This window comes from Equus asinus, chromosome 16, assembly GCF_041296235.1.
Source record: "Equus asinus isolate D_3611 breed Donkey chromosome 16, EquAss-T2T_v2, whole genome shotgun sequence".
In the NCBI taxonomy this organism is placed as follows: domain Eukaryota; kingdom Metazoa; phylum Chordata; class Mammalia; order Perissodactyla; family Equidae; genus Equus; species Equus asinus.
In genome coordinates this window covers 27929731-28169868 of record NC_091805.1, presented here as the reverse complement: position 1 = coordinate 28169868, position 240138 = coordinate 27929731, and the positions used below count along the sequence as shown (strand labels likewise).

The window sequence follows — 240138 nt, the reverse complement described above, 5'->3', positions numbered from 1 at the left end:
TTGTCAGTACTGTGGCAAGAGGTTCCACCAGAAGTCGGACATGAAGAAACACACCTTCATCCACACTGGTGAGCTGAAGGCCCTTGGCTTGTAGGAAACACCCTGTGAGGGGTGCGGGGCCAGGGGCATTGTTCTTCCTCCTGAGGTCAGTATAGGTCCCCTTCTCTGTGATATTCTGGCCACAGAATGAGTGGTGGATGAGGCTTCCAGATGGAGTTAGTCACTGCAGTGTGTTGAAGAAAACAAGGAGGCAGATTCTTTTAGGTTCATTTACATACATGCTTCTCCACAGAGGGGCTTTGATTTGAGGTCCTGTCTGAAGAACCACTCAGCAGGTCAGCTGCAGGTTCTCTATCCTTGCAAACAATGTTTTCCTCTAGTTCAGCAGCTGCTCCAACTGCTGCCTGCTCTGGGTGAAGTATGAAGCTCCAGGGTCCTCTCAGAGCCTTGCTCTAAATGTTTGCGTGGCGATGGAAGACTTTTTTAGGGCTCCCACCCAGCCTTTTGGGGGAAGGACTTATGTGTGGCCTCTTGGCTGCATTTTTAGAAGTCCGAGAGCTTATTTTGATTGAGGAGGAAAAAACAATGGTAAATATCACTAAGCTCTCTGATAAGCACTTTTTAAATGCATTACCTCGTTTTATGCTCTCAACAACTCTGGGAGGGAGCGACTATTCCTTTTCCCCATTTTGGAGATGAGGAAAGTGAGGCATGGAAGGGTTAAGTAACCTGCCCAGGGTTACATTGCTAGCAAGTGGCAGGGCTGGGACTTAAATTCAGGTCTGTCTGACCTCAAATGCCTATGCTCTTGACCGCTGTGTATTGTATTCTATTTTCAGAGTCTTGGAGGTTGGTAGATATAGAAGGCTTCTCTTTGCTTATTGCCCTTTTCAAAATAAAAGCAAGTTCATGCCATGATGATAATTCTTTACCTATTATGTTGCTTTAAAACTTATAAAGTGCTTTCAGATCTATCACTTCATTTGATTCTTACTGCCACCCCATAAAGTGGAAGGAGCTGCTTTTGCCATCCTGAGACTCAGAGAGATGGAACGATTTACCAAAAGTCAGACTGAGAGTAAATCGTGGGGCCCTGGAATGCCCTGACTTCCAATCTTGGACTCTTTCTCTAACATTTTGATAGTATGTGGGTGGCAGTTTTAATGCCAGGAGCTCTTTAATAGTCAACAAGATATTTACACGGGACCCAGAATTCTGATTGTTTTATTTCAGAATATGAGTACCGATTTAAAACAAATTGCAGTGTGTTCCAAACACCCACCATTGATATTTAGAATATGCTTGAGCAGTATGGAGGCCCCCTATCAGGAAACTCAGAAAAATAGCCTACTTTAATCATGTCCCCTTGCGTGAAATTTCCATATAACTCATTCCTGTTGAGTAAAGGTATCCAAGATGCTTATCAAAATGCAACTAGGATCTTGACTGAAAGAAACATTAAGCCCTTATCAGCATTTACTTTATAGCTAGAATTCGTTTCTCAGATTTGTTTGACCCTAAAGGGATAGGATAAGTTTTGATGGTGGTTCCTTATCAAGGAAATCTGAAGCAGGAAGACAGAAAGGTGTATAGCAAGAGGGACAGAAGTTTCCTCAAAAACAAACTTCATCTATTTTGCATTTTTCCCAAGGCCAAGCCCTGACTATATGCCATGCTAAGCATATAGTCGTATATCGTCATGAGCATATATTCATGCTGAGCATGAATTTGGAAATTCATGCTGTTTGCCCAGATGTTCAACAGCACATGAATTGGGGGAAAAGGGAAAACCTTTTCTGTCTGTTATTAACTAATCTGTGGTGAAGAGTTGCTGGTATATAAAGAATCCTGTGATTGACCTCATAAAGTAAAATCAATATCGAAAAAGATCAGCTACCTTAAGAAATACTTTGTGGCCAAAATATGGAATTTTTAAAATAAGACTTTGAGAAATGTCCACGCTTCAGATACATTCTGTTGTCCTTCAAGAGCAAGAAAGAGTATAGACTCACTGGTCCATACAAACCAACACCCACTTGGAAACTCAGATTTGAAAACTTCCGCTGAATTAGAACTGTCACATGGTTTGAAGGACAGCCGCCACCACCCCCACCACCACCCACCCCCGCTCTCGTGTTGAACATCTGCTGTGGGAGCTCTCTGCTTCTAAGTCAGGGGAGTCCTCCCAGGGTGGATTCAGCTGCAAGTCTGGGGAGGGCACGTGGCCTTTGCTCTGTTTCCGTTTAGCAGGAAACGGTTTGAGGCCTTTGACTGGGAACCCCCCCTCAGAAAGTCTCCCTTTCACCTGGTGCACCCATGGCTTCCCAGGACTTGTGTTGCAACACGTCACCCTCCAAGTTGCTTGAAGGCCTTAGACTGTGGTGCAGCCAGCTGCTGCCAAGAGCATGTGGGTCACAGTGAGTCCCCTCTAGCTTTATGATAGACTCATTCTTCCTCCCCTCCCCCCTTCCATCTCTGCAGGTGAGAAGCCCCACAAGTGCCAGGTGTGCGGCAAGGCATTCAGCCAGAGCTCCAACCTCATCACCCACAGCCGCAAACACACAGGCTTCAAGCCTTTCGGCTGTGACCTGTGTGGGAAGGGCTTCCAGAGGAAGGTGGACCTCAGGCGGCACCGGGAGACGCAACATGGGCTCAAGTGAGTGCCCTGAATGGCCGCAAGCAGCAGCTACACAACACTACGGAGGGCAGCCTCCCCATTTGCTGCCACCTATTTCTGGACTTCTCAGGTCCCCCAGTCCAGTCTGCAGATCCCACCTGGGTGGCCCCCCTTCACCTTACTTCCAGAGGGGATAAGTTACCTTTTCAAAGTTCAGCCTGGAGTGGGAACCAAATGACTCGCTGGGCTTTGGACACATGGAATCGGCTCCTCTACACCTGAAGACTGGAAGTCAAGAGGGGATCAGATCAAATCTTGGGCCCCACAGTCCTTCCCATTCTCGGCCCTGCTTCACAGACAGCAAGGTCCTTCAGGTTTCTTCCCTCCTCCTCCTGACCTACCCCAGATACTTGTCTGCAGAGGAGGAATCACAAGGTAGACACATGCAGATGTTTTTATCTGGAATGAAGAATGAGTGTTATTTTTATTTTTTTTTTCCTTCTGAGGAGTCTGTTGACCCTTTTCTATTGGGTGCTGCCTGTAAATCTTGGAGGAATTGTTTCTCCCACTTGAAGACTGGTTCAGAAACTGATTTTGGGAAGGAGTTTCATCCTTTTGAAATTACAAGACACACTGTTGAGCCTGCCCCAAGAAGGAACAGAAGAAAAGTGGACTTGGTGATGAGAGGAGATTAGAGGTCATCCCTCCAGGAGGCCTGTGAAGGCTTCATCAGAGGAGGAAGAAGCACAGAGCCTTTGGACAAGATGTCATCCATTCACTCTGCAAGTGTTTGTTGACCACCGGTTACCAGGGTACCAGGCGCCACACTAGGTACCGGGGAGCCAGAAGTTAAAGTCTCAGCCCCCATCCTTCAAAAGCTAACAGTCATCCCTCCAAGTGGCTGGTTCTGTTCTTTTCCTCCAAAGGAATTCTGAGAAGACAAAACAGAATGTTGAAGCTCCCTACTGATCCGTTTGGATTTTATCAAGCATAAACAGAAAATAGCTAAACAGAGACTGCAAAGATTTATGTGTATGTTCAGTTTTTTATTAAGCTGAAATGTTAAAGATGTCTAAGCTAGTAGGCGTGTGGGAGTGAAGGCTCCGTCTTCAACTCTTTGACCCTCCATGTGTACCATAGAGGAAAAAAGATGGTATTTTTACTTCGAGGTTCGTAAACGTTTTTAGACCTTTTGGAGTGCATTATGTTTGTTAATATATATTTATTAGAGTGATGTCTTAAGTTAATAAAGTATTAAGACTCTTGCATACTGCTTTTCATTTAGGCAGGGAATTTGGGAAAGACCTTTGTTTTTGTCCGTAGGGGCCGTTGGCGCTGAAGGAAACTACAGAGGAGAGCAAATGTACAGCAGACAAGCCAACATCCAGGGTGAAACCCGATTGCTCTCGTTGTATGTGCTTTTTTCTTTTCTTCCACACCTCAGAGAGCCTTCTTTCTTAAGAGAGAAACCAGGTGTACAGAACTCAGCGCCCACCTCCTAGAGTCCCTGATGGACCCGCGTGTACCTAGGCTCGCTCTTCTGGGAGTTTCAGGGTTTGTTTTTTACAGGCCAGAAGGCTCCCAGGTGAACGAAGCAATCGCAAGCCTTATGTCTGGAGGTTGAGTCTATCACCAACACACCATGTGACGTGGGCCAGTGCTTTGACCTCCTTGATGCTGATTTCCTTGACCATGAAATGTAGATCCCAGTCCAGCCCTGACTACTTTGATTCTGTGGAGACTGCAGGGGAAAGAAAGTGTCTGAGGCTGGTTAGCTGCCTCGCCTAAGGAAAATTACAAATCTGAAGATGCATGAGGGGCAGGAAAATTGGGATCTGGGTTATTTCTGGCTCTGTCCCACCTGTGGGAATTTCTTGCACAGATCAGTTCTTTAAGAAAATGAAACCAGAATAAAGCCCTGACCCAAATCCCAATTACCTGTGCTCTTTCTAATATCTCCCAGCCAGGGTATGCGTGGCCCATGGTGACCATAGCAGATTGTCCATTTCCATTCAAATCAATTTCACAAATTGGTCGAGCACCTAGTATGTGCCTGGCACTATTCTAGGTGCTGAGGATACAGGAGCGAGCAAGCACAGTGTCCTGTGGAGCATAGTTTATTTGGTCACTGCTGATTCTTCAGCTCCCAGAACAGTGCCTGGCACACAGTAGGAGATCGATAAATATTTGCCGAGGTGGTAAGTGAATAAGCAGAAAAAATAAACTCCTGTGTAATCCTGGCTGGCTCTGCTTTCTACAGCACAAAGGGAAGAGAAATCACTTGAGAGTCTAGGAAACAAATACAACACAGAGGACTCTCTCTGAGCTGGTGGCTAAGGGGGCCTTCCACGCGGCTTTTCTCACCTCTCCAAATCTCAGGCCTTAGGCTGTCCTCACTTGGTTTTCAACACCATGTCTTTCCCTGTCGGTTTACTCTCATTCAAAACTTAAATCTGCTTACTTTATGATGCAGTTCAAGATAATTTTCCAAAACTGATGAGTGAACAGTTGCAGCATCCAGGAACTTCTTCCTAGTGTCTTGGGTAACAAAGTTCCCTGTGAATAAAGATCACAAAATATCCCTTCCACAGAACTCTCCGCACACACTGTCTGATCATTTCCAACCTGGATTCAAAAGTGAGGAAGTTGCATTGAGAGGTAAGTAGAACTGATTGAAATCTAGTTGGGTGCCCTGTCCTGCTCTTCCCTTATGACATTTAGAACTTTTGGTCCATTTTCACAATCCCTGTTTATGCTATAAATGGGGAGTTGTAATTTTGATGTTAATATATCTTTTTTGCAAAAAAAAATATCTTGATATCTCCAGTTCAGAATCAAAACAAATTACTGCGCCTGTTACCGTGTGAAATTTGAAGATTGCAAATATCTCTCTTAATGTTATTACTTGACTCCATTAAAAATAGATTGTGAATATTCCATGTCACATTATTCATGAGGCAAGCTCTATGCCTTTTGTCTGCTGGAGTAACAGTAGAAAGGGTAACAGGAGACACCAGAGCACACCTTTGTTTCTTTCACTAAATTTTTAATAACACCTCCAGCTAGCCAGTTGGTGAAGCTCAGCTCTTGCATAAAAGTGGAAAAGCACAGCTATCTCAGAGAAGACCAACTCTTTCAGTAGCTAATTTGACTTTGTGTTCATCTACACCAGAGATGATTAAATTACCTATCAAGTGTGCCGAGCTATCAGGATTCAGGCCACGTAAAAGGTGAATTTCATCTGATTGATTTGAGACACAGATGGAACAATTGAGTTTTCAAAGCCCCGCCTTAATTAAAGGCATAGCAAAGTACCACTCCCAGCTGAGTTCTTGACTGCCATCGCCCTTGAAAATTGGGTGGTGATAGTGAATTGACCCACGTCATTTTGTTGTGTGCCTGTTTGTTTAACCCGATCTTTTAACAGAAAGAAAGGAATTTGGAGGAAGACCTCAAAGGACTTGACTATTTTTCACTGTGCATTTCTAGAGCACTGTTTGTTTAAATCACTGTTGCTATATTATTTCTATAATAAGGACTTTTCGAGAAGTACATAATACATTTATTTTAGCAACATTCTATTGAGTCAAATTTTAAAAATAAAAATATTTAAGAAGTTTCGCCCCAAACTCTTCTAGCTTAGAAGTTTGGGGTTTTTTTAGTGTTCTTTTCTGATCTTTACCCACATTTATATATTTTTTACCCTGAGATCGGAGTATTTACAATTAATGTTCAGATAGCTCTTTTATTTATTTTTAATATGAACACAGACTTAAAAATTTGTTTCACAATGAGAATTTTGATAATTTTTGTGGTTAAATTTTATTGAAATCTTAGCATTAGGAATTTTATCAGTCATTAAGATAAAGTTCTTTCTGGAGTTTTACTTTAAAGTTATTCATTTTTTAAACAAAACCTTTCAAGCATATGGGAAATTACAGAGAATAATATAATAAACATCAGTGTACTCATCATTCTGCCATATTTAATTCCTATTTTATTTTTGAAATAAAGTATTATAGACATGGTTGACTGTCTTCTGAAGTTTATTCTTCCCTAACCCCATCCCCTTTCCTCTCTCCTCAGAGGCATCCACTATACCAAAATTGGTACGTATCATTGCCATGAATATTTTTACATCGTTACTTATATGTATTCCCATAAAATATAGTACTGTTTAGCATATTTTAACTTAATATAAATAGTGTCATGGTGTGTATATCCTTCTGCACTTTGCTTTGTTTTGCTCGACAGTTTTTGAGATTTATCCATGTTGGTACATGCAGTTTTGTTCATTTTTTTAAACTGTATATAGAATTCTGTCGTATGAATGCTTGGTGATTATTTATGTATTTTCCTACTGGGAGAGTTTTGGTTGTTTCCAATTTTCCCTAAAACAAACAATTCTGAAGCATTTTTATATGAAACCTTTTATATATCTCTCTGTGAAAGAGATTCTTTAGAGTGTATTCCTGGGAATGGAAATGCCAGCTATTAGCAAATTGCTGTCTACAGGGGTTGTACCAATTTACATTCCCACCAATAGTACAGAAGAATTCCTGTCGCTCCACATCTTCCCAACACTTGGTATTGTCAGACTTTAAAAATGTTTGCCTATCGGATGGATGTGAAACGTTATTGTAATTTAGTGGGTTGAGTATTGTTTCATAAGTTTATCGGCATGACAGGTTTCCTTTCCTGTGAAAAGCCTGTCCATTTACTTTGTCCATTTTTCAGTTGGGTTGCTTGCTTTTTATCAATTTACGTATTTTAATATATTCTAAGTACTCACTGTTTTGTTAGTTGAATGTGTTACAAACATCTCCTGGTCTGTAGCTTGCCTTTTCATTCCAGTCGAAGACAGGATGTGTTTGTATTGTTTTTGTGTTATGTAGTCAAATATATTGGTCTTATGGTTTATGCTTCTTATATCTTAACTAAGAAACTCTTCCATAATTGGTGGTCATAAGTTCATCCCCTATATTTTCTCCTAAAACCATTAAAATTTTTGCTTATAAAATTAGGTTTTTAATTCACTTATATGTATATGGTGTGAAAGAGGAGCTAATTAAAAGAAATTTTTTCCCCACACACATAACCAGTTACTCCAACATTATTTATTGCAAATTACATCCTTTTCCCTCTGATTGTAAAGCACCCTCTGTCATGTGTCAAGTTTCTATTTCTGTAGGCTGTGTCTCTGGGCTTCCTGACCTGTTCCACTAGTCATTGTGTCCATCTCTATGCCAAAGTCACAGTGTCTTAATTAAACTTAAACTCCTGGTAGCTGTAGGGAAGCCTGCCCTCTGACCTGTTTTGTCTTCTTCAGGAATATCTTGTCTATCTTTAGCTCTTTGCTCTTGCCTGTGAAAAACTCTGTTGGGATCTTTATTTATACTACATTTTTTTAATTAAATTAAATTTAATTTAAATTTTAATTTAATTGAGAATCGAAATCATTTTGATATTGATTCTTCCCATTCGTAAATATGATAGATCACTCATTTATCTAAATATTCTTTTATGCCTTTCAATAACATTTTATAATTTTCTTTTTTTTGTTATTGCTTTCATAGTTCTTTTTTAAAACTGCTTTTTCTGTCTGCTGCTGGTGTATGGGAACAAAATTATTATTTTTTTATATGTTGATCGTGTATCCTGCAACTTGGCTGAACCTTCTTTTTAGTTTGTTGCAGATTATTTTAGATTTTCTGTGTAAGATAATCATAAAATATGCAAATGATTACAGCTTTGTCTTGGTCTTTCCAACATACTCTTCTTGACTTAATGAGCTTACCAAGGTTGTATTGAATAGTAGGCATTCTTGTCTTACTCCTAACTTCCAGGGAAATGCTTTTAATTTTTCACAATTTAGTGTGATTTTTTGGGTAGGTTTTGGTACATAACTTTTTAAAAATCAGGTTAAGAATTTCTATTTCTATTTGGTAAGAATTTCTGTTTGCATGCATGGGTATTTAATTTTATTGTGTGATTTTTGGGCATCTGTTGAGAAAAGTGTGCTATTTAGCTTCTAAATCTTATGGCTTTTATTCTTTAATTTCTCAATGTGGTGAATGACATTTATAGATTTTTTAATGTTAAATTATCCTTGCATTGCTGGGGAGAACAAACCCCAACTTGGTCATTTTGAAAAACTCCACTGGGACCGGTCCCTGGCCGAGGGGTTAACTTCGTGCGCTCCGCTGCGGAGCCCCAGGGTTTCTCTGGTTCGGATCCTGGGCGCAGACATGGCACTGCTCATCAAGCCATGCTGAGGCGGTGTCCCACATGCCGCAACTAAGAATATACAACTACGTACCAGGGCGCTTTGGGGAGAAAAAGGAAAAATAAAATCTTTAAAAAAAAAACCAAACTCCACTGCTGATTTGATTTGCTGAACTTAAGATTTTTGTGTTTATGATTAGTGAAATTGGCTATAATCTTTCTTTCTTGCACTGTCCATATGTGGTTTTGGTATCAATGTTTAGCTCATCTCAAAATGAATAGGGCAGCATTTCCTCTTTTTCTGTTTTCTGGAACAGTTTGTGAAAGATTGGGACTATATATTCTGTGAGTGTTTGCTAGCACTCATGTGGGCCTTTTTTCTGGTGAGGGAAGGCAAGGGCAGGGGGCATACTTTAAGCTTTAGTGCCTATAGATCTGTTTAGGTTTTTGCTTTCTTACCTCAGCTGTAATAGATTATACATTTCAGGAAATGTTCTATTTCTTCTAAGTTTTCAAATTAATTGCCACAGTATTTAAAAATCTATATGGAATCATATGAAAAATCGTAGTATTCTCTTTAAAAAAATCTCTACTGTACCTATAATTATGTTCAATATTTCATTGTAATATTATTTATTTTTGCCATTATCTTTTTTCTTGATCAATTTTGCCAAAGGTCTCTATTTTATTAGTTTTTCTAGCATGTTTTCATTTATTTCTACATCTTATCTAATAAGATTTTTTACTTGACAGATGTATTATTTAGAAGAGCATTTAAAATTTCTAATCATTTTTTCTGTATTTTTTAGTTAGCGAATTAGAATTTAATTACATTTTGATCAGAGAACATGACCTGCCTGATATTAAGTCTCTGATATTTGTTGAGATTTATTTTGTAGCCTTATCCATGGTCAATTTTTATAGATAATGTGTGCTTGAAAAGCATATATGTTTTCTAATTGCTGATGATAACATAGAATATAGTTACACCAATTCCCCTTGGTTGGTTTTTACATAGTATTTTTTCTACCCTTTTATTTTAAATCTTTCTATGTCCTTATGCTTTAGGTGTGTATCTTTGTAAACAGCATCCATTGAATATGGCTTACCTTTTTAAAGTCTTGCAGATGAGTAAAATATAACTTCCAATTGAGACTTTAATTTCTGATACTGTTTGACTTTACGTGTATGTGTGTTAAAGCACCTGATCTTTTGATCAGACACATCCTTGAGAGAGAAAAGTACTCAATTACTCTGTACAAAAGAATAAGATACTGCTTTACTCTGCCTGGTCACTTTCTAGTATTCGAGGAAGGATCCTAAGTTGCAAGAGTTTTTAAGCCTGAATTTGTTTTAACTGTAGAAGAGAAACAAAAGCAGGAAGTTAGATTTGCTTCTTGATGCTAGTTTTACAAACTTCATTGAGAATTTTTTTTATTTTTGGTAAATAAGGAAGCGTAGTTTCAATTCTGTCTTTTAACATGAATTAGACAATTTCCTAGGTTGCCTTTCTGAGAAGTAGAACTGATTGGCACGACTCTATAAGATTTTGCTGCAATGGCAATTCCTTAGTTGTTCTTAGGGAAAGAGGGGCTGACTGGATGTCTCCTATGACTTTTTGGAAGAGTCAGGGTCCGTCCTTTCATTACCTTTTGGTAGACTTGTCTGTATTTCACCTCTTGGACATACCTTCCCAGAGATTTCACACAAACTCAACTTCCTCTTTCCTTGTACTGAAACTACTGTTCATGGGACTCTAATAAACAAGAGTAACAAGTTCTTAACTCAGGCGAGGGAGTCCCACCACAGTATCATATTTTTGCACGCCATCTTTCTGCTTATCTTTGCGTGGTTGTTGGTTACATCATGTGTTTAGGCACTAGGTAAAAGAACATATAAAACAAAAATTTTTAAATAAAGATAGAATCAGATGAACTCCAAATCTTTTTCAATCCAAAGTTCCTCTGATTTTAAGTCCTTCCTTTTTTTCTAAGAGTTTCTCTAAACTGACAACTATATAGGCATGTTTCAGGTGTGTCCAATTAAGTCCTTTCACTCAGAAGAGAGTTAACATCAGGAAGCTATGGGAAAGTGATCCAGATTATTCTATTTCACCAGTTGCCCAAGGATGGAAGCTTTGTAACCAGCTATTCCATCTGGTAATCTCTCTCTCCATTCAGAGAGAACAAGAATAAGCAATTCTAGTCAGTAGATGCTTATAAGTTTGTGTCAGTGGACACATTTTATGTTTGTACCACACATAGATTATTACATTAGAAAATAAAACTATAGCAAAGTCATACAATACTAAAACTTAATTTTTATTTGATAATTCACAATTCAAGACTTAGGTCATTATTCGGTATGCAGAAGCACTGATCAAGATAGGGTTCTCTGGCTGAAAGACTGTGGGCACATGTGCTCTTATCAGGCATGTGAAATAGCAGGCAGTATACTGGGAGACACGTTGCCATCCAACACTAGTGCCAGAGGGTACGCTGATCCCAGGGCACCCACAAACTTACACTTTGTGTATCACTAACGATCTCCTGGTATCTACATGGAGACTCATTTTTCACTGGTCACTGTTGGTCCAAGACTGGGAGGTTTTAGGTATGGGAAGTGGGTTTGAAGTTCCCTAGGAAATCTCCTTTCTATTAGCCTGGAGAAACAGAATAGTTCAGCGAAAAACGGCATTGAATTGGGAGCCAGAAGGTCTGACATGTAGTCTCTGTATTAGTCATGTTTCCCCTAGAGAAAGAGAACCAGTAAGATGTATATATAGAGAGAGATATATACATCTTATTATTTACAAGAGATTTAGTGTAAGGAATTGGTTCACTTGATTATGGAGGCTGAGAAGTCCTAAGATCAGCAGTCAGTAAGCTGGAGACCCAGGAAAGAGAGGCTCTGGTGTAGTTCCAATCTGATTCCAAAAGCCTGAGAACCAGGAGAGCTAATGGTGTAAGGTCTAGTCCAAGGGCGAGAGAAGACCAACGTTCCAGCTCATCAGGCAGGTGGGCAAAGTTCCCTCTGAGGCTTTTGGCTCTATTCAATTGGTTTGGTCTTCATTGATTGGGTGTGACCTACATATATTAGGAAGGAAAATCTGCTTTACTCAGTCTACCGATTCAAATGTTAATCTCATCCAGAAACACCCTCACAGACAACCCAGAATAACGTTTGATCAAATGTCTGGGCACCCAATGGCCCAGTTAAGTTGACACGTAAAATTAATCATCACAATCTCCAAACTGCCAGTGTATTTGTCAGAGTAAAGAGCACTAGTTGCTATAACAACTCCAAAATCTCAGTGGCTTACACAATAAAGTTTACTTCTCATGTATGTCACAGTTGGTTTGGGTGTGTTCAGTTGCTGCCTTCACAGGTGATTGAGAGATCTCAGCTCCTTCTATCTTGTGGTTGTCTCATGGTGCTGCCATCTTCTAAGAAATTTCTTGGAGCCCTTCGCTGGATTACCTACATTTAGCTGGCTGATAAATGAAGCTAGAGAGTATATAGAGGATCACATGGGAACTTTATAAGACAGACTGGGCAATAGATAGATCACTTCTGTTCACATTCCATTGACCAGAACACCAACACATGATCCCAATTTAACTGCAAAGGAGGCTGCAAAATGTAATCTTTCTCTTGGACAGGAAGAGAAAATAGAACTGGTGAGCATCTAGCCAGTCTTTGCCACAGCCCTAACTTGCTTTTAAACTTTGCTTATCACCTCTCTGAGCCTGTTTCCTTCTTTGTAAAGTGAGGAGGAGGGACTCAATGTTCTCTAAGGGACTTTCCAGCTCTGACTATCTAAGTTCTATAATTCTATCAAAACCCCAGCTGGGCCCTGGAAACACCCAGCTTGAAGATGATCTCTCCCAGTCCAAGAGGGAAGAACGGCGATCAGTGTTCCCCCTAGTATTTCCTAGCCTACACCTGCAGCCTGCAGGAAGTTTATTCACCTCCTGAAGTTCCCTAGAATCAAGATGACCCTATCTCCCAGGGTGTAGCCTTACCCTAGGTCATGGCGCCAGTCCCCCCCTCACTGAGTGTGTGTCCAAATATGAACGTGGCCATGAAACTTCCTCTTTTTCTTCTCTTCTTCTAATTCTCATGCTGTGAAAAGTGATGACCCCTTGGGCTCCTTCCCTAAGATTTTAGCATCCCAATAAAGAAGGGCCAAGGCTATATAGACAACCCAGCCTCAGATAGCTTAGGACAGGGCTTCACAAAAGGCTGGGCTGTGTTGGAGTGGTTATGTTCACAAGTTATCTTCTTTTCTGCATTTTCTTTTCTTTTTTTTTTAAAGATTTTAATTTTTTTCCTTTTTCTCCCCAAAGCCCCCAGGTACATAGTTGTATATTCTTCGTTGTGGGTCCTTCTAGTTGTGGCATGTGGGACGCTGCCTCAGCGTGGTTTGATGAGCAGTGCCATGTCCACGCCCAGGATTCGAACCAACGAAACACTGGGCCGCCTGCAGCGGAGTGCGCAAACTTAACCACTCGGCCACCGGGCCAACCCCTTTTTCTGCATTTTCTGATGATTTGTAATTTGTTTTCTTGTTTATTATCTGACTCCCCATTGGATTTTAGACTCCACAAAGTCAGCGATCATGTCTGCTTTATTTTCTACTGCATCTCCAGCGCCTATAACAGTGCCTGGCATAAATTAAATTTTTTTGAATGAATTAATATTACTTAAAAAATTTTAATTTAGTCTAACTTCAGGGCAATAGGATTTCTTGGGGGAAGTCTGTAAGTAATCTATCCATATATTTACCTGCTCAGTAATGTTTTAATCTTACCTAAGTCTACTGTCGACACTAGGAATTTCAGAATAACAAGCCAGAGGACAATAACAGACTATCCTTCATGGTTTAACCTAAACCCGGGGGCCCAGAAAGGTTAAAACCGAGAGTGCGAGTACTGTTTCTCCAGGCCAGGAAGCATCTGCTGTCGATATTCAGTCGTGCTGCACTTTCTCCACATTATCAGAGTAGAACATGTACCAGACTGTACTTCCCTGGGACAATGGTCAATTTCAGAGTATGATCAGGCATTTCTAAACTAGAGAGTGTGGCTGTCTCTTTTTAGTCCCATGGAGTATAGGAATTAGTTTTATTCCTTATTTGTGTATCAAATAAAATCTGGATGTCCTGTAGTCTTATTGTCCCTGAATAAAAGGTGTGATTGATCTCAGCTTCACTTATGCTTTCAGTTTCACTGTGATCAGTCTCTTTGAAAAGTCTGGTTTCCTTTACTCACCACCCCACCTTAAAATTAAACACAAACTTGTGAGATACATCTGCAGCCAAAAAAAAGGAGAAAAAATATCATATATGTCAAGAGCCTGGTGCAGAGTAGGTGTCAATAAATGGCCCTACCATTGTTAATATTTGTATCATTAGTGATATCTTCCAATATTAGTAACTGCCACTTATTAAGACTGTACTCTACTCTAAGAACTGTGCTAAGTGCTCTGCATGCGTTTTCTCATTTAATCCTAACACTAGTCCTATGAAGTATTGTATTGGTCAGGGCTCTCCAGAGACAGAACCAGGCAGCCTGGCTCTCAAGGTTGATCTCTCATTTATTTACATTCTTATTTGGGGACAGATCATGTCATTGGTTGATTTTATTTCTCAATTAGATCGAATTTTTATTCTGGAAACCCTGATAATCTTACTATTAAGCCACATACATTCAATTAAGAGAATTATATTTCTTTTTTCAAACAATTCACAAGGATATTTAAGAAATTAGCCACTCATTGCTAAAGGGTGCAACTTACAGACCACCTCTTCCAAGCCTGAGACTATTCCACCAAAGTTGCCACCACCAAAGTGGTTTCCATCTGCCTGATGGAGACCAGGCTTCTCTGTGTCCCTGAATAAGCGCAATAGTATAAGACATCTGATCCAGCAATTTACTGATGTCCAGAGGTAAAGCTGTACTCTGTTTTTTCACTAACTTACTAATTCTAAAATCAGAAATGCAAATACATTTTCTGGTAGACTTTGGGAAGTGGAATTATACATACTATTTTTGATTGCAAACAGAATCTCCTCACAGATATTGATTATTCTCCTTTTTATTGCTGTGGAACTCACTGAGTTTCCAAATTCACTTTAAAATTTTTATTATGTAACATTTGTTATATACAGAAGACTGTGTAATGAAATTGTAAGTTGTGAGTATAATAATAAAATTCAACAACCATAATCCCAGCCCAAGCTTAGAAATGAGAATTTTACAAATACCATTGATTCTACCTGTGTGCTCCTGCCCTAGGTCATTCCCCTCAGCATTACTCTTTATTACTTCTTTTATTTGTATACTTCTTTTGGTAAGACTAGAAAGACCTGAAACATTTTGTGACTTAAAAAAAAAAAAAATCAGTTCTAGTTCTCTCGACAAACTTTGAAATAATAAGCATGATCTCCACGGCAGGCACCCCCTCCCCAAACCCTTGCTTCCCGTACGCTTAAATATAGGCTACAATTATTACTTCTCTATTTAGAGATTATTGTGGTTTCAGTTTTCATTGTGTCCTTGTGGGTTTTTTCTGTTTTGGTTGCCATTATAAATGTCTCTTTTATTCCCCCATGTGGTCATTTTCTTAAATACCTTGTTTAGCACGTCGTCAAAGGAGTGCGGTTTGACTGCATATCTGCCAGCCTCAGGGATAGTCAGATACTTTTTTTCCATTCCAAGTATAGACAACCTGCAGCGATAATTTAGGCTCTGTGAACTGTGGGGGAAGGGAAGACAACATGCATCTCTTAAACTCCTATAATGTGTCAAGTTTTTTGCCAGTATTTTCCCAGTTCAAAATTCCTACTAGGTAATTGTCATTATGTCTGTATTATAGAGAATACTGACACTCAGGTAATTGCCCAGGGTCACACAGGTGCTAAGTGGTGGAGCTAAGATGTGAGTCCAGGTCTTTTGTGGGTGTGATGAGTGGGGAGGCAGTTCAGCCTACTGAGATTCAGGCAGGCTCATTCTTAGCTATCTCCCCCCTCCCCTTCCTTGTGGAAATAATGATGCCAGTCCTGTTCATTCACCTCACAGGGACTTTGTGGGGCTTAGTGAGGTAATACTTAGAGTTTCAGAGGACAGATACTCCGGCCATCAAAAGCATTGTTTATGTTATTTTCTGGTGGTCAGGCAGTGAGAGGACATTTAGTTCTGGATCATCATTGTCTGTGGAAACCAGCAAGGCTGAACACCTCTAATTCAGACACAATCCCAAACCTCAGTCCACCCCTGGGCTCACCCATTTCCATTTACCAAATCTGCTCACACAGACTCTGACTTGTGTATTTGCCCCTCTCCTACCCTCCAAGTCTTCTCACCAAAATGATACAAAGATAGGACCCTGGGGAGGAAAGCCCAGAAACAGAACTCCTAACATACAAACTCAATAATAAGCTCGTAAATATTTTACTAGTATTTCAAAATAGTATAAATTTCATATCAGTAAATTAAAAAATAGGTTAATTTATCATGGAGTTCCAAGATATAGCCAGCAAGAAAACAACTTTTAAACACAGAATGATAGTCACAGCTTTGGGAGCATTTCACAAATAAAAAAGCTTGTGTATAACAGGTGGCACCCATCAGTGCCAATCCTGACTCTCTCTCTTTGGTCAGAGGATCTGAATATCTAACAATGATAATTCTTCTCCAGTTCCTCTCTGCCTCTGGTGTTAGGTTGGTTTTCTTCAACAACCTTCTGATCAGCCACGGCAAGAAGAAACAGTGTGTGCGTGTTAGCGTTCTGAGGGTGGTTTGGAGATTTACTCCCACCGAGTTGATAAACTTCCTCCTTCTTAACGGTTTTCTAGACTCCAATCCTAATCATTGCCCTCTTTCCAAATTCTCCACGTGTGTTGCTCAGGAAGCACAAGTAATTGTAAACCGCAGAGGTTGGTTCTCACCAACCGCTGGATTCAACCTGTAGAAAACTGGACAAAGCCCAGCTAACCCTTTCAGGAGCCCAGAGCAACTCCAAAGTGAAGAAAGTGAACTCAATTTGTATTGTGTAAATTGCACCCCTGAACAGTCTCAGGAAGTATCACAGCTTCCTGATTGCAAACCCAGATAAAGTCGAAGGCCACAGCTGCTAAGGACAAAAGCCACCAGCCCCCCAAATGAAGAAAAACGACATCTAAAGTCTGCAGTTGTGAGTAACCCCATTAGGTACATCAAGATCTAAAAGAGAATTCAGACGAAGGAATGGGTTTTGTCTCACACAGATAAAGATCACCTGGAAATTGGGAGATCTGAGAGTTCTGACTACCAAGTTTTAAAAGTCAGTTTTTGCATGACTGTTCGCTGCAGAGCATTTTGAATCTGATGAAGAAGCATCTCAGGGATATGGGAGGAGATGATGGGCGCCTACATGTTGGGACACTATCTTATCCCTTAAAATCTCTTCTTGGCTCAACCTGCTTTCCATGACTGCAGTTAAATATAAAAGCCATTGTGTATTCTCAGTATTAAAAAAGGAGCCTTTGTGGCTTGAAAATGAGATCAGGATTGATTGCAAAGAGCAGAGTTCAAATTCCTTTGCTGACTGGTTGTGTGACTTCGGAAAATTTAGTCCTAGTTGTTTTATGTCTTAAATGGAGATAATAATACCTACTTGGAGGGTTATTGTGAAGATCAGAGATTATACACGCAAAATGCCTGAACCAGAGCAGGTATTCAACATGTAATAGTTATTAGGCTATCCTTGTTAACCAATAGCTCTGAAATTTATCATCTAGAGCCAATTTGAAATGTAACAGGGCTAGAAACTTCCATTTCTGGTAGTACTGTGGATTAGATACCCTGAACAACCCTCTAAATTGAAGCAGCTAAAATTCTGAGTGAAATAATTTTAAATAATTGTAAATACATCCAAGGTACAGAATTTGTTGATTTCAAAACCAGTAGTGAAAGTAGGAAATCTGGTCAGGAAACAAGTGCCAAGCCAGCTATCACCCTGAGGCTTTTTTCAAACTCAAGAGAGTCCTTCCTCCTTGCCAGCTGCAAGAGCAGGGCATGGAGTCAGGAGTTACAGCCTAGGCTGACCAAAGTGGAGAATCCAATAGGAAACCCACCTTATTGCACCCTCAATGCACGGGTAAATAAGAAATCACACTGCACAGAAGGAGATAATGAAGAACTGCTTATCTGCACTGTAGTGCTAGTGGAGGGGACAGAAATCCCCCTTAAGAATTCATAAAGCAAGTTGGTCCTCGCATGTGGTTTCTGTCAAGATTCACTTTAATTTAAATGAAGAATTTTAAATTAAGATTTTAATCTAACTATAGCCCCAGATTGGTAGCACTCCAGGCAACTGTGAGAAACAAATGCAAATTTCTCTGGAGGAATTTAATTCACATCTCAAAGAATTCCTATAGGTTTAGTTCCAAGGAAAATGGGCAGCTTACATTTTTTTTAAAAAAAATCACAAAACATACAATGAAAAACAAGACACCATGAATGACAACCATTGGAAACAAATTTCAGCAAATATTTCAGATGTTGGAATTATTGACAAAAAACGTGAAATATATATGTTTAATATATTTAGAGAAATTGAATGTTTGAAATTATAAGCAGAGAATAATGACAATAATGACTTAGCAGATTTGAAAGCAAATAGAACTTCTAGAAATAAAAAGAGAACAAAGAACAGATGGGATAAATAGAAAACAAATAGCAAGACGTTAGACTCAAACCATGAAATCCCTACGAATAGCAGCAGAGCATCATTGTCTGATATAGTGCCAGAAGATGAGAGGATGGCACAAAAAGACTGGGCTCTGCTCTGCTGTACACCGGGTCACTAGGAGTCGGCATTGACTCAATGGCACTAACAACAAAGACCCAAACCTAACCATATCAATAATCCCATTCTATGTAAAGGTAAATGATTTAAACCAGTGCTGTCCAATACAGCAGCTACTGGCCACATGTGGCTATTGAGCACCTGAAATGTGGCTAGCATGACTGAAGAACTGATTTTTAAATTTTAATTAATTTAAATTTAAATAGGCATATGTGACTAGTGGCTACTGTATTGGGCAGCACAGTTCCAAACACCCCAATTAAAAGTCAGAGATTATCTGAGTGGATGAAAAAGCAAGATCTAATTATATGCTGCTACAAAACAAAAAAATCTATTTTTAATATAGACACAAATAGATTAAAAGTAAAAGAGTAGAAGATATACCATGATAACATTAATTAAAAGAAAGCTGGTGTACCCATATTAATGTCAGGCAAAACAGATTTTAGGGCACAAAATATTACCAGAGATAAAGAGAGTCATTTCATGAGATAAAGGGGAAAATGCCTCAAGAAAATGTCACAATCCTAAATATTATGCAACTAAAAACTGAGCTTCAAAATACATGAAGGAAAAACTGATAAAACTGCAAGGAAAAACCCACAATTATAGGGGCTGGCCCTGTGGCCGAGTGGTTAAGTTCGTGCACTCCGCTGCAGGTGGCCCAGTGTTTCGTTGGTTTGAATCCTGGGTGCGGACATGGCACTGCTCATCAAACCATGCTGAGGCAGCGTCCCACATGCCACAACTAGAAGGACCCACAACTAAAAATATACAATTATGTACCTGGGGGCTTTGGGGAGAAAAAGGAAAAAAATAAAATCTTTAAAAAAAAATCCACAATTATAATCAGAGATTTTAATACTCCTCTCTCAATAATTAGTAGAACAAATGACATAAGCAGCACTATCAACAAACTTGATCCAATTGACATATATAGAACTTTCTATCCAACAACAGCAGAATACACATTCTTTTAAAGTACACACAGAATGTACATTCTTTTTAAAGTAAAAAAAAAAAAAGGATTAATCACTAAGGTATACCATATTCTGATCCATAGAAGTACCAGTATATTTAAAGTGATTCAAGTCATACAAAGTTTATTTCTAATCATAATGGAATTAAATTAGAAATCAATAATAGAAAGATATCTTGAAATATCCAAATATTTAGAAACTAAATAATGTACTTCTAAGTATCACACAGATCAAAGAAGAATTCAAAAGGAAAGTTAGAAGGTATTTTGAACTGATAAAAGTGAAAATACAACACATCAAAATCTGTGGGATTCAGCCATGCACGGCTTAGAAGGAAATTTATAGCATTGAATACCTATATTAGAAGAAAAGAAAAATCTTAAATCAATAACTTCAGCTTCCACCTTAAGAAACTAGGAAAAGAAGAACAGATTATACGTAAAGTAAGTAGAAGAAAGGCAATAATAAAGATAAGAACAGAAATCAATGAAATGGAAAACACAAAAATAAACCTCTAGCCAGACTAATCAGGAAGAAAAGAGAGGAGACACAAGTTGTCATATCAAGAATGAGAGAGGTGGCATCACTACAGATGCTAAAGATAGTGAGAGTAAATGAGGAAATTATGAATAATTTTATGCCAATAAATTCAACAACTTAGAAGTGGACAAATTCCTAGAAAGTTACAAACTCCCAAGTGCACTCAAGATGAAATAGATGACTTGAATTAGCTAATATAGCTACCTAAGAAATTGAACTTGGGCTTTCCCACAAAGAAAACTATACACCTGACTGGCTTCGCTGGTAAATTCTACCAAATATTTGTGGAAGAAATAATACAAATTCTATAAAAACTCTTCTAGACAAATGAAGAGGAGGGAATATTTCTCATCACATTCTATGAAGCCAGCATTACTCTGATACCAAAACCAAAGAAAGACATTATAAGTAAACTACTAACCAATATCTCTCATCAACATAGATGCAAGAATTCATAACAGTTTTAGGTAATGGAATCCTACAATACATAAAAAGGATAATACACCATAACCAGGAGAGTTTTATTCCAGGAACACAGCTTGATTTAACATTTAAAAATTCACTAATATAATTCACCGTATCGACAGACTAAAAAACAGAAAAACCATATGCCATTCTCAATAGATGTAGAAAAAGCATTTGACAAAATCCAGCATCTATTCCTGATAAGAACTCTTAGCAAACCAGTAATAGAAGAGAACTTCCTCAACCTAATAAAGGATATCTATAAAAAAGATCTACATCTAACATCACACTTAGTGGTAGAAAAGGGAATTCCTTCCCCCTAAGATCAGAACAAGGCAAGCATGTTTGCTCTCACCACTTCTATTCAACATTGTACTGGAGGTTCTAGCCAGTGCAATAAGTCAAGAAAAAGAAATTAAAGGTATTCAGATTGGGAAGGAAAAAAACTATATTTGCTGACATCACGATTATCTTTATAGATAATCCTATGGACTGTACAAAAAGAACTTACTAGAACCAATAGGTGAGTTCAGCGTGTTTTCAGGATACATAATCATAGTGCAAAAATCTATTGTTTTCCTATGTATAAACAATGAAGAATCAGAAATTAAAATTATAAAAGTAATACCATCTACAATAGCATAAAATATGAAATAAGAATAAATTTGACAAAAGATGTATAATAACTATATAATGATAGCTACAAAACATGGGTGAAAGAAATTAAAGAAGACCTAAAAAGATGGAGAGATATATCATATTCATGGATCAGAAGACCTGAGATTATTAAAATACCAATCCTCCCCAAAGTGATTAAATAGGTTCAATACTATCCCAATTAAAATCTCAACAGGCTTTTTTTTTTTAAATAAATTGACCAACTGATTCTTAAATTTATATAGAAACGAAAGGGACCTAAAATAACTAAAATAACTTTGAAAATAAAACAAACAAAAATAAAGCTGCAGCACTTACACTACTGGATCTCAAAACTTATTATAAAACTACAATAATTAGAACAACATAGTACTTGTGTAAAGATAGACAAATCAATCAATGTAACAAAGTAGAGAGTCAAGAAAGAGACCTAGGCATCTAAGGTTCACTGATTTTCAACAAGGTACCAAGGTAATTCAATGAGGGGAAAGAATAACTTTTTCAACAAACTGTCGGAACAATTGACTAGCCATATGGAAAAATATCAACCTGACTCTGTATCCTACCATATTAGAAGATTTACTCAATGTGTGATTGACTAAAACATACAGAATTAAAACTACAAAATTTATAGATATAAATGTACAAGACAATCTTACCTTGGCTTTGTCAAAGATTTTTAAAAATATGACACAAAAATAAGACGGTAATAAAAAACATTAATAAATTATATTTCATCAAAATTAAAAACTTTTGCTCTTCAAAGGACACCATTAAAAACTGAAAAGGCAAGCTACAGACTGGGAAAAGATATTTGCAAAATATATATCTGACAAAATTCTTATATCTAGAATATCTAAAGAATTATTATAATTCAATAATAAGAAGACAAACAACACAATTTAAAAATAGGCAAAACATTTAAACAGACATTTCACCAAAGAAGATGCATGAATGGCAAATAAGCACATGAAAAGATGCTCAGCATCATTAGTCATCAGAGAAATGCAAATTAAAACCACAATGTGATACAACTACACATCTACTAGAATGGCTACAAGTAAAACGCTTCATAACACCATACGCTGGCAAGGATGTGGAGAACTGGAACCTTCATTCGCTGCTGGTGGGAAACTTTTTTTTCCATTCACTCTGGAAAATCCTTTGGCAGTGTCTTAAAAAAAGGTTAAACATACACCTACCATATAATTCAGCTATTCCATTCCTAAATATTTATGCCCCTGCAAAATGAAAGCACATGTCCACAACAAGATGTACAGATGGAACTGGAAATGTCCAACAACACGTGACAAGATAAACTGTGATATACCCATACAATGGAGTACTACTCAGCAATAAAAATAAACGAACTATTGATAGACCTAATAATATGGATGAACTTCAGGATAATTTCGTTGCGTGAAAACAATCAGACCAAAAAAAGGAGTTGTACTGTATAATTCTATATGTACAAAATTCTAGAAAATGCAAAATTAATCTACAATGATAGAAAACAGATCAATGGTTGCTTGAAGAGCGGTAGTGGTAGGGAAGGACTGGAGAAAAGCATTACAAAGGGGCATGAGGAAACTTTTAGGGGTGAAGGATGTTTATTATCTTGGCTGTGGTGATGGTTTCATGAGTGTATGCATATGTCAAATTTTATCAAAGTGTATACTTTGAATGTGTGCATTTTATTGTATGTTGATTATGCTTCAATAAAGCTGTACAAAAACCTTCAATGCATTAAAAAGAAACTAGACACAGCTGAAAAAAGAATCAGAAAACTGGATCTGAAGATACCATCCACGTGTGTTAGAATGAGATAAAAAGAGGGACATGTTGGAGCTGGCCCCACAGCGTAGTGGTTAAGTTCAGGGTGCTCCACTTCGGTGGCCCAGGTTCTTGGGTTTGGTTCCTGGGCTCGGACCTACACCACTTGTCAGTCATGTTGTGGCAGCAACCCACATACAAATAAAGGAAAACTGGCACAGATGTTAGCTCAGGGCTAATCTTTCTCAAGTGAAAAAAGAGGAAGATTGGCAACAGATGTTAGCTCAGGACGAATCGTTCTCAGCAAAAAAAAAACAAGAGGGACATGTTATAAAGCGACTAAGCCTAGAGTGTGAAGGTCAAACAGAGTTCCAGAAGGATATAATAATGAGAATGTAAAATAGTCAGTGTTTCTTAGATCCAGGAAACTCAGTGAATCTCAAGCGGCAGGTATAAAAAGAAATTCACCCCAGACACATCCTAGTGAAACAGCAGAATACAAATAGACGAAGAGAGAGAAAGCGCGCACACTCTTAAAGCAGCCAGAGAGAAAGAAAACTCACCTAAGAAAATGGGCAATTAGACTCACAGTTGACTTCATAAGAACAACTAAGGGGGAGAATACAGTGTAAGAACTTCTTCAACGTGCTGTGAGAAAACAGCTATCAACCTAAAATTTCCACATCCAGTGACGCTATATTTCAAGAAAAGGGATTATATAAAGAATATTTCCAGGCAACCAAAACAGAGAAAAATAACAAAAACACCTCCCCCCACCTCCAATAACCTGAGAGAATGTATCCCCCTAAGACCTTCTCTAAAGGAAACCTAAAGGACGTACTCCAGCAGAATGAAAAATGGAAAGCCTGAGATGCAAGAAGAAACGTTGGACAACATATTAGTAAATAGGAAGGCATTCGTCAGCAAACATTGACAATGTCTAATTTTTGGAGGGAAAATAGACTAGAATTAAAATACTGGGCTTATATGGGAATTAAAATCGTCCACAGTCCTTGATTATTTAGGAGTAAGGTAAAGATGTTAACTTCAGACTTTATATTGTCAGCATGTAAATTAACTAGTGTAATCCCTGAAATAATAAACACAGTGCTTATACTTTCCAAACAATTAGAGGGAAATGGAAATAGAAAAAGAAAAAAAAATCAAATCAAAAGAAGGCAAAGCAAGAAAGAGAAAATAAAAAGTAACACATAGTAAGAGGATCTAGAGCATTTAAAACAGTGCCTGGCATGTTATCATTATAATAATTATTCTTCATTTATTAAAGAATAATATATTTATTATATAATATAATAATTTGTTATTATAACTGTTATTTCATTCTCTTTTTCTTTTTTGAGGAAGATTAGCTCTGAGCTAACATCTGCCACCAATCCTCCTCTTTTTGCTGAGGAAGATTGGCCCTGAGCTAACATCTGTGCCCATCTTCCTCTACTTTATATGTGGGACGCCTGCCACAGCATGGCTTGACAAGGGGTGTGCAGGTCTGCACCCAGGATCTGGGCTGGTGAACCCAGGGCCGCTGAAGCAGAGCATGTGAACTTAACCGCTGCACCACCGGGCTGGCCCCTATTTCTTTTTTGATAAATCTCTCTGTAGCATTCAAGACAAAGACCTGTTAACAGGCAAGTTCTGCTAGTACTGATAGTTCCTTGATGTTAAGTTGATAATACTAATGAAAAGACAGGCAGTAATCTGGAGGAATTAGAAAATTCTATTACTCACAAGATGTATAACCTTAGGCCAGTCACTTCCCACTCTGGCCTTAGTTTCCTCATCTGTAAAAAGAGGGAGTTGGAGGGGGTTAGAGAAGAAGTACAAATTGCATGGTTCTGTATTTTTAAATCCTCATTAACTGAAAGAAAAGAAATCTCCTGACTCATGCCAAAAAAATGAATAAAAAAGATTCAGAAATGGTTTATTTGGGTGAGTGGCAATCTCACCACAAGCACTCACGACAAGTTCGGTCCACTGAGGAGGAAGCGGTGGCTCTCCTTGCTCATCCCAGAGCCTGACAAGCCTGGAGGCCACTGAGCAGGAACAAAGTGAAGCCCCCACTCAGAGGAGACTCGTCAAAGGCACCTTTCCCACCCAGGATGGAAGGAATTCCAGAGGCTTGCGGAGGAGCCGGCAGGCTCAGAGCTCTGCACAAAGCACTGGGCTGGGGCTGCCAGACAGCGCGAAGCCATCAAACAAACCCACTCTCCTTTTGCCACATTACACAGACTTTTCAAATGCACCCTCTCTGCTGAAAGTCTTGAACGCTGAACTTCTTGCATCCTCCTACCCGTCATCCTTCCAATTCACAGATGCAAACGCCTACCCTTTACACGTTTTGCACACATTGTGATAGGATAATGCCCTCCAGATCTAGGTGTTGCAGAGGGAACTCAGGTATGGAAGATTACTGGCTCAGCTTTGAAAGGTAAACCTGGTCTGTGTGATGGATGCTGAGGGAGGAGGGCAGAGAGCCTCTTGGGAAGTTCCCTTGAATTTGGGTGTGGTGCGATTCTTTCTGTTTCCAAGTATGGTTTTATCTAATCTGTTTGATGCTGCTCTGTTGACTGACTACTTTATCCCTAAAAAATCCGCTGAACTAAAGTTTCTCTTTCACGACTTTTGAAGATAGGGTCTACCCTGTTGGAAGGCAGTGTCACAAGCAAAGGGATATGTGTACAAGGATGTTTGCCATTCTTTGAAATTTATTATTTATAAATTTATTTAAAAGCATTATTTAAAATTGTGGAGTCTCAGTAAAAACCTGTCAGCAGAGTCATGGGCACATTCATTTATCATAATGCTAGGAACTAGCCATGTAGCAAAACAAGTCACTGAGTAGTATATAAAGTATGATCCCATTCTGGTAAAAATCAATGGTAACAATAATAATGTTCATATTCGAAGGGAAAAAAATTGGACGAAGGTGGGTCAAAATGTTAACAATGATCACTTGGGGCTGGGGTGAAGTGGGATGCAATTTGGGGCCATTTCACTGTCTGTGTTGTGTTTGCAGTGTTTCAACTTCATGTAACTTTGTATTCCTTTTGGATAAGAAGGAAAGAAAGAAAGGCAGCGTTAGAAACATTTCTCTATTCCCTGGCCCCCTGGTCTTGGTATTGTACCCTCTTGGTAGCCAAGGTGAAGACTTGGTGCTGAGTTGCATTCTTGGTCAAATGTTTTCTCCTCAAGACGGAGATACTTTCTTTCCATAGCTGCAGATTTTATTCCACAGCATGCAATACCAGCTTATTGCTTTCACTCATTTGTAATGGCTCTGTTCTCAACAGGACATGTTGTACCTGTAGGCATTCATATCTTAAAATACTTGAGGTAGCTCTCTGTAGTATTTGACCACTGAATTTGAAATTTACTTATACATCACTTTTGGTTAAATTGATAAATAAATCATATTATTTCTTCTATTTTAGAGTTTAATTTTTTTAAAAAGTACTCAATATGTGAGGATATTTATTGCAACTAAAGAATGGAGAATTTCAATGTGCTGAGATTAAAATCTGATGTAGTCTACCCATTTGAAACTTTAAGGTTCCTATGACTCTTTAAATTTTAAACATGTCCACACATATACAACTGGAAATTTTGACCCCAAATATTGCCTCAGTTTCCTGGATGTTTCCAGCCAAGTGTATATTGTTTTACTTTATGTCTAGAGACCCAGCCTAACAAAACTTGGCATGTTTTCATAGGTTTTTTTGGTTTGCAATTTATTTCATTCATTCACTCATTCAACAAACATCTTCTACTACCATTAGTGTTAAAAATAATAGCTCACATTTAATAGAGTATTTACTACTTGTTGGTAGTTAATACTAACTAATATTTAATTCCCATTTATTACCTGCTGCTTTTTAATTAAATGCCTTCCTTTTGCCTGGCATTGCAGAGGATACAAAAATGATGTGGACCCTGAGGTATATAAATAATCCAAATATGGCTGTGTACTCAAAAGGAGGGTCAGATACTAGGTTATGCAGTTCCTAGACTGAATAAATGACTTCCCGTCTCAGAGTTCGAGGAAGCTTCATGAGGGAATTGGCATTATATTTGAGTCTTTAAGCAAAGGATTTGGTCATCTGGAGAAGGGGGAGGAGGGACATTACAGATAAAGGCAGAAAGGCAGAGACAGGAATGTGCAGGGTCCCGGGTGTATTGGGGCTGCAGCATGTGGTGCATGAAGAGGAGTCACAGGAAAGAAGGCCAGAGGGGCAGATATCAAGAACGTTGCAGGTATAAGGGCCAGTGAATCATTTATCCCAACACCGTCATTTTACAGATGAAGACATTAAGGCTCACAGACAAGGCAAGTGCCCTCAGTTACTCAGTAGTGGGAATGGAATTAGACCTCAAGCTTTGCTGGTTCCCACACTTGAGCTTCCAGTTAGGCTGGGACAGATCAAGGAGTGCCCAGAATGCCAGGCTATAGCTAGGTGGTCATCTCAATGCAGAGGGGAGCCACTGAAAGTTTCAAGCAGAATGTGAGTAGCAGAGGTGAGGCAGGGGCTAAGATAATTTGAAGATACCTAGGCTAAGTGACTGGGAAGCTAGAAGCTATATTTTGGTAACTCTAATTTCATATCACATGGCTTCTGTTAACACACAGGATCAGATCTAGAAAAATAATAATTAGTTTAATTGAAAACAATCGGTTGATCTCAAAGTAACTACTTGATTGAATATAACCTCTCTTAAAAACTCATGTCTTCAGACAGGGATTTTAGTTTAAGAGTATGTTTATGAGGGTTGGAGAAAGTCAGCACATTCTGTAATGGGTATCAGGGGCTCAATTTGTCTCCTCTGAGTCTGCTTCTGCCCTTGGGAGATGAAGACTCTGTCACTGGGAGATGAAGACTCTGTCACTTGAGTCTTCATCTCCACGTAACTTGTATTCTCTTTACATTTGAAAAAGAGATCAAATATGACTTTTTTTTTGAGTTTTTTTACTAGAGGCTTATTTTAGTTACATTTATTTTTAGTTTTACTTTCCTCACAAGCAGCATCTTCCAGCACCACAAACGATAGAAACAGGGATCAACGAAAGAGGTTACCTTTGGCCACAGACACACAAAGCCTCCTAAACAGCAGCATGAGTCTCATTCCCCTCACACGTGGAACTGCAGGCCAGAGACGCACCTCACAACCGCCGTTCTCAAGGGGAGGCAAAGAGCTGAGAGAGTCAGACTGTCTGGGTTCCAATCCCAGCTCTTGGACCAGTCAGGCAACGCTTCTGAAGCTGATTCTCATCTGTAAAATGGAGCTAGCTAATGATAACTCATCCCCGGTTTGCGCTGGTTTTGAGAATTGCTAGACAGTGGGCCAAAAGAGCTGACCACAGTGCCAGACACGCAGTGACCACCTTGTTCAACATTAAGCCATATGAATTGGTTCGCCCACACTTCAGGACAGACAAGTCGCTCAGAGAACAGCAGAATTTCTGAGAAGAGTTGTCAGTTCCCAAGAAACTGTGCCCTTATTTTAGATGAGCTCTAGAACTAAGGACGTAACAAAACCACTTCACAGTTTTACTTCTCCAGGGTCAATCGTTTTGAGAGTATTACTAAGAGCCTTTAAGGAAGATGTATATTTCCACATCTCTGATTTATGTAAAACTATACACCCCGAACCAAAACAGACTCTTTCTCTCTCCCAATCTGGCCTGCTTCCCAGCTGTTCACGGGAATTGTTAGAAGCTCCACTCGCTCCGCAGGAGCCGGAGGAAAGCAAACAGCTCTGGCAGGCAGGCACCCCACCCACCATTTTATTTTCCTAAATCACTCCTTTAGCTAATATTTCAGGGACAGACACGCGACGCATCTGGCTCCAACCAAATATTTTCAGTCACTCGGATTCCAAGGTAAATATTTGCCAGTTCGATTGCAGTAACTTTGGTAGAGTGAAACAGGGAGCCATTTATCAACTTTCAATCAGGGTCGGGGCAGCTGCGCGGGAGGCGTGGCCCCGCCCCCTTCCCGTGAGCCCCCGCGCGGGCCCCGCCCCCACGCTTCCGGTCTCCGCACTGGGGGCCGGAGCCTGTCTGAGGCCGGTTTGAAAGGCGGGTTTGCAGAGATGCTGTCTTCAGAGGTCATTTCTTTTCCGTCAGCTGTTGCCTTTCCCTACGCTCCATGGCTTATCGAAAGCGTGTTGGTAGTGGCCATTTGGAGGTGTCGAGATGCACCAGGGAAGGGTTAGGAAGTCTCCGAGGACGCGAGGACACGTGGTGACAGGTGACAGGTGACAGGCGTGACTTGAGGTGGAAGGGCCAGGGAGATGCCTCACTACCTTAAGAGACTCTTCCCGCTGGCCCAAGGCTTTTGAGCTACAATGAATGAATAGTGCCTGTCCTATCTAGTCGTTGGCACCTAGGTGAGAATGAATATATTAGCCTTTTTCTTGGGCACATTTTATGCAGAAAGAATCATAAAGGGAGATGAGAACACAGGAAAATGGGGTGGGAGTAAGGTCGGTGTATATTAGAAGCAAACTTTTTGCCTTTTCTGTGGCAGGGTTTTTAACCTTTTGGGGGTCCTTTTGAGACTGTACCAAGACTAAGGATCCTTTTTTCCCAAGAAAACATTTGTGAACACAGTATTTTGCTTATAATCGGGAGATTCATGGATCCCCAGAACCCAGCTACAGATTCCCATGGGGGAGCCATGGACCCCAGGTGGCAAACCTTGGGTTTTAGGTACAGCACACCCTGGTGACCTGGGACTGAGGATGCAGAATTCCTTATCTTGCCCAGGGGCAGGACTGGGGTGAAGAGAGTGAGGCACTTGCCTTGGGCACAGAATTTATGGGCGCATCAAAAAGCTCAGAAATCAAGATTAAGTAATGTTTTACTGCACTATTTTAAATGATCAAATCTGCAAACTACAGCTGCAAACTTGTCACCCTTTTTTGTAAACAAAATTTTATTGGAACCAGGACCAGGATTAGGGTGAGTGGGTGAGGCAGGGCTGCACAACTGCGGGTCAGATTCTGTCTTTATTTAAAATTTTATTTTGTATTTTGTTCATTATGGATTTTTTGGTTTTTAAACAGTTCATTAAAACATTATTTGTTTTGAATGCTGAGTTTTTTGTGCCTCCCCCCACCCTTTTAATTTTGCACCCAACTCTAGTGGCCTCCTTTGCTTTACTCTAGCCCAGCCCTGTTTATCTTAGCCCAGGATGCTGTTCAACTAAGACCCAAATCTAAGTGGTCACTTGCTGAGTGCTTAGAGATGATTTTGTTTTAAGGAAATTGAGGCTCAGACAAGTGAAGTCAGTTGGCCAAGGAGGCACAGTGTCAGATTGTGCCACTAGTTTTCTCACTGCCATCTGGTTTTCTTTTCACCTCACCGTGATGAGGTATGAAGCTTGCCTTCATAGTTCCCTCCAGAAAATTTCCTGAAAGTGCTCTGAATTCTCTCTCCTAATGTCTCCAATGCCTGTGTTTTGCTAGTTTCCTCATGATGCTACTCCCCAAGCCACTCTGGAATTCACCTAGTTCTGAGGGATTGGGAGCCAGAATTCTTGATCAGTGTCATGTCTGCAAGGCCTTCTCTCTCATCTTGGATGATTAACTTCCGTGCGGATTTTTTTTTTTTTTTGCCACAAGGCATATAATCTTAGAAAGCTAATTTCCTCCTTGTTTCTTTTGAAAGATATTTTTAAACATGGAGAGAAGAAGTCAGGCAGAACAACTCTGTGAAGCAGGTACTGGTATTATTCCTATTTCACTGATGAAGAAACTGAGGCACAAAATGGCTGTGTAACCTGTCCACCGTCTCCCTAAGTATCAGAATCAGGATTCAAATCCAGGTATCCTGACTGCAGGATCTTTTTTAACCAGCACATGGTGTGGCCTCTTGTAGGCCATTTTGCCTCAGCTGGAACAATTCCTGATGGGAAGCTGTCTCGGGAGACCCGTTCTGTTGCTGGGCAGCTTCATCAGTTAGTGTCTTCCTTTTGTTTGTTGGTACAAGTCATAGACAGTTGTCCAAAATGGTTTCCTATTTTCTAAATGAGAAGAAAAGTGAAAATGAGAGTGAAGAACACCAAGAATAAAATCCCTCCATCTGCCCCACCTCCACCAAACATTCCTGACCCACTTCCAGTTCTGTGGGTTTCCTGAAAAGACACAAAATTCCCTCTTTCAGTTTTGTGTCTTTTGAAGGTAAAATCCCCATCCTCTGTGTTTATGCCTTCTTTCAGGAAGGATTTCAGGTGGCCCACGTGGATTATAAAATACGATTAAGTAGCATAAATTAAAAGTGTATGACATTATCCAGAAATTTCACTTTTAAGTATTTGTTCTTCAGAAATAGTTAGAGGAACTTACAAGGATAGATACTCATGGGTTTTTATTGTATCATTTTTGTAATTGTACAAAAAATTGTAGGCAATTTAAATGTATATTAATAAGGAAATGGCTGAATAAATAATAAATAATGGAGTACTTTTACTTTGAAATACTCTGTAACTGGTAAAAGGTAGCGCTTTATGTACTAACATGGGATGATGTCAGTAACACAGTGTGGAATTTAAGCAGTAATTTTTATAACTATATTTATAAAAAGAATATTTTTATATGGTGTGCATTGAAAAAGCTTTGGAAGCACATACTCCAAATTATTCGCAGTGGTTACCTCTGGGGTGAAAGTGGTGATAGAAAAGGGTGAGAGAACTTTCAATCAGTCAGGATCACCCCGTTACAGTTTAAGCTCAAAGGCAAGGGCTGTTGAGCACCACGGATCGGGTCCAACACATCCTCAGTGGTCAACTAATGTTTGTTGAGTTGATTAAGAAGCTGGATCATATCTTCAGTATGTATTGGTATTTAAAGTTGATTGCTGGCACAGTAAATAATCATCTTTAAAAAAAAACTCTTCCAAAGCAGCCTTCCCCCCAAAAGTATCAAAATTGTTTTTCTGCTATTCAGACTACTTTTAACTACTTTTGGTGCCTGGTGTTAAGATAAACTCCATATTTGCTCTGGAGAAAATCAGTACTGACATTTTTAAATTGATGCTTGATAACATATTACCTCCATTGGCATCCCAGGTGAGGTACAGCAGTTTAAAAAAACCCACTTTTTTCTCATTTCAAAAGTTCATTGAAGAAAATGTGGAAAATAAGAAAAAGTATAAAGAAGAAAACAAAGAATCTGTAATCCCACACCCTAAAGATAACCATTGTGAACCTTTAAATGTGCTTCTTTCCTATGTTTTTTCTATGTGCAGCACTTTTTTTGGGAAGATTTTTTTATTGTGATAAAATATACATAACATAAAATATGCATAACAAATATACATAAGCCATAAAATGGCTTACTGCTTTAATCATTTTTAAGTATATGATTCAGTGGCATTAAGTACGGTTACGTTATTGTGTGTTCATCATGAGTATCCATCTCCAGAACTTTTTCATCATCCCAGACTGAAACTCTGTATCTATTCAACAATAACTCCCATTCTTCTCTCCCTCGGCTCCACTATTCTACTTTCTGTCTCTGTGAATGTAACTATTCTAGTTACGTCAGGTAAGTGAAATCATACAATATTTGTTCTTTTGTTTCTGGCTTATTGCACTTAGCATTATGTTTTTAAGATTCATCCCTGTTGTAGCATGTATCAGAATTTCATTATTTTAAGGCTGAATAGCTGTCCATTGTATGTATTTACCATGTTTTGTGTATTCGTTCATCTTTTTGAGAACATTTGGGTTATTTCCATGTTTTGGCTATTGTGAATAATGCTGCTGTGAACATTGGTGTAGAGATATCTGTTCAAGTTCCTGATTAAATTCTTTTGGATATGTACCTAGAAGTGGAATTGCTGGGTCCTATGCTAATTCTATGCTTAATTTCTTGAGGACCATCATACTATTTTCCACAGCAGCTGCACCATTTGACACTCCCGCCAGCAGTGCACAAGGGTTCCAACTTCTTCACATCCTCGACAACACTTATTATTTATCTTTTTGTTTTTGATAATCCCCATCCTAACGGGTGTGAAGTGGAATTTCATTGTCATTTTGATTTGAAGTTCCCTAGTGATTAGTGATATTGAGCACCTTTTCATATTGGCCATTAGTATATATTCTTTGGAGAAATGTCTATTCAAGTTTTCTAGCCAGTTTTTAATTGGGTTATTTTTGTTGTTGAGTTGTAGGAGTATTTATGTATTCTCAGTATCAATCCCTTATTAGCTCTATGTGTAGTACTTTTTTAATGTCAGACTTGTTCTGGTTAGAGCTCTGGCTGCTTCTCTGGGCTGTCCTCACCCTCACTGGTGTGTGTTCAAGGGATTGTAAAGTTATTTGATTGGGAACAAAGGGAAGACAGCATGAACTTGAATCTAGTGCAGAAGCACAGTGGCCCAGCAGAGCTTAGTGAAAGTGATTGTTAGAATTTTGACTATGGAGGGCTTGCTGAAACCTCAGTTAAATCGGTTTCATTTGTCACAAAATGGAGGTGATGATAAGACCTACCTTGTTTTGCCAAACAGTAGCGTAAATGCTGGAATATTATTATGGCTAATAGTCATTATTGTGGTTAATGTTTATAAGGAGAGTACTGTGCGCCACTATGTGTCAAATGGATTATCTCATTTAATGCTCAAAATAGTCTTATGAGGTAGGCCCTATCATTTTCACCATGTTACCATCTCTGAACTTCTTTTGTTGTCTCTAAAATGAAGAAAATTATATCTACCTTGCAGAACTGTTGTGAGGAGTAAATGAGAATAGTGAACATAGAGGGCCTAGCGAAGCACATGCACATAGTAGGTGCTTAACAGTGACAGCTCCTTTCCCTCAGCCCAGGAAGTGATTCCAATAAGCACAAAGTACAGTGTAAGAGGATCCTGCTTGGTTTCTAACAATCTTGAATTTCCTGCTACTTCCCCTTCACAGTGAATTATAATGATTATACTGGTCAGATAGGAAAATCTGATACCATTTATTCACAAGACAGGAATATCTTGTAATCACCTACCTGCAAGACCAAAGCGAAGAGATCATTTATTATCAGACACTAGGAAGACCTCTGCAGTCACTCATCTAGGAAGTGAACAAGCACCAGTAGCCCTGGAAACAGCTGTCTATGTATTTTTGTCCAATACATTAGTGATGTTTTAACACGTCATCATTTTGGCTGATAATGTACCATTTCCTTGAATTCCTTTGCATTTTACTCCCTTTGCTCACCTCCTTTATTTTTTAAAATAATGATTACAATGAAGATGTACAACTGGCTGAGACCAAACTAGAAGAGGCAAGCAGGGCTTAAATTAGTTAACACGTTAATATAGTCCTTAGCGGTTGTAGTGATTAGTGTAGTAGTTATTCTGGGTCACATTTCCTGGATGTTGTTTGGACATTCATTGGGTGGATCCAGGCCACACATTTCCTCTTTGGCTGCAGCTAATAAATTAACTGGCAGCGGGATCAAGTCCTGCTTCTCACTGGCAGCTGGGCCCTCCCTTGGAGCCTCTCTACAATCCCCTCACTTATTGCTAATTGACTTCCTAATTCCCCACAGCAGCTGTTGTAAACCTTTTTCACTCTTCTCCATCCCCTTAATCTTCTCCCTGCGCTCTCCACACAGCGAGTGGCAGGTGACTGTGCATCGTGATCAGTTCTCTTTCCCACTGCCTTTGGGTCCTCTGCCGTCCTCACCTCATCTCCCTGAGGCCCTCATCCCGAAGACTCCCTTATCTCTCAGGGCCTGGCTCCTTCATTTACTCCCTCTCTCCTATCTTCGCTCTCTCCTCTTCTTTTCCCTTCACCCATAAACAAGCTCAAATCTTCCTCAACCTGTAGAGGCTCAACCATATTTCCCTTGAAGTTAATCCCTTTCTCCTTTCATTACAGGCAAGCTCTTAAATTTTTTTTCCTCATTACAAAAGTAATATAGTAGTATAAAAATGGGGAAGTACAGTGGCGCAGCAGTTAAGCCCGAACGTTCCGCTTCGGCGGCCCGGGGTTCACTGGTTCAGATCCCGGATGTGGACATGGCACTGCTTGGCAAGCCATGCTGAGGTAGGCGTCCCACATATAAAGTAGAGGAAGATGGGCACGGATGTTAGCTCAGGGCCAGTCTTCCTCAGCAAAAAGAGGAGGATTGGCAGCAGATGTTAGCTCAGGGCTAATCTTCCTCAAAAAAATAAAAAAAGGGGGAAGTACAAATAGTCAAACATGTTTCAAACACCCATAATCACACTAGCAGAGGTAACCACCAATATAAACATTTTGGTTTATATCCTTCCAATCTTATTTCTATGCTATTAGAGTATTCATTTATTTCAACATGAGAGCATTCTGGATGGTCTGTTTTGTAACCTGACACTTTCTTGTGTCAGTAAGTATTCTTCTACAACATGATTTTTAATCATCGCATTAAAATTTCCATTGTATGGGTGCATTGTAATTTACCTGTTTTAAAAGATAATCATAGGTTTATTTTCAATTATGTGCTATAATTAACATTATAATACAACCTTTGTAAATAAATCTTTGCACATACTCCTGACTATTTCTTTAGGACAAATTTCTGAAGGGAAGTTCCTGAGTGCATATTCTAAGTATTTGGGTACATATTTTTTTGCAAAATATAAATGTCTTGAAAGAGTAGCCCACTATCATCGCTTCAACTTTTAACTGCCATTCACTAAATTCCAAGCAATCCTTCCACCATCACTGAAGCAGCTCTGTCCGATGTCAAGGTCAACATCAATTACTAATCGCAAGTCTCCTCAGGTCTTATGTAGCCTAATCTCTTTGCAGCAACTGTCACTTTCTATCTTTTCCTTTTGAAATGTTGTTTTCTTCTATTTGCCTGCATCCTTCTACCTCTCTAACACATTTTCAGACTCTTTCCTGGTTCCTTTCCTTCTGCCTGCTCTTTTCCTTATTCTGTACTCTTGCCCCAGTTTTCAACTTTTGCGTTCATGCCACTGCCACGTGGATCTCACCCTAAATCTGACCTGATTTGGGGTCTGCTGGCCTCTCCAGCCTCACACCTCATCGCTTTTCCGACTGTTTCCTCCTCTCCCCATCCCTCCATGTACTTTATGTTTCAGTCATTCTGAACGACTTGCATTTCCTGTGCCTTGGATCATGCGGTGCTCTGTGCCTGGAAATTCCTTCTCTCCTTCACTTGATAAAGCTTTACTTATCCTTCAAGATTCACCTCTTTCAGGAAGCCCATGACAAACCCCTAGTCCTACTCTTTTGTGCCTCTTTACCCTTCTGCCTGGCCAAATAGGGTAACCGTCCTCTATACTCTCATGGACATGTTTCTCTCCTTGTGCTGTTATAACTGTCTGTCTCCTCCTCTAGGCTGTGAGCTCCTGGAGGGCAGGAATTAAGACTTTGAGGATTATATCCCCACAGTGCAGTGTGGCACTTGTCATCTTGTAGAGACTTGTAGTGAACATCTTCCATCGCTTATTCATTTCCTACTCTCATCTTCCCCTGGGGACCTGTCCACTGCCTTACTCTTGAGTCATAGGTTGGGTGGGACTGACCTAATCCCACCTGCAGGGGTAAGTCCTTACTGGCCACATTGCTCGATTACAGCAAAGGACAAGAAAACATTTTTTTGAAAAGAGAAGCTTTCTTTCTGTTCTGTGACAGCTATTAGAAGAAATATGTTCTCTTCTCCGACATGATGTGGTGTAAAGATTTAAAGTAGAATTGTTTATCCGTTTTGCTGGCATGAAGGGGTGCCTGGAACTGCCTGAGGCCTGCGTGTGAAGGTGAAGCTGGGATCCTGGAAGACAGAACAGAGACACAGAGTGAATCAGCAGATGTATTATTATTGAATTTAACCATCATGTGTGTTAGGTTTCTTATGTGCCAAGTGCTGTTCTATGTGCTTTATAAATATTACCTCATTTAATCATATCAATCTTATGAAGTAAGTACTCTTATTATCCCTATTTTGTAGCAGAGAAAAGCAATACACAGAAAGGCTAGATAACTTGCCCAAAGTCACACAGCTCATAAGTGAGGATTTGAAGCTGGTCTTAGTCAGTAATCTTATGCTGTCCTTCATTGTACAGTGGCACAAAGAAGGGCTTAAAGAGCAGAGCTTTCTCTGAAGTCAAACATCTAATCAATGTGATATCCTTTCTTCATTGTGTTTGAAATCTGGGTGACTGTAGGTCCTGCACCCAGATGCAGTGAGAGTCACTCAGGCAGACCTTATGCTTTCTTGCCCTTGGCTGATTAACACACAGCCTGTGACCTCTGAGTAAGCTTTTTACAGCAGAAAGCCAGATTTTTAAATACTCACTGCTCAGAAGAAGCTAAGCAGGAGTCTCTTCATGTGGTTTATTGGATCGTGGAATATCAGGGTTGGAAGAGGCCCTTAAAGATGATCCCCTCTGACCTTCTAAGTTACTGATGGGAAAACCAAGGCCCTCTGAGGCATTATGGCTTGCTCAGGGTCAAAGACAGAACTAGGGATGGACCGGGACTGGTGCGTTTCCCAGGATGCCTAGGTGTGGTATGTTTGCTGTCCCAGTAGTTTGTAGTCCTTTCTGTTTCAGGAGACTTTCTAGAACCCAGAATGTACCAGGCCAGGCTGAGAGAGTATAGTGACGAGGTTTTAGTCCTGCACTGTTGGGACTAGAAAGCAAAGGGCAAAGGTTGGCTTAGACACAGCTATAACCAGAACGGAGGCTTCATTGCCGGCCCCTCCTACCTAAGATTATTCTGAGTGACACCTCCCAGGAAACCCAGAGACCTTGATGGGCATGTCAAGGTCACTTTGAGTCCTCATCTGCCTTGACCTCTCAGAAGTATTTGACACTGTTATCTATTCCCTCTTCCACACTGTTTTTCCTCCAAGGCACCTCTTGGTTTCTTCCTACTCCTCTGGCTGTTCCCTCTCTGACACCTTCATGAGTTCTTCTTTCTCCACCTGATTTTAAGGCTGGTGTCCATCCTAGACCCTCTCTTTTTCTCCCTTGCCTTACTCTTCCTGGGGATAGATAGATGCCATCTATCCCAGTGGTTTTAATGATTTACTTCCTAGTATTTCTCAAATGTATATCTCCTACCTGTCTTTCTCCAAATGCCGGACCCATATATTCAAGTTACCAGCTAGGCAGCTCCACTTGGATATCCCATGGGCACCTCGGTGCCCACCTGGACAAAATCGTTCTCATTGTCTCTCTACCTCTCTCACCCTCCTAACCCAGATCTGTTTTCCCTCATGGTCTTTGTCTCAGTAAAAGTACCACTACCCACAGCTCCACAGTCCTGACACTCCTGACTTTCCCTTCTCTTTTCTCAGCCCCACAGCTGCTTCTCTGGTTCAGGACTCCATCACCTGCAGTAGCCTTGTAACTGGTCTCCCTGCTGCAGACTTGCCCCACTCCAACTTGTTCTATGCATTGTAGCCAAAATTAACTATTTTTACATTTTCAAAAAAGTGTATTTTTAAATTATAAAATCGATACATAATTGTAACAATTTTAAACAATATAATAGAATATAAAGTAAAAACTGAAAGACTCCCTTCTCTCATATCTCCAACCTCCACATAGGTGAACAGTTATATTTCCCATGAGACTCTTTTCTGTGCTTATCCAAACATATTAACTGCCATCTCCTGTAGGCTATATGCCACTTCATTTGCCAGCAATCCAGAACTGCCCATTTCTTTGCACATGCTAGACTCTAGGTCCCTCCTTGATTTTGCTCATGCTTTCCCTTCTGCTCTTCCCTCACTGTCCTTCCTCCAGCCAACACCTGCTCATCCTTTAAGACTCATCTCGTGTCATTTCCTCCCTGATGCCCCCAGACTCAGTGGGTAGGTCCCTGTTTACCACTCTTACTGCATTATCATGCTGCAATATCATGAGCTCTTTTGTGCTGCTTCTTGAGGAAAAGTAGAGCTTCTTGAGAAGAGACTGTGCCTTATTCTCCATGGTATCTCCCACACTTAGCATAAGACCTGGCAGTGTTCAGTACACATGACTGAGTGATTGTGGCTCTTATTACTTCCTGAGTCTCCTGAAGTGCAAGTGCCTTGGGTTGGGGAGGGAATTGTTCCAAGTGAACAGGACTGTGAAGCTTCCTGACAGTCAGTTCATAGCAAGAACAGGAGACAAAATAGGGGCTGAAGAACAAGAGAAAGGATCCAAGAGTGGGGAAGGGAGGCTGGTGGCATCACAGGAAGGAAAGGAACTAATATTCTGCTCTCTGCCCACCCATTCAATATCATCTCTTGTCATTGCCCATCTCACTCTGTGCTCCAGGCATACTGAAATACTAGCAGTTCCTGCCTGCATTATGATAGCTCTTATCTCCAGAGCTTTAATCATGCTGCTTGCTCTGCCTGGAATGCCTTCCACCCCTCCTTTCCCCTGCTAACTCCTTTTCATTCTTCAGGTCTAAGTTGGTCTGTCGTCACCTGGCTCTCTAAGGCTGGAGACCTCACACTTCTACTGGGTAGAGGGCATTTGCTGTTTAGCTCTGCACTTCCATTTCCCCTCTTCTCTTGCAGGAAGTTCTTGGACTCCCCATTTGGAAATTCACTCCTCCCCCATAGTTAGCCTTCTAGTTAGTGTAACTGACACCCCTCCCCCCAGCTCCAGGCATGAGTCTAATTGTTTACGACAATCAGCATGTCTCATTCTACCTGTCACTGTGAGCAGTTCAAGGATGGGCATACATTCAGAAACAGTGAATCAAGGAGAAACTAGAGATATTAAGAGTTACCAGAAGATTCACCTTCTTTTCTATGAGACTGAATGAGGAAGGATGTGGGTGAGAGAGAACAAATGAGAAAGCTTACATTTTGGACAGTGACTTAAGTCTACAAGATGTAATATCTGGATATGTGAGTGGGGTCCACACGGATCTCTGGAGTCAGGTTGTCTTGGGGAAGACTCAAACTAGGGCTCCAGAGAAACCTGGGCTGGTGCAGGGCTGCTGGCTGTGGGCCAATGTAGGGACAGGTTCTAGATGGTCAGAAGAGCCACACCAGGAATTTCCAAAGACTTAAGTGTGGAGGAGTTGTAGGCCCAAAAGAGATCCTTTCCTTCCTTGGAAGTCTCCCTTGCCTATCTCCTAAGGCTTCCAGGATGAAATCTGAGCCCAGAAACACCCACACTCACCTGTCAGCTGCTAGAGACAATGCTGGCTGCCCAACAATGCCAGGAATCATGCTCCTCTAACATCCATTTTGATTTAAAATCTTTTATGTTTGAGATGGACTCTTCTCTGTTGACAATGGGCTGGGTTTGGTCTATTCATTAGGTGTGGAACTCCTGGCTTGTGGTAAATCCTGATTGGAAAACAATATAAACACATTTCCTGGTAAATGTATAAATATATATAGATGTTGGTTGTTCCCCTCTCCACCACCAACACACACCATAGAAGCAATTTGAAGCAATTTAGACATGCTCAGCATCTGGCCCTCATAAAAGGCCTCGAGTGAGTCATGATTTTGCATCAACAGAGAGGGCTTGTCTTGCTTGTGGAAAGAATTGTATTTACCTCCCGTTCTGCCTGTGACTCTCTCTATTGCTTTATGATGATCAGTCTGATTTGTGTGCAAAGAGACTGGTGAGATAAGAATTTGGGGAAGGGGAGCAAGGAGAAGCTACATAGTCAAGGCAAAACACCAGTTTTGGGGAGAATGACCTGTTTTTGCATTTGAGGAGTCAGCAAAAGAAAAAAGCAGTGAAAAGAACCTTATTTTGTGAATTAGGAAATGGCCTCTACTACTGGCTGTAGGCCACTCAATCTCTTGGCACCTCAATTTGCTCATCTGAGAAGTGGGACCGATAATGGATGCCCTATCCATTTGATGGAGGAAAGGAGAGCTCTTGCTTGAGAGCACTGTTGGGGGCCAGTTGTGGAGTGAGCTCCTTAAATATTCCATATCATTTAATGCCCAAGATAATCCCATGAGGGAAATGACATTAAACCATTCTTCAGCTGAAGGAACTGAGACATGGAGAGGCTAAATGGCTTGACCAAGGTCACAAAGCCTTTCAGGGCTCAAACCCACATCTGTCTGGTTCAAATCCTGTGTTCTTCCCATTACTTCATGCTGACACTGAGGTCAAAGGACACATTCCAGTCTCCCCCTGAGGAAGGGGGAAAAGCACAAGGTGGCTTCCCTGCTCTAAGGTCTGAGGTGTCCTTGTGTTCTTGGTCCCCACAGCAGGCCCAGCAAAGCCCAGTTCTGTCTCCTCAGAGCCCTGCTCTCTGCTGTGGGAGCAGGTGGGTTGTTAATCTGATAAACGGCTTCCTGTTAAGGTGGGAGGGCAAGCTGCAGCACTGGTCATTTGCCCTCCAGAGGCAGGCGGGAGGCTCTAGTGTCTTCACCCACAGAATGGCTCTAGGACTATGATCTGAAAGTATGAGGGCTTTGGGGTTGGTCAGTCTTAGGTGAGAGTCCTGGCTCTGCCTTTTGCCAGCAGTGTGACCTCAACTTGTTTGACCTTCAGTTTCCTCAGCAATAAAATGTAGATAAAAACGTTCACCTTAAAGGGTGGATGTTCTTGTAAATATTAAATGAGATAATGCAGGAAATGTGCCTAGCACCTTGTGTCATACATTATACACAACCAGGTAAAAGGCAGCTGTTGTCCATGGAGGGGATGGGCAGACCTCCAGGGAAGCTATTTAGGCATTAAGAAGTCTTTGTGTCCCATCCCCTAAATCCACATCACAGTCAATCATTTTTTCATTTGTTCAGAAAGGGTGTTCTAAACACTGTGTCAGCTGCTGGGGACAAGTATGTACGAGACAGTAGTGAGTGCTCTGGGCTTCTCCTGGGAGGCAATAAGATGAGTGTCTTGGCACAGGGATGGTTCAACACCCGCAAGTCAATCAACGTGATACACTACATCAACAAAATGAAAAACAAAAACCACATAATCATCTCAATAGATGCAGAGAAAGCATTCGACAAGATCCAACACCCATTTATGATAAAAACCCTCAGTAAAATGGGTATAGAAGGAAAGTACCTCAACATAATAAAGGCCATATATGATAGACCCACAGCCAACATACTCAATGGACAAAAGCTGAAAGCCATCCCTCTGAGGACAGGAACAAGACAAGGGTGCCCACTTTCACCACTCCTATTCAACATAGTACTGGAGGTGCTGGCCAGAGCAATTCGGCAGGAAAAAAAATAAAAGGAATCCAAATAGGTAACGAAGAAGTAAAACTCGCGTTGTTTGCAGACGACATGATCTTATACATAGAAAACCCCAAAGAATCCACAGAAAAACTATTAGAAATAATCAACAACTACAGCAAAGTAGCAGGGTATAAAATTAACGTGCATAAATCAGTAGCATTTCTATACACTAACAATAAACTAACAGAAAAAGAACTCAAGAACTCTATCCCATTCACAATCGCAACGAAAAGAATAAAATACCTTGGGATAAACTTAACCAAGGAAGTGAAGGATCTATACAATGAAAACTACAAGACTTTCTTGAAAGAAATTGACGATGACATAAAGAGATGGAAAGACATTCCTTGCACATGGATTGGAAGAATAAACATAGTTAAAATGTCCATACTACCCAAAGCAATATACAGATTCAATGCTATCCCAATCAGAATCCCAAGAACATTCTTCACAGAAATTCAACAAACAATCCTAAAATTCATATGGGGGAACAAAAGACCACGAATTGCTAAAGCAATCTTGAGCAAGAAAAACAAAGCCGGCGGAATCACAATCCCTGATTTCAAAACATACTACAAAGCTACAGTGATCAAAACAGCATGGTACTGGTACAAAAACAGGTGCACAGATCAATGGAACAGAATTGAAAGCCCAGAGATAAAACCACACATCTATGGACAGCTAATCTTCGACAAAGGAGCAGAGGGCCTACAATGGAGAAAAGAAAGTCTCTTCAACAAATGGTGCTGGGAAAACTGGACAGCCACATGCAAAAGATTGAAAATCGACCATTCTTTTTCACCACACACCAAAATAAACTCAAAATGGATCAAAGACCTAAAGATTAGGCCTGAGACAATAAGTCTTTTGGAAGAGAATATAGGCAGTACACTCTTTGACATCAGTTTCAAAAGAATCTTTTCGGACACTGTAACTCCTCAGTTGAGGGAAACAATAGAAAGAATAAACAAATGGGACTTCATCAGACTAAAGAGCTTCTTCAAGGCAAGGGAAAACAGAATTGAAACAAAAAAACAGCTCACTAATTGGGAAAAAATATTTACAAGCCACTTATCCGACAAAGGGTTAATCTCCATAATATACAAAGAACTCACACTGCTTAACAACAAAAAAACAAACAACCCGATCAAAAAATGGGCAGAGGACATGAACAGACATTTCTCAAAAGAAGATATGAATATGGCCAATAGACACATGAAAAGATGTTCATCATCGCTAATCATCAGGGAAATGCAAATCAAAACTACACTAAGATATCACCTTACCCCCGTTAGATTGGCAAAAACATCCAAAACCAAGAACGACAAATGTTGGAGAGGTTGTGGAGAAAGAGGAACCCTCATACACTGTTGGTGGGAATGCAAACTGGTACAGCCACTATGGAAAACAGTATGGAGATTTCTCAAAAAGTTAAAAATAGAAATACCCTATGACCCAGCCATCCCATTACTGGGTATCTATCCTAAGAACCTGATATCAGATATCTCAAGAGTCCGTTGCACCCCTATGTTCATCGCAGCATTATTTACAATAGCCAAGACGTGGAACCAGCCTACATGCCCAGAAACTGATGATTGGATAAAGAAGATGTGGTATATATACACAATGGAATACTACTCAGCCATAAAAAAAGACGAAATTGGCCCATTCACAACAATGTGGATGGACCTCGAGGGCATTATGTTAAGCGAAATAAGTCAGTCAGAGAAAGACGAACTCTATATGACTCCACTCATAGGTGGAAATTAGTATATTGAGAAGGAGATCTGATCGGTGGTTACCAGGGAAAAGGGGGGGTGGGGGGAGGGCACGGAGGGGGAAGTGGTGTACCCACAACATGACTAACAAAAATGTACAACTGAAATTTCACAAGCTTGTAATCCATCATAACATTAATAAAAAAAAAAAAAAAAAAAAGATGAGTGTCTTGGTCCAGGCATAGAACTTGGAGAAAAGGCTCATTGCCAGTCTGCTCGGTAGGAAGCTGAAGGTATAGCTGTCTTGGGATTGGGTAGGGAGTAGGCACAGAGTTCACCCTTCTGGGCTTTCCAGATCTTTTATGGTCCAGCCCTTTCCCATCCCACTCTACCCCACTATCCTGCTTGTTCCTCAACAGCCAACACTTACACCAAGCTAGTAGGCATTTCCTCATGTGCCCCCAAACACACGGAAGCTCATTCCCACCTCACTGATTTTGTTTACAATTGGATCCCTACTCTTTTGTTCCTTAGCCATACCACGCTCATCTCTCAAGCCCAGTTCTCATTCTACCTCCTCCAGAAAGCTCTCCTTAACTTCTACAGCACATGCTGACCTTTATCCTCTTGGATCTCCCCATTTCAGTGACTATTCATTAATTATCTCATTCATTAATTCATTCAATGCATTGGCAAGTCTTAACCCATTCTATATGAAAAATATTTCCCAAATCCATCCACTTTTCTTCATCTCTACTGCTTCCACCCTAGTCATCTCTTACTTGGATTATTAAATATTCTTATATCTGGTCTCCTTGCTCTCACTCTTCTCTCTCCGACCCTTCCATACTCTGCAGAGTATCAAGTGATCTTTTATGAAGGTAAATTAGCTCCTGTCACTCCCCTGCTTATGGTCTTCCAGTAGCTTCCCAAACTCCTCACCACAGCCCACAAGTCTCTGATAATCTGGCACTTGGGTGCCTTTCCAGCCTCTTATCATCCCATTATTCCTCTTGCTCATTCTGCTTCAGGCACCTCAACCCAAAAGGCCAAACCATTACCACTGCCTCAAGGCTTTTGTACTTGCTGGGCCTTATGCCCAGAATGGTCTCAGCTCCTCAGTGCCTACCTCTTTCTCATCACTCAGCATTCTGTTCAACTGTAACCTCTTCAGTGAAGATCTTTCCTGAACACCCCATCTAAAGTAGCTCCTACCCATCTCACGTCATACTTTGCCTCATTACACTATTTCCTTTATATTGTTAACATTTTTTGCACTTACTTGTTTCCTTTGTATTATCTGCTTCTTTCCACTAGAGAGGAACTGCCTCCAGAATAGAAACAATATGTCTTGTTCACTTCTGTATCCTCACAGTTTATAATAGTGCTTAACATGTATGAAACCCAAAAATATTGCTTAATAACTTATTATATGGGTATTAAATGTCTTCTACATATGAAGCCTTGAAAATCAGTAATTTCTACCACTTATTTGAGATACAAATGCCTATCCTTGAAAGAGGGTTTCTCAAAGGTGGTCCATGAAACTCTGGTGGTCTGTTAAGGAGTTTTCAAGTGGTTGATGGTTTTAGAGGAAAAACTGATGAAACAATTTTGTTCACATACACTTAACTAATTTAAAATGCAAGATGAATTAATATTTCCATAGAAATCCTATTACTTTCCTAATAATTGTTTCATGACATTCACTGCAAGGACTGTATTGGTCAATTTGTCATAGCTAATTTCAGTTGTCAATTATAGATTATTTTGGATAATGTGTTTCACATCAGGATAGTGTTAAAATTCTTAGTTGTAAAATCTACACTTTTGTTGTTACTCTTGCATTGCAGTAAATTTCTCATGACTCAAAAGTATTTCAAAGAGTAAAATTAATGATGAAGATAATATTATCAAGAGTATAATACACAATAATTCTGTAAGTGGAAATATTGAATACTGTTAACAGTATGAATATACACCATGAATCTGTGTGAGCTAGGGCAGAATAATTTATAAGAGTATTGAGTTAGCACAATAGCTGAAAAAGAGAAGTTCAAATAGGAAATACAGTGGTGAATGTTTGGAAATTGGACTTTACTGGGTTGTAATGATCCCCAAGGACATTGTTTCTTGTGACACTTTGTCCTATTGTGGCACAAAGCCATCAAATTTTGACACAATTTTCAAAAAAATATGGTTATCTCTCTGGTAAATCAAGTGATATTTTCCAGAGTAACTGTTAAGAAACTGGTTAATTTTGTCATGAAAGGTAGAGAAGAGATTGAAACTACAAAGATATTGTTTAAAGTTGTACTTCTTAGAGAAAAATCACATATAACTCATATTACTGTGAAGATGCTTGAATAACCAGCTTAAGCTAAGTTAATGATAAGTATTGGGCTTGGAGAGAAAGCAGAACAAGCTTTTGGCACAATTCTTTTATCAAAAGATCCTGCTTAAAGTAGGTAAAGAAGACAACTAGATGTGGAATCTGACTTATGGCTCAATCCAGTCCTCATTAAGCTGACTATAGACATCTTGGTGAAAAGTTGAAAACAATTTTATCCCTCTCACTGTTTTGGAGGATTTATTAATTTTAAAATGGTTATGTTTTGTTTACAATTTTTAAAATCAAAGCGGGTTTCCAGCTAAATGTGGTAGATTGAACATGTGTTTACTCTTTACTACCTTCCAAAAATTGTCAGAAAGTGGATTTTTCAAAAAGCGTAAGTAGATTTCTGCCTTAATCCATGATGGAGTAATAGGGACCACATTTACGCTGCTGCTGTGTGAACAACTAGAAACTGTACAAATGTATGAAACACCTATTTTCTGATATTGGACTAGAGGTAACACAGGATTGTGATTCCTGAAAGAAGAGAGACAAATGAGACAAGCTCTGTCATCACTTAGGTTTCCACCTGGAGGCATATTCCATATCATGAAGCAGGGTGAGGGACCCCAAGTAAGCATCATGGACTCACTGAGTTGAAGAGAGAGAGACTGGAGTTCAAGGAGGCTGAGGCAGCTTAAAGCTGTGAGGAAGAATTCTAATAAGAGGGAGTTATGCAGAACAAGAGCTCTAGAAATCTTGTCTTTTCTGAACATTGAGAAATAATGCTGAGAAACAGTGGTGAAAGTTTTTCTAAATTTCATGAAAATGCTAAGACAAAGATCCAAGAAGCTCAGTGAGCCTCAAGCAGGATAAACTTACACACACAAAAACTCACACCAACTCACATCATAATCAAGTTGCTGAAAACCAATGATAAAGAGAAAAATCTTAAAAGCAGCTGGAGGAAAAAAAGGCAGTATGTACAGAAAAACAAAGATAAGAATGACTGAAGACTTCTTGTCTAAAGCTGTGCAAGCTAGGAGGCAATGAAATGGCATCTTTAAAGTATCAAAAGAAAAAGGCATGACAATTTGGAAATAAGTAAAAATATCCTTCAAAAGTGAAGGCAAAATAAAGGCTTTTTCATACAAGCGAAAGTTGAAAGAATTTGTTGTCAATAGCCTTGCACTATGAGAAATGTTAAAAGAAGTTATTCAGGCACAGAGAGAATATCAAATGGAAATGTGGATCTACACAAAGGAATGAAGAGTGCCTGAAATTACATATATGTGAGTAAATATAAAAGACTTTCTTCTCCCTCATTTTAAAATTTATCTAAAATATAATTGACTATTTAAAGCAAAAATTATATGCATGGTGGGGTTTAGACCATACATAGAAGTGAAATATATGACAATAGTAGCACAAAGGATGGGAGGAGTGAAATGATAGTACACTTTTGTTATGAGGTTTTTACATTATATCTGAAGTGATATAACATTATTTGAATGTTCAATGTGATAGGTAAAATATGCATGTTTTAAGCACTAGAGCAACCACTTAAAACACACACAGACATGCACACAAAGAAGTATAGATGATAAACCAATATTGGAGATAAAATGGAATGCTAAAAATACTCAATTAATACAAAAGAAGGCAGGAAAAAAGGAAAAAAAGAACAATGAACAGATAGGACCAAATAAAAAACAAATACAAAGATGGTAGACTTAAGCCTACCATATTAGTAATTATATTAAATATAAAGGGTCTAAACACCCCAGTTATAAGGCAGAGATTGTCAGACTAACTGGATAAAAAAGCAAGACCCAAATATGCACTGTCTAGAGGAAACTCACTTTAAATATAAATACACAGGTAGATTAAAAGTAAAAGGAAGGAGAAGTTATAACCATGCAAACACCAATCATAAGGAAGCTAGAATGATTATATTAATATCAAAGTACACCTTAGAAAAAGGAATGTCACTTGGGATAAAGAGGGTAATTTAGTAGTAATTGAGTCAATCCATCAAGTGGACATAATAATTCTAAATGTGTGTCCACCAAATAACAGAGCTTCAAAATACATGCAACAAAAACTGATAGAGGGGCCAGCCCCATGGCTGAGTGGTTAAGTTTTCTTGCTCCACTTTGGCAGCCCAGGGTTCACTGGTTCGGATCCTGGGCATGGACCCAGCACTGCTCATCAAGCCATCCTGAGGTGGTGTCCCACATAGAAGAACTAGAAGGATGTACAACTAGGATACACAACTATGTACTGGGGCTTTGAGGAGCAAAAAAAAAAAAAAGAGGAAGATTGGCAACAGATGTTAGCTCAGGGCCAATCTTCCTCACCAAAAAAAGAAAAAAGAAAAGAAAAGAAAAAGATGGTGTAGACAAGGGGTGTTTGAAAGAAAAAAAACTGATAGAGAAATTAACAAACCCACAATTATTGTTAGAGATTTCAACATTCCTCTTTCAGTAACTGATAGAACAAACTGACAAAATCAGTAGGGATATGGAAGATATGACCAACACTATCAACCAGTGACCTAATTGACATTTATAGAACACTCTACCCAACAACAGCAGAATACACATTCCTTTCAAGTGCATATGAAACATTCACCAAATTAGGCCACATGAGCCATAAAACAAGTCTCAATAAATGTAAAACCATTGAAATCATACAGAGTATGCTTTCTAATAAGAATGGAATGAAATATTAGTAAAGATATTTGGGGAAAACAACACACCTCTAAATCATGTAAGGGTCAAGTTAGAAATCACGGAGGAAATTTTAAAATATTTTGAATGAAGATGAAGAAACTTTTCAGAATTCATGGGGTGCAGCTAAGGCAGTTCTTAGATGAAAATTTATAGTTTATCTTACAAAAGAGGAAATGTCTTAAACCAGTGATCTAGGTTTCCACCTTGAGAAGAGGAGCAATTTGAACTCAAAGGAAGTAGAAGGACAGAAATAATAAAGTCAGAAAACAAGAGAAAAATCAATGAAACAAAAAAATTAGTTTAATTGATAACATTTAAATAGAATGATCAAGAAAAAAGAAGACATAAATTATCAGCACCTGGGAAAAGAAAACATTACTGAAATCCTACATTAATTAAGGGGATAATAAAAGGATATTATGAATATATGCAAATACATTTGAAAACAGATGAAATGGAAAAATTGCTTGGAAGACACAATTTTCCAACACTATCTTAAGAAGAAGTATTCCTGAATATCTGTATATCAATGAAAGTAATTCAGTTGATACTAAGAAATTTTCCCTCAAAGGAAATTTCCAGGCCTAGATGGTGTCACTGGGGAATTCTATGAAATATTTAAGGAAGAAATAATACCAATCCTTCAGCCATGCAGAACTTTCAGAAAGTCAAATTGGATAGTATACTTTCCAACTCATTTTTATGAGGCCAATATTACTTTGATTTCAAAACCAGACAAAGACATTACAAGAAAAAAATTACAAACCAATACCCCTTATGAACGTAGGCAAAATCCTTAACAAACTACTAGCAAAATGAATATAGCAGTATACGAAAAGAAAAATGCATCATGATTCAGTCGGGCTTATCCCAGGAATGCAAGGTTAATTTAACCTTTAAATATCAACAAGTATAATTTAAAACAGCAGAAATGAAGAGAGAAAAACATCATCTCTATAGGCACATTAAAAGTCTTTGGCAAAATTCAACACCCATTTGTGATTTAAAAAGATAAAAATCTCCCAGTAAACTATAAATACTAGGGAACTTCTTCAACCTGATAAAGGGCCTCCATGAAACCCTGCAGCGGATATCATACTTAATGGTGAAAGACTGAATATTTTCCCTCTAAGCTCTAAGGATGTCTGCTTTCACCGCATAGATTTAATGTTGTTCTGAGGACCCAGCTAGGGCAGTAGGTAAGACATACAGATGGGCAAAGAAGTAAAATATTTATTTGCAGATGACATGATTGAGTATGTAGAAAATCCTAAGAATTCTATAGAAAAGCCACTAGAACTAATAAGTAGATTGACAAGTTCACAGGATACAAGGTCAATATATAAAAATTCTTTTTCTGTATACTGGCAGTGAATAATTGGAAATGAAACTTAAAAATACCACTTACGATAGCATAAAAAACACCCTAGATGAGGGAGGTTGGGGAGTGCGCAGGGGGTATATGGAAACTCTGTAGTTGGATTTTGCTGTGAGCCTAAAATTGCTCTAAAAAATAAAGTCTATTAGGGGCCGGCCCCATGGCCAAATGGTTAAGTTCACACACTCTGCTTTGGTGGCCCAGGGTTTCACTGGTTTGGATTCTGGGCGTGGACCTGGCACCGCTCTCAAGCCATGCTGAGACAGTGTCCCACATGCCACAACTAGAAGGACTCACAACTAAAAATATACAACTATGTATGGGGGCACTTTGGAGAGAAGAAGAAGAAAAAAGATTGTTAACAGATGTTAGCTCAGGTGCCAATCTTTAAATAAATAAAGTCTACTAAAAAAAGCCACATGAAATATTCAGGGACACACTTTACAAGATTTGTGTGAGACTTGTACACTAAAAACTTCAAAACATTGCTGAGATAAGTTAAAGGAGACCTAAATAAATGGAGAGATATGTCATGTTCATGGATTGAAAGATAATATTGTTGAGATATCAGTTTCTCCAAATTGACCTATAAATTCAATGCAATCACAGTCAAGCTGATTCTAAAATTTATAGGGTAATGCAAAGGACCTACGATGGGCAAAACAATTTTGAAAGGAACAAAGTTGGAAGGAAGTCTTATGCTACTTAATTTGAAGACTTCCTATAAAGTTACAGTTATCAAGACGTTCTGGTTTTGGCATAAGGGCAGCTATGGGGTCGACAGAGGGTGCAGGGATCCGGGCACGGACCTACACGTATTTAGTCAAGTGCTTTCAACAAAGGGGCTAAGGCATTTCAATGGGGAAAAGGACAGTCTTTGCAAGAAATGATGCTGGATCAACTGGATATCTATATGGAAACAAAGAACCTCAACCCTTACCACGCACCATATCATAAAAAGCAACTGCAAATAGATCCTGGACATAAACAAAAAAGCTAAAATTGTAAAGCTTCTGGAAGAAAACTTAGAAAAATTTCACAACTTTGGAGTAGGCAAGGATTTCTTCACTAGAACACAAAGGCCAAAACCTAAAAAAAAATTGATAAATTCAACTTCGTCAAAATTTAAAGGGCCCAGGTGAACCACCCCAAGAAAGACGTAAAAGTAATTCCAGGGATGCTGAAAAGAGCTCTCAAGATATGGCTTTGCAGCAGAACTGGATTGCACTAGAAAGGCTCTGGGAAAGGTGTGTTCAAGGGATTGCTAGACGTCTGAGGTGTTGGAATAGATGAAGAGGCGATTAACACCGTGGAGAGTTTGGTGATAGATTAGTGAAAGGTGCATAGAAACTAAGCAAACTAATAAGACAAGTATTAACTCTAGTTACTAGTTGTATAAGGAGGAAGGAGAATGGTAGCATACTGCAGGACTTGCCTGAAACAGTGTGACAGATGATAAGAATGTAAACACTAAATATTAATCTAACTAAAAACTGCTATCAAAAGGATGGAAGAGAAGAAGTGTGGTGTGGGGTGGTGTGTGGTGGTTTCTAGTAGTGATGACACTTAAATCCTCATCTTCTATAAGCACCTTAGTTAAATATATGGACTGGGAGTGGCAGGGAAGGGCATGCAGAGGGTGGCTGCTTTTCATAAGTCTTGTAGAAGTTTTGAATTGTTGAACTATGTGCATACGAACATAATTTGAAGCATGGGACTGCCACTTACTAGCTGTGTGACTTTGGGTAAGTCATTTAACCTCTCTGTGCCTCAGTTACATCACTGGTTGAAAATTGGTGTAATAATTGTACTTACCTCAGATGGTTGTTGTTAGGGTGAACTAATTTAATCTATGTAAAATACTTGGAATAGTGCCTGGTACAAAGTAAGTGCTAAGTGTTACTGTCATAATTATGTACATGCATTACTTTAAAAAATATTAAGATGAAAATAAAAATTGTGCAAAGTCTTAAAAAAAGTTTTTACCTAATATTAGTGGTCCCTATGTCTTCATGTCCCATTAAATAAGTAACCCTGTAAGGAACATATTTTATTATTCTCCATTTTCAAATAAAAAAGCTGAGGCTCAGAGAAGTTTACCATGTGCCCAAGATCGACCAGCTAGTTATTGCCCCAAATGTTAGGATTTCAACTGGGCCAGTCTGGCCACAAATCCCAGCCTTTTCCCATTTTGCCTCTGTGCTCACGGTTTACTGAATGTTTCATAGTCCCAGCTAGACCATAAGCTCCCGTGGGCGAGCAGGGTGCAGTCCTTCACGCCTTGTAGGGAAACTGCATGGGGCACCATGGAAGGCTCTCAGAGTGGCTCCAGATGGGAAGGCCTGGCCCACGGTAAGTGCTCAATAAAGATTTGTTGACTGAATGAGTGTGCACAGTTCTGAAACCCTGGGCAGATATTAGGACACTCCCTAGGAATGCAGGCTGTGTGGTGAGGAGCGGACAGCTTCTGGGGAGAGTCTGAACGCTCCTGCTGCCTGAACTCCACGCTGCCTAGACTCTGAAAACTCAGGCTGCCTGTGAGGCCTGCCCACCCATCCTCCCCCGAGCCCAGCCCTTCTCCCAGGGCCTGGAGCTGAACACGATGACGACTGAGTGTGACTGCATTTATCCAGCCAGTAAATTCCATGTACTCCTAAAAAGTAAATTAATCCAGGAACCTTCACAGACCCTCATATTAATGCTAACTTTATTCCTCCCACCCCCCCAAATGGCCCAGAACCCTACTTCTGTAGATATCTTTAATTCTCTCGCCAACTGAACAAGCTGGCTTTCTTGATGTGTGTGTGTGTGTCACTTTCCACGAAACACTCCAGGCTTTAATCACGGAGAGAACAAAGTTGTGATAGGTGTTTGCAGGTTTTATTGAATTGCACCTTACAGAATGGGTTAGAAAGGTCTTCAGTAATAGCTTCCTCTCCCACTTAGTAAATATTCCTTCTCTGTCCTGGAGACTTTGCCTGAGAAACTCCTAATGCGACTGAGTTGTTTTCCCAAACTCTGAAAAGCCAGGGGCTGCTCGGTGACCCTGTGGTCTCTCAACCTCTAACCAAGTCTGGAGGCTCCAAGCAAAAAACTTCTGGGCCTTAAAACCAAGTTGTACGCTGACTCAAATCAGAACCCGTCCCCAAGTTCAGCTCTCCCTGTGGCAGTGACCCTTGTTCTGCAGCGGAAGCGGGGGCGGAGGCGGAGGAATCTCGGTTTAGCTCACCCAGACAGGTCGGCTGCGCGAGGCCCAGGTGGGTTTTGATGGAGAGTCCTGTTTTGAGCTCCCTCTCTCTCCAAAGCTGATTGGGCTTTTTGTTGCCATAGACTAGGCGTTTGAGACCTGGTTTCTAGCAATTGCTCTGCCACAAGTGGCAGACCTCGCATCAGGTGAACCTCTCGGGGTCTTAGTTTGTGTTTTAAAGTGAGGGATTTAGACTAGCTCAGGAATTTTCAAACTCGTTTTCCCTACCAGCAAGACTCTTTGTACAAGGAAGATTTGAACGCCCAACATGCAAAAGAGGGAGAACCGCTCTGCCTGCCTTCGAAGGTGGATTCTCTCTACCTCCATGTGGCCGTAGTGAATGTGGCTCTAAAATTCTGTTTTAATTTTTTCCCCCAAAGATGGATAATATGTTAATAAGACAATGGGAGAACAATAAAGAGGCAAGGATGTAGGAGGGAGCAAGTTAACAGATCATAGGTTATGCTTTTATCAAAAATGAAGATAAAAGGTATTATAGAAGATATAAGTAAATTGTTTCTCTGGAAAGTCTTACAAATTATGACATGAAATTCTATTAAGTTGTATGTATGCCAACTTCAAAAGAATAACATTATAATACCTTAAGTGGACACTATCTTGGTTGTAGGGCTCTAGTAGGTAAGGAGTCAAGTGGGCATCCAGGGGCCTGGCTTTTCTGCTCATCTGAGTAGGAGAAGCTTTCACTGCTGCAACACTTCATTTTGTTGCTACCTTATTTCTATCACAGGCCCTGTGTGCTTGGTTGGGTCAAAGGTCACCCAGAAAATAACCAGCTTCCACTTTCTTTAATTATGCAAACTAGAGCTAGGTGACTGAGATCTTGCCTTTGGTCTGCAAGACATAGGGAGTTTTGCAAGCCCTAGGGGAGTGCAGAATTTCCTGAAGATGTTGCAAGGTGGCTGGCTTTCTTCTGAAGTCATGCAATATTCTCCTTTGCTTTGGTTATGACTGCAAAGGTGCTAGGAAGCAAACTGAGAACTAACACCTTGGAGCGGGCTTTTCTCCACAGGCCCCGAGGGGAGGCCCGCTCACTCAGAGGGACGGGATGGTACCACTGCTTCTATTCAAAGGCATTCTGATCCAGTTCCACCTCCCAGTTCCTTCATCGATAATCAGTTTTCCAAAACTGGTATTTTTAGCTGAGGGAAGGACATGCAAAGGCTTGAAAATTCAGAGAGCAGAGAGCTGGATGGCTAAGATTTTACAAAAGTTCCTATTTTGCAAGTTTGATTTGGAAAAGGACACATGAATTCCCAAAGAAAATGAGCTTTATTGAGGACAAATCTTCTGAGGATATTTCATCAGCGAGCACAGAAGGCGCGCGTCTGCAGTCCCTGCACCCGAGCTGTCAGCCTCCAGGCTGTGCTGCGATGAGAAGAGGGCCTGGACAGCAGAGGCCTCAGGAGCCAGGCCCAACCTCACTCCGGCCTCTCTAGGCACATTCGGATCAAAGTCGCCCCTGCTCCCCACCACACCCTCAGCTCAGCAGAGGTGGGCTTCTAGACATCCTTACTCTTCTTTTTCTACCAGGGCTTATAATGTGAGGCTATTACAGACTTTCAAACTTCAGAATGATATCATTTTCCATGGGTCTAGGGAAATCTTTAGAGGATTGATCCTGTTCCCTAATAAGTAGGCAAATCATCTGGCTTTTGGACATGACTACACACAGAAGGTGCTAAATAATACCTTACAGAAACTCCACTAAGTACGTGAAGCTTGGCGGGGTTTTTAAGTGAGAATCTCATGGAAATGGAATTATTCAAACAGCAAGATTTTTTAAAAAGTCATCATTCTCTGAATAGGAACAGCATATAAACTAGGTCCTGAAGTATTTAAATAGAAAGTGAAACTGAATCACAGTTTACTTTTTATAGTAAAAGCTATTTAGAATTCAAGTCTTCTTCCCTGAAAGAGCAACAGGGTTTTCGTAAAACCTTTCTTCCTGTTCTTTGAAATTCGCAGTTCACAAGAAAACCTGGGGTTATGCTTTATTGAAGAAGACGCTCTACTTCAATAATGAAGAATGCCACACGGGGGTCAGGCAGCGGTGTTCTGGAGAGCGAGGCTCTGAGTCAGCAGAGCACATGACTGAACCACAGGTTGGGCCGGCTAGCCGAGGCCCAGGGAAGCCGCGGCGCCAAGCTTGTGTGGGCTGAGAGCTTAGCAAACGGCAATATCAGTGTTTAGAGGGATCTCACACCACCTTTGAGAGTTAGCTTGGGTGATGAGCTGGAGCTCAGTGTGTGTCAAGAGCCTAGAGAAAGTACAGGAAAAGTTAGGGAAAGAATGGATATGTAGGGGAAAAAAGGAAAGGGTCTTCCTCAGGAAAATTGATTTCATAGGTTTTTCATTTGTCAGGTGGTTTAGTCACTGCTTGAAAATACATTACTGCCCCAGTAGCGTTCTAGTCCTTTTAACCTGCACAAACCCTACTGACCCCACCTTCTTAACCATGTTTGCCACTTATCTCAGTGTTCTCCAACTTCAGGCTTCTGTGTCTTAAAAAGAACACCCCCTGGGTCTTACCTGTCTCTGGCCTTTCCTCTTGAGGCTGCCCCTGCCTGGGCCACACCTTCCCCTTCCTGCCCCTGACTTTCTATCTCCCCTTCATAACTCCCTGTCCATCCCTCCATGAATCATAAATGTCCCCTCCCATCTCTGACGGCCACAGTGTAGCCTGTGCCTTTTAGGTGGTGTGACCATATAATTTAATGTCCAAATCAGAATACTTTTGGAAGTAAAAGAGGATGCTTGTAATTAATAATGATGCTGAGAGAATGGGTATAAACTGAGCACTGTCCCAGGCAAACCGGGATGGATGCTCTCTTCAGGGCACTTACCCAAGTTGCGCCTCCCTCACATAGGCAGGCTGAAGGTCGAAGGCAGTGACTGTCTTGTCTTTGCATCCCTTCTCCTGCCCAGCTAGTGCTTTCTTAAAAAAAATAGCGTTTTTATTTTTAAATAATTTTAGATTCACAGAAAGTTGCAAAGATAGTACCGAGTTCCTGTGTACCCCTCACCCAATTTGCCCAGTCATTTACATTGTACATTTCCATGGTACATTTGCTAAAACTAAAACGGCATTGGCTTATTACAATTAACTAAACTCCGGACTTTATTTGGGTTTCACCAGTTTTTGTATTAATGTCCTCTTTCTGTTCTGATGCGGACCAGGACACCACACTGCATTTAGTTTACATGTCTCCCCAGTCTGTGAGCATTTTTCAGTCTTTTCTTGTTTTTATGACCTTGACAGTCTTGATGGGTACTGGCCAAGTTTCCTGTAGAAATGCCCCTAAATTGGATTTGTCTGTTTTCTCATGATTAGACTAAGATTATGGTTTTGGGGAAGAATACCACAGAGGTGAAGTGCCCTTATCCTCAATGTCAGGCATGATCTGCACATGGCATCACTGGGGATGTGAACCGTCATCACTTGGTGAAGGCAGTGTTTGTTCTCTCCCTACTCTCTTCTTTGGGAGCAAGTCACTGTGTTTAACCCCCTCTCAAAGGTGGACTAAGCTCCACCTCCTATGTAGAAGGGATAGTATCTACAGATAGCATTATTCATTTCTTTCTTTCAGAGCTGATATTTACTTTTTGACAAGCTTACTTCCATCCTCTGTTGAAGAGCCTGTGGAAGAATAGCTTAAGACAACCAGTGGCTGTTGCTATCCATTCAGTGGCCTGAGCAGTGGGAGCTGCCAGTCTTCAGTGGCAGGCTCAGCACTTGTTTTCAGCAGTAAGCACGCACTTACTTTCTCGTACTGCAAGATGCTCCAGGTTCAGCCTGTATCTTCCCTGCCCCAGCTTCAGAACTAGCCATTTTCCCAAGGAGACTTCGCTTCTTTTACTGGAAAATGACATTTGAAACCAAGATCTAGCACAGTTCTTTGAGCTGAACCGAATTCTGCTCCGGTCCTCCCAAGCAAACAAACCCGGCAGGAGTGTGTGGGAGGCAGGTGCAGCACCCAAAAAAGCTGCTGGTCCTGCAGTTAGCTGATGGCAGAAGTGGTAGTGATCCATTTGGCTTCCTGATGTTTCTAGTGAGCTAGGGCCCTAGACCTGCAGGATGTGGGAAATAACTCAAGAGGTGTCTCTGGGCAGAGAGAGGGGAGCACAGGATACATCAGCTTCTTCCCCTCTAACCCAGACAGTTGGCACTAGCAGGTCAGACGGAGGGGCCCTGTCATCATCTATGAATTTTTAAATTTATTATTTTTATTGAGATGTAACTGACATATATTAGTTTTAGTTGTGCAACGATTCGATATTTGTATATATTGCAAAACGATAGCTATAAAAAGTCTAGTTAACATGCAACACCGTGCAGAGGTGCAATTTTTTTTTCATGTAATGAGAACTTTTAAGATGTATTCTCTTAGCAACTTTCAAATACGCAATACAGTATTATCAAGTACAGTCACCATGCTGTACTTTACATTCTCATGACTTTACTATATAACTGGAAGTTCGTACCTTTTGTTTGCCTTCACCCATTTTGCCCACCCCTCACTCTGCACCTCTGGCAACCACCAATTTGTTCTGTGTGTCTATGAACTTGGTTTTAAAAAGCTTTTTTTAGATTCCACATATAACTGAGATCATATAGTATTTTTCTTATTTCCCTTACCATAATGCCCTCAAGGTCCATCCATATTGTCACAAACAGCAGGACTTCCTTTTTTATGGCTGAGTAATATTCGTGTGTGTGTGCATGTATAATAATGTAAATTATAAATTTATAAGTATATATAAGTTCACAAATTATAAAACTATAAATAATGCTGCAGCGAACATGGGGGTGCATATATCTTTTCAAGTTGGTGTTTTCATTTCTTTCACATAAATACCCAGATGTGGAATTGGTGGGTCATATGGTAGTTCTATTTTTAATTTTTTGAAGAACCTCCATAGCTTTCCGTAGTGGCTGCACCAATTTACATTCCTGCCAACAGTGCACGAGGGGTCCCTTTTCTCCACATCCTTGCCAACACATTTCTTGTCTTTTCGATGACAGCCATTCTAACAGGTGTGAGGTGATATCTCATTGTGGTTTTGATTTGTATTTACCTGATGATTAGTGATGCTGAGCATCTTTTTGCGTACCTGTTGGCCATTTGTATGTCTTTGAAAAAATGTCCATTCAGATCCTCTGCCCATTGGTTTGTTTGCTACCATTTAATGAGCTCTTTACATATTTTGAAGATTAACCACTTATCAGATATATGATTTGCAAATATTTTCTCCCATTCCACAGGTTGCCTTTTCATTTTGTTAATGGCTTCCTTTGTTGTGCAGAAGCTTTTTAGTTTGATGCAGTCTCACTTTATTTTTGCTTTTGTTGCCTTTGCTGTTGGTGTCAAATCCAAAAAACCATCATCAAGACTGACGTCCAGGAAGTTACTGCCTATGTCTTCTTCTAGGAGTTTTATGGTTTCAGGTCTGACATTAAAGTCTTTAATCCATTTTGAACTAATTTTTGTGTATGGTGTAAGAGAATGGTTGTTTTCCCAACACCAGTTATTGAAGAGACTGTCCTTTCCCCATTATATATTCTTGGCTCCTTCGCTGTAAATTAATTGACCACATATGTATGGGTTTATTTCTGGGCTCTCTATTCTGTTCCATGGATCTGTTTTTATTTTTTTACTTTTTATTTTTTTTGAGGAAGATTAGCCCTGAGCTAACATCTGCTGCCACTCCTACTCTTTTTGCTGAGGAAGACTGGCCCTGAGCTAACATCCATGCCCATCTTCCTCTACTTTATATGTGGGATGCCTACCACAGCATGGCTTGCCAAACGGTGCCATGTCCGCACCCAGGGTCCGACCCGGCGAACCCTGGGCCACTGAAGCAGAACATGTGAACCTAACTGCTGCACCACCAGGCCGGCCCCTCTATCTTTTTATGCTTGTCTTACTGTTTGATTACCATAGCTTTGTACAACAGTTTGAAATCAAAGAGCCTGATACCTACAGCTTTGTTCTTCTTTCTCAAGATTGCTTTGACTATTTGGGGTCTTTGGTGGTCCATACAAATTTTAGGGTTGTTTGTTCTATTTCTGTGATAAATGCCATTGGAATTTTGATAGGGATTGCACTGAATCTGTAGATTGCTTTGGGTAGTATGGACATCATGTATAATTTTTTTAAGTGCACAAACCAATTATTTTCAAAAGTTTACAAAGTCATGCAAAAATCACAATTTAGTTTTAGAACATTTTCATCACCCTAAAGAGATCTCTTGTGCCTACTTGCAGACAATCCCTGTTCCTACCCCAGGCTTATGCAGCCACCAATCTAGCATCACTTTAGAGATTTTCCTTTTCTGACATTTCACATAAATGGAATCACACTATATATGGCTTACTGCATTGGACTTATTTCACTTAGCATGTTTCTGAGGTTCAACCATGTTGTAGCATGTGTCAGTACTCTTTGTATGAATTTTTTCTTTTTCCATTTACCAGGTGACGGCCATTTGGATAGTTTCCACTTTTTGACTAACATGAATGCTGCTGCTATGATCATTTGCCTACAAGTCTTTGTGAACACGTTTTCATTTCTCTTGGGATGGAACACTGAGTAGAATTGCTGGGTCATGTTTAACTTTTTAAGAAACTGCAGACCTTTTTTCTAAAGTCGCCAGATCATTTTACATTTCCACCAGTAATGTATTAGGGCTGGATTTTCTCCATATCCTCATCAACACTGTTTGCTTTTTATTATAGTCACCCTAGTGGGTGTGAAGTGGTACCTAATTTTGGTTTTAACTTGCGTTTCTCTAATGACTAGTGATGGTGAGCATCTTTTCATATGCTAGGCAATTTGTGTATCTTCTTTGCTGAAATATCTATTCAAATTTTTGCCCATTTTAGAGTTGAGTTGTCTTATTTTGAATTCTTTTTGGGGGCCGGCCCTGTGGCCGAGTGAAGTTTGTGCCATCTGTTTCGGCGGCCCAGGGTTTCGCTAGTTCGGATCCTGGGCGCAGACCTAGCACTGCTCATCAGGCCATGCTGAGGTGGCATCCCACACAGCACAACTAGAAGGACCTGCAACTAAAATATACAACTACGTACTGGGGGGTGCTTTGGGGAGAAGAAGAAGAAGAAGAAAAAGAAAAAAAAGATGGGCAACATGTTAGCTCAGGTGCCAATCAAAAAAACCAAAAAAAAAAAAAAAGAATTCTTTATATGTTCTGGATATAAGTTCTTTATCAAATACGATTTGAAAATATTTTCTCCCAGTCTGTGGTTTGTCAATTTATTTTCTTAATGATGTTTTTTTGAAACACAGACATTTTAAATTTTGATGAAGTCCAACTTATTAATATTTTCCTTTATGAACTGAGATTTTAGCATCTTATCTAAGAACTCTTTTCCTAAACCAACATCATGTAGGTTTTCTCCTAAAAGTTTTATAGTTTCAGCTCTTACATTTAGGTCTCTGATCCATTTTGAATTTATCTTTGCATATGGTAGGAGGTAAGGGCCTAAACTCATCTCTTTTGTGACTGATATCCAAATGTCCCAGCACCACTTGTTCAAAAGACCGTCCTTCTTCAATGAATTTCCTTGGCACCTCAGTCAAAAATCAATTGACCATAAATATGAGGGTTTACTTCTGGACTTCCAAGTCTGTTCTACTGATCTTTATCCCTATTTTCATGAGTACCACACCGTCCTTATTACTATAGCTTTGTAGTAAGTTTTGAAATCAGGAAGTGTTCTTCATTTTCAGAATTGTTTTGGCTATTCTGGATTTTTGGCACTTCCCTTGAAATTTTAGGATCATCTTGCCAATTTTTCAAAAAAACTTGCTAGGATTTTGATAGGGATTGCATTGATCAATTTGGGAAGGACTGCCATTTAACAATACTGAATCTTCTAATTCATGAACATGGAATGTCTCTATATTTATTTATACCTTCTTTATTTTCAGTGAATGTTTTATAGTTTTCATTGTAAAAGTCTTGTACTTCTTTTCTTAAATTTATTCTCAAGTATTTAATTCTTTTGTGATGCTACTGTGGATGGAATTGTTTTGTTAATTTCATGTTTGGGTTTTTCACTGCTAGTATAAGAAAACACAATTGACTTTTGCATACTGTTGAACGTGTAGGTTTCCTGCCCATTGACCGCCCTACTCCACCAGGCTGCTTTCTGGCTCCTTGCCATGGCTGCAATGTTAGCAGCTGTCATTTCCTCCATGTCCAAGAGTATACATCTGATTTTATATTGTTTCTTGGTCCTTCAGTAAAACTCCCCAAATTGTCTGAGGCTCCCCTTCACTGTTCTGGAGGCCCTGCTAGCTTGCATGCTTGATATGTATTTCGGAAAAATAGTGTAAATTCTAGTGATTGTCCCTCTTGATAACAAACTGCAGATTCCACTTCTAAAAATTTTTTATTTCTTTGAGTCCAGAAAGCTCTGGGATACTCCTGTTTTGGACTTGTGAGGTTCACCACATCGTTCAGGACCATTTTATAGCACAGTCAGCTTCTTTAAAAGAATAATGACTAGACTTTGAAAGGGCTTCACCTTAGATGGCATTTATTGACCTAACTCTTTACTGTTCTTTAGAATCTAGAGTTTAGACTGTGAGGCCAATATCAGAATTTTCTCAACTTTTTTTTGTCAACTGATAAGATAGTTGGAATCATTCAGGAAAAAATAAGAGGTCATTATATTTTCTTGAATATTCATTCGAGTTTCAACTTAAGACTTCGTTTCATTTTCAAATAAATAAAAATACTATGTCTTATAGCTAGGGATGCAAGAACTTGGTTGTCCTTGTTGGAATAAATGGTTCTCCTCTATCTGGGGAAGTCACTCTGTACAGTTAGGAATGGGGAGGCAGGGAGTTGAAATCTAAGAGGTACAGGTCTTTCTTGGAACAAAGCTAGTTATCAGTCACCACCAGACCATCATTGTGGCTAGAATTCCAGAAATGGTGAATAGAAGTTCATATTCTGTCTTCATGGATTATACCTGTGAAGCAAAAAAGGACAGTTTGAATAAAACACCTAAAATATTTTACCAGTTTGTGTTTTCTTCCCAATATACATTCCAGTTTCCTTCATTATGTAGCAATAGTGGTCTGGGTGGAAATAGACTCAGCTTCATATTCAGCTCAAAGGGTAGGCCTTGATGGGTCTGGGTCAATAAGACAGTCCTCTTCTCTCTCCCCCATCCCTTGCCAGAATGATTGGGTTAGCTCACTGCATTCATGGCCACATGGATTGGTTCAGGGGTGTCCTCAATGAGTGGGTAGTTCAACACTCTCACCAGGACAGTGTGGTAAGGAACTACTGGACAATTTTGCCCCCTGTAGTAGACAGATTCTCAGATGGCCCTCCATGATCCCTGCCTCCTGGTATTCACACCTTTATGCAACCCTGGGCTGATCTGGTGATTAGTTTCTAACTAGTCCTGGAATACAGCAAATGTGATGGGATGTCACTTCTGAGATTAGTTACAAAAAGGCTGTGGCTCCCATACTGGGTATCCTCTCTCACTTGCTCACTCTGAGGGAAGTCACATGCCAAGTTGTGAGGTGCACTATGGAGCAGCCCACAAAACAAAGAAATGGGAGAAGTCTCTAGACAATAGCCAGTGAGAAACTGAGGCCTTGAGTCCAACTCAGGGAGAAACTAAATCCTGCCAACAACCACATGAGTGAGCTTGAAAGGGGACCTCCCAGTGGTCCTTCAGATGACATCAAAGTCCTGGCAGAGCTTTAACTGCAACTTCAAGAGAGACTCTGAGCCAAAGGCCCTAAGCTAAACAGGGTCCAGATTCCTGACTCACAGAAACCATGAGATAAAAAAGTGTTTGTTGTTTTAAGCCACTAAATTTTGGAGTAATTTAAGTAGCAGAAGATAATTAATATATCACCATAAGAAAAGCTAGTTTGAGCTGGATTTTTTTTCTGTTATCTGCAACTGAAAGCATATTTACATATACTAGCTAGCAGTAATTTAATCTTAAAAAGGTTAAAAGGTTAAAATCTTTACACTCAAATGAATTTATGGTTTACAAAACTCATGCAGAGGAAAAAAATCCATCCACCTACACACAACCATCTCCATTTCTCATATGGAAAATTATTTAATAAAGCCTCATTCACTCAGAATCTCATAATACTGACAAAAAGTCTAGTCAAAGGTTTTCCTTGGATTACTGACACAAATAATGTAAATAAACAATGATCAAAGGGGAGCTGTTAAATCCACTTAAATATCTATTGTTGAAAGTCCTTAAAAGAACTTTAACACCATCTGTTTGCATACAAGTTTAAAATATGCTAATTAAAAAGAATTCTTGGGGCTGGCCCCATGGCACAGCAGTTAAGTTTGACTGGGGTTTGCCGGTTCGGATCCTGGGAGCAGGCCTACGTACTGCTTGTCAAGCCATGCTGTGGCAGGCGTCGTCCACATAGAGTAGAGGAAGATGGGCACGGATGTTAGCTCAGGGCCAGTCTTCCTCAGCAAAAAAGAGGAGGATTGACAGCAGATGTTAGCTCAGGGCTAATTTTCCTCAAAAAAAAAAAAAGGATTCTTATTCAGTACCTATTCATTAAAGCAGGTCTGGAAGGACCTCTGGTTAGGCATTCTGTTCTCAGTCTATCTGGAAAAGGAATTTTTTAACCTATCCAGTTAGGGTGTCATGACCTCAGTAGTGTGATTACTTCAATCCTCTGTACCCGAAGCTCGATAAAACAAAACTCCAACCTCAATATATTCTTAGAAGAGCCCCTGCCTTGATGCTTACAAAGGTGAACCTGAGCTGAGCTCACTCCCTGAGTGAAAGCCTTTGTTTTCCAGGGTCCTCGGGGGGAGCAGGGTCGTTTGTAAAGGTGGCTCAGTCTAAGTGGGAGCAGTTACAGTGCTGACTCCTTATATTCTGTTTCCAGCAGGCTGAATAGAGGGATGCTGTTGTTCCTTGCCTGCCACAATACCTGTCTCAAATATCCCTCTCATATATTTAAAGAGTTGCTTGAAGGTTTTTTCCTTTTTTTTTTTTTTTAACAAAAATTCAAGTAAAATATAAAATGATACACATCAAGTGTGCTTCTGGGAAGGAGACAGGATTGGAGGCACAGGTGAGGGGGGAATTTTCCTTTCTAAAAAATTTTATATGCAATTCTGTATTTAATTTTAATTTTTACAACAACCTTGTATTGCTTTCATAATTTTAAAAAAATAATTGAAAGTTAAAAAAAGAAAATTCCTGAGAGCATCTCATTTATAGTTTAGGATGAATGTCTTCAATTCTAACATTAAATCAATACCTATCTGAGCACCTGAGAGTGTGCAAAGTGAGAATTAAGGGGAGGAAGAGATGCAGAGTTGCAATCAAGGCAGGATGAGGGAGGGGACCTTCTGATGCGCAGTTTTGAAAGAGGCAAGACCTCAGGATAGTAGGAGCAGGGTCAGGACTTAACAAAACCAGAATTGTAAATTCACCTGCTTATCTGCACGTGGGAGGACTAAGATATTGGCGGGTTGGGGCTGATCTCCTTGAAGAGGGGAGTACGATGAGGACATTCTCAATGGACTGCTGCTCGTTTGGTTGAAGTAAATTGCTACTTCCTGGGGAGAAACTAATCAGATGGGAAATGCGGGCTGGTCTAGGTTTGAGTACAAAGTGATGGTGGGGAGTTTCCTGGATTGCGAGAAATAGAACTAAGTGTGGTAGCCTATACAGGAGGAAGAAGCAGGATGGGGCACAAAGTAATGAGAGCGGACAGGAAGTGACTGGAGCAGCTGAGAACTAAAGGTTATCAGGTTCTTCCTGAGCAAACTGAGGACATCTCGGGATCTGTACTTGGTTTTAAAAATTTCCAATACAAAAAAAGAATCCAAACAGGCAACAAATGAAAAGCAAATCAAAGTAAAACACAATCCAACTCACCACTTTGGTTAACAGCTTGTTCTAAATATGACAGTTAAACTTTCAAGGTCTTCATTCTTTAAATGTAATTCTTCAAGCAGGGTCGCTATAAACTGTGTAAACACCACATTTTCCTGAAAGTGCTTCTGAATGCCCAGAATTGGAGTCAGTCTGAAATAACCAAAAATATTAAATACCCATCCGTGAAATGGGAAGGTCTAAGGGGCTCTCGTCTTGCGTGGCAGAGGGGATTTTGTGAGGATGATGAAGTCTCTCTGACGTAACAAAATTCCCAGAGAGACAAGGCTTAACTAATAAAGGCAAAAAAGAAATCTCAAAAAAAGATTGAAAGATCAAACACATTGTTATGGAAAGAGGTCTAACAGCCTGAATCTATAACATGTTCTTCATCCTGCCAGCAAAAACTACCAAAATTCTGCTCAGAAAAGAAAATCAATGAAGTCTTTCCACTTGGGGAAAGGAGGTTGTGGAGAGAAACTTAGAGCTCAGAATTGCTTTAAAACATAATTTATTTTGAATATTTGGATTATAGCACCTCAAAAAAAAGACAATAAATAATAAACAAGATTACCTTTTAGATGAAATTTCAACATTTTTATTTTAAAAAACACTATATAGATGAATTACAACTTATAAGGCACTTAATATGAACGTCATAAGGAACACTGCTTTTTTCTCTAACCACTTCCAGTAAATACCCTTAAAGACTGATTACATGTAACACCATCTGAAAAGTAATTTTCATTGAAATCTGATTGTAAGCATGATTTTTAAAAAGTGAATATCTAAAGATTAAACACCAGATTTAATAATAAAAAGATTTATTAGTTTTCATAAATATATCTATTTTTTACCTCCAGCTTCACAGAACCTTTGCAAGTTACATTCCTGAAAAGCTTTTGGGAGAAATTTTTTTTTCCCCCAAATAGTCTTACGCTTCCCACAAAGCTCTTCCAGATGCTTATTTAACCTTGGTCATTGCCACTGGGCACATCAAATATAAATAACTCTCCGATTTCAATCAATAAACCTCAAGAAATCAGAGCACAGCAATTTCGCAGTAGTGAGTATGGAATGGGAAATGCTATTTTCTGAGACACAGATTTCTTCCCCGCTTAGCCATCTCATATAGAAAGTAGAAGTAAAAGGAAAAATTTGTCAGAATTGTCCAAAGATGGCCAGGACTTGAAGGAGGTGGTAAATTCTCTATATCCCTGAAAGCATCTTAGCAACAACTGGACACCAGATGACTCCAATAGTCCAGCAAAATCCACAGAGTTCTACACGGGCAAACCACTGTAGTGTATTCCCTCCCCATCTCCCCTGTATTCTTTCCACTTAGGGAATGGAGCACTAGGTTCACACACTTTATGAGCTTTTTCTGCAGGCGTTCCCCAAAGGCATTCATACTGGGAAATAGGACTACCCAAGTCTTCCATGCCAAGCCCAAGCTGGGCACTTGGGTGAACTCTGGCAGTTGGGGCCAGCTTTTCCTGAGGCATCTTCCTACAGAGGAGATGGAACCCAGAAGTCAACCCTGGCTTCTCCCACACTTAGGTGATGTCAACATTTAAAATAAAAAGTTGCTGTTTCCCCACAATAAGACCAAAGATATTGGAGATGGGATAACATTGGCTAAAATAAAACCAGGAAGTCAGAGGAGGCATGAGATATGTCAACTCCATAGAAACCTAGCTCTTGTGTATATTTAAAATGGTACTTATATGACACATTCGAAATAATTCTCTGGCTTTCAAGGAGACCAGTATTTGGTTCATATATGAAAACAAAGTTTTCTCAATTACATCTCAAAGTGCCATTAGTATGTTTTAAAAACCCTCAAATTAGAAGTAAATGGTGACTGCTAGATTTTTCAACCTGTGTGCCCACATGAGAGCAGAAAATAAGAAGAGTTATAGAGAAACAACTTGTAAGAGAATCGTTCTATCAATTGCCCTGGTTAGAAAATATTTTAGGAACAGTAACACTTCTCTAGCAAATTTATTAGGCCAAATTATTCCACAAACTAATAACTTCATTATAAGATGTGTTCTAAAAATTCACCTAAAAATTCTGTTCATAAAGAAAAACTAGGGTAAATGAGAAACTTTAGCTAGGAGTAAAAAAAAAAAAAAAAAGGAAAGCAACAATGCAATCAATAATACTTAAGTTCCTTCAAAGTTATCACTGCAAAATTCAAGTAGGACACTGTAGATGAATAGGTTTTTTAAAAATCAATTATGATAATGATTACAATATCAATTAACACTTACCATGTGCTCCCTGTGAGTACGTACTACGTACTTGTTCTAAGCATGAATTATTGCCTTTAACTGTACAATGATGCTGAGGGATGTGGTATCGCTCCCACTTTATGGATAAGGAAACAAAGGCACAAAAAAATTGAAGTACCTTCCCCGAGGGCACAAAGATAGTAAGCGGCAGGTCTGGGCTTTGATCCTAGGCAATTTATCTCAAAAAAGCCCCATGCTCTTGGCTAATATGCTAGCTTTTATTCTTTGTAGGCTGTAGAGCACTCTATAAATTTAATCTTTACTAGTCTAACTGATGTGTACTGAGTCCTCAATGAACATGCAGAAAGAACAGAATGTTTTAAATTTGCTTTTGAGAAGTGGAGGACCACAAATATAAAAATGGCAAGAAGCTGGCAGGCAGAAGGAAGTGCCGATAGAAAAATCACACAAGGTCTGGTGTCTTTTAGGAGACAGGAATATCAACTTGGGGCCTGGAGATTTCTGCAGCAAGTCATCAAGCAGATAGATAGCAATCCTTAGGCAGCTGGAGCCAGGATTTCCTGACTACTCTTAGCACTTGAGCCCTAAGTGTTGTTGCATAATTATAATTCTGGAAAGTTAGCCAACGAGATTTTCTTTAACCTTATTTATTCCCTTGTGTTTCCCCTTTAATTTTTAACTGAAAGACTTCTTCCCCACCCCTCAGTCCCTAACACAGAATGTAAATGATCATAGAAATATATAATAACCTTCTAAAAATTTCAAGTTGACTTAAATCCTTTTTGGAATAAGGTGAGGTATACATGAATAAATACTCTAATAGCTCCTGTGTACCTCTAAACATTAGTAATCCAGTGGACTGCTTTTGGAGAGTTGTGTAAAAAATTGTGTTTTCTCTTTAAAATTATCCTCTCACCAGGCTCATGAATACAAAAAAATGAAGGGTGGTTTTGACAAGTTAGAGTCATAATGAATAATATTATGTCAAGAAAGATGCTGAAACCTGAAAATCTTAGTTATATTAGTATATTATAGTATATTATAATTTTATGAATGACTCATTCAAAAGAATTATGATTTGCTCCTATCTCCAAAGTGATTTACATTTAAAGTTGGATAAGGACTACCTATAATTCTTATGTTTTCGATTCCTTGGCTCATCTACTTTAACATGTCTTATTACTTAATAGCAATTGACTACCTGCCCACTCTTCCAGCCTGGCTGCTTACTGAGCGTTTGCTGAATTTCCATGTCATCTTTGTAGCAAGAGGCTTCTGTGCCTACTTGCACAGATGAATCAGAGGCAAGATCATAACATTTTATCATCCTATTATGGTTTTAGTCAATGATAAGAGTTGGTTGTAGCCATTGCCAAGATGCTACTAATTGCTGGGATTCTTTTTAGGGTATATGCTGCTCTAATGATACGTGTCGTCAGGCTGAGTGGAGTCTGAGGACCTATCTGATGCAGAGGAGCATTGCACTGAGCTTGGAGACACGGTTCTGTCCAGAGTCTGCTATTGTTAGCAGTGACCGCGGAAGAGGGCTTTGGAAACCAGAAAACACTAAGCAACACAATCCCCACGTGCCTTAGAACCAGTCTCAATGACAGACGAGCAAAGACTTTTTACTGGAACTGTTCTTTTCATGGTCAACAGTGATCTCTTACTTGCCACATCTGAAAGCCTCTTCTTAGTTCTCTTCCCAGCTGCCTGCAGTATTTGATGTCCCTGATCACCTCCTCCCTTCCTAGAATTCTCCTCCTTTGGCTTTGGAGGCACTCTCTGTCACGATTCTCCTTCCACCGGATTCTTTCCAATCTCTCTTATTGGCGTTTCTTTTTTCACCAGCCCATTAATGATAGGTCTTAGCTAAGGTTTCATATTGACCTTCTCATGGCTTTGACTATCAATGATTCAAATCTCTAACTTTTCTAGGATTTTTCTCCCTTTCAATGTCCAAAAACTACCTCAAATACATTACATTCAAACCTGAATTTCTGACCTCTCATTTTCATCAAACCTTCTGGTACTGGAAACCTCAGTCTTCTTTAACTCTCACCCCTTAATGTTCTTCGTCCAATCAGTTGCCAAGTCTTGCTTATCCTTCTCTGAAGTGCCTCTTGAGTCTATTTCACCTCCTCCATTCTCACTGGCCCCATCCTAATTCGGATGAGTTCTCTCTTGCCTGGACTACAGCTACAGCCTCCTAAGTGGTCTCCACTCCAATCCATTCTCCACATTACCATCACAATCCTCTCTCAGAGATCTGATCAGGTTGGTCTCATGCTTTAATAACTATTTGTATGAGAAATCCAATTTCTTTGGGCCTTTTATTTTCCTTTCATTTCATTGCTTCAATCACATGAATAAATTCTTATAAATATTTCAAATAATATGAAAGTATGTATTGTTAATTGTACATATATTTCCTACCTACCAGACAGTGGGAGACTGGGATCGCATTTTATTCATCCATCTTTGTATTTCCCACAGGCTTGTTCTCAATAATTTGGTGAATGATTATAGAATTGAAATTGCTGCTTCCCCATATTAGCACTTCTCAATGTACAACAGGTCTGTGGACAAACTATGGTCTGTGGTCCAAATCTGGCTTGCTGCTTATTTTTGTAAAATCTTAGTGAAAAACAGACTTGCCCATTTATTTAGGTATCCTATGGCTGCTTTTGCATTACAACAGCGGAGTTGAGTAGTTGGGACTGTAGGGCCAGCAAAGCTGAAAATATTTATAATCTGGCCCTTTACAGAAAGTTGGCCGACCCTTATACTAGAAGACTATTATGTGCCAATTCTAATTTAAAATGAGTAACTGTGGGGCCGGCTCCGTGGCCGAGTGGTTAAGTTTGTGCGCTCTGTTGCGGCGGCCCAGGGTTCGGATCCTGGGCGTGGACATGGCACCGCTCGTCAGGCCACGTTGAGGCGGCGTCCCACATCCCACAACTAGAAGGACCTGCAACTAAGATATACAACTATGTACCGGGGGGGTTTGGGAAATAAAGCAGAAAAAAAAAAAAAGATTGGCAACAGTTGTTAGCCCAGGTGCCAATCCTTAGAAAAAAAATAAAATAAAATGAGTAACTGAGTCACTAATATAATGCTTATATACTATAGCTCTGATAACGAGAACAATTAAAACAGGACATGAGAAATCCAAAGGAACCATTTGGATATTCAGGGTCTGTCTGTGAAAGATCTCTTGCACAGTGGATCACTAAAGTTTGGAAGATGCTTAAAGAAACCAAAAATATCTCATAAAATCTTCCAGCCGGAGAGAGAACTTTCCCTGGCTTACTCCACTCCAACCAGCTGCCCAACCCTGCCTCAATTATACTGAGGTTTAGTCTGTCCTCACTTTAGCAGCTGCCTGTTTTCTCTCCTGGGGGTGCTCTTCCTCCAGATCTCTGAATGGTGGGCTCCTGCATGTGAATCAGTTTTGCTTAAACGTCACCTCTCCCATCTGAAATCCATCCTCACTCTCACCCTCTCTACCTACTTACGTTTTTTAATGTCTCCACAGTCCTTACTATTGTCTAATTCTATTATTTGTTTGCTTGTTTACCATTTATCTTCCATCCAAAAGGTGAATGTCAGGACAGCAATGATTTGTGCCTCATGCCTGCCACACTGTAGATGATCAATAGTTACTTGCTGAATGAAGAAGTTGCTTAAGAGGCCACTTATTTATTGTGCTTAGAAGTGTTTTTTCCTCCTTTCATTTTTAGAGGAAGGAAGGGAGGAAATATTTTCCTGACTCCTGCTTGCACATAGCAGCATCTTCCCGCCAGAATATTTCATAACATCTATCGGTGAGATGAGCTGAGCTTCAAATTCATCAGGTAGACCAAGCATTAAATCAAGACCTACATTTCCCCTCCTCACTTCCACTTGTCCTGGAACTCAGTGTTGTCAGGGAAGCGCTAAGATTGGCCAAGAGTGAGTAGTGCTAAGTGCCACTGACCAGGCTCAGGTTTGTAGCTTTAACTCCCTTCCAGTCCTACAGAGGAAACTGGAGCAAAGGACTGGCCCTGGAGTATTTGCTTGGTGCCTTCCTCAGGAGCAAAAGTACTTCATCCTCACAGATGAAATGTGAAAGGAGAGGAAATTCTTTTCACTTTAAATGAGATGAGATTTATTGGTCAAAAGGAAGAGCAATTTAGGATATCTACAACCCAATTAACATAGGTCTTTTATTTCTGTGCATTTCTAGCTGTTATTACTGTTCTTGAATGGGGGGTATTCTTATCCTTTTTAGGTCAATGAAAGTAGCAAAATGTAGCCACAAAACAAGGACTCAACTGTTTTTAGAACCTATACTCCCTTTCAATCTCTTCCTCTTAAGAGTTAAATGATCTAAGAAAGAGACACAAGATCTTTTCTTAATGAGGTGATTTGGTCCCTTTACATAAAACTGTGAAGAAACTATCTCCATGATCTTGAAGGTGGGGGATTCTATACCTCTATGTGTAGCATGCTGCAATGGTGAATAAATTTTAAGTTCTAGACACTGTTCCTCATATAAAATCTAAATGTCTCTTGTAGAATTTTATTGTCTCCTTCACAGAAATTTTCTGGCAATTTCTTAAAAGTTATTCCTTTATATTCTTCTTCTTTTTTTTTTTTTGCAAAGAAGGATTCGCCCTCTTTTTTTTTTTTCCCCCTCCCTAAAGCTCCAGGGCATGGTTGTATATCCTAGTTGTAATTCCTTCTAATTCTTCTATGTGAGCCACCGCCACAGCATGGCAACTGACAGATGGGAGATGTGGTTCTGCAACCAGGAAACGAATCTGGGCTGCCAAAGTGGTGAGAGCACCGAACTTTAACCACTAGGCCATCAGGGCTGGCTCATTCCTTTATATTCTTGAAAATGGTTCTCAATTAATTCCAAGTCCTTTTAATCCTTCCTCATAGACGCCGTCTGACTGCTCCTTATTCAGATTGGTGTTCTTCCTTACACCCTCTTCTAGCATTTCATTTTCCTAAAATGTAGTGCCTCAGAATATAAATATTGTATAAATTCATTACTTCAAAACATAAAACAACATAACTCCCACCCCAAATAAAGATATCATGAAATAAGATCTTTCACATCTAAGTTGTCTTTCAAGTACAATCTCAGGATCTTATCAAACACCATGCCCCCACCTTGTTAACCTGACTCCCCAAGCTCCTCCTTTCCTCTTAATCCTTTATCTGTACACTATTATTAGGATATATCACTTATCTGTTAAACCTTTTCATTCAAGAACAACTCCAACCCTATAATACACTGACAGGGACTCAAGCCTCTCCTCCAGTCCTGCAGTTTCTAATAGTGAATATCAAAACCACAATAAACTGGGCCCAAAACTAATTCTACTTAAATAAAAAACAATGATATACCACAGTTGATATTTAACAATGTGTTTTATATAGGAAATACCTTTAAAATAATAGAAAATGTGATTGGCAGTGAGTAAAAACCAAAGATTTTTATGTTTCAATTTATTTCCTTCAAGTGCTTTTAAGTCTGAATAAAAACCTCTAAAGGTGACACTAAAAGGATGGCTTACCACAAATAGTCTATATGCTGGAGAATATAATTTGAAAAAAACAACATAACTTGCAATGTTGAAATCACAAACAAGAGGGGAAACGTCTCATGTCGCTGATTCAAATCTCTATTCCGAAAAGACAGGCGGCCTTCTATAACTAGTTCTTTACCATATGGTAAATGGCGTGACAACAAAAGCAAAAAGCCAAGTGTCAAACTGCATCTTATTGATAAGACCTTTATTTAGCTGACTGCTCCACATATGCTACACTTCAAAAGGAGAGAATGCAAGTCACGTTAGGACAAGCACCCTCCATTTGTTATGACTGAGCTATCAAACAACATCTGGTTAACAGGAATTATTATACGCGGTAGCAAGAGGAGTTTCAAAGTTTGACAACTGAAACAAGAAAGAGATTTTTTAATTAAAAAGTGTCATTTTTATAAATCCTCATAGCCAAGGATTTAGAGCTGTACAAACTCTTGATTAAGCCTCAGAAGTAAGCTACCTATAATTTTGAGTCACTGGTTTGTATCCTAACAACAGAGAAAGGTATATAAAGAATTAAAGTTGTGGTTTATTGAGCAAGTGGAGCTAAACAACTGATGGAACTCTCTGTTTTCCATCTCCTGTAATGCAGTAAGTCAGTACCGAACTTGGATTTTAAATGGCCTTCCCGACTGTGGTCTCTATTGCTTTGCTCACTGCACTCCTTCCCACTGGGGAATATAAAATGCAGCTTGCCTGAAATGATCTAGCACAGATATCCCACAACCTAACCCTCAAAACTAAGAGAAGCAATAACTCTTAGAGGGAGTTTCCTGAGTATTTATCACTGATTTCCAAATTCACAGAATCAAACTGGTAGGCTGGTATAAAATGACACTGAACAACACCCTCACACTCAGCATAATCTTAAGGAAAGAAAGAGCTCTGAGAATGTGTGAATAAATGTCACCAGAAAGCATGCTTCTCTATGGTTTGGGGTTGGAGGAAGGGACAGGAAGTGAAAAGCCACACACTTTTCTGTACCTATCAGATTTGAGAAATTACTAGGTTCATACAGAGTTCTGTTGCAGTAGGGAACCTGTTCTGCTGATTACCAGGCATCAAGGTGATGAACATGCAGAAACTGCTAAAAGATAACGGTGGGCTTAAAAGAAATTTTTTTAACACTCTCTCATCCTTCGAAGTTAGGGCTGGGAAGAAGGTAAGAGGAGTATTTCTGTTAAACAGAAATACTTTTCATGTTCACATGCACAGACAGTGTGCTTGTCACTTTACCAATAAAAACAGAACAGATATTATAATACCTGACACTGTGGGAGCTTAGAATCAAACAAAAACAAAAGTCTTCTGGGAAGATGAGGCAACTTTATTAAGAATGGCCTGGGTAAACGAAGGCTCTGAAAGGCAAGGTTTTACTGCATGGTCTTCTGTTATGAGGCTGTACCACCTGATTTCCCCAAGTGACATTCAGCCTCAGCCTATCCAGCTGGCTTCCTCTTGAGAGCTGAAGGCTTTGTACCCGGTAAGGGACTTATCCAGGGTCATGCTGATTAAGAACAGTGCTAAAAACGGACACCTTTATCACAAAGGGATCTTGCTTATCTAGCAAGCTTAATTAATTTCTTCCTACGTGGCCGCAACAACTGTCACTTTACCCATGTTTTGTCTTCTTCAAAAAAATGAGTTTGGGATTGTCCCTCCTTCTCTACGTGAACAAGTGCTGAACGATAAAGGATTAAACCAGAATGCCTCCATCTGCACAAACATACACTCAAAACTGAAACAAAGGAGAGCTGTGACCAGTAAGACAGTGGGTCAAAATGTCATCTATATTCAGAAATTTGAGGGCTCACACAAACCCAAGACACTTTGCAAAATGCCTCTCTCAGATGTTAAAAAAATTCTAATATAAACCTTCAAAAGGAACTTAATCTGTATATTCACGGCTCCTCAGCATGCAAGTAATTAATCTGTGGCCCCTGGCTAGCTCCCCAAAGTAACACAGTAGCCACCAGGGCACAGGGAAAGAACCAAAAAAGCCACCTTCTGGAAGAGGTTTTCTTTTTCCACAAAATAACACAGACTGGGCCATACGCAGAGGTAATTACTTCATGGCACTTTTCTAAGCCGCTGCTCATGTTGTTTTTAAGGAAAGAGTAAACATAGCTTTACAATTGACAAGGAAACAAATGCCACGAGGTCAGAGCTGAATTTATAATTCAGATACTTTAAAATGGGTGGTCAGTGGTTTTCTAAATTGGAGCAAATGAATTCACTTCCTTTGAACAACGCAGGTTCTTTTTCCCAGGTGTTCCCTTTGTGGCAGGATTTCAATCACTGAGTTAAACATAAGAAGCTACAGTGATTTCCAAGTTTGTAAAAATAATTTTTTCTTTATGAAACAGACTTGTTGATCTTCAACCCTTCTGTGAAGCTGCAGCAAGTGTTAACTCCAAGGTGAGGCTCAAGTGACTTTCTTAAGGTCACATAGTCACTAAGAGATGAGCAAACAACCCCAGCAGCACTCCCACTAGTCTACACTTCTAACCACTATACCACAAAAACTCACATCTGATTCATTTTAAGAACTGAGTAGACCTTATGATTTCAAAGGCCCACTTGCATATGCACTTCAAATAATTTTTGAAATCTGCCACTACAAAATAAAATATGCTAATGAAAACTGACAGTTCTATTGTTTCTAATTCATCTTTTCTCTGTGACAGCCAAGAAGCACCTTCCAACATCATCAACTAATGGAGACTTTACAAGAAAGCTAAGAAGCGCCTCTAAGCAAGCAAATCCTGGCAGACATAGCTGAATCAACTGATTTAGCATATCTCTACCTAGCACGCTGACAATTGCAATAGAAGAACAGTGGTTCTCAATTCTGTCTGCACAAATTACAATCACTTGAGGGAACTAAAAACTACCTATGTCCAGGCCCGACCCTAGACCAATGAATCAAAATCTTTAAATCAGGTATTAGTATTTTTTAAAAGCTCCCTATGTGATTCTAATGTACAACCAGTGTTGAGAGCCACTGTTAAATTTTTGAATTCAATAAATTGTGCAATTCTGATCATTTGTTATACTTGTTAACTACACTGTTAGTGTATACTGAATAGCAAAGGAAATGAGATCTTTACATAAATGCCTATGTAACAGAGCAGAAGATAATACGGTCCAAAAGAAAGGTCTCCTCTACAGGAAATTTATACCAGGAGGATATTATTTCTACCTCTGGGGGGTTAAGAAAGGGTTCTAAGCAGTAGCAACATTTGAACTAGGCCTTGAAGACTACAACAGACAAATATGGAAAGGAAAGGCATTCTAAACAGAGTTCACAGTGCTAACAAAGATACTTGTAGGGGCAAACAGTCAGTGGTCACAAGGTAAGGACACAAAAGAGAAATACATTGGACAGGCAGGTTGGGGCCTCTTTAGAAGGGCCTTGAATTTCAAGCAAAATTACATGGTAGGAACTGGGGTGTCACTAGGTTTCTGAACAAAGGTGTGCCCTGATCAGCGTTAAGCTTTAGTGAGATTATTCTTATAGCTGGAGGAAGTATGGACTGGTTGAGGGAAGAGACACACGGCAAGGAGACCTGTTTAGGAAAGCTGTAAGTGCAGCAGTCTAGGCAAGTAATGAAGGCCGGAGGTGGGTTAGGAACAGTGGGAAAGGAGAAGAACAATTTTATAAGAGAAGTTACAGAGGCAGGACTTAGCAACTGATTAGATATGGGGGAAAAGGAGAAGAGAAGCACCAAAGACAAGTCAGATTTTAATTCTGGGTAATTAGGGAAATGGAAATACCACCAAAAGAAATAGGGACTATTTGAAGGGGAAGGTGAGCTCAATCTCAGATCTGAGAGTTTGAATTACCTGAAGGTATATCAAATGGATATACCCAGCATAAAAAATAAATACATAGATACTTTTTTTTTTTTTGGTCTGCAACATAGGAGAGATGTCAGAGTTGAAGATACAACTTTGGGGAGAGGGATACAAATATTTGAATGGGATAACCAATTTTCTTCCTAAGATAATTCCATTATCCTTTGCCAGTTATATTTGTCCTAATTTCTTGAATTAATCTCTTCTGAATCACTTGCATCCTTCTCTTAGCTTTCCTATTCATCAAAACTACAACCTGAGGTCAAGGCTACTTTCTCCACACCCACAACAGGATGGCTGAACACTACTGGGGGTACGGGAGTGGGAGGAAGAAGGGAACTTTGCAGATCGATACCACTACAAATCCATGATCTCTGGCCTCATCTGGGCATGTGGTGTCACTTGTCAATCTTCTCTGGCCCTTGATTAGCTCCTTTTCCAGATCTCCTCAACGACTGCTGTGTTACCACTATTTTCACTCTCTACACGACAGTCATCTCTTTACTCTTAGAACACAACTTTATATCCTACTTCATTGAAAAATGAAATGGTCAGGCATGATTTAAAAATCACTCCCTTCTACTTAAAAATTTATCTATAACCACATTATTCTTCGTTTATTTTCTTCATGTCTCAGAAGATGGAGTACTTCTCTCCTGTTAAAGCTATTCCTGCCTCTGACCATGATCCTATTTCTTTGTGCCTCCTCTGGGACCCTGTTCCATCATGTATATCTAACCCCCCACACCATGTTCATTTTATTTTTCTTTACTGGCTCCTTCTCCATACCCTACAAATATGCTTAAGTCTCTCTTATCCAAAATATATTGTTACTGTTCAATCTCCTCCTACCCTTATCATCAAATTCTTCAAAAGAGAAACCTACATTTGCCAACTCCACTTCCTCATGTTAACCTGGGATATAGGGGATTCATATATTCCTTCAAATTATATGAAAAGTTTTTTTCCCCAAATGTCTATTTTCCTTTTTTTTTTTAAAAGATTGGCACCTGAGCTAACAACTGTTGCCAAGCTTCCTTTTTTTCTTTGTGCTTTTTCTCCCCAAATTCCCTCAGTATATAGTTGTATATTTTAGTTGTGGGTGCTTCCAGTTGTAGTATGTGGGACGCCGCCTCAACGTGGCCTGATGAGCAGTGCCATGTCCGCGCCAAGGATCCGAACCAGAGGGCCGCCAGAGCAGAGAGCGCAAACTTAGCCACTCAGCCACGGGGCTGGCCCCCTAAATGTCTATTTTTCTTTCCTTGGGGAAAGAGTACATATTTTTATTCCTACTGTCAATGTATAACCATCTATCTCAATGTATCACTTAGCTACAGAGAATTAGTGGCATTTAGTTTTATAGTTTTAGGATTTTTGGAGCACGTGAAAGTTGTGTAAGTCTTAGGTTTCAGATGAGCAACATTTTTCTCTGCTCTGAAACCACAGGAATACCAGCTGTAACCTGGTGGTTGCTTTATTCTTACTAAACATTTTTGCAGTACAGCTGATTTGTCACTCACTGGGATTAAAAACCTCCATTTGATGAACAGGATCATAATATGGGGCCTGAAAAACTCACTGGAAAGAAAATCAGTAAATAAATGAAACTGAAAATAGTATGGGCAATCCAGTTACTGTAATGTGATTTCACCTCCACAGAAATGGCAGTGTTCACCAGCAGCGGTGGCAGCTTCCCATGTGCTTTTGCTCCACTGAAATGTTCAGTATTAAGACTTGTGTATTTTGATATGCCCTATCTTTTAAGCCAGAGTACACCTGAGCTGCACTAAAATGGCAAACAGCCACCTCTCAAACGCCTCATTCAAAATGGATAGCAGGGCAACACAAACAGCAATAGTGAGAACTAGGTAATACCAAGCCTGGTTTTACCCTTCGGCCTTTATAATCTGCTCTAAAGCTCTGTAAAAATATTTAAACAAGGAGTAAAATGGAAGATTTGAATTTTGCCTCCAAGACCCATATGACTTTCCTGTTAACTAGTACTATCAGAATGAGAAAAGTCAGAAGCAGGGAGAATATTCAAAAGGTGTTAAGTCTCTACAACACACAATCTAAATGGAAGTGTTTAAAGAGAACAGAGAAAAAACACACTGGGCGATTAGGATCTTGCATTTAACATGCACTCAATGCACCTGGGAATCTTTTTCTCCTTATAACTTCCATTCAAGTTTGCAAGACTAGTTAATAAAACGCATTTAGTAAACTAGTTAAAGGAAGAGTTTGCCTCTAGAGTGAAATTTTCCATTAGGACCCATTAATATTTGATAAATGCTTCCAATTCAACGAACAAATATCAACACGTAAAACATTTAAAGAATTCTCCAAAATTGTGTCTGTGATGCATCAGGTAAATAAAGGATTTAGTGCCAAATCTACATACCTGGTGACTAACTGCCCTATTACCAATTCTTCTATGTAACAGTCCACAGAAGACAAAAGAGTAAGTCCATAAAATATAAGAGAAAAGCAGTATTTGGAATAACGTTTTTAAATCAAAGAAACATAAAAAAATTACAATGTTCACTAATTTTATAATTATATGAGCTAAAAGATAATCTCACATTGACATCTAGCTTTGTTTTTCATTAATTTTATTAAAGATTTTATAAAAATCTATTTGTGAAAAAAGCCATGCTAGATTTGGTTAAAAGTAGCAATTCTTTTTAGGTTAAATGGTCACCTTCTTATCAGATTATACCCACCCTGGAAAATATGAATCATTACAGAGATACAGGGTCACTGTCCTTCTTTTCATTCATAATAGTAAACAACTATTTTTGTTTTTTCCTGTGCAATGCAATTTTTATCAGTGCTCCCAATTCTATGTTGAAGTCCATAACATCAACAATTTATCCAAGTTTTTCTTGTCCATTCATTCATTTGATTTATTCTACAAATGTTCACCGAGTGCTTACTAAGTGCCAAATCGAGTGCTTGCAACTAGGGAGACAAAAGTAACCTAGACGATGTCCTTGGCTGCATGGAGACTGTTTTGGTAAGAAACAGTTTCAAATTCACCTCACTTACTGTAGACATCTTTGCTGGTTTAGTACTGTTTACACATTGTCCAAACACAAGTTTTGGACTAATGGAAAGTCTCTTACTCTCTTGTAGAAAGTTTATATTACATACATATACACACACGTATATATATATAAAAGATGTGTATATACATAAAATATACACATATTTTGGTGAAGTACATGCATATGTCCCTAAGACTGATTTGTGTGTCATGAAAGATGAGAAGGCAGGGAATGTGAAAATCATCAATATTAAAAAGAAAGTCACCAGAATTAAACATAGTGGCTGTATCGGTCAAGCTTAGAAACACCGTCCTGAATTGATTCTCCTGGGGGGCAGATCACCGACATGTGGTAGAGGCAGGTAAGAAACAATCAGAGCAAGTAATGAAACAATACTACTAATACGCATTTTTGGAAGGAGAAATATAAAAGGTTTGGTTCATTCACTTTTGAAATTAAGTATAGGAGGCAAAATGTTACCAATAACACTGACATTCAAGGCAAAGAGAGAGAAACACGTGGGAAAGGGAGGTAGGTGACAGGGGTTAGGGAAGAAAAAGTAACAGGCAAATACGCCTTTGAGGACATTCCCAGTTTCTTCATGGGCCCCATGCCCTCAGTTGCCCTGTCTTTTTAGTATTCCCACTCTGCCTGTCTAACATTGCCTTCCCCTCTGCTACCAACACGCTCAAAGCCTCCACTACCCTGAGAAGTCTTCTGCAGATTTATCAGGTCCTATGGCTTATAATCCCTCCCTCCTCTCCTCTTCTGCCAACCATATGAAGAGTCATCAACATTTGCTACGTCTAGCGTCTTCACAACTGTCTCGTAGAGCAGCCCTTGCAATCTGATCTCCACTCCTATCATTCTATGGAAACCGCTTTCTTGAAGGTCACCCACAACCGCCTAATTGCCAAAACCACAGGCTTTTTTAGTCCTTGTCCTTGTTCAGCAGAGGAAAACTACCTGGTTCTCAGAAAGTAGTTACCACCTCTTTCCTGAACCTCAAACCCCCTCAGGATTCCTCGACAGTGCTCTGCTGTACACATACCTTTCTGAGTTACACTGTGCACACATTCTGAAGTCAGATAGGTATGAGTCTGAATCCCAGCCGTGAGCTTGACAAAGTGCTTGTCTTTCCAGAGTTTGTTTCTTCCTCTGAGAAGTGGGACACCACCACTGACCTCACTGAATTGTGAGAATCAAATGAAATGATGTATGTCAAGACTCTAGCACGGTGTTTGCACAGTTGATGTTCAAAAAATATCTGTTTTCCCCCTCTTTCTGCTTTCTCTGTATTTCTCAGGTGTCCCTGGCGTGGATGCGGCTGTTCCACAGGTTCTATTTCATTTCGACTATGCATTTAACACCTTCCACCTCTGCGATCTCACTCGTCCCAATGCTGGTTCCAAAATCTTGGTCTCTGATTTTCCTCACCATTCTTCAGCTCCAGTTCTACATTTTCAACTACCCACTAAGGAACCGCCTCACTGGATAATCTGCCTGAACCTTAAACTGAACAGGAATAGTCTCTGCTTGTTGAACAGGTATTAAACCCAACACATCATCTCTTTCAGTTAGTTCCTCCTACCACTTCCATAAAGGCACCAGTATTTTCCCAGTCATCCTTCTTCATACTGTGAAATCATGCCTGACACTCACTCCTCCTCCTCCCCTCAATGGCGGAATCCTATAGATTCTGCAGCTATAATGTCTCATCATCGGTCTCTCCCTTTTCATTTTCAGTGTAATCATTTTAGTTCACGGCCTTGGTGCTCTTTGGTTAACTAAGCTGTTATTAGTGGGGGCTTTGAAAAACTCAATTTCATAAATGGTGTGGGCAAGAGCCAGAATGCAAGGGATTAATGAAAAGCACTACAATCACTGAGAGCAGACTAGCTCTTCAAGAAGTTTGGTAAGTGAATGGATGATAGTCTGAGGGGTCAGGGAGGTTAAGGACAAAGGACAGGTGTGTTTGTTTTTTCTGTTTGGTCTTTTAAACTTTAAAGATGAATAAGCAGTTCTAGGCAGCAGGGAAGGAATCAACAAAGAGCAAGAAATGATACTTCCTAATTAATTTCAATCATTCATTCATTCATTCACTCCCAAGTATTTACTGTAAATCTGTGATGCTCTAGGCACAATGCTAAGTGCTGGGTATATAATGATGAGTAAGATCAGACAGAAACAGCCCCTAAAATCTTCAAATTGATTAATCAAGTAATCATATAATTAAATATAAAAATAAAGACAGGACCAGTGCTAGGAAAGATAAGTACACGGTATGAAGGCCTATTTACAAAGATATTTGATCTAGTCAGGGAAGTCAGGAAAAGGTTCTCGAGGAAGAATTACTTCCTCAAGTTCTGAAAGATGAAGGGGAACTAGCCAAAGGAAGAGGGGAGGGAGGAACATTCTGGATAGGGAATACCTGTGTGGTATGGTGAGAGAGAGCACGACGAGCAGGGCTGAAAGGTCAGAGTGGCAGGAATTGGGAGAATAAGGTAGGGTGGTGTGAGGTGAGGCTGGAGAAGAAGGGGCTGGATCACACTGGGCCATGCAGGTCACAATAAGAGATTTTTCTTTAAGAGCAATTGGAAGCCTTTGAAAGACTGGTGCAAGGTGGAAGACAGGATCAGCGCTGACTACAGATCTCTGCAAGACTCGTCTCCCTAAAGCACAGCCGTCATGAGGCACTGTCTACTCAAAACTGAGATGACCTGCAACGTCCACTGCAACAAATTTACCTGCATTAAAGGATCTATCTCGACAATAGACCCAACTTCCCAGCCTCTTTCCAGTTATCTTGTACTCTTCACTACATCTCTTCTTTTTGCTTGTTTCATGCTATAGGTACTTCTTAGAATGCCCTCATCCTTTCATTTCTATTTCTTGAAACCCTTTCTACCTTTTGGGCCCATCACAAATTCCACTTCTGTGAAACTTTTTGATCTTCCCAGTCAAGATCTTTTGCTTCTTTGAACCGCCGCAATAGTTTGTGCTTCTTTTTTGGCATTTAATACATTCCACTTTTTATTGTAGTTACCTTTACCAATGTTGATTCCCCCTTTCCTCAACCCCCAGTAGGCTGCAAAGTGTTGGAGCAGGGGCTTTAACCTTTGTACCCTCACAGGGCCTGAGACACAGTCTTACCCAGAGCACCTGCTCAATAAACATTTGTTGGCTACTTTTCAAGTCAGATTTCTAGTATTTGAAAACTTTCCCGTCACTGTGTAATGCTGGCTTCTACACTGATTTATAGTTATGATGCTATAGCTAAGTGTGGATTTCATCTCCTTTTCTGGTATCCGTGGGCTCTACTTATGCTGGCTTTTGTGGCATGATATGAAAGACATAAAAAAGTCCAAACAAACTCTTGAGAAGAAAAATCAGGGCTACAAATAACATACTTATTAATCCTTTAGCTAACAATCAGATGGTACTATCTCAGAGAAGAAACCCACGCTACTTCACCAGACCTAGTTCATAAAAGTTTTATCAATGAATACTTGGGATCTTTTCATCAAAGAAAGAAAAAAAAGGAGGAAGTAAAAAAGGAAAACATTATTCTAGAACTACTTTAAAAAATTTCCTGGGGCCAGCCCTGGTGGCCTAGTGGTTAAGTTTGGTGTGCTCTGCTTCGGCAGCCTGGTTCAGTTCCGGGGATGGACCTACACCACTTGCCTGTTAGCAGCCATGCTGTGGCGGCAGCTCATGCACACACACACACAAAAAGAGGAAGATTGGCAACAGATGTTAGCTCAGGGTGAATCTTCCTCAGCTAAAAAAAAAAAAATTCCTTTAATGTGATCCAAACAAAGAATCAGAGACTCTGACATAAAGTAACAGCTTTCAAGATGTCCCTATTCATTGATAAGACTTATTCCCACAATAAAATGTATACAATAAAGTGGAAGGGGGAAAAAAGGCCCAGGGTTGTAGTGAGGATTTTATAAGCAAAAAAGCATTTTAAATGTGTTTTTACATTAAACAAAATCAACTTACACATTTCATTTTGCTCTTCACCATCTTTAGTATAATGCTGAGGTGCTAAAACACTCCACTGTTTTCTTTTGTTTCCAGGGCAGGTTCCTTCTCTTTGATGTGGAGAGCAACAGAATGTCAACTAAGTCTGGAGTAGAAAGAGAGTAAAGGAACCTTGGGGCTGTTCTTCCCACTTACTTAAGTGTGTACTCTGTAATCTTTCCACAGAAGGACTAGCCATATCATTCAACGCATTTCTTTGCCAGGCTTACTAAGAGACCTAACAAAGTAGTAACACTTGGGCAGTGTTACCACGGCTCTCTGTTACCAAAAATAAATTGTTCCCTATGCTAAATACACTCCTCTTCATTGTCTCTTTCAGCAGCCTTTGACAAACTGCATTAGAATAGTTTCTTACTTAAAACATGTCATAGTAGAATTTGATTTAACTTGGATTTTAGTCCAACCCCTCACACCGCCAACAAGCAGAATAATGCACAATGAGGTTAAGAAACTTGTGTAAAGGGAAAAAACAGGATATAATCCAGAATGAGACTGAATTTAGGGTGTTAAGAGACTCTTGTCTTAATAACAATTATTTACATAAATTTAAACTGCATTTAACTTTATGCTAGGCACAAAGCAAAAGTCCCAAAATTTGAAAAATCAAGAGGCATGTGAGGCTATTACTATTAAGGACTTCTAAGAAAAATAAAGAAAGTAGACAAGAAGAACATACCACAAAGAAGTAATGACATTACAGGCTTTCTATTTCAGAACTATAATCTAGAAAACTGAGATAAAAACTTTGATTATAAAAGACTATGATAGCCAAATAAAATAAAATGTTTTTCTTATAACAGATGGTTTATGCCCTGATAATGTTTGCATTTAATGCTTTAGGATTACCTATTAATAAGGAAGCAGTGATGCTGTCCATTGATATTTCTAATTCAAAAGAAACAAGTTCTTTGTAACTCACTTTGTAGTGAAATATTATACACAGGTTTATTTAAAGGGCTGGGCTGTAGCGACTTTAAAACTTTATATCTAAATCCTGTTTGTGACAGATCTACAGAGCAGCTTTGCTGATGAGTGTCGGAAAAGCTTTTCTTCATAATAGTTGCTCTGTAACAATTATCTCAGAATGGTGGCTCCAACTTTTTTTCAATGCTTTAAGGTTGAAATGGAAGCCAGCAGCGGTGTCCACACACAGTGATGATCACCCTCACAGTGCAGAGCCCTGAGGCTGGGGATAACTGTGCCCTTAAGTCTCACGTTTCCTAGCCTCCCTTGGTCTGTCCTCTCAGTGAGCTCAGTCAGGATGTGAAGATGTCACAAGCAGACATGGAGACTGACTTTTCAAGTTGAGGCTGTGACTGGCAAGGGCCAAGTGCTGCTTACTACTGTCGTCATCACTGCCACCACTGCTGCTGCTTGGGATGGGAAAGCTGGAGAGCACATCTTTTTGCTGAGGACCCTTGGTGACTTTAACATGTATTGTGGCCTGAGGTTGGGGATTCTCAGCTACTTATGGATAAAAAAACTAACATTATACAATTGCCAAAAATATGGAAAATTCTGAGGTAAAAAATCATTGTAGAGGGGCCAGCCCAGTGGCATAGTAGTTAAGTTTGCCTTTTGGTGTCCTGGGGTTCACAGGTTTGGATCCCAGGTGCACACCTTTACACTGCTCATCAAGCCATGCTGTGGTGGTGTCTCACATACAAAATAGAGGAAGACTGGCACAGATGTTAGCTCAGGGCCAATCTTCCTCAGTAAAAAAAAAAAATAAATAAAAATAAAAATCACTGAAGAAAGTAGGCTTTGGTTAAAAATTTAAACAAGCATTAGTTTTTCTTTAGAAAATATCTAGATTCCCACATAGACCTGCTGGCTGGAGGTAAAGTTGCTTCAATTAAAAAATATTATATTTTTCCTATATAAACTTTCAGCAATAAGCATGGGGGGCTAGAAACAATCTAATTACTGTTTAATCCTCAGTAAATAGGTAAATAAACTTCACAATGACAAAGGCACTGTGATAGTAAACATCATAAGATAAACAAATCCAAGATTTGCACAAGTGAAAAAACAAAAGGAGGAACTTTATAGATACTGAGGAATTCAAAATAAGTACCACAAGTTAAGGTTCAGACATTTAATTTATATGGTCTCATATTCAACACTAGCATCTTTTTTGGGGGATGGGGGTAGCATTCACAGATACTCATTTTGCATATGTGGTAGAAATTCCTAGGACATAATGAGTTGATGTTACAAGTCCACGAAGGTCTAAAATCAATTAGAATAGGCATATTTAAGTTTTGGAAAACCGCAAATCTAAGCTTCTAAAATGACTATAGGGTATGAGGCAAGAAGAGATGACCTTGGAAATTCAATCTACGGAGCCCTCAAAAAGTGCCAGTGGAAATTTAAAACAGTGTTGCCAATGGAACCACAAAGACCCCAAATACCCAACACAATCTTGAGAAAAAGAACAAAGCTGGAGGCATAACACTCCCTGATTTCAAACTATATTACAAAGCTACAGTAATCAAAACAGTATGATAGTGGCATAAAAACAGACATGCAGATCAATGGAACAGAATAGAGAGCCCAGAAATAAACTCATACATATACGGTCAATTAATTTTTGACAAAGGAGCCAAGAATATGCAATGGGGAAAGGACAGTCTCTTTAATAAACAGTGCTGGGAAAAATGGACAGCCACATGCAAAAGAAGGAAACTAAACCACCATCTTACACCATACACAAAACTTAACTCAAAATGGATTGAAGACTTGGTTCTAAGACCTGAAACCATGAAATTCCTAGAGGAAAACATGGGCTATAAGCTCTCTGACATTGGTCTTAGTGATATTTTTTTTGGATCTGACTCCAAAGGCAGGGGAAACAAAAGCAAAAATAAACAAATGGGACTACATCAAACTAAAAAGCTTCTGCTCAGCAAAGGAAACCATCAACAAAATGAAAAGGCAATTTACTGAATGGGAGAAGAATTTGCAAATCATATATCCGATAAGGAGTTAATATCCAAAATATATAGAGAGCTCAGACAACTCAACAACAAATAAACAATCCAATTAAAAAGTGGGCAGAGGATATGAACAGACATTTTTTCAAAGAAGACATACAGATGGCCAACAGGCACATGAAAAGATGTTCAACATCACCAATTATCAGGGAAATGCAAATCAAAACCACAAAGAGATATCACTTCACACCTGCTAAAATGACTATTATCAAAAGACAAGACACAAGTTTTGGTGAGGATGTGGAGAAAAGGGAACCCTTATACACTGTTGGTGAGAGTGTAAACTGGGGCAGTCACTATGGAAAAAGTGTATGGAGATTCCTCAAGAAATTAAAAATAGAACTACCCTACAATTGAGCTATTCCACTTCTAAGTATTTATCTGAAAAATACGAAAACAATAATTTGAAAAGATATATGCACCCCTATGTTCACTGCAGCATTATTTAAAAGAGCCAAGATATGGAAACAACCTAAGTATCCAGTGATGGATGAATGGATAAAGAAGATGGCATGTGTGTGTGTTTATACATATCTTTACACACATACATACAATGGGATATTATGCAGCCATAGAAAAGAGGGAAATCTTGCCATTTTTGACAACATGGATGGACCTTGAGGGTATTATGCTAAGTGAAATAAGTCAGACACCATATTACTTCATTTATATGTGAAATCTAAAAAACAAAACAAATGAACAAACGAAACAAAACAAACTCATAGATACAGAGAACAGACTGGTGGTACAGAGGGGAAGGGGGTTAGGGGTGGGCAAAAGGGTGAAGGGAGTCAACTGTATGGTGACGGATGGTAACTAGACTTATGGTGGTGATCACTTTGTAGTGTACACAAATACTGAGTTATAATATTGTACATCTGAAACTTATATAATGTTACATATTAATTTTACCTCAATTTTAAAAAAACCTGAAAAAATAATAAAACAATATAGCCACTGTGGAAAACAGTTTAGGAGTTCCTCAAAAGGTTAAAATACAGTTCCATATGACCCAGTAATTCCACTCCTAGATATATATCCAAGAGAACTGAAAACATATGTTCACACAAAGACTTGTACACATATGTTCATAATTGCCAAAACATGGAAACAACCCAAATGTCCATCCACTGATGAATGAATAAAAAGGTGTATATCCACATAAGGGAATATTACTCAGCCATAAAAGGAATGAAGTACTGTCACATGCTATGACATGGATGAACCTTGAAAACATTAAGTGAGAGAAACCAAACACAAAGGCCATATATTATATGATTCCATTCATATGAAATGTTCAGAACAGGTAAATCCATAGAGACAGAAAGTAGATTAGTGGCTGCCAGGGGATGGGGAAGGGGAAACTGGGACTAAGCTAATAGATATGAGGTTTCTTTTTGGGTGACGGAAATATTCTGGAATTAGATAGTGGTGATAGTTACACAACACAGTGAATATACTAAAAACCAGTGAACTGTACACTTTTGAATGGTGAATTTTATGTTATATGAGTTATATCTCAATTAAAAAAATTCAAGTAAATATAAAAAATTTTTCAATTATCTTCTATTATGGTCTCAAATACTCAGAACTAAATTGGGAATATTAGGAGACAGGCTTTGAGATACTTCTGAGAACCAATACATTTCTAAGGAACCATCTCTTCATTTTTCATGGTATGCTCACAAATTTCTCTAAGGAAATTAGTTATGGGTGGGCTACAAAAACAACCTGCTGAGGCAAAAAGCCTTAGTCACATCTTTCCATTCATGTCTGGTACCCTAGGGAAGTGACTCTCCCCGGTATCTATCTGTATGATGGTTACCTAAAGTGGCTGCCCATGTCCAGTGATGGCTTTTGTTTAGTGATCATGGTCAAGTCGAGCTTGTTTAAATACCATTTCCCAGGACTTACATGCTACTCCCTTAACGATGGGAACACTCAAAGCTTTTAGGGGGAATAAACTATTGCATGGTCTCTGCCTAGGAAGTGGGCCACAGTTCACTGGAAACAGACAGTTCAGATAAATAAAATGAAAGCAGACATTTTTCGAGATGATCTTGAAAGCTTTCCATTAGAGAACATCAAGGGCATAAAACTAGGAATAGCATGTATCCATGTTAGACTACCACAAGTCGCTTTCTACTCTATTCTTTCTAAGCAATACAAAGGAAGTATTCATCTCCTTCACTAGATAACCAAATCATTCCCATGGATCACAACACATCTCTCTCTCCCTGGCTACCCACTTAGAGACACTCGACTCCTATGTTGTAATTAACCATAGATCATCATAATACAAAGTAGTGGCCTACGTACAAAGGTTCCATAGTAAACTTGGGTGAAAAAGTTACATTTTAAATACAAGAAGTCATTGAGGAAACCGATTCCCATTTCTTGCATGTGGGCGGCACGCAAAGGAACTTGGGCCTGTCAATCTGCTTCTTGATAGCTTTCTATATGGCTTCTCTTTGGCTTCCAGCCTTGGTCTGGACCTTACCCTAGATTTCTCAGCTTTAGGTCAGCATCTGCACAGTCCACTCTTGTGTTACAGGCTCAAGTATAATGACAGAGGTCAAAGAAGACTGGGAAGCCTAAGAGGAAAGGAAGAGTGAAGGGAGACAACGGACTGAGTTGAGGGAGGTGTCCTATGGTTACAAAGTCTCAAAATACCAGTCAAAATTTTCTCAAAGAAACTATTCTGAATACTGTGACCATGATGAAAAGTGATTCTTCAGTTTCTGTTTTCCTATATAAGGGTAAGATGAGAACTATGAGGAATATAAAAACAAATATATGATATACTATGAGGGGGTATCATAAAATGCACTTTAATTAATTATTGTGTTTTCTAATTTGGTATATAAACACATCAAAATATATAAATACATTAACAAACATTATATAATAGAGTATATAGGTACTAAAATATTTATAGCAGACTATCTATATATATTACACACATTTTTATTAAAAATCATGCATCATGACTGTGGAACAGCCTAATATCTTATAAGAGCATGTGGGAAAATCAGATTCAACTTTGTATTATTTCAACATATACTATGTAAGAGCAAAGTCTGATAAAGTTCAACTAAGATATAAAATTAACTTAAAACTGAGTGCTTAAGCAATAACACCAATTACTAGGTTACCTGATAGTATTTCTAATCAGTTATTAAAAAACAAAAAAAAGGTCAATTATCACTATTACAGGTGTTCTTCTATGTGTAATGAGTTCTTGAGAATCTTTGTTAATTATAATGTTTATTAAATAAAAATGAGAGGACTAAGGGGACATTAATTCCTTCATTGTTAAATAAATGAATCCCGCTTAAGCTCTGCTTTAAAAGATCTTTCTGTGTGCTCTTGGTAATGATTTAGGGTCTGAATACATAGAACAAAAATCAATAAATGTTCCAGTCACAGTGGCCCTTCAGTCCTATGGAATTGATGAGAAATTTAATGAAGTGGGAATGAGTCATGATTTTTTTTTTTTTTTTGAGGAAGATTAGCCCTGAGCTAATATCTGCCGCCAATCTTCCTCTTTTTGCTGAGGAAGACTGGCCCTGAGCTAACATCCATGCCCATCTTGCTCTATTTTATATGTGGGACACCTACCACATCATGGCTTGCCAAGCAGTACCATGTCCACACCCGGGATCCAAACCGGTGAATCCTGGGCCACCAAAGCAGAACATGCGAACTTAACCGCTGCGCCACTGGGCCAGCCCCTGGGTCATGATGTATTTTTATATATAGGTACATTTCATTAAGTGTACCAATTCAATTTGATCAATTTCTTTCTGAGATTTTATGAGTATAAAATTTCGATCAGTATACACTAATAAATTACATGTTGTGGTTCAAATTTTTTAATGTCAATACATCTGGGAAAGCACAAGGTAAGCTACCAGGAAAAGACGACTTGTTACAGAAAACCCCTGATTTACTTTAAATACAGATGTGAAAATTCAAGACCCAGCTTTCTTTCTTTCTCCTGGATTATCATACTTTGCTTAAAATGTTGATTTTTCCCTCTAACAAGAGTTAGACTTGAGCCAGTATAGCAATATAGTAATAAAATTCTGTATGTGGATATGCACCCTTTCCTAAGTGGTTCTCATGATGAATTTTGAAAACAGCTTTCATGCATTAAACAAATGTTAGTAATGACAAAACTCTGCAATATTCATATAGAAAGAATAGCACCATTGTTATAATAATTATATTATCTTATTGTGCTCATCTCAGTGACTACAACTGCCATTCAGAATCTATTTCCTGGCTATAAACACTTTTCTCTAGCTATAAAGTTCACTTTTTAACATGAATTCCAGAAATGTCTACAAGGAATGACTACAAAAATTCCATTGGAAATTTGAGAGTAGATGTGAAGATTTTCTGAATCATAGGATAATTATTAAAAAAAAAAAAGGAAGATAATCTCATGTATGCTATGTTCAATCCTGTGGCAATAAATTAAAAGGCTGAATGGTGGGGTTGCTAACTTTTGCCATAGGCCCTCCTATGTCTGTGAGTGTGTGACCTCCTTTGTCTTTATATGTGCGTGTCTCTTTGCATGTCTAAAGTCTCCATATTTTTGACTCTCTTTAAGGCTCTTTATCCAACAATGACCCTCATGCCTGCTTTTTCTTTCCCTAATGACAAAATGCCTTCTCTAAAAAGTAACTATGAACTGTAAGTGGGAGGAAAGAGAGGTGGGAACATAAATTAAAGTATAATTATACTTTATGGAAGTCAATGGAATTAGCTGTAACATGATGGACATGTATTTTAATTTTACCCCTATCTCATATAGTAATATTTACTCTAAAAGTGTGATAAAAGGACAAGGCTGAGAATGAAAGGCGCTATCCGTTGAGCCATAGATTCCCTGGGGGGTAGAAACATGAAAAGCCAAAGGGGACTTTCTGAGAAAAGAGGAAATAAGAAATAAAATAATAGGGGAGCAGAAGAAAGAAGTCTTAGAACAAGCTGATGACCACAGAATAAGGAGATTATTCAGCTGGTGAAGATACAGAATGTGCAAATACAGAATGGAAAAGATCAGTGATAACTTGTAAGGATGGCCTATGGCAAAAGTTAGAGAGAATTATGAGAGCAAGATTTGAAAGGCAAAAACCAAGGAAGTGCCAGTTGATTTAGTGTCTATAGTGACCAAGGATTTTTTAAAAAGCCAAAAGGGCCCTAACTGGAAAGGATTTTAGTTGTTCAGGGATCAAAAGCACCAAGGACCAGGGAAAAGATGGGTATATCTAGCTGTACAGAGGGTTAGGGAATAATGAAAGAGAAGGATTAAAGGCGAAGGACAAAAGGAAACAGTGTTTACAGCTGCAAACTCAAGATGGACTGCACCATGTGAAACATGCAACACAGCTAAGATGTGAGCAGTTTGTTTCTTGAAATCAATTAAGTTACTATTTTTATGGCTCACTGACCCTACAGTACATCCAAAGTTAGGGAAGTCAAACAGTGCATGAAAGGACCAGCAAAGCTTTTGGTATTTTGTGCCACATGGTTCCTCTATTCAAATCAAATGCTAGAAGTTTATTTTTGTATGGAATAATCATATGAAATTTTAATGGTAGCCTTTACTATTTCATTTTCTATACTTTTTTTGTTCCTTGCTATACATTTTGGAGAAGATGTGGCAAGAGTTTGATACAAAAACAAGTAGGACCTAACATGTGTCCTCAGTAAGCAGCTGCTCATTAAGATAATACTTCCAGCTATTGGCTTAGAAAGCAAGATTCTGAGATTACTGCTGGGCTTAGGCCTCTGACTTGTCAACCAAAAAAGTTACTTCCCCTTTAGTATAATGAATTGCAGAAGTACACTTCAACAGTTATCTATGAGGGTTTATTAGCAGGCATAGGATATGGTGGGTGAGCAGAGATACTGATATTTTTTTTGCCAGTGACCAAAATATTTACAAATTTCATAAAATGGAAAGAACGTTCTAAAAAATTAATAAGATCTGTTTCACAAATTACCAATTCAACTGGAACACTGAATAGTAGAAATGACAAAAGATTTGTTCTTATGGTTGATAAAAAATTTATATCAGGGCATTCAAGTAAAGTTATTTTCTGTGTTCTGATTTAATGAATCATGTGCGTGGTATCTGGTTGGGTGACACAGATGCTGGCTCACTGAAGCCTACTCTAATGCCTCCCAGCACAGCCTTCCTTGGGACAGTGAAGCCAGAATAACATGTCAGCCTGAAGTAATATCAAAGAAAGAGAATGCAGGGCTGGAGATGCTATGAGGTTGGCTCATAACACGCCGTGACCTGTGAGTGTCCAGTAAGTATTCGATGTCCTATGGGCTTCAGTGACCTAACAAGCACCGAGTAGCAACAGTAATGCAGTAATGAATGTTCCTCAAAAGATGACTTTTTCAATTCAAGCTGAAAAACACTACGCTTACCAGATGGTTTTAACTCTAGTGAAAGACAGCCTTAGAAGCCACTAGTGATTTCTTAAAAGGTAAACGAGTATTAAATGTTTTATATACGCTTGTGTAGTAAGTATCTACTTCAGTTCCTTTAAATCTGTTTGATTTTAAAGATGTACATTAATTTGGAAAATAAAAATTTTCTGATGCTGCTAAAAATAAAATATATTGAAGAAAAATGAAATAGCATTAGTTTTGTTGATAAAAATAGATGTAAAATAATGAAGCCCAGTCAATGTTAATAAAATACACGGCTAAAAGTGAAACCAAAGGATTATTCTGTATCTATCCCACATGGGGATGTTCTTCTTTTTCAAAAGATAACAAATAATATTTATGAAGAAAAAGGCCCTCAGAAGGATGATTATAGCTTATCAAAATATGGCATGTCACCTCACGTCAAAGTTATTTTACCATATAGGAAAGGAAAATAGGGCAGGAAATAGTACGACATTTTCCAAGGAAGTTTACAAAATCAATCAACAACTTTGTTTATTCCTAATCAAAATTCTTCATACTTAGTATTTAGAGTTAAAATCTGAAAGAGTACTTACAATGACAGCAACACCATAGCAATTAAGGTCCACTCTGCAGGTTTGTGTATAATATTTCTATTTGTTAATCTGAAAGACAGTAAGATAAAATTTACCAAAAGATTGTTACATTTAAATACATGAATCTCCTATTTTTAGATAGAATCAGATTTATGACATCATGTGTCAAATAGTACCATTTTTTAATTCTTGTTATATTTGATAGGAAAGAGTCAATAGTATAATAATGTGGTTTGATATTATCTGATAATGACCATCTCAAAAGGAAGTACTTCAGCCCCACTTTTATACATTTATAACAATATTACTCTTAGACAAGATGGGAATACAGGAACAATACAGGAAACCTAAATTGCATGGTTTATTAAAATATACACACACACACCTCCCCATAACCATATCCTCTATGTTTTCCCTTAATCAAATGTTTTATTAAAGCTAACAAGGTAAGAAATTTCTGATTTTAATTTTAATTCATCTTTTGTACCTTTCTGCCTTTTGCTAGTTTGGCAGCAGGAAGTTAATGATGTCATAATCCATAATTTACAAAAATAAGAGTTGACTTAATAGATTGTAAGACTAGGTCTTTATTCAAGAAAAGTTAATTTTAAAAAATCAGAAGTAAATTCTATCACTCAGCAGTTGATGACAATGAAATACATTGTAGTTATCTTAGTTTCTCAGAAAGCATTTAGAAAGCAATAAAAAATGATACAAGACAATAAGAAAAAAAATAGCCAATAACATCTGATAAAGGGCTGTTATGCAAAATACACAAAGAACTCTTAAAACTTAACAAAAGCCCAATTAAAAAATGGGGCAAAGACCTTAACAGACACCTCACCAAAGACAAACCAACGACAAATAAGCATATGAAAAGATGCTCCACATTATATGTCATCAGGGAAATGTGAATTAAAACAACAATGAGCTACTACTATACATCTATTAGAATGTCCAAAATCCTGAACACTGGCAAAACCAAACGCTGGTGAGGATGTGGAGCAACAGGAACCCTCATTCACTGCTGATGGGAATGCAAAATAGCACAGCCACTTTGGAAGACAGTTTGGTGGTTTCTTGCAAAACTAAAAATATTCTTATCATACAGTCCAGAAACCATGCTCCTTGATATTTATCCAAAGGAACTGAAAACTTATGTCCACAAAAAAACCTGCAAATGGATGTTTACAGCAGCTCTATACATATTTGCCAAAACGTGGAAGCAACCAAGATGCCCTTTACCTTTACTAGGTGAATGGATAAATGAGCTGCAGTACATCTAGACAATGGAATATTATTCAGTGCTAAAAAGAAATGAGCTATCAAGTCACAAAAAGACATGGAAGTACTTGAAATGCATATTACTTAAGTGAAAGAAGCCATTCTGAAAAGGCTACATACTGTATGATTCCAACTATGTGACATTCTGGAGAAAATAAAACTATGGAGACAGTAAAAAGATCAATGGAGCACAGAGGATTTTTAGGGCACTGAAAATACTCTATGATACTATAATGATGGATACATGTCATTATACATTTGTCCAAACCCCCATCAATTGTACAACACCAAAAGTGAACTCTAACACAAATTATGGACTCTGGGTGATAACTATGTTCTCAGTGTAGGTTCATCAGTGATGATCCTGGTGGGAGATGCTGATAATGGGGCAGGCTATGCATGCCTGGGGGCAGAGAGTATATGAGAAATCTCTGTACCTTTCTCTCAATCTTCCTATGAACTTAAAACCGCTCTAAAAAAATAGTCTTTTAAAAAGAAAACAGCCATAAATAAATGGGCAAAGGATATGTACAGGCAATTTACAGAGGAGGAAAGCTGAATGGCTAGTAAACACTGGAAAAGGAGTTCAATCTCATCAGTAATCTGGGAAATTAATATAAAAACAATAATTCACTCCATCACATTGGCAAAAATAAAAGACTAACAATACCAAGGGTTGGTGAGGACATGAAGAAATAGTACTTTTAACACATTGTTGATGCGAGTAACCACAATTTGGCAATATCTAATAAATGCATATGAATAGCTCAGCTATTTCACTTCTAGATATAAATCCCAAACAAACTCTCTCATTTATGCATAAGAAATGTGTGTGAAGATAGTTAACGTGACACTGATTGTAAAAGGAAAAAAATAATAAATTGTGGCATTTTTATAGAATACTAAATGGCTGTCAAAATGAATGAACTAGACTTACATATTTTGCCCATCATAATTTGAATTAAAGAAGTATAGTATGACATCATTTATATAAATAAAAGCCAGACAATACTCTCTTATTTACGGACACGTGTATATAGTAAAAGTATTAAAACAAAGGCTGGGAAGATACACATCAAATTCACAGTATCAGTTCCTTCTGGGGAGGAAAGGAGAACGGGTTGGGAAAGGGAACAAAGGGAACTTCATGTCTTAGGGCTTTTGCATTGTCTATTCCATTTGCCTGAAACCATCTTTCTCAGATAAGTTTCCTTATGTCACCTTTGCAATAAGGCCTATCTGGACCACCCTATTAAAAAGCGAAACTTCTCTCCACCTCCCGGCCCCAAATTCCTGACTCCCTTACCTTGCTATATATTTCCGCCCCCCCCCATACCATTTATCACCTTTTAACATATAACTATTATTATTTTTAAAAGATTGGCACCTGAGCCAACATCTGTTGGCAATCTTCCTTTTTTTTTTCTCCTTCTTCTTCTCCTCAAAGCCCCCCAGTACGTAGTTGTATATTCTAGTTGTGAGTGCCTCTGGCTGTGCTATGTGGGACGCCACTTCAGCATGGCCTGATGAGCAGTACCATGTCCATGCCCAGGATCCAAACTGGCAAAACCCCAGGCCGCCGAAGCAGAGCCTGCGAACTTAACCACTCGGCCACCGGCCGGCCCCTAATTATTCTTTACGATTGGTTTTCCCTTGCCTGAGGGCAGGGATCTTTGTATTCCTCACCTATTTATTCCAAGTGCCCAGAACAAGTGCCTGACAGTCAGTAGGCATTCAATTAATTTTTTTCTGAACAAATGAATTAACCTATAACATTTTACTTCTTTTAATTTAAAAATATACTTCTGAATCAAATATTACAAAATATTAAAATCTATTAATTCTGAATGGAGAATATGTGTATCTCTTACATTAATCTGAATTTTTTCCACCATTAAAATGTTTTACAAAATTTAAAGTCTAGATGATATAGAAAGGAAGTATAGGATAGTGGTTAAAGAGTCTGACAAACATGGGTTCAATACTCAGATCCATCACTTGGCAGTGTTTTACCCTGTACACATTCAACAGCTGTAGAACTTTTTGTTTTTTGATTTAGTAAAACAGGGACAAGAGTACTATCTACCTCAGAGATAGACAGTTTTTGTGAGGATTAAATGTACAAAAAATGTTCATGTTGCCAAATCCAAAGGACATCTCAGTCCTCATCTCAATCTATCAGCAGCATTTGACAGCTGATCACTCCCTTCTCCTTGGAATCCTTTCTTCACCTGGTTTCCACTTGCCTGATTTCCCTCCCTCTCACTGGCACTCCTTCTCAGATCTTTTAGTTTTGGATTGGCCCAGGGCCTCTGCCCTTGGGTCTCTCATCTCCTCTATATATGCTCATTCCTTTCACGTTATCATTTACTCTCATAGCTTTAAACATTAGATAACCATGTGCTGACAACCCTCAAATTTATTATCTCTAGCCTGGACCTCTTCCTTGAAATCCAGACTTCTATATCTAATGGTGTACTTAACATTTCCATTTGAATGTCTAACAGGCACCTCACAACTTAGTACGGCCCAAATTGAGCTCATCTTCCCCCCAAAACTGGGTCCTCCCGCAGATAGCTCCAGCTGAGTAAATGGCTGCTCAATCCCTCCAGAATCCAGCTGCTCAGGCCAAAAATCTTGTGGTTAACCTTGACACTTTTCATGTCATCTCATGTCCAACCAGTCATCAAATCCTGATGATTCTATCTTCAAAAGAGAATCTGATCACGTCTTATTATCTCCACTGCTTTCACCTTGGTCCACATCATTTCTCGCCTAGATTATCAAAACAGCATTCTAAATGGTCTTCCTGCCTCTGCCCATCTATTGAAATTCTCAAATCAGCAGCCAGAGTGATGCTGTTAAAAATATGTATCAAATCCTGTCACTCCTCTGTTCAGAATCCACCAACTGCTCTCCATCTCACTCAGAGTAAAAGTAGAATGATGATCATGGCTATAAGGCCTATATGATCTCTACCATACTCACTCTCCGCTCCGTACTTCTCTGACCATATCTTTGTGTACCTTTGCCTCTGTTCATTTCTCCAGCCTCACCAGCATCCTTAATATTCTGTGAACACACCAGGCCTGTTCCTGTTTCAGAGCCTTTGTACTTGCTGTTCCCTGTCTGATATATTTTCACAGACAGCAACATGGCTTGCTCCCTCACAAACTTTTAGAGCTTTATACAAATGGCATGTTCTCAATGAGGTCTTCCCTGACTAGCCTATTTAAAGTCACTACTTCCTCCTTCCTCAGTACCATCCCCTTTCCCTGCTCTTGGGCGGAAAAGGAGGAGAAAGAACTGGGAAAGGGGAGAGGGCATATCACCACATAATAATAATACATATATTGTTTTTAAAAACTTACAGATCCTCTCTGTGAGAACAGTTCCATGAGAGAAGTTTTTGTCTGTTCACTGCTTTATCTATAACAACTAAAACAGAATCTAGCACACAACCAAAAACAGTCAAAGAAGGATAAGCATGTAAGAAAAATAATGGCAAAAACAGTTAAATAGAACTTCTTTTTCTATTGTACTCAAATCTCCTAAAGTTAAAGCAAATTTAAGATTTCATGAATTCATTTACTCATTCAGCAAAAAATGGACAGAGTGCCTGCTCTATACCACTGTTTCAGGCACTGGGGAAACATGACAAGCTCTTTGCTTTCACTTCAAAGTACTTCTAGTGGCAGAATGGCAAAATTTTACCTGCCCTCATATTTTTCCTTTTTCTGAGTCAAGATAATTTCAAGCACAGATGCTAACAATATATTTACTATTATCCGAGTGATAATTAAAAAAGGAAAATAGTAATATTTGCAGGAAAACATTTAAAAAGTATAAAGTTCTGAAATAAAAATTGAAATACAATAGATTGAGAAAAATACCTTGATTCATCACTGATGAAATTTTAAAAAGGCTTTTGTGTCAAAATACAATTTTAATTCAAATTGGATTCAGAAAAATATCTTGACACCAACGACAGTGAATCATTACCAAGCAACTTCTGATGGAACCACTATGCCAGGTAAATCAATGTAACATTCCAGATAAACGACTGTGATGCAATTCAGTGAAAAGGACAGCTCTATTCACTGGGGAAAGATTCCTCAAAGAGCTGAAAAAGCTGCTTTATGTTTCAATTCTAACAGGCTCTCAACTCTAGCTGCACATTAGAATCACCTGGGGGGGCTTTTGAAAAATACTAATGTCTGGGCCCAACCCTAACCAAACGAAACTCAATCTCTAGGGGTGCAGCCAGGCGTCTGTAGTTGTTAAAAGCTCCCCAGGTAATGATGAGGCACAAGTGGCTTGAGAATTGCTGTTCTACAAGTTCCTATTATTGATCATCATTTCAAAGAGAAAGATATGGTTATTTATGTCAACTCTTTTCCACTGCCAGTATTGATTGAAAAGATCTCTCAACACACATCACTGTTGTCAACATGGCATTTTTTTTCAGACTTCACCTAGAAGCCCTGGCCTACAAATAGTCACACACCTGCTGAAGTTGTCCTGCCAGAATCTGAAGACCCTAAATGAGTCATCTTACCAGAGGTCATTCTGTAAGTAACTGACACTTTTCTAAAAAGCCGCAAAGCCAATTTAAGAATTTTTTATTAAAGCTATAGACTTTTGACCTGCAGGTGCTAAAGAGTAAAGATTTTAAAAAATAACACTAACATCAACATTTTTATAACATCCCCAAAATAATGCATAATTTTCTGGCTTACTTTCCTCAAACTTTTTAATAAATTTCAAACATATATAGAAATAGAGAGAATATAAAATAAACTCCCACATATTGGTCACATCACCACAACTTAGACAATTATTAACTCCTGGTCAATCATATTTCTTCTCTACAGCCCCATATTCAACATCACCCTAACCTGGATAATTTTGAAGCAAATCTCAGACACGTCATTTCATCTAGGCTTTAATTTAATGTAAATAATGAAGAAAGTAACTGGAAAGGACTTACACTTACACAATAGGAATGACAGAAAAAGGTGATAAAATAATAGTTTTAAATATAAAAGGAAAACAACATTTGAATGTCTCCTCGTATCTGGTCTGTTAGCTACCCCTTACAGGCCTGAAGAACACTGCCTCTTGCCTGCTTAGGTGTCACAGAGGCTTAGTTTCATAGGTAACAGAACCCGCTGAAGTAGAGTTCTTACTTGGGGTCTAGAGGGGTGATAAATGAAATGACACCTTTTTTTACATTTTTGACACTAATGACTACTGAGACAATCGATGGTAGTTGTTTTTTAAAAAAATTTTTCAGCTTTACTCAGGTATAACTCACACAGTAGTTATATATTTAAGGTGTATATCTGATGCTTTGATTTATGTATACCCTGTGAAATGATCACCACATTCAAGCTAATTAACATATCCAAAACCTCACAGAATGTTACTATTTCCTTTCTTTTTGTGTGTGTGGTGAGAACACTTAAGATCTATCCACTTGACTTAGACTTGGAGTCTAAACCCAAGTACTAGTTGTGTGATTTAAGAGATTACCTAAGTTCTCATCCCTCATCTGTAAAATGAAGATAATACCGCTATTTTTTGGAAATTAAATGAGATAACATATGGAAAGTGCCAATACAGCCTGGCATACAGTAAGTACTATTCTGACTACATGTATAGACAGGGACCAAACATTATTACCAGGGTTGCTTCAAAAGATTAAAAATAAAAACCTGGACAGTGATTTCAAACCTGAAATACCTAAGTTCCTGGGGTATATGAAATAGGGCAATCTTGCAGCTGTAGCCTAATATTTCTTTCCAATGGGATTCTGCTAAGTTTTGAGAATCTCAGAATAGTTAAAAAAAATCCAATTCGATCAACAGAAAAATAGCTCTAGAAAAAATACAAAGTAAAATTACTTGCTAATCTATTCTAAATGAGCAGAGTAAAAAGAGTACAGAATTCATATTTGTCTTCAAGATCAAAAGTCTTATTTTAATATCTTTTCTGATATGTCTTCAGTGAACTTTACTGGTTTGCTCAGAATGGTGATTAAATAAACATTGTCTGCAAAAAACTGAATGGCAAGTCCTTTAAAAATCAATGAAACAGAGCAGGACTCAGTCTTCATCTTCCCTCAGCTAACCTTTCTGTTAATATGATATTCACTTCCTGATAAATCCTGAACAAATCCTAAATTTCAGTGCTACCACATTCTGTATATCTATTCAATCTTTATCATCAGTATAGACAGACAGCTGAAAAACACTTTTCTTTTGGATGCATGGTCTGTGATAGGTACAGGATAGAGCACCTAAAAAACAAGGGTCTCTCTCTTCATCACTAACAGGGATGCAGAGAAGTTCAACTCTGGTCTCGGTTTTTGGCCCAAACCCTCTTTTTTGGCAAAGAATATACTCAGCCTTCCAAAGGCCTAAGCCAATCTGAGCATCATTTCTGGCATTCCTAAACTTGTGTGTGATCAATGACCTTGTGATTGCATGGTTTGCGTGATATCTAATGAGTGTAACAATCTTAGTAATTAGAACAATCATGTCACTCAGATTTACCATTACCTGAACACTGACTTTCAAATACAAACATTCTAGATGAAATGGAGTGAAAGTGTCCTTATGTACCTGTTTTATCAGTCAATAGAAAAATAAAATGCTGCAGTAATTAATGATGCCTGTGAAAACTATAAATTTTATGTATAAAACAATTAGTAAAATTTTCAATCATTTAGCAAAATAGAGTAACAAATACTGAACATATTAAACAGATTATTTTCTCAAGAACGTTATATACTGGAAAAAATGATTCCTACTTCCTTTTAGTAAATACCTTATTGAAAGATGTTTTCCTGAATTACTCTGTGGCACACAGAAGAGTTAGTGATGTTTTTAAATGTGCTAATTGAAAGTGAATGTCTATTTGGTATTACTGACATGCAGTACAGTGACTGCAAGAGAAAGCTAACAGCTGACAGTGCCAAGAAACTGTTCCTGTACTATAATTTTAAACTTTTAAAATCTTACTACTACTCCTGACAACCATAAACTACAATAATAATTAATTTTTTGGATGAAATGATTCTTCTGCCCTAGAAGTTCATTCTATGTTGGTGCTATCCGGCTTGAGCCACAGGAAATATTGACTTTAATATTTGGTCATTGGCTTTTGGCCAAAATGTGTATTTGGTACACCTCTAGTTATAACGTATTTGGAGGCCTATCCATATCCTTCTTGGTAGAGAACCTGGGGTCGGCCTGGTTGAATATTCTTGACAGTCTTAGAAAAATCCCAACTGCTCCACTTCACAAGTGATACTCTCTTGTTTCCCTTTCTCTGTACTTCTTATTGCTTCAAATCTGTTCCACACAATTCAATATTAAACTACCCACTGTTTCGTACCGTTCACTGTGCTCACCTTATCTTTTCACAGGAGAGTTCCTCCTTGAGGGTGGGCATCATGCTTCTTTCATGTTGCCCACAATGCCTAGCACAGAGCCGGTCACCTGATATATATTTACCAATTCACTATAATCCAAGATGTTACCAGCTAACCACCTTTTTGTCTCAGATATCATTCTCCTTCCTAATTTTAGGCTATTCTGTAAATAAACTATCCAAAGCTAAATATATCACAGTTTGAGCAAATAAGGCATTACATTTCACAAAAGATAAAAGTAATGTTGTTTAGCGGAGGAGAAAATAGAATACTGTATTTAGGTCTAAGACACTGAAGGTAAGTCACTTATTTTTTTCATGCCTTAGTCTACCCATGGATTCTGCAAGGCAATCACATAAAGTCAAAATAATTGAGAAGGGAAATTATAATATTAACACTAACCTGAAAGTTCGAACAAGATTTTTAAGTTGTGTGTAAATATCTCCTAATGTAATCTCAAGAGGTCCCAAAAGTCCAGGCAATCTGAAAATAAAATATTACATTTCTTTAGAAATATAATTTAATTAATATAGATAATCTTTTTTGGACCTTGCCTAAGTCTGGATTTTCCATAGGGAATAAGGGCACTTAGGTGGAGGCAGTTAAGCTAGCTTATGACTGGTGAGAAGCCATAAGGAAACATTTCATAACCCCACCCTCCAATTTTTAGTCTGTGCTACAGTGTGAGGCACTGAAATGTAAAAATATCATTTTGGCTATCTATATTCTTGTCTCTAGTTTTTCTTACGTCTTTACTTTCAAATATTAGACTAAATGGAGAGAACACAAGGCCAGAGAAACTGCCCCCGAAATCGTCCAATATGGGAGCGTGACATGTATCTCCTTATTAAATCCTTATGGTGGGAGTAAAAACTGGTACCTTTCAAGAGCAATTTGACAATATATATTAATACTTTAAATGTGGATACTCTTTGACCCAATAGTTTTACTATGAAAAAATTTATCCTAAAGAAATAATCAGATAAACATAAAAAAGATGCTTGTTTCAGAAATATTTTTAGTAGTAAAAAAACGGAAACAAATGCCCATCAATAGGTGATTGGCTAAATAAACTATGATATACCCATGTAATGGAATATAATAAAACCTTTAAAATGATAATGTGAATCTATATTAATATGGAAAGATATTCATGATAAATATTAAGTGAAAAATGCATATGTAGTACTGGGCCATTTTTATAAAAACATATATATTATATAATGCTATTGTATATGGTACATAGTATAAATCAAACATATTTCATTCCTTCTGAGTATATACTATAATGGAGAGAACGAAAGGGAATGAAAATGCATACACCATATATATCACATATGTCAGGGATAAACATCAAAATATTAATATTAGTTATTGTTGAGTGGTGGGATTATAGGTGATTGTCACTTCCTTCTTTATACCATTTTGCACTGCCTAAATCTTCCGCAATCAGTATTTATAACTTTTTTTTAACTTATTACTCAAGTTTTAGACATGTTCCAAAATACAGGGAATAACAATAATAACGCCATATATCTATTCCCAGATTCAATCTCCCAATATTTTATTATATTTGCTTCATTTTTCCTTCCTCCCTTTTTTTGCAGTAATATTTTAGAGTAAATCCCTGACATCATGTCATTTGACTCCTATTTCCTTATGTATCTCTAAATACAAGGGCATTTTCTTACGTAACTGCAATAAAATTACATCTAACCAAATTAACAATAATTGCTTAATATCATCTACTATCCAGTATATATTCATTTATTAGATTATCTTAAAAAACTCTTTTTACAACTGATTTGTTCCAATCAGAAACCAAAAAAGGTCTTACTTTTATAATCAGGTGTTACTTCTATAATGAGAAAAAAACTCAACTACCTTCATAAACAACCAACCAACCAACAAAACCCCTATGTCACGATAATTATTTTGTTTTCAGTGTTCTTTGTGCTTCTTTTTCTTTAAGTTATTCCACTTCTCAAATTTAATTCTTGTGCTAATATCAATAATTTGGTCTTCTAGCAGAGTTCCTTTTGGTATTTTCTTTTGCAGCCCAAACCCACAGGGAACAGAATTCCTTCAAGCACATGCCTATGTGGTCTTAAACGTAAAACTGGGTACTTTCATTAGCTAAAAAGTCTAAAAAACTATTTTGAGATAAATACCAATCTACTGATTACATACTAGTATAGATAATCTATCTCAACTTTCAAAACCTATGTAACTAAAGTCAAGGACTGATATCCTCTTGTCCTACGAATCAGATAGGTGGTGACTCAGACTGTTTTCTAACCTAATACTTATCAGAAACAAATGTACAAACATGATGGGCAGATTAATGGCGAAACTAATAACAGATTTATTATAGATGAAGAGCCTAACATAAAACTGGAACTCAATAAATATGAACTTAAACATTTATATAAAATAAACAGAGGAGTAAGCTGCTCAAAATATTATGACTTCCAGAAAATGTTTTTCTTATTTTGAACTACTACAAACTTAAGACTTCTCCATATGCACAACACCTCAAACAATGACTGAAAAACATCTTTCCATCTTTTCAGCTAAAGAAAGAAAATGCAAGTTGAAAAGTTCAAGACAGTCTTCACACTTCTGGAAAAAAAGATTTTCAAGCTCCTTTTGAAAGAGAAACCAAGATTGCAATTTTTAAATGTCATTTATGACTGGGCTAATTACAAGAATAATAATTTCCACCACGGGAAGCTTCAAACTAAAGTGCAAAGTTGAGTTGAACAAAAACTCAAGTTGCTGAGTGTGAAATGGTTTTGTGAATAAGTATGGAGAGTGAGTTAACAGACCGTTAAAACTGTATAAGGTCTTATTCACATGTGAACCTGATATGACACATTTACCACAAATCAGTATTAAAATCGGTCTAGCTTTGGTACTTTTTCCCTGACTTCACTGGATTACTAAGTTTGGTTTTCTACTTCCAGAAGCTCAACCTTCCTCTTTATTATGTGCCTCTGTGTCTTCCACACAAAACTTAATTTCAATATTTCCTTGGTAGGATAGCTTAAAAATCTAAATTTCTCAGGTGAAGAAATCCATGTAAACTTTTCATATTATTTTTCAAACTGTTCAAGGTCAAGAATAACACCTATAAATTATGAACCCACAAATACGAAGTTAATTTTAAAACGTTATAAAAGTGGGATGACAATTACATACTTACACTTTACTCAATTTTTCAAGTACGATGCGTTTTCTAATTTGGTTCTGAGAACTTGAATCTATCAGTGGAAAGGAGGGATCGTGCTGAAACACATTTTTAAACAAAGCAAAACAAAAATCATAAAGTCACATTCTTTTTTGATAAGAACAATAAACATTAAAACACAAAAGTTTACACTTGTTGTATGGTGGAACAAAAACTAGAGTCGGGAATGAGAACATTTAAATGTAAGTATCAGTTCAGTCATTAGGCTGACTGAATTTACATGAGTCATTTGCCCTCTTTTGAGAGTGTTTTCTCACCCGTATAATAGGGATACTAATCCCTTCTGTATTAAGCAAGAAAGTGTATACAAAAGGACTTCATAAACTGCTAAATGCTATACAAATGTAGGAGATTAAAAGACTAAAATTAGCAAATACTATAAGCATATTATGGGGAATTCCACTGCTAGAAATGGCAGACAAGATAATACAAGCCACCTCTCCTGCACAGAACCGAAAAAGCTGGGAAAAAACCCACATTTGTTTGAAAGTATCAGAGAGCTAACAAGGCAGTGAAGAATTACTGCCTGAGATTCTGGAGAAGGTAATTCCAGAGAGGGCAATGACTAATTCCAGAAGAGGCAATTTAGATACAGAGAACGTCAGCACTGTTTTTCTGATAAACATTAGATTTGGGGGCATGCCAATAATGTACTGGCAACCCTCCCCAAGCTTGAGACCAAGACTTAGAGGGACCACACTCTAGGAGTAAGAATGAAGAGGAAACAGACCAGCTCCTACAGGGCCTGAAGCCCAGCTTCAAATCATCTTAATCCCTGATTAGATTAAGGTGATTCGGGGCTGCTGCAAATCTTCTCCCAGAAGCAAACATAAATCTGTCCTAGAGGAAGATAACACAAGCCTGGGTCTCAAGTTATCTTGTAATTTTTAATATACAATATGTGCCACTTAATAATAATAAAAGAAGACAATATAATCAAAATCTGAAACATGAGCCTATAGAAATCAACCTCTAGGGAATTGAGGTAATGAAGTTATTGGCTTTACTTAAAATAACTGTGTAGAAAATAGTCAAAGAAAAATGACAAGATTGAAAATTTTAGCAGAGAACTGGAAACAATATAAAAGAACCTAATGAAAACCTCAGAACTGAAAAATATAGTATTTAAAAGTAAGAACTCATGGATAGATTTAATAATATAGCAGAAATGACTGAAGAAAGAATACTGACTTGGAACGTATCCAGGATGGAGCACAGTCTCACCCAACACCCCCTCCCCCACCCCCAACAACACAAAGCACAGAAGAACATAAAAGACACAGTGACAAAGACTAACATATCTGTAATTGGAGTACCAGACAGAGAGGAAAGGGAGAATGGGACAGAAGCAATATTGGTATAGATAATAATTGAGAATATCTCAAAACTGATGAAAGAAATCAAGTTACAGATTTAAGTATCACAACAACCAAAAGAATAAATACAAATATAATCACACCTAGGCAAAGCATTCTAAAACTGATGGCTACCAAAGATTAAAAAAGTCTTAAAAGTAGCTAAAGGAAGAAAACACAATATTTTCAAAGACTCAACAATAAGAGAAATAAATGGAAGCCACAAGACAAGGGAATATTTTCAATGAGCTGAAAGAAAATAACCGCTAATCTAGAATTCAACACCCAGGAAAATATCTTTCAAAAGTGAAAGTAACATAAAGAATTTTTTGACAAACGAAAACTGAGAAAATTCATCACTAGCAAACTGGCACTAATAGAAATAAAGGATATTCTTCAGGCCCAAGGCAAATGATCCCAGGTGGAATAATGGAGATGCAAGAAGGAATGACAAACAATGAAAGAGTAATTAATTGGAGAAATCCAACCGAATACTGACTATAAATAATCTTCTAGGATTTAAAATATAGAGAGAATAAAAATACACAACAAGAGGACAAAAGTAAAGAGGGGGGAAATGGAATTAAAGTTTCTGAGGTATTAACTGTCCAGGAAGCAATAAAAGTGCTAACTTATGTTAGACTTTAATAGGATAAAGATTCAGGTTTTAACCCTTAGGGTAACCACTTAATTCGTAAAAGAATGTATAAAAACAAGCTAATAGAGGATAAAAAAGGAATGATGATATTTAATCCAAAGTAAGAAAAGAAAGGGAAACATAAAACAGGTGAAACATGCAGAAATCAACAAGTGAAAGGGTAGATTTAAACCCAAATAAATCAATTATGACATTAAATGTAAACAGACTAAATCCTTGACATAAAGGACAAAGATTATCAGCCTAGACAAAAAAAGAGAGTCTTTGAAAAGACTAATAAAAGAATGCTAGTGGGGCTAGCTCCCTGGTGTAGTGGTCAAGTCTGGCATAGTCTGCTTTGGCAGCCGGGGTTCACAGCTTCAGATCCCGGGCGTGGACCTATACCACTCGTCAGCCATGCTGTGGCAGCAACCCACATAAAAAATGGAGGAAGACTGGCACAGATATTAGCTCAGGGCTAATCTTCCTCAAGTGAAAAAAGAGGAAGACTGGCAACAGATGTTAGCTCAGAGAGAATCTTCCTCACCAAAACAAAAACAACAACAACAAAAAACCATGTAGAGAAAGGTTACCCCATAGTGCTAAGAGGTTTCAATTTACCAGGAAGACATAACATTCCTACATATGGACGCAATAACACGGTCTTAAAGTAAAAAAAGTAAAATTCACAAAACTAGGAGAAATAATCAATCCATAATTATCATGAGAAATTTTGACCCACCTCTCTCAGTAACTGATGGAGTGAGCAAACCGAAAAAAAAAACCCAAAACAAACAAACCCCAAATCAACAGTGCTTCTCAAACTTTAATATGCATACATTTCCACAAAGGTAAACAATGAAATCTGACCCATACTCCTCCTCATAAGCAAAAATCAATCCCAGATCAACTGCAGATCTCAATATGAAAGGAAAAAACAACAAAGGTTCTAGAAGATGAAATAACCTGGACTAAGCACAGATTTCTTAAAGTCACTAAAGGAAACAATAAACTGGACTCAAGACACCATCAATGAAAGTGAAAGGGCAAGTCTCCGAGTAGAAGATATTTGCAATACACATAACTAAAAACAGGCTTGAATCCTGAAAACATAAAGAATTCCTACAAATCAGTAAGGAAAAAACCCCTGGATATTCCAATAGATAAATAGGAAACAGACTTGAATAGGCACTTCACAAAAGAAATTATCCAAATGGTTAATAAGCAAAAGAAACAGTACTTAACTCATTAATCATCTGACAAATCTATTATAACCAAAAAGCAGTACTACCAGAATGGTGAAAAGTAACAATATCAAGTACAGGTGAGAATGTGGAGTCATGGAAAGTTTCATACAGTGGCAGTGGCAAATAAACTAGCACAACCATTTTGGAAAACTGCTTAGCATCATCTAGTATTGTTGCATTTATGCATACATTATGATCCAGAAATTTCAGTCCTAGATGCATACCCAACAGAAACGCATGCATATTAGAAGAGAGACATATACAAGAAAGTTCTTAACAGCTCCAACCCAGCAACAGCCTAAATGCTCATTAAATATAAATAAATGGTGGTACATTTCTATATTAGAATACTATGCAGCAATGAAAGAATGAACTAAAGCTACATGCAACAACACAAATGACTCATGGACACAATGTTGTGTGAAACAAACTGGACACCAAAGAATATATACCTTGTGAGTCTATTCACATGCAGTTCAAAATTGGCAAAATTAATCTAGGCTATCATAATAGTCATTAATTTTGGAGAGAGGTAATGATTAGGACATACAGTGGGGCTTCTGGTTTGCTCGAGTCTCTTGGCGTGGTAGTGATTACGTGGTGTGTTCATTTGTGGTAATTCAGTGAGCTGTACATTTACTACCTGTGTTACACTGCCATGAAAACGTTTTACAACGTTACACAACAGAGTAACAGTCAAACTTCAGGGGTTAATTTTTCCTTCTTAAGGCTTACAAGCACAAAAATGATAAAACAAGTGATGTACTAAGGTAGGTTTATGCAGCCGAGTGACAGAGATCAATGTTTCTCCAAGTTATGGATACCGTCTAATAATAGAGTTGAAGTGATTTCAAACATAGTGCTGGGCTAGGTAACATTCTGTAGAAATGTAAGAAATTTCTAAATGTTTACTCTATTTCCACTTTCATCCTCTTTCTAAACCTCCAAATGTGTTCTTAAATTTAGAGCCACATTTACCCAGAAGTGTTAATAACAAACTTTTGTGGTAAAAACAAGGTTATCACCTACTCCTCTTCATGTCAAATGACTTCATTTCCCAAACTACACAATGACCAAAAATGGTAATAGAAATACTGAAAGAACCCTCGCTAAATCTCAGCGGCATATATTCAGTCTCTACCTATAACTACTATTTACTAAGTCCCAATCATACGTCAGGCACCGTGATAAACGCTTTACATCCTTTACCTTTAAAACTCATAAAAACTGAGCAAGGGAAGCTATTTATAGTCCCATTTGCAGATGAGCAATCAGACTCAAGAGACTAACTTTTTATACAGCTCTTGAAAATGACAGAGCAGATGTTCGAACCTAGGTCTACCTGAATGAGCTCTTTCCATGTTCTTCTCTGTCCATATTTCCCAGTAAGTCTCCTTTACTATATTATTTTCATTTATAATATTTTAAATGGACATGCTTGCCAAGCATTATCCAAATATTTTACTATTCAACTAGTAAGTCTACCCCACTGCATACAGGCCCACTGGAAATAAAACACAAAGACCTACAGAGATCTGAAGTACCTAACAAAGGAAAAACAAGCCTCTTGAGAGAGTCTACTTATTATTTGAAGAACTAGGTTTTAAAGCAAACTTCGTCCCACAATTCTAGACTATTTCTACATTACAGAAAAATGTTACACATTTATGAAAATATTCTGGGGGCAAACTTCAATTTATCTGGCAAATAGTAATGCCAATACTGGAGATGGCATTTTAAACCAAAAGACCGAATGACTAAAGAAACCTTCTGCAAATTTAACAATGATCTCTTCAATATTCTTCCTGCTCCAAGATTTGCTATGGTGAGAGTTCCGTATGTTGACAACATGGAAAACTCATTATCATTAAGACATACCTCTTCAGAGTCCTGTGATTTGGTGGTTTCTTCATTCAAAACATACCGTCCTCTATAAAACTCTCTGATCCTTAGATTTAATGTTTCAGTTTCTTTTTTCAAGTTCTCATAACTTGGCAATGGTTTAATGGCTGTATCTGAGGCCCTAAAAGGTAAAGACTCATCCAAGCTGTTCTGAGACTCCTGCAAGGCAGAGGAACGACTATCCGGGTCAGGGTTTATGTCATCTTCATCGAGTTCTTCTTCTTTAACCAGAGGAGCTGAACAAGGTTTCTGACACACAGAAGCATAATTCGGGCCATACAAAAACCTCAGAGTTTCTTCTGTCTTCCACTCAATCAAAGTTTCCTTCAGGACTTTAACTAAGTTTGCCTTTGCAACTTCAGGACACACCTGCACTGAAGCTGACCTAGAAACTTGGTTTGATTTGGCAAATTTCTTCTTAAAATGCTCAGCGCTTTTCTTACTTATACCTACAAGAGTTATTTTTGAACTATTGCATTTATTTTCAGAAATTTCTGAAGCTTCTAATTTTTCTTGCCAAGGACTATTTGAAGGAATCTGAGTATCGACTTTTTGTAAAGGAAGTTGACGAGCAACAGCTTTCTCCTGACTGTCTAGTTGGCAACTGCCCAACTGTTCAGCGACATCTATCACTGTCTGTTCTTTGTCTTCATGTTTGGAGCGAGCTTTTTGACCAGCTTTCTTTTTCATTATGCATTTTTTGTGCAGCTGTGGCCTTATACCCGTTGCATCTGGTCTGTTTCCTGGTAGAATGGAGGAAACAAAGTCTTGCTCATTATCACTGCTACTATCACTATGAGTGCTAGAAGAACTAGATTCATAATGCTTCTCAAAATGGCCAGGCTTGTCAATATCTGATGTTTTAATGGCCTTACTACATAACTGAACTTCTTCTCCAGAATGGCCACTGTAGAAGGAAAAAAGAAAAATCAAAATAACCATAACAGAAAAGCAAAATGTCCCAGAGTATTTATACTTTGTAACTTTCAAGACAGAAAGTTTTATTCTCTAGGTAAAGGCTTATATTTATATAAGCTTGTATCCACACATACACACACGTCTGAAGAGGGTTATAATTCCATAATTTCTCTACATCTTATTTGATATAGTTCTTCCATCTTCTTTGTCTTTTTTCCCCCTCATTATTTTACAAGTGTTAAGAGACTGTAGCAAAAAGAAAAAAAAATACTTGGTAATGCCATCCTACTGAATTATTTTGATTTCTGCCTGCTCCATTTCTGTGACTTTTATATATCCTTTTTAAAAAAAGCTTTTTTTGAAAACTTCATTATACTGGCTTCTCAAAAAAACATATTATAGAAACGCTGTAGGTTTTGAAAGATAAAAAGAGATGTTTATTGGGCTGGCCCCATGGTGCAGTGGTTAAGTTTGGTGTGCTCTGCTTCAGCAGCCCGGCTTTGCAGGTTCAGAGCCCTGGCAGGAACCTACACCACTCATCAGCCATGCTGTGGCAGCAACCCACATACAAAACAGAGGAAGACTGGCACAGACGTTAGCTCAGGGCTAATCTTCCTCAAACAAAAAAAAAAAAAAAAAGAGGAAGATTAGCAACAGATGTTTAGTTCAGGGCAAATCTTCCTCCCCACCCCCTAAAAGAGAGACATTTACACATTTTCCAGTTCTGGTTGATAGTTATACACTAAATTCCATAGAATGAAAAACACTAGAAAGTCACAGCAGAAAATAAAGTTGGCAAATCAACATTTATCACTGAAAGATATATTTATATTTGAAAATCCAGTTACAACACAATGTAAGACAACAATAAAAGACAACAATTTTCCCTTTTACTGTGCTCCTTCAATTTTCAGATTAGGTTTTAAAAAGATTAAGAATTATGAAAGAGTGAAGGCAAAGAACAGCTGTGTCTATGCAACTTGAGATAAACAAGGACGGGTGAGCAGTCCTCTCAAGCAAAGCCCCTATCAGAGCTTTAAAGATCAGGATGAGGAGGAATCTGGGTCAAGACGCACGTGGAGGGGGTGAAAGGGCATATGAGAACTGTCTACTTTTCACGTTATCTTTTTGTAAACCTATACTTGCTCCCAAGAAGGGCTATTAAATGTAAAAAAATGATTTAAAACAATAAAATAATGCAGCAATAAAAAGAAAGAAGCACGCTTGGAGGGGACTGTAAAGAAGAAGAAGAAGAAGAAAAACAGTTGAAAATAAGGTTGTGGATGGGAATGGAGAAAAGATGACAAGTTTACTCAATATCAGATATCATTTTTTAGTTAGAATCTAGCCTATACAGCTATGGGACTGTCTTTCAGATCTGAAGTAAGTAAAATTTCAAAAAAATAAGAACAATTTAACTTTCATAAATTTCATACTTTCTCTTGGAATTTTAAGGTAATTATATTTTTCTATACTACTTTGAAGCTATAAATTAAAGATATATACATCAGTAAATAAATATCTCTCACTTGTGCTCAATTCCATGTAACTAAGGAAGTGAGTAATAACCAGGAAAATTTATTCTGGGAGATAAAAGGACGTGTTTTGAGAGATGGTTACGGTTGTGCAAGCAACACCACAAGGAGAGTTTAGAAAAAAATCACAACTTGCAACTTTTATTAATGCTCTAGACATGCCAAAATATTTCAGACACATTGAATAGTTAAATAATTGACACATTAATGTTTTGAAACCCTATAAGACTATAAAAACCTTTCAACAAATGTAATTGGTACAATCTAGTTGACAAAGAAGCACAGTATATCAGATGGAAGCTGTTTGTGTCATATTTCAACAGGTTCAATTAGACCTCCTTGGTAGGAACAGCTGTACTATAAATCATACAGATCAAACACATCATCTTACCATCACAAAAGAAAAAGCTGTACAAGGCAAATATTTCTCTGTGTGGGCTAGAATGGGCACTTACACAATGCATCAGCACAGGAAGTCCAAGAGCTCATACCACCTGGTTTACTCTTAATGTTTCTATTAACACGAATATACAGAAGGTAAGTGACACTGATTCAACCGTACCTTTGTCCTTCCTGTAGCAGCTGAAAATCAGGGTGCCTGTGACAAAAACACAGACATAGAAAATTGAAGGCAACTGATACACCAAACACTTTCAAGTGTTTATTATAACTACACTGGATAGAAAACAGAACTAGAAGTAAATAATTCATATAAAGTTTTTTTTTTTTTAAGAAAAAAGTATTTAAAGGACAAAGTATTGTGAAACTCATCCACAAGAAATCTGGATTAATCTCTCTCTTATCCAAAATTTACTCATATTTCAGGACTAAGTTCAAATTCCATAAGCCCAATAAAGTTTCCCGTTACTAACCTGCTAAAGTAAATCACTCTCTTCTCCAAATTCCACATCACTGTCTGCACAAACACTGTATATTAATCATTTACTCCTCTATGACCTAATACTAGAATTATTATCTAAATGTCTTACGTTTCATATGTTCAAGTCTGGTTTCTTAACTAGACTACAAACTCCTTGCGGTCAGAGATTATGAACTATAATTCTCTTGTATTTCCTTTATATGGTCAATAAGACTTTTTGCCCTAATTTCTGAAAAAGCAATTGTATTATAGTATGGATGTGAACTATGTAGATTAGGTAATTTAATTTAATTCTAAGAACAATTTTGCTATGCAACACCAGAAATCACATCTGGCTGGGCATCATGGGAGGAAAACCTCCTAGGAAGTAAAATATTGAGAGGAACAAATATAACAGTAAATAAATCTAAGAGGACAGGAAAACTGTAAAATGCTTCTGAGGTGACTCAGAAAAAGTGCCTTCGTGAGACTACAAAAGTCAAGATGTCAGCTCTTCTCAACCTGATCTATAGATTCAATGCAATTAAAATTAATATCCCAGCATATTATTTTGTAGATATCAAAAAGTTAATTCTAAAGTTTTTATGGCAGAGGCAAAGACCCAGAACAGCTGACACAATATTGATGGAGAAGAACGAAGCTGGAGAACTGACACCACCTGACTTCAGGACTTACTACAGACCCAGAGTAATCAAGACAGTGTGGTACTGGTGAAAGAACAAACAGATCATCAGAACAGAACAGAGAGCCCAGAGAAAGACCCATATAAACACAATCATTTGATCTTTGACAAAGGAGCAAAGGCAATACACTGGAGAAAAGATAGTCTTTTCAACAAATGGGATTGGAACAACTGGACATCCACATGCAAAAAAACGAATCTAGACACAGACCTTACACCCTTCACAAAATTTAACTCAAAATGGTTCACATACCTAAATGTAAAACACAAAACTATAAAATTCCTAGAAGATAACACAGGAAAAAACCTGGATGACTTTTTAGATATGACACCAAAGGCACGATCCATCAAAGAAAGAATTGATAAGCTAGACTTCATTAAAATTAAAAATTTCTGCTCTGCAAAAGATACTGTCAAGAGAATAAAAAGACAAGCCAAAGACTAGAAGAAATATTTGCAAAAGACATACCTGATACAGAAGTGTTATCCAAAATATCAAAGAACTCTTAAAACTCAACAATAAGAAAACAACTCAATTTTAAAACGGGCAAAAGACCTTAACAGACACCTCAGCAAATAAGATATACAGATGGCAAATAAACATATGAAAAGATGCTCTACATCATATGTCATCTGGGAAATGCAAATTAAAACAACAACGAGATACCACTACACACCTATTAGAACGGTCAAAATCCAGAACACTGACCACGTCAAATGCTGACAAGGATGTGGAGCAACAGGAACTCTCATTCATTGCTGGTAGGAATGCAAAATGGTAAATCCACATTGGAAGACAGTTTGGCAGTTTCTTGCAAAACTAAAAATATTCTTACCATACAGTCCAGAAATCATGCTTCTTGGTATTTATCCAAAGGAACTGAAAACTTGTGTCCACAAAAAAAACCTGCAAATGGATGTTTACAGCAACTCTATACATATTTGCCAAAACTTGGAAGCAACCAAGATGCCCTTTAGTAGGTGAACAGATAAATAAACTGTGGTATATCCAGACAATGGAATATTATTCAGCACTAAACAGAAATGAGCCATCAAGCCGTGAAAATACATGGAGGAAACTTAAATGCATATTACTAAGTGAAAGAAGCCAATCTGAAAAGGCTACATACTGTATGATTCCAACTATATGGTATTCTGCAAAAGGTAAAACTATGGAGACAGTAAAAAGATCAGGGGTTGCGGGGAAAGGAAGATCAATAGGTAGTGCAGAGAGGGTTTTTAGGGCTATCAAACGACTCCAGGGACTGGCCCTGTGGCCTAGTGGTTAAGTTCACCGCACACTGATTCAGTGGTCTGGGTTCACAGGTTCAGATCCTGGGTACGGACCTACATCACTCCTCAGTCATGCTGTGGCAGTGACCCAGATACAAAATACAGGAAGACCAGCATAGATGTTAGCTCAAGGCTAATTTTCCTCAGCAAAAAATAAAAAAAATAAAACTACTCCATATGATACTGTAATGGTGGGTACAAATCATTAAACATTTGTCCAAACCCACAGAAGGTACAACACTAAAAGTGAACCCTAACGCAAACTATGGACCTTCAGGTGATAATGATGTGTCAATGTATGCTCATCACTTGTAACAAACGTAGCATTTATTGGGAGGATATTGATAGTGGGGGAGGATATGCATGTGTAGGGGCAGGGGGTAAGTGGGAAATCACTGTACCTGCCTCTCCATTTTGCTGTGAACCTAAAATTGCTCTAAAAAATAAATTTGATTAATAGAAAAAATTAAATATAGGGAACTAGGTGCGTACTAAACAGAGCTAAGGCACTGAGCACAAATCCCATTTAAAGGGCAAAATGAGGCTGCAAAAAAGGCCATGATATTGCAGAAAACTTTCAATTGAAAAAACTCAAGGGCCAGCCCTAGTGGCCTAGTGGTTAAGTTCAGTGCACTCCACTTTGGTGGCCCAGGTGCAGACCTACACCACTTGTATGTCAGTGGCCATGCTGCAGCAGTGGCTCATATACAAAAAGAGGAAGACTGGCAACAGATGTTAGCTCAGGGTGAATCTTCCTCAGCAAAAAAAAAAAAAAAAAAAAAAAAAGTCAAGCTAAATGTATAGATGGAACCAGAAGTCATTTGAGTTAAGACATTTAAAGGCTGCCAGTGAAAAATCCGAGTTGCAAGTATTTTTTATATAACGAAACATCACAGCATCAATCATATAACTATTGCCTAGATAACCCATTCATCTTTTGTTCAGTCTCAGGCATAGGAGGTACTGCAAGGAACGGGCCCTCTTGCCAATCCTCTCCTTAGTTATGGGAGGTGCTGCTAACTGATCAAGGCATTCTTTCCCATTAAACTCCTTTTCAGTACCACACATCAGGAGGCACAGAGGATGAAACCAATATTTGCCATTCCTGCTCTAGAGATTCCCCTGTAGTTTAGGAGTTCCCCAAGAACAATAGTAACAAATTTAGAAGGAAAAGGCAAAATAAGGAAATGGGCAGTGAGTTGCCTGACAGTAAAAAATCTATTTTTTTCTTCTTTCTTAGTCCCTCAGCCAATTGAGGCATATCCTTTCCCAATCATCCAAATTATCCTGTTTACCCTACTTCTTCCCACTCACTAAACTCTAGTCACAGAAGCTACCCTGGTTTGGTGCTGCTCAAAGAAAACAGATGACACTGCTTGGATGGTGACTAGCCCTGACTGCTCCAGCGGGTATTTATAACTCCCATTAAGAGCTTTTTTGAACTAAATAATACGCTAACGTTTACAATAGAGTAACGTTTATTGCCTGTTGACTACTTCCTCCCACTTCTACTTGTAATTCTCTCACTCTTCCTATCCCACATCTCCGCCCAAATCTTCCTGGCTAAAATTATCAAGGTTTAGTACCATGCAGCTGTCTGGCATTTGGGCCTACACTGGAGTCTGAGCATCACTGTAAGGAAGAAAATATGTGCAGACACAGTGATTCTCAACTGGATTCTTACACTAAATGGCTAACCCACAAATGCAGAGTACATTCTATCACTGGACAAATTCCTTCAAAAATAGAATTCTGAACTATTATATGTATGGGCTATGCCAGGTATGTTAAGTAACACAAAGAATAGGTTCCTATTCTCAAGGACCTTACAATTTAGTAGAAGGAAAAGCAGTGTTTAAGAGCTTTACAAGTATTAATCTTTATAAGGATGATGTTGCTGTGACTATCATGCCACGTTACAGGTAAAAAGACTGAACACTGAAAGAATAAGCAATCTGCCGGAAAATCACACAGCTGGTAAGTGGTAAAGCCGGTAATCAAACCCAGACAGCATGGCTCATAAGAACTACACTGTTGCATCATGCAATTCAAGAGAGTATTTGATAAGCACGAGACATATGTGCTGCTACGGGAAATTAGAGAAGAAAGAAAAACTTCCTGCTGAGCCAAATGAAGAAAAGCTTCCAATTCAACTGCCCTATGAAGATCCACGTAGTTTGCATATGAAGGCATTTGAGGCTAATCCTATGGATCTTACTCTGGATTTACTCTACAAATCTTTCCCTTTTTTCTCTTTCATTTCAGTATACTATCATGCTTAACTCTTAAAAAACACAACCCTGTCCTTCAATCATACAGCTCCACCCCCTTTCATTGTAAGCCTTCTTTAAGGAAGTTTGCACTCATCATTTTCAATTCCCTACCCTCCTATTCAGTCGTCAGCCCTCTGCCTCCTGGAATCTGTATGCATTACTACTGAAATGGCTCCAGCTAACATCACCAATTACCAGCGGACCACAAAATCTAATGGCTGTTTTTCAGAATTTTTTTTTCTTTTTAAAGTAGAGGAAAAAGAATCAGTATAAAAGGAGAGCTTGAAAGAGGAAGAAAATAGGAATAAACCACAAAGCAAAGCCTCAGTGAGAGGAGAACGAAATCAGTCACAGAGTGGGTACAATATTAGCAATGAAGAGGCAGAGAAATGAGAGAGCATAGGAAGAAAATAATGCTGAAGGAGATTCTGCTAGATGCCCTCAATCATTAAGTAGTAGGTTAAATTATCTACTATGCATTGGGTGTTGGGTTCAAAGTTTAAGGAGAGGAGAAAAAGTGTGAATGTATCAGATAGTCAATGAGAAACAGAGAAAAAAATGTGAGCGCACACAGTTGAGACTAGACAGAATGAACTGGAACAGGGCCAAAGGAATGCAGACTGCAGGCTTTGGTGCCAGACAGATCTGGGGTTAAATCCCAAATCTCTATCTATGAGCCAAATGTTCTTGAGTGAGTCACTAACCCTCTTTGAGCCTCAGTTCCACTATCCATAAAATGGGTAATAATACCTCCCCAGAGATGTTGTGAGGACTGAATGAAAGGAGACAGCTTGTCTAAAGCCGTGAGGGTCTAATTTGAGAACTTTACCCAATAATGTTCAGCAACCTAACCACAGAAAAAAAGGATGACTGAAGCTTTGGAAGGTGGACATGGTGGAAGGTTAAGGGAGAAACAATCTGGGATTGTTTGAGAGGACAATACTGTAACTGCTGACTATGGAGCTCAGGAAAACAAATGTAATGAGGGTCTGCCAACCTAGATGAACAGGGCTAAGGTTGAGACAGGAGGTCAAAATGAGGTCACAAAGCACACTCAGGAGTGATGGCTGTAGATGATATAGAGGTTGTGGTCAGAGACGGGAAACTCTTATTTCAAGATCTTGGAGGCAGCACAGTTCCAAATGAGAATGAGGTCTAAGTATGGCTGTATCAAGGGGTAATCAAAACATAAACATTATTCTGAATCACGAATACAATTTAAGACAGTTTTATGAGAAATCTCTAGCTATACAACTTGGTATTTTTTGAGAAAAAGGCTAAGAATTAAAAAAAATTCAATCTCTAAAGAAGACAAGGCGAAAAATTAGAATATATTAAGTGCCTACTATATGTAGGTGGATTTTTTTAATTGTGGTAAAATATACATAATATAAAATTTACCATTTAAAGCATTTTTAGCTCCAGTTAAGTGGCATTAAGTACTTCACATTGTTGTGTAACTATCACCACCATGCATCTCCAGAACTTTCTCATCTTCCCACACTTTCCGCTGCGTGGCTTTATATATTATTTCATTTAATCCTCACATAACTTACACCTTTATTTTTATAGATGAGGAAACTGAAGCTGTGAGATGTTAACTGATCCTAAAATCATTACAGCTAACAAGCAGTAAATCTAGGATTTGAATTCAGGTCTTCAAAGTTCAAGCTCTTTCCAAAACATGCTGCCTCTAATTAAAGCCAGAAAAAAGACCGAAAAAAGTTGTGAGGAGACCACAACTTTTAGGAACTCAACATACTTTACTATTTCCTTCTCCTTTGTTTCATTTTTCTGACATCAGGTAATGAAAATTGCACCGAACATTGTTCCTAGATGTTCTGAGGGACCTTAATACTCTCCCTGATTCCCAATCTATAAAATGGAGAATGGTACCTGACACTAAAAAAAACTAAATTTGAGTTTAATGAGATATTAGATGAAAGGTTCAATATAAAACTTCAGTTTGTTTTTGCTATGAGCTGTTTTGGGAAGAAGGAGGCACCAAGTTATGTCACTCTTTCTTTTCTATCCTTTCTTAGATGAAATTCAAAAGCTTTTTGTTAAAAGTCCCATTCCTCTTCGCTCTAAAAAGTTTATGTTGCCCTGGAGATAATTCTCAATTTACTTGAGATAAGCTCAATTTAAAAATCAAAAATAAGGAGCCATGTTAGTTAAAGAATAAATTCAAGGTGGTTCTTCATAAACATTTTCATATTATTTTCACTACAGTATAAATTAGATGATTAATTGTAACTCGAGCAAGGAAGTCTAAAATTAGAAATAACATACCAAAAAACCTTGTGTACTTACGTATGCACATATGTATGTATGTGTGTGTGTCTATCGCTTAGAGAATGTATATTATATATAAACCAACAGGCACAGCAGGCTACAATTCCCCCGTGGTGGGAATTTTTCAAATATAACTTGACACACGTTAAAACCTGTTTCAGAAAGTTCTTATTCTGTATACCAAACAGAGGTGGCGTTCAGGAAGAGGTTATAGAAGTTGCTCTGCCGAGGTTTTTGGCTTCCGCACCTCTGAGATTATACTATGTTTATTGCCAAAGAAGCATGTGTGAAAATCCCCTATTCTGAGCCACATGATGGCGCTTTTAGCTCTGTCAGCATTAACCATTCACCCCAATTAGATCTTTTAAAAATCACAATCTGATTTTCAACATTTGTCCTTCCTTCTCAGTTTTAACTCCTGACTTTTTAGGTTACAATTCAAGAAACTTCCTTCCTTCAAAGACTTGTCAGAGCCTACAGCCAACCAAACAAGATTTATAAATGCAACTATTTCACTACCTAAATCAGCACACTGTCTCAGAGGAACAAAACTGTATGTGGTCTGTTTCCAGCCACCGAGTGGGTAAAAAATTTCTAACTCACAACATAAGCAGCATCACACTGCGTCACGGCTCAGGCAATGTAGGTCAATGTTTGGTCTCCAAGAGGGCATCAGGAGACATTTTGTGAGAAGCACCCCTGCTCTCCATGACATTAAGGGTATACTCACATATTTTCTCACACATCACACTGCGTCACAACCCAGACAATCTAGGTCAATGTTTGGTCTCCGAGAGGGCATCAGGAGACATTTAGTGAGAAGCACCCCTGCTCTCCATGACATTAAGGGTATACTCACATATTTTTTCATACCTTAATAACGAAAATGAGGGACTACAAAACTTCTAAGGCCCCGGCTCGAAGCCTCGATACAAGTATGAAGCTAGAATTCATAAATCTGTCTTTCTTAAATCTATTTTTTAACATTCTCACCAGCATTTATTATAGTGGTCAAAAATTTTGGAAGTCAATGCAATAAAATATCTAATTATCTGAGTGGATTTTGAAATGTATTCTTACTTTTCAATTATGATTATTATTAAATAACTATTTAATAATATTAAAATAAAATTATGTAATTTATTATTTGTGACGACTCACTTTAAGCTAATAATATATCTCTGCATTAAATATTAAATGCTGCCACTTAAAAGAAGCCATTTTTTCCCCTTTAAAAGAAGATAGGTTCTGAATGTTATACTCCAAACCATATGTGAAGACTTTCTTTAGAAAATCATTTTATGTAGAGCTTATATGTGCAATATTAAAGACAGCTTTTTAAAAGAATACTGAATTCTAGAATTTCTGATCATTAGCACACATAAAAATATCAAACATTCTCTGTGAAAACACAGTGACCTCTAGTGGATTCATGAAATAAACTGACATAATCCTTGCCCCTAAGAATTTAGAAATTAAGGTAACATTGATACATCCAGATATAATAAGTACTGATATGGTTATATACTGACAACTATTATAGATGAATTAGGGCTATAGTTACACTATGCATGATGTGACAATTGTGTATTTATAGATTACTCCAGTCAAGAGGAATATAATGAAAGAATTCTAGCCTTGCTCAGAATCTATCACTAGCTTAGGAAATACACTTAATCTTTCTGAGCTTGTTTGATAAAGAGGTTGGATTAAATTATCTCTAAGGACCCTTCCAGTTCTTTAATTATGATCTTCTCTTCTTTAATTCATCTCATACCCCAATGCCACATTAAATTCTGTTCAAAAACATTTCATGGTTCTCCAGTACGTGGGGATATACCAAACTTAGTCTGGCCCCTTTTTATCTTCTCTTTTTCCCAAAACATACCCCTTATTTCAAGTGAACTAACATTCTCACTATCTACTTCCAACACCCCAACCCACTCATATGAGTTTATTTTTTCACCTCTGCTTATTTTCTCATTATGCAATGTTTTATCCTCACTAACTTACATTACAGATCCCCATCAGAATAAGTACAAATTTGTTTCACTCGTGTATTTGTTTCACCGTCCCAGTGAGACTGAAACTCCCAAGTTGGGTTTTATATGTGTGTAGCCTGCTGGGTACTAAGTGCATATTACACACTTTGAATGCAAATTAAATTGATTAGTTTAGATTAAGGAAACCAAGACCATTTTCATCTTTCTTTTTTAGTGAGGTAGGGAAGGGCACATAGATAAGATAGAATTTCAAGAACCACAAATATAAAGTGACAGGAGTCCACGTTTTAGAAGAAAGTGGGCGTGCTCAGCACAGGATGGTAAGATTTTAGGAAAAGGTTAGAAGGAAGAACTGTTTTAAATCAGCTACAGAAAGTGCCAATAACTATATTTGAAGAAAAGAGAGATGACAGGAAAGGTGGTATAGTAAATGGTTTTGAAGCAGCTGAAGTAGATAAGATGGGCTAAATGAGAGGGCTAAATTTAAGAAGTAGTGAAGATATCTCTGGAAGCAAAGTTAAGGATAACTTAAGGAAACATGGATCTTAACAGTGGGGAATGGAATATGTTGCTGTCATAAAGCTGAGGAGGCAATGGGCAGCTCTGGTGAAAGAAATATCAAGAAAAGAGAAAAACAGTGGTAGTCAAAAAGGTGCTCTAAGATTCCCAATGTAGCTTGAACAATGCTACAATATTTTATCCTCCAAACAAGAAAGTCACAGAGGCTGGAGAAGAAATGACGAACAATTTAGTTTTATGTTTAATTCAATTAACAAAGGCCACAGGGTGGTATGTTTTACATATTCTAAAACACACAAAATTGGATCAGCAGGCAAAGGTGTCTGCCAACAAAGGTACTGTCATCAGTACAACTGATGCTGGTTGAACCTACAGTAGTGTCATATTTCCTTGTGCATCAGTTAAGACTTTAGGAATTTCTTTTTTAGGCAAAGATCTTTAGTTAACTTGCATCTCTTTACATTTTTGTCATTAAGTTTATTTAGCATAGATCCTAACTATTTTACCACAATGAACACTGCCTTGTGTTGTTATGATATTCTCTATCAAACATGAATTACTTGGCACATTATCTCATTGACTTAAGCCTTTGGACTTTCTGGACAATATAGTTTAATTACATAACAATAATTTTTGTTAACTTTCTAAATAATAATATGCCATTTGCCCCTCAATACTAAATTTTCTCTCAAATTCAGCAACTACTAAAATGTTCTAAATGTTTAAACATTTCCAAAGAGACAAACCCCAAAAATGTCCATAAACTTTTTTTGCTATAAATGACTCTTTAAATTGGCTTTCTTCAAATTTATAAAATATTTTACTGATTTTTAATAAAGATTGAATGAATTAACAACAAACTTTTTTTGTGTGTGTGAAGAAGATTAGCCCTGAGCTAACATCCGTGCCAATTTTCCTCTATTTTGTACTTGGGACATTGCTACAGCATGGCTTGATGAGTGGTGTGTAGGTCTGCTCCAAGGATCCGGGCCGTGAACCCTGGGCTGGTGAGGCACAGCATGCAAGCTTAACTGCTACGCCACTGGGTCAGCCCCAGTAACTTAAACTTTTAAACGTTAGTACACAGTTTCCTAAGAAAAAAGTGAGTTCAGTTGGATCCCAAGATCCAGTATCTTCTGAAAAAATTTAACATTTTTATTCTGGGATTATATTGTGAGAATTAATAGAAATAACTGGCATAGCAGGAAGTAAAGTTCAGGTTTTGTGATTAGAACTAAAACAGCAAACAAATAACATTTGTATGTATTAGTTTTCTGATTTTAAGTGTAAAATCCTTAATAGCTATGCTTAAAATATAACTATTTCTCCACAATTAAAATGTGTGCAATGGTAACATTCAAAGAAAACTAGACCTACTGTCTGCATATCTCAAAAAGCAGAAAGATGGGCTGGCCCAGTGGCATAGCAGTTAAGTTCGCATGCTCTGCTTCAGCAGCCCTGGGTTCACTGGTTCAGATCCCGGCCGCGGATGTCCACACTGCATATCAAACCATGCTGTGGCAGGCACCCCACACATAAAATAGAGGAAGATGTTAGCTCGGGCCAACCTTTCTCAGTAAAAAGAGGAGGTTTGGTGGTGGACAATAGCTCAGGGTTAATCTTCCTCAAAAAAAAAAAAAGCAGCAAGAAATTATTAGAACATATGAACAAATGTATGTATAATGATTTAAATTACCTTTCTTCTTCTCGAACCCATACTGGAGTTTTAGGAATTTGTGCTTGAAAAAACTTAGATGCTTTATAACAAAAGTTGCTGCAAAAACACTGAAAAGAACATTTTAAAACAAGTAAATTTTTTTTTGTATTGTGAAACACAACTTACAAACAGAAGAGAATATAAAACATAAATACATAATTCAAAGAAAAAAATGAAAACCCATGAATCTACTACCCAAGGTAAGAAATACCATACAATATCTTTGAAGGCTTCCATGTGCCCCTCCCCGAGGGCATCATTCTTCACATTCCCCAGAGGTAACCACTACCATAAATTTTGTTACTCATTTCCCTGTTTCCTTTGGTTTTGCTACCTATATACATATCCCTATAAAATATATCATTCAGCTTCGCTGACTTTTAAACTTTCTCTAAATAGAATCATATTGTTATGTATTCTTGTCTTCTTTTGATCCACATTATATTTTTGAGATTCATTCATATACTGTAGTTTATTCATTTACACTGTACGTTACATTCCATTGCATAAGTATACTATCCTTTATTTATTAAGGACAACTGAGTTGTTTCTAATTTTTTTTGCTATCACTACAATTTTACCATAAACTTTTTTTTACAATTTTTTAAATTAAAAAAAAACTGTGGTAAAATAGCTAAAATTTACCATCTTAACCATTTTTAAGTGTACAGTCCAGTGGCATTAAGTACCTTCTCACTGTTGTGCAACCATCATCATCATCCATCTCCAGAACTCTCTTCATCTTGTAAAACTGAAACTCTACACCCATTAAACAATAACTCCCCATTTCTGCCTTCTCTGACAACCACCATTCTACTTTCTGTCTCTATGAATTTGAGTACTCTAGTTACCTAATGTAAGTGGATTCATATAACATTTGTCCTTTTGTGCTGGCTTATTTCACTAACATAATGTCTTCAAAGTTCATCCATACTGTAGCATGTCTCAGAATTTCTTTCCTTTTTAAGGCTGAATAATATTCCATTATATATATATACCATATCTGTTTATACAACTAGACACATTCATATAAACTTGTGCACACAGACAAGAATTTCCTTAGGATATATATACAGTAGAATAGAAAGGTTTGGTCATAAAGAATGCGCAAATTTGAGTTTAGTAGATAATGCCAAACAGTTTCTCGAAAAGGTTATACCAATTTTTATTTGACCAGCAATATAAAGAGTTACTAATATTGTCAGGTTTTTATAATTTTGCTAATTTGAGGGCTGTGAAAACACAACTCAACATTGTTTTGTTTTGTGAGGAAGATTGGCCCTGAGCTAACATCTGTGCCCTAATCTTCCTCTATTGTATGTGGGATGCACCACAGCGTGGCTTGACGAGTGGTGCTAGGTCCACACCCAAGATCCACACCTATGAAGCTTGGGCCGCCGAAGTGAAGCATGCGGACTTAACCACTACCCCACTGGGCTGGCTCCCCTAATGTGTATTTATTTGCCACTTTCCTGATTACTGATAAGGTTGAGCATCTTTTCATGTATTCATTAGCCATTCAAGTTCCTTCTGTAAAATTTTTCTAGGATGGTTTGTCTTTTTTTTAAACATTATGTATTCTGGTTATGACTCTGCAGTCAGTTACATGTGAGAAATACAACTCTTTCTGATTTGTAGCTTATCTTTTCACTCTTTTTGGGAACTTCTAGTGAGCCAATATATTTAATTTTAATGTAGAAAAATTTATCAATTTTTCCTCTGTGGTCTATAGTTTTATTTTATTTAAGAAGTTCTCTCTGGTCCAAGTTTATAAAGATATCCTCCCATATTGCCTTTGAAAAGGCTTGTCTTTAGGTCCTTAATCTACCTAAAATTGATCTCTGTCTGTGCACTGAGATAGATAGGGGTCAATTTTAACTTCTTCCCTATGGATAACTAATTGTGCCATACCAATTATGGAAAACTCCACCTTTTTTCCACTGATCTACAACACTCTTTTTGTCATATATAAAGTGTCCATATATGTGGTCAGTTTGTTTCCGGCTCTTTATTCTGTTCCATGATTTATTTGCTACATTTGTGCCAGTATGCACTTCTACTTTTTAAACGTTCAAATAATAATTAAAGCTTAAGCAAACAGGTTTTTTTTTAACACCCTAAATGAAGTATTTATAAATGAAAAACTTTTAACATGGGCTATTCTCTAAAAGGCAAGATTTTAAACAGTTATTTTTAGAAATCCATTTAAATAATGTGAAAAATTAATTTGCCACATTGAACACAGCCTTTAAACTTACCTTTCTTTCAGTAATATCATAGACTTTATTGGTTTTGGTAGAAATTTTATATTTCTGTTTTGGTATCTAAAAAAAAGAAAGTACAGCTTACAAAAGAATCCAAGTAACAAACGTGAACTTTATGTTACAAGATCAAGTCATCTATGTATCATATCTTTGGCTAACCCATGTCATTATTTCACGACCTCAGTTTCATTTCTTCTTCTTTCTACAAAGTATTTTGCTAAATATAAAAATTAAAAGCCCGTATTTTAAAAAATTAGTTACTTACGATTCCTAGCTTCTTCTGACATAAGGGATAACCGCAGAGGTTGATGATAGAACGCTCATCCACAACATCACTATAGTGAGCAGGGGTGATGAACTGCCCCTACAATGAAATGAGAGGGATATTTCCACCCGGATTACTGGAAAAGTTCGTTTATCAGCTCTCTAAGCCTCATCCATCTCATCTGACAATAAGATAACAACAGCACCTATCTCATAGGTTTGATGTTAGAATCAAAGGAGAAAATAAAGGAAAAGCACTTAGAAAAGTGCTCGACACATGGTAAGTACTCAAAAAGTGTTAGTTATTATTTAAAAAGAAACAAAAAGTTTCTGCTACTGTAGACTATGCATCTTTGTAGATTATACAGTTCATGAAATAATTCTGAGGCAGGAGAAAGAAGTGGTGCTATAGTGACTGCTGTACCAAAGCAAAATATTGATAGTATATTTTATTTTTAAAAAGCATTATTCAAAAAATAAACCACATAAAATAATAAGATATAACTTTACCTATTTTTAAAGCACAATCTTAAAAAACAAAGTATATTAAAGGTGTCATTGTGACTCGTGAACAAACTTTTGTGCAAAATCTTCCAGCTTCTGAAAAAACTGTACAGGAGAATGGTGGGGTAATAGTAAGAAGCTAACACCAAATATTTTCCTTCGACATCTTCACGTTCAAATAATCTCAATTCTTGAGATTATTTCTGAAGAAGTTTTTCTGTCTTCACAGGGACTGAAATAGTTTTTATTGAGAGTGATACAGGCTATTTGTTTCAAATGAAGCATTTCTGGTTTGTCTGTTTTCTTTAGAGTCACCATGTATGCAGATTCTGATGCAGTTACCAATTTCAACTAAATATTGCCATATTTATATTCCTCTTGTTTAGAGAAATCTGAGTTACACTAAGAATTATTTTTGCAATAGAAGCTCTGAGTTTTAATTTTCTATTTCTTTTTTCTCTTAAAGATTATGAGGATATAATAGAAAATATAGAATAGAAATTACAGAAATTTCCATTCAAAATTTTAATGCAATAAAGCCATTAAAGAAAACAAAAAAAATTTTAATGCAGATTATAATCTTCCAGTTATGTGTTAAATCTTAAGTGATCTATATTTCAGGTTTTTAAAATATAAAAATTAAAGGAATTACATTAACAAAAATAATAATCGGTTACTAAAATAAGACAACATATGGAATATGGAAACTGACATTGGGATCATTAGTGCAAAGTGATGAAAATCAAGTGAGATAAGCAGACTGGTTATTAAAAAACTGCTACTAAGGGGTAAAATATGCATGCTATTTTTCATTAGTGCATTTTAAAGTCATTATACAACAAGAAATGCATAACAGTTGATTATTCTAAAATGCACAAATAATATAGCTTGATACCTGCATCTGGTGACTGAGAACAGATTTAAAAATTTCAACAATGCAAGGAAGTTTCACGTTGCATAGATTTAACGATCTTGTACTACAAAAGCAATAATCTGTCAACACATACACACTCCTTTAGAAATTCTTCTGTAATATTCTCTTCTAAAAGCTGTTCAACAATACGTAGAGCTTTTCTCTCAAACTCAATCTTCTTTCTCACTGCTGCTTCTAGTTCAGCTTTCCTAAAATTAAAAAAATACATATTCAAAATTTATAAGTATCCTACCTGTAAGTTTTACCATAGCCAATTTTGTTTTAAAATACACTAACAACTTACTATTTTGCTATTTAAATTAAATTTACATATTTTTAATGCTGTTACCCTTGACCCAATACTTTTCAAAAAGAAAACAAGCTACCTGTTGCACCGTACACATAAAATCTGCCATAATAACAGGATTATTTGATTTCCAGAGCTCAAAGAACAAGGAAGAACTTAGAAACTCCTATAGAAAATGACAGGAAATCTTTTTGCCAGTTAAAGAATTTATACTCTATCATTCCTGTGTGTACCTAAAAAGGGAGGTTTTTCCAATGAAGTCCTTAGAAATCAGAAGAGATTAGAGAAGAAGAAAGATGACTTTGGCTGTTCTTACAAATAAAAGTTTGTATCAACCTCAAAAATGAACTGATCGCCCAGTTTGACAGGACAGAGTCATATCTGCAAAGAAGTGTTTACTTACTTTGTTGTAAAGTCTGATTAAATAAATTACTGATGTCATAATTGGTATGACTATGTGGTTTAGGAAAAGAACAATCTTCCTAGGAGGGCTAGTTCTTGTCCTGGCACCAGTGGGACTCTGTCAGCCTTTGCTGGCTCCAAACACATGGAAAATAAAGGCAGAGGCTATCTGATCAAACAATGGCCCTGGCACAGTGGTTCTCAATTCTAGCTGCTCATTAGGATTATCTGATGAGACCTTTAAAAAAGATGCCCAGGACCCACTGCAGGCTAATTAAATCAGAATCTCTGAGGATGGGGCCTGGTTATTGGTGTTTTCTTAAAAGTGCTACAGATAATCTTAGTGTGCAACCGGGTTGAGAATCACTGCCATAGGACCAAAGATGCCAAGTATCTTGGTGACTTATTTGCTCCTTTCCTGCACTGGTTTCTATTTGCTTACGAGAAAAACCTTTGCTGGCCTCCAGGACCTTGACTTGGCTCTCATATCTGGACCTAGAATGTACTCACTGTTTTTCCCTACTTTCATTAACTCCCAATTCCTAATTCCTTGCCTGGAGTAATGTTTTTTTTTTTTTTTAAAGATTTTATTTTTTCCTTTTTCTCCCCAAAGCCCCCCGGTACATAGTTGTGTATTCTTCGTTGTGGGTCCTTCTAGTTGTGGCATGCGGGACGCTGCCCCAGCGTGGCTTGATGAGCAGCGCCATGTCCGCGCCCAGGATTCGAACCAACGAAACACTGGGCCGCCTGCAGCGGAGCGCGCGAACTTAACCACTCGGCCACGGGGCCAGCCCCCTGGAGTAATATGTTTTATAAAAATAATTTGGAGGACTGACACAGGATTGCTAACCAGGGACGTTAAAACTAGACGAAATTTGCAACTAACACCTATTCCCTCACCATTTCATAAAAGTCATTCTTACATCAAGGAAGTATAAAAGACATGAACACAGATTAAAAGGCAGTTCTTTATACTGAATACATCTAGCTTTATGAAAAACATTATTTTTCTCATTTTGCTGTGATCACTACTATGACATGTACTATGTACCATCATGTGCTATGTACTCATCATGTACTATGATCAGTACACAATCTCTGTTAGGAATTGCTGACCTAAGCTGTTAACTACCTCAACCTCCAGTAACAGCCACTCCTCCTAACGGATGGATACCTACAGCTGCTTCTCACGGATAGCCCTGTCTCACTGCTGTCCTCTGTCCCAAATGACGACAGGGAGTATGGTGCACAGCAGTGGTTCTCAAACTCCTTTGTCTCAGCACTGCTTTATACTCTTAAAATTACAGTTTTTGCTTACGTAGATTATATCTGTTGATATTTACCATATTAAGATTAAAAGTGAGAAAATTTTAAAGCATTTATTAATTCATTTAATAATAATATACCCATTACATGTTAATATATCTTTTAAATAAAAAACTTAGTGTGAAGAGTGAAACTGTTTGATATTTTTGCAAAGTTCTTTCATTTCTGGCTTAACAGTATTCACCTGGATGGAATGGAGAAGGAGTTTTCGATGGGACTAAATTCATAAAGAATCACTCCCCTCAACAACTATTTGGTTACCCCCATGGATTTTAATTGTTTCATCATCCTGGATGATCTGCTCAAAATACATTTCAGCTTATCTATGTTCCTCAAATTGTAGTGCTCAGAATAAAACATGATCTCCTCAGGTTTGTGGTCAGATCAGTGTTGAGGTGAGTTGCAAATTACTGTCAATATCAATATTAACTAAACTTTACTCTTGCAATATTTCCTAAAACCAAGTCAGGATAACCATGCTGCTCCACAGGGAAGGCCTCGCCAAAACAGATCTCAAATGCACCCAATTTCTCCATTCCCAGATGATCACCAACCCTAACATCTTAAAACTTTTTAGACTTAAATTCTAACACTTTATTACTTAAAGTTCTCCCATTTGCACTTGGAATACTGAAATTTCTCACCATGGCGCAGCAGGTACTTTAAGAATGGAATCCTGCCTCTCTAACTCTTTCCTACGCTTCTCTCTTCCCTTGCTCAGAACACTGCACACCACCCTGGGCATCTCTCCTTTCTTTAAATGTCCAAGCTTTTTCTTGTCATACATACTGCCACCTCTGGCTGGAGATGCGCTCTCACTACTCCTTGTGCGGTTAATGCCTACTTGGCCTTCAAGTCTCAGCTTAATTATTACTTTCTCAGAGAAGTCTCTCCCTGAAAACCTGCCATCCTCCCTGCCAACCTCCAACTAAACTGGACTCTTGTTATTAGTTCCTCCTCATAACATCATAGTCTTTTCCTTTATGGCACTTATCACAATTTGTAATTCTGTACTTATTTGTGATAATTTAATAGGTATTTCTCTGTTCCACTAGACAGGACTGTGTTTATTCTGTTCAAAACCATATCCTCAGGGCCTAACACAGGTCTAGCATATCCTACACTGGGTAAATAACTTTTGAAAGAGCGAGTAAATTAAGGCCAAAGCCAATACTTCATAAAATGATAAATCATAGATATACATTTTTAAATCATCCTCCTAGACTACTCCTATTCTGGAAACTTTTTGTGACAGGATATAAATCTTGCCTTTTTTAGGAGAAGCCAAGAGATAGTACAGGACAACTTTTTGCTGAAAATATGGACATGATGTAAACAAAGAACAGAAAAGGCTTCTTGGAGTCCCTGTCATACAAAGCAAAAAAAGGAGAGAGTATCTGAAGAGGTGGAAGAGGAGAACCTGGTTAATTCAGGACTGCTTATTACCTTTCTAAGATACTCATACCTTCACCAACAATCTAAAAGGGTCTGATTTGGTTTTCTTAAAGCAAGGAGTAGGGGGACGTAACAGTCTATGTGAGAATCTACAGTGCTTCCCAGATCTTTCCCTTCTCTCTCAGAATAATCTTCTCTAAGGTAGCACCTATTATTGTTTTCAAAAATGGTTCAATTTATGTCAGATAAACAGATAAGAGAATGCAGGTGTCTAAGTAGTTCTCATACCTTTTGGAAGCATCTTCTTGTTTCAAAGCACTTGTCTGTTTACTACCTACAATGAAAAAAAACAGTAGGTCAAGTTTACACACACACACTAGGCTACAGGACAGATTCGTGCCCACATAAACCGTAGACATCTCTTCTTCTTTCCCACACATTTCCTTTCCAATCCTGTTTGTAAATCAAATGAAATGGGAAGGGAATCCAATTTGTTCTTGTAAATTAATTAATTATTCCCGAATTTTTTTGGTTAAAACGCACCTCTTTCGGGATTAAATTTTGTCTTGAATCAGAGCTGCATAGTTAAGCACTCCCCAAAAAATCTGAGATGTGGGTACTTTTACGGGCAACCTCTCTCCGTCCCCCAAAGGTTCGCTCCCGGGGAGAGCGGGAAGTCTGAGCCCTCAGAGAACGGGGGCACCCAAGCCACAGGACCTCTAGAAGGAGGACCAGCGCTGGGTCCAAGGCCAGCTGCACACTGCCCGCCGACGCTGCCCTGCTCACTTGCCCACTCTGGCGACTCCCGGCTCCCAGGACGTCTGCTGCCCCTCCCTCCGAGACTGGAGCACAGCCCATGACGGGGGAATCGTGGAAGGCTGGTGTAAAGAGACGGGGGGCGGCGAGCCGTCTTCCCCAGAACGCGCGAGCACGGCGGGACGAAGCTCTTGGCCTTCTCCGCCCCGAAGACCACCTCCCCCGGGGCAGCCTCGCGGGAGCGCCCCGCGCGCCTCGGTCTGGCACCCTGTCGGGGCTCAGTTCTCAGGGGCCGAGCGTGCGAAGCGACCTTGCTTCCTACCTGCGGCGCTTCGGGTGGCGCGGGGGGCCCGGGCCTTGGGGCGAGCGGCTCGCAGCCCGACCGGCTCCGCCATGGCAGCCTCCTCACCGGCTCGGCACCGGCCTCGGCCTCTGCTCCCGAGGCTCCGCCTCCCTGCGTAGCGCGGGGCGGGGCCGGCCGCGGGGGGCGGGCCCGGAGAACGGCCTGCGCGGCCCGAGGAGGCGGAGCGGCCTGCAGAGAGGGGTGAGGGGTCCAGCCGGTAAGTGGGCGCCCCGGGAGGTCCGGGTGTCGGGGCTCGCCGTGGGCTGGGCGCCGTGGGCCGTGAGCCGCGGAGGACTCGGCGCCGCGGGCCGACCAGGCCCCACGAGGCGGTGGGGCCCGAACGTCAAGGCGAGCAGGAATCGGGAGAAATGGCCTCCTTGGATGCCGCCCGCACGCGCGCCGCGCTTTCATCCGCCCTGGAGCGCGCTGCCGGGAGGACCCGGCCCAGCCGCGCCTCCGCTGCGGGCCTGGGGCTCGGCCTTCCCGCGGAGAAACGGCGGCCGGTGGGAAGGGAACGCTAGTCCCCTGAGGCCGCCGGCCGCCTCGAATCCGTGCGATACAGCCAGTTCCCTGTCTGGATTGAATACCTGGGGGAGCGCATCTCTTACAGGGAAATGCCTCGGTCACACTTGGGGTGAAGGGCATTTGGACTTTCACCCTGTCTGGGTGAGTTGTGTTGCTCTGGTGGGACATTAAAAAATAAAAAATTCCCTAATGATTAGAACGGATTTCAAGCCCACCTTTTGGAAAAGAAATACTTTGCCTTTTTAAAGTCATTTATATAGTCCATATTTGTGCTGCTTCCTGGGGGTGCTCGAGAGGATTTTTTTTTAAGTGTATCTTTCAAAACTGCTCCTGGAAGAAAAAGATGCAACAGGAGTTTTTTTTTTTTTAATACATTTTTATTTTCTTAGGCTAACATACTAACTTTCAGTAAAAACATTTCAGCTTTAAAAGTTTATGTTTTCTTTATTGTATTTACTACTAATTCATCAGAATGAAACATTATTAGTACTTCAATGTAGTATCACTGATACTTAACGGTGTGTTTTGTATTAGTACATTTCAGCGTCAAAACTAGGAAAAATAGGAATGGCTGTGGAGGAACTTCAATGTATAATAAAGAGATGTGTAAGTAATTTTTTTTTTTCTTTTTGTAAAATTAAATACCTTTCAAAATATGGGAAGGGCACAGATTATTTTTAATTAAATTTAACGATCACTCAAATTGTTAATCATCTTTAATCCTTGCTTTTTTTAACCTATGAAAAAATAGGATGAGGACAAGAAGGTAGATTGGATTGTTTCTCCAAGTGACATACTTGTCTAAATAACCTTTTACATTTTTAATGCTGATCCTTACCATAGATTTCTTCAGCAGGGTGAATTTCAAGATCATTCATTAAAGTATTTATTAGACTAATTCTAATTTTCATACATATGCTTATGTGCAACTTATCTAGAATTTAGACAGATTTCCTTTTTTCAGAGAAATCAAGTAGTTATTGAGTTTTTATTTGCCTCAACGTGTTTGATTTTTGTTTATTTTGTTCTTGCTAGCAAATCCTAGATGAGCAAGACTTTAAAGAAGAAGATTTTGGCCTATTTCAGGTAGCAGGCCAAAGATGCATAGATGAAGGGCACGTAGAGCAGCTATTAGAAATTATTCAAAATGAAAAGAATAAGGTAAGTACAATGTTTGTGTGTACTAGGAAGGGAATAGCCACATGGTGCTATTATTCATCCATTCATTTGTGTTCTCAGAGGATAACTTTGGAGAGTGCCTTACTTTTAGCTAATGATGATAGAATTAATAGTAGGTAATATTTATTATTTCCTATGTCCCAGTTACTGAGTGCTTTACATCTGTTAACTCATTTGGCCTTTCCAGAATTCCATAAGATAGGTAATACTATCAAATTCATTTTGTAGATAAGGAAATAGTCACTGAAAGATAAATAACTTTCCCAAAAGTGACTCAGCTTTTATGTGACATCCAGGATTCAGACCTGTACAGGCTGGTTTCAGAGCTCTCAACCACTCTGCTCTGCCTCGCATCTGTGTAGCACTTGAAAGGAAGTTTTAGAGTGGAATCGAGGAGGTTGACTGACTGTGGGATGAGAGAGAGGGAGGCATCAAAGATGACTGGGTTTCTAGCCTCTGAGAGGATAATATATGTCCCAAACAGAAAAAGGCAACCTAAGAAGAGGAGAAAGTTCCTCAAGGAGGACAAATAAGTTTATTTTGGAAATTTTAAGTTTAAATGCAGCAGGCAGTTGATAAGTAATGGTTGAAGCCTAGTAGAGAAATAGGAGGTTAAGATGTAGATTTGTGCATGATTAGAGATTAGATGATTGTAATAGATTTAAGCATAGTGGAGCTTAGCCTTAATAGCTTGAGAATCACCTTTGTAATGTGTGGTCTGCTAAATTCAAAGGTTCAGCTATTGATAAGACAGTGTTTAAAACTGACTACAACCTAATTTTCTTGTCAGGTAACACAATCAAGAGTGATCAAGATGTACTGTTAATCTGCTTTGTGTTAAATGTTTTTTTTTTAAGAGCCATATGAATAGTAGTTTCTCCTAAGATACTACAGTGCAAGGGTTCTCAAGATGGCACTACTGATATTTTGTAGCAGTACTCCCACTCCTCCACCAGTAATGACCATCAAAAATGTCTCCAGACATTGCCAAATGTCCCCTAGTAGGAAGGGCACAAAATTGCCCCCACTGAAAACCGCTGGTATAGTGGGAAAAACACAGGCCTTGAAGCTGGACAGACTTATATGCAAATCCTGGCTCTGCCACCTTTTAGTTCTTGGACACTGGGCATCTCAGTAATCTCTAAACTTTGGTATTCTCGTCTATCAATTGAGGATAACAATCTTACCCTGTAGGGTTGTTAGTATTAAATTAAAATAAGGTGTAGCTTACGGATAGTCAGTAAGTGTTTACTCCCCTTCCTCATGACCATTTACTATTTACATAGTGAGTGGATACTTTGCAGCTGGGATTATATTTGTAAAATATTTTATCAAAATTCTTTTTTTTCACCTCAGGTATACAAATCTTATTCAAATCTAGAATTTCTCTTATAGTTAATTGTTCTCAGAGAATCATTTATTAGGGTAGAAGTCAACCTATGGAAAGGGAAAGAAGTGCTTAGTTGGAAAAGTAGAGTCTCACAGTAAGTTTTGAAAAGCAAATAGAGGCTTATGTAATAAGTAGTGGTGGAAGAAATCTTTAGTAATTTGGGGAAAAATTAACCACATAACATAAATTCCTGATTAGTAAAGACCTAGATATTAAAAGTCAAGCAACACAAAAAATAGAGGAAAACAGAAGAGACTGTCAGATCTTTGGAGGGAGGATAATTTGTTACACTTAGAAGTAGTAGACATCATTCAACCTGTATTTATGGGTCATCTATTTTGTAACAGCCCCTACTGTAGATGCTGGGAATAGATCTGGTAGTGAACAAAACTCACTGCCCATATGGATTGTAAATTCTAATGAAGACAGATATACACATGATAAATAAATTATGTAGTATGTTAGAAAGTGCTGAATACTACACAGAGGAATAAAGCATGGGGGATGAACTGCGCTGGGTAAAACTGTACAGAGATTTGAAGGAAGCAGGACTGTCAACTATGGGGCTATCTGGGAAAAGAGCGTGCCAGGCAGAAGAAATAACTAGTATGAAAAAAATGTTCAGAGAGATCAACTGAACTATCTATTCCTTTAGGTAAAAAGCATGATTGTTTTGCTATTTGTTTAAAAAAAAGGAAAATCAAATTTAAGTCTTTATTTTATGCCATACTTCCAATATAAATCTTATTGAATAAAAAAAAATAGGTGAAATATGTATTTAAAAAAAAACTTGAATGTTTATAAATCTCTAAAGGGGGAAATCCATTTTAAACCTAAAAGCAGTAGAAAGGGGACCAAAGAGAAATATCAGGGGCCTGACCCCATGGCCAAGTGGTTAAAGTTCTGCCTGCTCTGCTTTAGCAGCCCGGGTTCACGGGTTCAGATCCCAGGTGCAGACCTACACCACTCATCAAGCCATGCTGTGGCGGTGACCCACATACAAAATAGAGGAAGATTGGCACAGATGTTAGCTCAGGGCTAATCTTCCTCAGTAAAAAAAATCAGTATATTTTGCTATATAAAAAGTGACAACCAAATAATTATTTGTCATAAATACGACTAAGTGAGTATTAACATATAGGTAGCTCATGCAGATTGAGAAGGCAAACATTAAAATGTCCTCTTGATAAATGAGCAAAAATATAAATGGATAGTACTTCCTCTTTTGTGAACTATGTATTCACATACCCTAACATATTCTGTTGCTGGTTCTCTAGGACATGTTAAGTCTTATACCTTTATACATTGTTTCAGAGCTGTGAATATATTTCCCACCTATCTGTGCCTGACAGACTTCTCTGTTTTTCTAAGAAGCCTTAGCTTAGCCGTCACCTCTTCTGGGAAGCCGCCTCTTGCTTTCCCCAGAGGAGAGTGACTATTCTGCTATACCTTCTCTTCTACCTTTATTATCTTATACGACTGGGTCACGGAGCAGGTGTTGAACCTGCTTGTCTTCTTCCTAGATGTGTTTTTTTACAAATGAGCCTAGAATGTAAACTCAGTGAGGATAGAGATCTTACCTAATATATTCCTTGCTTTTTTTCTAGCACCTAAAATACTCTAGGGACCTGACATATATTATATACTGATAAATACTGAGGAGTTGAAGTAGAATTCAGGCCAGTGAAGTGGAGAATATTGTTGATAGTTTTGAAAATCAGTGGTTTTGATAATGAATGTGCATCACTAATTATAAACATCTTCTTGGTTGGTAAGCATTCTGAAATACCTTTGAAAATAGAAGCAACTCATCTATAGGAGAGAGGAGGATGAAGTGGCATCCCCTCTCTTACATAAGTTACATGACTATAATATATATTTAGAGATTCTCTGGGGAACTGTAGAACATTCATGAGCATTGACTGGATTTCTTTCTGAATCAGGGGAGCAAAATTCTTCTTGAAAATTAAGTACTTGCTCATATTCAGAAAATTAAGTCTCTTGTTTAAATCCTGGGAAAGACCACCTTACCTGGAAAAGTAAAGGCCCCTTTGCTTTTCCTCAGTGAGCGCATTAAATACTACTTTAAAATGTTGGTATCTGTTAGCAGCCAACTCTAGGAAGTCAATGGTGAGATGTCATAAGACTCATCTTTCCTATTTTAGAGGAAATTCTAAGTTCCTCCAAGTTAAGAAAGCTCACTGTGAGAGTCCTATAGATGGCAGTATTTGCTTTACTTTCAAAATGCTTTTATAGGTCATCATCAAGAATATGGGCTGGAATCTTGTTGGTCCTGTTGTTCGATGCCTTTTATGGAATGACAAGGAAGATGATAAAAGGAAATACTATTTTCTGATGCTTGATTTATTAGTAAAGGTAAGTTAAAACTAGGTTCTGTTTGTTAGAATACGCAGCAGTATTTTATAATTCCCATTAATGTTTAATGCTTGTTTTTCGTGAGAACGCTTTTTAGTTCATGAAAATACAGGAGAGAGCTCTTCGGAGAAAAGACCCAACCTTATTGATTGGATGGGCAAGTCCACTTCAGTTTCCCCAACTTTGTGGATATAAGAATGACCTAACCTCATGTCAGACCCTCTGATTGAGAACCTCCAAGGAGAGGCCTAGGAGGCTCTATTTTTAACAAGTAGCGGATTGTATAGATGTAGAGATAAGGGTTAGAGAGCTAGTTCAAGGCCACAGTGATCTTTTGGCAACGTTGGAACTAGAATCAAACCTCACTGCCCTTTCCTCTGTGGTTTGCTCCCTAATAGAATATGAAAAACCTAGAATGCATGTGAGCACAGTGGAAATAGGAATAGAAAATAGATTAGTTGTGACTGACAATCTTAAAAAGAGACTTTTGGTAAAACGTTAGTAGAGTTATAGGTAAAAAATGATGGTTAAGAAAGATAAATTCTGAGAAAAAGGACATTGTAAGAAGCTACTTAGAGATCAGTACAAATAAACACAAATATATACTTGGAAAGAGGGAACTCCATCTAGATATTAGTTATTAACTATGAGAGCTTTTAAAAAAAACCAAGGCAAATGAGGTGATAAGATGTGGCCAGTCAGTCACAGGCAATGCAAAGTTTTATCTGTTCAGGAAGCACAGAAGAGACCACGTTCGGGGCCGGCTCCGTGGCCAAGTGGTTAAGTTCACGCACTCCGCTTTGGCGGCCCAAGGTTCAGATCCTCGGCGCGGACATGGCACCGCTCGTCAGGCCATATTGAGGTGGCGTCCCACATCCCACAACTAGAAGGACCTGCAACTAAGATATACAACTATGTACCAGGGGGTTTGGGAAAATAAAGCAGGAAAAAAAAAAAAGGAAGATTGGCAACAGTTGTTAGCCCAGGTCCCAATCTTTAAAAAAAAAAAAAAGGAAGACACCACGTTCATCTACATACCCTGACATACGTAGAGAGGTCCCACCTGTTGGAAGCCCTGAGAAACTAAGGCAGCCTTTGGAGTAGATCACAGCTCGAAGGAGACCTCAGCTCTGGTGATCAGGCTCTCCCTTCCCCTGTTTCTCTAGCTCTTCCTTTAGCCAGGAATTTAAATCTCTAAAATGTAGTTCTCCATTAGGAGACCTTTTGACTTCTTACTTCTTTCTAGTTTTACAGTGATTTGACTAGGGTAATAACAGATTCTGTGTTTTGCTAGTGTATTTTTTTTAATTGTATAAGGTGTTTTACTGTTAAGCAAACAGATTCTGTGTTTTGCTAGTGTATTTTTTTTTAAATTGTATAAGGTGTTTTACTGTTAAGCAAAAATAATTATATTTTCTCAGCATCTGCCTTCTTTTAAAAATAGTAATCATCTGGCTTTAAATAAAACTTGTATTAAACAGGTTCAATTGTGAATATTTTTATAGTTATGTAATCCAAAGGAATTATTGTTGGGTTTGCTTGAACTGATTGAAGAGCCCTCTGGAAAACAGATATCCCAAATTATCCTTCTTTTACTTCAGCCATTACAAACAGGTAATAAGTATTTTGATATCTAAGTGTTTTTGGTTTTATCTATGTAAGTGATATTTCTCCCTAATGTCAACACTATACCAAAGTAAAGTTCATGAGTAGATACTGAGTCCTCTGCTTAAGCTAGTAATAGCAGTGCCAGTTTGAGTCCTGCTGCCCATAGAAAGATGACAGTACCTGGTACAGAATGGGTACCCAGTAATATTTTGTTGAATGTCATGCTGTTTTCAATGTGCTGTGTTGTAATCTATAGCTTTTTGCCTAACCTCCCTATCTGCAACTTATAGCTAGAATTTTCCCTGTAAACACATTTAAAGGATTGCCTCTGTGGTGTCTGCAGTCCTCAGTCTGATAGCATTGTGGTAGTCCTTTATCTTGGTTAAAAACAGTATCAGGCAGGGCATTGCTCAGCCTCTGCCTCGGGAGGTTGGGATTGGGAATAGCAAAGGTACTGCTGAAGAAAGAACAAGTGTGGAAGGAAAAGGCTCCATGGCTGAGTGCAGTAACAGTATTGGTAAGTAATGGATGTTGGCAACCAAGGCAGACAGTATTTATCCATGAGAAGAGACTACTTTTTCATTTTATGACCTACATATAACTCAGAGTCTGATAGAAGGACCCAGAATCAGAAGTTAGAGTAAGTTTGTTTTAAATGTGAATGCCCAGCAGCTTTGTACCACTTGAAACATTCGAAGTCTTCTAGAAAGAAAAATCTCGTAATACTCCCTCCCATTTTTATAGTGCTTTATAGTTTACAAGACACTTTATCTTATTTTATACTTACAGCGACCAAAAAACATAGGAAGAAGTGTTTCTGTCTTAAGTATGTAACCTGTCATAAACATCCCTAAACAAGATTTCATGGCATCCATTGTAAATTGCCATGTAAACGTACACTTTTAGTATAAAGATCCGTTATTTTATGCACCACTAAAAAGGAAAAAACACTGCCAATTAAGCTATGTTGTGTCACTCTGATTTCAGAATTGTTAAAGTTGAAAAAAAGTGTGTTTTAATTCTACATCATTTACTGGACTTCTTGTCCCATGTTTAGCATACTTGATGAGCCTACCTCAAGTAACAACTTGGTCTCTATTTTAGTGATTCAGAAACTTCGTAACAACAAGGCATATTCAGTTGGATTAGCATTGTCTACCCTTTGGAGTCAGCTCTCTCTCCTTCCTGTTCCATACTCAAAAGAACAAATACAAACAGATGACTATGGCCTTTGTCAGTGTTGCAAGGCCTTAGTAGAGTTCACTAAGCCTTTTGTAGAAGAAGTCATGGATGACAAAGAAAACTCTCAGGAAAATGAAAACTTAAAGGATGAATTACTGAAGTTGTAAGTATATTTTTAAGAACACTTCACAATAGACTTAAGTAATAGATCAGTTATTTTATGTTTCTTTATTTCTTTGCAATGGAAATATAAACTTTAGTGTGAAATTTTGAATTTTAGAAGAATATAGGGTTTAGTTGATATCCTGGGCATTTGATGAGGAGGCACTGATATTTTAAAAAAGTAAAAAACCAAAATCCATTTGTTTACTTCATATATTCTATGAATTGCCTTTACTCATCATAGTAAGTGAATAGTAGAGGTGGGGGAAATAGATAGGTGTAGCTCAAAGAATCTGGTCTTTCTGTGGGGGAATTGTGTTTTTACTCTCCCTTTGAGAGCAGCAGCAGCAGCAGCAGCAACAGCAGACAGTTGAACATCCAACTTGACCACAAAGCCAGTAGCAGAGTTCCCAACAGCATTTGCTCCAGGAGTACTGTAGACTAAACATGCACTTTCGATGCGACAGTCAAGCACTTTCCATATGGCTAGTCCAAATTAAGAAGTGCTCTAAGTATAAAATACTCCTTGGATTTATTGATTAATTTCTTTTATTTCTTACTACTTTTTTAGTGTGATGCAACAAATTTTTAATTATATATGGGGTTTGCATTGTATTTCTTTTGGACAGTGTCGGACTAGGTTATTAAATTACATGGACCAATAATTTTATTTTTAAAATTTTGGAGACTAAAACTACTGTTAGCTTGCTTTCTTGTCAGGTGGTGACATTAACAATTTTTTTTTACCATTTATAAAACTCATTATTTTGTGAAAGAAAAGATATTTTAACTAAGGAAATAGGAAAGGCTTAATCACAGAATAAACTGTGGTCTAAATAAACCAAATAATAGCTTTATGAAAAATTACTACATCGTCCCAATTTTTCCTTGAACTAATGAAAACTGCGTCTGGACTAGCCCTGGTCCTCAGACAAACATCCAGTATCCGTTGGCATTTTCCAGACATAGAAACGAATCTCACCACACTGAGTCTAGCAAATTGTTCTCATGCTCTCCCATTACTACTAAGAAGGATCTTATATCACCAGTTTTACAGGCCATTGATTTATTGCTGTTAATGTTACTTTTCATGTAAAATTAACTTAGATATGTTTATAGAACGAGGTATTTTATACTCAGGAAGTGCTGTATTCATAGTTACCCATTTCTTATACCTTAGTTGTTTCAAAAGTTTGAAATGCCCTTTGCTGACAGCACAATTCCTTGAGCAGTCTGAAGAAGCTGGAAATGATCCTTTAAGGTATTTTGCATCTGAAATAATAGTAAGTACAGCTAATTTAATCTGCTTTAATATCTGCTGTAATCTAAAATGTTATCCTGCCATGTTCTCATGTACTGCACATGAGCATGTAAATTGATACATTTATTAATAAAGCAATATGTAATTTTTGTAGACCACAGATAAAAAGATGGAAAATAAACACCAGTAATTTTATTACTCAAATATAAATAATATTAACATGTGCATTGGAAAAACCTACAGTTCTCCTCCAGTGTCTTTCTCCTTTACTTTCACACAGAACACTTCACTCTGACACTTTCAGTCACCAAATATGTGGGCTTTTTCCCCACACCAAGCAATTCTGCAACTCCAGCTGGGTGCCCTACAATTTAACTCAATTCTGACACAATCTACCTGGAGATAGTGTCAGATCCCACAGGTTTAGGGCTCAGTCCCCTGAGACTGCCCCCCTACTTCAGATGCCAATTGCACATGATAGGTCCTCAGGTTACCCATAACTTCTGTCCAACTTGGCTACAAATTGGAGATTCCCATGACCTCCTCCCCTTTTAGATTTAAGTATTTGCTAGAACAGCTCACAGAACTCAGGGAAACACTTACTTATGTTTACCAGTTTATTAAAGTATATGATAAGGAATACAGATGATCAGCCAGATGAAGAGATAAATAGGGCGAGGTCCGAGAAGGCTCCAAGTGCAGGAGCTTCTGTCCCCGTGGAGTTGAGTGTATCACCCTTCCAGTAGGTGCATGCGTTCAGCAGCCTGGAAACTCTCCAAACCCCGTACTGTTGGGATTTTATGAAGGCTTCCTCACGTAGGCATGATCAATTACTAACTCTGTTTCTAGTCCCTCTCCCCTCTCTAGAGAAGTTGGGGGAGTGGGGCTAAAAATTTCAAGCTTCTAATCATTATGACTTGGTCTTTCTGGTGACTACTCCCCATCCAGGAGTCCACTCAGAGACACCTCAGTAGAACAAAAGATGCTCTTAGTACTTAGGAATTTACAAGGGTTTTAAGAGCCATGTGTCAGGTACAGGTCAAAGACAAATGATAGAATAAGAGATGCTCCTAGTGTTCTTATCACCCAGGAAATTATAAGAATTTCAGGAGCTCTGTGCCAGGAAGTGGGGGCAGAGACCAATATATATATTTTCTATTATCTTACAATTCTAGAGTTTTTTCTACTTTTATAGTCATAAATAAACAAACATATATAGTTTTTTTCAAAGAGTCTATCATATTATACATACTCTTTTGTAATCTGCTTTGTTTCTCTTAGTATAACATGAATTTTTTTCCATTGGCTTAATAGTATTCAGTGATATGGACTTAGCATAATAATGTGTTTAACCTGGGCCATGTAATTTCAACACTTAGATTTTTTAATAATTTTTCATTACTATAAAATAACTCCAACTTTCTTTTTTTAACTAAGTCTATGGTAAGTGTCCTTGTAACCAAATATTTGCATATTTCTTTGTTTCCTTAAAATAAATTCCTAGAAATGGAATTTTCTGTGCCAAAGCATATTTTCACTTTTAAGGCTCATGATAAATATTTTCAGAATAACTCCAGAAATAAGTAAATTTTATCTTAAAAGCAATTTGACTATGCATCAAGAGTATTTTAAAATGTGCTGGGATTCTGTCATAGGGAACTAATCTGAAATATAGAAAAATATGTACTTGAGATTGATAGTCATGAATTTCAAGTTAGAGCTGTTATTGTGGCTGTGGGTTTTCTTCAGCCATGTTCAGCTGTGCAAATGCATGTGCAGCATAAGAGAAAAGTTGGATTTTAATTAGGTTGGGGTTTTGAGAACTGTGTGAATTCTACAAAGCAATAGGGCTAACAGCATCGAGCGTTATGCAGGGGAGTGACTAATGATGGGCAGTGGGATTTAAGCTGAATAAGGAGGGAAGTTAGGACATACTAAAGACAGCGAAAAGATGATGTGATCACTAGATTGTAGATCCTGGTGTGAGTGGCAAGTTGTTGGAGTTAGGTTACTAAAAGGAGTGAGCTGTAAAGATGAGAGGTTAAACAACAGGATGCTTGAAATTAATGTTATGGAAAGATTACAGTTACTAATAACCATGTCTAGGGTATGACCATGGGAGTGAGTGTTCTAAGGAGAGAATGGAGGCTGAGATCACTGGACTAAACAAAGTGAAGGACCTGAAATTCCAGGGTATTAGAATATTTTGGGTTGTACATTTAAGTCACACAGAATTGTAATGAGTCATGTCAGAAAGCCAAGTAATGGAGTGACTTTGGGGTCTGCTAATGACTGTAGCAAGGAGGGGTAGAGGTGGTATAGTCACATGAAATGAGTTTCAAAGCTGAGGGATTGTAGAGAGGAGGGAAGAGAATGATCTAGAAGTAGCAAGGAGAACAAATATTTTATTTCCAGGTTCAGTGGTAAAATGGATACATTAAAAAAAAATAGCAACCCTTTAAGAAGGTTGTAGAGAAAACAGTTGTTTTCAGAGGTGAACCAGATTTCATTTAGAGCAAAAGAGGTAAGAGACCATCTAGAGAAGAATGGATTTTGCTGATGACCATGAGTTCCCCAGGCCATGACTGACAGATGTCTCAATTTGAGGAGGAGTAGAAAAAGGGGTTAGAAAAGGAGATGCCAGAACTTTAGGGAGACTAGATTCTGAGGATGAGAGATGATTTGGTGACTGATATAAATAGGGATACATAGTTTTCTCAGGAGCACATAAGAGTCGGGGGCCTCTTCATTGTTGCTAATTCTAGAGTACAGTATAACCCCCTGGATGCAGTATAAACACCATCGTATATGATTTATGTACCCCATTTTGATAAGATGGCTATGAAAGTTGGAAACTGTTAAAGAATTTTAAGCCTGGGAGTGATGTATTCAAACTGTTTTGGATTCATCACTTTAGTGGAGGATGAATTTAACGGAGGTAAGATTGGAAGTAGGGAGACCAGTTAGATGTCTTTGGGGAATTAAGTGAGAATGGTGAGAGCCCGAGTATGGAAATGGTGGTGGAGATGAAGAGGAGAGGGCTGATTTGAGAGTTTTGTCATAGGTAAAATTCACAAAATTTGGTCATTGGTTGGATTGAGAAGAATAGTGAAAAGGTTGGGTCTTGCATGATGTTTTTCGCTTGGGTGATTGGGCAGATGAAGGTGACAATAACTGAGAGAATACAGAACGAGGAGCAGGGGGTCTTGTGCTTAAAAAAATTTTTTTTATTATGGAAGTTTAAAAACATTCAGAAAAGTAGAACAATATAACATACCCTTGTGTACCCATCACATAGCTTTAACAGTTACTGACATCTTGCCAGTCTTGTTTTATCTATCCTCCCTCTTTTTTTGCGGCTGTATTTTATAGCAAGTCCTAGATATATCATTTCATCCATAAGTCTTTAAATATGCTTCTCTAATTGGTAAGGACTTTTTAAAAAACATAACTACAGTGCCATTATGACATGTAACAAGATTACAAAAATTTCTTAATATATTTCTAATACCCAGAGAAAACCGGTTTTTAAGGAGCAAATTTTGAACAAGAGTGGATGAGATCACCTAAAGAGGTAGATCAGTGTGAGAAGAGAAAAGGGCTCAGGACTGAACCCTGCAGGGTACCAGCACCTAAGATGAGCCCACCAAGAGACCAGGAAAAAAGAGTCAAAGAGGTGGTAGAAATACTGGGATAGTAGAGTTTTGAGAAGAAAGAAGTGATTGGTACTGTTAAACACAGCAGAGAGAGCCTGTACAGTAAGAGTTGAAATGCACCCACTGGATTTAGGAAGTAAGGTGGCATTGATGATCTTAGCAAGAATGGTTTGAGTGGAGACAAAAATCAGTGAAGTGGATAAAGGAGTATATGAAAAATGAGAAAAAGGATAACCTTTTCTTTAAAAGAGTTTCGATGAGTAAGGGAGAAGAGAGATAATAGCTAAAAGACATGGGTTTATGGTAGGAAGGCAATGGGGGAGACAGGGGACTTGAGCGTATTTATATGCTGAAGGGGTGGGAACCATCAGAGGGGAAAGAGCAGCACTGTAGAATCTGGTTACCTGTGATGATTACATTTGATGATTTTTTTAAAAGGCTAACCTTAACTCTGGAAAAAAACACGCATAGCATTGGCTGAATGAAGAAATGGAGCTTCATGATTAACAGGACGTTTGGAATCTGAGTACAGTAAACTTTAAGTCTTATAACAAGAGTGCGTGGCTTTTAAAATCAGTACAGCAGTATGGTAGCCGACTAGCAGTCTCATGACTGAGGATGATTTTCATGGTTCCTTTTTGTGTTTTGAAATGACTAATGGAGCCATCTGGGATTAGCAGATTTTAACTCCCTAAAGGCTGGGAAAGTCTCATTTGGCTTTATAATTTCCCACAATGTCAGGCCCAGTGCCTGGCACTTAATTGTTTGTTGGATAAATGAGTGAATATGTGGAAGGTCAGTATTCATTCTGCTTTACCTGTTTTTGTCATTCTTTTTGACTTCTGGACATTTGTTGTGATCTTAACTTTCTTATGTTTTTTTGTGTGGACCTTCTTAGTATTTGACATAAGTATCATGTCATTTTCTCGATAAGGAAACTGAGGCTTTAGAGGGGTTAGGTAACTCATCCAGTGTCTCTCAGCTGGTAAGTGGTAGAACCAAAATGCAAATCAATTCCATTGGATTCTGAAGCTCAGGTGCTTTCTAGTATACTAGAGTTAGAAATAGTAAAAGAGGCATAGGAATGACCTTGTATTTCCTGAGTCTCTCTTTTTCTTTCCCCTTCCCTCCTTAAAAAAAAGAGGGGCCGGCCCTGTGGCATAGCAGTTAAGTTCACACATTCCACTTCAGTGGCCTGGGGTTTGCCAGTTTGGATCCTGGGTGCAGACCTACACACCACTTATCAAGCCATGCTGTGGCAGGCGTCCCACATATAAAGTAGAGGAAGATGGGCACGGATATTAGCTCAGGGCCAGTCTTCCTCAGCAAAAAGAGGATTGGCAGTGGATGTTAGCTCAGGGCTAATTTTCCTCAAAAAAAAGGTTAAACTGTAGTCCTGGGCCAACCCCAGTAGCTTCGTGATTAAGTTTGGCACACTTCACTTCTGCAGTCTGGGTTTGGTTCCCAGGCAGGGACCTATACTACTCACCTGTCAGTGGCCATACTGTATTGGTGGCTCAAATAGAAAAAGAGGAAGATTGGCAGTGGATGTTAGCTTAGGGCGAATCTTCCTCAGCAAAAAACAAAAACAAAAACAAAAAAACTGTAGTCCTGTCCACTCACGTAGGGATGCTTCTCTTTCTCTTACGACACAAGAGCCCATGTGACCTGTGATACCAGCAATGTCCTCAGCCTCTGATGCCTCTGACAGTGTTTGTTTTGCCCACTCTGTATCTAGGCAGACGGTGGTCAAGGGAGCATTTTCCCAGAGTTTTCTTTATCCAAGTAGTTAGTTTACTATCATTTCGTGATAGTTGTATGTCTCACATTTTTAGATTGATCTCAGATATCTCTGAAGGATTTTTTTTAATGTGATAAAATATACATAACAAAATTTACAGTTTTAACCATTTTTAGATGTACAGTTCAGTGGCATTAAGTACACTCACATTGTTGTGCAACCATCACCCCATCCCTCCCCACAACTTTTTTATCTTTCCACCCAGTTCTTTCAGGTTCTTGGCAAAATTTATGTCCTTGAAGCTATAGGATTGAGGTTCCCATTTTTGTGCTGGCTGTTCGCTAGGGACCGCTTTCAGCTCCTAGAGGCTGTAGCTCTTGCCACCTAGCTCTCTCTATGGGCCTTCTTAGAACATGGCAGCTTAGTTCTTTAAAGCCGGCAGGGTTGAGTTTCTGACTCTCAAGGAGAGCCTGGATCCTCTTTAAAGAGCTTCTCCCTGATTAAGTTAGGCCCATCCAGGATAGACTCCCTTCTCAATAACTCAAAATCCGCTGATTTGGGACCTTAATTACATCTGCAAAAATCCCCTCACTTCTGTCTTATAATCTAATCATGAGAGTGACATCTTGCCTTATTCTGTTGGTTAGAAGCAAGTGTCACAGGTCTCACCCACAATCAAGGGGAAGGGATTATATAGGATGTGAATATGAATGGGGGAGGGCACACTAGAATCTGTCTGCTATAGCTTCCTTTTTTATTGTTTCACAGGGTTTTTTATCAGCAATTGGACATCCTTTCCCCAAAGTGCTGTTTAATCATGGAAGGAAAAAGAGGACGTGGGATTATCTTGAATTTGAGGAAGAAGAAGGCAAACAATTAGCCAACTCTATGGCTTCCCTGGCATATCTAGTATTTGTACAGGGCATCAGTATTGATCAGCTTCCAATGGTCTTAAGGTAGGAGTTAGTGTTTGGTTTATTCATGTATTCTAAAAGGAATATCATCAAACTCATTTATCTAATGTCCAGTATGCTTATTAATGTAGTAATACATTTATAAAAGTTATTTTTATTCTAAATAATATTGCCTATAATCTGTTAAAGCCAGTAGTAGTCAAGCAGTGAGAGGGTGGACTATTGAAATAAACATAAGGGAATGATGAGGACAAGAGTCCGAAAGTGTTAACCTAGGCTTGGTTTTGAAGCTGTTGGGACCACTCTGAACTATAAGGGAAGGAACTGGCCAGTTACCCATGGGGTTGTCTAAATTACGATCATCTTTTCACTAGATTACTGATATAATCCTGAATGGATAGTTATATATCCACCCTCAATCCCTTGTAATCCAACTCATTCTCAACACACTAGAAAGTGAAGCTTTAAGAGTAGTCCTTTAATGAAAACACTTGTGTGTGTTCTTATTGCTCTAAGAATAAAGTCTAAATGCCTTCCCATGAGACAAGTTTACAAATAATCTGGTCTCTGCCTTATTGCCTTGATTCACCTCCTACTACCTTTCCTCTTGTTTACTGTGCAGACCTCTTGGTTTCTTGTTCACATGTGTCATGAATTTTCCTGCTACAGGGCCTTTGTATATGCATCTTTATCCTTAACTGTCAGTTTCTGAGGAAAGCCTTTTCTCACCACCCAATTTAGGTTGAATCTTCCTATTAGAATTACCTTGACTTTGTCCTTCTTTTCCCATAAAGTTTATCAAAATTATTTATTAAATAAATATATAATTTTATAATGTAATACCTTTTAAACTTTAAGGTCCATGATAATAGGATTTTGTATTTGGCTTGCAGGCCTTGGGTATATTTCTTTGTGTCCATTTGTATATTTATGTATGAATATACATGGGGATATATTTGTATGTAAATATTGCAATAATGGCTACCACTTGCATCCTCACAATGTATTAAACACTATGCTAACAGCTTTATATGCATTTCTAATCTATATAATAACCCTATGAAATAGAGCATTATCTCATTTTACAGATGAAAATAACAGGCTTAAACAAGATACCAGCCAAGATCATACAACTAGTGGGATAGGTGGAATTCAAACATAATTCTGTCTGACCCCAGAGCCTATACACTAAATCACAGTCTACCACCAAAATGACTTAGGTGTGTATATTAGTTTGCTTGGGCTGCCATAACAAAGTACTACAAACTAGATACTTAAAATAACAGAAATTTATTGTCTCACAGTTCTGGAGGCTAGAAGTCCAAGATTAAGGTGTGCGTAGGATTGGTTCCTTCTAACGGCTGTGAGGGGAAATCTGTTCCATGCCTCTCCTCAGCTTCTGGTGGTTTGCTGGCAATCTTTGATGTTCCTTGGCTTGTAAATGCATCATTCCGATCTCTGCCTTCATGCTCATATGGTGTTCTCCCTGTGTGCAGGTCTCTGTCCACATTTTCCTTTCTCACAAGGCTACCAGTCGTATGGGATTAGGACTCACACTAATGACCTCACTTTAATTTGATCACCTCTGTAAAGACCCTATCTCCAGGGTGAGAGGTGGCTGCTCTGCTCCTGTCCACCCCAATTTAAAAAAAAGACCCTGTCTCCAAATAAGGTCATATGCTGAGGTCCTGGAGGTTAGGACTCCAATGTATCTTTTTCGAGGGGGACACAATTCGACCTATAACAGTATTTATGTATGTAAAATTTCTAAAAATGCATGTGTATATGTGTATGTATATATGTTTGGGTTTCCTCTTTTCTATTTTAGCCCATCGTACCTTTTGCAATTTAATATGGGGCATATTGAAGTCTTTTTACAAAGGTAAGATCATTTAGATGGCATCTCAGAATTAAACAGTAGTGTTAAAATAGTCCTGTCAAGATCAGTGGAGACTATCTTCTCTTTGCCAGGCCCTAATTAATTAACTGGTTACTTTATAAAACAGTGAAACAAATATTCACAGAGAGACAGAAATGAGTCAGAGGTTTTACAACAAAATCTCTTTTATTTTAAACCCAAGATAATATTAAAATATTGTCTCATGAGGGAATGTCCACTCATCTGCTTCTGAGGTTTCTTACCTTATTTCAAAAGTTGGTAATTTGAAACACCTCTATGCCATTGCAACATCCTCCATCTAAGGAGGGGTTGTCAGTAAAAGAAATTCATCCATGTTTTTGCTTCATGGACATGATCTGTGAACTGCATCAAAAGGAAAGAGGTCCTGACCCCACCCATTATAACTTAGATTATTGACAGTGATATCATTCAACAACTTATCTCATTTGAGTCAATAAGAAGCAAGACTTTCTCTTTTAAAAAAATTACAAATTAATAGGTATGCATAATTTTTCCAGACAGATATTTAAGAATTTTGCAAAACTATATGCTTTGTTTTCTTTTCCTATAACATGTTTAAATTATCTCTTGAGATCAGTCAGGGCCTTTTAGAATTATCCTTTAGGAACACTCGTGACAGTTTATCAATCCCATCTCTTCCCAGGTGAAGGAAGATTTGTAACATGGCAAATGTCCAAAGCCTCGGCCTACAAGGCAGGAATTTCCAAGGGTCTCCTGGCACAAGTAGTTATTAACTCTGTAAATTTACTGTATTATGTATGTCTTAATGATTTTACTTTCTCTTTACTTAGTTCCTGTTATATTCATACAATGAGAGTATGTATTGATTTGAATCTTAAGTTCTATATTCTTAAGATCTCCAAACTTAGTCACTGAGCCAAAAACAACAATTTTGACTCCTCGTATGGTTAGAATAAGAACCTGGAGCCTGAGTAAATATTTTTTGCCACAGATCTTAAATATTTAGTTAACAATGATTGTAAACTTAAAAATATATATTATCACAAATGGAAAGCATTTAATTCTTTGTATATAAAAAAGTGAAAATATTTTACAGATTAATCAACTGGAATACATAGTATTGTATCAGGTATAAGTGATTTCTTAGCGCTTGGCTGTTTGTGATTTTCTACCAGGAAATAAGCCCTGAGTGGGCTGATTTTGGTCAGATGTGTATGTCAGTAACCAAATCAAAAGATACATCAAAGATGGATTAAGAATTTTGACAAAGTTCTTCAGCAGAATTTCTCCTTAATGATGTGTATTTTTAAAGTCTTTAAATTTCAGTTTTTGCTTTATTTTTCCTAAAATGAAAAATAATTCTAAAGCAATTTAGAAGATCATGTTGATAAATTTTAATGTTCTCTTCCAGAACAGAAGAGTCTATTTTCTCCAAAGGATTGGTAAGATTTATTTGTACCCAATGTAATTTAAATAGATAGTCATGTCAACAAATACAGCTGTTGACTTTACCATATATGTATTCCTGTATATATTTTAATCTGTAGGATCTGTTGGAGAATGGTTTACTGAGAATAGAAGACAACAGTCTGCTTCACCAGTACTTAGAAATCAAGAGTTTTCTTACCGTACCTCAGGTAAGTAAAATATGTGCTCTGATCTTGAAAACAGCTCCTTTGCTATTGTGAACTTAAGTAAAGTTCTTTTTCAGACTCCTCTCCCACTTTCTTCTCCATATCCTTTGAAAACTCTAGTGCCATGCTGTCCAATAGAACTTTCTATGATTGTGGAAGTGTTCTGTTGTCTGTGCAGTACAGTATGAAATCCACTAGCCACACTGAACACTTGAAATGTGGCTAGTGTGACTAAGGAACTGAATTTTAAATTTTATTTAATTTAAACTTAAATAGCTGTATGTGGCTAGTGGCTACCATGACTGACAGCATAGCATCTAGTGGAAAAGCATAGCTTTCTTAACACTGTTTCTGTAGGGACCTTGGAAAGTGAATCTCCTTTACTTTTATCATAACTCAAGTCCTCAGGACTCCATCAAGGCATGCATTGACTCATTACTAGAAAGACATTTTGCTTTTCCCTCTTGCGATTTATTTTGCCTAGTACTCTTTGTTAGTTATCATAAACAAGTAGGTCCTTAGATGTCCACGTAGAAACTTGTTTTCCCACTATTTAAATAGAAAAACATGACTTTTGTTAGTATATTAAGCCTGATTATTTTTAATGAATGGATTCTATTTCTGCATGTTTGATTTCATTTTTTTTGCCACTCTAGACATAATTGAAAATTCACTTCTAAATTTACACCTTGTAACACCCCAGTCAATATCACTTACATAATGGATTGCACTTAGCTTCCTGTAGACATAGTGGAATCAAAGGCTCAGAGAAAAATTTACTTCATTTTTACATCTCCTACCCTCACTTCTCTTAATTTTTAGTATTCTCCATTGATAATATAGTTGTTTGCAGTCAGAATAATCTAATAACATCTGAACTGAAATTTTTTCTTATTTCCAGGGCTTAGTCAAAGTAATGACGCTGTGCCCCATTGAGACATTGGTATGCAAATGTTTTGGGACTAAATAATAATGAGTTACATTGAGAAATTTTAATAAATCATTTCATCTTTATTCAGTTTATGTAACAATATTGTTTGTTCCATTTTAGAGGAAAAAGAGTTTAGCTATGCTTCAGCTATATATTAACAAGTTGGATTCACAAGGCAAATATACGTTATTTAGGTATGTATCAAGAGTGGTTAATTGCAAAGTGTGTGGTTGATTAAAAACCAAATTAATGCCATTTATTCCAGGTTATATTATTTCAGTGTGTTTTACATGTAATTCAACTCTACTTGGAAGCCATATTATAATAAATTCTCTTATCTGTGATGGGTAGGGAAGGGTTAATCAAATATTATAGATACTTATATGTGCCTATATATTATATGAATAATAGTGTATATTTCAATTCAATTAATTGAAATACTCTAAAACTAAAATAGACTTAAAAGATTAAACTGAGACTGGTAAGGTTCCTGCTAGATTATTTACATGTCAATAGTCTCCATTCACAGTTGAAATTAATGGCTCTGGAGTTATAACTTTGACAGGCTATTCACTTTAAGTTAATAGTATAACTTATTAATAGTTGTGTTTGAGAGAGAAAAGATTCTAGCAACTCTATGAGTTAAAGATCAGCAAACTTGGAGCCGGCCTGGTGGTGCAGTGGTTAAGTTCGCACATTCTACTTCGGTGGCCTGGGGTTCGCCAGTTCGGATCCCACGTGCAGACAGGGCACTGCTCAGCAGGTCATGCTGTGGCAGGCATCCCACATATAAAGTAGAGGAAGATGGGCACGCATGTTAGCTCAGGGCCAGTCTTCCTCAGCAAAAAGAGGAGGATTGGCGGCAGATGTTAGCTCAGGGCTAATCTTCCTCAAAAAAAAAAAAAGATCAGCAAACTTTCTGTAAAGGGCCAAATAGTAAACATAGGCTTCATGGGCACACAGTCTCTGTTGCAACTGCTCAACTTTGTCTTTGTAGTGGGAGTGGGTGTATTCCAATAAAACACAACAGGCAACCGACTGGATTTGGCCTGCAGACCTTAGTTTGTTGACACTTAGGTAATAACAATGAATTAAAAACAGATTTGGGCATTGTTAAAGTCTTCTTTGGGATTGGCTAGTATTAGCATTCTTTCTTTGTTCTTGTTGTTTTTTTGTTTGTTTTGGTGAGGAAGATTGGCCTTGAGCTAACGTCTGTTACCAGTCTTCCTCTTTTTGCTTGAGGAAGATTGTCCCTGAGCTAACATCTGTGCCATTCTTCTTTTTTTTATGTGGGATGCCACCACAGCATGGTTTGATGAGTGGTGTGTAGGTCCACACCTGGGATCCAAATCCGTGAACCCCAAGCCGCCAAAACAGAGCCTACCACGGGGCCAGCCCATACTATTAGCATTCTTGATCCTATCTTTTCTTCATTTGTACTGATAGAGTCAGAGCAGGTTTATGAAATCTCAATTTGATGCTTAGGTCTTATACCAGCTTTCCTGTTCCGGTCTACCTGTATGTCTACCAAAACATCCCCCTTTTTTCTTGAGCTAGTCATACGGAGTTTCTTCTCTTTTCAATTAAGTTAGTCTAACCAGACTAGTCTCTTTTCACAGAGAATAATTTTGGGGGTTTTTAGGCTATGATACTAGGACTCATACTTGCCATGTCAAAGCGTTGCACTTGTATGCATAAAAAGATTCAAATTTGGTTTAATAGAAATTTCTTTTTGGAGGATCCAGTTAAAATAGAATCTGCCAGCTGGTGAGAACAAAAACCATAATTGGTGGCTTTGTAATTGGTTGATCAGCTTGCTAATTGTCTTCACTGGTTTTTATATTACTAGAAATAACACATGGCCCATTTGAATTTGTAAAACTTTCATCTTACAGTCCAGGATAATTTAAAATGTATTGTAATTTTGCTTTCAAGGTGCTTATTGAATACAAGTAATCACTCAGGTGTGGAGGCCTTTATTATTCAAAATATCAAAAATCAGATTGACATATCATTAAAGGTAAGAGCATATCTAAGGTATCAATTATCAATTTATTTTGTAGGATATATTTATTCATTTGTGGAATACATTAATGTGGATTTTTGCCCTATGGACTTTTCTATCTCTAGTGTTAAGGGTATATTTTTTTCCCCATTTCTACTCTTTTTTTAACCTGAATTTGAAATTTTAACTATAGATTTAAATTGTATTAATTTTTTTGAGCAATATATGACTTACTTTTGTTTTGCTTTATACTTCTAAAATATTAATGGAAACTGAAGTCTAATCTGTGAATACTCAGTAATTCCATATAGAAAACAGAGAAAGAGTGCACCAGTGTTCTCAGACTGGCAGAGTTTATTCCAGCTGTTTGGAAATAGTGAATGAAAGAATGGAAATTAAAGTTAAAAAATATATTTTAAATGTGTTGTAATTGTTTATTTTTGTAGTATCAAGGTATTAGAAAAACACATGAATTTATCAAGCTTTTATTTAAAGCCTTTCCCAATTTTTCTTTTGCTTTTTAGAGGACACCTAACAACAAATGGTTTACAGGACCACAGCTGATTTCTCTTCTAGATTTGGTGCTCTTTCTCCCGGAGGGGGCTGAAACAGATCTACTGCAAAACTCAGATAGGTGAGGTGACCATTACTAAGGTTCACATAGTAAATTCAGAATAAAATGTGCAACCCCTGCTTAGGGAATCTAAACTAATAAAATGTATTTTCCTGTGATTTTATGATCTGTGGTTAATTCATAAAATTACATAAAGATTTTCATATTTAAGTAATTAGATACTCTATAAAAACAAAATAAGAAATTTTTCTTTCCAGAAGTAGGACCAACAGTATGATTTTGTACCTTTGATGTACCCAGTATTCCAATATAGCTCATAGCGATTTGCAACTACAGCATTGGTGACTAAAAACTAAGAATTTCATGTATGTAACTTCTAAAAGGCTTATGTGTGTGAGTTTTATTGTTTTGTTTTCTAGGACATCATTTTTTTCATATAGAACATGTAATTTTACTTTCAGTTTACTAGAATGAATGTTTAGAAATGGTCGTAAGCATTTATTAAAGGAATCTGAAAATTCAGGAAACGAGATGATATTCTCAAATATTAAAGATAAGGCTCTGTTGGGGGAAAAAATAGTAATTTTCACAATTGTATTTTGTGAACTTGGAGACCACAATTGTATTTTGTGATTAAGTTCTACTCCAAAAGAGAAGTTAAAGGGAATAGTTTCTAATGGCAAACATAATTGTAAAAGTATTCCCAAGGTTGTAAGTTACTTTTATTCATTGAAATTGCTGACTATATAGAACTATACCAAGTAACAAATGATATATTTTTAATTAACAGGATAATGGCTTCATTAAATTTATTGAGGTATTTGGTTATCAAAGATAATGAAAATGACAATCAAGTAAGTGAATTTTTTGAAAAAGAAACTGTAAGTATATTCAAAATGCATAAGGAGGGTTTCAGGTTTTCTTATCAATACCTACTTAGGCCAGTGTCTAATATCTTATCCAGCTACAAAGACTGGGAGAAGTGCCAACAATTATTCTGAAACCTGAAGTTAATTCCTAGGGGCCCTTAGCACCCCACATCCAGCTTCCCCTTCCCTTTCCTTTTCCTGTTGTACCTCTGTCTCTTGCTGTAAGCATTGCTTATCCCTGTTAGGCAGATAATTTGCAGGTCCTAAGTTAACTAACTTTTTGGAGCTCAACATGTGGGTGTCTTGTTCATTGCATCTCCTATAGTTCGTGATATAAGTCTGGGCTATATGAAATAAAATCATCTGAGGGGCCGGCCCCATGGCCAAGGAGTTATGATTCTGTGCTCTCCACTTTGGTGGCCCAGGTTCACTGGTTCGGATCCCCCATGCGGACCTGCTTCACTCATCAGCCATGCTGTAGAGGCATCCCACATGCAAAAAATGGAGGAGGGTTGGCATGGATGTTGGCTCAGGGCTGATCTTCCTCAAGCAAAAAAAAAAAAAAGAGGAACATTGGCAATGGATGTTAGCTCAGGGTGAATCTTCCTCAGCAATAAATAAATAAAAATTAAAAAATAAAATTATCTGATACTTTGATATCCCCTCATCAGATGTGACAAACAAGCGTATTCAGCACTGAAATCTGTTATCTGTTAACAGTACCTTTTGGGTAATGTGTAGGAAGCTGGATTTTTTTTTAATGTGCATCATTATACGTATTCAATAAATAGAAAACTATTTGAGGAGGATGTGTCATACAGTAAAATTATATTTGCTTTTTATCCTCTCCTCCCTTTCTACTTAATTTATTCTAATAGTTGCTTTCCCTGTGTGTGTCATCTCTATTAACTGTAACTACCTGAATCACATGTGTTGTTAATCTGGTTGGTTTTTTTAAGAAAGTAATAAAAGAAAGGAAAGTAATTGATTTTTATATAAGGATGCCCAAGAGGTGTTTTTTTTAATTTAAATCATAATTTGGAATGGAAGGTTTATGAGAAAAGTAGCAGTTTCCTTCTCTCTGAAGCAGTTTCCATCCCTCCTTGACCTCCTATTCATCCCTCTCTAGCCAGAAATAGTTATTTGCTGCCATTAACTAGTGCTTACTTGGTACTAGAGTGCTTTTTCTTTTCTAACATTTTATCATGAAGTTTTTCAAACATATAGCCAAGTTGAGAGAATTTTATGGTGGTCACTGATTTACCCACCACCAAGATTCTGCCATTAACATTTTACTCTACTTTTGTCATGTATCCATCTCTCCACCCTTTATCCATCCATCAGTCTCATTTTTGGATACATTTCAAGGTAAACTGCAAACATCAGCATACTTTCCCCTAAATATTTCAGCATGTATTTCATTAAGTAGAGTTAAATATTTGTCTAGTTTTTCATTGAGTTAAAATTTATACTATAATATAATAATACAATGTGAAATGCACAAATTTTAAGTATACATTCAGAATTTTTAACAAATGCATAGATCTGTGTTATCCAAATGCTTATCAAATATAGAACATTACTGTCATCACAAGAAGTTCCCTGTTTCCCTTCCAGTTAATTCTCACCTCATTACTCCACACCCATTCCCCTCCTCCTGCCAGTGGCAACGACTGTTCTGGCCAAGTGCTGTATATCATTTATTCTTCACAATGCTATAAGTACTCTTTATTTTTTACTTTTCACAGATAATGTAGGCACAGGAAGGATCTTTAACTTGCACAAGAGCAAACACCTAGTAAGTGGTAGAGAAAGCTATGACCCCAGTCAGTGGCCAGAACCTTTGAATCACAAACTAAATCCTGACTCCTAAAGGAGCTTGTGGTAAAAATAGAAGAGGTAACAAGTAAAATTCAGCAGCAGTGGAGGCCCTGAGGCTTCAGGAAGGTGTCCTTAGGGTAAGGTATAAGTTTTTACTTCTTCAATAATCAGGAAAGGCCATATCCAGAGATGATCTGATTTTCCTGACAGAGGAAAAAGAATCTTCTTGATTAAGAGTGATAGATTTATTAGGTATGGAGCACTGTGTACTACAGGGGCAGCAGATGGGCCTCTGCCTAGAGAGGGAAGACACAGTAGTTTAGCATTGTGCCACATATGCTATGATATCCACAGACAACGCCTTACTTTTATTTGGCTTGAACATTATGTGGTGAAGAAAAGGATATAACCAGCTTATAAGATTGCTCTTATTTACTGATTTTTAAAAAATTTTCTTAGGGATCAAATATTCCAAAGTATTGCCACGCAAGTTACCATAAGAATCATCATACTAAGGAAATTGGCAAAAAACCCATTTCAGGAAGGCAACCTGACATCCCTGAGGCAGCTTAAGAGCCTGTCCATCATGGAATCATTTCTCCCAAGTGCAGTCACAATAGATCATGTGTATAAATGAGAGGCAAATCTACCTGCTGTGGTTGATTTAAAAAGTGACAGCTTCTGAGTTTTTAGAAATTTTGATTAAAGGAGAAACAAAATGATACTCTAGTGATGCTGAAATGTGGGTAATTTTATTCAAAGGGACTCCTACCGGTACCTATTTTTGACCAGTTAAGTGTGCTGAGAGGATAACTAGTCAGATGAAAAGCTGAAAAGCAATCAGAAAGTTGTATAGGAAAATTAAATAAGAACAGAATAATTCAAATACAAAACAAAGTGATTCATTATTGAATAATCATTTCTTTTTCTGTTACTTTGAGTTACTATCAGCTGACTTATTCTTTTCATAAGTCATCCCCTCCTCATCCTCCTATTTCATGCCTCTTTGTCTCTCTGCATAAGTTATAGGCACCTTCTCCCACACTTAAGTTTCACATAACTTTTCTCAAACCTTGAACCTCCATCTCTACTGGTAAAACCAACTTAGTTTTTATACCTAGTGTTATCTATTATTTGGTAGGTATCTTTAAATAAGTGTTAGTTGTTTTGAATTACAATAATTTATTCTAATACACAGATGATAATTTTATTCCTCACCTTCTGCCCTGTCTGCTCATATCCTTTCCCATCCACCTGCTTACCCATTCTTTTTCCTAAATAATTTGTGATTGTAATATGTAGAGTGAAAGCAGGGTCAAGGGAAACAATGTGAGATTGTAAAGCCCACATAAATTATCAGGAATTTTTTAAAATCAAATTATGGAATCTATGCAAATATGCTTTTCATTTAGGAAAAAAATTATAAATATCTGGCATATATGCATGTACATATAATTCCATATAATCCACATTTTGGATTCTCATTTAAGTTGTTTCTTTCTCTAACATTAAAACATATACCTTGTGTGTTACTTGCAGAGGCAGAAGACTTCAGGTGATACACGTTCCTTACTATTACAAGCAATAGAAGTTCTGCAATAATACTTCATAAATAACAAGTCATATACAAATTGAGAGAAAGAGGAAAACTGGGTCTTATCCATTTCCTTCTTTTTATTTCTTCATTATCATGTTTGACTATATCCTTTGCAGTTCCATGTCTGTTCTGGCAGTAAATTTCCTTGTGACGTAGAACTGCCTAGTCTTCCTTTTGTGAGATAGCCTGCAGTGAATTTTGAAATGTATAATTAAGCTTTAGAACTGAAAAGATTTCAGAACTACTCCATCAGTGAGTCTACTTGGGTATAAAATTAAAAGCAAGCATTTGTGAATATTCCAAATTTTTATCCTTATAACTATTTTTTAACATCTTAAGTTACTTTTTTCTAGACATTGAAGATGAAAGAAGTCTTAAAATTATTTTCTTTGTAGTGTTTTTTTTAAAGATCTAGTAGCTTTAATGTAAGAGAGAATATATTCTCATTTCCACAGCTTCTTCACTCCTACATACTTCTAAAAATATTACTGTTCATCATATGAAAGATTTGTGGAATTATGCTGAACAGAATGTGCAACAAATTTTCTCTAGCCTAATTTTGGCACATGTTTTTATTACCTTGTAAGTTTCATGATTATGGGCTGTGTATTAAAATAAATCATTGCTGTTAAAAATAACTAAGGTCTTCATAAAGATGTCCTGTTTTTGCATTGTCCAATACAGTAGACAGCAGCCACATGTGACTATTTAAATTTTAAATTAATTTTAAAAAATTTTAATGAGGGGCCGGCCCCGTGGCTGAGTGGTTAAGTTCGAGCGCTCTGCTTTGGCAGCCCAGGGCTTCGCTGGTTCGGATCCTGGGCACAGACATGGCACCACTCATTAGACCATGTTGAGGCGGCATCCCACGTGCCACAACTAGAAGGACCCACAACTAGAATATACAACTATGTATGGGGGGGATTTGGGGAGAAAAAGCAGAAGAAAAAAAATTTTTAATTAGAAATTCAGTTCCTCATTGGCATTGGACAGGGCCATTCTAGATAATTGTTTCTCAACATTTGATCCTAATCAAAATCACCTGGGTATTTTATTTATTTATATATATATATATATATATATATATATATATATATATATATATATATAAATGCAAATTCCTGGGTTTAGCCCAAATCTACTTAGTGAAAGCCTCTGAGTAAAGCACAGAAATCTACATTTTTCACTAGCATAGTGAAGTTTGAGAAACTATATATATTATAAATTATGAATCTATTTTATGAGATATTTATATATGATAAAAGATATTAACAGTTTAGGACTGAATGATAATGAAATGCTATATATTAAAACTTGTGGTATGTGGCTAAAGTGGTACTTCAGAGAAAAATTTCCAGCTTTAAATGCTTATATTAGAAAAGAATACAAAATTATTAATGAATTTCTGGCAAGATTGATTTTAAAAATGCCTGAAGACACAATATGTTAATTTAAAAGGAAGTATAAGTATAAATAAGCACAGATTGAAAAACAGAAAATTACATGAAAAGATACCAGTAAATTTGAAAACTTCAGTGAAACAGAATTTCTTAGAAAATATAACTTAACAAAACTGCCACAGTCTACTAAGAGAAATCACAAGGTAAAATAATTCTAAGAAACAGATAACTCACATCTTACATAAATGTTCCAAAGACTAGAAAAATAGTTGTGACTAATGTTATGAGTCTATTTATTTAGTAAGATATGACCTTAATACCAAAACAGACAAGGATAGTATGCTGAAGAAAAGTTTATAAGCTAATCTCACTTGTGAATATAGATACTAATAATACCAAGCCAAATCTAGCAAAAAATATTGTTTTTAAGTCATAGGACTAAGTTGGGTTCATTCCAGGAATGCAAGGTTAATGTACTGCATAGATTAAAATAGAGGAAATACTTGATCATCTCAATAGCTATAGAAAAAAAGCATTTGATACATTCAACACCATAATCATCATAAAAATTCTTAGTTGACTATAATTATTTACAGTTGCAACAAAATATGAGATACTTAGGAAAATATGTACAAATATATGCAAATCTTTGTGGAGAAAATTATAACACTTTGTAAAAATATAAAAAATGACAAGTAGAAAATCGAATGACATATGAATGAAAAGGCTCGGTATCTTAAAGTTGTCAGTTCTTCTCAAATTAATCTAAAAATTCAAAATAATTAATACAGTTAATTAACAAAGTATTAATAAGTTAAATAAGTTAAGGGCCAAAAGTAGCCATGACAGTTTTGAGGAACCAAGTGTGTGGAGGAGAGCCTGCCTTGTCAGATATCATAACTTATTATAAAGCCACAGTAATTTAGTGTAGTATTTGCCATAGGGATGGATAGATTGACCAGTAGAATACAATAGAGAGCCCAGAAACAGAGATATATGGACGCTTAATATATAATGATTATGATGATAGTAGCTTATATTTATTGAGAGCCATATGCCAAGCTGTACTTTAAGCATGTATTAACTCATTTATTTGTCATACAAGGTATGTATTACTGTTTTCTTCATTCTACAGATGATGAAATGGAGGCATAGTGAGGGTAAATATAACTTGCTCCAATCACATAGTTAGCTAGTTGCACAGCCAGTTTTTGAACTTGGGCAGTCTCCAGAGCTCATGTTATTAATTATACCATTGCACTGTACTCCCTGTCTAAAATGGAGATGCCATTACAAAGTAGAAGGGAAGAATGGGACTATTCGGTCATCTGTATGGGGGTGAAATTAGATGCCTATCTCACTTAATACGTGAAACAAAATTCCAAACAGATTAAAGACTTAAAATTGAAACGGAACTTAGAGATTTTTTGAACACATTATTGGAGAATATCCATGTGACTTAAGAGTAGAGAAGGGTTGGGGGCTGGCCCCGTGGCCGAGTGGTTAAGTTCGCGCGCTCCGCTGCAGGCGGCCCAGTGTTTCGTTGGTTCGAATCCTGGGCGCGGACATGGCACTGCTCATCAAGCCACGCTGAGGCGGCGTCCCATATGCCACAACTAGAAGGACCCACAACGAAGAATATGCAACTATGTACTGGGGGGCTTTGGGGAGAAAAAGGAAAAAATAAAATCTTTAAAAAAAAAAAAAAAAAAGAGTAGAGAAGGGTTTCTTAAGTAAAAAAGCACTAACCACAAAAGAGTGATGAACCTAATGACATTAAAACCTATTCAAGAGAAGAAAGTGTGTACAAGCTGAAAAAATAAGCCACAAAGAGAGGGGAAAAACCCACTTCATTCCTAGATCCAGTAATTGGTATTAAAAATACATAAATAACTATAATGCAAGAAGAAAAAGACTACAAATCAGAAAAATAGGCAAAGGATACAGATATTGAAGAGGCGGCTCAGAGAAGAGGAAACCCAAATGGCCAATAACCACCAGACAAGATTCCCAATATCACTCATGTTTATGGAAATGTAACTTAAAACTACAATGAGATACCATTTCGCACCCATCAGAATGGCAAATGTTAAAAAGGTCGGTAGCATAGGCGAGGATATGAAACAGATTGCTGTAATCACTTTTGGAGAGCAATCTGGCATTATCCAGTAAAGTTGAAAAATGAATACTCTTCACTCAGCAACTCCTCCCCCACGTATATAATTTAGAGCAGTGTCCTTCAAACTGCTGGTCATGACCAACATATAGTGAGTCAGTAAATCAATTTATTGGGTCATGCCAGCAATTTTTACAAAATGAAATAGAATATAATTGGAATATCAGGTTGCTTGCACAGATTCTTAATAAGAATTATGGATATTGCAAAAAATGTTGTGGCTAGTTGCAAAGAACAGTGTGAGAAAGTGGAGTGGATGTGACAAATTGGTTAGGAATAAGATGTTCAGTGTACTGTTTACCACCATCTCTTATGACGTATTTAATGGTCAGTTTGACCATTACCAGAGCAGAAGGGCTAACATTGTACAGTTTAATTTTATAGTAACATGTAGTTAGTTGTGAAGTTAACTGCACCTGCTGTCTGTAAAACTGTCAAGTTTCACAATCAAATAATTTTAATAATCTTTCTATATAGTTTCAAAATAAACGTTATCAAGGGAGATACATTTTTCCCGAATTCATGACAATTGCAAAACTTTAATCTAGAATTTATAAATTGTGCTCAAAGTCTTTTTATTAGAATAAAAAGTAAAAAATACGGAACCATGTTCAAGTTGAACTGCTGATCTGAAACTGTAAATAGTGATAATATTCAGAAAAATATTGACTATAATAAACTTTGGCTTCATTTGAGCCACATTCTAAAAAGAAAAAATAAGTGTAAGACTTTAAAATTAAGATTAATACCCAAAGAAAACGACAGAACTCCAATATGTTGTAAGTTTTCTTGCACATGAAAGCTTAAAACCTTGAAAATTAACGACACCTTGAAACATGTTGAACTTGTAAAATGAGGCGTCCTGCTATTTTGAAAGATGAAAAGTTACCAACATTCTTTTAGTCTTTGTAGAAGTTAAAAAGAAACCTTATTTTCAGTGTATATAATTGCACGTTATTTGGCAAATGAGGAAAAAACTCATTTGGGGCTGGAGAAATTATTTTTCTAGCATACATGGATATTATGCATACAGTGTTTGATTACATCTATTGATTTATTAAGAATTATGTTTTAATGGTAACAATGTTTTGTCAAATCTGTATTACAAAACATGGATGCAAAGGTTATGGTGCTCCTTGATGAGGACTATTATAACTTGTGCAACACTTTAAATTTATATCTGGTGTTTGCAAAACAGTATGTATTGTATTGTTTAAACAACCTTAAACACATTTAAAGATTAGCTGTATTTACTGAATTGGAAACATACTGTGGATCATTAAAACTTAAAGTGGAAATTTTTTATAGGAATGACAAGTGACAGCAGAACTGTAGCAATTATCTTTTTAAATTGTCAGAAGCACTATTAAAGTTGTTTGAAATCAGTGTATTTTATTTTAGAAAGCTTTAGTATCAAAGGAAGTCCCTCTAGATCTTATAATATTGTAAAAGAGGTGAAAAATTTTAATTTTAAAAGTTCAGTGAGTTGCCAAACTCTTGATGAGAAAAGCCAAAATTTTTTTCAGTGATCAGAGCTAAGCATGACCATTCACTATATCATATCAAAATTCATTTATCGTTCCTATGGAAAGTTCTAGGTAGGCACGTGAACTCAGGAATAATATTCATATTTTTCTAGTTGAAAAGCAATCCCATTTGGCAAATATTTTCAAAGATAGTATTTGAGTAGCAAAGTTGACATCTGTGGTCTGATTTTCTGGCATGCCTAAGAAATGAAATTTGAAACTACAGGGGAAACATGTTTCAATGTTAAACTTACTGTGGGTTGCAAAAGACATTATAGAAGGAAGGTTTAAATGCAACTGCTTTAACTAATACTGTTGCTGACATTATTGAACAGAATATTAATACATACAGTCTGACTATAATAAAATCAGATATATTGTTACATCTCAATCTCTGTGAACTTTTAATCATTACTTTCTAAAGGAGAAATTTAAAACATTCAAGAAAAATCTTTGATAAAACATCCATTTGCTTTTTAAAATCCTGAATCAGTAATTAGGTTAAACTTGTTGGCTGAAGAGAATTAATTAATAAAGCTTAGTTCTTCATTTACACCACAGAATGAATATAAGACATTAAGTTTATCACCATTTTGGGAATAAAATTTCAAAGAATTTCTGTTACTAAGTAAAACTAAAAGGGTGAAAGGAAAAATTTTCTTAGCCCAACTTTTTTTACAGGAAACTTGTCCCCGTATTCTAGAAAGTCCTTTCTTAGTTATGGTTTTTGTAAATATTTTCCTCCGGTCTGTGGCTTGTATTTTCATTATCTAAATAGTGTTTTTCAAAGAGCAGAAATTTTTTATTTTGATGAAGTCCAGCTTCTCAGTTTTATTCTTTTATGTGATTTATGCTTTTTGAGTTCTAAAAAATCTTTGCTTAACCCAAGGTCATAAAGATCTAGGTTTTCCTACAGAAGTTTTTATAGCTTTAGATTCTATATTTAGCTCTATGATCCATTTTCAAGTGTATTTTTTATATGATGTGAGGTATGGGCCAAGGGTTTTTTTGTTTTGTTTTGACTCGAGCACTATTTGTTGAAAAGGCTATCCTTAACTTACTGAATTATCTTGGGATCTTTGTGAAAAATCAATTGACCATATGAGTGTATTTTTGGACTCTATTCTGTTCCATTGACCTATGTCTGTGCTTTTACTAGTACCACACCATCTTGATTACTGTAGCTTTATATAGTAAGTCTTGAACTCAAGTAGTGTGTCTACCAGCTTTGTTCTTTTTCAAAATCTTTTTGCTATTCTAAGTCCTTTGCTTTTCCATATAAATTCTAGAATCATTTTGTTAATTTCTGCCCGTAGAGGAAAAATACTCCTGTGTTTCTTCTCTACTCTCAGTACTTCACTTCATTTTGACACTTCTGGTCACCAGATGTGTAGAGGTTTTCCCACATTGAGCAATTCTTTGACACCAGTTGGGTGTCCTACAATTCAGTTCAGTTCTGACACTGTCTACCTAGAGTTAGCGTCAGATTCCACAGGTTAAGGGCTCAGTCCCACAACACTGCCCACCTGCCCACTCGCCTTCAAATGCCAATCAGAAGTCCAAGAGCTTTGCTTCTGACAGATTGGCTATAAATTGGAGGTTCCCATGACCTCTTCCCTAGGTTTAATTAATTTGCTAGTGCTGTTCACAGAACTCAAGACATTTTACTTCCTAGATTCCTGGTTTGTTACAAAATGATATGGCATAGGAACAGCCAGATGAAAGAGATGCATAGGGCAAGGTATGAGAGAAGGCTCGTGGATCTTCCATGCCCACTCTGAAGCCACTCTCCCAACACCTCCACGTGTCCACTAACCCAGAAGCTCTCTGAACCCAGTCCTTTTGGGTTTTTAGGAAGGCTTCATTATATCATCATGATTGATTAACACAGGCCATTTGGTGATTGAGCTCAGTCTGCAGCCCCTCTCCCCTCCTGGGACTTTGGGGTAGGAGGAACTGAAAGTTCCAACCCTCTAATCACATGGTTGGTTCCCCTGGCAGCAGCCCCCATCCTTAGGGGCTTTCCAAAAGTCATCCTATGCATGGTTCAAAGGGACTTGATATGAATAACCACTAGATAACCTGACCTCTCTTATCACAGCAAGTTGAAGGGTTTTTAGGAGCTTTTTGCCAGGAATAGGATCAAGCCCAAATATATTATTTTTATTTTTATTTTTTTGGAGGAAGATTAGCCCTGAGCTAACATCCACTGCCAGTGCTCCTCTTTTTGCTGAGGAAGACTGGCCCTGAGCTAACATCCGTGCCCATCTTCCTCTACTTTATGTGTGGGACACCTACCACAGCATGGCTTGACAAGCGGTGCCATGTCTGCACCCAGGATCCGAACTGGCAAACCCTGGGCTGCCAAAGCGGAACATGCACATTTAACCCCTGCACCACCGGGCTAGCACCTCAAATATAGTATTTCTTATAAGTCACAGTATCACACTACCACAAAGAGCTACATTTATGATTCCATTTTTATGACATTCTGAAAAAGGAAAAACATAAACAAAAATTAGATCAGTGGTTGCCCAGGGATGAAGGAAGAAAATTGACTACAGAGGGGCACAAGGGAACTTCTGGGGTCATGGAAATATTTATATAGTTGTGATGGTTACACAACTGTACATCTTTGTCAAAACTCATAGGACCATACAGCTAAAAAGTGCTTATTTTACTATATGTAAATGATACCTTGATAAACCTAACATTAAAAACTAAATAAAAAAGACCATGCTCAATACTGCACTAGACTGGAATGACCCTATGAACAGGCAAGCACATCATCTTTCTTAATGTTTATTCTTTAATTATTTTAATTAATTTTGGGGTTTTCTATATTTAAATATTAATAAAGTTATATCTGATGTGTCTAGAAAGGACATTTTGTAAAACTGTTGTTTCAACTATGTAAATATGTGTGTTGAGTTGTGATGTAAATATATATAATTTATTACTGTGGGCCATGGTAAAAGTATTTTGAGAAATGATACCCTAGAAAGAAAACATATACAGAAATTTCAGTGCATTGTTTAAAATACTAAAAAATCTGTCACAAGATAAATTGTATAGTATAATAGGATGCCTAGACACCAATTAAAATGAAAAGATCAGAGCTACAAATAAATAACTCTCAAAAATTTAAAATTGACCAAACAAAAGCTAAAGCAGGGTATGTACAGCATGATAGAATTTATCTAAGTTTTTTTTTAACATGCAAAATTGTGGTATGTTGTATACACAGATTAGGAATGCTAAAACCTCAAGTTTTAGATAGTTTTACATAGTTAATGGCTTCCTCTTGAATAAAGGGGGCTTCAACCATGTCTAATACTTATTTTTTAAGTAAATGTAAAATGTTTACAGTTTTAGATAGTTTTACATAGTTTAGTTAATGGCTTCCTCTTGAATAAAGGGGGCTTTAACCACATCTAATATTTATTTTTAAGTAAATGTGGTAAAATGTTTACATTTGACAAAGCTAGGTGAGTGAAAGGGCCTTTTCTCTCTACTGGATGTTGGAATATGTTTTAATCTGTAGAGGGCCGTCAGTAAGCTTTGAGCCTTGAAAGCCATCAGGAATACTGGGCGGCAGCCGTGGGTTCTACCGTGTGCTTAGAGGGAGGTCAAGGAAAGAGGAAGGTTCAAAAAAAGGGATAGAGAAAGGTTTTCCATAAGAGGACAAGAAAACTTTCCATTTTAATGGACATTTAAAAACATTTTTAAATGTTTTTCAAAGTATACAACTAAAACAATTTCATTGTTTAAAAATCAGGATGAATAAGCAAAAAGGAAATAATCAAAAACCTACCATCTATCATTGATATTACAGTGCATTCCCTTCTAGACTTTATGCTAGCACATGTGTATATACTTTTTTTCTTTTTTAAAAATGAGATCAGTGGCTGGCCCAGTGGTATAGTGGTTAACTTCATGTGCTCTGCTTCAGCAGCCCAGGGTTCATGGGTTTGGATCCCAGGCATGGACCTGCGCACCACCACTCATCAAGCCATGCTGTGGTGGCATCCCATTTACACAATAGAGGAAGACTGGCACAGATGTTAGCTCAGGGCCAATCTTCCTCACCAGAAAAAAAAGAGATCATACTATCAGAATCATAGTTTGTAACTTTTTTCCCATCACTGTATGTACTGAAGAACAATATTTTACTGGCTGTGTAGTTTTCCATTGTGTGGATATACCACAGTTTACTTAGCAATCTCCTGTTGTGAAATGTTTTCATTACCTCCAATTTTTCACTTTTTAACATTATTTTTGTAAACATGTCTGCAATAGAATCATTACAACTACATCTTTAATTATTTTCCAGGATAGGTTCATAGATGCTGAGTGAAAAGGTATGCATATTTTTGAGGTTTTGGATTCTTGATAGTTCTTCCCAAGAATTCCACTTTTCCTAGCAGTATAGGAATAATGTGAAAGGACAAATTTAAATTAAAAGGATATGTGTGACAGTCACTGAAGTTATCAGTTATTCAACATGGATACATGTAGATTTTATTTGAAGGACAATACGTAAAATGTCTTACTACTTGGATCAAAATACGTTCGTTACAAAATAGGTTTGCAAGTGGTCCAGTTCTAGTTAAAGATAATTGGATTCCTAAGTTTCCATTTTTTACCTAAGATATTTTCCTTTGTAAAGAGTAGCTGAAAACAATAATACCAATAAATTTTTTTTTTTTAAGATTTTATTTTTTTCCTTTTTCTCCCCAAAGCCCCCTGGTACATAGTTGTATATTCTTCATTGTGGGTCCTTCTAGTTGTGGCATGTGGGACACTGCCTCAGCGTGGTTTGATGAGCAGTGCCATGTCCGCACCCAGGATTCGAACCAATGAAACACTGGGCCACCTGCCGCGGAGCGCACGAACTTAATCACTCGGCCACGGGGCCAGCCCCAATAAATTTCTTTTTTTAAATAAAATTGATTTCTGTGACTCCCCTTCTTTAGTACTGTAAGAGGAAATGCTCTTGAAGTAAAAACTTCTAATATGGATGATAATATAACCCTGAGCTATGCTAGGCCGGTAAAATCTCCATCTACATTGATGCCCAAGACAGTCCGTATCAGCTTTGTGTTAGAAAAGTTTCCGTCAATAGGAAAGGCAAAAGAATCCTCTAGAACTAAATCTGCGACAAGGATATCAGTTGAAAGATGAAGAGTTGAGGATATCTAAGGTAGAGTCATTGTGGAGATGGTTTATAAGGAAAGAGAAACGTCTCAGACTATGTGGATTATCCTCAAATAATTTTCTCATAGATAAAACTTGTAAATTATAGATCTCAAAACCAGGAGCTGTCCAATTGGTGCAATAATGAGTGTACTAACCAAAGTACATTTTTGTTTTGATTGGTATTCACATAAAATAACTAGATGTGTAATGAATGTATTTTTAAACAGTAAACTCTACCTTGAAAGGCAAGAATCATGTCTTATACAGGTATGTTTTTCCGACTCTCAGCACATGTTAATATAGTAGGCAATCAATAAATGTTGAGCCAAATAACCAATTCTTTCATTAATTCTTTCCGAACAGACTGGATTATGGACAGAACTTGGAAAGATACAGAATAATTTCTTAAAGCCACTCCATACAGGACTTAATATGTCAAAAGCACATTATGAAGCAGAAATTAAAAATAGCCAAGAAAATAGCCAAGGTTGGTAATATGCAATTTCATTTTTGGTTAGGTCTAAAAACTAGCCAAATTTTAGAACTGTCATTTATATTCAAAATAAAGAACTTTTTTTTTTAATCTTGTACTTGGCTAATTTATAGCAAACAAGGAACCATGACAGCTAAGTCACTTTATTTATAATTAAAATAATTCTTAAGTGAATCATTAAGTTATAAATGGATTAACACTGAAATTGGGTTAACCAAGATTTAAACCAAACTGAAGCAAATTCTGGTTTAAAACCTCAAGTTCTAATCATATTACCAGTATTTCTGTTTGGATATCATACTTCCTTTGGTATTGCTGGGTCCACCCCCTGCACCCTCAAGTAAATCTATACAAATTACAAAAAAGGGTCTTAGATCCAGAATTACTTTTTAAAGCCAGCAATTCTACTATAATAATCTTGTGATCTTTTCCATATAGCTATGGTGGTATTTCTATAGGCATTACTAGAAATTTTGTCTTTTTTAGTGTAACAGGTATAATTCTGATTCTCTACTGAAGAAAAAAGTTTATAAATTTTCATTCATCCTGTACATGCCAAAATAATGCTATTCACCTAAAGAACACTAATTTTCCACGTTGCAGAATTTTAATATTTTTATTTGCTTATAGCTCGATTTAAGCATACTCTGAGTTATTAAATAAGCTATTAATAATTTACACAAATTGAGATTTTTTTACGTTAGTGAATGATGAAAATAGCTTATAAATTTATTATTGAAATCTAAGAGTTGTTTTAATGGTTAAGTGTAACACAGGATTTTTTTTCTTTCTTCTCTAACAGAAGTCCAGAATTCTAAAGATCTCTGTTCTGTAACTGTAGGTGGAGAAGAGATCCCTAATATGCCTCCTGAAATGCAGCTTAAGGTAGATCTGAAATTTCCTAAGCTACATCCAGCTGTAGTCTTTTCTTTTTTCTTTGTTTTGTTTTAAAGACAGCCTTAATAACACTAATTTTTCTTGGCATTGCAGGTTCTACATTCAGCTCTTTTCACATTTGATTTGATTGAAAGTGTTCTGGCTCGAGTAGAAGAACTCATTGAAATAAAAACAAAGTCTAGCTCTGAAGAAAATATGGGATAAACTGGCAGCCCCATCTCCTAGAGAAAAAACTAATAAAATACTGTATTTTCCATTATGGTTTATTTAATACCTTTATAAACATTTTTCTGTAAAATACTTGCTGAAAGAAAAATAAATGTAGCTTTTCTCATTTATCAGTCTCTGTAATGACACATTATGGATCAGTAGTAGTCTTTGGTTTTATAAAGCTATCTACATGGTAAATAATGCCCATATATGTATTATAAATACTACTGTTGGAAATCCAATACAAATTAATAATTTTTGTTATAATTTCATAAAGTGTAAATTGCCTTTATTCATTCATACAATTGTAGTGAGTTTATAAAAATACTGATACACTTTATGTTCCAGTTAGATGCTGTGTTACATTTCAGAACTCCTACTGTCAAACTGGATATCACACTGCTGTAAGAGTATAGAGTGGTTTTGAATTCAGGCCAGTTAACTGCTTCTCTTAATTTCCCTCTCTTTCCCTCCCTCAGAAGGAGTTTTAGGGGGCACCTCTCCAGCAGCAGTTACAACGTGGAAGCATCTGTGAAGATTAATTTTAGAAATGCTGATTGCCCCTGTGGAAAAGCTAAAAAGTATGCATGACTTTTCCGTTAGTCTAAGGGGCTAATTAGAAAATGCCATATTTTTATTTTCTAGTAAATATTTGTCCATCCAACTTAATTTGTATCATTAAGAAACTAAATCTGAGTTTTATATGTATGTACCAATTTTTTCTAAATGTTAGTAAAGGAACTATTCAACAAAACACAATAAAATCACTTTTAATTGTATACATTTTATTATATTAATTTAAAAATCTTTGACGTAAATATATATATTTGAACATTATAACTTAACCAGTCTAATTATTTCAGTATTCTTCCAAAAGAACATTTATCATTTACACTCTAATTTGGGTTAAATGAATCACTACTAAGTTTTATCTTTTGAAGTGTTTTCCAAACAGGACTTTGCTCAACGATGTAAGCTTTGGTTGTTATCATTCTATAACAGATGCTACCTATATATGGTTTGGAGGCAATCTGGAAGAACATATAAACATGCAACATTATTTACATAAACAGGTACTTTTACAGGGTCACATAAAAAAATACCTTTCATTTATTCAACAAGTATCTCTCACTTTCTGTGTGCTAAATACTATGTATGCATATGTGTTCTTAAAGTAATAGAAAAATACATGATCTCTGTCTTTAAGGAATTTCAAACATGCAAGCCAAAAAGAATACTGTAAGAATTGCTTGAATGGATGTCTGTTCCAAATAAGAGTAAGGAACACCTAACTCTGCTTAGGGGAGTTGAGGACACTCCCCCCTCCACAGGGAGGACAAGCATGAAAAGAAAGTGGACAGCTGGTGAAGAGCATTCTATAAAATAGTATGTTTGCACTCTGACAGTTCGTGACTACCAGTATTTTTACTTTAGAATTTGAATGAAGATTTAAGTAACCAAAAGGGTCAACACAATGTATATATGGCCAAATGCTTTTTTGGCCCAAAATGTGTCATTCTGGTAGTGGCTACCGGAAGTAAGTGAGAAGACATGAGAAGCTGAGTTTAGGCTTGGCAAAAAGTTGCATGCTGAAATAGCAACTTCTCTGAGGGGACCAGAAGCAGAGTATTTGTCAATCCTGTCCAAGAGGGTGTGCATTTTGAAGGTTCAAGAACCTTAAAGTGTATGAGTGTGTGTCTATGTATGTGTCATTTTCCTCAGGTGACTCACCTTAGCTATAGTGCACATAAGATTAACAGCATTTACTGCGTTGTGTACTGGAAGTATCCGTAAGTTACTACCCAGGAATCTGAAAAACAATTCATAAGTTAAATGTCTCATGTAACTCATTGACATCTGTTATCTGAAGTATGTAAAAATATATCTTTTATTGTTTGTCATTTGTTTATTCATTCATGCCCTTCCTTATTCCACAGAAGATATGATATGGCTTTATGGCCAGAACTTAACTGACTAAAAAGTATTCACTTTTGGTTTCATCTTGCAGGAGAATTCCATAAATCACCATGAACTCTGTGATTCATAGAATAGCCATTTAGCCTGCATTTTATTAAATATGATAGGTTAACATTATAAAGTTTATCTATTGGCAAAACATAACTCACCTGTCTAAAAGAATTCAGAACTGAAGCAAACCAAATATAATTTAAGAAAAATGAGTCTGTAGTGCTGTTTTTCCATACCTCTGCTGAATCCTGAACATCAGTTTCCATTCCTCAAGCCCATGAAGGGCAGCAGAAAGAACCAAAAAACTGTTTCGGTGAATGTTAATAAACTTCTCAATTTTGGCTAGAAGTATTTCTTCAGCTGACGTAAAGCATTCTTTAGCATCCATCAATAAAAATGCAACTCCTAGGAGAGGTGAATGTAATGGAAAATGTCACTTTGTCATACCAATTTTTTTTATAAACTCAGTAAAATCAACAAAAATAGCTATAAGTGTCCAGGCCCTAAATCCATAAGGAGTAGAAATTATTATAAGAAAGTTCTTACACAAAATAGGTAGTTCTTTGAAGTGCTCTGTATAAAAAGATGACTTATCCTAAACATTTAAGAGAAAAAATTTTTTTGATCAGTAACCTTTTTCTTTTTTTTTTAGATTAAGCAACTGTCCACAATGAAGGTAATGCCTAATTTTAGTTAAAGGTTAATTTTCTATGTTATAATGATTTTTAAATGCTGGAAATCAACTAAAGAAAGGTAGCCTTAAGCAAGCCTTCAGTTATTTCTTGGAGAAACTTTTGTACCAGAACATGATTATATAAATTAATATACTCAGTAAGCAGATATCTAGGATCTCTGAAACAGTATCAGGCCTATAAGAATGGTCCAGGAGGTAAAGCTGATCTAATTAGTTCTTTAAAAGATGAGGGGAAGACATAATCTGAGGAAAGTGACTATGTGATTATATGCTAATTTAGTGAATTTGGGCAATTTATATAACCTCTCTGAACCTAAATTTCTTCATCTGTAAGACTGGAATAATAGTTCTTTGATAGGTTTGTTGAAAGGATTAAATAAGATAATGTATATAAAGTGACCAAGGCACATAGTAGGTATTCACCAAAGATATTTTATTTCTCCCTAGAGGGTGCTCTATTCAACCAGCAAGGATGAGTTTGAGGGTGGACCACTTCCAGCCTGGAGGTCTATTTCTAGGAGCTTTTAAAAACACCTGTGTTAGAAAACCTCTGCTGGAACACAGGTCTATTTGCAACCCTCCTGATAAAATCCTTCACTTCTACCTCTTTTATCACTTCTGTCATTTCCCAAGCCTAAGTGGAGCTGTCCCCTTCCCATGTCCCCATCCTTCTCATATCCTAATCTAATTCCTTCCCGTACTGTGCCCATGACTCACAGTTGTACAGTTTCAGGATTTCAGGACTATTTGTCTCCTAATTCCTTCCTGTACTTTGCCCATGACTCACAGTTGTACAGTTTTATGATTTCAGGAACATTTGGTTCTTTTAGTTAGTATTTGTTTATATTATATTCAGCAAACGTTTGTACAAAATCATATAGGAAGAGTATTCTATGTTGTTTTTGTATATGGATTTTGACCAATGTTGTGATGTTGGGCTCTTTGTTAATACAGGTAATACTTGAATATAAGTATTGTTCTTAGGGAGGTGGCTTTGTTATATTTTCATCTTAGTTCCAAAGCGAGTAGTTTTTAACCAGACTCTGCTGGTTCAGCTTTAGTTCAATAATTGTAATCTAAAAGGAATGTATTTTGTAATTGGCCATATGCAGTGCTTTTGCAGCAGTAACAAAGTTCTATATACTTACAGTCTCAAAAGATAATGCCTTAAGCTTACTTGGTTACTACCAAATTATTAGAATTTATACTCATATTTTATAAGAAACTTAAATCAAGGCAGTTAGCAAATATACTGTACCAGAAAGAGAAAATATAATTGATCCATTTTCCACTGAATCTGAATACCGAATCTTGTGGCTTCGATTTTCTAGGGCAGTTGCAACTTCGTAACTCTTTAAAAAATTTTCAGAAATACAAACTTAAGACATACTTAGAATAGTTTTTTTTATTAAAGCTAATGAAAAATTAAAATAAGTTTACTAGCTTCTTTTATAACTATACCACTTAAAGATTTGATCAAAAGAGATACTAAATGTACTCTCTTTGGAGAAAAAAAAAGATAAAAAATATTTAGTTCCACTGAATCACACTGATTGTAGGTTTGGAAATAAGTTGTGTACTACAGTTATGTTACCTAGGGGCACAAATTAAGGAAAATATTTAAAAACTACACTACAAGAACCAGATCAAATATAAATTTCTAAACAAGTTGTAGATTCTGATATGAATTAATGTATTACTGGAAGGGTGGGCATTGGTGTGTTTCTTACCTGGTTGACAGAAACATGAAGTACCAGACATACAGAATACCAGAAGGAGACCCTCAATTCTCCAGTTCATCTGTTTATATTACATTTACTTTTAATATACTTTTAAAATGTTTTAAGCCTTAGGTCAGTCAGAAAACATGTATGAAGACAGCAACAGTACTTCTGGGTTAAATACTAACCATTTCAAAACTCATCTTATTTCCTGTTCCACCCAAGTAATTAGATCATATTACCCAAGACATGAAAATTTAAGTAGTTAATAGTGTTTCCTCATTAGTTAAAACTCAAGCTTGCTATTCTCCAAGTAGATAAAAATCCCTTAGGTATATTAATTTTATTTTATATTTGGCCTCAGAACATGTATATTTTAAGCACACAGGTTGGAATTAGGTATAAAAAATACACTTCCTTTCCTTCCTAAAGAGAGTATTTTGTACCACTTAAACAGATCCTGACCTAAAGTTCAACTATGACTCTTCCCATGAGTTTTCTTCTGCTGTTTTAAAATTATACCTTGCTTGCAGTTTGGGCAGACTAAGTAATTTAGGCCAACCCTCCTGCTGAAGGCAACTAAAAAAGCTGGGCAACTTTTAAAAGCTGTTTGAATGCATGAGAAAGCTAGCAGGATAGTAAAACATTACAAGGCAAGATCTATACAGAAATTCAAAGATATAAGACTAGCATTTAGGCCATTTTTTCCCTGTGGGCATCTGCCAATTCGGGAGACAGATGAGACGCTGAACAGAGCTTTTGAAAAAAGTAGAACAGCTCTCACAGGGTCTGCAGCTTAGCTTCAAACCATTTCAATCCTGGAAATTGTATTAAGGTGATACTGTATTACTAATGCTCCCAAGCACCTTGCAGAAGCACTCCCTAGAGCAACCTTTCTCAATCAGGTCTCCTCGTTTGAACTACAGAACAAAGAAAATGATGTGAGTGACTATTTTCTCAGTTCTCCCATAACTAGTACCATTCTAGATGCACAAGAGATAAGTTCATTTATTACAATACAATAGACGCCTTAGGGCTTGGGTTGCCAGATTAGCAAATAAAAATACAAAACACCTAGTTTAATTTGAATTTCAGATAACATAACTTTTTAGTATAAGTATATCCCATGCAATGTTTGAGGTGTACTTAACTAAATTCATTGTTTATCTGAAACTCAGATTTAACTTAGTGGTCTGTATTTTATTTAACTAGTAGTCTGTCTAGCAAATCTACTCATAAGAAAGGAAATAGAAATAAAAACAGAAATGAAAAAGGGCCTTTAATAACTGATACAGAGTTTACTAGAAAATTAAGAGAATGCCAATATGTAATTTTTAATCACAGAAATGGCAATTTCATAAAGTTCAACTTAATAAATTTAATAACCTCTATGAAATGAGTAAATTTTTGAAAAAATATAATTTATGAAATAGACTCACAACATAGTACAAAACCTAAAAGGAAAAATCATAGAAATCACTATTTTTCTAAATTTCATAAAAGATTACCAGCACAGAAAATTTAATAGGAAAGCTCCTTTATACCTTAAAGTACAAATAATTTCCATATTACATAAACTGCATAGATATAAACAAAAGAAAAAAAAAGAAAACCCCCTACTCCCTACAAAAAAAGAAAAAGCACAGCTCAAGCTTTAGTAAATAGTGATTCAAAAATAAAATAGCAAACCAAATTTTAAGAGAATATGAAAGAAAACTCCACAATGACCAAACAGTTTAATAAAGAAATGTAAGGATTAGTCACTTAGGTTCTTCTGTACAGATAACAAAAAATAATGCATTTAAAAAACTGTACACGTATTTCTGATTAAGAGAAAAAACTTCATAAATTAAGCTTAGATGAATATTAACATAATAAATATTTTATAGCAACAGGTAACATATAATAAAACTGGAGGTATTTCATTAAAATTAGAGACATTGGTTAGGATGCTCTGGTCACAGCAAAAGGCCACAAAATAAAAACAGAAACAGCTGTCAGAAATTCTCATTACTTGCAAATTATGGTTGCCTTTGTTGAAAACCCAAGAGAATCAACTGATAATGTACTGTGAAATTATACTGAAATGATTAAATATAAATTACCACAAACTCAACAACTGCCCTATATTATAGATTGAAAACATGGGGAAAAAAATAATATTTCACAATAGCAACAAAAACATCAACTATCAAGCACTGAAAAAGAAATAGAGCTTTTGGCTTTTGCCTTGAAGGCGGCCAAGGTGCAACCTTCTTCCGTAGTCCCAAATCCAGGTTCACCCAACATTAGCCGCATCCACCATGCCGCCTAAATTCAACCCCAAAGAAATTCAAGTGTACCTGAGGTGCACCAGTGGGGAAGTCAGTGCCACATCTACCCTGGCCCCCAAGATCGGCCCCCTGGGTCTGTCTCTAAAAAGAGGTGAGTGACATCGCCAAGGCAACTGGTGATTGGAAGGGCCTGAGGATTACAGTGAAACTGACAATTCAGAACCGTCCGGCTCAGACTGAGGAGGTAACTTCTGCCTCTGCCCTGATCATCAAAGCCCTCAAGGAACCACCAAGAGACAGGAAGAAGCAGAAAAACATTAAGTACAGTGAAAATAGAACCTTTGATGATACTGTCAACATTACCTGAGAGATGCTGCATGGTAACTGGCCAGAGAACGCTCTGGAGCCATTAAAGAAATCCTGGGGACAGCCCAGTCTGTGGGTTGCAGTGTTTATGGCTGCCACACTCATGACATCATACATGACATCCACAGTAGTGCAGTGGAATGCCCAGCTGGGTAAAAACCACTAATGAAAATACTTCAATAAAGGATCACTTGACAACCAAAAAAAAAAGAAGGAACAATATGAAGAAAAAATTTTAAACTTTACTTGAGGATATAAAGACTTGAAAAAAAAATACAATGATATGTGTTCATGAGATGGGCAGAAAGAATAAATTTTTCCCTAATTTAGTAAGTTAAATTTAAATCAAAACTGTGACGGAACTTTTTTGAACCTAAAGTGCTTCTGAAGTTCATCTAGAACAAAATTTGGCAAACTTTTTCAGTAGTAGGACAGATATAAACATTTTAGGCTTTTCAGGCTGTGTATGATCTCTGTCACATTTTTTTTCCTTTTCTTCTTTTCTTTTTCTTTTCCCTCTCTCCCTGCCTTCTTTCCTTCCTTCCTTTCTTTTTTCCTTCCTTTCTCTCTTTTTCTTCTTTCCTTTCTCCCTTTTTTCCTCCCCCACTTCTCTCTCTTTCTTTCTTTTTTACAAGCCTTTAAAAATGTAAAAAACATTCTTAACTCATTGGCTGGACAAAAACAGGCTGCAGGCCATAGTTTGCTGATTCTCTGATCTAGAAGAACAAATATGTTTTTAAAAACATAAGACTAGTATGGAAGGAACATGCCTTACTGGGTTTTAAAATATATCATGAAACTACAATGAATTTAAAAGTGTGGTAATGATTCAATATTTAATACACAAATCAACTGAACAGAACAGAATCAGACTCAACTATATAATAATATGTGATAATTATTTGTATGTGAACACGTGCCTTTATGTATAACATTAAGCTTGAGATATGAAAACTTTTCTAAGAGCTATTTAAGAAATCTCCAGAAAAAAGTTGTTAAATTTGACTATATAATAAAAACAGCTGCCTTAATTCCTCAAGATAGAGTAGAAATAAAATTTGCAAATTATGATGTCACAAATATCCAAGAATACTGAAAGACAAAAAGCCTGAGAAAATTTGTAATCAATCTTATAACACAAATGTATATTATTTTTAATATTTTTAAAGAATAGATATTTACTTTTTATGCCAATAGAAAAAAAGCAAAGACAATTATAAAGGAAGTAAAAATAATGAATATGTATATGAAAAAATGTTTAATCTCCTTTGTCATCAAATAAATACAAAGTATCAAACTAGCAAAGATTTTCATAAAATGATAACACATGGAATTGTCAAACATGAGGATAAGTTGACCCTTTTATAGACTGCTGATAGGAGTGTAAAGACATTCTGGACAGTAATTTGATGATACATATCAAGTCTTAAAATGTGGATGCCTCTTTAACCCAACTATTCTGCTTCTAACAATTTTCCTAAGACAATAATAAACAATAAAAAGATTTATGTATAAGGAGGGTAAAATGAAGCACCATTTAAAATATTAAAAAATAGAAACTATTGGAATAAAAATGATGGTGCCCCCCTTTCTCTCTTTGGAGAGTACACAAAAACCAAAGAATGAGAAACAAAAGCAAACTTTATTTTTGATAAAACTCTAGGAGACATGGAGAACTGCAAACAAAATACATGAAAAAGAATAGACTCTCTACTTTGGGGGACATTTTTGAAAGCCATGTCTGACAATTTTGACTTCTCCAGGGAAAGAACATTTCATCTGTGCCTGAGGCTTCTTTGACAGATCATTAGTAAAGTTAAGTGTTGGAAAGACCTATCTTTTGCATGAAAACTAGAAGTAAACATTGAATCCATTTAACTGTGTAACTAATATTAAAATAAATGTAGGAATTATGGTTATAGAAAAATTGTAAGTGTTATACACATTTGATATAATTAATAAAAGTTATAAACATCTAATATAATTAGTATTTGATCACTGATATAATTAATAAAAGTCCTGAGGGGAAAAGGCAATTCGTAATATTCTATTTGTTGACCTAATTAGCTATATGGTATTCTCTTTAAAATAAATCTACTAAATGGTTCATTTATGTTAGATACTTTTCTCTACGTATATTTCATAATTTGAAAAAAAATCAAACAAAACTGAAAACAAAAAGCAAAGATCCTCAATAGATCAGTTTAACAGGAGTAAAGAGATAAATATTGATATGGAAGAGAGAAGTGATGAAATTACCTAGACTGCAGCCCAAAGACATGGAAAGGTGAAAGAGAGGTCAAAATGCAAGGAGAATATTGTGAGAACATCTAACACACATCTAATTGGAGTTCAGAGGGGAAGGAGAAAGAGAATAGGACAGAGGCAATATTAAAGATGATGGATAAAAACTTGATAAATGGTACTAATTCACAGATTCATAGAGCCTCAAAAGATAAAAAATCAATACCTTAAAACTATATGATGCCAGAATCTGAGAAGCAGACAAAGAGGAAAGACAGGTAATCTTCAAGGAAGTGACAATTAAACTGACTGCTGTCTTATCAACAACAATGGAAGCCAGAATCCGGTGAAATGAGATCTTCAATATAATGAGAGAAAATAATTAAATCTAGTGAAAAATATCTTTCAATTTGGAGCAACTGGAACTCTCATGCATGCTGGTGGGAGTATAAAACCATAATCCCCATATTAATTTTTATTTTAGTTACATAGTTGAATGGATTTAATGTTCATTTGTAGTAAACTCTGGAAAACAGTTAAGCAGTTTCTCATAAAGATAAACATACACTCACCATATGGCTCAGCAATTCCATTACTAGGTATTTATAAGAGAAATGAAAACATGTTTACACAGAGACTTATACATGAATGTTCATAGCAACTTAATTCATAATAGCCAAAAACTGGAAACAGCCCTCAAGTCCATCTACCTATGAAGAGATACAGACATTGGGACATACTCATACAACAAACTACTACTGAGCAAAAAAGGGGAACAAATTATTGTTATATGTAACAATGTAGATGAATCTCAAAAACATTATGTTTAATGAAAGAAGCCAGACACAAAAGAGTACAAACTGCATCATTTCATTTATATGAAGTTCTGAGAACAGACAAAACTAATTATAATGATAAATATCAGAGCAATGGTTGCTTGAGGTGGGGGGCTGGAAAAGGACTGACTATAAACAGGCATGAAGGAACTTTCTGGAGTGATGAAAATGTTCTATATTTTGACTGGGGTAGGGGTTACACAGACAGACACATTTGTCAAAACTCATCAGACTGTACATTTAAGATGTGTATATTTTATTATATGTAAGTTAGACCTCAATTAAATTGATTTTTAAAACATCTTTCAAGATTAAGGGGAAAATAAAAATATTTTGATACTAACAAAAACTGAGAGGTTTTTGCCTGTAGAAGATCCTCACTGAAGTAATTTGTAAACTATATTCTTCAGATAAAAAGAAAGTGATCCAAAATGGAAAGTCTGAGCCAAAAGAAGGAAAGAACAACAAAGAAGTAGCAAGGATATGAGTAAATCTAAACAAATGCTAACTTTAGAAAATAATACTTTGTGGAGTTAAAAATAGAATTAAACTATACCTGATAAACAACAGGCTACAATCCAGAAAGAGGTGATTGGAATTAAAGTGTTCTAAGATTCTTTTGTTGTTTAAGAGGAGGATAAAGATAATTATTTACGTTGGATTTTGTGGAGCTAAGTGCACGTTAAAATTTCTAGATTAGCTACTAAAAAGTAGAAACAGAGCATATAACTTCCAAAGCTAGTTAAGAAAAAAAAATAACACATTAATACAAAATGAGGCAAGAAAGGAGAGAAAAAAGAAACAAAGAAAAGGAGACAAACAGAAAGCACAAAGCAAGATGGGCACACATAACAAATAAATAAACTAAAAGTAGTTGTTTGTGGCAAATTAGCATGAGTTGGTGGCTCCCTCTCTCAAAATCAGTCTGGAAAAGCTATAGAAACAAGAGAAACGTGGATTCCAGAAATCTAACAAAAGGAAGCTTGAAAAATTCCAGTGAGACTTAAAGCTGCATTAAACTGGTATGTGTGATGGAGATAGATGGCTAAAGACAACAGGGCAAAGTGCAGCTGAGGTAGCAGTGAGAAGATAGGGTGGATAACAAATCTTATTTTAAAGTCTTATTCTTGCCTCTCTCCTTTTTACCATGGAACAATCATTTCTTGCCCCTTCACTCTAGACATCAGTTGGTGTTCATAAGATAAATATCAGGGGAATGGAGAAATCCTGTTGGCTGAGGAGTTGAAAACAGTTGTGGACTGACCAACTGCCCTCAGGCGTTCAATTTCCCACTCCCTCCTCTTACAAACTGTAGGGGGACAGCTCCTCCCAATGCCACTAAGGCTAGACAGATCAGTTTCTGTTGTTTCTCTCTCAAAAAACCTTAAGTAATATATATGTACATATGCATTACTGATTCTGGAATCATTTAACATCTTTATTAGAACATGCTTAGAGAGAAAAAAAAGAACTTTAAAAATTTCCAACCCTTAAGTATTGAGAGAAGTAGGATGTTGAAAATGGATGCAGTAAAGTTTATAATTTATCTTTAAAATACATTTAGCTTTTGTACTTGCTGATCCACACAACTTTGGATAATCAAGCTTAGGATCTTTTAATGTTCCATTGCTTTTAATTTTTTAAGTAAAGATCAATGGCCCCAGTGCCTCTTTACCTTAAGAGATGAGCTAATAATAATGGTGGTTGTCCATTTTATTTTTTCTTTTTCACCACTTTCAGCCATCTGTCTGTCTTTGGATCAACCCAGCTTCTAATGGTGCCACAATCTGAGAAAAACAAGAGCAAAAATAACACACAGAAATGGCTGATGAATTAGTAAATTAAGGATAGAAAAAAAACTAGGGTAATGGAGACATTCTAAAGAATATTTGAAAGTCAAAATTTGACACTGAAAAACTGTCTTGTTATACATCAAGCTTTTTCAATACTATGCTTCCATTAACAATTATTAAAAGCAGTGGTTCCCATTTCAGAGCACTAACTTAAAGACGACTTGAGTCAGGAACTATGAAAGGTCTGAGGTTTTATCCTGCTGATAAGCTAAAAATTTAGCCTGCCAGAGTTTCATGGATATAGCAAAAGACATAAGACTCTTGGATTGCAGGCAAAGGACAGTTCTTTACTCACAACAATAGGAGTATCATCATTTTCTTGCAGCAGTTCCCCAAGTGCAATTCCCACAGAGTGATGGGACAAAGGCCAAGTCATCAGCACACACAGTGGGCTGTATTATTGGGAAGGAACCCTGAGCTTAGAAAACCCCAACCTTTTACAATGGGCTGCAAACAACCTGCCCTCTGCTGTAGAGGGAAACACTATCTCTAACTTGCAAAGCTATTCATTATACAAACATCCTTGAAAAGACAGTTCAGAGGTTGGACCAGGATATTTGCATTTCTAACAAGTATATTGGTGATGCTGTGGAAGCTGTTCTGGGAACCCTTCTTTAAGAACCACTAAACTAAAGGAAGGAAGAGCATTCCAGGCAACAATAACAACAAAGCACTGTACATTGACAACCAGACAATAAAAGAAAATGATGTAATAAGAGAACTCCAAGAAGTTCAGTGTGCTAAAGTGTAAGGTATATGTGTCTGAGGTGGTGGGTGGGAAGAAAGATAAAAATTAATTACTGCAGGGTCAGCCCAGGGGTGTAGTGGTTAAGTTCACGCGCTCTGCTTCGGTGGCCCGGGGTTCAGAGGTTTGGATCCCAGGTTCAGACCTACAGAGCACTCATCAAGCCATGCTGTGGTGGTGTCCCATATACAAAATGGACGAAGACTGGCATAGATGTTAGCTCAGTGACAATCTGCCTCAAGCAAAAAGAGGAAGATTGGAAACAGATGTTAGCTCAGGACCAATCTTCCTCACACATACCCAAAAAGCCAGGGGGGTTAAAAAATAAAGACTAATTCTAGAGGCAGAATGAAGGTCATTGTCAATAGATTTAGTTTGGTGTCCAGTGGAAAGGGAAAGAAGCAAGAATATGCTGGCAACAAGCAAGAATATGTTAGAGTATTGGTGGGGGAGAGGGATTTGGGGTAAGATTGCAAAAGACAAAATGGGTGCTTATGGCTTTTATGATCCAGTGATGATGTGGAGTGTATGTATATAAGGCATACATTCAAGGCCTTTTGGTAGGAGATCCATGGTGTAGTAGAAAGAGTACCAGACCAGGAATTAGACCAGGATTCTAGTCTTGCATCTAACACTGTGATCACTCAATGTCTTTCAGCCTATTTTTACACATATACAATGACATACAATGAGAAGAAGAACTGGGCTTGCCAATATCTCAGAGTAGTTAAGAAAATCAAATGACATAATACATATTAAAATATAAATATATTGTATTATTACCATCATCATATACTTTAGTCAACCCCTTCAACCAAAACAAAATAAACCACTTTCACAAGACCTTCAGTACTTTTTTCAAATGTTCCAACACAAATAATCCCTCAGTTATATTTTTTCCCCTAGCGATCTCTTCTCACTCCTGCAGACTCTGGCCTTTCCTCTTCAACATAAACTGGATATTTCCCTGGGCCTGATTCATTAGCTGTCATCCTGGGACTATCCTTCACCTCTCTCCTAAGTTAGAGCCCGATTTCCCTTTCCTTGATTTATTCTTTTGTTTTGCTGAAGCATTCTTTAGTAGTTTCTTGAAAAAAGGATGCATGGTAGGTAGATAATGTAGATACAAAGATATAGATATACTTGAGCCCTTGCATGTCTGAAAAAATCTCTATCCTATCTCCATATCTGATTGATAGTTTTATATATACCTATATATCTTAGACACATTTTCCTTCAGAACTTTACAAATATTACTCCACTGTCTTCCAGTCAACGAATGTAGCTGCTGACATACCATGTTGATTGCTATTCCATTGTAACTGACTTATTTTTCATTTGTTTGTTCTAGAAGCTTTTTTGGTACCTTAATGTTTGGTGTCTTTCTTAATCTCTAGTGTTCTGAAATTTCACAATGATGTACCTTTGGGTAGATCTTTTTACCTACATCATGCCAAGTACTCAGTGGGCCATTTCAATCTGAATACTCTTGTTCTTCAATTCTAGAAAACTGTTTTAGCATATTTGATATTCCCACTCTTCTATTTTCTCTCTTTTTTGCAGCTGCTATTAGTTGGGTGTTAGCTCTCATAGCTTGATCTTTAATGTCTTCTCCTGTTTTCAATTTTTTTTGGTCATTCTCCAGGTGATTTTTCTGACCAACTCTTAAGAAAATTTTTTTTTTTTTTGAGGAAGATTAGCCCTGAGCTAACATCCGTGCCCATCTTCCTCTACTTTATATGTGGGACACCTGCCACAGCATGGCTTGCTAAGTGGTGTCATGTCTGCACCTGGGATCCGAACTGCTGAACCCAGGGCCACTGAAGAGGAATGTGTAAACTTAACCACTGCAGCACTGGGCCGGCCCCTTAAGAGATTTTTTTAACAACTTTTTTTTTACTGGTTGCCCTAGAGTTTGCTATATACATTTACAACGAATGCAAGTCTACTTTCAAATAACATTATACCCACTTCATGAGTAGTAAAATACCTTATAATAAAAAATATTCTTAATTCTTCCCTCCTCTCCCTTATATCATTGCTGTCATTCTTTTCACTTTTACATAAGCTATAATCATCGAATACATTTTTATCATTAGTTTGAACAAACTGTTCATCTGTTAGATCAACTAAGAATAAAAGAAATAAAAGTTTTTATTCTAAATTATTCCTTCTCTGTTGCTCTTATTTATATAGATTGAGTTTCTGATATATATCATTTTCCTTCTCTCTTAAGAAATTCTCAACATTTTTTGCAAGACAAGTCTACTGGCAACAAATTCTCTCAATTTCTGCTTATCTGAGAAAGTCTTTATTTCTCCTTGACTTCTGAAGGATAACCTCACAGAACACAAAATTCTAGGCTGGTCCACTATTTCACTCAACAATTTAAATATTTCACTCCACTCTCTTCTTGCTGGCATGGTTTCTGAAGAGAAGTTGGATATAATTTGTATCTTTGCCCTTCTTATAGGTAAGGTGCTTTTACCTCTGGCTTCTTTCAAGATATTTTATCTTTGATTTTCTGCAGTTTGAGTATGATATGCCCAGGTGTAGGGTTTTTTTGGCATTTATTCTGCTTGGTGTCCTCTAAGCTTCCTGGATCTGTGGTTTGGTGTCTGACATTAATTGGGGGAAATGGAAATTCTCAGTCATTATTGCTTCAAATACTACTTCTGTTCTTTTCTCTCTTCTTCCTCCTTCTGGTATTCACATTATGCATATGTTACACTTTTTGTAGTTGTCCCACAGTTCTTGGATATTTTGTTCAGTTTTTTTCAGTCAATTTTCTCTTTGCTTTTCAGTTTTGCAAGTTTCTACTGACATATCCTCAAGGTCAGAGAATCTTTCCTCAGCCATGTCCATTCTACTAATGAGCCCATCAAACGCATTCTTTATTTCTGCTACAAGGTTTTTGAGCTCTAACATTTCTTTTTGATTCTTAGAATTTCCATCTCTCTGCTTACATTATCCATCTGTTCTTGCATGTTTTCTACTTTCTCCATTAGAGCCCTCAGCATAACAACTATAGCTGTCTTAAATTCCAAGCCTGATAATTCCACCATCCCTGCTCTATCTGAGTCTGGTTCTGATGCTTGCTGTCTCTTCAAAGTATGTCTTTTGCCTTTTAGTACGCCTTGTAATTTTTTGGTGAAAGCCAGACACGATGTACTGGGTAAAAGGAACTCTGGTAAAAAGGCCTTCAACGACATGGGGGTAAGGTGTGGCATGAGAGGAAGCATTCTATAGTTATGATTCTGTCTTTTTGTGAATCTCTGCCCCTGAGCTGTGAACTTGACAAGTGCTTCTCAGTTTTTTTCCCCTTCTTAGGTGAGATAGGATGGCTGGAGGGACCTGAAACTGGGTATTTCCCTTCTCCAATGTTGATTAGGCTATGATAACACTCCAACAAGATTACGCTCTGGTAAAATAGTTTCTCTTGAGGGCAAACATTTTTAAGAAGAATAGAATTCTCTGGCATATTTCAAAACAGTTATCTTCCCCCACCCCATGCCAGAAGCACAAGGGAATTTTTCTCCAATATTCACTGTGAGAAACTGGTAAGGCTCTTGGAGTAGAACTCACAAAATGTGGGCCCCTGCTATGGAATGAACTGTGTCCCCTCAAAAGTCATAGCCCCCAGTGTGATGGTATTTGGAGATGAGGCCTTTGGGAGACAATTAGGTTTGATGAGGTTCTGAAGGTGGGGCCCTTGTCATAGGATCAGTGCCCTCATAAGAAGAGACACCAGAGGAAAGAGCCAAGATGGCGCCGTGAGTAGTCCTCTTTGTCTCTCGCCCTTCGAGTCTACAATTATTTGGACACTTATTGCTTGACATAGGATATCCAGACAGCATCTCAGGACGTCTGAGACACCCACGTGACTATACATAGGAAGGCGGATGGACTTTCCTCCGGGAGGATGTGGAAATAGGTGAAAACTCTCCGACCCCGACGGGCAGCCTAGTACCCGCAAGCGGCTTTCTTCCAACGGACGCCCCCAGAGGATCCACACACATCTAGGGCAGGAGCGAGAACACAACAGAGGAGCGACGGTGGAAACAGGTGACCAGAACCCTACCTAAACCCCCTGAAATTACTCCTAAACGCAGAGGGAAACTTTGGAGTTGCACACCTGAGCCCGCGGGGAGAGTCTCTCCCCGCCATTGGCGGGGAGACCCAGCCTGGTGCTCGGGGCGCCCGGAGGGTCCCAGAGAGAGACACGGAGGGCACGGAGATCTCCCAGCTGCCGTTGCCCGCCCCGTGGGACTAGGGATTGCCGGAGATCTCGGAGAGGACCGGGGCGGGGGGAACTTTCAAAGGCTGGTTCTGCGACCCGGAGGGGAAGCGCCGGAGCTCCGCCCGGACAGCAGACAAAACTCTCTATCTGCCATTAGCAGAGGGGCCACGCTGAACATTCACGGCTCGGGGAGAGGCCCGGAGAGAATCCCAGAGGGCGGGGCGACCCCCACCTGCTGTTGCCCGCCCCGTGGGGCTAGGGATTGCCAGAGATCTCGGAGAGGACCGGGGCGGGGGGAGCTTTCAAAGGCCGGTTCTGCGACCCGGAGAGGAAGCGCCGGAGCTCCGCCCGGGCAGCAGACAAAACTCTCTGTCCGCCGTTAGCAGACGGGCCACGCTGAGCATTCACGGCTCCGGGAGAGGCCCAGAGAGAATCCCAGAGGGCGGGGCGACCCCCAGCTGCTGTTGCCCACCCCGTGAGGCTAGGGATTGCCGGAGATCTCAGAGAGGACTGGGGCTGGAGAGAGTTCCAGAGACCCAGCTTAGTAGCCTAGGGGGAAACCCTACAGGCTCACAGCAGCCTTAGGGAAAGCCTCTGCACAGCACCAGTAGAAGGCACCCAGCCGCCAGCCACAAGGCTGGAAGACCCCAGGGCAAAAGCAGCATAGCTAGGTGTACTAACCACAGACTGTAGAAGATGCCAATAGCTCTCCTGCAACCCATAGAGGACAAGTGAGATTTGGTGGGTGCCGACAGCAACGGAGCGACAAATATAAGTGATCCCACCCCTGGCCGCTGGAAAAGCCCATAACACCGTTGCAGACCCCAAGGAGAGAGCACATCTAGGTGGGCTGCAACAGTAGGCACCTGCAGCCTGAAGCCCCCCTGTGACGGCCCCCACGGCAGAGGAGGGAATCCAAAGGGCCACTGTGGCTACGAAGAGGGGCCCAGGCCCAGTTAGCAACTACGGACAGGGTTCCTGGTTGGTGAAATATAAACAGCTGCTCCTCCCACCGCAGCAGCTGAAACAAGTGAAAGGAGCAACTAAACTCTATCTCCATGCGGAGGCACAAATCAACAACATCAAGCAATATGAAAAAATACATTAAATCCCCAGAACAGAAAGAAAACAACAAATACACAGAAAACAATCCCAAAGAAAATGAGATATATAACCTAAATGACGATGACTTCAAAACAGCCATCATTAAGATTCTCAATGAGTTAAGAGAGCATTCTGACCGACAACTCAACGAGTTCAGGAGCTATGTCACAAAAGAGTTTGATGCGATAAAGAAGAACCAAACAGAAATATTGGAAATGAAGAACACAATAGAGGAGATTAAGAAAAATCTAGATGCTCTGAACAGTAGGGCCGATAATATGGAGGAAAGAATTAGCAATTTGGAAGATGGCAATATAGAATTGTTGCAGGCAGAGGAGGAGAGAGAAGCAAGACTTAAAAGAAATGAAGAAACTCTCCGAGAATTATCAGACACAATTAGGAGATGCAACGTAAGGATTATAGGTATACCAGAGGGAGAAGAGAAGGAGAAAGGGGCAGAAAACCTATTCAAAGAAATAATGGCTGAGAACTTCCCAAATCTGGTGAGGGAGATGGATCTTCAGGTGACAGAAGCCAATAGATCTCCAAACTTTATCAATGCAAGAAGACCAACTCCACGGCATATAGTAGTGAAGCTAGCAAAAGTCAACGACAAGGAGAAAATATTAAGGACAGCCAGGCAAAAGAAACTAACCTACAAAGGAACCCCCATCAGGCTATCAGCAGATTTCTCAGCAGAAACTTTACAGGCTAGAAGAGAGTGGAATGATATATTCAAAAATCTGAAGGACAAAAATCTACAGCCGAGAATTCTCTACCCAGCGAAAATATCCTTCAAATACGATGGAGAAATAAAAACTTTCCCAGATAAACAAAAATTAAGGGAGTTCATTGCCACAAAACCTCCTCTTCAGGAAATCCTCAGGAAAACCCTCATTCCTGAAAAATCCAAAAAAGGAAAGGGGCTACAAAACCAAGAGCAGAGGAGATAAGTAGAAGGACAACAACAGAGAGTAGCAGCTCTACATCAGAACAGATTAAACCATGGGACGAGAAACAAAGGAAATTGAAGAAAACCGGAAAACAAGACACAAAATGGGAGTGGTAGGCCCCCACGTCTCAATAATCACTCTAAATGTAAATGGATTGAACTCCCCAATCAAAAGACACAGAGTGGCAGGATGGATCAAAGAACAAGATCCAACAATATGCTGCCTCCAGGAAACACACCTCAGCCCCAAAGACAAACACAGACTCAGAGTGAAGGGATGGAGAACAATACTCCAAGCTAATAATGAACAAAAGAAAGCAGGTGTCGCTATACTAATATCAGACAAGGTAGATTTCAAAGCAAAACAGATAAAGAAAGATAAAGAGGGACAGTATATAATGATAAAAGGGACTCTCCACCAAGAAGACATAACACTTATAAATATATACGCACCCAACACAGGAGCACCAAAATTTGTAAAGCAACTCTTAATAGAACTAAAAGAAGACATCAACAACAATACAATAATAGTAGGGGACCTCAACACGCCATTAACACCAATGGACAGAACATCCAGACAGAAAATCAACAAGGAAATAATAGAATTAAATGAAAAATTAGACCAGATGGACTTAATAGATATATATAGAACACTTCATCCAAAAACAGCAGGTTACACATTCTTCTCAAGTGCACATGGAACATTCTCAAGTATTGACCATATTTTGGGAACCAAAGCAAACATCAATAAATACAAGAGAGTTGAAATAATATCAAGCATCTTTTCTGATCATAACGCTATTAAACTAGAAATCAACTACAAGAAAAAAGCAGAGAAAGGTGCAAAAATGTGGAGACTAAACAACACGCTTCTCAACAAACAATGGATCATTGAAGAAATTAAAGAAGAAATCAAATATTATCTGGAGACAAATGAAAACGAGAACACGACACACCAAATCATTTGGGATGCAGCAAAAGCAGTCCTAAGAGGGAAATTCATCGCAATACAGGCTCACCTCACTAAACAAGAAAAAGCTCACGTAAGCAACCTCAAACGACACCTAACGGAACTAGAAAAAGAAGAACAAACAAAGCCCAGAGTCAGTAGAAGGAGGGAAATAATAAAAATAAGAGCAGAAATAAACGATATTGAAACAAAAAAGACAATAGAAAGGATCAATGAAACAAAGAGTTGGTTCTTCGAAAGAATTAACAAAATTGACAAACCCCTAGCCAGACTCACCAAGAAAAGAAGAGAGAAAGCGCAAATTAATAAAATCAGGAATGACAGAGGAGAAATCACAACAGATACCAATGAAATACAAGAGATCATAAGAGAATACTATGAAAAACTATATGCCAACAAATTGAACAACTTGGAAGAAATGGACAAATTCCTAGACTCCTACAATCTCCCCAAACTGAATCAGGAAGAAATGGAGAATCTGAATAGACCAATCACAAGTAAGGAAATAGAAACGGTAATCAAAAACCTCCCCAAAAACAAGAGTCCAGGACCAGACGGCTTCTCTGGAGAATTCTACCAAACATTCAAAGAAGACTTAATACCTATTCTCCTCAAACTGTTCCAGAAAATTGAGAAAGATGGAGAACTCCCTAACACATTCTATGAAGCCAACATCACTCTGATCCCCAAACCTGACAAGGACAACACAAAGAAGGAGAACTACAGGCCGATATCACTGATGAACATAGATGCAAAAATCCTCAACAAAATTTTGGCAAACCGATTACAGCAATACATCAAAAAGATTATACACCATGATCAAGTGGGATTTATACCAGGGACACAGGGATGGTTCAACATCCGCAAGTCAATCAACGTGATACACTACATCAACAAAATGAAAAACAAAAACCACATGATCATCTCAATAGACGCAGAGAAAGCATTCGACAAGATCCAACACCCATTTATGATAAAAACCCTCAGTAAAATGGGTATAGAAGGAAAGTACCTCAACATAATAAAGGCCATATATGATAGACCCACAGCCAACATCATACTCAATGGACAAAAGCTGAAAGCCATCCCTCTGAGGACAGGAACAAGACAAGGGTGCCCACTTTCACCACTCCTATTCAACATAGTACTGGAGGTGCTGGCCAGAGCAATTCGGCAGGAAAAAAAAAAATAAAAGGAATCCAAATAGGTAACGAAGAAGTAAAACTCGCGTTGTTTGCAGACGACATGATCTTATACATAGAAAACCCCAAAGAATCCACAGAAAAACTATTAGAAATAATCAACAACTACAGCAAAGTAGCAGGGTATAAAATTAACGTGCATAAATCAGTAGCATTTCTATACACTAACAATAAACTAACAGAAAAAGAACTCAAGAACTCTATCCCATTCACAATCGCAACGAAAAGAATAAAATACCTTGGGATAAACTTAACCAAGGAAGTGAAGGATCTATACAATGAAAACTACAAGACTTTCTTGAAAGAAATAGGTGATGACATAAAGAGATGGAAAAACATTCCTTGCACATGGATTAGAAGAATAAACATAGTTAAAATGTCCATACTACCTAAAGCAATATACAGATTCAATGCTATCCCAATCAGAATCCCAAGAACGTTCTTCACAGAAATTGAACAAACAATCCTAAAATTCATATGGGGGAACAAAAGACCACGAATTGCTAAAGCAATCCTGAGCAAGAAAAACAAAGCCGGCGGAATCACAATCCCCGATTTCAAAACATACTACAAAGCTACAGTGATCAAAACAGCATGGTACTGGTACAAAAACAGGTCCACAGATCAATGGAACAGAATTGAAAGCCCAGAGATAAAACCACACATCTATGGACAGCTAATCTTCGACAAAGGAGCAGAGGGCCTACAATGGAGAAAAGAAAGTCTCTTCAACAAATGGTGCTGGGAAAACTGGACAGCCACATGCAAAAGATTGAAAATCGACCATTCTTTTTCACCACACACCAAAATAAACTCAAAATGGATCAAAGACCTAAAGATTAGGCCTGAGACAATAAGTCTTTTGGAAGAGAATATAGGCAGTACACTCTTTGACATCAGTTTCAAAAGAATCTTTTCGGACACTGTAACTCCTCAGTTGAGGGAAACAATAGAAAGAATAAACAAATGGGACTTCATCAGACTAAAGAGCTTCTTCAAGGCAAGGGAAAACAGAATTGAAACAAAAAAACAGCTCACTAATTGGGAAAAAATATTCACAAGCCACTTATCCGACAAAGGGTTAATCTCCATAATATACAAAGAACTCACACTGCTTAACAACAAAAAAACAAACAACCCGATCAAAAAATGGGCAGAGGACATGAACAGACATTTCTCAAAAGAAGATATGAATATGGCCAATAGACACATGAAAAGATGTTCATCATCGCTAATCATCAGGGAAATGCAAATCAAAACTACACTAAGATATCACCTTACCCCTGTTAGATTGGCAAAAACATCCAAAACCAAGAACGACAAATGTTGGAGAGGTTGTGGAGAAAGAGGAACCCTCATACACTGTTGGTGGGAATGCAAACTGGTACAGCCACTATGGAAAACAGTATGGAGATTTCTCAAAAAGTTAAAAATAGAAATACCCTATGACCCAGCCATCCCATTACTGGGTATCTATCCTAAGAACCTGATATCAGATATCTCAAGAGTCCGTTGCACCCCTATGTTCATCGCAGCATTATTTACAATAGCCAAGACGTGGAACCAGCCTACATGCCCAGAAACTGATGATTGGATAAAGAAGATGTGGTATATATACACAATGGAATACTACTCAGCCATAAAAAAAGACGAAATTGGCCCATTCACAACAATGTGGATGGACCTCGAGGGCATTATGTTAAGCGAAATAAGTCAGTCAGAGAAAGACGAACTCTATATGACTCCACTCATAGGTGGAAATTAGTATAGTGAGAAGGAGATCTGATCGGTGGTTACCAGGGAAAAGGGGGGGTGGGGGGAGGGTACGGAGGGGGAAGTGGTGTACCCACAACATGACTAACAAAAATGTACAACTGAAATTTCACAAGCTTGTAATCCATCATAACATTAATAAAAAAAAAAAAAAGAAGAAGAAGAGACACCAGAGTGCTTGCTCTCACTCACTCGCTGCCATGTGAGGACACAGCAAGAAGGTGGCTGGCCATCTGCAAGCTAGGAAGAAGGTTCTCACCAGAACCCATCCAGGCTGGCACCCTGATCTCAGACTTCCAGCCTCCAGCAGTGTGAGAAAATAAATGTCTGCTGTTTAAGCTACCCCGTCTACAGTATTTTGTTATAGCAGCAGCTCAAGCTGACTAAGTCAGGGCCTCCTAATGACTGGGTCTCCCTGGAGTTTTTAACTCTCAGGCTTATTGACACAGAGTCTCCAGCAATTTGTCAGTTACAGTTTAGGGTTTTCTACCACAGTAGAGTTCAGGCAGAAGTTTCTGCTCCAGTAAGTTGTGATTCTCTGTATCTGCCTGTCTGTTTCTAGAATTTTCAGAGAAGTCTGCCCTGAGACATCACTTCTCTGACAGATCTAAGAAGATTTGATGGTTCTTCAGTTTGTTCAGCTTTTTACTTGTTAGGAAAGAGTGACTACTTCCAAGTTCTTTACATGCTGGACTGGAGGCCAGAAGCCAAGGGGTTTGTTTTTTCAATTTTAAACTGTCACATAAGATATATCAAATGATAAACTATCATTTATATACACATATATATATAATTACTAGAAGCTCTTTTTTATTCTCTGATCATTCCTTTCCATGGCATCTTCTTGTTTTATGTATCCAATATCTCTCTTATCTCTCTGAAGTAACTAATTACATATTTTTAGAAAAATTTTCTTCTGTTCTCCATACTGCCTCTGTTTTCTCCAGGTCTCATGTCTTTCTCTTTGTGTGATCTAATTTTCATGTTGGAAGCTTTCCTCAAACATCTGATAATCCTTAATTATCTGTTCTTATTCATGTACTTAATTATTAAAAAAAATTATGTGTTTACAGGCACTATTACAAATACTTGAGGACACAAGAGTGAACAAAACAGACATCTTCACCCTCATGAAGCTTCCATTCTAGTGAGGAGATTCAGACAATTAAAAAACAGACAAATTGGGGCTGGCCCCATGGCCTAGTGGTTAAATTCAGTGTGCTCCACTTTGGTAGCCCAGGTTCATGGGTTCAGATCCCAGGCATGGACTTACACCACTCATCAGTCATGCTGTGGTGGCAATCCACATATAAAGTAGAGGAAGACTGGCACAGATGTAAGTAGAGGAAGACTGGCACAGATGTTAGCTCAGAACTAATCTTCCTCAGCAAAAACAAAAAACAAAAAAACAGACAAATACAGGTGACATGTAGAGAGTGATGCAAGACAATGATGAGCCACAGAGAAAAATAAATCAGGGTATATGGGGAATGAGTGCTGGAGGCTATTGTTATTTTATGTTGGATGGTCAGGGAAGGCATCTCTTATAAGGTAAGAATTGAGTAGAGAATTAAAGGAAGTGGGGTCACTACAGAGCTGGGGAAAGAGCTTTCAAGACAGAGCAAAGCATATATGCAAAAGCTTTGAGCCATGTGCTTACTTGGTTCTAAAACTGAGCCATTAAAAAGCTAACTGGAGTTTTATTTGCTGGCTATGCCTCATCAACTGGAGTTTACAGTAAAATGATTAATTAGCAAACCAAGCTTTTCACAGAGATAATCTCCCCAAGTTAGTATGTAGAGGTCTATTCACTAGGGCTGTTCAGTTTCTCTGGCGAAGACTCTTCCAATCTCCTACCTAAGGGATTATAAACTTTCTGGGAGAGGTGGAAACCAAGGGTTCTGAGGATACAACAGTTTAATGCATATATTTCACTTAATTCCGCTGTTTTCAGCCACATACCTCACCCCCAGCCTCTGTTGTGCCTGGTATTCCCAAATCTATCTTCCCCGTTCAACTTCTCCAGAAAATAAACTTCCAGCTTTCTCCATAGGAGAACTGTAGGGTGAGCTTGCCCAGATGTTTAGGATGGAGGAGAGAACCTGAGGAGGTTCTAATGGATCTGTATATAAACTTTCAAACAATATTTCCTTCTTCCACGCATTGCTCCTGATGTGTACCAGTACCTGATTCTTCCAAGTATAGGACTAAGCCTCTCAGAGAGTTCATGAAGCAAACCTCTTTCTTCTCATTAATTTCTCCTTTTATAGGCACTTCGATAACTTTCTTTTATAACCAAATCAATTATCACTCCTCTCTGTTTTCCAGCTTCCCAATACTCATTTAAATCTCTCTCTGCTATTTTATTCTTCTCAATATATTTGTTTATGTGGGTTAATTTTTTTAAAACTTCTTTATTATCACTTCAGAAGTGTTTGGAGAAGGAGAGAAGATAAACAAATGGGGTCAATCGCGATTTTAAACTAGAAGGCTGTGGTTATCTTGATTAATTCCTTCTTTGTTTTCACTGTCATTATGTACATATCCCTGTGCTATATACAGAATACTCTCATATATATATCCCAATTCTAAACACTACCAAAATTCTCTCAGGTTTCTCACTGAAACAATCCTTATCTCTGCAAATCCAAATTCCATATCTCAATCTACAAAACCTTCCCAGACAAATATTATCCCACAATTATATTTCCTGAATATCATTAAAGAATTGGCCTTTAATTGTTTGACATATGAATTTACCTCATTATAATCCCTTAACACATAGCACAGTGTGTTTATTAAGTAGTTGGTCAATGAATTACGTTCCTATAACATTAGTGATAAGAGACAGTGATATTAACAGTAAGCTTCTAGTAACCAAAGAAACTATTTCAATTGTAGGCAACATCTCATATATTTAACTTCTAACATCTCTCAGAGGGAGAAGACATCTTCCAGTGCCAAGTATTGTCCTAGGCACTTCACATATCTCACTCATCTTTCAACAATCCTCTACGTGTCAAGATTCCCATTTTATAATTTTGTGACTTACCACATTATATTGAAATTACCCATTAATCCACCTATCTTGCTCTTCAACTTAAATTCCTTGAGGGCAGGGAGTGTGACTTCATATTTGACCTTCAGGGTTCAGCACAATGACTGGCACATAGTAGACACTCAACAGATATTTATAATACTGAACTTTAAGAGCAAGTATTTAGCAGATTGATTCCATGGAGGACTATAAGACCAAATGTATTTATGAAATGGCCCACACTACATCTCAAGAATTTGCTGGACCAAGATCCTAGAGAGAAGGAAAGCATAAAAAGAGATAAACCCAACATGCGGTACCATTTTTCCCTGAATGCATTTTCTCTTTAAAAGTTGTGGCTGAGAGGTAAGCAGACCTTTCAGCAGTCTAAAGTGGTTAGAGGAGGGAAATGGGAAGGTGACTGACTCTCAGTTAGGATTTTGGAGAGTCACACTTGATCACCGTTATCTAGCAAAACTGCGTACCAGAAGCAAAAGTAAATTCCCTACAGAAGAAGATAACATCACCCAGAGCCCCCAATTATAAATTAACACTATAATTTTGCAATCATAACATCCAGCATACAATAAAAAATACCCAAGAATACAAAAATATTAGAACAGACTGAAAACCTAGGGAAAAAGCTGACTGTAAAGAATAGATCAACAGGAGATTAAAATATTGGTATTATCCTAACTATAAAATAACTATGATTGAGATGTTCAAGATATTATAGGACAATTTTGCAGAGAATCTGAAACCATAATAGTGAATCAAATGGAGATTCTAGAAATTAAAAGTACAAAAATTGGAAACAACTCAATGGATGCGTTAAACAGCAGATTAAAAACAAATGAAGAAGATAGGTCAGAGGAAAATATCCAGACTGAAGTAGGTTAAAGAAAAGGATGGAGAATACAGGAAAAAAAATAAACATACAGGACATTATTAGTCTTATGCAATGGTCTAACAAAGAAATAACAAGTCTGAGAAAGAGAAGAGAATAGGGCAGCACCAATATATGAAAATAGAGTGACTGATAATTTTCCAAAATTGACTAAAGACATCAAGTCATAGGTTCAAGAATCATAGTAAATTCCAAATAGATTAAGCAAAGTAACAGATTAACAAAGTAAAACTGCTGAAATGCAAAGACAGGGAAGAAAATCTTAAAAGGAACCAGTGCAAGAAAGCATATTACTTTGAAAGGGGAATGATAAGACTGAAAGCTGACTTCTCAATAGGTGCAATGGAAGCTAGGATGCAAATGAATAATAACTTCTGAGTGCTGAAAGAAAATATTTGCCAACATAGAATTTGGGATAATTATGTTTTGAAAATGAGGGAGAAAGAAAGAAAACTTTTTTTACATTTTATTGAAGTCATAATAGTTTATAACGTTGTGAAATTTCAGGTGTACATTATTATTTGTCAGTCACCACGTACGAAAACTCTTAAGACAAAAATAGAGCCAGAGACTTTGTCACTACTAGATCCATACTTAAAGGAGATACTAAGGGTATTCTTTAGGCAGAAGGCAAATGACACCACATGGAAGCACAAAGATGCCAGAAAAAAATGAAGAGTAATGGGAAGAGGAAATACAAATACATAGGTAACTCTAAATCAATAATAATTGTATAAAATAAGAATAACAACATATAGTGGAGTTTAAAACAGATGTAGAAGTAAAATATATGACAACAATACCAAAAAAAAGCCAAGACGATAGTAAATGTACCTAAGGTGCTTTAGGTTCTTCAGTTGCCTGTGAAGTGGTAAATGTAGTCATTTATATTGGACCTTGATAAGTCAATGACACATGTTGAAATTTCTGTGTTCAACAAATTATGGTAAAAGACTACGAAGCTAATGGAGAAAAACAGATATATACAAACAAACAAAACAACTTCAGAAATCTAAAAGAAGGCAAGAGAAAGGACAAAAAAGGAACATATAGCATGAGGAAAACAAATAGTGAGATGGTATATTTAAACCCAAATACATCAGTAACTAAATGTAAGACTTGTTTCTACAACTAAAAGAAAAGATTTCCCCAACGTAGGGGGGAAAAACTATATCCTGCTTACATTAGAAACACTTTAACTACAAGGATATAAAAAGGGTGAAAGTAAAAGTACAGAAAAAGATATATTATACAACCATAAAGTAGTTAAGTGTTTCTAAAGAAAGCTGCCACTAGCTGTTAACTCATATCCATGCGCAGAAATGAAAAGTATCATAAATAGTAAATAGGTGGATAAATATAAAGACTGAATAAAAATATTTTTTCTCATTTCTTCTGTTCACTTCTCTAAAAGACGTGAGTTTATAAAGCAGTAACTATAACTGCACTGTTGGATTTAGTGTGCGAGTGTAAGATATCAAGGCAGAGGAAATGGAGCTATAGTGGAGGCAAGTTTCCATATTTTTCTAGAATAAATTAGTATTAATCTGAAGTGATAAATTAAGACGCATATTATAGTCCCAAGAGAAAGCACTAAGAAAATAACCAAAAAAAATTCAAAAATACAACAGAGGAATTAAAGTGGTATACTAAGAACTATTAATGTAACACAAAAATGGTAGTAAAGGAGGAAGATAGGAACAAAAAAGACAGAGACATATAGAAAACAATAATATGGCAAATCTAATAGTGGTGATGGTTGAACAGCATAGTGAATACGCTAAAAATCACTAAATTGTACACTTTAAAATGGTGACTTTTGTGTTAAGTGGGTTATATCTAAATTTTAAAGATTTGAATGACAGACATAAATCCAGCCATACTGAACAATTAATTTAAATGTGAATGGATAAAATGTTCCAGCCAAAGCAAAATCCAACTATATGCTGTCTTTAGATTCAAAGGATATGAGTAGATTAAAAGTAACAAAATGGGGGCTGGCCCCATGGCTGAGTGGTTAAGTTTGTGCGCTCCGCTTCAGCGGCCTAGGGTTTCACCAGTTCGGATCTGGGAGCGGACATGGCACCATTCGTCAGCCCATGCTGAGGTGGCATCCCACATGCCACAACTAGAAGGACCCACAAATAAAATATACAACTATGTACTGGGGGGACTTGGGGAAAAAAAGCAGGAAAAAAAAAAGGAAGACTGGCGAAAAAATATTTACAAGCCACTTATCCGACAAAGGGTTAATCTCCATAATACACAAAGAACTCACACGGCTTAACAACAAAAAAACAAACAACCCTATCAAAAAATGGGCAGAGGACATGAACAGACATTTCTCAAAAGAAGATATAAATATGGCCAATAGACACATGAAAAGATGTTCATCATCGCTAATCATCAGGGAAATGCAAATCAAAACTACACTAAGATATCACCTTACACCTGTTAGATTGGCAAAAACATCCAAAACCAAGAGCGACAAATGTTGGAGAGGTTGTGGAGAAAAAGGAACCCTCATACACTGTTGGTGGGAATGCAAACTGGTACAGCCACTATGGAAAACAGTATGGAGATTTCTCAAAAAGTTAAAAATAGAAATACCCTATGACCCAGCCATCCCATTACTGGGTATGTATCCTAAGAACCTGAAATCAGAAATCCCAAGAGTCCCTTGCACCCCTATGTTCATCGAAGCATTATTTACAATAGCCAAGACGTGCAACCAACCTACATGCCCAGAAACTGATGATTGGATAAAGAAGATATGGTATATATACACAATGGAATACTACTCAGCCATAAAAAAAAGACAAAATTGGCCCATTCGCAGCAACGTGGATGGACCTCGAGGGTATTATGTTCAGTGAAATAAGCTAGTCAGAGAAAGACGAACTCTATATGACTCCACTCATAGGTGGAAGTTAACATATTGACAAGGAGATCTGATCGGTGGTTACCAGGGAAAAGGGGGGGTGGGGGGAGGGCACAAAGGGGGAAGTGGTGTACCCACAACATGACTAACAATAATGTACAACTGAAATCTCACAAGGTTGTAATCTATCATAACATTAATAAAAAAAAAAAAGTGAAGAAAATAAAAAAAAAGAAGAAGACTGGCAAGAGTTGTTAGCTCAGGTACCAATCTTAAAAAAAAAAAAAGTAATAGAATAAAAAAAGATATACCATGCAAACAATAACCATAAGAGAGCTGGTGTGGCTATATCAATAAAAATCAAAATAGACTTTAAGATAAGGAATATCAATAGGGACAGAGAGAGACTTCATAATGATAAAAGGGTCAATATATCAGGAATATATAACAATTCTAAGTATTTATCCTTCTAACAGAGACCCAAGATACATTAAACAAAAGTCATATAAAAGAATGTTCTCTAACTACAACAGAATTAAATTAGAAATCAATATAAATAAAGAAAAAATTGGGGGAATTTCCAAATACTTAGAAATTAAACACAGTTATAAATAACTCATGACTCAAAGAAAAAAATTATAATGGAAATTAGACAATATTTTGAACTGAATGAAGACAAAAACACAACATATCAAAATTTATGGGACATAGCTAAAGAAGTACTTAGAGAGAAATTTAAAGCTTTAAAAGACTAAATTAGAAAAGAAGAAAAGTCTCAAATTAGTCTCCAACCTTAATCCACTCTAAAAAACTAGAACAACAAATTAAACCCAAAGCAATTAGAAAGAAGGAAGTAACAAAGATTAAAGCAGAAATCAATGAAATACAAAACAGAAAAAACAGTAGAGAAAATTAATGAAATAAAAAGTTGGCTCTTTGAAAAGATCAAGAAAATTGACAAACATTTAGCTAAACTAACCAAGAAAAAAAGAAAGAGGATAAAAACTACCAAATCTGGACTGAAAGAAGGATAGTCACTGCCAATCTTTCAGAATTTAAAAAGATTATCAGGGAATACTATAAACAATTTTGCGCCAACTAATTTGATGACTTAGATGAAATGGACACTTCTCTAGAAAGATACAAATTACCAAAAGTGAAGAAACAGAAATAAGAAAACAGAAATCTAAATAGATCTATTAACAAGAAATCAAATTAGTGAGGCTGGCCTGGTGGTGTAGCAGTTAAGTTTGCTTGCTCTGCTTCAGGGGCCCAGGGTTCACAGATTTGGCTCCCCAGCATGGACCTACACACCATCAAGCCATGCTGTGGCAGCATCCCACATACAAAATAGAGGAAGACTGTCACAGATGTTAGCTCAGGGCCAATCTTCCTCACCAAAAAAAAAAAAAAACCCATCAAATTAGTAATTAAAAATCTTCCCATAAAGAAAAGCCAAGGCCCAGATGGCTTCACCAGTGAATCCTATCAAATAACTGTTTCAGAAAACAGAGGAGAAGGGAACAGTTTCAATTCATTTTGTTTTTTTTTTTAAGATTTTATTTTTTTCCTTTTTCTCCCCAAAGCCCCCTGGTACATAGTTGTATATTCTTCATTGTGGGTCCTTCTAGTTGTGGCATGTGGGACGCTGCCTCAGCGTGGTTTGATGAGCAGTGCCATGTCCGCACCCAGGATTCGAACCAACGAAACACTGAGCCGCCTGCAGCGGAGCGTGCGAACTTAACCACTCGGCCACGGGGCCAGCCCCTCAATTCATTTTTTGAGGATACTATTCCCCTGATACCAAAGCCAGACAAAGACATCACAAGACAAGAAAACTAGAGATCAATTTCCCTCATGAAAATAGACCCAAAAGTCCTTAACAAATTATTAGCAAACTGAATCCAGAAATTTATAAAAAGAATGATAGACCTTTTAAAGTGAGATTTATGTGAGGACTACAAGACTGGTTTAATATCCAAAAATACACTCCTGTACAGGGGCTGGCCCTGTGGCCGAGTGGTTAAGTTTGCATGTTCGACGGCCCAGGGTTTCACTGGTTCAGATCCTGGGCACAGACATGGCACCATTCATCAGGCCATGCTGAGGTGGCATCCCACATGCCACAACTAGAAGGACCCACAGCTAAAAATACACAACTATGTACTGGGGGACTTTGGGAAGAAAAAGGAAAAATAAAATCTTAAAAAAAAATAATTTGCTGTAATAAGCCATATTAATAAAGGACAAAAAAATTACTGGATCATCTCATTAAATGCAGAAAAGGCATTTGATAAAACCCAACACACATTTATAATAGAAATACTCAACAAACCAGGAATAGAAGAAAACTTTCTCAACCTAGTAAAGGGCACCTACAAAAACCCTACAATCCACATCATACTTATGGTGAAAGACAATGTTTTCTTGCTAGGAACACAGGCAAACATACCCGATATGGCCACTTTATATATACTGAGAATATAATTTGGAAAGGAAAAAGTAAAACTGTCTTTATTTACAGATGGCATGATCCTGTATTAGAAAATCCTAATGAATACACATATGCACAAACTACTAGAACGAATAAGCAAGTATTACAAGGTCACAGGATGTAAGATCAATATATATTAGCAATGAACAATATAAAAATGAAATTAAGAAAACGACTGCATTCACAATAATACAAAAAACAATAAAATAGTTAAAAATAAATTTAACAAAAGAAGTGTAAGACATATCTTGAGAACAACAAATCATTGCTACAAGAAATTAAAGAAGATCTAAATAAATAGAAACATTCTATGTTTATGGATTGGAAACTCAAAACTAATAAAGACAATTCTTCCTAAATTGATCTATAGATTCAATAAATACAATCCCTATCAAAAATCCTAGTAGGTTTTGCTTTTTTTGGTAGAACTTGTCAAGCTGATCCTAAAATTTGTGTGGAAATGCAAAGGACCTAGAATAGTCAAAACAATTTCGGAAGAGAACAAAGTTGGAGGACTTACAAAACCCAATTTCAAAACTTACTATAAAGCCACAGCAAACAAGAGACTGTGGTATTGGCATAAGGATAGACAGATAGATCACTGGAACTAAACAAAGAAATAAACCTTTACACTTATGGCTAATGATTTTTGACAAAGGTGCCAAGGCAACTGAGTGGAGAAAGGACAGTCTTTTCAACAAAGGATGTTGGAACCATTAGATATCCATATGTTAAAAAAAAAAAAACAAAAAACTTAGATCCACACCTCACACCATATACAAAAGGTAACTCAGAATGGATCACAGATCTACATGTAAAACATAAAACTATAAATCATCTAGAAGAAAATAGGGTATCTTTGTGACCTTGGGTTAGGCAAAGAATGTTTATATATGAAACCAAAAGCACAATCCATAACAGAAAAAAACTGATAAATTGGACTTCATCAAAGTTAAAAACTTCTCCCCTTCAAAAGGTACTGTTTGGAGAATAAAAATACAAGCCACAGACTGGAAGAAAATACTTGCACAGCATATATCTGGTAAACGACTTGTATCCAGAATATATACTTAAAGACCCTGAAGACTCAATAATAAGAACACTAACAACCAGATTAAAAAATTGGCAAAAAGAATTGAAGAGATACTTCATCAAAGAAGATAAACAGATTGAAAATAAGCATATGAAAAGATACTCAACATCATTAGTCATTAGGGAAATGCAAATTAAAACAACAATGATATACCAGTATATACTATTACAAGGGCTAAAACTTAAAAGATTAATATCAAGTGTTGGTGAGGATGTGAAGGAGCTGGAACTCATACACTACTACTTGGAAAGTATGTGGTACAACCACTTTGGAAAACAGTTTGCCAATTTCTTTAAAAGTTAATCATCCACCTACTTTATAATCCAGCCATTTCACTCCTAAGTATTTTACCAAAACAAAAGGAAAGCATATGTCTATACAGAGACTTAAGCACAAATGCTTTATTCCTTATAGCTAAAAACTAGAAACGACCCAAATGTCCCTCAACAGGTGAATGGATATTGGGATATATCCACACAATGGTATACTACTCAGCAATAAAAAGGAATGAGCTATTGATACACACAATAATCTGGGTCAATCTCAAAAAATTATTATGCTGAGTGAAAGAAGCCAAAAAAAAAAGAGCACAGGGCCAGCCCCAGTAGACTAGTGGTTAAGTTCAGTGTGCTCCACTTTGGCAGCCAAGGTTCAGTTCCTGGGCACAGACCTGCACTGCTCTTTTATCAGCCATGCTGAGCTGGTGGCCCACATACTAAAAAATAGAGAAAGACTGGCACGGATGTTAGCTCAGGGCAAATGTTCCTCAGCAAAAAAAAAAAAAAAAAAAAGAGCATATACAGTATGATTCCCTTTATATAAAACTCTAGAAAATGCAAACTATTTCACAGTGACAGAAAACAGAATGGTTATGATGAAGGTATAATGGGGACAGAAGGAAGGATTACAAAAGGGCAAGCAGAAACTTTTGGGAATGATGGGTATGTTCCCTATATTGATTAGTGGTGATGATTTTATAGGTGTATAAATGTATCAAAATATCACATCATACACTGTAATTTATTACACATCAATTATACCTCAATATAGCTGCACATACATATGTATAATGATGAGTGTATTATTTTTAAATTAGCAAATTCTGTTGTGTCAGAAAAGCAGCACAGGAGTTCATCACTGGAGCTATTTAAAATATTTCCTATGGTGGGGTTCTGAAATCTGCAGCAATTCTAGCTACTCCATTACCAGTTGCTTACTCTTGCTGCTCTGGAAACCAAAATTAATACCAGGCAGCTGAAATCAAGCAAAGAAAGCCAAACCAATCCTTCGTTATGAGAAGTGAAAAATAATCTTTTTGAGACACCTGGATAGTCACTGAAAAAGGAACCAGAAGTTACCACAGCCCATTTATTTTCCAAAGGGAAAAATATGTTCAACTTTTAGATAAAATAACCCACACTGCTTGTAAGGCTAGGAAAAAAATCTTTGCTTTTACAGCATCTTCTCTCAGTGGTAAGATCTTTTACAAGAGTATGAAATGGAAGAGTTCTAATTATCAAAACAAGGATCTCCTATATTTTTGTGAGCAGCAGCTATTTTTCATTTTCTTAAAGCACAGAAATCACCAAGGTGAACAGATATTGATAATAAGTTTCTACATACATGGAGGGAAAAAGGGGGCAGCACTAAGGTGAGTTCTTAAAGGAGGAAAGGAAGCCCCAGAGAAGTATGCCTTTCTGGATGGGGAATTGAGACAAATTCAGGAGAGCACAATGTTTATCTGGCTTGGAGATCTACCCAGTTTGGCTTTGGGAGCTACAGATATTTGGAATTCTCACACGTTAAATGAAAACCTGAAGTAAAAGGGGTCAAGAATATTTAGATTTTTAAAACGCTAAAATATGCAGAATTTAAGGTTATTTTTAAAAAAGACTGTCTAGTTATCCTCAGAGGAGTATTACATAAAGGTTAAGAGCACAAGTTCTTGGGTTGGAGTACCTAGACTCAAATCCTAGTTCTGCCACTTATTGCTTACCTTCACTTGGGAAAGTCACTTAACCTCTCTAAACCTCAGCTGTCTCAACTGTAAAATGCAGATAACAGTTCCTCTTTCACAACACTTTTGAGAGGATTAAATCATATCATAAAGTAGCAAGATAGCATACTGGTTCAAAGTGTGGTCTCTGGAGCCAGGCTCCCTGATTTGAATCCTTGGCTCTGCTTTCTACTAGTCACAAATGATTTGACCTTGGGCAAATCACTTAACCTCTCCATGCCTCAGTTTCCTAACCTGTCAAGTGGGGATAATAATACTTCCTGCCCCATAGGGCTATTAAGAACATTAATGTATTATTATACATAAAGCACTTAAAATAGTAAAGCATATAATAAGCAAAGTAACAGTTATTACTGAAATGTGCTTTGCAAATAGTAAGCTTCAATAAATGTTAAATGATACTATTTAAAAAAAGGCACAATGCACACAAGATTGTTATTTCTAAAGGTATAATTTTTATTTTTTTAAAGAGAATGCTTGGGTGCTCAAAATAGTAAAAGGAGAGCGGGCCCTTATTTTATAAGTAATAGAATTTCATGTCTGTTATTTCCACTCCTTTTAGAATGTTTAAATCCTATGGTTATTTTGTAGTTTAGATTATGCCTCAACATTTCCATAAAACCTTCCCTGATGATATTTCAATCTTTGGTCTCCTTCCAGACTAGTCCCACAGTAGAAATTTAATAAACATTTTGCTATTTGATTTAATTAGATAATTGAGGCGCTCAAATCCCAGGCTTCTTCCAGCATAGGCAGTTTTGGGAGACAAGTGGGGAGAGAGGAAGCTGAAATGATTCAAACCTGGTAATAAAATGAAAGGCTGCTCATACTGGAGCCACAACTATCACAAAACAAAAGTTAGAAATGGAATAAGAACGTGTATATAAATATATTTAAACATACATATTTTTATAATGTAAAGAATGCTCAAAAGAGAACACAAGAAACTGAGCATTGAACTTTTGGCTGGGTTTTGGACAAATGTGAAAAGGAAAAGAAAATATTTATATAATTTTCCACTTTAGGAAATTCAGGCTGAGGGAGGTCACATATACAGAGTGAAAGTCAATGGGTTCACTTCGGGTAGTATGGACATCTTAGCAATATTGAGAAGTCTTCTAATCCACAGAGACAGGATGTCTTTCCATTTATTTGTATCTTCTTCCAGTTCTTTCATCAATGTTTTGTAGTTTTCAGTATCCAACTCTCTTACCTCCTCAGTTTATTCCTAAGTATTTTATTCTTTTTGGTGCTATTGTAAACGGGCTTATTTTCCTAATTTCCTTTTCATATAGTTTGTTGTTAGTATATAGAAATGCAACTGACTTTTGTAAGTTGATTTGTATTCTGCAACTTCACTGAATTCGTTTGTTAGTTCTAACAGGTTTTTATGGAGTCTTTAGGGTTTTCTATATACAAGATCACGTTCTCTGCAAACACGGACAATTTTAATTCTTCCTTTCCAGTTTGGATGCTTTTTATTTCCTTTTCTTGCCTAACTGATCTGCTAGCACTTCCAGTAGTATGTTGAATAGAAATAGCAAGAGTGGGCATATTTGCCTTGTGAAATAAGATCAGGTCATATTTCCTGATCTTAGAGGAAAAGCTTTCAGTTTTTCACCTCTGAGTATGATATTAGTTGTGGGCTTGTCATATATGGTCTTTATTATATTATATTGAAGTAATTTCTTTCTATGGACGAATAAGTTCTAGAGATCTGCTGTACAACACTGTACCTATAGTCAAGAATAATATAATGTACACTTAAAAATTTGTTCAGAGGGTAGATCTATACTGTGTTCTTTCCACAATAAAAGAAAAAGTAAGTGAATGGGTTAAAACCTAGATCTATTCCTTTTTCCTCCCCTTTCTTCAGTTAGTACCATGTTCGTTATCTCTTGCCTGAGCTTCTGTAATTACCTTCTAACCAGTCTTGCCTTGTTTCAAATCTATTCTAAAAAATCCTCTCATATAATCTTCCTAAAACTTGATTTTTGATTAGGTCACTGTTCTGTTCAGAAAATGTCAACAGCTTCCTAAGGCTTAATAAATCAAATCCAAACTCTTTAGCCTAGTATTCAAGCTCCCCTCCCCAAAGTCTGGTCCTAAATTTCCTTTCCAGAATTATTTCCCACTAATAAGGCCAGCTCCAGGACGCGGAATCTGTGCATTCGCACAGGGCCCCACACTTAAAAGGACCATGAACTTGATTTAATGCTCTGCTACTAGGGTCTTGAAAATGTTAAACAAGAGGTCTTATGTTTCCATTTTACACTGGGCTCTGCAAATTATGTAGCCAGTCCTACTCATTATACCTTCTACTTTATGCTACAAGAGCAAAGTTGCACTATTTACCAGACCCCAAAGATACTCTATACTCACTACCACACTATACTTTTTCTTCCATCTGAAACAACCACCCTGATCTCTGCCTACCAAAATTCTATTCACCGTTTAAATACTTTACATCACATTTCAAAAAATTAATTGTATGCAAATTAAGACCACAAGGAGATATCATTTAATACCATTATAGCCCTTCTTAACTAGGGTTCTGGGATATTAAACCCTAATGTCGTATGGTAGGGGTCAGCAAACTTTTTCTATAAAGTGCCAGAGAGTAAATATTTTAGGCTTTGTGGGCCAGTCTCTGTTGCAATAACTCAACTTTGCCATTGTAGTGTGAAAGTAGCCAAAGACGATAAGTAAACAAATGAATATGGCTATGTTTCTTCAAAATTTATTTATGGACACTAAGATATGAATTTCATATAATCTTCATATGTCACAAATATTATTTTCCTCTCTTTTTTTCCAATCACTTAAAAATGTAGCAGCATCACGGCAGAGTGAGCTCTCCCCATAAACTCTCTCCTCTAAGATACAACAAAAAGGATATTCATATTCCAACAGAGGACATCCACAAACACAAAAGACGTCTGAGAGACTGATGCAGCCCTACACCAGAAGGTGGAGGTGCTGGAGCCACCCCCTCTGGCCCCCAAGGAAGTGGAACCAGTGGCAGCAGGTGGAAGTGGCGATCAAATAGTACCACAACATGGAAGCACAAATCCATGCCGTCTAGCAGTATGAAAAAATATATGAAATTGCCAAACCAGAAGAAAAATGACAAGTACCCAGAAATCAATCCTGAAGACACAGAAATCTGTAATCTAAATGACAGAGAATTCAAAATAGCTATCATAAAAAACTCAATGAGCCAAAAGAAAATGCAGACAGGTCAACAAATTCAGGAGCTACTTCACAAGAGATTAAAACTATAAAGAACCAATCAGAAATATTGGAGATGAAAAACACAATGGATGAGATAAAGAAGAAGATGGACTCCTTGAACAATAAAGATAATACTATGGAGAAATGAATCAGCAATATCGAGGACAGAAATATAGAAATGCTTCAGATGGAGAAGGAGAGAGAACTAAGACTAAAAAGAAATGAAGAAAAAGTCTCTGAGAAATATCCAACTCAATTAGGAAATGCAACATAAGGATTATAGGTATTCAAGAGGGAGAAGAGAAAGAGAATGGAGCAGAAAGTCTGTTCAAAGAAATAATAGCAGAGAAATTCCCAAACCTGGGGAAGAAGACAGAAATGCAAGTGAAAGGAACCAACAGATCTTCTAACTATATCAATGTAAAAAGATCCACTGCAAGGCATATAGTAGTGAAGCTGGCAAAAGTCAATGACAAAGAAAAAATACTAAGGGCAGCAAGGCAGAAGAAGATAACTTACAAAGGAACCCCTATCAGGCTTTCAGCTGATTTCTCAGGAGAAAACTTACAGGCTAGGATAGAGTGGAATAATATATTCAAACCTTTGAAAGAAAAAAACGTTCAGCCAAGAATACTATATCCAGTGAAAATATCATTCAGATACGATGGAGAAATAAAAACTTTCCCAGATAAACAAAAGCTAAGGGAGTTCATCGCCACAAGACCACCCCTATAAGAAATCCTCAAGAATGCCTTCATACCTAAAAAAAAAAGAAGGGGCTACAGAGCCCTCAGTAAGGAGATAAATAGGTAGACAAATCAGAAAATTGTAGTTAGCCATCAGAACAGGTTAGCAAACACTCAAGTATAACATTAAAGATAAAGGGAAGGAAAATATCAAAAACAAATATAATCTTGTCATTTTAACCATGAACTCACAACACAACATGGAATAAGATGGGATGAAAAGAACTTAGGAGGGGAAAAGGAGAAGGACTGAATCGGCTTAGTCCAAGGAAATAAAGAGGTTATCAGAAAATGGACTATCTCATCTATGAGATTTTGCATACAAACCTCATAGCAACCACTAAACAAAAAGTAGAATAGAGACACAAATAATAAATAAGAAAAAAACGAAAAAAACCAGCATAGAAAACTACCTAACCAAATTGGCAGTCTGAAATACACGGGACAAGAAACAAAGGAAATGCAGGAGAACCAGAAAATGAACAATAAAATGGCAGCACTAAGCCCACATATATCAATGATCACTCTAAATGTAAACAGATTGAATTCTCCAATAAACAGACACAGAGTGACAGGATGGATTAAAAAACAAGACCCAACAATATACCGCCTCCAGGAAACACATCTCAGTTTCAATGACAAAAACAGGCTCAGAGTGAAGAGATGGAAGACCATACTCCCAGCTAATGGCAAACAAAAGAAAGAAGGTGTTGCCATAATTATATCAGACAAAGTAGACTTCCAGACAAGACAGGTAAAGAGAGACAAAGAGGGGCAGTAGATAATGATAAAAGGGACACTCCACCAAGAAGACATAACACATAAATATCTATGCACCCAACACAGGAGCACCAAAGTACACAAAGCAACTATTAACAAACCTAAAGGGAGACATTAACAACAACACAATAACAGTAGGGGACCTCAACACTTCATTCATATCAATGGATAGATTATCCAGACAGAAAGTCAAAAAGGAAACAGTAGAATTAAATGAAAAACTAGACCATATGGACTTAATAGATATATATAGAACACTCCACCAAAAAATAGCAGAATACACATCCTTCTAAGTATGCATGGAACATTCCCAAGGATAGACCATATGTTGGGAAACAAGGCAAGCCTCAATAAATTTAAGATTGAAATAATAACAAGCATCTTTTCTGACCATAATGCTATGAAACTAGAAATTAACTACAAGAAAAAAGCTGAGAAAGGGACAAAGATGTGGAGGCTAAACAACATGCTACTGAACACCCAATGGCTCACTGAAGAAATGAAAAGAGAAATCAAAAAGTATCTGGAGACAAAATGAAAATGAAAACATACCATACCAACTCATATGGGATGCAGGAAAAGCAGTCCTAAGAGGGAAATTCATTGCAATACAGGTTCACCTTAACAAACAAGAAAAATCCCAAATAAGCCATCTCAAACGACACCTAACAGAACTAGCAAAAGAACAACAAACAAAGCCCAAAGTCAGCAGAAGGAGGGAAATAAAAATCAGAGTAGAAATAAATGCAATTGAAACAATAAAGACAGTAGAAAGGATAAATGAAACAAGAGCTGTTTCTTTGAGAAGATAAACAAAATTGACACTCTTAGCCAGACTCACTAAGAAAAAAAAAGAAAGCTCAAACAAATAAAATTAGAAATGAAAGATGAGAAATTAAACGGATATCACAAAAATACAAAAGATTATAAGAGAATACTATGAAAAGCTATATGCCAACAAATTGGACAATCTAGAAGAAATGGATAAATTCTTAGACTTATCTTAAAACCTCCCAAAGCTGAATCAACAAGAAATAGAGAATCTGAATAGACCAATTACAAGTAAAGAGCTTGAAACAGTAATCAAAAACCTCCCAAAAAATAAACGTCCAGGACCAGACGGCTTCCCTAGGGAATTCTATCAAACATTCAAAGAAGATTTAATCCTTCTCAAACTATTCCAAAAAATTAGGGAAGACATAACACTTCCTAACACCTTCTACGAGGCCAACATCACCCTGATGCCAAATCCTGACAAGGACAAGACATAAAAGGAAAACTACAGGCCAATATTGCTGATGAATATGGACGCAAAAATCCTCAACAAAATATTGGCCACCTGAATACAGCAACACATCAAAAAGATCATACACCATGATCAAGTGGGATTTATACCAGGGACACAGGGATGGTTCAACATCTGCAAATCAATCAATGTGATACACCACACTAACAAAATGAGGAATAAAAACCACATGATTATCTCAATAGATGCAGACAAAGTATTTGACAAGATCCAACATCCACTTACGATAAAAACTCTTAACAAAATGGGGATAGAAGGAAAGTACCTCAACATAATAAAGACCATATATGACAAATCCACAGCCAACATCATACTCAACAGGGAAAAACTGAACGCCATCCTTCTGAGAAGAGGAACAAGACAAGAGTGCCCACTCTCACCATTATTCAACATTGCACTGGAGATTTTGGCCAGAGCAATTAGGCAAGAAAAAGGAATTCAAATAAGAAATGAATAAGTGAAACTCTCACTGTTTGCAGATGACATGCTTTTATATATAGAAAACCCTAAAGAACCCACTGGAAAACTATTAGAAATAATCAACAACTACAGTAAAGTTGCAGGGTACAAAATCAACTTACAAAAATCAGTTGCATTTTTATACTCTAATAACAAACTAACAGAAAGAGAACTCAAGAATACAATCCCATTTATAATCACAACAAAAAGAATAAAATATCTAGGAATAAACGTAATAAAGAAGGTGAAAGACCTATACACTAAAAATTATAAGACCTTACTGAAAGAAAATCGATGATGACATACAGAAATGGAAAGATATTCCATGCACATGGATCAGAAGAATAAACACAGTTAAAATGTCCATACTACCCAAAGCAATCTATGGATTCAATGCAATTCCAATCAGAATCCCAAAGACATTCTTCATGGAAATAGAACAAAGAATCCTAAAATTCATATGGGGCAACAAATGACCCTGAATAGCTAAAGCAATCCTGAGAAAAAAGAACAAAGCTGGAGGCATCATAATCCCTAATTTCAAAATGTGACTACAAAGCTATAGTAATCAAAACAGCATGGTACTGGTACAAAAACAGACACACAGATCAATGGAACAGAATTGAAAGACCAGAAATAAAACCACACATCTACCGACAAACAGCTAATCTTCAACAAAGGTGCTAAGAACATACAATGGAGAAAGGAAAGTCTCTTCAATAAATGGTGTTGGGAAAACTGGACAGCCACAAGCAAAAGAATGAAAGTAGGCCATTATCGTATGCCATACACAAAAATAAACTCAAAATGTATCAAAGACTTGAAGGTAAGACCTGAAACCATAAAACCTCTGGAAAAAATATAGGTGGTACACTCTTTGACATGGGTCTTAAAAGAATCTTTTTGAATACCATGTCTTCTTGGACAAGGGAAACAAAAGAAAAAATAAACAAATGGGACTTTATCAAACTAAAGAGCTTCTGCAAGGCAAAGGAAATCAGGATCAAAACAAAAAGACAACCCACCAACTGGGAGAAAAATATTTGCAAATCACATATCCAACAAGGGGTTAATCTCCATAACATACAAAGAACTCACATAACCGAACAACAAAAAAACAAACATCCTGATCAAAAAATGGGCAGAGGATATGAACAGACACTTCTCCAAAGATGATACACAGACGGCCAACAGGCACATGAAAAGATATTCAACATCACTAATCATCAGGGAACTGCAAATCAAAACTACACTAAGACATCACCTTACACCGTTAAAATGGCTATAATCACCAAGACAAAAAATAACAAATGTTGGAGAGGGTGTGGAGCAAAGGGGAACTTCATACACTGCTGGTGGGAGTGCAAACTGGTGCAGCCACTATGGAAAACAGTATGGATATTTCTCAAAAAACTAAAAATAGAAATACTATATATGACCCAGCTATCCCACTACTGGGTATCTAGCCAAAGAATTTGAAATCAACAATTCAAAGAGACTTAGCCACCCCTACGTTCACTGCAGCATTATTCACAATAGCCAACACGTGGGAGCAACCCAAGTGCCCACTGACTGATGATTGGATAAAAAAGATGTGGTGTATATATACAATGGAATACTATTCAGCCATAAAAAACAGACAAAATCATCCCATTCGCAACAACATGGATGGACTTTGCGGGTATTATGTTAAGCAAAATAAGCCAGACAGAGAAAGACAAACACCATATGATTTCACTCACATGTGGAAGATAAACTTACCGACAAAGCAAAGAGTTCAGTGGTTACCAGGAGGAAAGGGGCTGAGGAGGGGGCACAAAGAGTGAAGGGGAGCACTTATAAAGTGATAGAAAAATAATAATGTACAACTGAAATTGCACAATGGTGTAAACTTTTATAACCTCAATAAAAAATAAAGTAAAATAAATATAAAGAGCTATTCCTGGCTCCAAAGGTGGAGGGCCAGATTTGGCTCATGGGCCATAGTTTGCCAAGCCCTCCCTAAGACATCCATGATATATCATGACTTTTCTTCTCTCCTATGCATCTAGAATGGTATTAGCCGTGTATCACCTTGACACAATTGAGAAAATAATCACTCAAATTATCTTCTATAGGTTTAATTCTCCCATAGAACCCCTGTTGAGAATAGCTGCATTACAATGACAAAAGGTAAAATTAAAAAAAAAAAAAACAGAACTGGTAAGGATCTGAAGCAACAAGGACTCTTACACATGAGCAGTTGAAGTGTAAACTGATATAACCCTTTTGGAAGATAATTAGGCATTGTTGGAGAAGATAACCTGCAATGGGCCCTCAGTGTCCCTGCATGTTTTTACTGGATATGCCAAGAATATAAGGCTATAATGACTACTCTTCACCCAAGTCATTTTTCATTTGTAATGGGCAACATTGAGAAATGCAGTAAGCAGGCTTGTTACCACTCACCAATAAGTATTCTTCCCCTCAGTGTTCCTCTCTGGATGTGCATCCATCTGGGTCCACTTTTGTTACTCCCACACATCTAACCTACTGTGAGATTTGAGGGCCAGGGGAACCAACAGGAACCTGAAGCTTTGGCTACTGCTTTTGCCATGAATTTTTTTAAAAATCCTGTTTCTGATCCCAAGCATCTTGCATCTTCTGCCAGCATCAATAAAACAGTAATAGGCAACCTTGTTAGCTTGCAAGTAGGGTAAAATCTCAAACTTTTCACAGCTCTTGACAGGCATTATCTACTAAAGTTGAAGATACACATAAACTTTAACCCAGAAATTACACACCTAAATTCATACTCAAAAGAAATGCATGCAATGTGTACTAGGAGATTTGGACAAGACTGTAACAGCATTTTGTTTACTTTATTCTTCCTACTTTGTTTTTCTTTTCAATCGTACTTCTCAAGGCTAGAATGATCCATGTGGTAATGGATTAGAGTCGGAAACACCAGTATGAACTCACTGACAGCTTAATACAGATATAAATAAATTTAGAAATACTTAAAGATATGTGTATATACATGGATTAGTACACACACACATATTTCTTTGCTTTGTCAGCTGAGAGGGGCCTAAATAATGATACCCTAGCTGCAAGACGCACACCTAGTAGCCAGACTTTGGTTTCTAATACCATTCTGTAAAAGAAACCAGAGCTCTTTAAAGAAATGGTTGATTCTAGCACTGGGATGGGAAATACATAAAATGAGCCTAGAGCATTACGTAGTGCCAGAAAGTAAGGAAGTGATTAAAAAAAAAAAAAAAACCAAAGAAAAACCCACATTGAGAGGAGCATGTGACAAGAGTAGAGGAACCAACTGAAAGAGATCTCAGTTGCCAAAGCTGGAACAATCTGAGCAGCAAAATAAATAAAATACTATTATATTATAATTCAAAGTATAAAATAAATATCCATGAGTCCATACTTATATAAATGATTAAACAGTAATAAATAGGGGAGAAGAGACAAATCTCCTGACATTGTCTCCAAGAGACACTGGAAAAAGCTCAGCCAGGTGGTGAAAATCTCCATCAAGAGTGATAAATCATGTTGATAGTATGTACCCTTGACAAGACAGACGTAGTCATCTTCTTCTCAATAAACCATAAACCCAGTCCAATCACGAGAAAAACACCAAACAAATTCCAGTAGTAGAGCATTCTACAAAATATCTGACCAGCACTCCTCAAAGTGGTCAAGGTCATCAACAACAAAGGTCTGAGAAATTGTCACAGCCAAGAGGAACCTAAGGAAACATTACAAATAAATATAATGTGGTATACTGGTTGGAATCCTGGAACAGAATAAAGGACGTTAGACAAAAAACTAAGGAAATCTGAATAAACTATGGACTTTAGTTAATAACAATGCAATAATACTGATTCATTAATTATAGCAAATGTAGCACAAGATGTTAATAGGGGAAAGAGGTATAGAGTGTGTGGGAACACACTATGCTATCACCTCAATTTTCTGTACATCTAAAATTATTCTAAAATATAAAGTCTATTTAAAAAAAAAATCCTACCTCTTCTTCAAGGCCCATCAGAAATCCTAACCCCTGCAAGCAATTATCCCTGATACCCTGAAATTAAATGAGACCTCTCCTTCCTCAGAATCTGCCTTATAACCCCTCTGTTGAACACTTATATTTTGCCCAAGAAAATTATTTATAAACATATTTCATTTCCCCCAAATCGTAAGCTTCTTAATGTCAACCAAATTTATATTCTCCATGTTACTTAACACAAAATTAGTTCAAAGCAAAATTTAGAAAACAACTAATCCAAATGAAAGTCACTTTCAGTGACAGTTAATATCTCCTAAGGCGGTTTCATTCTCCTTTTGAACAACTCTAATAATTAGAAAGTTCTTCCTGCTGGGTTGAAACCAGCTGCTCTATAATTTCCTCATTTATTGCAGGAACGAGTGAATGACAAGTTAACTAGCTGTATGAGACCAGGGACACCTTCTGTTTTATCTAACACTGTATCTCCAACACCTGGCACACAGTAAACACTCATAAAACATTTGTTTTTGAGTTAGTAAATGGCTAGCCGGCTGGGGGAAAGGCTGCGACTTTTATTTCCACTCATACAATTTAATTTACTGTGTAGCTAATGACAACCCCCCTGATAACACACTCGCATAATATATAGTCATTCCAACGTTCACACTCATATGTAGGTTTTCTAAATAACTTTAATTCATTTAACTAAAGCTAAGAAAGTTTAAGTAATTTTGTACACTAATAAGTGACAAAGGAAGTGGGATCAGCAGATCCCCAAGAACGTACTAGCAACGACTAAGAATAACCGGAAGGACAGGGCCGAGGCAGGAGGCTCCCTCAGCATCTCGGGAAACGCTCCGGAGCAGCCGCGGAGACTCGCCGCCGCGGCCCCGCCCCCCCAGCTGCGTGACTTCCGGCAAGTCACTTCCCCTCCTGGTGGCCTGCTTCCTCATCTTCAGAAGTTTGGAGTTGGGGCGGGCGCTGGGGAGTGGTTAAGTTCCCGCTTGCTTCAGCGGCCCAGAGTTTGGCTGCTTCCGAACCTGGGCGCGGACATGGCACCGCTCATCAAGCCACGCTGAGGCGGCGTCCCACATGCCATAACTAGAAGGACTCACAACTAAATATGCACAACTATGTGGGGGTGGGGGTGGGGGGATCTTTGGGGAGAAAAGGAAAAATAAAATCTTTTAAAAAAGAGTCTGGACTTAATGGCTCAAGCCTTCGCCAGTTCCAAGGCCCGAGTATTCTAGACTTTTGTTGTTACGGTTTTGTTTTCCACCAAGTTGTCAAATTTAAACACATTTAGTGCTGCACAACAATCGCCTGTAAACTGTTCTTCCCCGCAGTCGCCCCTGTCGTCCGGGAGAGAAAGGGCCCTGCAAGGGGCGTCCCGGCTCCCTCGGCTCTTTACAAGATCCGGTTTTTTCCCCGGGGGCGGGCGGAGGGACGAGGTCAGGAACAACTCTTACAGTAAAGAAAATAGAAATTCGCGGCTTCTGCAAAGGAAGCGGTGCTAGAATCCCACATAAACAACCTGAGGAAACCCCTTTCGACTCACGGCTCTCAAAGGATGAAGAGGGTGGGGAGTCCTCACCCGCAGGCCAAGGCCCCGAGGAAAGATCTGATCTTGGCAAGTCTGAGGAAAAACACCTTCGCCGAAGAACGAATAGAGAAAAACGCGAAGAGCCAGGTCCTGGGCAGCCTCGTCCCAAGGCTGCAAACGCACCTGATCAGCAGGTCCTTCGTGCCAGGTCGGCCGTTCCCAAGCTTCCAGAAGCTTCTATACGCAGCGAGAAGCGCCGCGGGCGGAGCGGAGAGGCCCCGACGTCCCTGCGGCCGCTTCTCCACGGGCTGGGCTTCTGCGCAGCCGCAGACGCCGCTCCCGGGGCTCCGCGTTTCCCGCTCTTTAGACGGCGGTTTGCGCAAACCCGTAGGCGGTTAAGAAAAAGCAAGGTTTTTTCATGTTAGCCTTGGTTCCCTGGAATTGATTTTTCACAACTTTGTAAAATTCAGGTGCAATTCTTGTACTATTACTATTAACATGAAATCAGAGTGGCCTCTGGTTTATGCAAATTACGAAAAAATACTCAGTTTCATTAATGGCTGTGAAGATAACATATGGAGGCCTGTGTGTTTGCTCTTCAGGACTCTTTTGTTTTCAGACCTAACTGAAGCTCAGCGAGTTATCAGGCGCTGGTGCTCACAACTGTAAAAATTTAGAAAGAAAGAAAGAGAAAAACCACTACTCACCTAGAGCCTAAAATAGTTAGGATACAAAACTATTTGTGTCTTACTTTATAAAACTTGTATTCCTGAAAAAAAGGTGCTCCAGGAAAAGTCCTTTGGAGCACATTTGTAATGTGGATTACTTACTCCCTGAGGTAACCATTTTGTAAATTTGGAGTTTCACATAACTGATACATTAAAATTTGGTACACTCTTTTGCTGCCGGTTGGATGGTTTGTTAAGGCAGAACAGGACAGATCAGAAGAGCCAGGACCTGGCTCCAGCAGCACTTTCTGGGTTTGGGAACTCAAGGAGTTGACTCAGCGGCTGGTGTGTGTGTGTGTGTGTGTTGGGTTTGGGGGGGATTGGTGTTGCCAGAGGACCCTCCTTGGAAGGTCCTCACATTTCAGAGCAGGCTAATAGAAAAGGGGAGGGGAAGCACCCAAGATTAAGCAGCAGAGGGTCTCAGCAACAATTCAGGGTTCCCTCTCCACCTGTGATACTACAAGGAGACTTAGCTGGGTTGAGGGCAGAGACTCCAATTCTGGTAGGGAAACTGGCAAGTGCAAAGAAAGGTCCATTCTGGGGAGGGTACTGAAGTCTTGGGCAATTCACCAGAATAGGGAGGGAGAAGAAAACGATTTTATTGAGAACCTTCCTTGTACCAGGCACTATACCAGGTACTTACATACATGATCTTTTAATCTCCATAAACCCTGTAAAGTATATGTTATTCTCATTTTAAAGATGAGGAAACCGGAGCTGAGAGAGATTGTTACTTGGCCGAGATAACACAGCTAGTGAGAAAAGAGCTGGGATTCAAACCTTAATCTATCAGTTGTCTAGGCCACCTCCCTACCTCTCCAGCTCCTCATCCACACACAGACCCAGTTGTAAGATCTGGGACACACCATTTGGGTTACCTGAGTAGCAGAAATGACTTAACAGAAAGCCACAGATAGCATTGTTTGCCGTTCCTTCCTTCCTTTAATTTTTCCTTCCTTTATTTGGTCAGTCAACAAATATTTGGTTGTGTAGAAGAAAGATCTTAGTCTCTGGAATCAAATAGCCTGGCTTCATATCCTGCCTCTACCATTTACTTAGCTATGTGACCACAGATAAGTCACAACTTCTCAGTTTTATCTTAGAATAAGAATAATTGGTTAGTTCATAGGTTGATATATGTAAGCCTTTTAGAACAGTGCCTAGAAGATAATAAGCACTCCATATGTTTACCTGCTATTCTTATTAGTATTCAGATGTTCTCTTAATATTATCTGGTAATTGTACTATATCTGCCTGTCAATTTATTATCCCGCTCTCCTAGGTAACTGTTTCATACCTTCTCTCCTCAAATCTCCAGCACTTATTCCTCATCCTCACTTTTAGCTGAAAGACTTGCTTGCTGTTTAAATGAGCTAAATAAAAGCATTCAAAAGTGAACTTCCAGAGATGTCCACAAGCAAATCTACCATCATCTGTACCCACAAATCCTGCTTTCCCTCCAATTATAGTAGATGAACTGTGTGTGCTCTCATATAAGGCCAATCCTCCAGATGGACGCTAGATCCTATGTCTTCTTGTTTAGTCCAGAACATAGTTCCCAACAATTGTCTTCTGTCTCTTACGTCATCAATTTTCTCCTCTCCAGTGAACCATTCTTAATGGCAAATAAATATGCTGTTGTTTCTCCCATCTTAAAAATCTCTTGATCCCACTTCCCACTCCATCTAATCATCCCATTTCTCTGCTCTCCTTTGCAGTAAAACTTGAAAGGACTGTCTATAATTTCTTTCTTTTTTTTTTTAAGATTTTCTATTTTTCCTTTTTCTCCCCAAAGCCCTCCAGTACATAGTTGTGTATTTTTAGTTGTGGGTCCTTCTAGTTGTGGCATGTGGGATGCCACCTCAGCATGGCCTGATGAGCAGTGCCATGTCCGCGCTCAGGATTCAAGCTGGCGAAACCCTGAGCCGCCAAAGCGGAGCGCCCAAACTTAACCCCTCGGCCACGGGGCCAGCCCCTGTCTATAATTTCTGTTTCTAATGCCTCTTCTCCCATTCTTTCTTAAACTTAGGCCAGTTAGGCTTTTCCATTTCTACCATTGGCGTAGATATTGCTCTTGTCAAGGTCATTGCTAAATCCAGCAGACAATTTTCAATACTCATTTTACTTGGCCAATCAGCAGCATTTGTTGCAGTTGATCACTTCCTCCTCTTGGAAGCACTTTCTTCCCCATACCATGCTCTCATGGTTTTCCTCTGACCTCACTGGCCACTTTTCAACATCTTTTATTGTTTTTCCTCAATACCTAACCTCTTGAGAGCACCCCAAGTACAATCCTTGCACCTCTTTTTTTCTCTGGCTATAGTCTCTCCCTTGGTGATCTCATCAACTCATGGCTTTAGATAAATCTGTGTGCTAACAAATCCCAATTTCTATCTCCAGCCTTAGCCTTTCCCCTGAACTCCAGATTGGTGTAAGCAACTGCTTATTTACTATTTCCTCTAACAGAAATCTCAAATTTCACATATCCAAAACTGAACTTCTAATTTTCCCCTACAAACCTGTACCACCCTTAGTCTTCCCCATTTCAGTTAATAACTCACATCTTTCCTGTTGTTAAATTTAAATAACCTTGCTTCTCTGTTATATGCCCCATCTCATCCATCAGGAAATCTTGTTGCCCGTACTTTCAAAATATATCCAGAGTCTGACCGCCTCCCGGTCTGAACTACCATCAACTCTTGCTGGATTATTGCAATAGCCTCTTAACAGTTCTCCCTGTTTATGCTGTGCCCCCTCAAGTCCTTTTTCAACATAGCAACCAGGGTAATCCTGTTGAAATAGAAGTCAGATTATGTCTCTCCTCTGCTTAAAACCCTCTAATGGCTCTCAACTCTCTCAGATTTAAAGCTAAGCCTTTATGATGACCTACAAGGCCACATGTGATCCAATTCCCCTAATCTGTGTGACCTCCTCTACTACTGTCTCTCTCACTGGCTTCTTCCATTCCAGCCACACTGGCCCGCCCCTCCCTGCTCCTCATAGCTGCCAGACATGCTCCTGTGTCAGGGCTTTTGCACCAACTTTTCGGTATAAAGTGCTCTCTTCCCAGACATATTCATAGTTCACTCTCCTCCTTCAAATCTTAGCTCAACTATCATCTTCCCAATAAAGCCCACCCTGACTTCCTCATTTAAAATTGGAACCACTCCTGAGTCCTCTTAGCCTGCTCTGTTCTTTTCATAGAGCTTGTCACCTTCTAACAATGTAATGTATGTACTTATTATGTTTATTGTTTATAGCCTTTCTCCTCTCACTAGAATGTAAATTCCACAAGAGTAGGGACTTTTGTCTGTTTCATTTGCTGATGAGTCTCCAGCATTCAAACAATGTCTGATACCCATTAAGCACTAGTAAATTTAGTCAAATGTTGAAGAATCATTCACGCTCACATATAAAGCCCCTTCTGGTTTGTGTCTCAATGGTAACATATCAGACTTCATTGAATGTTAGTAGCTATAAGATGAATAGTACCAATGGAGGCTTGTATTTTTATTAAAATTCTTAGCCTTGTTACTCTTAGTCTTGAACTAATTTATTTCAAGCTTTGGTCTTCTGGATCCAGGCTTACTAATTTGTCTGAGAGGCATTTGCTGGAAATAAATGTGTAACAGCTAACTCTCCTAACAAGTTTTCATTCAGGAGGCTTATGTATTACCATGATTCATCCTTTACTAGAACAAAGAGAGCTGATTGAGTTGTGCTTTTAAAGGTGTCTACACGATTCAGGCCCAAATATATTGAAATTGAATACATAAATATATTCAGCAACTCTGTATCAGCCCAACTTCCTGATTCACTACTCCTTAGAATTCCTACACAGAAATATGTTCAATTTACATTCCTATTTAATACCAGACATTCCTAATTCAGCAGCTGTGAGAAAGTTATAATGAAAATTTAATTCCATAAATTATTGATTCCTGGATTGAAAATGTAAACTTCAACTTGAAAGCATAGAATCAATAAAAAATATATATTTCATAAACCTTGCAATGCCATATTCCCACATTAGTTGCAGAATGACAAGCTGTTATGAGACTGTGGCAAAGAATGGCTTAATGTTTTTTGTGAGATGCCTCAGTTTCATAAACAGCAGCAAACTCTCTAATCTACTTAACGATTTGAATCCTTTGATAGATCTGTGATAAATAAATCTGCTTCAGTATGTTTCCCTTTTAGACAATTGCAAATATTGAACAAGCATTTTCTTTTGAGGCTCCACTGCGTGTTCTTTTTGTAATCTGCTTCATTCCTAATGTTCTGACCTTGATGCTGTAACCTGTCAAAAGGAAATACACACAGAGTAAGGGAATTGTAGAGGAAATCTGATGAAAGAAAAGTGGCTGTTTTCAAATCTATCCTTTCACCAGTTTTCTTTGATATGAAAACTGACACAGAACTATATCCTCAGACCCTGACCGTATATATAAATTATTTTTAAATCATTGGATTTAAACAATTTATTGTTTTGAAAAAAACAGACTCAATTTAACTAAACTATAGGATGTTTTAAAAATAGCTGGTTGTTTGACTTCAAAAGCTTTTCTACTTCTAAATAGGCATGAGTATGTATGTATGTGGCTTAGATAATCAAAGCAAAACATATTCAGTTCTCTACTCAGACACTAAAAAAAAATTTTTGCACTCTCCCACCTCACAGGTCCTGTTCGTCCTCTTTAACTTAATTCTATCCTAGTTCTCAGCTGACTCTCATGGTAATTCCTTGTGCTTTATCTACTGTTGGCTTCATGTGATTATTGAGCATAGCGGTAATTCAATGGTGAACTCCTGAAATTTAGACATTTTGGCGGATTCTTGTTTTTGGCAAAGGAAACTGTCTTCAGTCCTCAGTCATAATGTAAAAACAACTAAGATGCAAACTCAACACACCCGCAAACACTAAGTCTGAGAACAAAAAAATTCCTAAATTTAAGGCATAGTGAGCTGGATAAAGAAATTCCTGCCTAGGCTTCCCTTCAAAGCCTAGACAATTTTTATCATATGAATCAGACATTGTCTGAAAAAGGATAAAAGATACATAACACCTATTTTTGTGTCCCCTGCCTCAGATCAAGGGTCTGCACCAACTAGAAGTTTTGTGGTTATCACCTTAGCAGGGAGGCACCATTTTTTGAAGCGACCGGAGTTGTGTTAATCACCTCTTCCTGTCTTTCTCCCTCTACCTCCATTATCTCACTCCTAATGTTCTACATAGAGAAGAGCTCCAAGAAAACAGCTGAGCAAGAAGGAGGGAGCAGACTGAATGTTGACTAATGTAGTGTCCCAAAATATAGCACTGTAGGTAGGCACAGAGAGAGTATGAACCTATGAGCAGGGCAAACTCAGAATTTTGTAGTTTTTTATGTGCTCCATCATTTCAGAGTAACAGATGACCAGACAATGGGGCAGGAAAAGCCAGTAGAGCAAAAGAAACTGCAGTAGGTCAATGCCTAGTAGACATGGAAATCTAAATAAGAAATGGCATACATATGGTGGATAGGACGCAGGACCAAGAGAAATATACACATTCTGTCTGTTGATAAACAGTAAGTCTGAGGGCTCTTACTTATGGAAAGGTGAGTAAAAGAAAAAAAGTCAACATGGAGCCTATGAAAAAATATTTCAGAACAAGTGAAAAAAATGGCATCATAAAAGCTCAAAGGAAAAGCATAAAAATGATCTACTGCAGGATCCAAAAGAAAACTTCAAGAGACTACTTGCATCCTGACTGGAGTACAAAAAGCCATGCATTTTCTATAAACATGCATCCATAAAGTGTGAGAAGAAAGACATAAGAGAACTGGCTGAAATAGAAAGTCAATAGTATGTTATAAATGAAATTTTAAAAGTCTGGAATGATAAAAAATGATGCAACCACAGAATTAAAATCCACATTGGCAATAAAGAAAAACTTGATTCTGGAGGAATATTGAATAAATAATGAGGATTACTTGAGACACTCCAGATGTAGAGGTAAATGTCAGAGGTAGGTGGAACAGATAAAGGCAAGAAAAGAGAGAAAAGATAATTGGTACTCATGAAGAAGAGACCAAAACAAATGGGAGAAAATCAAATATATGATGGGAACACTCCCCTAATGAGAAAAAAAGCTTATAGATGCAGACAGATAGGAATAGCCATGTTTTTAACAAATATAAATGGCAAGCACCTACATCTAGACATAGTCTGACATTGTTTTTAGATTACAAGGCTACAGAAGTCCTACAAACATCCATGAAGGAAATAGACGATGTTATCTAAAAAAACAGAAAGTCATGTTAGCCTCGGACTTCTCTGCTGCCACACTAACTTACAGGAGATAATTAAGCTATTTTTCTGCCAACTGAGAGACAAGGACTGGCAGTGAGCACTAAAATGAGTTAAATGAAGACATAAATCTGAAGTATTATAATCATGGCCATAAAAGCTACACACAAATGTAACGCACTCATTTATGCGTCTCTTCAGATCCTTTGATTCCTTGTTCCCCTGATCTCAGCATTTGCTATGCTTCCCAGTCTGAGTAACCCTGTCAGAGGCTCTTGCCATTCCTGCAATAAATAAGTTCTGATTGTTCCAAGTGCTGTTTTATCTCCTGACACCACCAGCTGGCTCAGCCTTCCCAGGTGGGTGCTAAAGGCTCGCTTTGGCGTGGGCACCATCATATATGCCACAGTGGGAGCTGTATTGGCCCAATGGGATCCACAGAGGATCTGGCTTCTCCAGTAGCTGCCAGTAGGGCCCCATGTCACAGTCTGGAAGTGTTGGGGAGTTAATCTCTGTGAGACAAATTTTGAGCAACAAGAGAAAAGAGATAGGGAGGAGTGAGCACATAAATTTTCCACTCGTCTTCCCTTTGATTGTTCCAAGATTCAAAAGTTCCCTTGACCTCTCCAAAGATGTCCTGTGTGATGATGAAACCAGCTATTTTCGTAAAGCTGAGCACAACTGGCCCCCCTGTATTTGCCTCCCTCCCTCCCTGTTTTACTTTACTCTTTCTCTCACTGTTGCTTCCCTGGGATTGAAAGCTCCAATAAAGCATTAGTTCCACAAGCTTTGCCTTAGGCTTTTTTTCTGGGGAGCTGGGATAAAACAAAAGTCAAAATGACTCTTTAAAAAGAAAACACATAATGTAAAAATTCTGAATGATAATCTGGATTAAAAATATCTTAATATCAGAGTAAGGAGTAAGAAAAGAACAGAAGGCCAGAGGAGAGTGGTGGAGAGTGAGGTATGCTAATTCTCCATCTTAAATTGGGGAAACTCAAAAGGTGGAATTACATGTTTGACTCTTGCGGATTGGAGAAGTACAGGCTAAAGTATGTTTTAAGGAAAATACGGTTAACTGTAGAATTAAAAACAGGATGCTGACTTTTCAGAACACCAGAGCAAAACGAACAAAATCTGATTTATAGAGAAAAAGACACCAAAAATGAGAAGGAAACATAAAACAAAAACTAAAACAAAATGACAAAATTAACAAATTTAAATCTTATAAATGGTGTTGAAGATATTTAAAGAAAAATAAAAGGATGCTCCAACCAAGACAAAAAAGAGAATGGTAGAAGAGATGATAACCAAATTTTAGAAGTTGGAAGGAAAGAAGACGTGGTAACTAACTTAGTAAATCCAAGAAAGCTAAAGCCTAACCCAGCAATAGGGAAAATCAAAGAGCAACTCAGAACTCCCAAAAGCTTAGGAATTTGTTCCAGAGGTTCAGGTGTACCAGAGGTGTGACTAAAAGTCAGAATTGTTGAAAGTCTGTTAAGAAGCATCAGAAACCAGGATGCTTTTGTCATAGCCAGGTGACTCCACCTTCCTCACCTCACAGATCTGGAGGTTCTTTCTCTGGAGAGGGCAACCTGAGGGTCTCTGACTGGGGGACTGCAGGTGCAATGGGAAGTGAAGTTTACTGAAAACAGGAAATTAAGAGAACATTAACACATAGAAACTGAGCCCCTCAGCCTTTTTCCCACAATCACTTCCTAGAATACTGGTATCAAGGTTATTTCTTCCAGGCAAGATATGGGAAGATTATTCCATGAAGAATCTAACCGGGTCAGGAGAAAAGACTTCAAGATGCCGACATTGGTTTTTCACAGCAAATGAACCCAATCATATGACCCTGCAGACAAGCCCACCGTCAACAAGCCCCACTCACTCACTCAAAGTTTCCAAGAAAGCTTTTGAGTCCCTAATACGAGCAAACAGCCAAGGAATGCCTCTAATGTAAAAGATAGAGACTGAAACAAATATACAGGAAAAAGCAAATTGGAGGAAGCTTGCTTTCCATATAGTTCAAAATTAAAGAAAAAAAAAAATTTAGGGCCAGCCCAGTGGCCTAGTTAAGTTTGGCACACTCTGCTTCGGTGGGCTGTGTTCAGTTCTCAGGTGCAGACCTACACCACTCATCTGTCAGTGGCCAGGCCTTCACGGTGGCTCACATACAAAAAGAGGAAGATTGGCAGTGAATGTTATCTCAGGGTGAATCTTCCTCAGCAAAAAAAATTTAAAAAAAATAAATAATAATTTATATCCTCAAATAGATAGGGAAAACATTGCATCCAAGGAAAAAGAACAAAATAAAAAATGTAATGGCAATAATGAAATGGAAGGCTAAATGGAAGGGCTGGGAAATAAAGTTCAGGAAATGCCCAAAGAAGTAAAGCAGGAAGACAAAGAGATTAGTATAAAGGAAAAATTATTAGCAGTCTCATGTCTAAATTATAGAAGTTCCAAAAAGACAGAACGGAGAAAATAGAAGAGGAAGAAATTGTCAAAGTAATAATTTAAGAAAATTTTCTAGACCTGAAGGACATGAGTTTTCACAGTAAAAGGGCCAGCGAAAGGCTTAATACAATGGATGAAAATATACCCACATCAAAGCATATGATCATACTATTTTATAACCTTGAGGACAAAGAGAAAATCCTAAAATTCTCCAGATTACTTACATAGAATCAAGAACCAGAATAGCATCAGACTTCTCAATAACAACACTGGAAACAATATATTCAAAATTTGGAAGTAAAATTATTTCCAATCAAGAATTTTATATTTAGTTAAGCTATCTTGTAAGTGTGTGTGTAGAATAAAGATGTTTTCTGATTTTCAAGTTCTCATAAATTGTGCCTCCCATACACCCTTTTGGAAGAAGTACTCCACCAAAACGAGAACGTAAAACAAAGGGGAAAATGTAGGACCCAGGCAACAGGGAGTTTAATAAGGAGAGCAGAGAAGGAATCTTCATGTTGAAGGTGAAGGGAGATGCTGGAGACGGCACTGTAGCACTCCTAGAGAATAAGCTCTCCAGAATGGAACAGGTTAGATGGCTCCACGAGAGATATTTCCAGAAAGATAAATTGAAATGAATACCTGATGTGTCTGAACACACTGGAAGAATAGTTAGATAATTGAAGTAGAGTTTAGCTGTAAATAATGATGTTTACATAGAAAGCTAAACAGAGAAACAAAAAGTACAGTTATAACTCCAGGGAGAAGAAAAAGTGTGAATGGAAGAAAAAGTAATCATGTGACTTACTGACTTAGCAGTAAGTAGTATTTTCCTAATTATAATAATGTAAACTCTAAATTCTAATATACCTAAAATTATGATGCAACTATGTTGGGCTTGAGGGGGAGGTGAAATGAGAATCAAATTCTCATCTTGCAAAGTGAGATGCAAATAGATAATGCCTAAAACTGAAAATTTGTGACAGACTCTGTTGCAGAGAATTCATTTAATTTAGAGACATAGCGGCAAACAAGAAATAGTTAAGAGACTTGAAAACGGTTCCTGTAGGAAGTGGGAGTTGGGTGGGTGAGACCAGGAAAGAGACTGATTTTTGTTTGTTTTACACTAAGACTTGCAGAACTATGTCACTCTGTAAACTATATGTATACATAACTTTGATGAAAATAAAAACTAAAATGAATGGGTCCTTTTTCTAGCTAGGTCTGTGCTTTTAAACTCATTTGATTTGTTTGGTATGCAAAAAATTTTAATGATTATATTAAAGGGTATCACCTGCCTTTTAAAGACACCATGAGATTCATCCTTCATGTTTCAATTACAATATCTACTATTATGATAAATGTTAGGAAAAATAATTCTCATTGTTTTAGGTATTTTTTATTAAAAATTTTTTCTTGTATGACTAATTAATACATCCTTAATGTAGAAAACTTAGAAAGAATAGTATGGCAACAACAGCAAATCCCAAAACCCAGAGGTAGCTACTACCATATGTTGGTATATTTATTTTTAGTTATACATTCATATGTAGTATATCAATGAGGATTAGGTTTGGCTGCATGTAAGAGAAAATTCAAATCAACAGTAGTTTAAAATATACTAAGTTTAGCATACAAAGTTCTCTGCCCTCATGTAATAGCAGCCCAGAGACAGGTAGTCCAGGATCACTCTAGTGGTATTCAGGGACCCAGGTTCCCGCCAGCTTTCCACTCTGCCATCCCTAGGGTGTGGCCCTCACCTCATGGTACAAAACACGGCTGGTAGAGCACATTTGTGCTCTAGGTAGCTTGACAGAGGAAAGAAGAAGAGGAAGGCCCATCCCCTTTAGAGAAACTTCTAGGAAGTACCACTCAACACTTTTATTTATATCTCATTCGTCAGAACCTAGTCATGTGCTTACAATTAGCTGCCAGGAGGGCAGGGAAACCCAGTCTTCATTTGGAGTAGCCAAGGGCCCAGCCATGAATTCAGAGTTCTATTAAGGGAAGGAAAAGGAGAAGAATAGATGTTAAGGTAGGATATTAGCAGTTGTACTAGTCAGGGTTCTCCAGAGAAACAACCAATAGGATATATGTATATATATATAAAGAGATTTATTTTAAGGAATTGGCCCACAAGATTGCAGATGCTGGCAAGTCCAAAATTTGTAGGGCAGGCTGGAAACTCAGGCGGGAGTTGATGCTTCAGTCTTCAGGCAGAAGTTCTTCTCTCTGGGAAGGCTCAGTTTGTGCTCTTAAGGCCGTCAACTGGTTGGAGACGGCCCACTCACATTATTGAGGATAATCTCTTTTACTTAAAGTCAAGTGATTGTAGAGGTTAAATACATCTACAAAATACCTTCACAGCAACTCCTCAGTTAGTGTTTGATTAAATCACTAGGCTCTATGGACTAGCCAAATTGACACATAAGACCATCACAGCAGTCTTTATCATAAATAGATCATATTACACATATACGTTAATATCTAACTCCTTCATTTTACTGTGAGTATTCCCCAAAACATCAAATGTTCTTATCAAACATATTAATTAAAATGGCTTAATATCCCAACGTGTCAAAATAAAATAATTTATTTACCCTTTCCTTAGTTCTGGACTTTAAAATTTTATGTACATATATGTGTATATTTTTTAACCATTTATGGATTATTCATTAAATTTTTAAAAGTGAGATTATCGAGTCAATGATTATAAAGATTTTTAAGGCCCTATTCCCATTGCCAAAATGCTTTCCAGAAAGTTTACACAAATTTACACTTACACCAACAATATACGACTGCAATGCCAATCACACTATACTCTAGACATTAGGTTTCATAATTTTATCTTTATCAATTACATAGATAAACATGTTTTGTTATGTACCTTCTTACTAACTAGTATATAAAACACTTTATCATTCCCTCTATTTTTATTGACCATTTCTATTTTTCTTCTTTATATTCTTCTTTTGTTAATTTTGTTTTTATTTTTTGCCTAGTTTTTCTATTGGGCTGCTGGCATTCTTCTGATTGACATATAAGAGGTATTTATATATTAAGAATATGTCTTTGTCATATTTCTTGCAAATACAATTCCTAATTTGCTTTCCTACTTTTTTCTTATTATAAAGGTTTTAGGATATAAATTACTTGAAGAAAGAAACTATACATACTTCAACTTTTCACTTATGGTAAACATCCAATCAAAATTAATAAAGATATAATTTTTTGAAGGCTTTTTAAAGATTTTATTTTTTCCTTTTTCTCCCCAAAACCCCCCGGTACATAGTTGTATAGTCTTCATTGTGGGTCCTTCTAGTTGTGGCATGTGGGATGCTGCCTCAGCGTGGTTTGATGAGCAGTGACATGTCCACGCCCAGGATTCGAACCAACGAAACACTGGGCCGCCTGCAGCGGAGCCCGCGAACTTAACCACTCTGCCACGGGGCCAGCCCCATAAAGATATAATATTCTTGGTGACTAAAATACAGGGAACGGAAACATGAAAATGAGATTATTTTCATACACAAATGAAGCATCACTCCCATGGATGACTCAGGTTAACCAGTCACATTTTTCCAAAAGAAGGACTTGGAAAAACTCAATAAAATTTTCCCCTAAGAATTCTTACATATGTAATGTTTTTCTTCATTTAATAGTATTACTAACTTTAGAATCTATTGACTGAATTATTGTTTTAAGAAGATGTCAAGTCAGCATTATGTTCAAACAAATTTTAAGATGATCAGTAATTTTTAAGAAAAAGTTATGGGAGAATGAACTAAACAAGGATCTTACGATTTCTTTCTTGCTGCTAAAGAAATTTAAAAAATAAAAAGCAGTAAATAAGGGCATTAAATCTGTGATGGCAGTAATAGCTGCGTGACGCTGACATGCTGCAAATAAATCTGTGTGGTAATATAAATTGACTCAGGCATTTGTGCCACGTATGACAGCCCAAAATGTTTTCACTTCCTCCTTAGCAATTTTTAGATTTTCTTATCTCATTGACTATGAAAAGCACAGTCATCCCACATACTGTTCTTGGATCGAGTTTTAATGTAATTTGCCCAGAATTTTAGCTTGATTTTCAAAATCAGAAGTGAAACTGAATTCCAAGCAAGTTATCTGATTTGACCCATAATTTAAATTTGTTTAGTATAAAAATGCTTGGAATCGTCTTTCTATTTTAATGTACTTCAGTTGGCTAGTTGAATCTGAATTAACTCCAATAATTTTTTATAATGTTGGCAAAGCATCTAATTTGTTTTCATTTGTAATTCCTAAATAGTTAAAATGGGTTAGTGGATATTCACTTATTTGCTTATTTCTACTTATCAAATTTATTATTACTTATTGAACCTCTTCATATTTTCAAAAACCCTTTCTTTTGTGGTTCCTTTTCTAATGCTTCTTTAATCATGAGTCTGGTTAGACATCTTTTCATTGTTTACCGACTGTTTGCAATTTTAATTTTTGTTAAAAAGCAAAGATTTCCCCCCAATTTTTATATTTTGGGCATTTATTAGTTCTACATTCTAAGTAGCCAAATTGTCAATCTTATATTTTATGATTTCAGAGTTCCAAGTGTTTTTTTCTGGATTTCATGTGCTTTCTTACTGAAAGATTATATTAAAATCCGGTGCATGTTTTCTTATAATACTCTTTTGGTTTCGTTGTTTCAAGTTAAACTTTGGTATCTCTTGAGATGATTATAGTGTTTTTCTTATTTGACCTGTTAATATGGATGTACTATATTAATAAATTTCCCAACACTGGGGGCCGGCCCCGTGGCCGAGTGGTTAAGTTCACGCGCTGCGCTACGGCAACCCAGGGTTTCTCTGGACGCCGACATGGCACCCCTCATCAGGCCACGTTGAGGCGGCGTCCCACATACCATAACTAGAAGGACCCACAATTAAAATATACAACTATATACTGGGGGGATTTGGGGAGAAAAAGCAGAAAGAAAAAAAAAAAGATTGGCAACAGTTGTTAGCTCAGGTGCCAATCTTTAAAAAAAAAAACATTTCTCAACATTAAATTGTCTTACATTCTTTAAATAAGTTGCCATGGTTTTATTTTAATATATTTCTGGATCTTTTAGGGATTTTGCGATAAGTGATATTATTCCATAATTTTCTCTTTTACGCTATCTTTAATCAGATTTTGGTGGTCACATTATGATGGCTTCTTAAATTGCTTCTGGAAGCTTTTCTTCTCTCTCCAAAATCCAGAATAACTTAAATAGTGTCACCATTTAGTGCTTTTTTGAGAGGTAGATCTTGAATGCTTTCGCAGCTTCTTCCAAAGTTAACAATCTGTGTAGATCTTCTCTTTTTGAGTCTATTTTGGTAATTTATATTTCTCTAGAAGTCTTCATTTCATCCAGGTTTTCAACTGCATTTTTATGTAGTTGTGCAAAATACTACCTTATTATGTTCATTTCTATTTCCTCTCTAATATTGTATATTTATGCTTTTCTCTCCGTTAAGCTAGTGTGTGGGCTTTTAAGAATCAGTTCTTAGATTTATCAGTTCCACTCTTTTTCTGATTTCTAATTAAGTTCCACTATTGTCTGTATTAATTCTTTTCTTCTATTTTCTTTTGATTCAATTTAATGCTATTTTTCTAACATCTTGAATTTCACTGATGTTCTCTGTAATTTACTCTAAATCAGAAAACTGTAGGAAAGTATTTTATTTACTTTCTTGAATTTAAAAGTAGGTTATGCATATTTTGAGAGTTGCATGGATGTAAGTAAAAGAACAATTTTGTGAGAGTATTAAACATCTTTCTTAAGAATGTAATTGTTTAAATGCAGGTATATTTCTATTTCGTGGTTTTTTGTTTTGTTTTTGTTTTTGCTGAAGAAGATTTGCCCTGAGCTAAAATCAGTTGCCAATCTTTCTTTTTTTTTTTTTTTTGGCTTGAAGAAGATTGGCCCTGAGGTAACATCTGTGTCAGTCTTCCTCTATTTTATACACGGGTCATCACCAAGGCATGGCTGACAAGTGGTGTAGGTCCACACCCAGGATCCAAACACGTGAACCTAGATGGCTGAAGCAGAGCACACCAAACTTAACCACTATGCCACAGGGCCGGCCCCTCTATTTCAGTTTTTTATTTAACTCTCTTGCCAGGCTAAAATTGAGCATAAATGGAAGGAAAAGAGGTAAACTTCAGTACACTTTATATGAAAGCCCTTTTAGGGAAAAATATTGCCTTTGTGTGGAAATATTTTTTCCTAATATCTTGCTGATTTGGAAATTCATTGTTTAATTGAGATAATGTTATTACAACAATATAGAATCAGAATAGAATTGAAATTCTCAGATTAGAATTAAAATTCCACTAATATTGGTTAAATTTGGAAGTAATTAAGAATCTACTGTATGAAAGATGAATCATGAATACTAAAAGTAACACATGCAATATTAACATGATGGAAACATACTTTTTAATTTTTTTATTACTTTTTTTTGAGGAAGATTTGCCCTGAGCTAACCTCTGCTGCCAATCCTCCTCTTTTTGCTGAGGAAGACTGGCCCTGAGCTAATATCCGTGCCCATCTTCCTCTATTTTATATGTGGGACGCCTGCCACAGCATGGCTTGACAAGCAGTGTGTAGGTCCGCACCAAGGATCCAAACTGGTGAACCCCAGGCTGCCAAAGCAGAAGGTGGGAGCTTAACCACTGCGCCACCAGGCCAGCCCCAACGTACTCTTCCTTATCTAGCTAAACAGATTCAAAGTCGTCTTGGTAGAAGAATTTACAATATGAAAATAATATAAATAGCACTGGAGAAGAGTATGTAGATAATTCCACCTCCAAAATAGCTCTGCAAAGATCAGTGAATTGAGCCAAACCAAGTCCCCTACCCCATCCAAGCCCCAAAAAACTAGCAGGAGATAGAGTTGGGAGGAGAAAGACCATAGTTTGTTACGTTTCTGAATTTTGAAAGACATTATATTGTGTGCCTTGGTTGTCTCGATTGCATCTCAAATGTGACATGTCCAAATTGAAAATAATCTTTTTTCCAACCAGGAACCATCAATCTTCCACTTTTTACCTGTTAGAATTCTGGGGTATGGAGAAGGGATCATCTTTATCCCTTACTCCAAGTCTTCGCACGCAATTGGCAACCACATCTTGTTCATTCTACCTCCTAATTATCTCTCAAGTCTATCCTCTTATTTCTGTCCTATTATGTCTTTAGTTTGGGCCTCTGTTTTCTTCTTCTTCTTCCAATGGCCCCCTTACAAGTCTTTCTTCCTCCAGTCTCTTCTCTTCCCAAGATATTTTTCACACTATACAGGTAGGGTAATCTTGATAAAACAGTCCTACACTATGTTTACCTTTGATTTAAAATTTTTTTCATTATATTTGCCTAAACGGCTTGGTCACAGTCCTTGGCATGACTTACAAGACTTTTCCAGTTTTGGCCTGCCTGCACTTTTCCAGCTTTATTTTCCTCTGCTGTCCCACATGCATTTGGTACACTACACTAAATACCTAAAGTTCCTTGAAATGCCCTGTATGAGTTAGTGATCTTTGTGCTTGATCCCGCCTCCTCCTTGATGGTCCCTGATTCACTGATTATACCCAACTTCTTATTTTCAAAGTGTTAAGGTTACTTTTATCTTAAAAACAACACTATCTTCAAGCTACCACTGCCTCTTTTTCAGTCAAGCTCCTTGAAAGATAAATTCTACTTCTTTACTTCCTGCTCCCCTTTCAACCCACTGCATCTAGTTTCTGCCTTTACTATTACTCTTAAAAAAAAAAAAAAACACCAATTAGCAAAAGCTACCAGTAAAATACTAATGTCCAAATCCAACAGACTAGTCTAGGTGTGCACCTTAATTGACATTTCAAACAGCATTTGACACTGTTAACTGCTACCACTTACCCAAAAACAAGTAGAGTTTGTTACAAATAAGGAACATCTATTTTTATGTGCCTTATAGAAAACATGGAAAATACATGAGTTAAAAGATAAAAATAATAAGCACCACTGAACCATAACCACAATTAACATTTTTACTTATTTCCTTCCTTCTCTTTTTCTATGTACCAATAAGGATAGAAAATTAGATATTGTATTTTTAACATACATTCTGCTTTTTCTTATAAGCATCTTCCCTTGGCATTAAACATTTTTGGAAACAATTTTAATCATTGCATAATGTGTTATATAGATGTGCCATAATTTATTTAGCCTTTCTCCTACTGTTGACATTTAGCTAGTTTTCAATTTTCACTAACATACCTAGCTCTCCAATAAACATTTTCATAGAAAAATCTTTGTCTCAGATTCTTATTTCTTAATGGTAGATCCCAAGAGGGTAAAGGACTGGGTTAAGGATACCAAATTATAAACCTTCTCTATATAGATTGCCTAATTACTTCCTGGAAAGGTAATTTACACTCTCATACCAACATATCAGGATCCCAAACTTATTCTTTTGCTAACACTGAGTTTTTAAAAAACCTTTACAAATCTTTGCCAATTCGAAAGTAGAATCTCTCAGCTTTGATCTGTCCTTCTCTGCTTAGTAGTGAGATGATCCATTCATTACTCTCTCCTCCTCACTTTGGCCTCCTTGTTCTCTTCTGAATATTCCTTTTCTGTCTCCTTCTTAGGCTTTTCTTTTTCTGACTATTCCTCAGTATTTTGTCCTTAGCCCCTTGAATGTCTCACAGGCATCTCAAACTATGTCCTAAATTAAACTCTTCCTCAATCCTAAGCTTGCTTCTATTTTTGGTTAATGACATCATCAACCACCCAAGCACTCCAGTCAGAAACCTGAGTCTTTTAAGATGACTTCCACCTCTCATCCCCACTTCAGTCACTAAGTTTCCAATGCACATCTTAAACCTCTCAAATATGTCCATTCCTCTCTATCTCCACAGTCACTGCCCTAGTTCAAGCCTTTATCATTATACCACTCATCACTAATCTCCCCACCTTGTCACCCTGCTCCATTCCATCCCACGTACTACTTCCAGAGTGATCTTTCTAAAATGCAAATCTGATCATGTTACTCTCTGGACTCTATGTCCCTGTCCAACTTTCTCTCTTGCCCTTCCCAGCCTTTCCCTTCTCCTTTCCAGCCATGTGGAACAACCAGAATTCCCCTCTGCTTCAAGAGCGTGACTCTCCCTTTGTGTTGTAAACTCCTACGAATCCTAAAATAGTAAGGGAGCCTATCCAAGTATTGTTCTATCGTCTCCCTCTCCTTTATGCACTGATTACACTTTATACGGAGCTTTATTATGACCCTTATCACAATTTTGTAAATTTTTTTTAACAATCTCTCTCTCTCACTAAACTGAGATCCTCAAGGACAGACACCATGCTGTTCATCTTTTAATCCCTAGCACTAGCATAGTTCTGAGAATATATTAGGCCCTCATATATGTGTGGAATAAATGTTATTTTTGATAGTAATTTAAAAATTTCTTTCCATCTTCTCCCACATCTAAGCATTCACCAAGTTCTATAATCTCAATCCTTCTAATGTCTCTCTTACCAAATCCTCCTCCATTCCCCTTTTCAAGGGACAAAACTATTGCAATTGCATCCTGAGATTTGGGTGCTTCCCCAAACCAGGCCATCTTCATGACTGCTGACAGCCATCCTTCTAAAACACACTTGGTTATGTTACCCTACTTAAAAAACAACTTCTTTGATGACTACCCACTGTGAGTTGTAGGTAGTTATTTCCCAAGAACATGGAAAGACTATCCACTGAGAGTTAAATAAATGAGGGGCCAGCCCAAGGAGGCTGAA

At 37.6% G+C, this 240138-nt stretch overlaps 4 protein-coding genes and 1 pseudogene across 19 annotated transcripts in view; 3 read left to right on the top strand and 2 right to left on the bottom strand.

Moving 5' to 3' along the window:
- Window positions 1-3883, top strand: part of GFI1 (growth factor independent 1 transcriptional repressor) — an 11375-nt gene extending 7492 nt beyond the window's left edge. For all 5 annotated transcript variants that reach the window (XM_070486837.1, XM_044749434.2, XM_070486839.1 and 2 more), the window contains exons 6-7: window positions 1-68; window positions 2482-3883. The exon at window positions 1-68 is cut by the window's left edge and continues 98 nt beyond it. In XM_070486837.1, coding sequence (XP_070342938.1) covers window positions 1-68; window positions 2482-2660 — 247 coding nt within the window. In that variant the 3' untranslated portion in view covers window positions 2661-3883. The remainder of the gene's footprint in view (window positions 69-2481) is intronic.
- A 58389-nt stretch (window positions 3884-62272) lies between these two features.
- RPAP2 (RNA polymerase II associated protein 2) lies at window positions 62273-134324 on the bottom strand. 8 transcript variants are annotated; one of them, XR_011494850.1, is made up of 14 exons: window positions 134182-134324; window positions 133392-133437; window positions 129656-129882; window positions 128258-128356; window positions 127987-128052; window positions 125708-125796; window positions 114629-114664; window positions 111590-112520; window positions 106428-106510; window positions 103625-103705; window positions 94501-94569; window positions 84429-84555; window positions 65664-65813; window positions 62273-62738 (listed from the first exon to the last, which is right to left on the bottom strand). XR_011494850.1 is itself a non-coding variant. In XM_044749499.2 (13 exons), exons 3-12 carry the CDS (start codon window positions 129659-129661, stop codon window positions 65672-65674), a joined length of 1602 nt encoding a protein of 533 aa, XP_044605434.1. In that variant the 5' UTR covers window positions 129662-129882; window positions 133392-133437; window positions 134182-134324; the 3' UTR covers window positions 62273-62738; window positions 65664-65671. The 8 variants fall into 8 exon arrangements, 6 of the variants coding, with proteins under 6 accessions (XP_044605434.1, XP_014720721.1, XP_044605432.1 ...); XR_011494849.1 differs by having other exon boundaries at window positions 129768-129882; XM_044749499.2 differs by lacking the exon at window positions 84429-84555.
- Window positions 134316-173538, top strand: GLMN (glomulin, FKBP associated protein). 5 transcript variants are annotated; one of them, XM_070486826.1, is made up of 19 exons: window positions 134316-134419; window positions 135262-135333; window positions 135763-135888; window positions 139553-139672; window positions 141178-141286; window positions 142385-142625; window positions 143805-143907; window positions 150051-150238; window positions 152025-152078; window positions 153490-153520; window positions 153626-153715; window positions 154614-154655; window positions 154764-154837; window positions 156579-156663; window positions 157173-157282; window positions 158013-158076; window positions 172174-172297; window positions 173145-173188; window positions 173294-173538. In XM_070486826.1, exons 2-19 carry the CDS (start codon window positions 135295-135297, stop codon window positions 173402-173404), a joined length of 1755 nt encoding a protein of 584 aa, XP_070342927.1. In that variant the 5' UTR covers window positions 134316-134419; window positions 135262-135294; the 3' UTR covers window positions 173405-173538. The 5 variants fall into 5 exon arrangements, with proteins under 5 accessions (XP_070342927.1, XP_014720722.1, XP_044605427.1 ...); XM_014865236.3 differs by having other exon boundaries at window positions 134320-134419; window positions 173106-173188; XM_044749492.2 differs by having other exon boundaries at window positions 134411-134868; window positions 173106-173188.
- Window positions 173539-174164: 626 nt separating this feature from the next.
- On the bottom strand, window positions 174165-185256 carry C16H1orf146 (chromosome 16 C1orf146 homolog). Its single transcript, XM_044749501.2, has 5 exons — window positions 185188-185256; window positions 177331-177424; window positions 175615-175783; window positions 175142-175220; window positions 174165-174441 (listed from the first exon to the last, which is right to left on the bottom strand). Exons 1-5 carry the CDS (start codon window positions 185254-185256, stop codon window positions 174307-174309), a joined length of 546 nt encoding a protein of 181 aa, XP_044605436.1. The 3' UTR covers window positions 174165-174306.
- Window positions 179528-180652, top strand: LOC106846443 (large ribosomal subunit protein uL11-like; annotated as a pseudogene).
- Window positions 185257-240138: the final 54882 nt, after the last annotated feature.

Bases quoted from the DNA above. Each gene is read 5' to 3' on its own strand.
- C16H1orf146 (XM_044749501.2), bottom strand. From the start codon at position 185,256: ATGGCTGAAAGTGGTGAAAAAGAAAAAATAAAATGGACAACCACCATT. The intron at 175,221-175,614 runs GTATGGAAAAAC...ATTGTTTTTCAG, and splicing joins ATGTTCAGGATTCAGCAGAG to ATTCCTGGGTAGTAACTTAC. The intron at 174,442-175,141 runs GTGAGTCACCTG...ATGTTCTTCCAG, and splicing joins TTATGTGCACTATAGCTAAG to ATTGCCTCCAAACCATATAT.
- GLMN (XM_044749492.2), top strand. From the start codon at position 134,584: ATGCCGCCCGCACGCGCGCCGCGCTTTCATCCGCCCTGGAGCGCGCTG. The intron at 153,521-153,625 runs GTAAGATTTATT...TTTAATCTGTAG, and splicing joins CTATTTTCTCCAAAGGATTG to GATCTGTTGGAGAATGGTTT. The intron at 154,838-156,578 runs GTATGTATCAAG...TTTGCTTTCAAG, and splicing joins GGCAAATATACGTTATTTAG to GTGCTTATTGAATACAAGTA.
- RPAP2 (XM_014865235.3), bottom strand. From the start codon at position 134,254: ATGGCGGAGCCGGTCGGGCTGCGAGCCGCTCGCCCCAAGGCCCGGGCC. The intron at 106,511-111,589 runs GTATGTCTTAAT...AATGTGTTTCAG, and splicing joins AATCACAGGACTCTGAAGAG to CACGATCCCTCCTTTCCACT. The intron at 94,570-103,624 runs GTTAGTGTTAAT...ACTGTCTTTCAG, and splicing joins AATCTTGTTCGAACTTTCAG to ATTAACAAATAGAAATATTA.